The 288,358-nt window shown below is 38.6% G+C and overlaps 8 protein-coding genes and 2 non-coding genes across 15 annotated transcripts in view; 6 read left to right on the top strand and 4 right to left on the bottom strand.

Annotated features, from left to right (window-relative positions):
• Positions 1-16,064, top strand: part of ASB15 (ankyrin repeat and SOCS box containing 15) — a 21,232-nt gene extending 5,168 nt beyond the window's left edge. The window contains exons 5-9 of the mRNA XM_022589622.2: positions 4,609-4,854; positions 6,561-6,732; positions 8,320-8,890; positions 9,397-9,550; positions 15,307-16,064. Of these exons, the coding sequence (XP_022445330.2) occupies positions 4,609-4,854; positions 6,561-6,732; positions 8,320-8,890; positions 9,397-9,550; positions 15,307-15,479 (1,316 nt within the window). The 3' untranslated portion in view covers positions 15,480-16,064. The remainder of the gene's footprint in view (positions 1-4,608; positions 4,855-6,560; positions 6,733-8,319; positions 8,891-9,396; positions 9,551-15,306) is intronic.
• Positions 16,065-31,158: 15,094 nt separating this feature from the next.
• Positions 31,159-38,105, top strand: LMOD2 (leiomodin 2). The gene is made up of 2 exons (XM_022589608.2): positions 31,159-31,439; positions 36,513-38,105. The coding sequence occupies exons 1-2, from the start codon at positions 31,167-31,169 to the stop codon at positions 37,878-37,880; spliced, it is 1,641 nt and encodes a 546-aa protein (XP_022445316.2). The 5' UTR covers positions 31,159-31,166; the 3' UTR covers positions 37,881-38,105.
• A 16,940-nt stretch (positions 38,106-55,045) lies between these two features.
• WASL (WASP like actin nucleation promoting factor) lies at positions 55,046-121,277 on the bottom strand. 3 transcript variants are annotated; one of them, XM_089917452.1, is made up of 12 exons: positions 121,164-121,277; positions 90,388-90,522; positions 87,671-87,757; positions 86,448-86,544; positions 82,987-83,010; positions 75,502-75,670; positions 74,425-74,467; positions 73,240-73,393; positions 67,678-68,198; positions 60,207-60,315; positions 57,580-57,668; positions 55,046-55,510 (listed from the first exon to the last, which is right to left on the bottom strand). In XM_089917452.1, exons 1-11 carry the CDS (start codon positions 121,275-121,277, stop codon positions 57,607-57,609), a joined length of 1,515 nt encoding a protein of 504 aa, XP_089773578.1. In that variant the 3' UTR covers positions 55,046-55,510; positions 57,580-57,606. The 3 variants fall into 3 exon arrangements, with proteins under 3 accessions (XP_089773578.1, XP_089773577.1, XP_089773579.1); XM_089917451.1 differs by lacking the exons at positions 55,046-55,510; positions 57,580-57,668 and having other exon boundaries at positions 57,682-60,315; XM_089917453.1 differs by lacking the exons at positions 55,046-55,510; positions 57,580-57,668; positions 60,207-60,315 and adding an exon at positions 60,826-61,489.
• Positions 76,614-76,744, bottom strand: LOC115801775 (small nucleolar RNA SNORA18). Its single transcript, XR_004022107.1, has one exon. It is a non-coding gene; the product is annotated as a small nucleolar RNA SNORA18 (small nucleolar RNA).
• A 98-nt stretch (positions 121,278-121,375) lies between the features above and the next one.
• LOC149748369 (uncharacterized) lies at positions 121,376-188,103 on the top strand. 4 transcript variants are annotated; one of them, XM_089917455.1, is made up of 3 exons: positions 121,376-143,345; positions 180,568-184,263; positions 184,477-188,103. In XM_089917455.1, exon 1 carries the CDS (start codon positions 121,457-121,459, stop codon positions 122,123-122,125), a length of 669 nt encoding a protein of 222 aa, XP_089773581.1. In that variant the 5' UTR covers positions 121,376-121,456; the 3' UTR covers positions 122,126-143,345; positions 180,568-184,263; positions 184,477-188,103. The 4 variants fall into 4 exon arrangements, 2 of the variants coding, with proteins under 2 accessions (XP_089773581.1, XP_089773580.1); XR_016394290.1 differs by lacking the exon at positions 121,376-143,345 and adding an exon at positions 172,958-177,259; XR_016394289.1 differs by lacking the exon at positions 121,376-143,345 and adding an exon at positions 172,958-177,259 and having other exon boundaries at positions 180,537-184,263.
• Positions 180,531-180,741, bottom strand: LOC115801773 (small nucleolar RNA U3). The gene has a single exon (XR_004022105.1). It is a non-coding gene; the product is annotated as a small nucleolar RNA U3 (small nucleolar RNA).
• Positions 188,104-188,496: 393 nt separating the features above from the next.
• On the top strand, positions 188,497-201,518 carry LOC149748368 (hyaluronidase Ccc Hy-3-like). The gene is given in 6 exon segments (XM_089917076.1): positions 188,497-188,589; positions 188,657-189,063; positions 189,065-189,350; positions 192,927-193,016; positions 197,158-197,519; positions 197,521-201,518. Coding segments are annotated over 6 exon segments (1,320 nt in total). The 3' UTR covers positions 197,603-201,518.
• An 11,276-nt stretch (positions 201,519-212,794) lies between these two features.
• LOC111182819 (hyaluronidase 4) lies at positions 212,795-220,865 on the top strand. Its single transcript, XM_022589595.2, has 3 exons — positions 212,795-213,784; positions 218,198-218,287; positions 220,235-220,865. Exons 1-3 carry the CDS (start codon positions 212,831-212,833, stop codon positions 220,634-220,636), a joined length of 1,446 nt encoding a protein of 481 aa, XP_022445303.1. The 5' UTR covers positions 212,795-212,830; the 3' UTR covers positions 220,637-220,865.
• A 15,419-nt stretch (positions 220,866-236,284) lies between these two features.
• On the top strand, positions 236,285-244,203 carry SPAM1 (sperm adhesion molecule 1). Its single transcript, XM_022589582.2, is given in 3 exon segments — positions 236,285-237,275; positions 237,970-238,059; positions 242,514-244,203. Coding segments are annotated over 3 exon segments (1,740 nt in total). The 5' UTR covers positions 236,285-236,318; the 3' UTR covers positions 243,207-244,203.
• Positions 244,204-287,494: 43,291 nt separating this feature from the next.
• TMEM229A (transmembrane protein 229A) overlaps positions 287,495-288,358 on the bottom strand; it is an 11,922-nt gene continuing 11,058 nt past the window's right edge. The window contains exon 1 of the mRNA XM_089917450.1: positions 287,495-288,358. This exon is cut by the window's right edge and continues 11,058 nt beyond it. The gene's annotated coding sequence lies outside the window, so the exon portion shown is untranslated.

Below are 288,358 nucleotides of genomic sequence, written 5' to 3'. Positions count from 1 at the left end.
AGCGAAGCCCTAAAAATCACTAAAATTTTTAAAACAACCTGAATATCAGTAACAACCCGAATATCAGTAACAGAAAACTTAGACAAGTTGAACATCAGTAAAGTATTTACATTTGACAACATTAATTCAACAACATCAGTGCAACCAACGTTTACTGAAAAGTCCCAGTAAGCCAGCATGTGCCGGACAGCATGGATAGAAAGATGAATGTTATGATCGTCTTCCTCTCAAACAGTCTAGCAGGAGAGCCTAGATATGATTGAAATAGAGTATTAGTGTTAATACATGCTATAACAAAGGTGTATATTCAACATAAATTGGGGAAATAAGAAAGCAGTGAATCTGTGAAGCTTCTAAAGAGAAAGTTGCTCTTGAGTTGTGACTTGGGGGGATGTAAAGGGGATCGTCGGCAGACAGGGGAGGGAAAATCTCCTAGGCAAGCCTTCGCCCCTGGACAAGATTGTTACATGAACAGTGTCACCACAGCGTAGGCGCATTCTGATCTGACTCCTTACTTACTCTTGCCCTGTGTCAGAGCTTTCAGCCTTCCCAAATTCAGATTAAGTTGGACAAACTTATTATTACAGTTAGGGTAGAGGTAAAGCTTCCATAACAAAACAAACAAACACAGACACACAACACAAACAAACAGCAATGACTTCAAAAGGAAGAAGTTCATTCCTCTCTCACACAACATTTCAGAAGTGAGTGGCCTAGGGCTGGCAGGGTGGATATGCCTCCTTTACACAAGACTTTCAGATGTTACCTTTTCCAGCCAGCAGGGGGAAGGAAAGAGGCAGCCTTGGGAAATCATGTTGGCCTCTAAGAAAATGACCTAGACATTGTACACAGCACTTCTGTTCATACCATGTTGTTCAGATTTTGTCACATAGCCACATTTAGGTGCCAGGGAAGCCGGGATATTTAGTCTCTACCTGGATAGACTGTGAACAGCTAAAACTTGGGAGCTTCTCTTGCTCGAGGAAAAGGGGAAACACAAGTACTGAGGAAGAGATGATTTTTCTCTGCATACATGTTACCAGCCTTTATGTCACAGTAACATGGTGCTTTTCATAAATGAACGGAACTGTTTTCCTGAGCAGGGACAGATACTAAATGGAATATCACCTCTGGTTGTTTCACCACTATTAGTGTGATCTACTATTTTTGTAAAGGCATATACCATGGAGTATTTGCATGTATTTGTTGGTGTTTCTATAGTCTTTGATTTCTGCAAAAAAGATACCCTTTTCCAGAGTTTGTATACTATCTCACTTTGCAAATATACAATTATTCTCTACTTCCTATTCTCAATCCACTCATGTTCTTAAGGGACAACTAAGTCATGATTATCATTCATTTGTTTTCTTTTGGCTTCATTTAAATTTTTCTTTACTGCTTAATGCCCACAACAGAGCATTAAGTATTTATATGCATTTCAAAGTCTCCATTGTTGATCTCTCTACTCTAGCAATAACTAAAGTATGGGAAAGGAGCTTGATCGTTGAGTTATCAGAGTCAAAATAGAATTAACATTTGGAAATAATATTTTTAAAAACCAACTGGTAACATCAAAGATATAATCAAAGTCTCATGAAGGAAATATTATGGAGGTGTTCACTTATGTCCCTATCATCCACATTTCTGGAGAATAGGGACTCTCCTTGGGTTACCTTCTTCAGGACATTCATTGTGGAATCTATGTCAAGTCTTTTTAAGTTCATAGGAAAATGGATCATCCATGGCACTTTCTCAGTTTTTTCTTGAATTTTGGGGCTACTTTTGGCTACTCACAGCCCATTAACATATAAAGGAGAGATAAGAGAAAAAAGTGCTCTTTTAAAAAATAAATTTTGATGCGCAATGCCATTTTTATTTGTCTTAACCTGTCATCATTATCTTTGTCTTTATTTATGGAATACTCCTTAGATGGAAAAAAAAAATCACTTTTGGTCCCTTCAGGGCCCTTTTTCCCCATCAGCCACCTGGCCCTTACTTATGGTACTTAGATGTATTACAGTCATGTTATACAGTTACTTGCTGAGTGTAGATATCTCATTTGTGATGATCTGACAGTTATTAAATGTTTTTTGCCCCCGGACTCCCTCTCTACCCATCCCTCTGAACCTGGTGTAGCCTTTCTCCAGTAGTTTAGCCGCAAGATTATCCTGGCCGGTGGGTCCCAGGGTACAGAGGAAGCCGAGGGAACTGTCTGGCACAACATCTCAGTTCCACTGCCCTCCGTTTTCCGAGAACATTATGCCATTTACAATTCAGTTAATTTTACTTCAGACATTTTCTTTCTCACAGATCAATACATATCCTCTCTACTCCATCTCCTCTTTCAATCTTTAAATCCTTGTCAAAATACTGCAAAAAAAAAAAATCTCTTCTCTATTGGTATGTTATATGAGTCAGAAGATAACTCACTGCCGAGATTAAGTAAATTATATGAGCAAAACACATATATCCAGAAAGAAAATGACAGAATTTTTTTTTTTTTTTGCGGTACGCGGGCCTCTCACTGTTGTGGCCTCTCCCGCTGCGGAGCACAGGCTCCGGACGCGCAGGCTCAGCGGCCATGGCTCACGGGCCCAGCCGCTCCGCGGCATGTGGGATCTTCCCGGACTAGGCCTCGAACCCGTGTCCCCTGCATTGGCAGGCAGACTCTCAACCACTGCGCCACCAGGGAAGCCCCGAAATTTTTTTTAAAAAAGAAAAGTGCCAGCAAACTATAAAGTGTTCAATACTGCCTATAACCAATGCAAAATTCTCTAATTCCCTAACTCTTCAACTGAGGCTTGTTTCCTCTAAGCATATAAAGATACATATATGTGAAATATATTTTTTACTTCATATATTATTTAATTTGTATTTTACTTAGCTACATTACACGAGTTCTGTACCTTGTTAGTTTTCATTATTTTAGCCAATTATTTGTTAAGAATGTCTTCATGGGTTAGCTTGGGAGGGGTTCCCCATGATTTTGATTATTATTTCTATGAGAAATAAAATGTATTCTTAGTCCCAAAACTTAAACTGCAAGCAAAGTTTTAATTATTTTAAGTTGAATATGGCTTATATATGCTGTTATTTTCTTGACAAAAGACTAATATCTCTAATCAACATGTTCCCTGAGTCAGACAAAAGGAAAACAGATCATGAGGGAAGAGGTTCATTATTTTAATACATTTTTTCTAAGTAGAAAAAATGGAATAAGAGCAAGAAGATAAATGAGGACACATTATCTCTTAGTTTGTTTAACTTATTGATGTTTGCAAGAGCACCAGCCAGGATGAGGTAATTCACTGTAATTAGAGCTGCCAGTGGCAGGTGGGTGATTCAGAGAAAGGCATTTGTCAGCAGACTCTGCTTCAGACAGTAAGCAGAAGAAAAACTGAAATCTCACTGCCTGATGGCTTGCCTGCCTCCAAATGAAATAGGCCAAGTTTGTCTTCATCCTCCTTTTATGCCTTTTGGAGCCCTTTCCCTTGCCTTGGCCTCAGAGCCTTTCTGGATTCTGCCTCCTAGCTGCCCGGGATGTTCTATGTGGCCCTACATGTCCTCCTGCCTTTCCCAGCAAAGGCCCAGACTCTGAGTCTCTCTTCAAACAGAAGACAGTGTAGGTTTCTTCCCCAGGCTGTAAATTCCACGAGGGAGAACTACGTCTGTCTTTTTCCTGTTGTCCACAGTGCCTAACTCAGTGCCTTTCATATAGCCAGTGCGTATTAACTGCATGAAAGGATGAATGAACGAATGAATGAGTGTTAGAGAGTGGCACTCGTCCTGCTCTGTTTCTTACTAAGATTTTACTTGACTGCTAAGAGGAAAATGCATTACCTCTTTGAGAAGTATTTATATCTAAACTGGGACAATCCATTAACAATCCAAAGGGGGGGAAAACTTTTAACAGTGTAATTTCAGCTATTAGAAAAAAACAGAGAGGGAGAGAGACATCCGATTTAGTGAACCTTGGAAAACGTAGTACATTAGCTGTCACTTACTTCACCTATAAAAAAGAACAACTGACCTATCTGGATTCTAAACATTCCTATTGCTAACCTCTCATAAGAGTATGGGAAAGAGAAGTTTATTTAATATTTACTGCTGGATTTGGTGGGGAAAAAACTCATTCTAGAGGGAGAAAAATTTGATAAACATTATTTACACATGTGGCTCCATGATCCTAGAAGTGATGAAATTATAGTAATAATAATGCTTGTCATTTATTGAGCTCCTAGTATATACTAAGCATTTTACATACATACATTATTTAACTTATACAAAAGTTGATGTTATTTTCATTTTGTTGATGAAGCAACAGAAGTTTAGGAAGAGTACACACAGCTTCCTTAGTGATAGGCATCCTGTTTTCCATGAAACTCTTACCCATCCTCAGGTCTGTCTTAAAGAAAAGGCAGTATCATCTTGCACGCTAACACTTCACAATAGGAATTTGGTATGAGAAATAGAAGGGGTGTGAAAAATACAAGAAAAGAAATCACTAATATCTCTTGTGATATTAAACCTGGTCATTAGTTTAATGCCATGTAAGGTATTCATGTTATATGCCTACCATTGACTATTCTTTCTAAAATCATCTTCAAGCTGTGAAAATGGGCTCCTATGACATGGTGTCTGCCCTGCTTAAACACCACGCCAGCCTTGACCAGCCCTGTGTCAAGCAATGGTCAGCAATGCATGAAGCAGCCAAACAAGGCCACAAAGATATAATAGCTCTACTACTAAACCACAGAGGCAATGTCCACCTAAGAGACGGATTTGGAGTCACCCCGTTAGGTGTTGCGGCCGAGTATGGTCACTGTGATGTGTTGGAACACCTGATCCACAAAGGTACGTAGAAAAGGAATTGCATGTTGCTGACTTTTCTCCTGCCTCTTGGATCTCCTTTTCTCCACTTCTCACTGGCTCCTCTTCCTCTCCTGAATGTATCTGGGCATCAAGCTTTTGTCCCATCCGTCGATCGCCCCTTCAATAGACCCTTATTGTGCAACTCACTTGAACCCTATGCATGGGGACCTACAAATCTGAGTGCCTGGCCCTGACTGCTCCCAGTTTTCACATAGATGGCTCACCAAGGTCTCACACTCATCTTCTCCTAAATTGAATTCCTCTTCTTTCACACTTTTAATAATTTCTCTCAGCCAAGACTGAGAGCTTAGATTTATCTCTGATTCCCCCATCACCTTCTGTTTCAAATATGGTCAGTTGCCGTGTACTACAGCAACCCTCTCTCTCACCAGTTCTCACCTTGGCAGACCCTCTCATCTGCATCCTCCCATCTTCCCTGGACCAGTGTAATTGGTTCCTAACCACTTTCCTGGTTTCCAGTCTCTCCATCTGCGAATCCATACTGTATATTACAACTCAGCTCCTCTCCCTAAAGGTCAGCTACAGTAGAATAAACGATTCAGAAAATCCTCAGTGGCTCCCCACTGCCCACTGAATCATGCTCAGGTCCCCACTGCACCATCCTGAATTGTTTTTCCAGGTTTATCTCTCACTACTCCTAATATGTATCCTGTACTCCAGTTAAATAGCCTAGCAATATTCCCAAACATACCTTGCATTCATTCTTTCCGGGTTTGGGTCAGGTCCTCGCCCTCATCTGGAATACTCTCCAACACAATTCAAAGTTAATGTCTTGAGACACCTCCTCCCTGAAGACTTTCCTAATTCTTCCCAACAGAGCGTGATGCTGTCCTCCTTTGAAACCTCCAAGTGCTTTATACAACAACGGAACCAGGAATTAAGATACCGACTTCTTAAACTGGTTTCTGCCACCTACCCGTTGTCTGACTCTCGCCTAGTTACTTAAGCACCTGGGTCTCAGTTTCCTCATCTGTAAATAAAGGCTAGGACAACATTATCCTCTGTGGGGAAAGGACTAACATTTTTGAGGCGCCCCCCAAATGCAACTTCATTTAATTATCAAATCAGCCCTATGAAATAAGCTGTATTACTCTAGCTCACAGATGAGGAGTTGGAAGTTCATAGAAGTAAATAGCTTGCCGCAAACTCTCACAGTCAGCAACAAAACCACAATGCAAACAGATCACTTTCCCCTACATCATGCCTTCTGGTCCTGACGTCACTTGAATATTATACAGTTTGTGCTCTTTGATGATATTTTGTCTCATTTCCCCTCAGAGCCACTTAAGAGAGTCAGATTTATTTATCTTAGCACCTTCTGCTGGGTCACACATGGTGTTTGCACACAGAAGACAGTTGATAAATATTTCTTGAAATCGAGTGTTAACTGCTGTCTCTAAAAGTCTAACTGTACCTTTTTGGGGGAGTCTTTGTTTATCGTGGAAATTGACTTGATTTCTCAGATGTTCTTATGACAGAAAGATTTTCTAATAGAATGAAACACGCTGCATGACTGTTGAAAAGACTGAGAACACAGGTGTTCTTAATTCTATACTTTTAAGTCCTAACCAGAAAGGAAAACCACAGAAACCAGAAAGGCTATTTTTAAGGAGATTATCTTGACAGTCTGTCCAGCTATCACTATGCCGCATGTTTTATACTGCCAGGAGGGGATGTGTTTGCTTTGGCGGATGATGGGGCATCAGTGTTGCTTGAGGCAGCAGGAGGGGGCAATCCTGACTGCGTCTCCCTCCTGCTGGAATATGGAGGAAGTGGAAACATACCTAACAGAGCAGGGCATCTTCCTATACACCGAGCTGCCTACGAGGGACATTATCTGTGAGTAATAAATCATAGCATGATCATTTCAAGTGGAAAAACACAAGCTTGTATATATGGTATAATCCCAAATCTATCTATACACCTCCGAAAATCCAAAAAGAAAAAGGAAGAATGTTCACAAGTTTTGTATATCTATATATTTGTTTGATTTTTCCCATTCTTTTTGTATTCTTTTACTTTAAAAAATTTCCACATCGAATTTATACTACTTTTAAAATGAAAAGATATTTTCTTTTAGAAGAAGGTAAGTTATAAGTGAGAATTCTGCACAAGCCGCCCAAATGTGCCTTTTTGTTTTTTGTTTTTCTTAATACGTTTAACAGATGGCTACAGGTTTCTAAAAATTTTGCCCTTGGCCAAGGGTTAAAATTTGTGTTACTCTAATCTTTATCAACACCAACAGATATTATAATATAATGTCAAATTTATTCTTGAATAGAAAAGTTTCATTATAAATTTAGGTATCTTTATTCCCCCAAATAAAAAGGCCAGATATACTTTTTAATCACAAAAGTGTACCACAACCAACATATCAATAGAAATCTATAATCATGATATTAAACTACCCACCATGAAAGGATGGTTTTAGGTAATTAAGTATATTTCATAAGTTCAAAAACTTTGAAATCATTAGGCTTTATCACAATTTCAGTGGTGACATTGGCTAAGTTAAGTTGCCAATGACACGTAATTGACACTAAGTGACACATTGTTAAAGTTCATAAATTCACACATGGTAGCTCCGAATTAGGCACAAGAGATCAACTTATCCTTGCCTGTGGCTCTCATACTTCTCTAGTTCATCAGTCAAGTGTGAAATTCACAGCTATTTGTCACAGGTTCTTTGAAACATAAGCTGTGGTTAGTTGTCTCGGTTGAACTGATGTAAGGTTGGTGGAACAACAAAGACTCTTCTTGTTGCCAATAATTCAATTTCAAGTAAGCAGACAGGATATACATGGCCGATATTAAAGCATACATTGCTCAGGAAGCAGTGAAAGGGGAGTAACAAATGAGAATTCAAGAGGCCTAAATTGTAGTCATTGCCCTACATCTATGTGACCTTGGACAAGTCATTTCACTTCTCAAGACTTCATATGGCTCTGCTGGTAATAAAGGGGTTGAACTCAGTGATGTTCAAGGTCACTTCCATCTCTAACTTCCTGTGACTCCATGTTATAATGGTCAAGAGTGTGAAGCATTCTTCTATGGCATCAAATGAACTTACTTTCCTATTATATTTTTTTCGTTACATAGCATTGGTTGATTATAGATATTATGCTGTTCAGAGAAGAACTGAAAGATGGGGAGGGTTCCTGAATAATTACAATTCTAGGACCAAATATATAAGATCCAGTATTTTCCCCAGGAATATTTAGCCTGGGAAGCTAAATCAAAACTAAACTAAATTACACTAAACTGAAAAGTAGTAAGTCAATGGACAAATACTAAAAGTTTTTGTGTAAGGTTATCTACAGAAAATAAAGGAAACTAAGTAAATTGCATTCACTTGTCTAGTGAGGAAGTTGGTTTATTTAATTTCTTGATTTTCTTCATGCCATGTGGATATTTGATTTCTTTTAGTGCACTGAAATATCTTATTCCAGTAACATCCAAACATGCAATCCAGAAAAGTGGGCTAACGCCAATTCACTCAGCAGCAGATGGACAAAATGCACAGTGCCTAGAACTGCTTATTGAAAATGGCTTTGATGTCAATACCCTGCTTGCTGACCACATTTCCAAGAGCTATGATGATGAACGGAAGACTGCTCTCTATTTTGCCGTTTGCAATAATGATATCCACTGCACAGAAGTCCTCCTGGCTGCAGGTGCAGACCCAAACTTAGATCCCCTCAACTGTCTTCTTGTGGCAGTGAGGGCCCATAATCATGAAATTGTCAGGCTGCTTCTCGCCCATGGAGCTAATGTCAATTGTTATTTCATGCATGTGAATGACACTCATTTCCCCAGTGCCATTCAGTATGCCCTAAATGACGAGGTAATGCTCAGGCTGTTGCTGAATAACGGCTATCAAGTGGAGATGTGCTTTGACTGCATGCACGGGGACATCTTTGGAAATTCGTTTGTATGGTCAGAGATAGAGGAAGAGATACTGCCGGGATGGACGTCTTGTGTCGTAAAAGATAACCCGGTGAGTTACATCCTTCTCTTCTTCATATTGGGTCATCATCCTAACGTTTGCTCATCAGGGATGTTAGAAGAAAAGAAAAATCAACTCCAACTTTTATATTTTTCTTGTTCTTGAGTTTTTGTTTGCAATGATATGGGGAAATAAGCATAAAACTAGGCCAAAAAAAAGTGTATTTTTCTTGAATTCGAAACCGAATGTTGAAGAATGTGGGAAAATATATCAATAATTTATGCTTATTTGGTGGAATGTTGGGGCTAGAAGCATGGAAAGAAGCATGATTCTTCCACATCGTGCTGAATACAATCGCATCAGAGCCACGCGTGCTTCAGGGCTCATAGTTTCACAGAAACAAGCAAACCGTTTATTTTTCTTTTTTTGTTCATTACAAGGAGGGAACTTTCACTTCCTGTAAAATGACAGATAATAATTTTTCAGAACAAAATTAAGTGTTTTTGTATATAGTGTATTAAAAGTACTACTAAATTAAATTTCATCACTTCTCTCAGTTCTGTGAGTTTATTACAGTTCCTTGGATGAAACACTTGGTAGGCAGTGTTATTCGTGTATTAATGGATTACATGGATTATATCCCTCTGTGTGCTAAACTGAAATCTGCACTAGAAGTACAGAGAGAATGGCCAGAAATCCGTCAAATACTAGGTAAAAGCAAAAGTTTTTCCTACAAAATTTTTTATGGAGAATGAATATAGGGGATATTTCTTTTTTTTTTTAACATCTTTATTGGGGTATAATTGCTTTACAATGGTGTGTTAGTTTCTGCTTTATAACAAAGTGAATCAGTTATACATATGGGGGATATTTCTTAATGTCATTTTTGATACTTTTTCATAGCTACTTTGTTTTCAGAATTATCTGTTTTTTCAAATCATCTTTAATACTTCCTCTGATATAAGATACTAATTTTTTGCTTTCCTTGATAATTTCCAACTCTTTAATTGTATAATGAGTAATCCTATTACTATATTATATTCTGACTAGAACTCACTTTTTAAAAGTTAACTGCTATATATCATAAACTATATAGACTGTAATCTCCATGTGGGCAGGGATCTGTTTTGTTTATTTTTGTATTCTCAAGGCTTAGCATAATGCCTAATAAGCAGTAAATACTCAATAAATATTGAGTAAATGAATGAATGGAATGAATTGGAATTATCCTTTTTGATATGCTGTCTTCTGGGTCTTTATTGACAAATTCCTACCATCAAAAGTATGTATTACAAGCAGGCCATTTTGTATTCTCTAGGTTAAAGTTTACTTATAATCATAAAAGTGCATCATATTGCAAAAGTTTCAATTAAAGTGCATCTAAAATTACTCCAAATTCAAATAGAAACTAGAAAAAAAATCATAAGCTGGAAAGGCTTTCTCTTTCAAAATATGAGTTTGGAAAAATGAACTTTCAAAAACTACATGGACATCACTTTATAGAGCCCGAAGAAGCATCATAGAACTTGGCATTACATTTAAATATTCTGGCACTCTTAATACACCTAAATCAAGTTTAAATGTGAAAAACCGTGACAGCCTAGCCTTTAGGATCAGCCAAATTTTATGCAAATTAGTAGATTATATTTTATAGGCAAGAAGATGAAACTGAAACGTTGAGCTGATTCACATACCATATTTGTTAGGTATAAAGTTCTAGAAAAAGAAACGGGCAATATAGTGGTTTTCATCTAAGCACTTTGTTTCCATCAGAGTCTCATACATTAAAGTATATAATCTGAATTTGGGCCATTTTGACTATGGTAGCAAGAGACGTAAATTGGAGGAAGGATGGAGACTTTGATGGGCTAGAAAGAGTGATAGTTCAACTGAATGCAGATTTGGAGGTAATCTTGGATTTTCCTCACATGGCGCTTCCACTGGAATGAGTTGGACGGTACGAGAGACTTTGTGGCAACTGAAACAGGAACCTTAGAGAATCTGATGAATCGTATAGTATCGTGAGCCTAGAAATCGACCTCTGGGGTCAGATAGACCTAGAATGGGATGAAACTCTGGCCTTGCCTAGGTGTAGGATGGCTGGGTCATATAGTGCATATGTCATTCAGGGCTGATATTTTCATGGAAATAAGCAATAATTTGTTGCATCATTTTTGTTTCATTGAGGGGAGGGGAATTTTTTATTTCCTGTAAAAAGACCAAGATAGTCATACTAGTTGTGTAACTTTGAGCAAGTTACTTATCCTTTTTATGAGGTTTTCCCACTGCAAAATGGGGCTAGCATAGTACTCATAAGGTTGTTGTGGGGATTTAAAGAGATGATGCACGTGAGGTGTTTGGCATAAAGCCTACAGCATTAAAAACACTTATAAATTTAGCTATTTTAAAAACTAAATTATTAGCATTTTATGTTATTTTTATTATGGTAAGGTTACATGAAGTATCTGAAATGTATATGTAAAGTATGTCATGAATCCCCACAACTTGTAGAGTTAAGTGTTATCATTGCTAATTTTTATAAATAAAAAACTAAGGCTAGGGCTTCCCTGGTGGCGCAGTGGTTGAGAGTCCGCCTGCCGATGCAGGGGACATGGGTTCGTGCCCCGGTCCGGGAGGATCCCACATGCCGCGGAGCGGCTGGGCCCGTGAGCCATGGCCGCTAAGCCTGCACGTCCGGAGCCTGTGCTCCTCAATGGGAGAGGCCACAACAGTGAGAGGCCCGCGTACAGCAAAAAAAAAAAAAAAAAAAAAAAATATTATAAGAAAAAATAGAAAGAGGAACAGAATAACATCCCCACAGACAACAAAAGCACACCAGAAAAACATGCCCTCAGAACAGATTAAAATTGAAACCCTCTGTTTCAAAACAAGCTAAAAAGCATAAGGAAAATGACACAAGACATGAAAGAACAACACAAGTCAGTATTAGAAAAATTCAGAAATGAGGTAACAGTACTGAGGAAGGAATTAGAAAGAAAAACAAAAAATTAATTTCGAATATAAAGACTGAACTGGAATGAAAGCAAGAACTAATAACAAAAAATTAATTTCGAATATAAAGACTGAACTGGAATGAAAGCAAGAACTAATAATGCAATAGATAATGACTTAGGAGAAATAGAAGATGAAATTAAAGAAGATTTTAAAAATAAAGTGGAAATAAAGGGATATATAAAAGGCTTTGAAAGACAGGGACAGTTTTGAAGAGAGCTAAAGAAAAAGAAAACCAAACAAAGGAACAGAACAAATACAAAAATGTGTACTGTGAAAAACTTTCTGTAATAAAAAAAGATTTGAAGCTGAAAATTACAAATTACTATACCCTTTGGTCATGTAGGTAAAAAGAACCAGTGAGTTATAAGGGAAAAATTCAGATTATCTTAAACAATATTACTCTTCTGATCACGTTCTCAAGAATCTCCTAAAAAATAAGCTTCAGACAAACCAAAATAACTAAAGAGATAATGACATAGGACCAGTAACGAGCATTAAACAGAAAAGCAAGACTAAGTGCCAGTTAAAAGGGAGAAGATATGTAATGGTTATACTGTCAGATAATGTAGATATGACACAACTGTTTTTAATGGGAGAGAAATGGAAAGAGCACACACAAAGACATTTTTAACAGAGCTCAGAAATTATACTGGTTGGTAGCATGATATTGTTATGCTGAGAATGAGAGATGTAGTCAGTACCTAGGATATTCTAATTCTATTATTCTTTGTGTCCTTGAGAACCGGGATTGCCAGTGTGGAAGAAAGGGAATACAGACATAATATGGAAGAGCTTAAAGAAAAATTCTGTAGCTCTGAATTTGAATTGGTACTACTAGTATGAACTCATAAACTATTTTACCTTGAAAGCGTGTGTGTGTGTCTATCTGTCTACAGAAGAGTCTTAGAAATAATGACAAGCCCAGTAGCAGTGCATATCCCTAGCACCCAGACTGTGGCTTTGAAATAGCATTTCCTAGAAAAATAAACCAAAGTTTCTTGGAGAAATGGATGATTTCAGGTTTGGGGAAGGAAATATGCAAGATGACTCAGGTATATCTGGTCATGCCAGATAAACTCTCACAGACTCATGTCCAAAGAATTCAGGAGCCAGCTTGAGGCTCCCACTGGCCAAATATGGGACAATTTAAGCTTCAAAAGGATAATTATTTCAATGAATTGAAACCAATTAAAATATTTAAATATAATATTTAAAAATTGGTCAGCTCCAAAGGATAAGGAAATCAATTCATCATCTTGAAAATTAATGAAGGAAAAGATGCAAGCATTTATTCCACCATACCTGTATGATTTGTGCCACCAGTAACCAAAGAATACATGAGCAAACGTATCCTTTTATAAAAGTATTCCAAATAATAAATTAAAAAGAAATGATATAATTAGATATCACCATCTTGCAGCCCTCAGTAAGCTGCTAATACCCTGTAATGTGGTTCTTGGTGCAAGAACACAGCACCAGCTATAGTTTTGCCAAAGAGATCAAACCTGAGTCTGATCAAGCCTCTGGATCCAGCTAATAATCTGCAAGAAATAGAGAAGGCAGTAGGACACAGAAGTGCACCATGAAAATGCAGTCTCAAAGTTCAGGCTGTGGGAAATACGGCATTTTGGATGTTCAAAGATTAACTGAAAGGAAGAAGGGGATAGAGAGAAGACCTTGCAGATTAAAAAAGCCTTAAAGAACACATCAAATTCAAAAATATATTGTCAATACTATAGGGTAGGGATAGCACACTGAGATGATGAAGCTCTAAAGGAAATGATTACTATAAAAATCAGAACAGTAGTTCCTTATAGGGGAGGAAGGAATGAAGTTTGGGATGGATTGTGGAGAGAATTCTGTTATGGCTGGGGAAGTTCTTCTGTTCGTGACCTGGAAAATGATTAAAGATGTTCACCCGATAATGACTTATAATAACTTAAGAAACTGTATGTTTGTGCGGTGGCTTTATCTATATTTTATTTTACAGTAGACGAGTTAAAATATTTTGGAGATTGTAAAGGAAAAAACCCTAAAGCTTAGATAAATTCATTTCCCAAAGTTATAGACAGAAAATAATAAAGCAAGGATTTGAACTCTTAGGTCTGTCTCACGTCAAAACAAAGGCTCTTTCTCCAATACTACTGTGCTTCCTGTTATAGAACAGATTCTACTTCTAATTGGTAATTCATTGTCCATGTGTTTGTGCTGCAAAAGAATGACCAATTCTTATTTTAGAAAAGCAATCCAAGTAAGAATAAGACCAGGAAGTTTTTTTATTGTTTCAGTCACACATCATTGCAACTAGGGCTTAAGTCAGTTGATTGCTATGAGTATGGTTAACCACTGGATGTCAGGATTCCTCCAGGTATACGTAGGGCAGAGGCTTTGTTAGGGAAAAAAATAAAATGGTAATTTTTAAAAAAAAGATGGGTTTATTCTGCCTATTTTGGTAACAATAACTTTGCCTCAGTGGTTTTTCAAAAACACTGTTTTAATTTTTTCAAGATAATTTGAATGTTTATAATCTCAAATAGAGCAGAAATGTGATCTCTTTGATTATTGAATTGAGTGATCGTTCACATTATTGAATGATTACAATGTACCAAGCACTTTTCTAATACTTTACATGAATTAATTTGTTCGATCTTTAAACAGCCCTGTAAGGTAGGGTTATCCACATTTCCCAGGTGAGAATACTGAGACCACAGAGGTTAAATAACTTGTCCAAGATCACACAAATACGAAGTGGCAGAGCCAGGATTTTAATCCAAGCCGACTGAGTCCAGAGCCCACAACTAAGTCCATGTGCAATGCTGCCTTTTCACTAGCTCATGTTGCTGGGATAATATATCGGTACTGTAATTATACTATAGATAAAGGTACTAAGAGATAAAGTAAGAGTTGAAAATAAAGGTTAACATCAGCTATTTGAATAACATTAGTAGATTTTTTGGAAAATATAAAATGTTTAGGTATCAGACACTGAAACAAACCTAAGATTGAATAATGGATATATGGAATCATTTGTATCAGATGTTTCACAGATAAATATTCATCAGAAAGATTGGTAGGAGAGAGCGGAAGTAAAGAAATATATCTTTCAAATACTCAATTCTAAAAAATAAATAGAAGGAGATGTGAGCCTTTGCTTTCTTTAATCGAGTCCATTCATTCATTTAACATATTGTAGTTGAACACCCTGTAGGAGCCAGACTCTTTCTGACACAGAGGCAGACTAAACGTCTGCCTTCATAGAGCTTACATTCTAGAGGAATGGTCTGGAAGGCTTAATTGCAATTTGAATTTTACTTAAAGTCAGCAACTGCTAATGTGTGCATGCCTGTTTTTTAGAATGACACTATTAATATTATTCTAAAACAGCCTGTATCTTACAGGTTAATCCATTAATATTGTTTTTATTTTTCGCTTGTTTTTCCCATTCACTTTAGAGAATCCCTGCTCCTTAAAGCATTTATGTAGGTTAAGAATTCGAAGACTTATGGGACTCCAGCGACTCTGCCAGCCAGCCTTAATGGAGAAGCTCTCTCTGCCACCAACTATTCAAAGATATATATTATTTAAAGAGTATGATCTCTATGGACAAGAGCTAAAATTGCCATAATTTAAAATAATATTTTAAAATGTGATTTTAAAAATGTGTTTAAATGAGATTCCTTCAGAGAATTTCTTGGAACCATTTTATATCCTTATGTGTATTTAAATCCATTGACAATTTTATAACTGGATCCTGGGTTCTTTTGGGAGCACCATATTTTACATCTCTAAGGACCTTTTACATTGTGATTTTTTAAAGCTAGTCAATATTTTGCATTTGAATTTCTATTGATTGTCTTCACTTGCAATAAGTCTTCAAACTCTCCTTATCAAGTGACTCCTACAATATCCATGAGCAAGTCTCTCCTATGTTTATAAAACAAAGAACCACTTTCTCAAACCCACATCTCCAGCCAGTTGCTGCCCCATTCTCTCCTTTCTTTTATCGCCACACGGCGTAAAAGGGCTCTTTCCTGTCCGCAGATTCACTCACTGTAATCTGGCTTCTGCTCCTTCCACGGCCCTTCCCAAGGTCCTTAACAACTTGCTTGTTGCTGCTTTCAATGAGCATCCTTCAGTCCTTTCAACTGATTCCTGCAGCAACTGACTGATTGCCTGCTCCCTCCAGGAAACAGTTCTCCGGATACCTTGCTCTCTTGGCTCTCTTCCCACCTCTCTGGCCTCCTTGTCTCTGGCTTCTTTCTGCATTGCTTATCTCCTGCCAACTCTTTAGTAATACGTCTTAAGTCCCCTTTTTTTTTATGCTAAGTTCTCTGGGAAATTTCATCCATGTCCATGGTTTCGTTTACTATCTACATGCTGTAAAATGTAAAATTAATATCCGAAGTTCAGCTTTCTCTCACGTGCTTGAGACCTGTGTAGACAATTGGCCTAAAGGACCTTGGAATACAAAGATACCTCAAATGCAGCATGTCCCCAAATGAACTCACTGTCTTCCTCCACAAAAAGGCTCCTTTTCTTACCATCTCTAGCTCAATAGTTAACCCAATTATCAATTCAGTTTCCCAAGTCAAAAGCCTGGACATCAACCTTGACCATCTCATTTTCTTTACCCAATAGAACAAATCACCAAGTCCTGGTAAGTTTATTTCATGAAGTCATCTTCTACTCAGTCTCACTAATTCAGCCCAAATACCAGCTATTATCTCCTTTCTTCCTGGGACACTGTAGTGCTACCCAGCTGGTCCTTTTCCCTGCTATCTTGCCGCCTCATCTAACACACATTCTACACATAACATCCCAGAGTAATCTTTTACAAATGTAAGCAAGTTTCACTCCCCTGCTTAAAATCATTCCCATTGCTCTTAGGTAAAGTCCAAAATTCTTCCATGGCCCTTCATGATCTAACTGCCTGCCTTAGCCTTATCTCCTGATATCTCCCTTACCCGCCCTCTTTAACCATGTTAAACACCTGTTAGAAGTTTATTCTTTGAACAGTGATTCCCAGATTTTTCGATTTCATATGTTAGTAGTTTTTAGTAATTTTAAAAATAGGGCCATCTATTTATCACTGTCATTTCATAAAAGAGGGGCCATTTTAATGCCAGAAAATGGGGCTGCCTTAAACTCAGTTATTAAAATCGAATGACTTTAGGGGAATTCCCTGGCAATCCAGTGGTTAGGACTCCGAGCTTCCACTGCAGGGGTCACGGGTTCATTCCCTGGCTGGGGAACTAAGAACAGCACAGCCAATAAATAAATACATAAATAAATAAAATGTTTAAAAAATCTAAAAAAAAATAATTGAAGGACTTTAGCTTTGAAAAGACTTAAAGTTTGGTCTTCATTTCCTCATTGATGAGTGAAAATTTCATTCTGTCCTGACAAGTCTCTGAGGTCTTTTATTTGGGAACCACTGTTATAGAAGAAACCATACTCTCTTGCACCTCAGGGCTTTTGCATGTTCTACTTCTTCTGCCTGGAATCCTCTTTCCATCTCCTTCTTCCCCCTCCATCCTTTATCCAACAGGTCTCAGTTTAAATGTTCTTTCCTCTAGGATGGGAGGCCCCAGAACTGCCCTTCTCATGCTGTATTACAGGCGCCTATGTTCCCCATCTGTCTGCCCCACTAGACTGTAAGCTCTATGAGGGCAGATTTGTTTTGCAGTGTTTTCTTAGGGCCAGACACATTCCCTAAGAGCATAGAGAAAGTGCAAAAATTACTTGTTGAATATACTGAAGGAGCGAATGTCATATGAGAGCCAGACAAAAGTAATCAGTGATCTCATGGTAAAATGATAGTTTTGAGTCTCTGAATTGGTTATATAGCTTTATAATGTAATTACCTAGACTCATTCTTCTTAGATTTTTCTTATTTTATCTTAAGGGCTATTGTATTCTTTCAATAGTAATACCTCACTGGTTTATGAACTTTTCAAATTGTATTTAGCTCTAGTTATAGGTATGAAAAAACTATATAATTAGAGCTATAGTTTGAACAGCTTTTATTCCCTAAAGAATATATTTTCCTATAGATTAAGCTCTAATGTATTTAAATAGAACTATAATGTTTTGTGTATGGGATTTCGTGATTCCTCTGTTGCTCTCCTACTTGTGGCTAAAATACATTGTTACCTATAAATATTGCTCTAAATAAATTTTAAAAATAAGGATGTAAGTGTGCCATAAGATACTTCAGATATTAAATAAACTAAAACTTTGATATTTAACGTATTATTGTATAAATACGTTCAGGATACTTCAGATATTAAATAAACTCTAGTACGCAAAAGTTTGACATTGGCTTTAATGTGTTTTATGTAAATATATTCAAGAAACACTTGAAGGTAAGGATATGAATTCACTGCACAGGCTATGGGTTGAAAGTGGCTCTTTTGGTATTTGTGAAGCAGGAGAAAAATATATCCTATGAAACTGAGGCAATCACTATATCCAAAATGGATTGGGTTTTTTTCTTATCACATTTTGAAATTTTCTAGCAGTGTTTTTGTTTTGGGGTGGGCTGGATGGTAAGAGAAGTAATTTACAGCTAATTAGGACTCTGTTTCTCCTAGAATATGTCACTTTATCTGGGAGAGGGCAACAGCTGCTCCCTCCCAGTGAGCCTCAGGAGAAGCCAAACATTCTACAGTGGTGCCTGTTTAACCACTATCATGTTTAATCAACATGATAGAGTTTTGATGACATCTTCCCAGGCTGCCAAGATGATCATGGCTGTTTTGGTGACTGTGGATTTTGTTTGTATCATACAGAGTCTCTGGTTGGAAAGAAGCAGATACGGCTTCTCATTTGTGTGTGTTTTGTTTAGTTTTTCAGTAGGCGATCTTTAAATAGTATTTCAATTACTGACTCACAGTAATTTCATAAGCACATTGAAAACAAGTGCCCCCTGAAGAATACGGTTTAATCATTTTAGATAATCACAGGACGTGTTTCCATGCACAAGATGGCAACGCAGAAGATGTGAAAACAGTTGTGTAAATGTGGTACAGCAAATATTCATAGGTAACCCTCCCTTTGATGCAGGTTTTAGAAAAGTCAGTACGTAGGGGTGAGACAGCATGGAAACTACCCAAGAAAGGTGGAGTCTTTTATGACGTAGAGAACACACTTAAACCTTGACCTTTTATTAGACGTTCCTACCGAAATTTTAGGTTCAAGTCATATTACTCTTATGTATATAGGCACCTTCCAATCAGAAATTATTTAGAATGCAAAAAAACCCTAATCTGCTTCAAGTTATTTACGAGACAAAATCAAACACCACATGCATATATCCATAGTTTCAGACACACATGTATGCACATATGTATATGACATATCCGCATCTAGTATACATACATACATGCATGCATTATAGTGTGGTGTATTCCTACAGTCGTATATAATGTAGTAGGTAAGAACATACACTTTGTAGTCAAACAGACCTTTCTGGCCTTAGTTTGAACCAGGCTCCACTAATTATTGGCTGCTTGATTTTGAACGAGACACGATAAGTGTAAAAACACCAAATCTAACACAGAGTAAGTGCATGTGAAACTCAAGCTCTCATTATTATTGTTACATAGTGGCCATGCCAGTGTCAGAGTTGCAGGCCTCAAGAACCTTGGTCTTATGGCACAGGTCTGAAGATTGTCATGCTTAGATGGGAAAATATGAAAAAAAAATAATGTTAGAGATATAGATGGCATCTCACTATCACATGTAAATACCTTGAGAAAATGCACAGAATGAAAGCAGCACAGAGAATCGCCCCTAGCGCATAAAACCCCACATCTGCTGTTGCTTAGTAAAGCTCCAATCATCAATCGTTAAAAGGGAAGAGAGGGCTTCTCGGGGGAGAAGGTGTGTAGAAGGAACAGGCTTATTTGACCTCAATGGCCTGTGTTGTGTAATCTCAGGGAATGCTAAAAATGTCTGGGGATTTGCTGTTTTTGGAAGGAGACAGTCTAGTAATCTGAATCTGGGCACTGGGAACGCCTGAGTTCTAATGTCGTATTGACCAAGGAATTCCACCAGAGGCACTGGATGGGTGCTCATGTTCTGTGCTTTCAAATTCTAGTAAATGACGGACAGCCATTTCTCTTGCCTTGGAAGTCTTTCATCCCAGGATGCCCCAATGAGATTTAAGATAAAACTTCTTGGAAGCAGCCCATAGTGTTGGATAAGGTAGAAAGTGTGGAGGGTGATAGATGTGATACTTACTTGGGGATTGAGTGGGTGTGAGATACCAGTATCTGGTTCTTTCTGTTTGAAGCAAAGTCTGAATTGGCTTCTCAGAGAAACTCTTTTTCATGCTTTGTGGAAGTCAAATAACTAGACGTGACATTTAGTAGTCAACAGTCTATGTTCCTGAATGTTTGAATAGCCCTCACGATCTAGTTACCAATATTTAATATAGTTTCAATGAAGTGACAATTTTAATCACCTTTGACTGGAGGATGGAAACATTTGCTTAGACTTTAACTCATTGGAAGCCCCTCAACTGGACTCAACTCTGTCCTCAACTCCCTTATTGGGGGTCTGACCTTCACAATCACCTGAGGTACCCAAGAGGCAAAACTGAATCTACGGGTTGGAGGTTGACCTGATTAAATTTGAACTGCAACTGTATAGAGTCCAACTTCCTATAGTGATTCTAGGAAATCTGAAGATCCTCTCTTCAACAGGAAAAAAAGACTTTTATTTGACAATCAAAAATAGAGTTTAAAATACAAGTAAATTTAAGAGAGGTAGAATAATTTAAAAACCTTTCTAAATGACAGGGTTTGGTAAGGGAAAGATGGTGAGAACCCCAAGTCTATAGAAGGAAAAGGGTAGTTATTTCCTACATATCATTTGTTCTATGAATGTGGAAAGAATCTTGAGAGAAATCTAGTTCATTTTAATACGTTCTAGCAAGAGTACTTCAATAAACAATGCCTTTCATATGTCCTGTGTTTTACAGCTCACAAAGCATTTCACATACATCATCCCACTTGATTCTTACAATTGCTGTAGGAGAGGACAGGAAAGGAGTTCATGAACTCCACTCTATAGATAAGGAAATCATTTTTTTACAGTTAACCAAGGTAGTAAATGCCAGAGCTAGGATGCAGTCTGGGACTTCTGACTCCAAATCCCAAGTCTTTTCCACCCCATCATTTTTAGTACAGATTAGGAGAGCATTGTTCAGAATAGTCAAAAAGTGGAAACAACGCAAACGCCCATCAACTGTGAAAGGCTAAACACAGTATGGCCAATCTACACAATGGATTACTATTCAGCAACACGCTACAACATGGACAAATCTCAAAAGCATTAGGTTGAGTGAAAGAAGCCAGACACAAAAGAACACTATTTCGAGATTCCATTTATATAAAATATCCAGCCAAGGCAAGTACATAGAGACAGAAAACAGATGAGCGGTTGCCTGGTGCTCGGGGGGTAGGAACAAAGGGTGACTGCAAGTGGGCACAGGGATCTTTGGGGGTACTGGAAATGTTCTAAAATTCTATTGTGGCGATGGTTGCATAACTTGGTAAATGTACTGAAAATAATCATTGAACTTTACACTTAAAGTTGAGTGAATTTTATAATATGTGAACTACATCTGAATACATCACTTAAAAAAAACAAAAACAAAATAAGAAGAGCATGCCTCTCACTGACAGGTGGTACCATGTTTACAACCTCGCCGAGGTCGCCCAGCTAAACAATGGAATCATCTGGCTCATGGGAAAGCACTTGGTTCTTGTGCTGGCAGCACATCGGCTGATAAGACCATTAAAAGCAGATGAGGGCACAGCCTTCAAGGGCAGCACCGTGCTTGCCGCGTGCATCAATCTCACTGGCTCTCAAACACAAACAGACGCAGGCTGCTCTGCCGACCTCTGACATTTTCATGCTGGTTCTAATATGACTTCCCCACCTTTTATTATTACCATTACTATTATTATTGTTTACAAAACACACAAAAACGTACAGGTTGGAGAGCTAAAAATGAAGCTTTCCTGTCCCATTGACGGCATACCTTGACAAGGAATCATGTTATCGTGGGATGGGTCCCTTTGTAACACTCATGAAAACTAGCTCTGATTCCCTGGGCGTTCAGTGGAAAGGAAAACAAGCAGAAATGGGGGGAGGGACGGCATTCCAGGGGAAATCAGAGAAGGTAAACTTTCAAAAGGCTGTGGATCTCAAGAACACAGGGGAACTGTGGAAGGAAAGGTCAGTGAGGAGCTGTGAGTCTGTGCAAAAAGACAGTGCCTTTGATTTTCTGGATAAATTTGCCAATGAAAAAGCTCAGTAACCAGACACCAGCTCTCAGGCACTGACTGTCCCAACACTGGGCGCACCGAGTCCCCATATTCCTGGACTTTGACACTGAATTTACCTTCCTAGCCCCTTTTCACAGTGGGATCTCAGCTGTTCTGCCCTTTCAGTTACCACTTCCCTTCAGGACTGGAGTGGTCGTTATTTACGAGACAAAATCAAACACCACATGCATATATCCATACTTTCAGACACACATGTATGCACATATATGTATATGACATATCCGCATCTAGTATACATACATACATGCATGCATTATAGTGTGGCGTATTCCTACAGTCATATATAATGTAGTAGGTAAGAACATATACTTTGTAGTCAAACAGACCTTTCTGGCCTTAGTTTGAACCAGGCTCCACTAATTATTGGCTGCTTGATTTTGAACGAGACAAGATAAGTGTAAAAACACCAAATCTAACACAGAGTAAGTGCATGTGAAACTCAAGCTCTCATTATTATTGTTACATAGTGGCCATGCCAGTGCCAGAGTTGCAGGCCTCAAGAACCTTGGTCTTATGGCACAAGTCTGAAGATTGTCATGCTTAGATGGGAAAATGTCATGCATAGAGGAGGGAGCCCTCCCGGGGCACAGATCCAAGTCTTGGGTGGTCTTGGGTGCCGACCCTCCACATCATTCTTCCTAATACACAGTGAGCAAACCTTCTAAAACTGTCATATCAACACCTAGGGTTACAACTAAACTAGTTGATGAAATGAATGAAAGCCTCAGAACTTCCAGCATGCCCCAAGTAAAATTCCCTTTATTAGGACATCATATAATATATATCAAATCTGCTCCCGGTTCCATAAGTGGAATTCCATTTTTATGACCTGTGTTATAAGCTGGAAAACCTGATTGAGGAAATTCAGCTTTTCTTTCCTCACCATTGTATTTTTCTGCAAACCATTTTTTTGTCTTTACAATTTTAACATTATCAGTTTACCTTTCCATTTACTGGCATGGGGCTCATTTTCACATGTTTGAATTAGTTCAGCAAAAGAAACTTGAACCTACTCCACACGAGGGAAAGCATTATCTGTGCTGTTAAAAAATTTCTGTCTTTCATCCCATCTGTCTTCCATTATGGTACATTTGGAAATGACAAGCTAGCAAATCTCAGTATGAGAAGCAGCTTGGACTTACAGAACATAACACTAATTATCACTTCCTAGCTGGGTATGCTTAAAGGGACTTTTTAACCTCTCAGAACTTCAGAACCCATTTTCACCCTTTGTAAAATGAAAGGCATAGTATCTCTTTCATCAAGTGTTGCCTCGCACGCAGTAAGTGTCAGCTACACACAATTTTTTAAAAGGAGATCAGATTGCTATGTTAGACTACCTGGCACATTGAATTTTGTAAACTATAAATTATACAGTTGCAAGATATTATTGTTATAAATAGCTCTAATAATTTTAAATTTGACTCACGCTCATGACCACAGGTTGGCATCGCTGGGAGACTGGCTTGGCGGCCAAGCCCGAGAGAGAAGACTTGATAAGGGTATTGCCAGCTCTCATCTGATCCCCGTGGCCTGCCTTGTTGTTGTCTGTGCTGAGGCTGACCTTTGCCTGACATTCCCCCGGGAGCCTGTCTCCAGCTAATCTGAGAAGCTCCCAGCAGACAGACTGAGTGAAGTCGGAAGCTTAACTTCCTTAGGGGTCATTGCATTGGTTCAGCAGCTTTAGGACCAACCATCTGCAGGAAATGTTGAAAACCCAAATGCTTCTGCGTAAGTGAGAAACAGGTTAGATCTGGTTCAGGAAACAACATGGCACCTGTACAATGAGAGAGACGAGCTAAGCCTTAAAGAAAGAAAGAAAGAAAAAGCTAGGAATGACTGTTAACAGTAGATAGACAGTTGACATTTGTGAAAATAAGAGAGTTTCCAGTTTCCCAATCTTGCAAGTGACCCTGTGGCATAGATTTTTGTGCTTCCTCGTCAGCCAGTTGAGGCCAATTTAAATAAGAAAGGCATCCGTGAAATGAACAAAAATGGCTTCATGAGGTATGAACACATAGTGACCAGTTGGGCTAATTTGTCAGTTTGGGGGCCACACTCAGAGGCAGACTGATCATGAAGCAGGAGCTTCTGGGCCCTTGTGGCTGTTGGTGGTCCCAGGAGTAGTGGAGTGTTGGGAGCAGGGTGGGACAGCCGAGAAGCCAGGTTATAATTAGGTAGCATTTCTCCATAAGCACTTCATGAGCTGCTTCAGAAGAAGAAAGCTCGAATCACCTAAGATCTAGTAGTTTATCGTGATTCTATCAGTGTGTTATATACAGCCTCATAACTAACCTTGTATTTAAATTTTTTTATTATTATTCTTAAAGAGGCCTCCAACACTGTAAAATCTCCAGGCTCTATAAGACCCGGATCTACCCCTGCCTACACTGCAAACCCTCTGGGCTTTGTATTTTTTTAAACGTACTTCCTGAACACCTGAGAACTATGCTAGGCCTTCGGGATGGTGAATGCGCAGACATGGTTCCTTTCTTGGGAGAAAACGCCTTTCCTGTGAAGACGAATTCATATGAAGCAATCCCAAGTGGGATGCTGCATGGAATGGAGTTTTTTTTGTTTTGTTTTGTTTTTATAAGAATGGCTAACTTTTTTTTTTTAGATGTTGGGGGTAGGAGTTTATTAATTAGTTTATTTATTTTTGCTGTGTTGGGTCTTCGTTTCTGTGCGAGGGCTTTCTCTAGTTGCGGTGAGCGGGGGCCACTCTTCATCGCGGTGCGCGGGCCTCTCACTGTCGTGGCCTCTCTTGTTGCGGAGCACAGGCTCCAGATGCGCAGGCTCAGTAGTTGTGGCTCACGGGCCTAGATACTCCGCAGCATGTGGGATCTTCCCAGAACAGGGCTCGAACCCATGTCCCCTGCATTAGCAGGCAGATTCTCAACCACTGCGCCACCAGGGGAGCCCCTGGAATAGAGTTTTGTGGCAGTTGGGAGAACTAAGCTGGCCTCGGGCATCAGGAGAGGCCTCCTCTCGGGAGTGTTACTTAAGAGCAAGGAGGAAGACGCGTCGGCCTTGCAGGAGAGGGGAGGGCATGCGCAGTGGCTTGGAGAAGGAGCCAGCCTGGAGTTCAGAAGCCCAGCTTGGCTGAGGGTGAGGGGTGGAGAAAGCAACCCAAGTTGAGGCTGGAGAGGTGAGCAGGGCCTGATCCTGGAGCGGCCAGAGGGCACCGTGAAAGATTCTCTCTGAAGGACAATGGAAGCCATTCGAGGGTCTTAGGCCGAGAATGACCTGTTGAGATTTGTGTTTTCAAAAAATTACTCTGGCTATATTGTGGCAAAGGGAAAACTTTCAGTCATCAGAGAAAATGAGGACAGGAGCTTAGACTCAAGTTGGGACCAGGGGAGTGGTCACACATGAAGTAGGATTCAACAGCTTGGACCGAAAATGACAATGTTGGTGAGAGAAGGTGACACACAGGCTCCACAACTGGGTGGATGAGGATACCATTTTCAGAAATGTGAAAGCCTTTGGGGTGGGGGGGGAAGGTGGAAAGAGAGAAATCAAATTTGGAGCAAGTCGAGTTTTTGGTGCTGGTGACACCCCCAGATGAAGTTTATCTTGGTAGTTTCATAAATCATTCTTGAACTTGAGGACACAGATTTTAGCTCAGTAAAATTACATGTCATTATAAATCTTGGCCCTTTGGGATACTTTCAAATCATTGAAACTACATATATTAAATCTGTGAGTGACAAGTGCCTACGGCAGAACAAAGCCGAGGACCAGGGGAAATGAAACTTTTATAAATGTGCTCCTGCAGTACATTCATTTAACTCTGCTTTGTGGTTATAGATAAGAAACGCCTACACATTTTTTTTTCTTTTCCATTATGCTTTATTATAGGACATTGAATATAGTTCCCTGTGCTATACAGTAAGACTTTGTTGTTTATCCATCCTATATATACTAGTTTGCGCAAAACATTTTGAAATATGAACAATTCCTGAAATTACGAAATTCTTCCTGAAATGTGGGGATTATTAAAGAAAACGTATTGATAGGACCTTTCAGCATTTCTGAACATTAAGAGCCAAAAGTACAAGCCAAGAAACTCACCTTTAGGGAGAGGGTCTCCCGCCTTGCCGAGCATTAGGCTGAAGTAGTTATTACTTACAAGTGGAGTTAGGAGGTCTCTGATCGCTGCCTAAAAATAGTATTTATTGAAATACCAGATGTGCTGGCAGGGCTGGCAGTGCTGATTTCTGGAGATGCTGTTGTTGAGTCTTCGTTAACACGAAGACACTTGCTGATTAACAGCTGCCTGTATTTAAGAAGGGAAATTCTGGCTATGGGATAATGTTAGAGATTTTTTCCACTTAACTTTAGACGATAATAAAGTCCCGAACTCCTTGACCTGGCCCTTCAAACAAAATACATTCAACATCGATATGCATCTACCAGGTGCCAGGCATGACGGTGGTGGCTACAAAAAAAAAAAAAAAAAAAAGAGTTGCAGGGGAGGCGAGTTTCTGCCTAGCTCTACCTCCTCCCCACCTCTATACCAAAGAATGCCCTGCTTTTGTTACGTTTTTGTTTTCATACCCCTGTGCGTTTGCTCCGGAGGCTGCTCTCTCTGCCAGGAAATCTCTTTAGGGCTCCAGTGCCTTCTCTGACTGCACCCACGTGGGCTGCCCTGCTTCTCCATCTGTATTTATTCCACGGCTCTTGTCTTTCTGGCACCTTGGCGAAGCTGTCACTGCACTGTGTTACTGTCAGCTGTCTGCCTCTCTCCCGGGAGTATGAGCTCCTGAGGGCAGGGACTAGATCAATTTCTATTTTTCTGTTTATAATCCTAGCTTCCAGCACAGTACCTAGCCACACAGCAGGTATTTGGTAAATGGGTGTTGACTAAAGAAACAAATAATAGCATTTTCGAGAGGAAACTAAAGGGAAAAAAGGGTTGAAAGAAAAAAAAAAACTGTTTTCACCAAAAAGGGAATTGCTGATGTCCTGGGAAATAGTGTGTATCAGATTGACAATCAAGAAGCGTGAAAATAATTCTCTCCAAGATAGAGAATTTTTTAAAGAGAAAATGCAAATCTTCAGATGGCTTATAGTATTGTGGACTCTAAAAAGCAATTCTACTCAAAAACACAGTGTGATCAGGTAAAAATCCCAAAACAGAAAATGCTGATGCTAGGAACACATATGACTGGGAATTTTTTCCCTCAGTGTAGACAAGGTTGCAAAGAAATCTAAATTATTCATCATACTTAGGTCTGGCCAGGGTTAGGCAGTGATGTTTAATTACTCAGCAGAATTTTATCCAATGGATTTAAAGTTTCTGGAGAAAACGTAAAGAGGGATCCAGTGAACTAAGCTCATCCAGGAGTTGTGATTATTATCGTGATCAGAGTGATTTGTAACATATATATTAGAATATCTGAATGACCATTGTTCTTAAGGTAGTGTCTTGAGAGGCCATAATTTTTTTCAGTGATGCTGGCACAGAGAAGAACACTTTAATGTCTCCTCTTCCAGAGCTATTTTCAGAGTCATTCATGGGCCACCCAAGATTTGGAAGAAGAAACTCACATGAGACCATATTTATTCGGGGTTGTTCCAATGAGAAAACTAAAATATATGTGTAGTGATTTTTCAAGAGATCAGTTTCGACACAATAGAAAAAAGAATTTTCTAATGATTTGAGCCATCCTACAATGGAGTGAATTTTTGGTAATGTACAATTTTCACTGAAAGTGTTCAAGCAAACACTAGATGACCATTTATAGAAGTGATAGGGGATTAATGTGTTTCAAAGTCCCTTAAAAAGCTGAGAATCTGTGATTCCAAGAATATCTGAGTCATTAGTTTATAGTCACGTTAGTTGTGTATAATCTGCATCAAGCCCTCACTTCTCCACGTCTGTGCTCAAACGTCACCGTATTAAAACAGAGATCTTTCCTACATGAAATATTACTCTCACAATCTTCTTCCTTCCCATTTACCCCGATTTATTTCTCTCCATTGAGCTTCTGTCTGATATGTTCTGTATTTACTTGTTTATTTACATATTGCCTGTCTCCCCCAACAAGACTATGAACTCCACAAAGGAAGGGACTTTGCTGGTTTTCTTCAGTGCTCTAACTCCAGCTCTTAAACTGGAATCTGACACACAGTGTATGTTCAATAAGTTGTCGAATAAAAATAATACTGAAATATTACAGAAAAGTTACAAACAAGAGAGAAAGAATAAAACACAATTTCATTTTTTGGTACATAATTGCATCTCTCTAAATTTGTATACTGGTCAACATAGCATATGTGCCTAATACAAAATTGTTGAAGAAATGAACCTGTACTATTATTTTAATGTATTTTTTCATCTTTTTTTCCAAAAAACACATAGGTTTTTACATAGTTGTAATCATCATTTTTTAACCTAAAATGTCATTATTCAGCCGAATAACTCATCTTATTCACCAGATTTGGATATAATAATTTGATGTCATTTCCAAAAATCAAACCCATTTTCACATTAAAAAGATGTGTCACCACTAAGGCTACACAAAGGTATATGCTAGAAGCCACAAAAAAAACAATGAACTCATCATTTCTAATATCATAAGCATCTCTCTCACTAGTATCATTGAAAAGAGTCATAGTTATTTTGGGAGGCAGACTACCACAATGAGTTAAGGTCATAAATAGTTAGCCAAAACATTCTTGCAAAAAAAAAAAAAAAGTTGGAGGACTTCTACTTTCTGGTTTCAATACATACTACAAAGCTATAGTAATTATGCCTAGGTGGTATTGTCATAAGAAAATAGACTTACAGATCTATAGAACATAATTGACCAGAAATAAACCCTTACGTTTGTGGCCAATTAATTTTCCACAAAGGCACCAGTGCAATTCAATAGGAGAAGGCCTAGTCCTCAAAAAACAAAAAAAAAAAAACGAAGACAATTGGACATCTGTATACACAAAGATGAATTTAGACCATCACCTTACACATATGCAAATATTAAGTCAAAATGAGTAATAGACTTAAATATAAAAATCAAAAACTATAAAACTTAGAAGAAAACATAAGAGTAAGTCTCTCAGACCTTGTGTTAGGAAAAGATTCCTTAGTTATAATACCAAAAGCTCAAGCAATAGAAGAAGAAATTGAGAAACTAGACTTCCTCAAAATTAAAAACATTTGCTTTTCAAAAGACACCAACAGACAATTCACAGAATGGGAGACAAAATCTGCAAATCATATATGTGATAAAGTACAGAATATACAAAGAACTCTTATAACTCAGTAATAAGAAGATAACCCAATTTAAAACTGAGCATAAGATTTGAATGAATATTTTACCAAAGTAGATATAAGATGACCAATAAACACATGAAATGGTGCTCAGTGCCATTAGTTATTTGAGGAAAGAAATTTAAAACTATAATGAGCTACCATTTCACAGGCACTAAAATAGCTATAATCAGAAAGAAGAGCAATGACAAATTAGAATGTGGAGAAACTGGAACTTTCGTCATTGCTGGTGGGAAAGTAAATTGGTGCAGCGGTTTTGGAAAATAATTAGTTTCATGAAAAGTTAAACGTAAATTTACCGTATAACTCAGCAGCTCCACTACTGCATACCTACCCAAGAGAAATGAAAACACATGGCTACACAAAGACTTTCACATTAGGTGTTCATAGCAACATTATTTATAACTACCCAAACCTGGAAACAACCCAAATATTCACCGACTGCTGAATGCATAAACAAAATAACATAATTATACTTGTGTTGATAAATGTATATTTCTGTGCATATACATTTTAACCGATGTTTATATATCTCTATGCTAAAATGATATATTTATGAAGCCCTGTAAACTATGTATATATTTCATCACATTCATAAGAATATGGGCACATATATAATTTCAAATTAGCATCTCTTCATTTTTCAACCCAGATGCAAATCTAGTTGCAAATTTCTAGCTCCACCACTTCTTAGCTCTGTGGTCATGGGCTAGTTACTTAACCTCTCTGAATCTGTACTAGTAAAATATGGGTAATAGTGTACACCTTCCAGGACTGTGGGATTAAATGAGATAAAATGTATAAAATGCTTAGCACTAGGCTGGCACGGTGTCAGTCCTTAATAAATCACACCCAGTATTATTATTTGTCTTTTTGGAGTTTTAGTTGCAAATCTAGTTGTTTACTAATATTCAGGGGTGAGAAGAAGGAAGCCATTTTGTGCAGAGGAGAGAGCTACATCTCCCCTTCTAGCTGTCCGACTTCTTCACTTAATTTCTCAGAGGCTCAGTTGCCAAAATCTGTAAAGGAGGATAATGTAAGTCATCTCACAGGACTTATGATCAGGAAAATTACATTCAAGTGCTTTGCAAACTGCAAAATGCAAGGTAAATAGGAAAGTGCTATATTATTATAGCCTTCTGTTCCCATCAACGCCACCCACAATATGTTTTTAGGAGAACCAGAATAACCAGAGGGATGTGCAGTCCTTTCTTATCCTGGGAGATTATAAGGAAAGAATCTTTTTATGACAGTGGTGGTGGTAGCGAGGCATTTTCAAAATAAATGTTACCCCCTTGTTGTCTGAATACAAAGCAAGAACTGGGCTACTCCCTATCTGAAGCACTGTCTGCCTGTCCTCATGAGCTATCAGGCTCAGCTAAATATGTCCCTGGCCAGTACGTGAATAATCCCCACTGGTTCCGAGACCTCCATCCACCACCGATGTGACATTCTTTGTGTTCAAATGTCTAGCTGACGTCTGATGCTTAAAACAGCCTATGTCTTCACCCCTCTCTGCATTGTCACAGCCTGTACCACCACTCTTAAAAGGCTATCGCAGGCACTCCCGGAACCAGTTGCTAACCAGCCTACCCACTTGTTTCCCCTGCCTGCTGCTGGCTGCCTTAAATGCCTCGTGCTCTGAGCTCCTTGTGGGTCTGACAGAGCAGGGACCATGTCTACCTTCGGCTACAGGAGAGGACTTAGCAAATACGAATCCATCGATGAGGATGAACTCCTGGCTTCCCTGTCAGCCGAGGAGTTGAAGGAGCTAGAGAGGGAGCTGGAAGATATTGAACCTGATCGCAGCCTTCCCGTGGGGATGAGGCAAAAGAGCCTGACCGAGAAAACACCCACAGGGACATTCAGCAGAGAGGCACTGATGGCCTACTGGGAAAAGGAGTCCCAGAAACTCTTGGAGCAGGAGAGGCTGGGGGAGTGTGGAAAGGTAGGCTCTTGGATTTTTTTTCTTTAGCTGCTCCCACAGCCCTACCCCGAACCCAGGAAGCTGTTTTTTCTAACTTTTCAGCCCTCCTCACTTTTCTTTTCTTATAACCCACTTGTAGCTGCTATTGAAAATCTTCTCAGGCTGAAATAGTCATCTAACTTTTATGGCCACCCAATGGATTATATGTAAAATTCTTAGTTGGGGTCCCATGATTGACAAGGATGGGATCTTCAAGAAGAAAATAATTCACAAGCAAAGCATGGGTTTAAATATTTTGTCAAACGTAAGTCTAATTTGAGTTATAAGTTGGGGATGCAGCATAATAGAAATGTAGATGTATTTATATATGTGTATAGATATGTGTGTGTGTATATAGATAGTGGTTAACTAAATTTATTTTCTTCTATAAAGACGAAAGGGTGTACTCTGGTTCCTTGGACTGTGATGGTGACTATAGTAAAAATAATTCTTTTTTTTCCAACAGCAGGAAGTGTGGGGTGGTGAGAAGCATAATGGGGCAGAGAGTCAGGCGACCTTATTTCTACTCCCTGCTCTGTGCCTAACTTGTAAGATCTTAAACAGATAGTCGCTTCTGCAGGGTTCTCTTTCCCATCTGTCGATGGAGGATATTGGATCCAGTGTTTCTTTTGTGAATCAAACACCCTTTTGAGATTTTGATAACTTATGGACCTTCTAAAGAAAATGAACGTGTGCTTGCGTAAACATACACAAATTTTACATAGAATTTCAAAATGATGACACACATTCTGAAACCCACCTAAGGACCCAAGTTAAGCATGCCTGCGTAGATGATCTCTAAGATTCTGTTCTATTTTATAATGGTGATTCTAAGGCCAGGAAATGTGCTTATATTAGAGGTCGGACTTATTAAGCTCTTGTTCTCTGACCTGTAAACAGTTACTTTGAATTTGCCAAATGAATCATTCACAGAAGGAAGTTCAACAAACTAGGCTCTGGGAAAATATTATAGTAATGACAATAAGAATGTCAAAATATCAAATTCCTGAATTTGTGGAAGAACACTGGTCAGGAGCGACAGTTTAATACCTCTGTGCTCCACTGGAATCATCTCAAATCAAAATGGCCCAAAGCCAATGGCGAGACTTCCATGGTACTAATCTAGGCGCTGTTAGATGATCTTGGTGATAGGGTGTGTTGGCCACATTTTTAGCAAGATATGTGTGAGTCTTGTCCATGTCAATCATCGCAGGAAGGGCCACTGGGATCAGGCCAGGAGCTGCCAAGGCCACGGTGGCCGCCTGCAATGAGGGGCTGAAGGAGTGGGGTGGTGGTGAGAAGGAAGGATACACATGATGGGCCAGGATTTGGGTTGGTCAGTTCCTCCACAACCATGATTTTCGGAGGTCTTTTTTTTTCTTTTTCTGATGTGGAAATGTGTGTCCAAAATCTGATCAAATATAAGTATGACATTTTCCTAACAGTTCTTAAAGATGTTCCTTAATAAAAAGATTAAAATTGCCTCATAATGTCCAGGACAGATAGCCATTGGAGCAATAACCAAGCAAAGGCATTTTAATGGCATAATGTCTTGAGATCAGTGGAAAACAAAGGGCAAAGCCTGTTGTCAGCTGTTGATGAAACCCACTAGCTCCTGCCAAAGGTTTTGCTGATCCCTGATCCCTGCCAATAGCTTATCAGCTCAATTAGAGAGGCTTTATGTTGATGAACTTTGATTCCTTTCTCAGCTAGTTAACTTTTCTCCCGCTACCCTTTCCCTGCTGGCTAGTTGTCTCTGGAGTCACAAGGAGTGCTGGGCAGAAGCTTGCCAGTGGAGGGTGTCAATCCATTTCCACTCCAGGAAAAGGCTCAAAGCAGCTGACTGGTGGGTAGGAGGGGGAGGGGGACGGCAGCGTAAGTGAAGAGCAGCCCAGTACGGACCATGAGAAGGAGACAATTATTAGGCTCCTCCTGGTTCTGTAAACGCTTATGAAAATCCTGTTCAACCCCTAGGGAATGACAGCCTCTGCCCAGCTGGACTCACACAAACTTATCCTGCATTAAACAGCTCCAAGGGGCCATGCCGGCCCAAAGATGCAGCTCCCCTAGCTTGAGTGTCTGCCGGGCTTCAGGCATAGGTGCCAATGAGTACATTCATTTTATTTCACTGAATTCTTACCTTCTGGACATGAGAACTGAGACTAGGAGAGGTGAAGAAACTCATTTGAGATAAACAGCTTCTAGCTGAAATTCAAACCAAGTTCTGTTGGCACAAAGACAGTGATTCTCAGAATGTGGGTATATCAGCATCACCTGGGATCTTCTCAGAACTACTAATTCTAGGGCTCCCCCAGACCTGCTGAATGAGCAACTCTGGGAATGGGGCCCAGCACTGTGTGGCCTCACAAGCCCTCTGGGTGGTTATGACACACACTGGTTTGAGAACCACTCAACTCTACTGCAGTTTCTTTGAGACTCCTCTCCACAGAGGTTTAGTGATTTGTCTAAGATCAACCCGCTCTTTATGCATAGAACCAGAACCAGAACGGAGCCAAGCCTCCTTTTTCGTGTAATGGTTCCAGGGAGGTAATGAGGAGAAATGGTTAGACACCCTCTTCTTTTTGCCTAATTTATGCCCTAAGGGTACCAACATCGCCCCCCCCAGCACCTCATGCCCCCCCTCCACCTTCCCACCCCTATATTCCTGCAAGGATCTGGGTTAACTACAGAGCAGTGGCAGATAGGTGATCTGGAACAGTGCAGTCATTACAAATGCCAGAATAATTTTGAAAGTAGAAAATGATTGTTTTTATATCCTCCTTCCTCCCCCTCTAGACACCTTTCTCCCCTCTGCTGTTCTTCTCTTAGATGTCCCCCACCTAGGGTGACTAACCATCTCAGATTGTCTGGGACTATCTAGATTTTAGAACTAAAAATGCTGCTTCCTGGGATACCTTTCAGTCCTGGGCAAACCAGGACGGTCGGTCACCTTCCCCCGACCCCAGCCCCATCAGTACTTTTCTCCTAGGACTTGTCCCGACTCTCAGCGGCTGTTAAAACCAATGTCAATTTAGAGCCATTCCGTTAACAAATGTTATTGAGTCCCTACTACGTGCTGAGCGCTGTGCAAGGTGAACAAAACAGACATGATCCTTCTCCTTACCCCACAAGCAGTCTTTTGAGAAAAATGACAAATCATTAAATAGGTACTTTATTGGAGGAAGTACAACACTGTGGGAACACGTCACAAGGATAATTTAAGGAGGTGTCAAAGACATTTCTGGAAGAAATGTCATTTAGATGTTACAGGACAACTCATTGCTGGATAACAGTTTCGCATATGACCTCTCCAGATACATTTAAGGGGAAAACATCTCTTGCAGATAAAGCCTAAAGTTCTTTTAAAAACTAGAGGTTACAATTTAATGGTGGTATGACAGGCAGTATACCTTGAATTTTGTGACAGGTCCCTTTCTTCCAAATACTGAAACAGCTAAAAACATATACTTACAACACACACACACACACACACACACACACACACACACACATACACTGTATCACTCTCTCCTCCTCCTGAATAAGTGAGTAAAAAATTAAGACTGGAGGAGGCAACCGAGGAGCGGCTGACCCCTTCCCCAGGCCATCACGTGGTGCCTGCCACTCCAAGCAAGTGGATAACTGGAGGCTATTTTGTGATAGCAACTGGGCAAGCAAACCTGGAGACCAGCACAGTGTTTTCCAAAGCTCATTCCATATGCCTCGGCCTGGGGTCAAAAACATTTCCAGTGTGGAGGGAAGAATCAAGGCTTTGGGGACAGGAAAGCATCTCAGGACTTTAGAGAAAATAACGGACTAAAAAGATCGCATTAGAGAAAATCGGACTCTGTCAGCAAGTTCGAGATTTTTATTTTTTCAGAAAAGGTAGCAAGAAAAAGAGAGATGGGGTCACCTGAGCTTCTCAGTACAAAGAGTCTTGTAAACAGGAAAGACAAAGATGGAATGAAATTGTGCTTGCTGAAAGTCTCTCAGAATTGACACCTGGTAACTAATTTAAGACCATCAGGCTGAGGCAGTGGCTTGCTTCAAGATTTTCTACTGTCCTCTGCTGTTCCACATTACGGTTGGAATCTAGCTGGTGCCAAGGGCGATTATCTTTCCCATCTCGTGTCTCCTGCAGTCCTGTCTCATTTAACCCTGTGATAACGCGAGATTTCAAGCTGATTTGCTGAAAACGGTGACCTGATTGAGTTTCTGCAGAGAGCTGGGTTTTGACCTGCTGCTCCCCTGAACAAGCAGCCCTGCCCCCTCGGCTTCTTTCCCCAGAGAAAGGACAGAGACAGCCTCAGCTTTCAGGTGCTGTGGGATCTCCGAGACCCTGTGCCAGGCTCTACCCCAGAGGGACATGCCCCGCCTCTGTCTTCACTGAGACATGACAGGGCAGAGGGCTCTGGGCTCCTGTCACATAGGCTATAGGAGGCAAATAGGGGGAAGAATTTTTGAACATTAAGAAAGGGAACCCATGCACCTGTTGTATATTTTCGTTGTCACTCGTATGTTTGGGATGGAGAAATAAGGAAGGACGGAGGGGTGATTCCCTAAGGGATAGTTGAATTTGCTAAACTGTAATGGACTAGGAGTCAAGTAGTTCAGAAGAGGTAGTCAAGAGAATAAAAATTTTATCAAGGGCTTTCCAGAGCAGAAGTTCCGACATATCTGTTCAAACTGGTAAGATGATAGCAAACTTTTATTCAATAAACTGAATTCTGCATATTTATTTTACAGAAAACAAAAGAAACGTTTGTAGAAAAAGCTGTTGGGCTATGCAAGGAAATACTAACCTTGGTCACCCAAACTAGAGAGCTCAGAAGGTGGAGATGAACTTTTTTGTCTTATATACTTCCGTATTACTTGCTGTGTGTTACTTTTTAAAAAGTTTATTGAGATGTAACTGACATATCACATTGTATGAGTTTTAGACAGACAACATGATGATTTGATCCATGTATGTATTGCAAAACCATGTGTTACTTTCGTAAATTTTAAAAATGTGCTTAGAAATGACAAACTTAATGAGGATACCATGCTCTTTAGGTTGCAGAAGACAAAGAGGAGAGTGAGGAAGAGCTTATCTTTACTGAAAGTAACAGTGAGGTTTCTGAAGAGGTGTATACGGAAGAGGAGGACGAGGACGAGGACGAGGACGAGGAGGAAGAGGACCGCGAAGGAGAGGAAAGAACAATTGAAAATGAGAAAGGGATGAATGGACCTGTACATTACGGTAGTGTCAATTCTGACAACTCGAGGCCAGAGACATTTAAAAGCCAAATTGAAAACATACACCTGACCAACGGCCACAGCGGAAGGAACACAGAGTCCCCGGCTGCCATCCACCCCTGTGGAAACCCTACGGTGATCGAGGATGCTCTGGAAAAGATGAAAAACAACGACCCTGACACCACGGAAGTCAATCTGAACAATATCGAGAACATCACGTCGCAGACCCTCATCCGCTTCGCGGAGGCCCTCAAGGCCAACACGGTGGTGAAGACCTTCAGTCTGGCCAACACGCGCGCCGACGACAGCGTGGCCACCGCCATTGCGGAAATGTTGCGAGTCAACCGCCACATCACCAGCGTCAACATCGAGTCCAACTTCATCACGGGCAAGGGCATCCTGGCCATCATGAGGGCTCTGCAGCACAACACCGTGCTCACCGAGCTGCGCTTCCACAACCAAAGGCACATCATGGGCAGCCAGGTGGAGATGGAGATCGTCAAGCTGCTGAGGGAGAACACCACGCTGCTGAGGCTGGGTTACCATTTCGAGCTCCCAGGACCAAGAATGAGCATGACCAGCCTCTTGACCAGAAACATGGATAAACAGCGGCAGAAGCGGATGCAGGAGCAAAAGCAGCAGGAGGGGTACGATGGGGGAGCCAACCTTAGGACCAAAGTCTGGCGAAGAGGGACGCCCGGCTCTTCACCTCACGCATCCCCCAGGCACTCTCCGCGCTCATCCCCCAAACTCCCCAGGCAAGTCCAAAGCGTGAGGAGCCGTCCTCCATCGCCGGTGGCCCCGCCCCCTCCGCCGCCCCCTCTTCCTCCCCAAAGGCTGCCGCCCCCCCCTCCTCCACCGCCACCCCCTCCGCCCCCAGAGAAGCTCATCACGCGGAACATCGCAGAAGTCATCAAACAGCAGGAGAGTGCCCAGCGGGCCTTACAAAATGGACAGAAAAAGAAAAAAGGCAAAAAGGCAAAGAAACAGCCAAACAGTAGCCTAAAGGAAATTAGAAATTCCCTGAGGTCCGTGCAGGAGAAGAAAATGGAAGACACTTCCCGACCTTCTACCCCACAGAGATCAGCTCATGAGAATCTCATGGAAGCTATTCGGGGCAGCAGCATGAGACAGCTAAGGCGCGTAAGTAACCCGAGGGCAGACCCTGGGGCGCAGACCTCGTAAAGGAGCCGGCCTCCACCGCGCAAGGGTACCAAAGTCGCCTCTCAAATATTTAATCAATATTTTAAATGTTTTAGTATGCCAGAGCAGGCTACCAAATTTGGAGCTTCAGAAGCAGGTCACCAGATAGCACATTTCCATCTGAGAGATGTGCCTGGTCCACCTTCTTGGCATCTCAGTCTTTTAAGGGCCAGGCTCATCTTAAGACACTTCAATCTAAAAAAAATCCCGATTTCCTTAATAAGAAAATCAGGGCATTATCATCTACATTCCAGAACAGATTCATCACTTGTCAAAAATTTTACCACAGAGTTGCAAGTGATTTAAAACCTACTTTATGATATAAAATTTGAGTACCAACGGGCAATAATCTATATCTGAGTTCTTCCTGGAGAATACTGCTAAAGACATACTCTACAGATATTTTTTTCACTTTATCATTTGTACTGCTTTTATTGAAAGAAAATCCCCTATTTTTGTAGGTGGAAGTTCCAGAAGCTCTGCGATAAAAACCCGATCTTTAGAAGAGGATGCAGAATTATTCAGTGGTATTAGATAAAATGCATTGTGAGATGTTTCTAAAATACCTTCTTTAATTTGAAATGTTCTCTGACTTTAAAAGTAGCCTCACCCATTAATTCCAAAGAGAATTTGAAGAAACTATCACCATGTTTCTTCTGTAAATATGAAAATAAACTTCTTTTTTATGTCATGAGATTTGTATTGGCAAGAAGCAGTTTATTTAAACATGCTCTGGCTGTGTTGGTAATTCTGAGCTGTAATGAGTTAATGAAATGTGCTGTTATTTTTGTAATCCCAATAAATTTGGATTGAAGTTTTTCGTTTTTTTTTAAACAAACTAATTTTTTTTTGTAAATTGATATTCACATCTGTCAGGTGTGTTTGTAACCTTGCTAAATATTAAAAATATTACATTCTCAGCCCCCCCAAAAGGTTTGGGTCCTTAGCATTTGCCTTTGTTTTCTCATGTCTAAGAAAATCTGATCAGAGCTCTCTCTAAAGGTCTGGAATCAAGAACCTTCTTAAAAGTCTTTTTGGTAGTGAGATAACAGCTTGGGAAATGACCCCAAAGTGACCATTATCATCTTAGATGCATGGATGTTGGACCCAGGATGGCAGCTGACACTCCCATATTTCCATAAGGCTGATAGGTACCCAGAAGTCATTCAATCATTTATAATTAAAACCAACTATTTCTGGAAGAAAAAAAAAAAAACAGTTGAAAGTTAGAAATCTCTTGGTAGGGCTTCCCTGCTGGCACAGTGGTTGAGAGTCCGCCTGCTGATGCAGGGGACATGGGTTCGTGCCCCGGTCCGGGAAGATCCCACATGCCGCAGAGCGACTGGGCCCGTGAGCCATGGCCGCTGAGCCTGCGCGTCCGGAGCCTGTGCTCCGCAACGGGAGAGGCCACAACAGTGAGAGGCCCGCGTACCTAAAAAAAAAAAAAAAAAAAAGAAAAAAAAAAAAGAAATCTCTTGGTAGAGAGGAACTAAGTGCTAAGGGAACGTCTGGAAGATAGGGGCTCCCCTGAATTCAGAGCTATCTTGAGGCTGATGCTAAAGGTTCACCGTTCAAGTCTCCTTTAAGCTCTCCCTGGATGAGCTTTAGTTTAATGAGTCTCAGCTTTTTTGTGCTCTGAATACATAGTGATGATGTCAGAGTCCACCACACACATCCAGGGACAAGGGTACATGTATCTGCAATCATTCTACCCCACCGCCTTCTCACTCAAGAAAGATCTGAATTCAGATAAGAGAAAGACCTATCAGAGATTCCCTTCATTCCACCCTAGTGTTCCTCTCCAATTTATGAAAGCTATAAATCTCCTCTGAAGTCCTTTGTATTATCTATGATTAGCAATGTTTCCCTTGTGTCCTACAGAGTATGTCAGTGGTCCTGGCGAGCTCCCTGGGCCACCCGTTGAATAACTGTTTCCTGACTTTGTGTAGGGAGTGACTGACATTTTCAGAACTAAGTTGTGTAGTTTTCACAGCAACATTAAAAGGTGCTCTCCCCAGTTAGTCCATGAGGAAACCCAGGCTCAGGGGGGCTGGGGTTGCCTGGGAGCCTGGGTGTTTCAGAAACCCGTGCTCCTTCTGCATCGATGCCCGTCTCTGCTTGCATCGGGGCTCAAACGCCCCACCCCACGAAGGCTCCCTGTTCTTAGAATAACAGTGGGGATTTCAGTTTCCCTTAGTAGTGACTTCACTACTTTACCCCTTTCCACTAGTGTTTGCAATCATGTTCCTTATTGTTGCACAAAGAAATAAAAGCTAAAAGGTAGGTTTTTAAAAGGTGTGCATGGGTGTGTATGGTGTGTGTGTGTGTGTGTGTGTGTGTGTAGTGAATTTAGGACAGAAAGCCAAGACTGACCTTCCTTTCCCCTGACCTTTGTGTGTGCATGAGGACGGGGCTCTTCTGAATGCCAACAGCTTTCAGCTCCATCATGATGAGGCAGAGGGGCAAAGGGTTGCTGATAAAAGGGTCCTTTGATAAAACCATGTATGAATCCCAGAAAAAGAGGGCGTGCAGAACCGGGAGGGGGAGGCGAGCTCCTGGGCTGCCGGGAGCCGCTAGGGCTGTGGAAACCTGCCAGGCCCTCACCAGAAGTGAGTGATTGGGGGACAAACATTCTCTCCTTCACATTTTTTTTTTTTTTTTTTGCCGTACGCGGGCCTCTCACCATTGCGGCCTCTCCCGTTGCGGAGCACAGGCTCCAGACGCGCAGGCTCAGCGGCCATGGCTCACGGGCCCAGCCGCTCCGCGGCATGTGGGATCTTCCCAGACCGGGGCGCGAACCGGTGTCCCCTGCATCGGCAGGCGGGCTCTCAACCACTGCGCCACCAGGGAAGCCCATCTCCTTCACATTTTAAAAGACTGCTTTGCTGGAAATTTTTGGGCTTCGGGAGAGAGCAGCGTGCACTTACGAGGCACTTCACAAAATGTAAATAAAGATATCCTTACAGTCAACCCACAAAACAAAATATGATAAAGCCTCTAATAAGACAAGTATGATATGGTCAGGCACTAAGTGGGCACGTTTTTCATTCAGGAAAAGCATTTCTCGAATGTGATTTCAGAATACAGCACTGTAAACAGGCAAGGTGTCATGACTCCTCAGCACAGAACAGGGATCCTTAGTTCATCCTTCTTGCAAACTCACAGAGCTGGTATGAAGGCCAGTTAGTTCATCGTCTCTAAAGAGCGTTCAGCTCACTGGGAGAGAGGCTGTCCAAGACCAGATGAAGCGTTTAGACCATGATTTATATCTGCACATTAATCTCTTAAAGTACGCCTCATCCTGATTGAAACAGGGCCAGGATGCCGAGTCTCACCCTGCTTCTTGAGCCCTGCTGCCAGAGGTATTCAATAACTCAGTGATTTAATCCCTGCCCTGATGTAGTTGCTCCAAGTGAGTGAGAGGGAAGAGGTCATAACAGACTGCAGTGGCCAGTATTGAGAGGCATGGAAGACTGGGGTAAATCGATACATTCTTGAAAAGACCTCTTAACTACTTCATTTCCAGACAAGTTCACACTGTCTTTTCTTTGTTTCTCTGAGGTTTGGAAGGTGGGGGTTTGTCTCCATCAGTCATCAAATAGCGGATGTAAAAGACAAAGAACTGAGGTAAGAATTACAAAACTCAGAAATATGGTACCAATACGGACGCACCCAACTTCCACAACTATTTTCTGAGTGCCTGCCGTGTTCCAGATACTTCTGGATACTGAGGATACACAGTGAATGAAGGAGATAAGACGCCTGTCCTCGTGTCACTTACAGTCTAGGAGAGGGAGCTGACACCATTCTTTCACGCATCGTGCGTCTGTGTATCAGGTGCCTCCCGTGGATGCGGCACTCTCCTCGATGCTGGCGAGACCAAGTTGAATTAGAAAGTGTCCTCCAATGCCAAGCAGTGAGGATCCTCATTCCTTCCAGAATACGCAGTAAGAACTGAGCTAGAGGCTGGTGTAGGGTCCTATATGAGCACTGCGGCAGCTTAATTACCTCAAGCTGGGCTTAGCATACTTTTTCTGTAAAGAGCCAGAGATATTTAAAATAGCATATAAAATATTTAAATATTTTAGACTTTGTGGGCCATTTGGTGTTTGTCACAGCTATTCAGGTCTGCCGTTGTAGGGTGAAAACAGCCATAGACAATACGTAAGTGAATGAGTGTGTTGGTGTTCTAATACAACTTTATTTATGGACACTAAAATTTAAATTCTATATAATTTTCATGTGTTGTTAATTTTCTTCTTTGATTTTTTTTCAGCCATTAAAACATGTTAAAACTCTCCTTAGTCTGCAGACTGGACAAAAACAAATGTTGAATGCATCTGACTTGTGAGCCACAGTTTACCACAGACCCTTGACCGAAAGCAGATAAGGGGTCAAGAGAAGCTTCTCAGGGAAGGTGACACTTGTTTTGGATTTTTAAAGAATAGAGAAGATGCCAGGCTAAAAAAGGAATCAAATGGTAGGGGTGATGAATGAAGAGAGACATTTAAGTTTGAGAAAACAGGGTATTATAGAAAATGGTAGAAAATCATAGGGTTAATGTAATTCTATAAAAACAAGAATTTGGCAGGTTTGATATTTTAGTTTTTTTTTTTCTGGTATTGATAATTTTGGTGGATTAAGAATAGTACTAGTATGTAGTTTCAGTATGGTCTTTTCTTTTTACAAAAATAGTATGTGATCATTAAGAAAAACTAGAATATATAGATAAGGCAAAAAACATAAAGAATCCCCAAAATCTCACCCACACAGAACTACTGATAACCTTTTAGTGTATATCCTTTTAGATCCTTCTTAATGCATACTTAAACACACATATAACTTTTTTTCTACAAAAAGGGGAAAATAACACACATGCCATTACGTAGCCTAGCATATTTTATTTAAGCAATTTCAATAGCTTGAATATTCAGCTTATTCTGATTAGACCGCTGGTGTTGGAATTTAGTTTGTTCCAACTTATCTTTTTGAGTTATTCTAACTTTTAACTTTTCCAAAAAGCCCTTAGAAGAAAGGATTGACTGACAAATCACAGCTAAGAAGCCATCTCCCAGTTAGACAAGAGTTGCGAGTACCTCATCATTGTGGTATACCAAAACTGGAAATTAGGTTTCAACCAAATTGTCATGTTTACCAGTTTCCTCTCAGTCAAATTATACGCCTATCTGAACCACATAGGCATGCGTTGGTAAGACGCACTTCAAAAAGTCCATTCAACTTTCTATGTCTGAATAAAAAGCCTGGGAGGGGCTGAGAGTCACAAAAGTCCGTCCTGAACAACTCAGTGTGGGCTAAGGAATGTGGATTCATTATGAGAGTCATGGAGAGCACAGAGGATTTCAAGAGGAGGAGTGACATGATGTTTATACAGCTTTACAAAAATATGGCTTGCGTAACCGAGAGAAGGATGGGCTCAGTGAGGCCCAGGCTGGCGACAGGAACACCAGTTAGGAGACCATTGCAATGATCTAGAAACAAAGCGATGCAGACGAACTGACTGCTGTGTAGGTATGAAGAGGTCAGAACAGACAGAGCAGAGACTGAGAAAGCGCACGCTCCACAGAATTTAGTTCCTGGTTAGACGTAGGGGGCAGGAGGCAACAAAAGAGAGAAGTCTAGGTGGATCCGATCCTGGCTGGGCCACCTGGGTGGGTAGTGGTGCCACAAAACGGGACAATGGCACACAGCAGGAGCAGGCTTGGAGGAAGAAGGTGAGCTCAGTTTTGAATAGTATCGTGTCTGAGGTGCCTGTCCATTTGAAAGTAGGGGTCTAGAATCATGGGGTGGGATTCGGGCTGGAAGTGAGGATTTGGGGGTTGTATATGAGTAGCATTTAAAGATGGGGATTTGGACGAGGTCACTCAGGGAGACCGTGGAGAAGGGCAGAGGCTGAGTATGTCCAGAGAGAAACCAGACAACTCTCGGGCAAAGCAGAGAGTTGCGCTAAGGAAGGGCCAGTCGGCAGCATGAGATGCCTCAGTGAGCTCTGCAGCTTGACAGGCTTTACTTGAGCCGGTGATCTTGGTGGGAGCAAGTCCTTGGGGGCTGTGGAGATGGAAACTAGACTGTAGGGGTAGAGTGGGGCGACTCTACCACTGCAGTGAAGAATGTAGCGCGATACCTCAAATAATGGGTGTGCTGCTCTCTTGCAGAGTCAGCCGGTCCACAAATCTCAAAATCAAAAAGGCACATCTTCCTGGCATGTCATTACATTATATTATATTATATTTTCACATACACAAATATATACATACATTATCATTTTTACTTTATGTGAGAAAAAAATGTTATATATATTTCTCTGTAAATACATTTATATATTATATACATACTTTTCCTCATGTCAAATAGAAAGGACATATATGTGCACATACATGTATATATACAGTCTAGATAAAGTTAACTGGAAACCTCAGTCCACCTCTGTGACAGTCCAAAGTCTTCCGCAAGATTTCTGAGAATTTCTGGGATGAAGGGGCTGGGGGCCGGAGGTTTATCTGCCCATCGTTGTCTCTGGCTCCACGCACCAAGCATGCATCTAGCAAACCTATGGTTTAATGGCCCTATTTCAAACCACATGGAAATGGACCTGTGGCAATCAGCCCTCTTTCTTGGTTTCCACAGGTTCAACATTACATGAAAATTTGGGAAATAAAGGTAAGGTTGACATTACAGCAACACAAATGACTTGATATCAAACATGAGATGTTATAACAATAACAGAGGGGCTAATTCCCCATCAGAGGTTTTTTCCCCCCACTGGCTATTTTATCCCACATAATAGCCTGTATTTTCTTGTTAGTTTATTACACTTTCCTCTTCTCTCATGATTCACCCTCATTACTATCCTCCTAAACGACTCCTGGGAATTCCAGATTCTCTTCATTTTGTTTTGCACAGCAAATTCAACTCTCTCCAACCCCTGGTGAAGGGCAGCTCCAGTTTACCTTTGCATAACCAAACTGGTCAGAGTGGTGCAGATCAAAAGATGCTTTTATTTAACAGGAGCCTCCCTAAGGTTATGGCTGTGAATAGAATTTCTCCCCTTGAAAATGGCATATCCTCTCATTGATCACCACAAAAACCTTTGGTGGGTCACTCACAATCTGTTATGCCGACTGTTGCTTCTGAACTGGCTTCTTCCTAACTGGTTCCTAACCAGTTGCTTCCTAACTGGTTTCCCTGTCTCCATTCTCCCTCACCCCACATTGATCCTCCACATGCTAGAGCGAGATTTTTCCAAGATGCAATTCTGTTGACATCAGTCACCTGCTTGAAATTCTTCCATGGTAACCCATATTCTGCAGAATAAACTTCAAATCCCTTGGCCTGGCAAACATGGCCCTGCTGATCTTTCGGCCTCATCTGTCCTCATGTGCCCTCTGCTTAAGCCATACTAGCATCGTGCAGTTCACTGAAGCAGTGATGCTGCCTCTTGACACACACCTTTCACATACCATCCTGCCTGCCTGGAATTCCCCTCCCACCCTTTACCTCAGGGGGAGCACCTACTCATTCTTCAAGAGACCTTGAAAGATGAGTAGCCGATTGAACCAAGGAGATGGGGAACAGGGCGCCTTTCAAAGGAGACTCTATTCTCTTCCACACTCTCCCTGGTGACCTCAACCAAACTCCTATCTTTAAATTCCTCTCATACCACGTGATGCCCAAATCCTTACTTCCAGCACAAATACCACCCTCGTGATTCTAAACCCATACGTTCAAAAGAACAGGCACCTCAGACACAACGTATTTAAGGCTGAACTCATCTTTTTCCTCCAACACCTGCTCCTGTTATATTCTGTATTCCACTATCTCGCAATACATTTTAGCTTGCATTATATAATACCTGTGTAGATGTCTTAATCTTCCTACTATCCTACTGGATTCTATATCCTGGAGATCCGGGACTTTATCAGCAAGCACTCAGTGCATATATCTGAATAGATGGAGATGATTAGCTGCTCAGCAACAATGAAGAGACAAATGACAGTATCTTCTCGCCATCCCTCCCAGGGTGGCCAAAGGGTGATGCGGGACCAAAAACGATCATGGTTAAGAAACCAAGTTTAGAGGCGAGATTGACCCCAGGGTCTGTGACAGGGCAGGACCTACATGTGGAGGCTAAGGGGCTCCAAGGAGTGCATCACTAGGGAGCAGCCAGTGGTAGGCACTCCCTCTGTGTGCATTGCAGGGCCAGAGTTCTAAGAATATCTGCATCCACTCTTGCTGGCCCTCCTCTCTCAAAGCCTCACTCCACTCCTTCTCCCGTGTGATCTGGGGCCATGGTCAGTACGTAGTCACGAGCGGCTGCGCAAGCTACAGTCGGGAGAGTGTTCAGGTAAGCTGAGGACTGACAACTGGTGGGTGGAAGTCCTGTTCTCTACATCCTGAGGTCAAATGAGTATAATCCTTAAACCCCTAACCCTTGAATTCATTAGACACATTTGCACGCCGAAGCAGAAGTCTTTACTCTGATATACTATCTATTTGTACATTGGCTTATTTTGCACTAATTTTCAGATGACTAATCACTTGTTCCATATTGGAACTTTGTGTAATTAGCCATCTAGTCTTTATGACAAGTTCAGCAGGTTCTTAGCAACACAACTTTTGTGGGGTTACAGATTTAGAAGTTTTAAAAAGTAAGCATGTATTTGAAGTCTAGCCATCTCCTCTGATCAAAATACTGTTGTCACTCGTACCCACAGCTAAATTCTCTGTCTTCCTGAATGAAATCTCAGCTGATCCATCTGAGTAATAATCATTACATAAACACTAAAACAAATGATCTAAAGTCAGTCTCAAGTCACAATTTGAAATTTGCCCTCAGCTGTTGCCTCATAGTTGCAGACTATGCAGGAGGCCAGCAGAAAGCTGAAAATATCACAGTCAGAAAGAGCAAGATCATACTCACCAATGTGCTCAGTTATTTTTCTCTAAATGCTGCCAGGGGGCTTCCCTGGTGGCGCAGTGGTTGAGAGTCCACCTGCCGATGCAGGGGACACGGGTTCGTGCCCTGGTCCGGGAAGATCCCACATGCCGCGGAGCGGCTGGGCCCGTGAGACATGGTCGCTGAGCCTGCGCGTTCGGAGCCTGTGCTCCGCAACGGGAGAGGCCACAACAGTGAGAGGCCCGTGTACCGCAAAAAAAAAAAAAAAAAATGCTGCCAGGAAGTTTTGGTGATTCTTCTCCGTGACACTCATAAGAAGGTTAACAAGAGTCTTGATCTGTCAGAACTTGTTGGGATGGTAACTATGCTTTTACCCCAGAAGCTGTCATTAATAAATTTGTTTTTAAAGAAATGCAAATTATTTTTAACAGAAGCAAAAAAAAAAAAAAAAAAGGCAAAACAAATCCAGCTTCTTCTCCACACATGATATTCACAAGTTAAAAGTCACCATTGGGGTGATGAAAAATATGAAATCAATGAAAAATGCTTAAGGAAAGAGACACACTGACAGAGATTACTTGAAATTCAGAGAGAAGATTCTGAGGTAATTCCAAATAAATTCTTGTGTAATCATTTATTAAGCATTTGGGATTACTCAAACATGCCAGTTACCTAATCTAATAATATTTAAATGGAAAAAAAATTTTAATGGTGATGGAAGGAGGAATGGGGATTGGGGATGAGCAAACAAAACAATTACGAAAGATTCTATTTACTGAGTACTCCAACCATCTGAGGCTGTACCAATCTCAAAACTGGCCTTGGCTTTTGCTTTAGTGGCTGTTGGTTCGGCTGCATGATTTTAACATATTTTCCTTCCTGCTTTTTTTCTTTTGGAAAACAGAATGACAGCATTTCCCTTTGGGTCTTTACATGTGCAAAAGCAGAACAATCCCAAGCCTTCTACATTTGAAGTAAAGATATTGGAGTAATATTTTTTATCCAGATCATTGCTGGTGTCTTGATGCACCTGAGAGGCCGGGAACTATAGTGGTCGACGGTACATCCTTTGTATTAAGACAGACCTAAGTCTGATGCTCAGCTCTGCCATTTACTATTTAACTTGGTGCAAATTGTTTGTTTCATTTGCCTTGGCTGAAAAATTGGGATAATAACCTCCTCATGTAAAACATTTCATGTAATGCCCAACACTTAATAAGTGGTCCAATAAATAGTGGTTAGTATTATGATGGGTCCTTTTAAACATGACTTTTCTCAAAGGAAAAACATCTCAGTTATGAAAGGTCCGGGAGTGGAACAAGCACAGCCAGGGGGCTTCTGGAAGCCCCTTTAAATGGCATCATCATTATCATCAAAAAGTGGCTTGGTCTGAACTAGCTGATTGCTCACATTACAGTATCCCCTGCAGAAAGGAGACAGGGCCAGGGGATGCCTCCCTGTGGAAGTTAGAGAGCAGTCTACACTGGGAATTGCACACTAAGTGCGCAGGTGTTTATCAGAAAAACACTTGTATGGGCAGGGAATGTACTCCCTGTACAAAGCAGAACCAATACCTGGAGGTGTTCTTTCTTTTTTTTTTTTTCCTTTTTGGCTGCGCCGTGCAACCTGCAGGATCCTAGTTCTGCGTCCCCTGCAGCGAAAGCATGGAGTCTTAACCACTGGACAGCCAGGGAAGTCCCTATTTGAAGGTGTTCTTGACATTTCTTATACAAGAAATCCATTGAATTTTCACTGTGCTCCCCAAATCCCAGCATCAACTCACAAGTCTCAAGAACCCACACATGCGAAACCAAATCCTCTTCTGTGCATTTTATACCCCTTTGCTCTCTTGGTTACCAGACAATTACTGTTAACTTCTGTCATGGGGGAGAGATGTAGGAGGGATGACAGGAACCATAAAACAACAACGAAAAACATTGTATTGGATAATTTCTAGGAGAGGTAAGCAGAATGGAGGTTATTGCTTTAATAGAGAAAGAGTAGAGCTGGAGGACGATTTAAGGGGACAATGCTTTCAAGAGAAGCAGTAACTGAAGACTGGGAAGCAGCCCCCCATAATTTTCTGAAACCTGTTGTTGCTTCCAGTTCCCTATTCAACATTGTGTAGTAATTTCTATCTCTGGGGGAGATGCTGTGAAAAAAAATGCCATTGGGAATTCACGTATGGAAACCAAACAACTTGGGGAAAAGTTTTCTGTATTTTGAACTTAACATGGCATTATTTTTGTTCCTTCAGACTTGCTAGAACAGATCTCGAGTCAATTAATACCGTCGTCAAGGCGCACATTTATTCAGGCCAGTTATTCCAGAAGAAATAGATGACAGTCTAAATGTTGCCTGGGCCTGCATTTCACTGAATAGTGTGTAGGGTATCGAGATTTGTCCATGTCTAACGGTTGGTCATTTTTCCCAATTATAAGAGAACAAACAGCCATGGAGAGCTGCTGACATAGCGTTGACAAAGCTTGAGATGTATTTCCTATATTACATCAGTGATTCAAACTCTTGCCATATTTAGAGATAAATCTTATGGCAATTTGATGTTAACACTCCTACATAAAACGGTCTGGAGTCACCAAATCTTTAAACTAGCCTAAGTTTTCATCACTAAGCTCATTGCCAATCTTGTGCATAATGCTTACCAATAGAAGTCTTTTCCCTATCTTTTTCTGTCTTCCCCACATTTTCTCATTAGATGCTGAATGCAGTCCTGTGAACTCCCTAAGAATCATGACCTATGGCTAAAATGCTATTTCTCTATCTAAATGGAGTCAGCTGAGAAACAGTGCACTAATTCCTCCTACTTATACCTGGGCAAGTTAGTAATTTCCACAGGCCAGGATGGTTCCATAAATACATTTTCTATACATCAAAATACATAAATGTTCCTGTTCATACACACTAACACAAAGAAAATTTCAAGTGGCTCCCCAGTGACCTGCTAGAGGAACCCACACAAGTGTATCTCCAACATCTAGTGTCAAGTTTTTTCCAGCCCTTCTTTCTTCTTCACCGTGTGCCTTTTTGCCATTCTTTCATGATCAGTCATGAGCATACCTTCTATTCCTGATTGTGTGAAGGTAACTGAGTAAACTACAAAGACCTGCTAGGGAGCTGGCAGGCGGGGTTGAGAGGGGAGCCTGATTTCTCAATGGGTCTTAGAATTACGTGGTCACATGAATTTCCTCTATTACCCTGATGTAGATATATTAATACATGGAATGAGAGATGTGTTTTATTTTGAAGCCTACTTCCAACTTACAGTAACAATAATCATTTAAAATAGGTTGGTTTAGGATAGGGCATTAGGATAACACTTGCGTTCAAGCGCATTCACCTAGTAGCTCTGAAAATACGATGTCTGGGAATTTGTGACAACTTGGGAACATCATCTAGGAGAACATTTCCTTATGTTTCTGTTTCTTCTTGCTTGATTCACCGGTTCCTATTAATATTTAAGAAACTTGTGTATTTGAAGGTTTTGGGGGCAAGATTCTCCAAAAATGTTAACAGTTTGTACAACACGCATCCCCATCCTCAGTTTTGTGGAAAATCTTATCAACATATAGACACAGCAATGATTTTCATGTGTTGAAAGATGCTCCAAAGTTTTATTATAATGTCGGACAGTTCATATGCGGGGTCACTACTGCAATTATAATTTACCATGTATCATGAACTGAGACCAAGATATGAAAACAGTGCTACATCTACGTGTTAACCAGCCATGCAGTGGAAAGAATACCACCACATTTTTTTCCTACAAGTATCCTACCTTTTCCAACAACCACCAAATCCCACTTGAGGAGTAAGCTTTACAGAATTACAACTGAACTCAAATGCATAATGTTTCCCCCTATCCATCTTCTCCCACGCAGGCTATTGGAATAGCCAACGTAATGATGATTGGTTTCAGATTTAGCTAGCTGGGAAATGAAGAAACATATATGAAAAATATACAGCGGTCCCTCAGTATACACGGAAGATGAACCCCATGGATACCAAAATCCGAGGCTGCTCGAGTCCCTTATATAAAGTGGCAGTCCAGTGGTTAGGACTCTGTGGTTTCTCTGCCGAGGGCCTGGATTCGATTGCTGGTTGGGGAACTAAAACCCCACAAGCTGCACGGTGAGGCAAAAAATTTTAAATAAAAGTAAATAAATAAAATAAAATAATAAAAGTAAAGTCAAATAAAATAAAATTTAAAAATAAAATAAAATAAAATGTAGTAGTACAGGGAATAGAGTTGGCCCTTTGTCTTTAGAGGATGACATCTGCGGGAACAGAGAGCTGACTGTAGTGTTCCCCGTCAAACCAGTTTTTCTGTTGTTCTGCGTTCTGGAAAACAAAGTGATGAAAATGGAAAGTAAAAAGAAGGATGCTGAAAGGGCTCAGGTTGTGTGTAGAATTTCTCTTTGCTGGTGGTCTAACTGGCATAAACCTCATCAGGCTGTCCCAGACATGTTGGCTGTAAAACCGTGGGGCACTGGTACAGATCTAAAGCATTCATCGGGCTCAGAATCTACTTGAACTTTCTAAACATCTTGAGGCAACAGGTCCTTATAAACATGTTCCATAGGGGCCAGAGGCATTCATGCATGAACAAAGCAAGACCACTTACAGAAGAGAATCCATTTACAGGTGGCTTGTAAAGTGGTTGCAATTCTAGGACTATGCTTATTAAGTTAGACTCTAATAATAATTTTTTAAGTTGGTTTTATTTTTTTAAAGATTTTTCTGATATGGACCATTTTTAAAGTCCTTATTGAATTTGTTACAATACTGCTTCTGGTTTTATGTTTTGGTTTTTTTGGCCATGAGGCATGTGGGATCTTAGCTCCCCGACCAGGGATAGAACCTGCACCCCCCCCCACCCCCGCCTTGGAAGGCGAAGCCTTAACCACTGGACCGCCAGGGAAGTCTCGACTCTCATAATTACTTAACTATTAATGTTAACTACATCACAACCTTCAGCAAATATCCATAGCAAAGTTCACAGGAGTCTTAAAAAGAAAAAAAATATTTTAAATTTCCATTTGAATGGGCTAGTATGGATTGAGCTTTAGCTGAGTATACAACTAAGATGTTGGCCTTTCTACATTTACATCCTTGCGCAATAAACAAAACCCAAATATGCTAAATATTTCATCAGCTTCTCCCTAACTACTTATCATCCTTCAAAATGGAGATTTGAATATACTTCTTAATTTTACTTGCTGCGTGTTTTCCCAATCCCATTCTTAAAACAAAAATCTGGCAGCAGACAAAAATCCTCCTTTCTGTTCTCTGCCTCCTTGGAGTCCCACTCTAGTTAAAAAAAAAAAAAAAAGAAAGAGAAGAAAAAGGAAAGGTTGCTTCTTTTTAGGCCCAGAAACTGATTTAAGAACCAGAATTGTCTTACAGACAACTACAGAATTGAGATATTATGAACAGCTTTGATGATTTGTTTCCCTACAGTTAATTGGACATAATGCCTTTTCCTTTCACTTGTTTCTTTCAACACCACAAATACTAAATATGTTTTATTTTCCTGTCCTTTTACAATAAGGGTGAAGTACATGCAACCAAATTAGAATCTCCCCTGTCTCACTAACAAGAAAACCAGGAAATTAGATTTAAAGTGTTCAGTTTGTCCTTGTACTCCTTGGAAGAACTCCTGGTCTTTACATTGACAGTACAGCTGTTGATTGGAAATTATACAGAAAGATTAATACATCCTCAAAGTAATTTTCTGTGAGGCCGTTGACTAAGGTTTTACAAAATACGTACGTTTATATAAAGGTAATGCCCATTTTACATATATAAGAAACGAATGAAAATAATTTGGATGTAGAATAAAAAGCTCAATTTCATTTCGACCCAATACTAAATGACAGGAGTGTCCTGTGACGACTGAATGCCTGGACAATGTAGGGTGGCCACCGTCACTGAGCCAGAATACTACCACATGCCTTAGAGTCAGAGGCTGGCTCCTCAAAGTAAGCCAGCTTTCCCGGGCAGATGACAACAGGATGTGCTGGAGGCTTCTATCAACACCCAGCTGACACGTGAGAAAGGGTGACATTTGTAGCCATAAATCTTTCAGAAACAAAGTAAATCTGCAATTTATCCACAATTTAAGGAAAATAGAGAAAACAAGGATAAAACAGTATTATGGTAATAAATGGGAAAGAGCAACTGACCTAGTAGCCGGATCTGGCTTCTAGTACCTAGCTTTCTAATGGGCTTCAGGCAAGGCCCTCAACTACCCTGGATACCCTCTCACCCAGGAAAGGAGAATAGGCTTGATATAACTCGATTGTCTCCAACTGTCTTTCAATTGTGAAGTTAAATATTTTACATTTCAGGAGGGAGGGAAGCTGACTGAACTGTTGTATTTTACAATACCTATCACATAGTTAATTTTAATAAACAGTTGTTTAAATAAGGTGATACTGATGCTTAAAAATTCTTAGACTTTTGGGCTTCCCTGGTGGCGCAGTGGTTGAGAGTCCGCCTGCCGATGCAGGGGACACGGGTTCGTGCCCCGGTCCAGGAGGATCCCACATGCCGCGGAGCTGCTAGGCCTGTGAGCCATGGCCGCTGAGCCTGCGCGTCTGGAGCCCGTGCTCCGCAACGGGAGAGGCCACAACAGTAAGAGGCCCGCGTACTGCAAAAACAAAAATCTTAGAATTTAGGCCTTGATGAAAGTCCTCACACATCTAGCAATAACTAAGATAAAACTGAATTTAGGTCAGGACACGCCAACCAATTCAAGGCAGAAAATGCCAACATGACACTTGGAACTTCAAGTTCCATAATGCAATTTGATACTGCTAAAGCTGTACTTCTTCTTAAATAAAAAAAATTTTTAAATCCTTAAATTTTTTTGGTTGTTAAAAAATTAAGGGGCTACTTCGATTTACTAGAAATTCCCCAATACACAAACATCTAAGCCAGAAACCACCCATAAGCTACTGTTACATTTTACTCAAAATAATTGTTATTCATATCTTGACTTGTCAATCGTGATGGTGGTACACATGACCAGTTTAGATATACACTGGACTTGTGTAAAAAGTAATACTATATGTGTATCAATAGTTAGTATGGCCATTGATATATATTAAAAAATGTTTTTTTAAGCTATGGTTGATTTATCTAGATTTTGTTCTAAAGCCAAAATTTGCAATGGGTTCCCTCATGGCAAGGGAGGATACCATGTATCACATATAGAAGTAAAGGCAGTCTTCGTATTAACTGCAAAGTAAGTTCCCCATCATATTCATAGCAGCCAAGTTATTACGCCTTTTTCCAGCGGCTTCACTAAAAGCAAAGTTAAAAAAACAATCTATGAATAAAAGAACAAGTGATTACAAAGAGTATGCTGTGTTGTGGAGGTATGATGTGACAATGTCAGTAAGATAGGTGTGCAAAATAAAATTTCTCAACTTTTCCATAAATAATTTTCTATTGTACTATAAATAGGCCTTATCTCTATAGCTGTCCTTTAAGAACTCCCTTTCTAAAGCAGAGTAAGTTGTTTCAGGAATTTCTTCACTGATTAGATTAATATAATGCGACAAGGGCAATTCTGAGGCACTTCCCTCTTTAAAAAAATTTTTAAGAAACAAAATTTGTAATAGGAAATATCATTATGGAAACGTTTAAATTTGACTAACACTCTTAGAAGGCATTTTTGTAGCATCCTACACGCTGGATTCCGTAACTCAGTTTAATCTTTAGACACCCACTTGTGCCAGGGCCAGGAGAACAGAAAATTCTATTTATCAAAAACTGAATTTCCTATTTAAAAGGAAGCACCATGTTTGAAACCATTTACTAAAAGCTATTTAAGTCCCACATGAACTTTATATTTGGTTTCTACTGCAACTACCAGTAAACTCCACTATTACTCTGATTTAGGAAACTGCAACATTTTCGGTGTGCGAGAGTTCTGGTTTGACCTTGCAATGTGAATGCTCTGTGTACCACAGCAGTGGCTCCCAGGGGAACAGCTGAGCAGCCGTCACGTTTCCCAGAACAGGGTGTAACATTCTTTTGCTCACCATGTTTATTTAACGGCACGCTCCAACTCTCAGGGCATGCAGTGGGCTAAAACTTTCAACCCTTATTGTTCACTGCTATGAACCCGTTACTATACAGTTTAAGATTTTTTACCCATTTTAATCTCTTGACAATAAACAAATAAGAAACACACTATTTTATACTATTTGGGTCAAATTAATTTTATTATGCTCCATGATGAATTGCCACCAGTGCAACATCCTATTCACTATACATTTCAAAAAAATATTTCACATACTAAACAAAATTTCGGTTGATAAATGGAAGTGAATGATTGAGAGTCTTTATGAATCTCATACATACAGCATGTGGCTAGCTGAAACTATCACGCAGCATTCAGATATAAAAAGCCTCATGCTAGTTTGTTAAAGGCGAAGGCTGTCAGACAATCATTTAGCTGGAGCACACGTGGGAGGCCCTCAGGCTGTGCACAGGTGTAGTGCTGTCCACAACGCAAGGCAGTGGGGGACTGAAACATGCAACCTTTACGTCTAAAGCGGATTTAGTCTTCGTGGCTGGACGGAGCTCCACAGCTGCTGTGTTTCAACCAATAGCGACTCAGACTTTGTGCAACAACAACAAACAACAACAACAAAGTCTTTTACTTTTCCTTTAAGAAGAAAGAATAAACTCGATTATCACTGGCAAATTTTATACCCACCTGACGTATTTCAAATTGCGTTTCCAATTCAAAGAATTGATATCCTCTGCTCAGAGCAGCTCCTGATAAATCTTTATCATAACAAAGTCAGCGGGGAAACCCTGAATTCCTTGCCCCAAAGTTAACAGAGATCTTAAATTGGCATTACTTTAAAGATATTTCTAAGATATTTTAAAAATTCTGTATAATGTCTAAAACAAAAGAAAGGAACACGTTTATTATTACTTAAAATAATTACAATGTTCTATTTACCATTTGCACAAATTTCTAATTTTACTGGTTAGTAGTTGTCCAGCCTCATCCACACCAGACCCACAGAGCTCAAGCCACAATAAAAATGAGAGTAAGCAGAAAAAGGTTTCCAGCAGCAGAGGGCACTGTTTTTGCAAGAAACAAAAAGTCTAGAATCTTTCCCACGTTCTTAAATTATTCCTGCAAGGTAGGTAACATTCTTTGAATAACTTAACTGTTTTACTGCACCACTTACTGCTTTCAGCAAAACCTTTTAAATTATTTCTCATGATAACTAGACGCATGATCACTAGAGATTATGTGATAACTGGTTAAAATTCAAGCCACATCTTGCAGGTCCAGCCTGTCAAGATCATGCCAACACCAGATTTTGGTCGGTACAATTATAGACAGCTTAATTTTTAGTTGGATATTGTGACTATAGTAATGAAATACATTTGGAACTACATTCTGAGTATGACTCAATGTGAGAAAAATAGGTGTCTGTATGTAAATCAGATAATTTTTCTACCTAAACTTTAAAGTAGGTAGGTATGATAATTAATGCTATAAATATGAAACAACCACCTTTAGGCAGACTAGTGTATTGTAGAGAGGCATCGTATCATTTAGCATACATAACAAATGTGCAGGTTGTAAAGTTTTATTTGTTTTTTTTTTAAAATCTGTCATTCAGTTTTGTATTTCAAGAAATTTGACATTGGGACCACCAATCTTTTAAGAAAAATGTAACCCTTCACCTGACATTTGACAAAAATCTTGAGAAATTATCAAACTTAAAAAAAACAGCATAATAGTTTCATCATTACAGTGTATACCTTTGCCAAATAGGTAAGATTTTTATGTCTGGTATTTCTGAATACCTCAATCTATACAGACTGCAAAATAAAAATACTTAATTCCACACACTTTTATGATGTTCTGATTTTTACCATATATTTAACCAAATATTGAAGTAACCACAATGTATAGCCTCCTTCAGTTCATGTAGAACGAAATTATCTCCAAGATCCCCAAACCTTAACAACTTTTGTTTCAGAATAGTACCAAAAATATTTTTAAAATTTTTGCCTAAAAGAGCCTGCCACATTTGCTATAGCACAAAAATAACCTCAGTCAAGCATAGGTATGCAAGGGCTCCTTATGATTCCAGCCTCCAAATACCACACCTGTACAGTAACAGTCAATACTGCTGTAAGAGGTGTGTTACCATTTTCCCAACTAGCATCTCTGTAGTGATTTTACATAGCGCATATTGCTAAAATTTGAGAAACTGCATCAGTGTAGTGATGTCTAGAGAACTGTGCAATGTATCAGCTTCAACATTCATGTGGCATGTGTTCGAAATGAAGGGGCTAAATAAACTAAAGTTTGCATCACTTAAAAAAGAATGTAGTGCTATACTAGATTTTAATAAGAAAATTTAGGTACAGAAAAAGTAGGGTATGAAAATAGTGTTTTCCTTCTGGCATTATAACTAAATTACATTAAGGTTTTTGTCAGTCTCACATATAATATTTAAACTCCCTTGTTGATGGAATGAGAAATATTCACAAATTAAGTGAGCATCCTGGTGTAAACGTGCACACAGTAACAGGGAGTAGCTTTGCAGAGGATTATGACAAACCCTTACAGATTAAATGAGGTATTGCACAGATTAATAAAAAAAAGCAAAAAAGGCAACAAAAATATACAGCAAATTGGTAGAACATTTACATGATAATTTTACAGAATCCATAGACAGAAAGCAGTGTTTAGTATTTCACCTTAAAAATATATATATAATATATAGATCAGTCTTCCCATTCATCATCATCCTCAAAATCTTCTTCGTCATCTTCATCCTCATCTTCATCTAGAAGAGAATCATTAGTACAAACAATTAAAACATATGCATAAGTCAAATGACACTTCAGAATTCTTAGGGGACTTCTCTAATTATTCAGCTTCTAAAACACAAACCTCGAGGAATCTAGCTACTAAAATGGTTTAAAATGAATCAGTAAAATACATCTAAAGAGTATTTGATAGTAAGTTGAAGATTAGAACATGACTAAGAAGACTTGGGTCCTAGTTCCTAAGTATCTATGTAACCAGTTTCAACCTGTGTTTCTTTATATGTAAAATCACATTTGAGTTGATCTCTCTGAATTTTAGGCTCACATATTGCAAACCCAACAAAGGCCCCTTCAATGACTGTCTTTAAAGAAAAGTTGTAAAAAATATAACCAGCACATTGTTTGGCTACCAATTTTAATTATAATTCCAGTGACAGGTGGGAACGGCATCAGCACTAAGCCATAAAGGAAACGGAGTAGGCAGTCCCAGTACCTAATCTCCTCTTCTTCCCCCTATTCTCCCTTGAACCCACTGACACTGCTCTTTCCGGGTCACCGAGGACCTACCGTCGCTAAAGCTAAAGCTCAATTCTCTGTTCTCATTTTCCTGACCCATCACACCCACCTGACCCAGATGATCACTCCATCCTCCTTCAAACACTTCTTCATCTGACTTCTACGATACCACACTCTCCAGTGCTCCGAACCCATTAAACTTTCTCTTCTCCATTTATACCCACTTTGATGATCTCATCCAGTTCCATAACTTTAAATACCATGTATATCTTAATAACATGCAAATTTATATTAACCGTTCACATCTCTCCCCTGAATTCCAGACTCATAACCAAATGTCTACTCAAAATCTACTTTTAATTTTTTAATAAGTATCTCAAATTTAATATGTACAGAATCAAATTCCTAATCCTTCCTTTCCAACTTGCTACTCCTAAATCTTTCCCACTCTGTTAAAGAAAATTTCACTCTTTCAGCTGCTCAGTTCAAAAACCTCAGAGTTATCCATCACTCCTTTTTTTCCAAACCTCACTTCCAATCCATCAGCAAACCCAATGACCTCCATATTCAAAGTATAACTGGTATCCAACCACTTCTCAGGCGCTACCAACCTGATTCAAACCTGCATCATCTCTAGCTTGGATCACTGCCACTCCTCTGCTAAGAACCTTCCAGTGGCTTCCCATCACATTCATGGCTTCCAAAGCCTTACTCCTGACGCCCTGCCACCTCTCAAACTACATTCCTTCTTCTTTCTCCTGCTCTCTTATTCCAGCCCTACTGACCTTGATTGGCACTGTTCCTCAACCTCAGGAACTTTGTACCGGCTGTATGCACTTTCCTGTTTTCTACATGGTTTACTCCCTGAACTCCATCTGGTCTTTTCTCACATGACATCTTAGGTAGGTCTCATTATCCTATTTCAAAATGAGCTTCCCTCTCACGGCCTGTTAGTCCTTATATCTCCCTTTTCTGCTTAATTTCTGTCCTTAGTACATATCACCATTTAATATACATATTTTCTAATTTGTTTTATTTATTGTCTCTCTCTTTCTCACTAGAATGCATGGTCCATGAAGGCAGGAATTTTTGTTGTTTTGTTATTTTATTATTATTCCACAATAAATATTTGTGGACTGAATTAACCTATCCTATCTTTGTAACACGGTATGGAAATAAAAATGCCTATTTAAGAAAAACAAATGTTGCTAAAAGATCTTAGATACCCACATCCTTAAGGAGAAAGAAAGAGAAGGAAAATAACATTTACTGAACACCTACTATGTGCTAGGCAATCTGCTGGTTAGTTGCATATTAATTTACTTACTGTTCATATCAATCATCTGATTTATGAATTCTCTACATGTAACAAACTGGAGAATTGAGGTCCACCGCAGGGAGTAAGTAATAGATTTAATAAGAACAAAGATCTGCTTCTAGTACATCATGTTCTCCAGTAAACCTCAACCATCACATCAGCAAAACCCATATTCTTTCTCTCTTTTAAAAGTGATATTCATTTACGTGGTGGTGTACATATGTTTAATAACCTCAAATAAGTACTAGTTTATTCAAATACGCCTTTTAGGAAAAAAAAAAGAGGAAACAAAAAACTTTAGGATTCTTTACTAAACCCTAGAAACAGTATAAATTATCTCATTTCTCAGCCCCAACTCTTGCAAATCAGGGAAACCTAAATTTCTTATGTCACAAGAATGTCACAGGAATGAGATTCAGGACTCTCCAGCCTTGTTTACAAGTTGTTTGCCAGGCATTCTATTAGTATTTCTGGTTCAGGAAACAAAATTGTCATTTTGCTAAAGTTGTTCTTCCAATTTATGATTATGACAGTGGTGTCTTGACATCCATTAAGCTTCAAATAGACTAGTCACAGTTGCAACAACTTAAAATATATCCTAGAACCTACATCAATAAGTTATTCAATAGCAGGGGAAAATCTAGCAAAGATTGTGTCACAGAATAAAAAGAGAAGCAGAACTTCAAATTTATTAAATATATATATACACATGCAAATATACCTGAAGAATGAATGGCTTTGCTCCTTTTCTGCATCACTTCCATTAATGCACCTACAATTCCTGAAGTGGGTGCAGGTGTCGGTGGTGTAGACTCTGGGCCGTCAGATACCTTGGAAAGGAAAATCAGCAAAATTTAGTAACACATCCTTAGCAACAAATCTCTGTCTCCAGAAAATCTTTCTCTCTTAGAATCACTTTATTATTTTAAAACAAAACAAAACAAAAAAAGCAAACAATCAAGCCTAGAATAGGATTAACAAAATTAAGAAGAAAAAAAATTGCTGCCTTAAAATAATTCTCCAAGATACATTTCCCCTCCTTAATGTATAAGCCATTAATACATTTCCAAATTTAATATCTCCAAGATACATTTCCCCTCCTTAATGTATAAGCCATTAATACATTTCCAAATTTAATACAACAGTCAAACTTTTTCCTAAATAATACTTGCCCTTACAGCTGGGTTACTTCTGTTCATTCTAGTACACAAAGCCTTGGCTGATGAGAAACTTTAAAACGATTATAAAAGGACATCATTTTACAAAACTAAGGTAGTATTTAGATTCCTAAAGTTATGAGAGAAGAACATTTTAGGATATCTAAGAGCAATTAAAGAGACTTATGGTTTCCTAGAAAAACTCAGCTTTACTAATAGGCTTTATAACTTTAAATATTATACTTAATATAAAGTTATAATGTAAATATGTACAATATATAATATATATACTAGAATTCAAAATGAACCTTCCTTCTCATATCATGTAGGAGGAGGAGATCAGATGCGTAGCTTTCAAAATGTACCTCACAAGGCAACTAACTATCCCTAACTAAACTACTTTACCTAATATAAACTACATTTGGGGGAAAAAAATCAATATCAAAGGGTCTCATTAAAATCTAATTTCTATATAAAATAATCCCTGATTCCAACACTCATTAAAAAAGAGACTACAGGAAGTTTGTAGAGATTTAGAAAAAAAAAATACAATTTAGAAACTATCGCTGTATGCACTCTGACGAAAATGAGCAGTCGTTTATACAGAACAGTCATTTTGTTAACTTTGTCCCTGGGATGATACTGGTATAATTAAAAATGAAATAGCACAGCTATACTAAATAATTACACACACACACACACACACACACACACATAGTTGACCCTTGAACAACACGAGTTTGAACTGCATGGGTCCACTTATATGCAGATTATTTTCAACAAATATATTGGAAAACTTTTTAAAGATTTGCTACATTTGAAAAAACTTACAGATGAATCACACTGCCTAGAAGTATGGAAAAAATTAAGAAAAAGTTAGATATGTCATGATTGCATAAAACATATATACACATCTATTTTATCATTTACTACCATAAAATATATATAAATCTATTATAAAAAGATAGAATTTATTAAAGCTTATACACCGACTGTACACGGCACCATTCCCTGTTGAGAGAACTGTAAACAAACATAAAGATGCAGTTTTAAATCATAACTGCATAAGATTAACTGCAGTGCACATTGTACTACTGTAATAATTTTGTACCCACCTCCTATTGCTATTTCAGTATGCTCAAGTGTTGTGAGTATACGCTTAAAACTCCCTGTGATGTTATTAGTGTGAGCAGTTTGTCCCTCCAATAAATTGCGTATCACAGTAAAAAGTGATCTCTCGCAGTTCTCGTGTATTTTTCATTGTATTTAGTGCAATACTGCAAACCTTGACCAAAACCACAGGACCCATACTAAGCACCACTAGTAATGCGGAAGTGCTCCCAAGAAGCGGAGAAAAGTCATGACATTACAAGAAAAAGCTGAATTGTGTGATATGTATTGTAGACTGAGGGCTGCAGCTGCAGCTGCCCACTGTTTCAAGATAAATGAATCCGGCATTAAGGACCATAATAAAAAAAAGAACCAGAAACTCATGAAACCATCGCTGCAGCTACATCATCAGGTGCAAAAACCTTGCACTTTTTGTGAAATAACTTTATATCTCATATTGAAATGCAGCTTCCATGTGGATGCAGGATTGCTATAAGAAAGGCATACCTATAGACTCTAATGATTTGAGAAAAAGTGAAGTCATTACATGACAACTTAAATGAAAAGGAAGGTGAAGGATCTAAAGCTGGAAAATGTAATGCCAGCAAAGGACGGTTTGATAATTTTAGAAAGAGGTTTGGCTTTAAAAGAAAAGCAGCTTCTGCCGACCAAGAGGCAGCAGAGGAGTTCCCAGATGCCATTAAGAAAATAATAGAGGAGAAAGGATATCTGCCTGAATAGGTTTTAAATGTAGACGAAAGTGCCCTAGAAGTGCCCTGGAAGAAAAATGCCACAAAGGACACTTATAAGTAAGGAAGAGAAGCAAGCACCAGGATTGAGGAGGGATAGGTTAACTCTGCTGTTCTGTGCAAATGCAGTCAGGTTTACAATCAGGACTGCCCTTATCTATAAATTTGCTAACTCTTGTTGAAGGGAAAAGATAAACACCAGCTGCCAGTCTTTTTGGTTAGATGACAAAAAGGCCTGGACAAGGAGAACACTTTTTCTGAATTGGTTTCATCAATGCTTTGTCCCTGAAGTTAGGAGGTGCCTTGCCAGTAAGGGACCACCTTATAAAGTCCTTTTGATATTGGAGAGCGCTCAGGCCACCCAGAACCCCATGACTTCAACACCACAGTGGTCTACTTGCCCCCAACACAACATCTCTAATTCAGCCTCTAGATCAGGGGGTCATAAAGACCTTTAAGGCTCATTACACATGGTACTCTATGTGAAGAACTGTCAACTATAGAAGAGAACTCCGAGAGAGAGAACATCATGAAAGTCTGGAAGGATTACATCACTGAAGATGCCATTGTTCTTACAGAAAATGTGGTGAAAGCCATCAAGCCCGAAACAATAAATTCCTGCTGGAGAAACTGTGTCCAGATGTTCTATATGACTTCATAGGATTTACAACAGAGCCAAGCAAGGAAATCACGAAAGAGATCATTGATATGGCAAAAAAGGTGGCGGGGGGTGGTGGCAGTGGTGGTGAAGAGTTTCAAGATATGGATCTTGGAGAAATAAAAGAGCTAACAGATACCACACCAGAAAAATTAACAGAAGATGACTTGATGAAGATGAGTGTTTCCAAACCAGTGCCAGATGATGATGAAGAAAATGTAGAAGAAGCAGTGCCAGGAAGACAAATGGACATTACACAATCTGGAAGAAGGGTTCTCGGATTATTCAAGACTGCATTTGACTTCCTTTACAACATGGACCCTTCTATGATATGGGTACTAAAACTAAAACAAGGAATTATTGGGTTGGCCAAAAAGTTCCTTTGGTTTTCAAGTAAAAATAAAAGACACATTTTCATTTTCACCAAGCACTTTAGTGAACAATGTAGTCACCCTTCTGTTCCACTATCTTCTGCCACTTTTCAGGCAACATCGTAATTCCATCTTCTAAAAACTTTTTTTTTTTTTTGGCGGTACGCGGGCCTCTCACCGCTGTGGCCTCTCCCGTTGTGGAGCACAGGCTCCAGACGCGCAGGCCCAGCGGCCATGGCTCACGGGCCCAGCCGCTCCGCGGCATGTGGGAGCTTCCCCGACCAGGACACGAACCTGTGTCCCCTGCATCAGCAGGCGGACTCTCAACCACTGAGCCACCAGGGAAGCCCTTCTAAAAACTTTTTATCTTTTCGAGCAAAGAACTGTCCCAGGTGCCTTTTATAGTCTTCCAGGGAATTCAAATTTTTTTTCATTAAAAAAATTCTGTGAACACCGAAATAAATGGAAATCCGAAGGTGCAATGTCTGGTGAATATGCAGGATGAATCAGAACTTCCCAGCCAAGCTGTAACAGTTTTTGCCTGGTCATCAAAGAAACATGCAGTCTTGCATTATCCTGATGGAAGATGATGTGTTTTCTGTTGACTTAATTCCAGATGCTTTCGTCAAGGGCTGATTTCAGTTGGTCTAATTGGGAGCAGTACTTGCTGGAATTAATTGTTTGGCTTTCTGGAAGGAGCTCATAATAGAGGACTCCCTTCCAATCCCACCATATACACAACATCACCTTCTCTGGATGAAGACCGGCCTTTGGTGTGGTTGGTGGTCGTCCATTTCGCTTGCCCCACAATCTCCTCCATTCCACATTATTGTACAGTATCCACTTTTCGTTGCCCATCACAATTTGTTTGAAAAACGGAATGTTTTCGTTATGTTTCAGTAGAGAATTGCATGTGGAAATATGGTCAAGAAGGTTTTTTTCGCTTAACTTACGTTGAACCCAAACATCAAAGCGATGAACATAAACCAAGCTGGTGCAAATGATTTTCAACGCTTGATTTGGATATTTTGAGTATGTCGGCTATCTCAAGCGTGGTATAACACTGATTGTTCTCAATTAATGTCTTGACTTGATCGCTATCAACTTCAATTGGTCTCCCTGACCGTGGAGCATCATCCAGCGTGAAATCTCCGGCACGAAACTTCGCAAACCACTTTTGACACATTCTATCAGTCACAGCCCCTTCTCCATACGCTGTGCAAGTCCTTTTTTACGTTTCGGCTGTGTCTTTACCTTTCTTGAAATAATAAAGCATAATATGCTGAAAATGTTGTTTTTCTTTCATTTTCAATGTTAAAACGGCTACACAAAAATTCACCAATTTTTGGTAAGTTTTTTTTTTTTAATGCACGCTGATAAGACAGCTGTCACAATACAATCTAATAAAATTGTTTTGAATGAAGTTAAAGACAACCTAAGCACTACTAGAGCCATCTTACGGGAAAAACCGAACAAACTCTTTGGCCAACCCAGTATGATATAGTTCTATAAAATTAGTATGCCTGCCTCTCCTGCCTCCCCTTACCCCTCCCTCCACCTCTTCCATTGAGGCCACTCCTGAGACAGCAAGAAAGACCAACACCTCCTTTTCCTCCTCCTGCTCTTCAGCCTGCTCAACGTGACGACAACAAGGATGAAGCCCTTTACGATGACCTACTTCCACTTAATGAATAGTAATCATCATGCTGTACAGTTAATAAATTTCTCTGTTGTGTATGTGTGTCTGTGTGAAAATCTAATAAGTATATGGCAAGAACTGTATGAAATATTTTTGTGTCATCATCACCACCTAAGTATTCATCATGTAGAACACTGTGTGTAAGAGTTGAAGTGGATAGCCGCTCCTTACATAGGCGTAAGGTGAGGGATATTTAATATAAAATTAATGCTGTGTTAGTTTTCTTACTGTTTTACAACTTTGCCTTTGAAGAACTACATTACCATACAGTATGCCTCTCTCTCTCGTAACTGGAGAAACTGCGTATCTGCCTACCTTCACAGCCAAGTGGTTTTTGAAAAAAAATATAACAATGTTCCCAATACAGTATTATGAATATGACTGTACTAACATATGCCATAAAAATTTTATAGCGATTCATTCACTAGTATATAGGCTAGCTACTGTGAAGCAACCATATCGAATATGCTAGGCTACCATAAAGCAATCATATGGCTGCCTCTCCGTTAACGCTGCATGAATTATTATACGTGTAAATAAATATAAATTTCTCACATTCTTTTCATTTTTGATGTCTACTGTTAGTATTACATATAACATCTACAGTGTTTGTATTATATTAATAAGACAATATTGACCAAATTGATGTAGGTACTAACAGATAGATTATTCATCTTGTAAACAGATGATGTAAACTTACAGCATCGTTAAATACAGTTCAGTACTATAAATGTATTTTCTCTTCCTTATGATTTTCTTAATAACATTTCCCTTCTCTAGCTTACTTTGTTGTAAGAATACAGTATATAATACATATACAAAATATGTATTAAATTAACTGTTTATGTTATTGGTAAGGCTTCCAGTCAACAGTAGGCCACTAGTAATTAAGTTCTGGGGAGTCAAAAGTTATACACAGATTTGACTGCTCAGGGGGCTGGCACCCCTAACTCCCATTGCTGTCCAAGGGTCAACTTATGTATTTGAAATTCTAAAGTATATGACCCCATTAAAATCTGCTATTCACCTGGGCTGTGGTCATTTTGACAATAATTCCCCCCACCAACAACTATTCAAAGTTCTTCAACTGCTCCTGAGAAACCTGTAGTCTGAACTAAATGGGGAGAGGGAGCAGAGGTGATTGTTCACAGGCTGATCTAAGTATCATCCTGAATACATATTAAGAAAAGATGTAGACACATTTTAAAGAAGTTTCTTAAATCTGTGCTAGGTTGATGTTTAAATGATTTCATTCGATTAGCTGTGTTCCCTAGCCAACATTCTCTTCCTAGCTAAAGCTTCTGAGATTTAGTAAGTTATCATAATTCTCTACACATTGCAAAATAATTTTCAATTAAAATCTCCTTTCAGCTCCATTTACTTCATAGAAAAATCTACCATCCATAACCTGCCTGAAGCCCTGCAGAGCAAATGTTCCTCCTGGAACTGAGAGACCACACATAAAGGCCCAGAGGAAGCATGTGAATGTTAGCCAGGTTAGGCTCTAGGTCAGGGGTCAGGAAACTACTGCCATGGACCAAATCTAGCCTGTCCCCTGTTTTTGTATAACTTTTTTAAAGCTAAGAATGATTTTTTACACATTTTTAAATGGTTGAAAGAAAACAAAAGAAGAATATCTGTGATATGTGCAAATTACATGAAATTCAAATTTCAGTGTCCATAAATAAAGCTTTATAGAACACAATCATGCCCACTCACTTATGTGCTGTCTACAGCTGCTGCTTTTGTGGTATAATAGCAGAGTTGAGCAGCTGTTAACAGATACCATATGGCCTGCAAGCCTAAAATGTTTACTATCTGGTCCTTTAAAAAAAAAGTTTGCCAACCTCTGCTCTGGAAGATGGAACGATGACCTCAACCAATTCCGAGAATCCAAAATTATCTGTCACTATAGAAATTCTAATTAGAATTCTGAATTTTCTGTGGAGTCTGATTCTCTACTCATCTAAATTTCAGACACAGAAACTTTAAAATATGGTTTAGTTTTCATAAAGTTAATGGTTTGACTTTGCTAAAATGATTACAATTGGTTTCAACCGGGCTATTTTTACTTCTGTATAGTTTAATAAAGATTTTTCTTTAAATTAAAATTTATTTAAAAGTGTAGAACGACAGATTGCAAACATAGTGCAATATTCTTTATATGAAGTTCTAGAATAGGCAAACTAATCCTATGGTGATAGAAATCAGGTCAGTGATCCTTTCTGAGAAGGGAGAGGCATGAGGGAACTTTCTGGGGTGATATTTTGATACAGAAGTATGGACCACACAGGTAAAGGTATAAACTTATGCATTTTAGGGTATGTAAGGGTTGGAAAAACACACACCAAGAGAAAAAGTAAAAAAATTTTTTTCAAAGATGTCTTATAATTGCTTAAAAATTCCATTAAAACAGGCAGTCTAAACCGAAAGGAACAGATTACTTACAGATTTCAGCTGAATACCCTGCCGTATCTGGTCTAAAAGCGCATCCCTTCCAGAGCAGGACACCGGTCGACTGTTCTGTTCCACTTTTTTTAGCTGAGCACCCTCTCTGATTTGATCTAAAAGAGCTGCTTTGCTTCCTGCAGAAGTTGGAACCTGATGGTCACCATCGGAAGGGAGGCCGGGGGGAGGTGGCGGCCCCGGCGGCGGGGGAGGTGGAGGCGGCGGGGGCGGTGCCGCCGGCCCCGCCACCGACATTGGCGGAGGAGGTGGCGGCGGCCCGGAAGGCGCTGAGGAGGGAAGGGCCGGAGGAGGGGGGGGGTACATCCTGTTTGGCGGTGGCGGAGGCACCCCGACACCTGGCCTGGACGGAGGCGGCGGTGGCGGCGCAGCCGAGGGAGCTCTTGAAGGGGGAGGGGGAGGAGCCCCTCTTCCCCGGGCAGGAGGGGGAGGAGGGCCCGAGCTGTGCGGAGGCGGCGGGGGAGGAGGCGGCCCTCCCCGGGACGGTGGTGGAGGTGGTGGTGCTGCAATGAAAACAGAAAAAAAGAAAAGCATGCTTCCCGCCCCCCCCCCCCCCGGCAAACATGATACTGAAAAAGCGGCTCATTTCAACATGTATTAAAAAAAAACAATATGAGGGGGAAAAAAGAGGCCTCATCTTTGTATGTTACTTTACAAAGGTATCTGGGCACAGATGATATCTTACAACTCTGTTTGGGACTACTCGGCCTGAAGATCGCCTTCCTTGTCTATCCTGAAAAAATACTAGCTAAAATAGAATTTAGTTTTTAGGAATCAGCACCACTTATCAGGGTAAGGGGATAAACACATTTTTATGTAATAATAATAAAACTATAACAATGATATCAAACACTTTGGGCAATAAGCGACATTTTACATTTTCATAAAAATTAATGGATACCTTCCCTCTTTAAAGAATCAAGTATATTTAGTTGTTTTATAAAATTAATTTACATTCAGAATTAAATAGTTAATGTAGTATAATCTATTAGAATTTATTCAAGTTAATCTGAGCTAAACTCAAACTTTTTGACAATGTAAATCTTTGTCACCTAACTTACATTTGTAATTTATATTGTCCTACATTTTTACATGTATAGAACATATAATAATATATAATACAAGTTATGTAATAAATATATATTATAATGATATATAATACAATATATCATGTATATATTGTATCTGTTGTACTACATTAATAAAAGATGGTCAGCAATTCCAGTGATGGCATTAAGGGAGGCTGGTTGCTCAGCTGAAATGTTCAACTACTTATCCATTCACAAATTAACTGAGGATTTCTAAACACTGTAAAATTAAAGTTATTAATAAAATATTAACATTATCCTGGTAGTAATGACATACACATTCTTATTTTACTTAAGGGAATATGTAAGCTAAAATAGAGAAACAAATTCAAAGTACAAAATTTATTACATGACATGATTTTACCAACAGCATACACAAACTTACATAATAATGAACTTCATTATTTCTCCATTCATTTAAAGAGTGACTAGAAAAAATAACTATTTTTAGGAATAAAGAAATCCTAAAACCCATAACAGCTATTTGTATTTACTGGTACAAACTAATATATTATTGATGGATATTTCTACAATCTATATAATAAAAATACCTACCTTAATTTCAAATAATAATAGGCTCAGATGCTCAATAATGCAATGATACCAGAGAAGAAAAAGCCCCCCTCAGTTCAAAGGAAATCAAACATTATCTTCTGATTTTATCTGGGACTATCATGGGAAATACACTCTAAAATATGCTATCAAATATAGTCATAAACATTAGATGAAATATACGGAAAGGCCAAAGCTCACAAGGGTACTGTCTCCTGGCATAGAAACTTTTAAAACTGGAAATAATATATAGCTGCAAACAGGACAGTCATCCTACTTGGATACAGGCCATCACTGAGGGAAGTTCCTATGATTTACACTCAAGGCATACTGGAGATCTGGGTGTTGCAGCTAAGGTTCACCTAATTTTCTCACCAGATCCAAGGCAAGGAGATTTAAACTTGCTAAAACCAAATTCTTTTCCTAACATAATTTGTAATAACAGGGTAAAACCAAGAGGATATGGCATATGTATATTATGTACACTCCCTGAATAAGAGTACATCAAATCCTTCAAGCAGATACAAAGATTTCATTTTAATCAGCTGAGGTTTACATTTCAAAAAACAACGTTGTCTGAACTAGCATTTTTATGATTTAGTTGTTTGTTAATCAAGAGGAAAAGGACCCACTCTATTCTACTAGAAAAGGTATTAGTCCATCATTTCCTGTGGTTTCACAAGGACTCTGGAACCATAATCTTTTATATGTACAATGATGTATCTCTTCAATAGATAGATTTAAAGTTCTTTTGAACTGGGAATAAGCACATTTATTGGAATAATTTGGGATTCAGCTAATACCCATTCAAAGAGACAGTAAATTATTGTTCAGGCAAAGGGAGAGCCTTAATTGATAGTGAATAAATTATCAACTGCACCAAGTTTGGGTACAGCACAAGTTCAGCATTTCTATTATCTGAAAAGTGAGTGGAAACATCTCTATATTTTCATGAGGAAACATCTATTACCAACTTTCTATTTTTACAATCTGTATTATGCCTACATAAAAAAAGGAAAGTATGCAAAAGATATGCCACATCATACCAAGGTAAAAATGTGAAAGAATTAAAACAGGAGGAGAGGAGAGACGGCACGTTAGTTAGGTTCACATGCACAAAAATGTCTGCTGAGCAGATCACACACCACTGTGAGAAAGTCTGGTGGCCTACAGATTTTCAAAACTGAGTCACACAAACACCAGAATCAGAATGACAATGATAGTTCTTAGATATTTAATAAATACATAAAGTAAAAAGCATGACACAAAAGTTACACCAAATAAAACTGTTCTTACTATCAAAGCTTAGTTAGAAAAGAGGAAAGACTGAGGCTTATGGAAAAAACCCCGTCTTGATGCTGCACTATAAAGAAAAGTTGATATACTTAACTTTCAGATATTATTTCAGATCAAATTAATATTAAGAGTAATTGGTAGATAACTCTAGATATTTATTTAAGGGAATTATAAGCAGAAATTGTAAAATAATATAAATATAACTAATATTTAAAAGAAATGTAGTTTTATAGAATTCAGGAAACTACTCTCATGAAGATGAAGTAAACCAGGCAAGTATTATTCAAGACAAATTTAAACTTATGGGAATACTAACAACTCTCTGAGTAGTCATTTATAACTGCATGTTTGCTTATGTTTAGTCCTCCCCACTGCCCCAAATTAATGTAAAAATATAAGTATATTTTATGTAGGTTATTGAAATAATGCCAAGTGTGAAAAGCAATCACTAAAAATAAGTATATTAAGTAATAATAAAAACAGTGGTGCTGTTAAGAGGTAATCCACAGAATTTCAAAAAAATTATCTAAATTACAGATGAAATATGAGCTCTGACTCATATAGAAATAAACTTCCTTTTTTACTTCAGCATCTATGTAACATTAGTTACACAGCCCCAAACATTAGTTTGAATAGAAGGCAGAAAACCTTACTGGATGTTAGATTTGGAGGCAGGATAAATGAGTTGTAGCTTCTTTGAAAATAAACACATGCATAATTTAGTACACTGGGCCAAATAACATCCCCCATACATACCACTCCACTGTGGTGGACCTAAGAACAGATTATTAGAAATTAATGGACTTCAAACAATTGCAAAGACACCCACACAAAAACATACACAAGGTCTCCTACTTTTTACAAATTTGATTACATGATTTTACAAAATAAATTTCAAGAGATTTAAGTTTTACAAAATATATTTTTATGATAACTTCATAAACTTCTCTGTCTCTAATTTTTTTTCATACTTCTGAACACACTATATGTTTTGCCTAGAAAACATTTCCTTAATAAAAATCATTAATCTGTCTTTTTATTCTTCCTCTAAAAAAATGTACCTTCTATAAAATCAATCTTGGTTGTCTAAAAGGTTTCAAACTGGGAGTTAGATTCTTGAGTATATGCATCTTGAGTATAAGTTCCCAAAGCATGTTTTATGTAATGCCTGTGAATATTTTTTGTTTTAGGTAAGTTAATTGAGGAAAGACCTTGCCTAATTTGATGTTTTCAAAGCAATTAGAATAAAAAGCAGTAATAATAAGTTTAAAAAACAAACTCAATTAAGTTAATACAGACAACTCTCAGTTACAGATATTCAGGTGAGAGGGCAGCAGTATGGACTAACAAATGTCAAGAGTATTTATAAACTTATAAATTCAGAGAACTCAGAGAGACCCTGAAAATATTTTGGTATAAGGTGAAGGTGAGTGGTAACGTGGAGAAAAAGAGAGTCAAGGAACAAACTAGGGGTCCTCAAGACCTTCCATCATCTGTATACTAACTGTAACTACAACTCATTCTGGCCGCATTAAAAAACAATAATGTTGCTGTGCCCCAGATGTTTTTATTAAAAATCCACAGAATTTGGAAATGTAATCTTTTCATGAAATAAGATAAATTAGCATCATATTAGTTTCAGTGGAAGTAGCATTGTGTTTCCACAACAGTAATTATGACTGTATACTTGTTTATGTACCTGTTGTCACACCAGACTAAGATTTCTGGGGGCAGAAACCGTACCTTTATATCTAAATATCCTGAGTAGAGACCAGTGCTGACATAACAATGTTTACTGAATATATGAATGAATGAACATCAGCAGTGAAAAAGATACAGGTAAGTCAAATACCTAATTGAAAATGAGTTAAATTCTTCAGAAGAATGCTATGATTAACTGGAGCTTTTGTTTTGCTACACTATCTATCATGAGTATGCAAAGACTAGGAAGAAGAAAAGTAACCCCAAATGAATAAGGTGGCAAAGAGATAACAGTCATATTAGAAAACTCAGAATTAACTGTATTTGCATTTTATTGTAACAATTATTAAGATATGACCAAAAAACAAGGTGATTTAAATAAAATATCAGATCTTAAAAGGTTGCAAGTTGTTTGTGCTCTCAGGTACCAAATGACAAATTTTATACTTTAGCCAAGAAAAAAAATGTATTTCAAAATAAATAGATTTTTCATTATTTATATTCTGAAAATGCTTATTATACATTACAGAATTCATGATTATATTTAAATTACTACTTCTGAACTGTAATAAAAACAACATTGATAGTGGTCTCTAAGATTCAGTAAGTGAAATATTATGCAACTATTATTTTTTATTCTAAAACAAATAGCCAGAAGATTTTGTATGAATTTTCATTGATTTAATATAAGACTTTTTAATAATAAGGAAAGCCTTGACAAGTTTTTCAATTATACTGAAATAATGTAAAACACAGTACACACTGGGCCAAACTAGTTCTCCATAAATTTGAACATTCTGCTTAAGGAGGGTTCACGTGAATGTATGTAGCTGTCGTCCATGAAACTGACCTCAAAAGATTCAAAAGAAAAAATAGATCAGAATGCCTGAATAGAAATAAAAGTTACCTTGCCTTCGTAGTTCATTTTTAACAGCTTCAACACCTCCTGTTTTTTCAATGAAGTCATATATAACTTTTGATGTTTCTCTGTCTTTAAGTTGTGCCTCTGAGATTCCACACAGATCAAAAAGATTCTTCAATTCTGGATCCAAATTATTCAGCTACAACAGACAAAATAACTGCTAACTATAAAACCTATGTCAAATTTTTTACAATAGCAAGTTGAAATATTATTCTCATATCTATGCCCTTTATGAAATTATTTTCTTTTATGTTTATAAATTTTTAATATAGTTAGATTATTTATATGCTAACTAAACTGTCTTACAAAAAATAGAAAAGATAAGAACAAAGAATAGGTTTTATATTTTATCTCATCTCTTCGTTCCCTACCTTTAAAAAGAAGGCATCTCATTTAAAGTTTTACTAATCCTTTCATGACTCAGACATCTCTAATGCTCACCTACTATTCCACCTTGTCCTAAATAAGATTTAGGTATAATCACAAATACCACAAAAAAAGTAAATCATTTGAAAATTTGAGGTCAAGGACCTCTTTATGACCCAAGCACCCTGTACAGTGCCCAACACAAAGAGGCACTCAAAAACATTGTGGTGTTAACATTGTAGTTCTAACAAAAATAACCAAAATAATTTATGACCCCAATCACAAATAATATTTCTTTTCAAATAATTTTTCCAAACCCTGATTATCTGCCAAATGTTAAATACGTAACTTAGGTAACCAAGTTCCAACTATTTTGCTCACAATGCTATAAATTAATGAATGATGAAATTGCCAAAAAGAATAGTAGAATAAAAAGATCTAGATAATTTTAACAATTGGATATTCAGAATTTTATTATAGTACTTTCCAGTAATTTGGCATATATTCCCCTCGAATGATCACTTTGCAGAAATAATTTTCTTCTCTTGGCTTTCAAAACATAGAGTTTTTACATTATAGTAGATAAAGCCAAGGAGTTAAAAAAAACTTTCTCTTTAGAGACTTAGCCATCAATGATAGAACGGTCTATGATTTAAAACCTCAGTGGAATATGAACATAAATACAAGCACATTCCAATAAACACTAGAGTTAACAAAAATGAATAAGAATAAAAGTCTAAAGATAGGCCATGACATTCCCACATATTTAGAATAATAATGCTTATGGCTTGAAAAGACACTTACATCAAAGCCAGTATTCGGATCCCAACCAACATGTCCAATGTGCCTAAAGCAGTAGATAGAAAAATATAGAAAAATAAAATGCATAAATGGTATTAAAAACCTAATATATATGAAATCCAATCCACTCAGTGAATTTTTGGCCTGAACTAACAGTTCTCATAGACATAACCATATTCAGGGAAAAACCGTACAAGCAGTCAAGAAACCAGGATTCTAGCCCAGGCTCTGCTACTAATTGAGCCGTAACATTTTTACACAATCTTTCTGAGTATCCATTTCCTTAACTGACAAACTAGCATAAGAACACAAGCATTATATGTATGAGAGGACAGGAGTTTTGTAATGAAGTAATGAAATAATGGATAAGAGAATGCTTGAAAAATGTCAAATAAATACCAAAGGTTTGATGCCTACTATAGACTGAGTGTGTCTTCCGAAAATTCCTATCTTGAGACCTAATCCCCAATGTGATAGTTCTTGGAGATGAGGATTTTGGGAGGTCATGAGAGTGGATTCCCCAAGAATGGGATTGGTGCCCTTAAGAAAGAGGTCCTGGAGAGCTCTCTCGCCCTCTTCCAACATGTGAGGACACAGTGAGAAGATGGCTGTCTATGAACCAAGAAGTGGGACCTCACAAGACACCGAATCTTTCCTGCGTCTTCCTTTCTCACAGCCTCCAGAACTGTGAGGAATAAATTTCTGTTGTTTATAAGCTACCCAGTCTACTGTATTCTGTTAGCAGCCCAAACAGATTAGGACAATGCCTTTAGGCAATTTCCAAATAACATTTATAGGGAAAAGTGAGATTTCCTTTTCATGTCCAACAATTAGTTGAAAAAACAACTCTAATTTTTCTTTTCTCATGGGTGGAAAAGTAAATAAACTAAGATTAATAAAACGTCTATTGAGCAATAGCCTTTAAAAACTCCAACAAAATTTATAGCTAAAGAGGTATGCAAGTGATAAATATAAGGGTTCTCCCAAAAAGCAAACCAAACTTTCTAACAATTTAAAAAACCAAGAGCAGAAATGAGTAAATCAAAAGTAAAGATAAGAATAATAAAAGAACTGTCTTACTGGAAATTGCTTGGTGTTCCAATATCTGCCTTAGTTAATCTCTTCTTTTTAGCTTTTCCTTTTTTCTTTTCTTTGGTATGGGAGATGTTGTTGACTTGTGGACCATAAAATCTATTTGTTGTAATTTCTGGATTTTTTATGTCAACTGTTGCCATGGGTAGATTAGGACCTGCAAATAAAGTCAAAATAATATAAAAGGGATGTAATTTAAGATAACAATTATTACAATCATAATTTATAATTTAAATATATTTTTCCTGCAGTAGGACCACTTCATTACTATAAATTATTTAAATTTTAAACCTGCATGTTAATTTTTTATAATTTCAAAAATTCCTATATTTCCAAAGTCTATAATAAATTCTTTTTTTTTTTAAGTGTCTGTCTTTAATTCCATATAACTTTCTTACAGATTATACCATCAGTTACCTGAAGTGAAAAAGCAGAAGAGAAAGCAAAGCAAGATGCATATGCCCAAAACAGAGCAAGGGCAAAAGAATTTCATAAGGTGAGCAGCAACCGCCCCCCCCCCCAATTTTTTATGTCTAAGGCACATCAGAACTATAACTGATAAATGTTATTATTCCCTCCACAGAAAACATTAGAGACACTTCGAGCCAAAAATATATGCTGACTTTCCGCACAAAGTGTAAAGGTTTTTTTTTTTTATTATGTGTAACACAAAGTTATTTAAGTCAATAAATTTTTAAGGAATTTCACACGTTCTGATTCTTTCCACTGCCAATCACCTTAGTTCCTCCAAACTCATAATCTTCAAGATAAAACAGCCCTTTCAAAAAGAAGTTATCATGTGAGTCAGCCCACAATTCTTTTAGTTAGGCTTCTTTGATCTCCAATGAAATATGGACACACTTCAAAATTCCCCACCTGTAATCTTTGGGATCCAATTTCCTCAAGCAATTTACTTTAGGACCATGTTTAGGGTCAGGAGATGGATCTGCCTGGTTCTGAATTTGACACCCTCTAAAAACGTATTAGGTTCAAATCATATTCACTCCTAAGCCATCACACCCTAGAACAGTACAGATCACTGGGATATGCCAATACCTAAGATAAAAAGTTTGTTAGGTTTTTCACAGTTTACTTGGCAGCTCTGTCTTGTAGTTCTTTCCCACAGATCTAACAGGTAGTTCTATGAGTAAAGGAAACCACGCAGTTGATCTATGAGGCGTTTCCAACGATGTAGGTTTACAGAAAAAGCCCCATCGGGATAGACCTCAACTATAATAAATTCTTAAACAAATTAGCATAGATACATTATTTCAAAGCAAACTCTTTTTATAACATTAAATCTCATGAATATAAATTTTCAACAAGAATTTAAATTTAATTGATCTGATCCATCAAATTTTGACTATAACAGCCTCACATCCAACACATTACTCATTGATAAAGAGATATATATTACATAGGACGAGTAAAAGAAGCATCTACTTTGTTTTAAATCTAGTAAAGAAGTCTAGTCTTACTTCTTTATTTCAACTTTATTAGTCTATGATGAAAAAAAATTTATACAAATATTACTACCATTTTTTTCCAAAACTGTCATACTTAAGTCTAGTAGTATTCTCCCCATTATTATACATACACTTTGGCTAGCAGAAGTACAGAGCTCAAAAATTTTAAATAGAAAAATTCTCAAAACATTCCATCTTCCACAAGGATCAACAGTAAAAAGATCTCAGGCATCTTCAGGTATTATTAATAGCATCTTCAGAAATGACACTAAACGCAGCACACAAAAATTTGTTTTATAATTCACAAAAGTATTTTGGTCTTAAAAGTATAAGAGTCTGAACGAAATATATTCATCTTAAAAATTCCTTAAAAAATTTAACCAAAGGGCAACACATGTTCCTTAGAGATCCCATTTTAACATATGATTCTCTGACATAACTTCCTATTAGACCAAATCCCTCTGAGATGATATTAATGACGACTTTTAAAATACTGTATAAAATATAATCACTACTGTGCAGAGAAACAGTCAACATAGCAGGCCTGAGGCTGCTATCTTTATCTTTAGAAAGGCCTGCTTTGCAAGGTTGGCCCTTAGCTGGCATCTAGGATCTAGGATTTCAAGAGGGTTCCCATTATCCCCTGATAAGATGGGCTTATTGTGTCTCAACTATTTGTGCTAACAATGTGGTTTATGCTGAATACTTGCTTTCCTTCTGGGAGTCTAGAATCTTGGTATGTCCTAGACAGAAGATGCCCACGTGACTAGCCCCCAATAAACCCTAGGCACTGAGCTTCTTTAGACAACAGTTCATGTGTGTTGCAACAATTCATTGCTGGAGACATTAAGCATATCCCCTGTGACCAATGAGAGAATACTCTTGGAAGCTTGTGTGTAGTTTCCCCCAGACTTAACCCCATGTGTCTTTCCCTTTTGTTAATTTTTATTTTATATCCTTTCACTGTAATAAATCTTTGCCATGAGTACCTCTATGTGCTCAGTCCTGTGAGCCCTAATGAATCACCAACTGGAGGAGTGGTCTGTGGAATCCCCAACGCAAGCATAGAATGGCAGACAGAAATCCCAAGACATTACAGGCTAATGTATATCGAGTGATCACTAAATGCTAACTTGACTATAATTCTTCAATTATGCTGAAAACCTCAAATGCATCCTATTCATAAAAGTTGTCTGAAATAAAATATTTACCTATATGGGAAATTATATATAACTAATTTTCTCTCCCTCAACTCTACTATTAAAGACGAAATAGAGTTAAAATAAAATTATAAATGCCATCTGCCACTTTATCAGACAAACAATTTTGAAAGAGGTGCAAAATTCAGCTATTTTCCCTTAATATTCAAAGTCCAATTACATAACTATAATATATAAATGTCTAAAGTTCTATTTATAATTTCACACAAAATTCCATGGGAAGTTGCTCATATTGGCAAGAAATAAAAATTCTTCTTGGAAAAAATGGAAGCTAGTGAACAATACGGATAAAACCTTTAAAAGCTGATTCAGTGTCAAGGAATAATCTGAAAATAATTGGATCAAAAGTTAAAGGTTAGTTAAACAATATAGAAGGCTTATTAAATAGTAGATAAAGAACTGGATTTTCAAATTGGTTCAGATTCAAGATTTCAGAATTCACTGTAGTTTCACAAAATAAGGGACTTATTAAAAATCTCCAGAATTTGAGTGTTAGAGGGTTGAATTGGGGTGATACTAACATTTTCATAGACTTAATCTAGTGATATGTTTTCACTTCTCATTCTTCCCTTTCTGCTTTCTCTCCTCTTATAGTTTATCATTACCAATAATCATCAGCAACACCGTCCAAATTAAGATGTTGCAAATTATTACTGTCCTATCTTTACACTTAATAACATTAAAGAACTTCCTTGAGACAGATTTAGGTAAGTCAGAGTTAGGCACTCTCTTTATACATGTCATCCTTCCTGAAATAGGTGTCCAAATAGTAATAATGAAGGAACAACCAGATTCACCATTAAAAAATAACAAAAAATTTGGGAATTCCCTGGCGGTGCAGTGGTTAGGACTCTACGCTTCCACTGCAGGGGGCCGGGGTTCGATCCCTGGTCAGGGAACTAAGATCCTCGAGCCATGTGGCATGTCAAAAAAATGAAAACAAAAATTTTAAAATTATAATTAGTTTTTAGGAAAAAAACAAAAATAAAAACATTTTGATGCTACTTTAGTTTACATAAAAGTAACCAATTATACTATGGATGTCCTAAATGGTATAGAGTTGGTAAGGTTAATAGTTTAAATTATCCAAACCAGTAAATTCTTTTCTGGGAAACAGTAAGGTTAAGGTTCTTATAAGCCTGATTTATAACTCACTAGAGAAAATAACTCAGCCAACTCTGAAGAAAGCTCAAGGATGAAGAAGACAGGAATAAAATGTAAGTGATACGCAGAATGAATACCAAAGTTTCCCCTCCTCTCTCTACCCCAAAATCAGGTGTGGATATATTGTTATGCATCCACCAAGCCGTTCATAAAGATGTGGCATTAGCTCCTTAGTGTCCTTACACATGAACTTCATTAGTACTGGTTAAAACATTATTTAATTAAGTCTACATAGAAAAATCCAGATTACAGAGATGTACAGAAAATTGATATTAGCTGGGCAATTAAAGAGCTTTTCTAAATCTTTCATTTTATAGATAAAAACTAAGGACAAGAAGAGTCAGGTGACCTGTCTAAAGTCACACAATTAGTGACAAAGGGAAAGGTGGACTCTGCTATCTTGGTTCCTACTCCACTACTCTTTCTATTAACTATTATAACTTTTTTCACAGAAGTTAAATGACAAGGTGATTGATAATGCTAACTTTACAAATGTTATATTTTATTTCTTTACCAATTTATCAGTTCTCTTAGTTTGCAGTCCAACAGTTCATCATTCAAGAAATACTTACGAATAACTTTCAAAATTTAGAAAAAAGGCTTTTTACACATTTAAGAGATTAGGTATTTGGATATTTCTGTTGACAAGAGTCATTTACAGTTTGAAGATGTTAGGAATAAATAAATGTTCTAAATATTAAACATTCTAACATTAAAATAATGTTCTAAAGCCCAATTAAATATTTGTTTCAAAAGTGACAGACCAAAAAAGTGATAAGTTGTATAAGGCACAGAGTCATTTTTTAATAAAGTTTATGAAAGATATGGTAACGGAAATACTCAAATCATATCTAGTAAAGTTTATTCCATTTCTGAAATTACACTCATCCTAAGAACATGTACTAAGTAAATAGATAATAAAGGGGACTGTTTCCCTTCTTTTTCAAAAAGCAGTCAAAAGACAAATTACCTTCTTCTGATTAAGGACAACTGTCAGAGAAAAGAGTTTTTAATATTCTCACTGAACAGCATTTCTAGTTAATTTTAAAACTAAAAGAACTAAAGTCTTCCCCTTAATTACATAAAAAGCGGAGAGCTCTCACCAAGGTAAAATAGTTGAGAAATAGGGGGCCTAGAGGCCTCTAATGTCAAGCAGTCATGAAGCTGAGAACAAATCATTGGAAAGCATCTAAGCTAAAAGGTGAGACTGACCAATAAAGAAAAAAAAGAAAAATATATGGATTAGGAGTTAATGAGGAAGACACTGAATTGTATTTCAGGAATATATGTTACTTCTACATAAAGTGTCTTTTTAATAGTTAACAATGTGAAAAAGGTTTGCTAAACTGATCTTCTAAATGAGGATCTGGGACAAAGCTCCTGTATGGACACTGCTAGGCAGTTAAGGTGTCCACTGCCACCTAGTGGCAGTGCAGCAAATGCAAAAAAGTAATATGCCATCTGCAAAATAGTGGTCTCCACACCATGAGGAGAGCAAGGCAACCCACTGCACAGCAGCAGAAAATATTAAAACTTCTATTAATAATTATGTTATGTATATTTTAAAAATATATAAGTATGCAAATATTGTCAAGACATGCTGTATAATTTTGCATTTTAACAATGCCATTTTTTTAAACTCTCCTTTCATTTAATGAAAAAAAGTTTGGCACCACTGTATCAAAGGGTTAAAACTTTAGATCTAAAGATTTAAAACCAAGAACAAACTCAGAGAAAGAAACTGCATTTAATTATGAGTATCTCTCTTACTATGGGTAATAAAATTGTAAGACACCATTGTCACATAAAGAATATCCAAATTCTATTATGGATTAGGTGCCTTTTCAAAAATATATTTTATATGTATTGAAAAGATTAAATTTTAAAAAAACCATGAAGTATTTACATCCTTAACTTTAATCATATTATTTGTACAACATCTACACTTTAAAATCTCACTCAGGTTACTTTCCCCAAAGATGGTACCACTAGGAAGCCTTCTGCACTGGTATTTAATATATGCTCACAGAATGCCAAATAGTTTAATAAATTAAAAAAGACATTAAAATATTGAGCACAGAACAAGGAGGAAAAATTCTAATGCCACATTAAAGGTTCACGGATGAAGGACTTCTGGCTCAGCTGCTTCTGCTTCCTCTGTTTCTGTGACATACTAGCTGCATACCTCAAGGCATGTTACTTACTCTCTCCAGGTCTCAGTTTCTCCTTCAAAATCATCTTGACACAGCACAGTGGTTAAGGGGGCAGGCTCTTGAGTTAGAACACTTGAGACTGAATCTTGCTCCACTTTCCTAGTTTTGTGACCCTGAGCAAGTTACCTATTTGCGCCTGTTTACTCGTCTGAAGTAGGGATGATAGCAGCTACTTCATATGGTTTCTGGACGGTGCCTGGCAGGTGGTAAGTGATCACTAAATAGTAGCTGCTATTGTTATCACTGTCATCGTCTTCATCATGAGAACTGTACTGATTGAGCACCATGCTAAACACTTTGATTACTATCTCCATGCAGCCCTATAACGTATTAAAAATTTCCATTTAAAAGAGAAAGTCAAAGTATACAACACTTGGCACATGGTAAGCACTACTGAAGGTACAGAGTTTTTTAAAATTATACTAAAGTAAGTAAGCCAAAATTTAATACAGCAATATTTGGTTCATGTTTTTGTATCAGGAAAACAAATTTAAGGACAAAATCAGAAGGCAAAATATTGGCTTAAAAGAAAAAATACCCAACAACCACTAACAGTTGTCATATATTAAGGACTCTGTACTATATTAAGTGTTTCCCTGAATAATTACTCTAAATTCTGATGAGAGAATTTGAGATGCCTTTAAAAAGCAGCAGCTATATTCCCCATTATAACGAAGGCTCCTGGAGCAATGTTCTTTACTATCATAGGGTCAGGGGTCCCATTTCAATCTAATGAAATCCACGGATCCTCTCTCCCCAGAGAAAAGAACATATATACTTACAATATTTGGCACAAAGTTTCAGCGAGGGTTTATGGGGCCCAGGATGAGACTCTATGCCCTAGAGATCTGGGACCTTCGTATTCTGCTTTTATTCTTTGGTATAAATATATATATTTTAAATAAATGAATCCATATTACTTCAAGTATTCGTTAGCAAATTAAGGAGAATTATGTACAGCTACTATTTGTTTAAACACACCACAATAGTTAAGTGCTCATTCTTGAAAGGGGCTAGTTTTATATTCCCAGTGTGAAATAATCTTTTGAAATAAGAAGAAAAAAGACTAACATGAAAATAGGAAATGAACAAATATGCTAGATAAAATTTACCACTTTTAAGGAAGACATTAAGACCAGGTTGTACAATTTCTAAACTTAAACAACTGTGAATAAGGAATTAAGATATAATAGTGATATTCACCCTATAGTCTTCCCTCATACTAGAAAAAAGCCAAAGAATAGTACATTTCTAAGTCCCATCTGTTATTTATTTTAAAATAAGAACACAATAAACTACAGTATTTAATCGTAGATATTAAATACTAGGTATTAATGTATGATACCTGTTTCCACAAGGATTAAATTATAATCTAAAATCTTTTTGATCAATAATTATCAAAGAGCTTACCGTTTGGAGGGTCTCGTCTTTTCTCTGTTAGGAAATAAATTACAGGAATATTATTAGGCATACACAATACAAAAATCAACATAAAAAATTAACTCATCTAAACTGTCTTATTCCTACGTCCATATATAAGTGGTTAACAAGTTTCTCTGAGGAACTGACATTTGAGCAGACATCTGAATAAAGCAAGAAAGGGAACAACATATTGAAAGGCCCTCAGGAGGGAAGAGCATGAAGGAACACCATAATACTGGACTGCAGTGAGCCAAAGGAAGAGCGGAAGGAGAGGAGTCAGAAGGAGAACCAGGGAACTGGAGCGTGTAGGGTCCCACAGGGCATGGGTTAAGGAATATAGATTGTGTTCTATATATGATAGGAAGCTCTTACAGGTTTTTGAATAGGGGAAGTGACATGATCCAATCTATGTTTTTAAAAGTTTTGCCTGGTTACTATGTGGGAGAGAGCTACTAGGGGGCATACAGTGACAGCAGGGAGACGAGTGAGAGTTAGGGTAGTCCCGATGACAGACAACGGTAGCTTGGATTAGGGTGGTAGCAACAGAGGTGGTGAGACAGATCCAGGACTTGTTTTTGAAGATAGAGAAAATGGGACTCACTGATAGGGTTTATGAAGAACCACTGTGAGCCAGACTGACAAGGTGGAGCCAACGCCTTTTACTGGGATGGGGACAGCTAGGAGAGGAGGAGGAGCAGGTTGAACTGGGGCTTGGGGAACACGGGTCAGGTGTTCTGCTCACACATACTAGGTCTGAAGGCTATTCTGACACCCAGCTGGAGCACACAAGTCTGAAAGTCAGGGGCGAGGTCAACAGGAGAGAGAAAACTTTGGGAGTCAGCAGTATATAGACAGTGTTCAAAGCTATGGGACTGAATGAAAGCATAAAGATAATGAAAATACCTAGAGATGCCTGAGCTATGGGCGAGACCAAAATAATACTTAGAAGCTATAGCCAATTAAGTAGGAGTAATACCAGGAGAACTTCTATTAACCCTTTGCATTCATACTCTTACATACCAGGTTTGACACAATTTTGGTTTCAAGAAAGCTCAAAACTGGTTGAAGAATTTTCAACAAATATAATTTCCACAGATTTTTCTAATACAAAATTTTCCAAAATTATAAGACAAATAGCCATAAATAATAATATAATAAAATATTTAGTTTATAAACAGCCACAATCCTAAAATTAATAGGATTTAGTTGAGGGACAAGTTGAAAATCCTGGCAATGGGAAATATAAATGTATTACTCCATCTGGTGGTCTGATGAAGTAATTTTCTGAAATATTTGATGTAAGCACATCCTATCTAATGTCAATGAATGTCAAATCCCCAATTTCCAAGGTGATGTTACCTCTGCATCCACAAAGGAAATACTTCTTAAATTGGCGGTGCCACAAATATGGAAATATGCTGAGATAATGTAAAGTTCAGAGTATAAGTTCTAAAAAGCAATTACTTAGAAACATGACACTATCCTGGCTTGAGAGCCATTCTTATGAAAAAAAGAGAAGGTTTGGTTGAACTAAGAATGGGAGTTGATGGTGTGACGTATTTGCTAGAAACATTAGCAGAACAGTGTTTAATCATATTAGGGGACGTTTTTAGTATCACAGTACTAGTCATACTACTGTTGGATTACTGTGTTCAAATCTGGACATCATATTTGAGCTGGACCATTTTCTCAAATCTGGATCATTTGAAGAAGACATGAAAATGTACAGGGCATTCAGAGCACAGTAGATAGTGCTCTGAATACAGTATGATGAGTCTGTAAGTTATACAGTATGATGAGTCTATAAATCATATCATGTGAGGAATAAGAAACTGGAACTGGTTAAGCTAAAGAAGTGTAGGCCTAAGGAGGGCATAGTAGATGGCTTCCAACATTAAATGGCTAATGGAAGGAAAAGAAAACACTAATTCTTTGTTGCTCCAAAAGTTGGACCCCATGCATCTAAGTTAAAGAGAGGCAAGGCTGAAGGTTGACTTAGCATGAAGGGGCTACCCAACAATCAATCAGCTGTCTCCCATGTGCTGTGATCTTCTGCTTCTGAAAACACCATGCCTAAAAGCTTAGGAATTGTATAAAACAGAATTCCCATACCAGTTAAAAGACACCTGCAAGTGACCTATCTATTTCAAAAGTCAATTATTCTATATTTTAAGAAGTATTTTTTACTTTTTTTTTAATTGAAAATTTAGTCACACAGTTTGACTAAAAGAAGTCCCAGGGAGTCCCTGGCCTGGCACCACAACATGTCATTGAAATAAGAACTGAACCGTGAATTATTCCACAGAATTAAATTCTTCCACAGCATGGAATCAAGTGGTAAACACCCTTGGCCCCAAAAAGAAGTAACAAAAAACAATAGGCTCCTAATAATTCTCCTATTCACTCATTACAAGGGGGATATATAAGATGGCAGTAAGGCAACAACTTAGTTCATTTCATTTTCATTTTTACATTACCTTCCTCTTGGAAACCCATTAAAATAACAATAAACATATATAAAATGTAACACACATGTTTACATTTCTGTTTTCAGGATCCAGTGCCTTCCTTTTTCATGACTTATTCCCTCCTATTGGTAAAGCACATCCTTGAATACAGTGATTTTCAGACTGGGGTAACATGTATACTTGGATGTACAGACTTTTCAAAGAATATATGGGCATGGTTAGTTTTAAGGGGATTTATTTGCTGATCTCAACTCCCATATGTTATTTCTCCTAAAAGTGACCTGCTTAAGAAGATGATTTTGGAGAGGTTCACCTTTCGTAATCACCCTTCTCCCACGTTACAACAGAAAGGCCTGGTATGTGACAGCTGTCAAATAGTTCCACATCAATGAATTTAAAGCTTTACACTATCCTGCGTCGTTCTCTAATTGTCTTATATGTATTAAAGTCTCATGCATTAAACTAAGTTCCTTATAATTTTACAATATACAACATTAGGGACAAAATAGAGACAAGGCAATGTTTACAGATCTTGTTTGCAACTTTGCTTATTTGCTTCTAGGCTTGCCTAAAGTATTTGTTCACAAACTATAAAATATTTTTGTAAATGTAAGTTACAAATAATGTCATAAAAATGCAAAGTTAAGAGTCAGTATATGTAAAATGTTATCAACAGAAAAGGTTATTGGAATGAGTTCTTTAATAAATCTGAAAAAAGTCAGCGTTCAATAAAAATAGTATTTCTTGTAAGGTAAGGATTAGCAACCTGTTTTTTGTAAAGGGCCAGATATGCGTCACATAGTCTTTGTCATAACTAGACAACTGTGTTGTGGAAAAAAAGCAGCCAAAGACAATATGTAAACCAACAAGCATAGCTGTTTCTCAATAAAACTTTATTTACAAAAACAGATGGCAGGCCAGATCTGCCCCATGAGCCATAGCCAGCTCCTGTTTAAAGGAATTTTTTTTAAAAAAGTTTACCAGATTTCCTTTGTCGACGGCCCAACAAGTCTGTAACTGCTTTTCGAAATTTTTTTGCTTCTTCTTCATTGGCAAAATTAAGGGCAACTTGACAGGTCTGAAATATTTTCATCAAAAAAGGTAAACAACAAAAACCACAAATCTAGCTTTACTTAACAAAAAAATTAATAACCAATAGAAGTACACTCTGAAGAAGAAAAGTTTCACTTTATTAGCAGACAAGAACTTACTTTATGACTTAAAGTTATAACTTATAACTTAAGAAGGCAAAAAGCATAGAGAAGGTAGAGTAAAAGAGTACTATTAGAGAGGTTACCTATCACAGTAGACACTCAAATATTAAACTGAATACTTCATCTTCAATTAAAAAAACAAAATAGTAAATAGAATTTGATCCTTCAAAAGAGCTCTATAAACATTTGGATTTGAAAAGGCAAACGCTGGAAACATTGATCAAATGCAGATCAACCCTATGTTTTTCAGATATTATTTAAATTATAACCTTAATTCATGTAAATTATTAGAAGTGTGGAAACACCCTGCATTATTATGGCATTTAGTCCACACTTTTATATATGTACATATATTTATATACAATCCAGAAAAATGTGAAAAATAACAAATAAGGAAGAAAACACTTTTTGAAAAGATGGACATATCATCTAATCCAACCTTTTATTGTAGAAAATTTAGGAAATACAAATACGAAAACAAAAAAAATTAAAGTCACCCATAATCCAGTCACTCAGACAAGTCCTGTGAGTATATGGTATAAAAATCCTTCTACTTATTATATTTTAGTACTCTTCTAGATCATATTCTTTCACAAAATAATTTGAACAGCAATATAATCTTCAATTTTTAAAAGTTACCATGGATTAGTGGTTTCACTTTTATAGATAAGAAAACTAAAACTCAAGAGAGGTTAAACTATTTGTCCAAAGTCACACAGAGGTAAAACTACCTGACTAAAGAAAGAGAAGACGAAAAAACAAACCTCTTTTCTACATACCAAATTACATTTACAGTACTCTTTGAAACCTTTTTTTTTCCTTTAAAATCTTAGCCATTGCTTCCTACTAAGCCATAATATGGAGGCTTTTAAAAGTAAAATAATTCTTTATATTTTATACAATGTTTACACAAAAAGCTCAAAATTACTTTCCACAGACAAATGTAACAGTAATTACATTAAACAGGGCAATAAAGAAAATATGACTTACATCTCCAGCAAAGGTATGAAAATATCCTCTAGGACTATTATATACAAAGTTATTGTATAGCTCTTGTTCCCACAATAGTTTCCCATCCTAGAAAAAAGTAAAAGTTAAAGTAAGAACTACCAATAAGTAAGCCTCTTGTAAAAACACACACACACACACACACACACACACACACAAAAACAAAGCAGATGGGCCTTCCCTAGTGGCACAGTGGTTAAGAATCCACCTGCCAATGCAGGGAACGTGGGTTCAGTCCCTGGTCTGGGAAGATCCCACATGCCGTGGAACAACTAAGCCCGTGCACCACAACTACTGAGCCTGCGCTCTAGAGCCCGCGAGCCACAACTACTGAGCCCACGCACCACAACTACTGAAGGCCGTGAGCTCTAACGCCCGCGTGCTGCAACTACTGAACCTGCATGCTGCAACTACTGAAGCCCCCGTGCCTAGAGCCGGTGCTCCGCAACAAGAAAAGCCAGGGCAATGAGAAGCCCACACGCCACAACGAAGAGTAGCCCCCACTCGCTGCAACTAGAGAAAGCCCGCACGCAGTGACGAAGACCCAATGCAGCCAATTAAAAAAAAAAAAGCAGATGACTCATATTAAAGAAACTTTATATTAATACTAGCTTTTACATACACACAGACCACATATATGTATAATACGTAAGTAACATATCACATAATTTAGTAAGTAGTAACAGTAAATACTGGATAATGTTTCTTTCATAAAAACTACATACCAAGTGAGTTGAATTCAGTATGCTAAGATATAATCTCATTAGCCAAGCATTTCCAAATATAGTTACTTGGTCAAATACATAACCAAACACTTACTAGATCATCAACGTTAGACAGAAGGGGTAGGATACTTTTATATATGCACTGATTATCAATGCATAGTTCCATCAGCAGTACTTAGACTGTATGCTATCAAATATTACAGAAGGATTTCATTCTTTTCCTCAATTCTGTAGATGCTGGGAGGGTCAAATTAGTCTTCTCTGTACTGCTCATTAACAATCTTTGAACTCCTAAGTTTTGCAGAGTGGTCTAATTAAACATTGGTATAAACAGTATCAATCACGTGCAGAAGGAGACTGAGGATTAAAGTGCACCGAGGTTAAACTATGGTTAAGAGATCCATGGTGACTGTCATATTGATAGCTGTAGTACAAGAAATATAATTAACCTTAAACCAAAGGTAGCCAATTCTACTTGGCTAATTCCAAGTATTTAGCAATGGCTATCTATAATTGGAGATGAACAGTTAGAGAAATATAATCATTGCCCTATTCTGGTTTTGTTGTTGTTGTTATTTTTTTTGCGGTACGCGGGCCTCTCACTGTGCGGCCTCTCCCGCTGTGGAGCACAGGCTCCGGACGCGCAGGCTCAGCAGCCATGGCTCACGGGCCCAGCCGCTCCGCGGCATGTGGGATCTTCGCGGACTGGGGCACGAACCCGCGTCCCCTGCATCGGCAGGCGGACTCTCAACCACTGCGCTACCAGGGAAGCCCCCATTGCCCTACTCTGAAATGCAAGGTTCTACATAGACCACAATTTTAAAGTATTTTAAAATGTTGTACACACATTATGACCATTGTAATAGAATCCCTTTCTTCTCAGTGGAGTTATATGTACATTTGATTTCTAAACAGTGCTTCTCCTTGGTGGTGAGAAATAAATATATCCAAGGACTTAGGAGTGTCTTTCAAACTATGCATGTGTTCCCCATCCCCCAGAATCACTGCCATAGTAAGTAAGCTACTGTTAGTAACAGGAGTATGCCACATCTCTCAGCTGTCTTGGGGTATGGAGAAGGGGATGTTACAAATTTCTAATGTACAAAGTGCAGTAACTTAAATATCATTTAATCTCAGGGGAATACTCTGCAACAGATCCAAATGGTTATCCCATTTTACAAATAAGTAAGCCAGAGCCCAGGGAAGTAAACCAGTTTGAATATAATCTATCTAACCATAAGTATCGTCCAGGAGTTCAAACTCAGTTTTATTTTTCTGTAACTACAATCCCATTATACTTATAGCCACATATGAATATTAAGCAAGAAGGCTTACCCATGGAAAAGATTTTAAAAGATAAATGGAGACTTCATCTCAGCCAAAAAATTATTTTTAGTGACTATCAGAGATGAATCCCTGACAAAGGGCATCCAATCTAAGACAAGGTGGATTTATGTTTAAGAGTGAGGGATACAAAGCTGTGAAAATCGGAACATACCTATGTTGACAAACAACATAAAATGGGTAGCAAATACTTTATTATAGATATTGTATAATGCTTTAAACCCAGGCCGAAGTAAGTAAGTACACACCAGGCTAAATATACTTTTGTAGCTCTCTGAAAGAACTATATACACTAGTCTGTAATGGACAGGATGGGATAAAAAGAGTATCATTAGAAAAGGAGAGAATGTGGGAAAAGCTCAAGACCCAAAGGAATAAAAACAGACAAACCAACAAAACCTTTAATGTGCAGACAGATAAAATGGGGAACTATTCATGTCCTGGTTTAGAATGTATTCCCAATTTGGTCACAGTGCCCATGGTTCAATATCTAAAACCAAGCTTCACTCTTCTAGTGTTAATTGAAGTAGAATATAAATATTACATACAGGATAAACAAATCTATACTATTATAAATTACAATTGAGGTAGAAAACCCTACAGTTTAAGTGGAAGCAAAATAAAACTCACCTTGATATCAAATATTCTTAAAAAATAAGATCTCTGTGGATTGTCCTTAACAAGACAAGCAACACCACTGCACTTCTTTGACCACATACAGTTCCGATCTGCTGCATATAACTGTACCACTGCTGAAGACATAGTCTGCAAAATATAAAATTTATAGCCATTAGGTTCAAAATAACACTAGGATAACCATAGCTTCTGCTAACACCTTGACTGCAATCTCGTGAGAGACCCTGAACCAGGACCCCCTGCCAACCTGCTCCTAAATTCTGGACCTGAAGAAATAAACATTTATTGTTATTTTAAACTACTTTTTGAAGTAATTGCTTATGTAGTAATAACTAATATAATAACTATACTAAAAATAATTATTGAAAGCTAACATTCATTTAGGCTTAAAATGTGTAAGGAATGTGCTAATAAGCACTTTAAAATATTGGGTTGGCCAAAAAGTGCCTTTGGTTTTTAAGTAAAAATAAAAGACACATTTTTCATTTTCACCAAGATCTTTATTGAACAACATATTCATCTTTTTATTCCATCTTCCCAAAACTTATCACCTTTTTGAGCAGAGAACTGTTCCAGGTGCCTTTTACAGTCTTCCGGGGAAGTGAAATTTTTTCCATTAAAAGAATTTTGGAAAGACCAAAATAAATGGAAATCTGAATATGCAATGTCTGGTGAATACGGTGGATGAATCAGAACTTCCCAGCCAAGCTGTAACAGTTTTTGCCTGGTCATCAAAGAAACATGAGGTCTTGTGTTATGCTGATGAAAGATTATGTATTTTCTGTTGACTAATTCTGGACGCTTTTCGTCTAGCGCTGCTTTCAGTTGGTCTAATTGGGAGCAGTACTTATTGGAATTAATCATTTGGTTTTCCGGAAGGAGCTCATAATAGAAAACTCCCTTCCAATCCCACCATATACACAACATCACCTTCTTCAGATGAAGACTGGCCTTTGGTGTGGTTGGTGGTGGTTTACTTCGCTTGCCCCACGATCTCTTCTGCTCCACATTATTGTACAGTATCCACTTTTCATTGCTCGTCACAATTTGTTTTAAAAATGGAATGTTTTCATTATGTTTAAATAGAGAAGTGCATGTGGAAATATGGCCAAGGTTTTTTTCCGCTTAACTTACGTGGAACCCAGACATCAAAGCAATGAACATAAACCAAGCTGGTGCAAATGATTTTCAGCGCTTGATTTGGATATTTTGAGTATGTCGTCTATCTCCCGCGTGGTATAACACTGATTGTTCTCAGTTAATGTCTCGATTTGATCACTATCAACTTCAACTGGTCTACCTGACCGTGGAGCATCATCCTGTGTGAAATCTCCAGCACAAAACTTCGTAAACCACTTCTGATCAGTGGTTTTGATCAGTCACACTTTTGATCACTTTTGATCAGTCACAGCACCTTCTCCATATGCTGCACAAATTTTTTTTTTTGCGTTTCGGTTGTGTTTTTACCTTTCTTAAAATAATAAAGCATGATATGCTGAAAATGTTGCTTTTTTTCTTGCATCTTCAATATTAAAATGGCTACACAAAAATTCACCAATTTTGATAAGTCTTTTTTTAAATGCAAACTGATATGACAGCTGTCACATACAATCTAACAAAATTGTTTGCAATGAAGTTAAAGACAACTAAGTGCTACTAGAGCCATCTTATGGAAAAAACCAAACGAACCTTTTGGCCAACCCAACATAACTCAATTGTTATTACTATTATAACCTCACTTTATGCTTGAGAAACCCAAGGTTAAAGAGGATAAATAATTTGCCCAATATCACACAGCTGAGCTGAAATTCTAATCCAGGCAATTTGTGACTTTCGATCCTGTATTCTTGCTCCCTGTACTATATACTGTTTTCCAATAAAATGAACATTTGATCAACAAAGCAGTAGTATCAGTAAAGTCTGACATCCATAAAGCAGTTAACCCCTTAAGTAAAGATACTAAGTCAAATCTGAAAGCAAGATTTATGTTTACTAATTACAGTGCTGGAAACTTTGAACATATTATCATATTGGAAGATAAATTCTAACATCTCCTTTTTAAAAAATAATTAATTAATTAATTTTTGGCTGTGTTGCGTCTTCGTTGCTGCGCGCAGGCTTTCTCTAGTTGCAGTGAGCGGGGGCTACTCTTTGCTGTGGTGCACTGGCTTCTCATTGCGGTGGCTTCTCTTGTTGCAGAGCACGGGCTCTGGGCGCGTGGGCTTCAGTAGTTGTGGCTCATGGGCTCTAGAGCGCGGGCTCAGTAGTTGTGTCTCACGGGCTCTAGAGCGCCGGCTCTAGAGCGCAGGCTCAGTAGTTGTGGCGCATGGGCTTAGCTGCTCCGCGGCATGTGGGATCTTTCCAGACCAGGGCTCGAACCTGTGTCCCCTGCATTGGCAGGTAGATTCTTAACCACTACGCTACCAGGGAAGCCCAAACATCTTTTTTAAAGATGATAAAACTGAGGGGAAAAAAAGATTTAAAGTGAACTGCACCTGGCCATACAGCTTGAAAGCTATACTGAAGATATGGAAAGTGAGTTGAGTGACGACTGTCCCAATTATCCCAAGGATATACCTAACTAGTACTCTTTTAGATGCACAGTAAAGAAGCTAATTCATTACATACAATGGACACCTTAGAACGTGCATTAGGGTTTTCCAGTACACCACGCTGCCACCTCCCTCATGACTATATCATGAACCAGTGGAAACTTTCATTTAACTCTAATTTAAGTTTCCTGTATATTATAATCTAGAATGTTAACTATTCAATCCCAGTTTCTGTAAGAGTTAATACACCCATTACTGGTACAGCACTTACAAATCTTCTAAAAATGGTAATTTTTTCTGATCCAGCAATCTCACTCCTAAATTAGAAATTAAGGAAACAATTTAAAATAAAACCAAAAATTGTATTTTTAATATAAATATAAAAACCAAAATAGTTATATGAATATATATTAATTATGGTTTTTTAAATAACCAGAAATAGGAGACAATTAAGTAACTTGGTACATCAGTTCAATGAATACTGGGCACTGTAATAAAAAACAGACTACATTAAGATTTGGAGATGACACTGTTTTGGGTTACTTAACTATGCCTAGGGAATGCCCTCCTTTGAAAAGAGAATTCCAAAGACCTATTCTACACGCGAGTCTTTTCTAATAATAACAAAGTCAGAAATGTAAGATCAGTGTACTGCTGGAGATCAGAATTTCAGAAGAACTTGCTTTCCCAGGTAACAGTGATCGATGCTGTTTTTAACTTTTGCAGACCAAACTCATCTTTGAATTTCATAGACGGTCATGAACAGGACACAAAGCAGCAGGAAAAGTTCCACAAGAGCCATTTTAAAAATTATGTAGATAGCTTAGAAACTAGGACACTGGGTTTTAAAAAAGTAGATTGAAGAATGTGGGTGTGCCTTTGGCCTGCTCAGAACATACCAGTGTGCTGCAAGTGCACAGTCTCAGCATGATACCTCCACAGGCTCCCTGACCCTAAACCCCTAGCACTGAAACCATCAGAAAAATGGATTTTGCATACATTATATAAAGATGTTAAAGACCAAGCTGAAAAATTAAAAAATCAGATGAGAAAATTTGTTTTCCAAGGAAAATTCATATAAATTACAGCCCTTTTTAGTATGGTGCTGTCAAACTGCAGTCATTTCTAAACAGAAAAGCAATTACTAACTAGATACCAAGAAAAAGTTCTAAGAACCTTGCTTTACGTTTTAACTGGAAAATAAGAAATTACAGCTTGCAAAAGAAAAAAATGTGCTATCAAAGAGTATGAAATTCCATTATGGAAATCCCCTTGTCAAAAGAACCAAATATTAACAACGTAAAACACTGTCTGGATGTATATGTGAACTTAATAACAACAACAACAAAACCCCCCAAATCCCATTTAAACATTTACATAAATTTAAAACAAAATCTAAAACATCTGCTTTTAAGAAATAAAGACCCTGGAAACAATGTTATAATTTTCCACACAAACATGTTTGGCATTATAAACGATTCATAAACTTTTAATACTAAAGAACCCAACTAACCAGCAATTTTCAGTAATGGGATTTTCAAAATTTTGCTACAATGTTATTGTCAGTTTAAGTGTGCCTATTTCATTCCTTCTTATCTTAACCTGTCAAAAGTCTGAAAATTATATACTATAACACCTTATAAAAGCCTTTTCTGACTAATTCAGAATAATTACAGTAAATGCAAGAATAGCATAACATTTAATATACAAATGCCAGAAATAATAACAACAGTGACTATCCCTAGAACTCTAGATTGACAGCGGCTTAATTAAGTTTTTAAAAACATTCCTTCCATTCCTTTAAAGTAATTATAGCTAATCAACTCTATTACTTTTTGTCTTTCATAATCAAGAAGGTATTCTTGAAAAACAACCGAAGGACAAGTACTTAGGAAAGGAAACCTATTTCTTATTAGCTCAATAATGTTAGGGTTAAAATCTGTTAATTAAAAGGGGAAAAAAGTACTCTATCAATTTTTGTAGAAACAGAACCTGCCCTATCTCACACATTCCTGATATTTCAGTAGTGAGTTACTGCAATAAATAGCACATCCGTCCTCAGAACTTTCATTGTCAAGGGCAGAAATAAAATGGAGGATGAATTCTGGGATGTGAATCCCTCCCACTCTCCTTCAGCATGGCATGTCCACCTCTCTGGGGCTGACTGCACCAGTCAAGAAGTATTTGGCTGATTCTCTAGGTTGAAACGACTGCTTTTTCTTCGTGTTTCTAGAGTACCTTTTTGTGTATTTTGTATAAAATCTTGTCATGTGACAGATCTTACTCTAACATAGAATTTTCTATATTGATTTACTATCCATTAAGTAGACTGTAATTCCCTTAAGCACCTGAAATAGTTTTGTAAGCCTATATTTCTACGTCACCTATACTTTGCCCCAAGTAAGCAGACACGTGTTAAATTAAATTAAAAATTGCACACTATGATTTTGATAATGATACTATGATAATGAAAAAGAGATTGACCTTTATTTTAGGATACACACTCTGAAGTATATGGGGCATCATATCAGCAACTTATTCTCAAGTGATTCAGAAAATAATATTATGCACGTATATACACACAGTAAAATGTTATAAATGGTAAAATGGTAACCCATGGTAAAATGTTATAAATGTTTGACAAATATATTCGAAGGATATACAGGAATTCTTTGTACTGCATTTGCAACTTTTCTGTAAGTTATGAAATTATTTTGAAATAGAAAATTTTTAAAAGCACAAATGATTCAAAACAATGCAAGACTCTTAACCCCCTTCCACAGTCATGACAGGCTTGTGAAGGTGGCTCTCTTCTCAGAGTCAATGCTACCTCTACACGTTAGCCACTGCCACTCTGACCCAAAACTAAGAAACCTGCCACTTCTTCCAAGTCCCTCTATACTAACTTTGTTAAAAGGAGTTTCATCTTGAATAAGACTCAAATCATATTATCAGAACAACCACACTATATAACAGGTCAGAATAAGAATTTTAGGTCAAGAAAATAGATTTTTATTTTAGAATCAGCTAATGACAGGGAAAAGACTGAAAAACACCAGGAGTTACAGATCCTTGCTTGACAACTGTCTACAACAAGTACTATGACTTAATACTGAATAATTGTCTACAATGATTACTGCTTTAATAATCAAAAAACATACAATGGTGTTAAAGAAAAAATTTTTAATATATTTTCAATGAATATGAAAAATAAACTGAGTATGGAAAAGGAAATCATATGATTGAATAAATAAAAGTCTTTTCTGCAATCACAATGGCCTAGATTAATAGTCAAAAGATTTCAGCTTTTGGGCTTTCCTGGTGGCGCAGTGGTTGAGAGTCCGCCTGCCGATGCAGGGGACACAGGTTCGTGCCCTGGTCCGGGAAGATCGCACATGCCGCGGAGCGGCTGGGTCCGTGAGCCATGGCAACTGAGCCTGTGCTCCGCAACGGGAGAGGCCACAACAGTGAGAGGCCCGCATACCACAAAAAAAAAAAAGATTTCAGCTTTTTTTACGTGCATGTGTGGTCCCAAGTTCCTAAAAACGAATCTGGGAAAATCCATCCTAAGTTTTCTTAATACATAAAAACTAAGCTTTAAATATGTTCCTAGATACTCTGATGACACATTCACATGAAATGTCCCATTATTATCCTGAACATGAAATTTTAATATGAAACATAAAAGAAATTTTAAAAGTAAAGAAAGATAAGGAGTTTGGTTATTCCTCAATTAAAAAAAATTTAACTGTAAAAAATTTGAATTCTTATAATTACTTAATTATACAGTGATCTCAAAGAGCAATTTCCTAAATAATTAAATTATAACACCACCTAAGTTACATGGCAACCTAAAAACCCAATACAGAAACCACCCATTTAAAAAACAGAAACAAGATTCATAAGTGGTGAGTACCAGTAAAAATTATCCAGAAAAGAAAACAAATAATTCACTTTGGAAAGAAGAGATTTTTATTACCTGGTAATTTCCACAATGAGAAATAACCAAAAAAAGAAAGGAAAAAAAACAATAGAAAAGGTAGAGATTGAAAAAGAATACATCAAAGACAAAAGGCTCCACAAGGAGTAGTAATTTTAAAAAAGCAAAGCTGGAGGACTGGAAGAGGAAGAGCACAAAAGCAGTAAGTAAAAAGCAGGATCCCAACAGTGAGGAAAAATGGAGCCATATAAAAGCAGCTACTGCCTTAGGACCAAGCACAAGTAGTCTTTTAGGTCTTATTAGCTATTTAAGAAAACTGGTGCTGGATGTATTCATTCATCAAATGTTTACGGAGCACCTACTATGAACACAGGACTGATCAATGGGGGTGGAGGAATAAAAGTGGGGTCAAACACAAAAGTGAATTAGATAGACACGGTCCTCGTGAAACATGAGTTCTAAAGGGCAGACAGACATTAATAACTATTACAAATGCTATAAAGGAAAAATCCAGTATTCAAGGAGTGTGTACAGTCTACCGAGCATGGAAAGGCTTCCCTAAAGTGACACTACACCTGAAGGATGAAAAGGGATGAGTCAGGTGACCAAAGAGTTGGGGGGAAGTGGAGAGGAAACAGCATTCTAGGTAGACACATCAACAAAGACCCTACCACGGGAAAGTGCTAGGGGAGTTTTAGAAGCTGTTTGGGGTGGGAGATAAGAAAGAAAAGAGTGGTATGGAATAAAGTTACAGCCAATATTAAAGCAACATCAAACAGTTCAACTCCGGTTGAGAGAGATAAACAGAGATACACAGTTTGGAGATGTGGTACAGCGGGTTAATCGTTCCTGTATTGGCCCTTGATTCCTCTCAGAATCCAAGTTCTTTTATAAACTCTCCTCCCCCACTGACCCTGGGCTGGGTATGTCTATAAGACTTGCTTTAACCAGTAAGATTTCAGCAAAGTAGAGCTTGAAAAGTACTTGCACATTGTGCCTTGCCTTCTTAGAACTGCTGCCCTGGGGTAAAAGACCACATGGAGAACATGGGCCCAATCATGTCACCTGCCCTTGCTGAGCCCAGTTCCCATCAGGCCTGCCAGGTGAACGCCACTGCATGAGTGAGCCCAGATGACAGGAGTAGACTAAACACCCAGCCAGTCCACAGAATCGTGAAAAATAAATTGATATTGCTTTAAATCACAAAAATTTTAGACGCTTTGTTTGTGGCAGTACATAACAGATGTTGGGGATTGTTTTAAGATACTAAAAAGCACAGTAACCTATAATAGGTAACTGTAGCTCCTGCCTCCATTCCATTTATATTGGACCTGTGTTTAAAATTACAAGTAAAATCATAAAAATTCTAGAGCTCACTCTCATTACCAGTACACTCTCTTTTTTGAAACCATTTAAAAAATCACTTTATAAATGAAAGGCTTACTAAAAGATATACGCTGTGCAACAGACGAAACTCACTCAGTAAACTCACAGCCACACATCATCTCATATGGTGCCTGTGATTTAAATTCATACATCTAGAACACTGCAAATTACATGGCACAGATCTTCAGCATTACCTGCAAATGCTGGTATTTACAGATGCTAAAACTACAAATGGCAAGGCTTACTGTATTCTTAATTTTCTACTTCAAGGATAATTATATACAGATTAAGGCTCTGAGAGGGACACTGATCTCATTACAGACTGGTTCATGTTTGCAAGCAGGTGAGGACACTGTTAAAAGTGTGAGCACACAGGGATGGCTTGCTCTCTTCTGCTTCTCCCTTCCCTGCAGCTTAAGTGGACCTACTTAAAAGGAGTTTTTCTCTTGTTGCCTCTTCCCTTTGTCTACTTCTCTCTTGCAAGGTCAGTTGGCTTATGGTAAAACCTGAAATTTAGGATTGGGTTTTCAGGGAATGAAGGTGGGAAGGGTTCCCTAGGATGCTCACCTCAGCTAACCAAAGTTTAACGTTACCAGCTGAGACCCAAGCCCTCTGATGACAAACAATCTCCTCATTTTATAGATGAGGTCACTTTATTTGCCAAAGGTCATATATTGGTCAGCTCTGGATGCATTTTCCAATTAGCTCCTCATTTTCTATTCACTGTACACCATACTCATTGATTCATCTAGTTCCTATATTGTCATATTTTTGCCCTATCCCATCTAAATGATTCTCTAAGAAAAATATACCCTTAATATAATTTTATTTCTCTACCGATCCCATTTGGTTTAAGATTCTTACCTTATTTTGGGGGAGGGAAGGGAGAGGCTGGCGGTGGTGAAGGTGGTGGGAAATAGAAGATTGCTAGTGCCTGAGAGAAAAGGATCTTTGTGAAAAGAAAAACTTCAAACAGATATACATTCTATGTCCTGAGGACACAGGTAGATTTATCATGAAGTCAGTTAAGTTTAAGTTATAGGCAGATTTACCATGAAGTCAATTAAGTTTAAGTCAGGTTAAGTTAAGTTTCCTTTACTTGGAAAAGTCCCTTATAAGGCTTAGCTTATTCTCCTTTGAGGACACATGAAGTAGCAGCAACCCCTCTCATTCCCAGGGGATCCTCTCCAGCTATCCCTGGCGGTGATCTTGGTATTTCCACCAATGATGCCTTATCCCAACATTTGCCCAGCCCCAGAAATAACCTGTCCCTCTTGGACCACATGATACACGCAGACCCAACCTTTAACTCTAAGCAGAAGGATCTGAATAAGTGCTGTCCAGCTCCCTGCTGGGGGTGGAATACTATGACCAAACTTCACGGACATTTCTGGGGGTGGTGGCAGCGGTCCAGCCAACTGAGATCAAAGAGGTGGAGTTTTCCCAAGGCAAGAAGCACCCTCTAAGCAAAGTGAAGGAAATTAGAGATGTGCCATTACCTGTAACTGCTTTCAAAAAATTTCTTTCAGCTTTACAACTATCAATAAATAATAAGAAACAATAAATTTTGATCAAATGTACTAAGCAGGAATCTTTTTCTGCAAAGTGCCAGACAGTTAGTATTTTAGGCTTTGTGGGCCATTTGGTGGTCTCTTTCCACTCTACACTGTAGTGTGCAAACCCAGCCACAGATAATTTGGAGATACTTGTGTTCCAATAAAATTTTATTTACAAACTCAAGCAGGCTGGATTTGGTATAGAGGCCATAGTTTGCCAAGCCTTGGACAAGAGGAAAGATTTTCTCCATAGAAAATATACAATTGTTGTCATGTAAAGAGGCGACTGATAAATATGTGGCCAAAAACAGTAGATAAAAAGTATTAAGGAGGTGTATCAGTCAGTAGTAGCAGAAATAAGTTATAATAGTAAGGAGCTACTTTTCTGAATTTTGTAATGTTTATGGTATTTTTTACTTGTTGTGATCCCTTCTCATACTAAATAACCATTCATTTTTGTATTTAGTTTTTGATTCTTTTTCTTAAAGACAGCCTCTCCAAATTGAATAAGTTTCAGACCACAAAACCTGGATCAGCCTTACCTGGAGTGAGAAAATGATGCATCAATTAGAGCAACAAAATTCTGAATCTAAAGAAAATGAGCTATCTAAGCCAATATATTCCTTTTGCCAAACCAAATTTAACATAGCTATTTTTTAACATACAATGACCTTTCCCACTAAGAAAACAGGCTAAGCAACTTTAAAAAAACCCACTAAATAAAACAGGCTGGAAAGGCCAGTTATGTGTTTTGGGGGGGGGAGGAGGGAGGGGATGCTTTTATAGTCAGATCCTTCATATAACATTCTTAATAGATGACTAAATAGCATTTGCTTGAACGCCTGCTGTAATGAGGAGCTTACAACTTGAGGGAAAAAACTATCTCATCATGGAGCAGCTCAGTTAGAAAATTATTAATATGTAACCTAAACCTGTTTTCCTAGCAATTACCACTCATAGGTATTTTAATCTTTAATTATCCATTTAAACACCTGTTGAGCATTTGCTATGTGATAGGCACAGCACTAGGTACTGTAGCTACAGCAATATAAAAGTGGAGGTGTGTACTGTCCTCACTAATCACAGCGTACTGACTCCCGTGTAGCGGCAAGAACATTCACTTCCCTAGAGATGTGTCCCCACAACCCTATTTCTCAGGTCATCTCCTTTCCAGCTAAAATTTATTTTGATCATTCATCATCTGACCTGATTTATGGATTCCTTATCAGGCTGGTAAAATGAAGTAGATGATATTTAGATGTGGTCTCATCAATGCAGGATATTAGCTAAATGATGGGGGAAATAATTTATTCCCAATCACAAAAAGGAATGCATGTACACCCTCATTCTCATCTATCACACTGCATATTGGAGACACACGGGATTGTCTTTGTCTAACTCATTATCCTTTCTCATATCCTGATCTTCCATTTCAATTCCATGCTCCCAAAGGCAAAACACCCTGCATCTCACCCTCCTTTTACCTGGCTAACTCTATTCATCTTTCAAATCTCAGTTCAGGGGTCATCTATGGGATGCCTTAAGTGTTAACACTTAACCTACTATTGTAGCCTACTACTTATGAGGATACGCAACATGAGCTTGCCTAACAAAATACTTTGGTCAGCTTCAGCCATCAAAAATTAGAGGGAGAAAGCAGTGCCTCTTTTCACTAGGCCTTAACAAAGAAGACTCTTCAAAAATGCCAATGGACTGGTTAGGTAATTAGGTCCTTTCAAACTACACAAATGAGTGGGTTAAATATTTTTTAGTGGACTGTAAATACTAAAGAATAAAATGAAATACAGAATTAAAAGCCAACAAGAAGCAAACATGCTGAGAAACTTAAAGTTCATTTGGAAACAAAAAAAAGCCTGGAACAGGAAAAATTACAATCTCTGATGTAGCTAGTACAAGGGTTTCCCCATTAGCACTCACAGATACTAAGAACAACTCTCCTAGAAGGAAGCCTAATGGAATGTTTCCTTGACAGCAGAGTTGCCATAAATCCTCTGCAGTCTAGCCCATGCACTCAAAAAATATAGGCAAGCATTACTCAAACAATCCTGCCTATGTGGAACAGTAATAAATTTATAAAACACTGAGAGAAAAGTTTTTAGTAATTAAGAGGGATGAGAAATATTACATAATCAAAGATAATATAACATACAGTATAAAAGAAGAGCTATAACTGATTGGCAATAACGCTAAAAAGTATTACCATGGTCAAGATGAATAAATTCATAAGATGATTAGATAATTTGCATCCTACAGTAACAACAGACTTTGGGGCAAGGAAATACAACGCAGTAAAATATATGGTACCCAAAATGTTCACACAGATGACCTACCTTATCATATAGGCGTTAAAATAAGTTCAGTTCGGTCTATTTAAACCAGGGTAAAGGAATAACTCATTTTAGAAACACTTCCATCAAAACTATTAAAATAATTCAGATCTTACATTTATTAATTCAAACCTTCAGAACCTTAAAATTATCCAAAATTACTCAGGCAACTGGAATTTTCTAGATCATCAAGAAAAATACCCACTCAATTTATTAAATAAGCCATAATTCAGCTATACAATGGGATATTATACAGCTGCTTAAAAAAAAAAATAAAGAGGCTCTTTAACTCATGATAAAGAAAGACCTTCAAGATACATTGTTATGTGAGAAAAAAGCAAGATATAAAATGAAGGGTATAGTATGCTAACACTTATGTGCAACAGCAGAAGCAAGAATAAATAATTTGCATTGCCTAAATATGCATAAAACCATCTGGAAAAAGACACAGAAAGCTAGTAACAGTTGCCAGCTGTTTAGGGGTTTTCTGTGTGTGCATGGGTTTTGTCAGGCAAGGAGGGACTGGGCAAATAAATGTAGGATAGGATGAAAGAGAAACTTTTCACTTACCTTTCATACACTTAATTTTAAACCATGTAAATATTTTAGCTTTTCAAAAAATTAAATATTGATTTGAAAAATACACACACAAATGAAAAACAAAAGACCTATTCGTGTCATATCGTGGTATAAGTCTGAGAAAAATAAAAACATCATCTTTCTGATTTAGAAAACTATAACTGAGGAAGCATTTCTAGTAGCTTTTAAAAGCCCTCCCCTTAAAAAGAATTAGAAGTGAACACTGATGAAAATAACATACTACAGTGTCTAAAGCTATAAAGTAAGAGAAAAGCAAACTTTGGCTAGTACCGGGAGATAGCCTATGTCTGTAATGAAGGTCAAAGTCTATGATTTCTTTCACAAACTTTCCCCTTTTGAACTCTTAAACATGACTAATCAAGTAAGCAAGTTTAAAATACAGTTGGCTCTATCGCCCATATTTGTTACTATATATGCAGCAATTCATAATTATCCAAGCTTTTAAAGATAATCACAGGAATGTGCTTATATATTATATATATAAGCACATTTAATTTGCTTGACTTTCATATGTACAATCAAGCTGGGGAAGGACATGCAAAGAGAAGGTTAATCTAAGAGTAAGTAACAGTTTAAATTCAATGTACAACCTAACTTAAGGACTTTAAGTACAACATCTGAGACTCTCCCATACATTATGCATAAGAATTAGATAGGCAAAAAGGGGGGTGGGGATTGCACATAGGCAAGAACAGTTCTGAAGTTGTTTTTACGATTTACACTTTATAGGGCTTCCCTGGTGGTGCAGTGGTTAAGAACCTGCCTGCCAATGCAGGGGACACGGGTTCGAGCCCTGGTCTGGGAAGATTCCACATGTCATAGCAACTAAGCCCATGAGCCACAACTACTGAGCCTGCGCTCTAGAGCCCGTGAGCCACAACTACTGAAGCCTGCATGCCTAGAGCCTGTACTCCACAACAAGAGAAGCCACCACAATGAGAAGCCCACACACCGCAACGAAGAGTAGCCCCCACTCGCCACAACTAGAGAAAGCCTGTGCAGAAATGAAGACCCAACACAGCCAAAAATAAATAATATTAAAAAAAAGATATGTACAAGCTTCCATGCACCTATTAAAAAAAAAAGATTTATACTTTATTACAATTTCAGAGACTTAAAATTGTAGTGTAAAACATTAATAATGATCTAGTCAGTAATTTGAAAAATAAATTTACTCAACAAAACAAGGTTTATATACTTCCTCAGAAAGCTCAATGTTGCTAGTTTCAAAAGGCAATTTTTATTCTAAATGCATGAGCCAACATTTCTAACTCTGGTTATTATTACTGAAATCGAATGACCATGCATAACTAGATGTTAGACTGCAACCCCTACAAAGGAGTAGGAAACTGACTGTATTTAAAAGGTATATCATATTAGTTTTTTTTTTTTTTAAAGAACTTTGCCATTTAATAGATCAAGAACTTGTGGGTAGCAGGGGCAGGGGAGTGGGTAAGATGTGAGGATTTTATATAATAAGAACAGCTCTACCACCAGCTTATAAAAACTAGTAACTGGAGTTGCAGCATTCCTCAGTTTTCAACAAGTTGGTCAATGAAAATAAAGAGAACCAGGAAAAACCCCAAGCTTCCAAAAACACGAAAGACACTCTTACACCTTTACTATCTGCGAATCTAGGATCAAAGTTGTGACTAAAAAAGTACGCCAGTATAGTAGAGAGTAAACATTTTTAACAATGGCACCTAAAGAAGGTTTAGGTCAGTGACAGACCAAATAAATAATCATGTACTGTATCTTGGTAGGATTTTCACTAGCTTTTATATATATGATAAACTTACCTTGCAGGTCCTGCCTGTCCCCCACCCCCAATACTTCTAATTGTTAGAGAACTGCTGCCTCTTCCCAGGGACAAGCACAGGTGCTACAGCTCAGTCAGTTTAGATTCTCTCCCAGGAATTTAGAATTCCAAACTGAGTCATAAGACTGAGGAGTTCAGGGAAGAGATGAATGGAGTTGAGAGAAGTTCCACTGACTCTTGTTCTCAGAGCTTCCCAGCCTCCTGCTGTTCCTGAAACTTTATTGTTCAATTCTGTTTTGGATTCCATGGGATCCTCTGGTAGCCAATATATTCCTTTTTCCTTAAGCCATAACATTTCATTTACACATCCAATGAAGCACTTATCACTGAATGACTTGTTATAGATTCCTATGTGAGGTATGTTTTACCAATAAACTGTTCATCCTCTAAAGACAAGGGCCATGTATGTTCCCTCAGCCCTAGCACAGTACTTAAAATGCAGTGTGCACTCATTCACTGGATGAAATAAACTGAGAAAGGTGAAAAGTGAAAGGATTCTTTCTTAGAATCATATTAATTATTGCTACATTATCAAAATTATTTTAAATACTTTTTCAAAAAGGTAGAAATTGCTGATCTGTGCTATTTAAATTATTTTTAGATGACAACAGTTCTCTTCTTGGCACTTCACTGACCGAAAAAAACATCTACATGACATAGTGAAAAACTTCAGTCAATGCAACCACATTCCTAATATTTTAAATGCCACAAAACACAGGAATTTGCTGCCACCACAACCTCCACCCACAGAAAAGGGGAGTGAGCAAGGGTTTGGGGACAAAAAAAGCATACCAAAGTCAAAACATATTTTTAAAAATAAGAATGTACTTTCCCCACTAATTTTCAAAGCATGTCAAGGCCAGTAAGATGAGCACAGAAGCAGGAAATAATTTCCAGTACATTCACTTAAATAAACAAACAATGTTGTGGTTTTCAAGTGAACCTAAAAAATAGACAGTGCTCATCTTTTAGAGAATACTCAATCCCATCCATCTGGATCTGGTTCACATTTATAGAATACTTCAACAGTAGCACACACATTCTTCTCAAACTTACGTGGAATAATCACCAAGACAGACCACATTCTGGGCCATAAAACACAACAACAACAAGGAATTCATACACTGTTGTCTGTTCTCAGGCAACAATGTAGGAATCAATATAAGAAAGACAGCTGGAAATTTTCAAAACATTTGGGGATTAAATATACTTCTAAATAACACATGGATCAATGAAGTCTCGAGAGAAACTTTAAAACATTTTGAACTAAATAAAAATTAAAACATGGCTTACCAAATTCTGTGGGATGCAGCAAAAGCAGTGCTTAGAGGGAAATTTATAGCACTGAATGCATGTATGAGAAAAGAAAAAAAGATCTAAAATCAATAACCTAAGCATCTACTTTGGGAAACTAGAAAATGAAGAGCAAATTAAATCCAAAGTAAAAAAAAGAAAAGAAGAAAAATAAAATTTATAGCAGAAATCAATGCAATTGAAAACAGGAGGAAAGAAATCAAAAGACAAAAAAGAGATAAGACACAAATTAATAACATCAGGGCCCAGAAGTAGACCCACACAAACATATCCAACTGATCTTTGACGAAGGAGCAAAAACAATTCCGTGGAGAAAGGATAATCTTTCTGAAATACGGACATCCACTTACAAAAAAAAAAAAAATCTAGATACTGATCTTACACATTTCACAAAAATTAGTTCTAAGTTGACCACAGATTTAATTGTCAAGTGTGAATCTAAATAACTTCTAAAAGATAACACAGAAAATGTACATGACCTTGGGTTTCATGATGACTTTTTAGGAACAAGAGCAAAAGCACAACCTGTCAAAGAGAAAACTGATAAATTGGGCTTCATTAAAATTAAAACTTCTGGGGCTTCCCTGGTGGCGCAGTGGTTGAGAGTCCGCCTGCCGATGCAGGGGACACGGGTTCGTGCCCCGGTCCCGGAAGATCCCACATGCCGCGGAGCGGCTGAGCCCGTGAGCCATGGCCGCTGAGCCTGTGCGTCCGGAGCCTGTTGCTCCGCAACGAGAGAGGCCACAACAGTGAGAGGCCCACATACTGCAAAAAAAAAAAAATTAAAACTTCTGCTCTGCAAAAGAAACTGATAAATGAATGAAAAGCCACAGACCAAATAAAAATATATACAAAATGCATATATGATAAAGGATGTATATCCAAAATAGGCAAAGAACTCTTAAAGCTCAATAAGAATAAATTAACAATCCAACTAAAACGGGCAAAAAGACTGAACAGACACCTCACCAAAGAAGATACACAGATGGCAAATAAGCATACAAAAAGATACTCAACATCATATGGCATTAGGACTTGCTAATTAAAACGATGACCTATGACGATAAAACTATTAGAATAACTAAAATCCAAAATACTAACACCAAATGCTGATGAGAATGTGTAACAACAGGAACCCTCATTTATCCCTGGTAGGAATACAAAATGCAACAGCCAGTTTGGAAGACAGTTTGTCAGTTTCTCACAAAGTTAAACACAGGTTTCCCATATGACACAGCAATCATCCTCCTAGATATTTACCAAAATCAACTGTAAACTTACGTCCATGCACAAACCAGCAAATGAATGTTTATAGCAGCTTTATTCATAACTGCCAAACATTGAAGAAATTGCAATTTCTTTTAATAGGTGAATGGATAAATAAACTGTGGTATATCCACACTAAAATGCAATATTTTTCATCAATAAAAAGTAACAAGATATCAAGCCACATAAAGGCATGGAGGAATCTTAGATGCATATTGCTGAGTGAAAGAAACCAGTTTGTAAATACCACCTACTGCATGGTTCCAACTATGACATTCTGGAAAAGGCAAAACTATAAAGAAGGTAAAATATCAATGGACCCTAGGGTTTCAGCAGGAGAGAGGAGGGATAAATAGGTGGAGGAGAGGGTATTTTTAGGGCAGTGAAACTATTCTGTGTGATACTGCAATGGTGGGTATATGACATGCATTTGTGAAAACCAAAACTTATATATCTGTACAGACTAAAACCTAGTGTAAACTATGGACTTTAGCTAGTAACAATGTATCAATACTGGTTCATCAATTTTAACAAATGTATCATATTAATGCAAGGTATTCATAATAGGGGAAAGTGGGGGTGGGGAGAGGGAGACAGGGTAACGTAAACCCTCTATACTTTCCACACGATTTTTCTGTAAATCTAAACCAGCTGAAAAAATAAAGTCTATTAATAAAAAAAAAGATACAAGCTAACTATCTATATTAGAAATCAGACCTTCAAACATAAATTTGGACCACAGCCAAGAATAATCAGATAATTGAGGAAACGGGAGCAAAGAAGAGAGCAACTACATGAATATTAATTGAAAATTTTTTTCAATGATGAGAACTTAAAAAAAAATTAGTATCTTCAGATATATTTAATTAGTTATTATTGCAAAAGGAGGGGGGAGGCTGCTCTTAAAATACAGCAACTAGCAAATGCAGAATACTTTGATGGAAAATAAAAAATAACACCTTACCATTAAAAATTCAAAGATAAGTGTCACAATATCTGGTATCCAATAAAAAAGTTACCAAGTATGTGAAAAAGCTCTTACCATGCTAGAGCAAAGATAGAACATGTTAAGTAGAAACACAGAATATACTTTTTTAAATCCAAATTAAACCCCAGAGATGAAAACTATAACATCTGAGATGAAAAAACTAACATCTAAGTGGTATTAATGGCAGATTAGACATTGTAGACAAAAAAGATTAGTGACTTTAAAGACATAGCACTAGCTACTATCTAAAAGAAACAGCGAGAGAATAAGATGGAAAGAAAAAAAAAGAGCTGTACAGTAGTGAAGTCTAGGACAACTTCAAGCAGTCTATATGTGTCTAGCTTTTTTGAAGTCAAGCTTTTTTTGGGGGGGCGTGGATATTTGGGGGGAAAAAAGACTGAAAAATTTCCAAACTTGAATAAACTTACTATAAACTCACATATCCAAGAAGTTTAAGAAATCCCAACATAAGAAACAATAAGAAAACTAGAGCAAAGCACATCATAATCAGAGTCCTTAAAACCAGTAATAAAGAGAAAAATCTTAGAAGTAATCAGAGAAAAAAGACATGTTGTATACAGAAGATTAAAGAAAAGGACAACAGCAAATTTCCTGTCAGCAGTAACTGCAAACCAGAAGATACTGGAGCAACATCTTTACAGAAAGAAGAAAAACAAAAAAACTATCAATCTAGAATTATATATCCAGAAAAAATATCTTTCAAGATTCAGGGCAAGATATAGACTTTTTCAGAGATACAAAGCTGAAAGAATTTACCAGCAACAGACCTATACTACAAGAGATGTTTAAGCGGGGGGAAAAAAAAGGAAGAAAAGAAAGAAAAGGAAGGAAGGAATGAAGGGAGGGAGGGAGAGGAAAAAATACTCTGAAGAAAACTGATAGCAGAGAGAAGTCTGGATCTAGACAAAGGAATTAAAGGCAACAGAAATGATAACAAGTGGATAAATATAAGAATTTTTTTTCCTTACCATCAAATCTCCTTAAAAGATACTTGAATCATTATGGCAAAATAACAATGTATCAAGGAATTTAAAGGTAAAATGTATGGCAACAATATAGCATAATGGCTTGAAGGGAAGAAATGTAACTGTGCTATTGTAAAGTTCTTATACTAAATGTGAAGTGATATAATAGCCTTTGAAAGTAGACTGTAATAAGTTATATACTGTAAGCCCTAAAGCAACTACAGAAACAAAATAAAGAGTTACAACCAATAAACCAGAAAAAGAGGTTAAAAGAAAATTTAAAAATACTAATCCAATCTAAAGAAAGCCAGAAAGAGGAGGAGGAAAGGAACAAAGAAAATGTGAGACAAACAGAAAACAAGTAGCAAGATGGTATATTTAAACACAATCATATCAATAATCATCTAATTAAATGTAAATGGTCTAAACACCCAAAGTAAATACTACCAGACTGGGCTTAAAAAGCAAGACCTAACTATGTGCCGCCTATATGAAACCCATTTTAAGTATAAAGACTCAAAGAGATTAAAAATAAAAGACTGCAAAAAACATTACAACACCAATCAAAAGAAAGCTTCAGTAGCTTTATTAATAACAAAGTTGATTTCAGAGCAAAGTATATCAGGGACAAAGGGGGTTATTTCATGATGGTCAACTCTTCAAACAGGACATAACTGTTGTAAATGTTTATGCACATGATAAACAGGTTCAAAACAAGTGAAGAGAAACTGATAGAACTGCAAAGTGAAACAAATTCATAATAACAGTGGAAGAATTCAATGCCTTTCTCTCAAAAAATTGATAGAGCAAGTAGACAGAAAATCAGTAAGGAAAGAGACGACTTAAACTACACTACGGACCATCTTGATATAATTAACATTTTCTGAACACTCCACCCAACAGTGGAGTACACATTATTTTCAAAGGCATGTGCAATGCCAATTTAGACCATATTCTTATCAATAAAAAGGATCCATGTATTTTCTAACATAATAGAATTAAGTTAGAAATCAGTAACAGAAAGACATCTGGAAAATCCCTAAATCTTTGGACACTAACTTGCATACTTCTAGAAAACCTGTGGGTCAAAGAAATGAAAAGGAAAATTAGAAAGTAATTTAAATTAAATGAAAAATAAAATACAACATGTCCAATGTGTGGGATGCCAGTAAAGCAGTATTTACAAGAAAATGTATAGCACTAAATCTCTACATTAGAAAAAGAAAAAGGTCTCAAATGAATTACCTGAGTAGTTACCACCTTAAAAAAGAAAAGCAATTTAAACCCAATGTAAGCAAAAGGAAATAATAAATATCAGAACAGAAATCAATAAAATAGAAAACAAGAAAAACAACAGAAATCAGTTAAACTTAAACCTGTTAAGAAAATCAATAAAAATAACAAACCTCTAGCCAGACTGATTAGGACAAAAAAAACCCTATATAATGCCCGCTATTTATTTCCAAATAATACAGGAAAGGCAAAAGTGGGTAGCGATATAAAGCAAACAAGACTGGCCATGATTGATGCCCACTAAAGCTCAGTGACAGGTCCACATAGATTCATTATCCTATTTTACTTTGTATATGTTTAAAAGTTTCCATAATAAAAATGTTAAAAAAAAAAGCATGAGGTCAATCTATATGTACATAATATAATCTGCCCAGAATATGACCCCTTTCAGGTAAAATGCAGAGATACGTAATCATATACATACATACAAACAAAAAGGAAGGGAAAGAGACACATCAAAACCTTAAGAGCTTTCTATGGAGCCTAATTGTATTAGGGGATGAGAAGTGTAAAGGGCTGTTTTACCTTTTTAACTCCATATAGTGCAGACTGCGTGCGTGCGTGTGTGTGTGTGTGTGTGTGTGTGTGTGTGTGGTGTGTGTCTAAACAATGAATATAAATGGGTATCGCTTTTGTACCTAAAAAAAAAAAAAAAATTTAATGGCTAGTACGGATGATATGAAAACTATATAACTACAGAAGGAAATAAGACAAGTGGCAAATAAAACAGACTTGCTTGCCAATGGAAATCCCCACTATGTCAATTTTTCTTAAATTCATCTACAAATCCAATGCTATTTTAAAGCAAATATTCTTTTGGTGGGAGATGGGGTGGGAGGTAGTCTTGAAAAAATACTAAGCATAGGCACATAAAAATAGCTAGAAAATACTGAAAAGGAGAGTAATGAGGGACTTTAATCAAACTATGTCATAATTATAAAGCTATACTAATTAAAAATTCAGTATACTGGCAAAGAAATAAACAAAAAATAAGAGAATGTAGAAATGGATCTAAGTACATCTGGTAAGACAGCGTTTCAAATAGATCGGAGAAAATCAATTGCTCAATAAATGACATCGTTTGTAAAAAGGTAGCACTGGCTTTCTACTACCCTTGTTTTCCAAAGTCACTTCCAGAAAGATCAAAGATAACACGTACAAAATAAGACCATAGAAGTACTAGGAAAATGTGAGTAAATATTTTTGCAGTTCTCAACTAGGACAGTATTAAATAAGAACTTGATATTCTAGAAAGATTATCATATTTAACTACACAAAATTTAAAACTTATGCAATGACCAAAAATACTCGTCGAAAAATAAAATGATGAACTGCCAAAAAATACTGTAAAATTACTATCCCTAAAGAGTTCTTTAAGTCACTAAGAAAAAACAACCCAATAGAAAAATGGTCTAAAGACAAGAATAGGCATTTCACAGAAGAAATATAAATGACCGACATGAAAAAATATTTTTCACTAAAAACTACAAATCAAACAATGAGATTTTTTTGACCAGTGAAACTGTCAGAAGCAAAAAAAGATTTTTAAATTCTAGTGTTGATGTGACTATACAGTTTGGTAACACCTGTTTTGTAAGATAATTCAGCAGTATCTATTACTATTTTTTAACACTCATGCTCTCTGACTTCACTGCTTTGAATTTACTCTATAGAAATACTTGGAAAGGATACAAAGAAATAGGTATTTGAATGTTCATTACAGCACTGTTTCTAAAAATACACTGTTTATAAAAATACCCATTGTTATGGGTTGAATTGTGTCTCCCTAAAAAATACACTTAAGTCCTAACCCCTGTATCTGTGAATGTGACCATATATCGAAAAAGATTCTTTGCAGATGTAACCAAGTTAAGATGAGGTCATTAGGGTTGACACTAGTCCAATGACTGGTGTCCTTATACAAAAAGAAGACAGAGAAACAGACAAGTAGAAAACATCCTGTGATGATTACATAGGTAGAGACTGGAGTGATCAATCTATAAGCTGAAGAATATCAAGGATGGTCAGCAGATGCCAAAAGCTAGGAGATGCATGGGACATTCTCTTTCAGTGCCGCCAAAAGGAACCAACCCTACCAACACCTTGATTTTAGACTTCCAGCCTCTAGAAATGAGAGAGATTAAATTTGTTTTTTTAAGCCACACAGTTTGCGGTACCTTGTTAAACTAGCCCTAGGAAACTATGAGAGGTTAATAAGCTATAAGAAATACATAAAATATAGGATGTAGTAATGAAAAGGATGCACCAGATACAAATGAACATGGAAATGTTTGAAAGATATACAATATAAGTGAAAAAGTTAAGTTGCAGAATACCACTTCTCTGGTAAGTTAAGTTGCAGAATACCACTTCTCCCCCTTCAACTCCTCACTGAAACCCATCCTTTTCAAATGTTGGTCAAGTCAAATATGGACTAGACTGCCTCCCTCTGTAATCTTCATGTGCACACCTTCATGGATCTAACTCCACTCCTAAGGCCTCAATAACCAACACTGTAAAAAGGATTCCAACAGCTCTAATCCTACAATTTCTACTATTTAGCCATTTCCACAAGGAGGTTCTGTTGTCATCTTGAATTCACAGAGCCAACCAAGTACTGACATTTTTTTCTTCACAATGTTTCTAGAATAGAGCCTTGGAATGGCAACTAGATTTCATCAACTGTGAACCTGGACTGATTGGTAGTGGCTGTGTGTAGGACAAAGTAGGAAAAAATGCTGTGAGTGATAAGTGGTGTCTGCCATGAGAGCAAAGGCCAAGGATTTACTTCCCTTCATAATCCTTTTTCCGTACCAGATGCTGCTACAATTCAGGTTCCTTAGCCAGGCCAGGTCTGGTCTGCTAAGATAATGAATAAGAAACTGTTTAGTAAACTTTAAAGTGTTAATTATTCTTATTATGAATAATAATTTCCAGTTTTCCCCATTCCTGGATCCTTCCTATATTGACATTTTTTGAATCAAAATCTTTGTGACTTCTCCCTACTTAGGGACTAAAGCTCAATCCCTAGGTTTGACGTTCAAGGTCTTCTAAAATCTGGCCTCAATTTATCTTTCGAACTTATCATTCACTATCTCCTCAAGCAAATACCATTCTCAGTTCTAGCCAAGTCAGTCTATTCAGTATTGCAGAACACTCCATGAAAATTTTCTTCTCCTAAATTGCTCACACATTTTCCTACACTTGAACTGGGCTACTTCCTTGTTCTGACATAAATTCTGTAGGCCATTTAAGGTTCTCATGCTCAAACCCCACAATGATGTATTAAAACCCACAGTGATACACCTATCTCTCCTATTATTCAAAACTTCATTATATGCTGGCTTGTAAAACTATCTTTACATGCATAATTTTTGTCTTCCCTGGCTTAGTAAACAACTAAGGGGTAAGGACTAAACCTTCCCTACCCTTTCCATGTAGTCCAAGATACCGGGAAGGTGTTATGTACTCAGCAAATCCTCAATTCTTGATCATGACTATATTTTATTAATAAGAATAGAGGAAATCATTTGATTAGCTTCATGCACTGCATACAAATCAATAAGCTCCTTTACTACTATGAATATTTCTTAGGTATTTAGGTATCCTCTGATATTTTTATGGCAACAAAAGTATTCACCTTACTGGAGGGAGAATTTCACTTAAAATTTTTTATTTTGGAGCCAAAAAAATGATAAACAACTTCACCTCTATTTTAATACTTAAAAACACTAGATAATTTTAGCTTCTCCAAGTTTAATATGAAAGTTTAACTTTAAAATCAAACTTTAAAATATTTCATTGTCCTAAAGTTACTGGGTATTTGTCTGATGATAATTTCGATCTCCTCATATTTTTAACAGCATTTTATATTCCCAGATGTCTTTCGCATTTCCTTTTGTTTCAATTTATCTGGTCTTTAATGAGTACTCCTTTTATAGAGACAGATTTCTATAGTAATCTTCAGGTCAAGTAAAAAATAAGTTAAAAAGCCAAATCATCATGGCAGAGGAACCGAGGACATAGAGAACAATTAAACTAACAGATAGTCATAGTAATTGAAATATGAAGTTACTACAAATCTTTCATTTGATTTTATTTTCTAAAGGGAGTTCTTCTAGATTCATCTCTTCAACATTACGCCAGTTATTTGGTTTCTTTAAAAAAAAAAAGGGTAATAGGGACTTCCCTGGTGGTCCAGTGGTTAAGACGCCATGCTCCGTACAGGGGGCCCGGGTTCCATCCTGGTCAGGGAACTAGATTCCGCATGCCACAAGTGAAAATCCCGCATGCCGCAACTAAGCCCCGGCGCAGCCAAATAAATAAATAAATAAATAATTTTTTAAAAAAAGATGCTTTTCTAAATAAATAAAGAGTCATAAAGTCCTTTACAACACATTCCAAAGGGAAACTGATGTTTTCTAATAATTCCACTCTCTTATATTAACACTATAGTGATGTAATCCTCTATTTCCAAGAATACTGATAGATACAATAAAGAAAAACAATACATTTTTGTTACACTACATTTATGAATATAGTTAAATATGCCAAATGTCTTCTAATTAGTAAACAATACTTAAAAAAATACTAGATTGTTCAGTTATACCACAATAAGAATTTTATTTACAGTTAACAATATATATTATATTACTCTGGAGAAGAGCGTATAAACTTGTTTTGCTTCCAGAACCTCTACAATGAAAGTGAACTCTATTAATAATGCTGAGTTCTTATCTGTTGGATCAAAGCTATGACTCTCAGACAGAATAATTTATAATGAAGCTGAACTCCATCTGCTCTTCTAAACCTCAACTTTTAATCATTCTAAAATAACCAAGTCAGTTCACTATAACTACTGAGTCTAACACTTAAAACTAAAAACTTAAAAAAAAAAAACCTTATTTTTAACCTTAGGTAATAAGCAATAAAAGGTAACACCAAACTATCATATCACTAATAAAGTTTCATGTAAGAAATGAGGTTCTAGACGGAACTGGTTAACAAAAGAGGAACTCTTTAAAATAACTCTATCTTAATTAAAAGGCATACTTATAATAAGCCAAAAATTCCTTGTAATTAGAATAAATAATTAATAATTCAAAGTTAGTTAAGAGCTGATTATTCTATTACTAATGCTTTTTAATTCTGTTTACCCTGGTCTTTCTACAGTAAAATATCTATCAAATTATGATGCTAAGAAAAAGGTGAGTTAGAAATGGGAATCTGCAGTGAAATGACTGTAGATTATCTGCCTTGCACTTAGACATATACTATCTTTGTCTCCACTGAGCAAAACACACATATGCCAAGGTTAACAGAAGCTCTGTTCTTTCCCTGCTAGAGTCCCTGGCAACTAGAACATTTAGAGTGGTAGAACATTAAAGGTGGAAAGACTGTGGTGTTATCTGTCCAACCACTCCTTTTCAGACCAGGAAAGTGAGGTTCAGGAAGGTAGATACCTGTTCACATTCACAATTAATTGGTGGCAGAGCATGGACTAAAACCCAGGAACTCCTAACTCTTATGCCAGTATCCCTTTTTTCCTTTCCGGTCAGCAGCCAGAGGGACTTAGGCTGCCCAGAAATTCCCCAAAGAGATTTGTTCCAGCTGCTGCTTAACTCTTAATTTACATACTCTATAATGTACTGACTTTAAGCCAAAATGTTAGAATTAATTTACCTAAATCAAAACAAATACAATATACAGTTCAAGATTTTACTTTAAAACCTCTCTGCCAGTAACAAGAAATCTAAACCAAGTAGTGAATAGTATTAATGACAACATTCTTTCACATGCTTCTCCAACTCCCAGAACACTTTGTAAGTGGCCGGCGTTCTAACTGCTTTACACACATTATTGCATTATTCTCTGAAATCCTTGACTAAGTCCATTTTACAAATCTAGACCTAAGGCTCATACTTGTTAAGAAATATGACTATACTATAGAGCTAAGAATAACAAAAAAAAGGATATATAAACCCAGATCTGCTGGATTCTTCTAAATCTCCTGTGCTTATAGTTCACCCCGTATGACACTCACTTTTGTACTCACCTTTTCCCTCTTCACTAGCCTAGGTTGCCTTCATGTCTTTGTCTATTCCAAATCCTGTGAATTTTTACCTTTTTTTTTCTCCTTAAATATCACTCAAGGTGAAATACATTCCCAGCACTAACTTCCCTCCAGGACCGCCTCAATTTAGGGCTTCATCAAGACAATCATCCCTCATAGGCACCTCTCTCTCTAAACCTATTTAAGAATTTAGCACAGAAACAAATGTTGGACAGCTACTGCTACCAACTACATTAGTTCAGCAGAAGAATTAAACCACTTTGTTCTCCTAATAAATGAAGACTGAAGTCCAGATACCATCTGTATTAGAAACTGAAGGTTTTAACAACCTGATCAAGCAATGAAAAATGCTGAATGAACTCCTAAGGAGTAAACAAGTTAGCTATTATATTTATGCAATCAGTAAGAATTCAGTGATCTGTATGCTGGTTATTATAAAAATTATAGAAGACTATGTAGGCATAAGGTCTAATCTCCCAGAATTATATATAGGGTGAGAAAACAAACAAAAAACTAAAGACTTTAAGCAAGCTTAAAACAAGTGCTGAGGAACTAAAGAAAATAAAAATTAAACTTAGTTAATAAAAATGCCTTCTTAAATATCACTAAATCCTGAAACAAAACAAGTGAGTATGCAGGGAATGGTAATAGTTAACATTTCTAACCCCAATCCATCTGGACCAGAGGGATAGTATAAGGTTTTGTTTTCTCCCAATCCTTAATTTCTTACTTATTCAGGAATGGATATATTTAACTTTTCTTGGCAAGATGGATATACTCTTTACAGAAAATAAGTTAAATCACACACATGAAAGGCAACAGAACTAACTACAAAACTAGACCTAGTAATCTTGTTTCTAACCCTTCTTAATTGTTCTAAGAAAATACCACCAGCTAATAAATTGCAACAGAACTATTAACTTTATGTAAAATTACATAACATATATTTACATATTTACATGTAACTTTAAATGAACCCTCAACTTTTTCAAAATCTATTTTTAAAAACTGTGGTAAAACTATAGCTTTACTGAAAATTCACCTCCTCCATGAAAACAATCAGCAACCTAGAGTTTCATTAACATCTAGGCATATTTACATCTAGTGACACATGCATGTTTCTGCATACTTTTTCTGCTGGTGGTTTTATACCTGCCTTTTCCCCAGTTCCCTTCCTTCATGCCCTCTACCTAAGGGGGATGAAATCCTACTGGAGTCTTTTGCTCCTTTATCCCACTAGCACTGCTTTAATTCACACCCTCATCATATTTCATGCAGGTGATTGTAAACACGTATCTGATCTCCTTTGCCTCCAATCTAACAACCCTCAATCCACCTTCTATAATAGAGTGCCTCTACCTTTCTCCCCAAACTTTCTAAAAGTCAAATCTGATCTTGTGGTACCCCACTAACTAGCGCAATACTTCCTCAACTGCATCTCTTACACCTATGAAATACACATTGTTATCTGATGGGGTTAGAGAAATGCTGTCCTGAAAGAATTTATGGACCAAAGATTGAGGGAAAACCTATTAACATTTCCAATGTGCTTCAGGATTACCCTATTAGAAAACAGTGGATTTTAGCAGTGGTTCTCAAACTGTGATATAAGTTGGAGACTTCTATTAAGCATGCTAAAAATAGAAATGTCCAATTACACCTCAGACTCAATGAATTTGAATATTATCTAGGAATTTGGCCTAGCCATATGCATTTGTAATAATCTCCCCAATGATTCCAATGCATACCTAAACTTGAGACCCCTTCTTGCTCCATAACATACTATTAGGAGGTCCCCTGACTTCCCAAGCTGTTTCATACCTCTCATCAACCTGGGGGGTAGTCGGCCCTCCAAATCTCTGGACATGGAGGGCTGACTGCAAGGGACTTGAGCACCCGACGACGACTATACCTACTAATCTTAAATGTTCAGGTACTGACCATTCTAAAAAGCGTTTACTCATCCTCTCTTCTGATCTCCTAAACTTTTATAAAAATAATAGCATCTACACATATAGTCCTTCTAATCCACACAACCACCCCAAGAGATAGTATCCTTATTTTAGAAAAGAGAAAACCAATGCTAGGACAGGGGGCTTAAGAAACTTGTCCAAAGTGACCATATGAGTTTAAACCCTGATCTGCTGATTACAAAGCCAGGATACAGGATTTTCCATTGTGACATGCAGCCTCTTGCACATCACTCTGAAGTACTGACATACTCACCAGTTTACACATTTGTTTCTCTTTTTAGATATAGTAAGCTCCCTTAGTGCAGGCATCAACCCTGATTTTGACCTCAACATTTAGCTACTCAATACATATTTGCTGAGTGAAAGGAGGAATGAAACTCCTTGAGAGCTGGGACTACAACTACTCCTGTTTCATTTCCTGAATTCTTAGATAGAGTTCTGAATACATCTTGCTAAACAAATTTGGTCTGACCTATAAATCTCATTGCTTCATTTTTTTTTTTTAATGAGACCATGTATTTCAGTATTGTACAAAAAACTGCATAGTCAGCAAAGGAAAAAAAAAAGGATTGTTCCAGAAAATTAACATATCATTCTTTACTCTGTAATAATTGGAGACTTCAAATATTAAAGTTAATCTCCGCAACCATTTCACACCACAAGAGCAGGTAACTACAACAGTGTGGTTTTAAATGACAGAAATTCATTCTCTATCTATCGCTGTATTCTTCCACATCAGTCATTTTTTTGAAACCAGTAAACATTACAGGTACAATTAGTCAGTATACTTGGGTATAAATATAATGTCCTTCCTGCTTAAAGTTAATGCGTCTGGTAGGTAACACACGGTACAACTACTTGCTTTCTGATACAGATTACACAACAAAAGTGGTAAACCCACAAACTTTAAATAATGTCATTTTTGAAGTACTGAAGATTTTCCTAAGTTGAAAATATTCAAAAATTAGTGCTGCTTTAAGAGTCTTACACTTTAATTATATCAGTTTCTGATGAAAAATAGAAGTTACTATTCCTTTCATACCACTTTTAAATAAGTCAATAACAAGTAAGAAAAAAAACTCTTCTAAAACAACATGATGTAGTGGAAAGTACAACAGAGTAGGCATCAGGAGTCCTGGTTTTCTAGTTCTGGTTACATTACTAAATTGCTGGGTGACTTCGGGCTCACTGGCTCAGTTTTCTCATTGGTTTAAAAAGTGTGTGTGGGGAGTAAAGGGCTTGACTGCCCTTACAGTTGTGTCCCCCAGTTCTCATTTTAAGCCACCCCCCTCATTTTATTCTTCTAATCAGGTCTAACTTCTGAAATCTGAAACACATCTGAACTGAATGTAATGATTCAATCTCCTACTGGATGGCACAGGATACAAAGGGTAAACTCCTAGAAAGTTAACAATTAATCTGGTAACTTCCCAGAACCTGTCTAATCCCAACTTCTCAAACAGGCAGGTGGAGTCTGGTTTGACACACTTAGCACTACTAAGAAAAGCTGTAAAAGGTACAGCCCTGTTGGCATTTCACTCGGTGCTTCCCGGGTTCCAGTGGCACATACTCCGCAGGTGTTAAGCAGCAAAGGGGGAAGAAAGGGACCCAAACAGCGTTCCAACAAACTCAACCACAGTTCAACCCAGCCAGCGCAGTAAGATGCAGCCTAACGAGGCCTATCCCGCAGAGCAGAACCTCCCCACCCGCAGAAGTGCCAGCGGCCCGTGTAATGAACGCTTCCGTCAACAACACACATTCCCCTTCCCACAGCAGAGCTGCTCGCTCCCAACCGGCCATCGGGGCTTGGACCAGGCCGCACTGCACGAACCTAAGACCCATGCTCAGACCCCCAAAGGCCAAGAACTGTTGGAGACTGCGGTTCCTCTGCGCTTGGTGTGGGAGAGCAACATCTCCCACCAGGGGAAAGAAAGAAAGAAAAGAAAACAACAAAAAAAAACCCAAAATCAAAAAACAGTGGAGAGGAGAGAAAAACCAGGCCTGGGCGAGACCGCTGGAGAAATAAACCTCGTTTCTCTGCAATGGGGAGCAGTAGCATTTCCTGCCCTCATTCTGAACAGACGCACTCGACTTCATTCCTCAAAGGAATGAAGATCCTCAAAGGAGATTAAAAAACCACCTTATGGTCCGATTCATTCATATTTGGGCCTCGGTCCCCGACCGACCCACTCCTGAAACCTCTGGCATTGTGAAGAAAGGCGCCCCCAGATCGGCTGTAGGTGGAGAAGCGAGGGCCAGTCCAGGGGCCCAGTTACTAAGATCAAGCAGCTCGGGCAAGAAGAAAATCCCCGTGAGGCCTGACAGTAAAGTCTGAGTCAGCAGCAAGGGCACGGACCCGGGTCCGACCGAGCAGGGCTCCAGGGCAGGCCTGCGGAGGTGACACTTCCCTGCGTGCTCCCCGGGCAGGTCCGGGAGGCGGCGTCCGGCCGCGCCGGCCCGCACCCAGGAAGCCGGGCCGGAGGGCCGACGCGGGGCCGGAGGACCGACGCGGGGCCGGAGGGCCGACGCGGGGCCGGGGCCGACGGGAGGCCTGGCCGGCAGCACCACCGCCCACCCGCGCCGCTCCCGCCTCCTTCCCCACTCCCACTTCCCGGCCCTCCAGCCCGGGCCCGTGAGGTAAGGCCGGGGGCGGCGACGCGGGTCTCGGCCACTGACCACACATTTCTTGCCCAGGAAGGTGAAGAGAGACTCGTTCTCCTGCGGGGTGAGCAGCAGGGACCCCACGTTAGTGACCCTCCGCGGCGGCGGCGGCTGCTGGCCGGAGCTCATGGTTTCGCCGGCGGGGTAGGGAGGCCAGGGCCGTCTCCTCCAGCGAGTGGGCGAGCGCTCGTCCCCTTTCTCGGTGACAGGGGCGGGAGGAGGGTAATCAGAGGCGCAGCATCTCGCAGCTCCGCCGGCGCGTGGAGGAGGCCACGGGAAGGAGGAGTCGACGGCGGGCCGCGCTGAGAATGGGAAGTCCCAGCTCCGGCCGGCCCAGGCTCTGGCCGGAGGCTCGTTGTCTTCGCACTCCGGCGACTGCGCTAAACTCCCAACTCCTCCTCCAACCCTCCTTCGGCGGCGGCAGCGGCAGCAGCGGCGGCGGCCGCACAATTCAACATGGCAGCGGGGACGGGCGAGACCACAGGACGCAAGACGCGGGGGAGCGCGCCGGAAACGCGCGTCTGCGGCCCCGGGAGGACCCCCCCCCACGTCGCGGCTGGCTTCGCCGCGCCGGACCGAGGCCACGCCCCCTTCCGGCCGAGGGGCGGCCGGATGCGGGGCTGCGGGTCAGGCGCGGGCTACCGGGTTTGGGCTCCTTTCTCGGGTGTTTTCCGCTGGCAGAGGCCTGGAGGGAGGAGGCGTCAGGTCTCCGTGGCCGAGCTGCCCGTCTCTCTTCTGCGGACGCACATCTTTGCGGAGCTTCAGTGCAGACCCAGGTCATGCTCCGCGGACGAGGTCGCATTTCTGGGGCGCGACAGCCGGACGTTCACACCACTTGTCAGAAAGGTCTGGAATCTGCAGACGGAAAATGGGAGAAGGGACGCGCTCCCCCGTGCTCCTCGCTGGTTCCGTCAGAGCCGCAGGTGCCTACGGTTTCTCAGAGTTTGTCCAGACTTCAGCAGTGGGAGTGGGAGTGAAGGACCAGGTCTCTCCCAGAATTCTGAAACAGAGATCTTGCTGATGGATGTTCCGAGAAAGCAGACGCACTTAGAAAAGATCTCTACCGCCCGCTGGTGTGTCTCGTAGGACAAATGTGTTTGTAACATTTCAGTTCAGCCTCTTCTCCAAGGGTCCTCCACACATTTCCCCCCCCGTTTGTGAATTGAAAAATATTTCTTTTTTCCCCCCTCTCGTCGTTTTCTTTCTCTCAAACCCGAAAGATTTTGTGTTCTTTTTATCCAAAATGAATGTGCCCATTTTGGGGTGTCACCCAGGGAAATACATATTGTGATTTAATCCTTAGAACTTATAGATCTCAGGAGTTTGGTTTTTTTTTGTATGTCTCAGAATACTGAAAGCCACCTAGGATAACCCCCTTTGTTCAGTAAATTAAATACGAGACAGCTGTATTAAAACCAAGTTTTGAAATATGTAAATAATACCCACTGCTGTGAATTATAAGCATCTCCACTTTAAACAAATTAGCATTTATTGCATAAACTTTACCATCATGTTTGCTTGCTATTCGGTTAAAACAAAAGAGTTACCTATATTAAACTTAGGACATCTATCCTTTGCCAAATGAAATTTGGTAAAACTATTTGATTTTAATATTTCTGAAAGCTCCCAGTACAAATCTTGGATGTACTAAACAGACTGCTAAACCATTATCAATACACTTTAAAAATATAAAATATTTGGGCTTCCCTGGTGGCGCAGTGGTTGAGAGTCCGCCTGCCGATGCAGGGCACACGGGTTCATGCCCCAGTCCGGGAAGATCCCATATGCCGCGGAACGGCTGGGCCCGTCAGCCATGGTCGCTGAGCCTGCAGGTAGGGAGCCTGTGCTCCGCAACGGGAGAGGCCACAACAGTGAGAGGCCCGTGTACCGCAAAAAAAAAAAAAAGTGAGGTTCCTATATGTAAAAGCCACAGTGATAGTGGAAAGCATTACCAATTCTTGAGAAGTAGAGATTAGTTTCATAATATTTTCAAACCTGTGAACCAGGATAGTAACAGAAGTATAAGCTTCAGATAGGCCTAAGCTGGAGTTCTTATTCTGTCATTCTAACCTTATGGACTTTGGCCAAGTTGCTATTCTGAGTTTGTTTCCTCATCCATAAAGTGAAAATAATTTCTGTTTAATAAAGGTGTAGCATAAACAGATAATTCAACATACTTCAAAGTTACAAAATTTACCAAGATAACGTGTAAAATACCTGATACAGAGTGGTTACTCAAATACTATTTGTCCTGTCATTGACCATCCTTGCCTGTGGTCTGCTCTGCCTTCCCTTAGCTAAGGGAGCAAGCTTTGAGCTGAAATGTGTACTTTCACCTTGGTCGTATCTAAGCATGCTACTTTGAAAATTGTCCTTCGTATTTGGGACTCTATATAGTTCTTCAGATAGATAGTGAATTTGGGGCATAATTTCTTTGTTAGCAGAATTTCTAGTTAGGCTATATGTTATGTCACATAGGTTTATGTGTCCCAGTATGCTGAAATTACAAAACTTTTTGAAACTATCAATCTAGAGACAGAATCATATTAATTTCTAATAAAAACTGAAAGATAGCAATTTTTATGCCAGAATGCCAGCTTTTAAACGTTGCAGACTACCAAACTATTTTGAAGATAGGAGAGAGAGATGTGGAAAAGGACTGAAAAAAGAAGCTATAGGAGGATAGTTGAATGGACAGTAGCTATGAGTTGAAGAATCTGTCCCGTGCTGACAACTATTGGGTTCCAATCCTTTCACAACCTGTTGTTAGTCTAGACTATTTATGTTTTAATTGATTTTTTTTCTTTCAGGAAATTTTCAACAACTTATCTATTTCTAAATGCAATTTTCTGACTCTTTTGCCCTTGTTCTTTTTTCTTTAGAAATGAGGATGGGAAATTATAACGACCATAGGCTTTTGTCTCAAGCCCAAAACATGTCTTTAACTTTTCCTCAAAATTTTAAATATGGTTTTGTCCACAGAATTGCAATTTAAGTTCTTATTTTCTACCCCTTCCTTGTCGCTTTTGCTTTTCTCTAGGCTTTTTCCAACTTTTTGTTCTTAATTCTTAAATTGTGGGAAATGTAAGCGTGGACATTGCATTGGCAATAGGACTTCCTTACTCTCATGAACATGTGAACAAGCAATATTTGGATTTTCCTGCCTTACCATGCATACAAGGATTCTATTTTTCCACGATCATCCTGAGACCAAGCAGCACTAGCTGTATTTGTTTGAAAGGTTTTAGCAAGTCCCCTTCTTCCTTTGATTCTTGAGAGCATATCCTTTATTTGGCAGAACACAAGACAACCTTCTCTCTGTTTTCCTTGGCAAGTTATTTTCTTATCTCAAATTCTTTTTACCCAGTTTGAGAGACTGGATTTGATCCAGGAAATAAGAAGGATTCTATTTCCCTTCAACTAAGTATCTTGAAGTTTGTAAGCTAGGTGAAGAAGACTGTAGGGATTCTAATCTTCCTGTAGGTATAAAATGCATAAGCTGTCTTAAAATGTCTATGGATATCACTCAGAATAAGGCAATTCCTGTTTAATTTTTCCTATTTGACTTTCCTTGACTCACTTAGAATCTATTTTAGGTCTTTTATTTTCTTCTCTCTTTGCTATAATCCTTTAAGGTAAAGTCCTCATTTTAACAGAAAACATTAGGGTAGCGTATTTACGGAAACGAAGGCATTTTTTTCAGATGCATTCCCTGCCGTTATTGTTATACTTTGCCAATTTCTCCCGTCCTGGTGCTCTGTTAATCCACTTTTCTCCTTTACAAATATCATTGTTTATGTACAGTTACAAGTCCTCTGAAGCACCCTGTTCCCCTTGCTAATGTTAATCATTTAAAAATGGAATGACACCCTTCCTTGTAGGGGAATGTAGAGGTAGCTGCACCCAGGGATCTGTGACATTCAACAGCCATTGTAGTCATAATTACCAATCCTGACTTGCTGCTTTCCCATGGCAGAGCTGAGTTGTAGAGACAGAACAACAGCAAACCTGGCTGCTGCAGGAGTGGTGAATGTCGCTTCCCAAATGCAACCTCCAAGTGCCATGGGTTTAGAATATTCGCCTTGTAAAATATCTCTGCACGTTTATGCGAATGTTGCATATAGAAATGTTTAAGAGAATTTGTCCTTGTCCTCCCAAGTTAAATGTTTTATTTTTCATCAACTAAAATCTTGAAAAGTAAGCTAGCAAACGATATTCCACTCCCTCTCCCTTTTAAATTCATTTTGAGTACAAGCCTCTCTGGGGCTTACTTTTTTAGAAATAGACAACTTATTTACAGCCCATTCTGATTTCTTATTGGTCTTAGTGGAAAACTGAATTCTTAATTGTGCTAGTGAATTACCAGTGATAGTTACTACCACTATATGGCCAGTACCACTAGTCTCCACATACCTAATACATACCTTTATTCAAGAAATTATTTGAAATATATATGTTATAGTTCCCAGGATGCTGCTTACTGTTTTTTTTTTTCTTTTCCACTGCTCTTTAACTTTAATGAATACTCAGTGGTTCTCAGTTGGATTATTCCAGATGAGAGAGGGCAGACATTGGCTTCTTTATTTTAGTGTGCTCAAGGTTAGTCTACCTTATGGATGAGTAGGCAGTTTGGATACTTAGGATGTTTTGATGATGTCTTGAGCCTCCATGGATTACTTCACTGAAAGTATTGAGATGAAGGATATGGACTCTTCTACCATATAACTTTTTTGTTGTAATTTTGATCAAGTTTGTTATTTCTATTTCAGTAAATTTTGTGTTCATTTTTATTACTCTTTTCTTCAGATTTATTAGTAGTTCATTTTCCATTTCAGAGTTGAAATCTAGGCTTACGTATTTTCTTTTTTTTTTTAATTGAGATATAATTAACATTAGTTTCAGTTGTACAACATAATTCAATATTTGTACATATTGCAAAATACATATAACTTTTTAAAAATCAATTTTTAGCTTTATTAAAAATGATACATTCACATGATTTAAAAAATAAAATGATACTACAAAGCTTATAACAACAGCATAACCCAGAAGCTCTATGCTTCCTTCTCTACCCGCATTTACTCCCCCCCAGAGTCATCCTCCACTCTGAACTGTTTCTTTTGGTATTTACATTACAATATTTACATTCCTGTAGGGCTTTTACTTTGTTGGGTTTATTATCCCCTCGATGATTTCTTCAAATTTTCTTTCGTTTAATTGTTTCATTTCTTCCGTATTCTTTAACAACTGTAAAATCCCTCCCCATACTCTTTTCCACATAATCAAATGTATCAGGAATCTATTAGATGTACTTATGTTGTTTTTGTTTGTTTGTTTTAATCAGAGACCTGTCTCCCAGGGCCCTCCGCTTAATCTAGACTGTTGCTCTCTTGACTGCATGGCTGTTGTCTGGGATTTCCTTTCACCTCTTTTGTGTTGGGCTCTCTGATTCTTGGATCCTGTGTTAACTATCTTGGTTTTTTCCCTTGTTTGGATAGCATGTATTCATTAGTGACTTCCCTAGACAAATATATGTAAAAAGTAAAATTTTTGAGACCTTGCACATCAGATGTCTTATTCTAATCTCACAAGTGGCTGATAGTTTAACAGGGTCTAGAATTTCAAATTGAAAGTCACTATCCTTCAGAATTTGGATGTGTTATTCCATTGATTTCTAATTTTAACATTGCTGTTCAAATATGATGTTATTCTGATGCTGGTCCTTTGTGTGTGGCTATTGTCTCTAGAAGTTTTTAGGATCTTCTGTTTGCTCATGGAATTCTGAAATTTGATGATATACCAACATTTTAACATTTATTGTATTAAATGGGTATTTCAAATGCCCTTTCTATCTAAAAACTCATGTCCTTTAGTACTGGAAAGTTTTCTTGTGTCACTTTCTCATCATTTTCTCCACTCTTTTTCTGCTCTTTCTGAAGTTTTTTTCTTCTCTTTCTGAAATACCTGTTGGTCATATGTTAGGCCTCCTGATTCATTCTCTATGCAACTAGGAACGACACACAGGTTTCACTCTGGAACTGCTGCAGTGAACAGTGATCTGTTATCATCTCTGGAGGGACACTGTAAATCCAATGCTAAAGTTGAGAACTAGAAACTAGAACTCTTCTGGGTTTCTAAAAGCTGTATATTTCTGCTGCCACCTTTGCCAGAATGGATTCCTTGTGCCACTTGCTTCTTTATGTGCTTTGAAGTCACAGTTGCCCATGAGTTGTCTATTTAGAGAAAAGTCACAAAGCTGTGCCCTAGCTGGAAGAGAGCCTGAGATTTCAGGTTCAACTTTAGGGATCTGCAGATTCATAAGGTCAGAAACTCCCTGAACATAGGAGGAGTATTTATAGGTACTCAGCAACTAGTTAATTTAGTTGGGGAGAAGTTAGCAAGAGACAGTAGGAACTTTAGGACACTGGATGACTGGAGAGGAGGTCTTTTTAGACAAAGCAAAAATATAAAATATTAAACATAAATAGTACTTGCTTTCCAATTTTATGAAAGTGATAACGATAGCATTTTGTGTACTGCATTACATGCATATAACATACATACCTGAAAGAATTATAAAACTTTGTCTCTTCGAAGTAAGCAGTCCTTTTTATTCCATTTTTTGTCTTTAATATGAACTAGCAATTTTTTTTCCCTCCACATTAATTAGGTTATTTGCCCTTGGAAAGTTAGTAATGGTTGAATGCATTGGTACCATAAGATAATGCATTTTGATGTCATTTATTTATGAATAGCTACCTAGCTAATCCATTAAAGAAAATCATAGTATATCATTTTAATATATTGTCAGAGCCAGTGATATACAGATTTTCCATTTGGAAATTATCATTACTTTTTAAATGTCTGTCTCCATTGTTAGTCTTAAGGCTGTCTGAGAGCTGGGAGCATGTCTTATTCATCTTGATATCTTCTTAATGTTGAGCCTATACAATATTAAATGTATACTTATAAATCAAGTGATCACATCTGATCCAAGGCACAATATGTGAATATTTTTCATGAGGTACAAAGATAGCTATACATGGTCTGAAATCAGGTCAAGAAACTTAGAGTCTTGTCCAAACTCTGCCACAGAGTATTAAGCATGTGATATTCTGCGAGCCCTGGGAGAGAAAATGCAATCTGCAGAAATCAGCACACAACCTAAGGGGAGCAGGGAGAGGGGTCGTGGCTAACAGCAGTAGACAGGAATGGCCTCCACCTTGGATGACCAGCAAACTAATGCAAATCCAGAGCATGAAGTGATTTTTTTTTTTTTTTTTCCTGAGCAGGCGTAGATATCCAGGGTCCCAGTCTGAGAGGAGAAATACAGGGTATGTTTTATGGGTTTCTGGGAGTAATAGTTTTTAGCTTGGTGCAATTGACAGAACAGTAAATCAACGTTGACTTGGTTTGGGAAAGCAACTCTGGAAGCAAATACTGGAGTAAGAACAAGAACCAGAACAAGATATAGTAGACTGGCCATCCCTAGGGTCTTTGGGGGATAGACCAGTAGTTCTGAAAATGTGGTTCCCCCGACCAGTAGCATCACTTGGGAACTCGTCAGCAATGCAAAATCTCAGGCACCACGTTGAATCAGAAACTGAATTAGGAATGTTGGAGGTAGGCCTCATCAGTTCATGTTTAAAAGAACCTTCTGGGTGATTACGATGGCCGGGCCTCCATGAGGGCGTCCAGGGGATTCAAGATTCAAGTTACCTCCACCAACAAGCACCTTCCCTCTCCTCCCCCAACATATGACACTCAGTAGTATATGTCAGGCTGTATCTGAATCCCATTGCTTTTTTGGGAGGGAACTATAAAACCCCCTGGGATATATTCTTGTCAGTTTGAGGCCTAGATAGTGTAGGCTCTGTAGGGACAATGTCTTCATTGTTCACATCTGGCAAAACAGCTGCTAGGGCAAACGGATTAGCTGTTCTAATCTGAGTTCTGATATTAACTAGCCATGTAATCTTAGTAAAGTGACTCAGCTTCTGTATGCTTCCACTTACTGCTTTGTGAAATGAAAGGAATGAATTACTGATTGCTAAGGTCCTTTTCAGCTTAAAATTATATAATCAATCCCATGGGAAAAGACATCCAGCTTTTTAAAAAGTAATGGGTAAAAAGGCAGTGCAAAAGAGAATATAAACAATTTTTTTTTATTATTACAAACAACCTTTTGGTGGTATAGAAATGAATATGTAAACCTTATTATAAGCCTACCTCTAAGAGGGGGTGATAAGAATTACAATCCCTTGAGCATAAACATCCTACTTTTAATTACCTCAGTACAAAGGAATGGGTGATTTGAGACTGTGGTTTCATGGAATTATCGCTCTAATATGTATCATTTATATTCAAAACTAGATTGCATAATACTTGATCATTGTTAAATCAGTCATGCCTCTCAATTCCCCACAGCTGGAACTTAATATTTTTGGGTTTTTTTTTTTTTTTAAGTAGTTGAGGAAAAACATTGAACACTCAAAAAATTTAGCCAAAGTCAGTGGTCATGTTAGAATAAGTTCCTTATTCCTTGTTTGGGAATCAAGGGGCCTTAGCAATTATTTGTTCAAACTCCTCGTTCACCCGTGTCTAAAAATGGAAAAGGCAGGAAAGTATAAGAGAATATGTGCATGTATATGGATTGTTATTTAGCAACAGCTGTCGATTAAATGTGTCTAAAAATTTCACTGAGAGGCAGCATAATATAATGAAAATAATGCAGTCCTTATAGTCAGACAGACCTAGGGTGAAGACCAGCTCTACAGTGGTCAGATTACTTCACTGTAGCTCAGTTTTCTCATCTGTAAAATAGAGATGATACCTATCTCATGGTTGTAGGGAATAAAATTGAAATAACGTATATAACAACACCTGCTACAAAACCTGGCACTTAATGGTTGCTCACTGAATGGTAGCTATTGCTACTAAATAGAACTAAAGTTAATGGATCTCCCACAAAAAAAAAAGATTTTCAAGAATCCTTTTTTTTACTCAGCCATAAACTTGTAACCTGAACACCCTATAGAGTGTAGAACAAGTTTTAAAACTTATTTCCCTTCGGTTTTCTCAGTTCTTGAGTTTCCAGTACCAAACAAAATATTTTGTCATCTCATCAATAATTACAACTTTGCATATTATTTAAGTATCGAATCCCTAAATCTTAGTATTAGAGTACCCATTTTATCTTATTGCTTAAATTATTCCTGTGTTTCTCCAGAATCTATTTGTCCTCTAGAGATATTTTTTAAAAAAATCATGATTAGTGCTTGTATTAGAGCAGGTTCCCTAGAAACAAAGCCTGAGACAGGGGTTCAGGCACACATGCTTTATTGAAAGAACGTTCTTCAGGAAACACTTACAAGGGAATGAAGGAAGCTGCATAGGGAAGGGGAAATCACTGCACAGTTGACATGTCAGATGAAGTCTAGCCTTAGCCTGATCCAAGACAATGAAACACTGGGTCATAAATGAAATTTCACTTCACAGAAATGTCACCTTGAGGCAAGAGGATCAGCCTTTTGTGTGTCACTTATTACACACTCAGCCATTGACTTTGGGAAGAGGGAGCTTTGGGATTTGGGTGCTGACTCCCATTAGCCAAAAGCAATGCCAAATCTCTGGAGAAGGGAGCAACTGTGAGCTGTTAGCAGGCAACACTCCCAGCAGCTGGGAGCTGGGTGCATGAACTGGTCAAGGGAAACTGTCAACAGTGTAGTTCCTTTAAGTGGAAGGTTTCTAAATCCATGATTTTCCATTGCACTCACAGGATGCCAAATGATAATTTCTATATCTGTATGAGCTGATATCTGGCTCACACTCTGTTAGACAAGTCGTGTGCCCTGGCACCCAGAGGAGACATCTTTTGCTAATTCCTACAAAAGCATTGAATAGACTAGTGACAGCTCTAAAGCATAAGCTGCAAGTGAAGGGCCTCAATAACTAGTCCTGAGCAGGGCAAGGAAAGCAATACTGACAAATGTTTAAAGTGAAATAGTACTTGGATATGAGTTATCTTTTCATCAAAGTCCAATAATTGTTTTTCTCTGCTTGGTCAGCACTCTCACTGAGTGAACCCAGCTGGAAATCAGCTGATTTGGAAGCTGGGAATTGTATCTTGTAAGGGTGACCCCCCTACAATACAGAACCGAGCAGAGACAGGGTGAGAAATTGGTTCGATAGCAATTTCTCAAGGACAAGTACAGTTATTTGCTAAAATAACCTTAGAAGGTTGTATTTGGCCGTCTAAGTTCCCAGTCCCTGTATCTCCTTTGGGCATAGCAGCATATATATATATATGTTTTCAAATCATTTCCTTTTGGCTGTACTTTTCCCATTCAGTTTCTGCTCATTGCTAGCTTTCAGATCACTTACTGATCACTGGAATCCATATGTCATCTTTACTCTTCTATATTTTCCTGTAATAGATACCTATTCTTTTTCAAAAGCTGATGTTCATGATCCCGAGTAGTGGTAGCCACATTTATATTTTGTGACCTTGCCCTTAGAAGGTCACATCTAAGGTTTAAGGCCCTTCTGGCCATAGAAGATTGGACCAGGGCTAAATAATCTCTGGGCCAACAAATTTGTTTCCTGAGATCTGGGGATCATGTATTCTAGATGTTAGTATATGCTAATTGCATAAACTAAGGACATATAAATTCAAGGAATGTGGGGTGGCCATTTTCTGCTGTGTTCATGAAAGAAGAACAAAGCAATTTACAGAGAGAAATTGGAATGAAGCGGACTTGAAGAAGCAAAGATGTGAGATCATGTGATCTCTAGAGAGGGAGATAAAAGGAAGAGAAGTCTCCATCCCTGCTAGCTTTCCATTTCCCAGTTGAGGCCCAGTATCAGTTCTTGTTCCTGGATTCTCCATCATCCTATGTAAGTTCCTCTTTTTTGGTTTATTCCAGAGCTCTCTGAAAGTGCACCTCAGGTGGTACTGGAACCCAGTTGCACCTCAGCTGGAACTTGAACCCACAGTCTTCCAACTGAAAACCACAACTCATCTCAGGGCTTAATGAAGCTCAGGTTCTTTATGTCTCGGCACAGAAGGAATTCAGTAAGAGGCAAAGTGATAGGTAAGAAGTAGATTTATTAAAATAGGACGCTTGTGAAGGATTCAAGCGGGCAGGCAAGAGGGCTCTGCCCCAAGAACTAAGTGGGCTACATTTTTATAATCAAAGGAAAAGTGGGGAAGGGTAGAAGACCACCTTCCTCAAAAGATGTTGCAAGAAAATGGAACACGAGAGGATGGTCATATCCCGGGTCTCAGCTGAGTCCCTGGGACAGGCCACCAAATGAGGGTCCTTGGCTTCATGCAGGAAAGAATTCAAGAACGAGCCAGAATAAAGTGAAAGCAGGTTTACTTAGATACTCATTCCATAGGCAGAATGGGGTCCATCTCAGAAAGTGAGACAGCCCTGGGAGATACACACTCCATAGATAAGAGTGTGGACCATCCCAGAGGTGAGAGAGCCCCCAGGCTGCAGGAGTGGTTAGTTTTTATGGGCTGGGTAATTTCATAGGCTAAGGAGTAGGAAGATAATTCCAACTCTTTTGGGGGTGTGGGTGGGGATTTCCAGGAACTGGGCTATGTTTTGGCCTTTGATGGTTGGCCTCAGAACTGTCATAACACCTGTGGGTGTGTCATTTAGCATGCTAGTGTATTATAATGAGTGTATAATGAGGCTCAAGGTCTACTGAAAGTCTAATCTTCCACTGTCTTGGGCTTAGTTGGTTCCAACCAGTTTATGTCTTATCCTCAATGGCTATGTCATTCTTTTAATGGTTGTGCCCTGCCCCCTTCTCTCCTGTCTCATTTCTATTACCTGCACCTAAAAGATCCTTGACCAAGATAACATTTTAAACTAATTTGAACAAGTTGTTTAAAAATTAAGTTTCATATTTTCTTTCTCACATTTCCATTTTCCTCCTTTAAGATTTGTAGGAAGATAAAGACAGTGGAATACTGGCACTTCTTTTTTACCTGGATACTCTTCATACTGAAATTCTTCATACTGAAATTCTTGTATGTTTACGTTATATTCAATTAGACTAGGACTCTGAATTGATGAAAGAGGGAAGTTCTAATAAGAATGCAAACTGACTTGGTATGATGACTCAGCTCCTACGTAATGATGGTGTCTATGTGCACGCACATTATAGTGTTCTGACACACATAAGGAGAATGTGTCATTCTTTCACAATTTGCTGTTTTCATGCAGGTTCATACACATCCCAATCTTATCTTCCTCAGGCTCTCCAAGCACCATTGGATTTAATCTAGATCTGTAGCTCCAACTGATAAGCTCCTTAAAGGCATGGTGCACAAATTCGAACTCATTGATCTTTGTTGCAAATCTTTCTTCTTAAGGTGTTTTCTTGTCTTAGTGAATAACACAGCTGTGTACTCTTTTCCAGTCAGAAACCTCAAAACTGTCCTGTCCCATCCCTCACACTGTCCCCGTCCTCTCTCCAGTTGCTATAGCCTGTCAATTTTACCTCCTTTTCACCTCTTTTTCGTCTCTTCTGCCTATGCCGCAAAGCAGACCATATTTGACTGCCTTCTTGGTCTCCCTGTTTTAAGTCTCACTGCTGTGCCCCCAGTTCATCCTGTACATTTTTGCCAGCAAGCAAGTGAGAAGCCGATCATGTTAGCCTCCCTAAAAATTTCTTCAGAGATTCCTCATTACTTAACAGGGTAAGATTTAAGCTCCTCACTCAGATATATAAGGCCCTTCAATATCTATCCCTCCCAACTTATTCAGCCTCATGCTCTGGTAACTCTTCCCCCTGCGCCCAACCCCTTACACTTCACACTCTGTCAGTGCTTAGAGTTGCTTCAACAGGCCACATTTCTCACACCTTATTCCCTCTGCTTGGAGTGTCCTCTCTCCTGTTTCCCTAAGGTTGTCTGTGTGGCAAGCCCTCCTTCAACAACCAGGTCAAGTATTTACCACTTTTGTGAAGGCTTTTCTGAATTTCCCAGGTAAGGTGCCCTTTTCTCCTTGGTTCCCACATCGAAACTTCCACTATGCAATTCCACTACAGCTTAAAATGAATTAAACTGATGTGTATTTATTTGTTTCCTCATTTGACTCTAAGGTGATGGATCCTGTATTTTTATGTGCATACGACCCCATATATGTGTATTTTTCAGTTACATGATCCCCCACTGCCTAGCACAGATTCTCAATAAATATTTGTTGACTAAGAATTAGAGAAACATGAAAGGGAAGGGAGGAAAGAAAGGAAGGGAGGGAAAAACTAAAGGAGGACTGTTCAGAGTTCTAAGAAACTGCTTCATATCCTTGTAGTTCTCAATATCCTTTTCTTCTAAATAATCCTGGCTCTCCCAATGCAAAATTTTTGAATCACGGCCGAGACTTCTGTTCTCACCCATCAGGATATAAATGCTGAAGCTACCCTCTGCAGCCAGGTGAGACTTCAAAATTCTCCGATTTTCATTGGGAGATCTTTTGCCAGGTACCAGCTTCCTCTCTAACCTTACTTGCTTTTCTTTGACACTCTTGATACATAACACTCTCATAAGCAAAGAAAAAAATTTATTTTGAAGGTGACAATGACTCTGAATAATAGAAATACATTCAATAGTAGTACTGGATTGCCCAGGAATTACATATTATATTTAAATAATCTGTCTAAATATATTTCTACTGCAAAAGTGCAACATTAAAGACATAGAAGCTAATCACTGTGGACATTTTATTCACCATTCAAAGTATATGTTAGTCAAAAAACTTGTCAGTTTCTCATGGAAAACTGAACATACATTTTTCTGGAAGCTCTTGCTTTGTATTTCTTTTGAATTAACAAAGCTACAAGTGATAAATAAAGAAAATGAATTGTCACACTGATATTGCCTGTATAGAACAATCTTCTTGTTTTCTAAGCAAGTTGGGCAGGAGTAGGAAAGAGGGACCATGTCAGTATAAGTAAATAGAGAAATTGACAGTATACAGTTGTTGGGGATACAGTATGTTAGGGGTTTTTGCAAGTCAAGGGTTTAAAATGTAATCATTGGGTGGAGAAATCACTGCTCTTAAGACACTATTGGGGCTTCCCTGGTGGCGCAGTGGTTGAGAGTCCGCCTGCCGATGCAGGGGACACGGGTTCGTGCCCTGGTCCGGGAAGATCCCATATGCCGCGGAGCAGCTGGGCCCGTGAGCCATGGCCGCTGAGCCTGCGCGTCCGGAGCCTGTGCTCTGCAACGGGAGAGGCCACAACAGTGAGAGGCCCGCGTACCGCCAAAAAAAAAAAAAAAGACACTATTGAGTATCTGTTAATTCTATGGGAAATATGATAAGAAAGGGACTTATGGTCTCTTACTCTAATATTTTGCCTTTAATTCCCTTCTTAGTTTCCATAAATTTCTGAGAAGTAGTATATGCTAATGAAGTAGTTTTTCCTGCAAATATTTATGCAAGTAAAAGAAAAAATAAACATGTTTAAATTACCAGAAACGAAGACTTAAAGGAAAAACTGCTTTTGTAGTCCATCTTTCTAGAGTCATCATTTCTTTAACTAATTCACTACAAAAACAGTTCAGGTCTTTATCCTAGTCTTCATATTTATTTAAACTAAGGCTATGATTAAAACTATTTTCGTACCTAAAAATAGAAAGCAATATACTCTTCTTGCTTCCTTAGTATAGCAAAACATTGTCCCAAGGAGCTTTAGTCTATCGATATGTTCTATCACTCTCTTCTGTTAGGTCAGGTTTCATTTTTTATTGCTTTACTCTTCCTAAAGCTATTTTAATTTCCTTCTGAAGATAAACTTTCCAAGGCCAAGTCCTGATGTTTCTCTCATTTGCCTGTTGCTGTTGTTCCATTATAATACTTATTCTTTCTCCAACAAATAGATTGTTAGGTTTCCCACTCTCCAACTTCTATTCCTATATTTCCTAACTGAAGAGGCCTACTAAATTTGGATTTCTAATAGCTTATTTTCTCTTCTGAGGGACATTATGTTGATATCTTACCTATTATGACAAGGTTCCTAATTGTAGTTGCTACAGAACTCTTTGAATTACAAAAAGCCTTTTCTTTTGGTCATCAGTAATAGTTGCCTTTGTTTTCTTGATTTTGAAAACGTCAGAGTCTGTCCTCAAGTAGAAATGTAGAACACCAGTCCTTCAAAACCACCTCAGACAGCATAAACCATAATTTTTTGCTATTCAGCTACTCTCAAAACCCAGTGAGAAATGTGGGATTTTGAAAAGTTTTCAATGGAAATGCTCTCCATCGAAACCCCTAGGTAACTTAACTTTTATTTTTGCATTAAATTCAATCCCTGGGAGGCCGCATGGTTGTACTGCATTAACTTAAGCCTCTTATAGAATGAAGTGCACTAAGTTATAGTGTAAAAACTCTTGATTTTAATAGAAGATTATTGTAAGAAAAAGTATTATGAATTCACTTTTATATTGATGATAAAACTATTGTTCAGGATATTTTTCTTAAGTAATATAAGTTAATAGTCTCTCTATAAGAGTGCTAAGTGAGAAGTTTCTTTCGGAATTTAGTTACAGAGAATAAGCTGTCCAGAAGCATTGGTACAATTTCTCTTTTCTGATGATAGTTGTAAAATAATGTATTTCTTTCCACACACCCCCTCCCAACCCCACCTGCCCCACCTCAGGCTGCTCAAATACTCAGAGCAAAATTTGATGCTATCATATCAACTATGTCAGTGCTTTCAAAATTTCAGACATTTGCATGATACCTTCATGACGTTTGCTATATCCTCATACCTCCAGAAGAATTTATATTCTAATTTTAATCAAAGCAGTTTTTTACTTTAACAAATGTATTTTAAAAGAACACTTGGGTTTGATATGCTAGCTATATATATATATATTTTTTTGCGGTACGCGGGCCTCTCACTGCTGCGGTCTCTCCCGTTGCGGAGCACAGGCTCCGGACGCGCAGGCCCAGCGGCCATGGCTCACGGGCCCAGCCGCTCCGCGGCACGTGGGATCCTCCCAGACCGGGGCACGAACCCCGGTCCCCTGCATTGGCAGGCAGACTGTCAACCACTGCGCCACCAGGGAAGCCCCTAGCTATATTTTTAATTCACATCAAAATATTATTAAACTGTCAAAATAAATGATTTGTATAATGCTTAAAATCATCTCACATACTATCAGTAGTACATATATCATGCACTGGAAAACATTGAACTGTGTTAGCTTAGGATTCGTTTATTTTGCTCTCCTATACCTGGTTCTGATTTTCTTTTAAATAATTTTATTGTGTATGCTTTTTGTTGCCTCAAAATATCTTTGATAAAAGGGACTCTTGACTGCAGGTGTCAGAATCTAAGTGCAACTAGCATATGTAAAGAAAAGAAGAAGGAGAAGAAGGAGAAAGGAGAGGGAGAGAGAACTGGGTCTGTTAACTGACAAGTTCAAGATAGACCTCTTAAGGCTTAGCTGGATCTGTCATTCATTGATGTCAGTAGGTCTCAGCCCTTCATTCTCTACCTTTCAGCTTTGTTCTATGTGGCCATGATTCTTGGTCAGACTCTCAGTGTACTGGCTTCCTGCAGCTCCAGGACTTATCACCTACCAGTTTAGCAATAATTCCAGGGGAAAACACACAAGCAAATTCCTCTTTTCGCACAACTAGAGCAAAAGTCTTAGGTCTGATTCTCATTACTCTGACAAGCATCATGTTACTTAACTAATCACTGTAGCACGGAGTTTTGCAGTGTCTGACTAATAAATTTGCATCATGCACCTGGGGAAGATGGGTCAGTTCCACCCACAGCAGATATAAGAATACTAGGGTAGATAGTTTCTAAAGTAAAAAAGGGTATGGTTACCAGCTGTAATAGACTTAATGTTTATGTCTCCTCTCCCCCAAATTCATATGTTGAAATCCTAATCCCCCAACATGATGGTATCAGGAGGTGGTGCTTTGGGGAGGTAATTTGGTCATGAGGCTGAAACCTTCAAGAGTGGGATTTCAGCAACTATATATTAGGGTCGCTGGGCCTCGGCACTATTGATATTTTGGACTGGCTAATTCTTCGCTTTGGAGGGTTTTTAAACTAAAAGTTAGGTTGAAATATCAGAATCAAGGATAACTTTACTTTTTTGTTGTTTTTGTTGTGTTTTTTTATTTTTAAAAATTTTTATTGGAGTATAGTTGATTTACAATGTTGTTTAGCTTCTGCTGCACAGCAAAGTGAGTCAGTTATACATATACATGTATCCACTCGTTTTTAGATTCTTTTCCCATATAGGTCATTACAGAGTATTGAGTAGAGTTCCCTGTGCTATACAGTAGGTCCTTATTGTTATGTATTTTAGTGGTCCCCAGCGCTTTTGGCACCAGGGACCACTTTCGTGGAAGACAGTTTTTTCACGGAAGCGGTGGGGGGTTCAGGTGGTAATGCGAGCGATGGGGGGCTGCACGTGAAGCTTCGCTCCCTCACCCACTGCTCACCTTCTGCTGTGGCCCGGTTCCTAACAGGCCGCGGACCAGGGCTTGGGGACCCCTGATCTATTTTATCTATAGTCGTGTGTATATGCCAATCCCAACCTCCCAGTCTTCCCTCCCCCTCCCCCAAGGACAACTGTTTAAATAAGTGCAGCCATGTTTATATAATAAATGCTGCTTAATGCAGCATCTGTGCAGCATTAAGATGTTTAACAACATCTCTGGCCTCTATCCACTAGATGCCAGTAGCATCCTCCATTGTAACAGCCAAAAATGTTCCCAGACATTGCCAAATCCCCCTGGGAGGAAAAGTTTCCCCAGTTGAGAACCGCTGCAATATATGTAGATATAGATGTACAGATGTAATGACATTTACAGTTAGAAATGAGCCTCATTGCTGATCCAGGTTTGTGATTAATGGTAAAATGCTATTGATGGTATTATAGCTACTCCATGACCAACATTCCCTTCATTATTACATCTACATAAAGACTATCCTTAGTTGTATGGTCACTGATAAGATTTATTGAATTTATTGCTTGTGCTTCTGTATCTCTACCTCATGGGTTCATAATTATTTTGCATGACAAAGGAGAGAAAACAACTTTACTGTACATCAGGGGAATCTGTCAGTTGCTGCTCTCACACATAATTCTATAGCCATTATTTACGTTTGAAATTGTATTTGATTTCAATCCATATCAATTGTTGTTCTTCTCTTCAGCTCATCATTTGCATATGTTTGTAATTCTATAATTTTCCTCCATATATATTCTTATAGTTAAGCTATGCTATAGCATTTCACCTTCCTGCTAGTATATTGGTTGCAGTTTAGAACATTTTGGTTGTTATAATATTTTGGCATTTTTGTTATGGGTAGTTTGTACATGATTCTAATTACTTGGATTTGGAGAGAGGTCACTAAGACTGGAAGCTGAGTGGTTAGTGGATAGAATCCATGGATAACTGCAATATCCAGTCACAATTCAAGTAAGGTGGGCACCAAAATTTACAGTGGGTGGAAAGAGCATCATCAGACATGTGATACTCTGACGTCTAGATGTAATTGTCATCTGTGAGGGTGGTGCACAAATAATAGCATTTCCAACCATTAAAATGATGTTTCTAGAACAAAATTTCAAACCCAAAGACTGAAGTTTAAAAAAATAAATGGCCCCTAATCTAAGTGGTGGGAATGAGCAACTAGGCAAAAAACTGGAATTGAAACTGAGAATTCTGGAGAGCACAGAGGTCCCATTAGTTGAACTATGTGGTATAGAAATTGTGACTTATGGAATAGTAAGGGAAACCAATGGTAAGTTAGGTATCTCTGGAACAGAATTATAGAAAACTGGCTTAAAACTAAGCTTTGCCTGATGAAAGCTTCTTGGGCACTTTCTGCCTCAAGTCAAAGTGGAAGTGCCATGGGGTGAGCAGATCAAAGAACCCAGAGGGCTATCTGCCAACTGATGAGCAATGGAAGCTGATAGCCGATGTTCCAGCTAAAAAACTGGATTTGATGGCAGGCTATACAACACCTCTGAAAAAAGATTCATAGTACCAACTATTGATGACACAACATGATGTCTCCTAAGATTCATTGGTTGTCTTGATTTGATTTTCTTTTTTCTATGTCACTGGAACCTGTATTGCCTCAGTAGAATATTTTTACGATGGTTTAAGTCTATTCTTGTCTGTGGAAGCTACTGGCAGCCTTTAATCTTTTTCCTGGCTCTTGCTCAGTCTTATTACTTGCTTCTTTAGATTTGGCAGTCAATTCAGAAGTTTTTGCTGTTAATACAATGGTCCATGTTCTTCTTTATGAGTTCCTGTTTGTGCACTTGTATGGGAAAGAATTGCACAAGCTGTAGTTTATCAGGCTTGAGCCGTAGTTTTACATTTTTTTAAACAAATTTATTTAATTTATTATTTGTTTATTTTTGGCTGCATTGGGTCTTCGTTGCTATGTGTGGGCTTTCTCTAGTTGCGGCGAGTGGGGACTACTCTTCATTGTGGTGTGTGGGCTTCTCGTTGCAGTGGCTTCTCTTGTTGCAGAGCACGGGCTCTAGGTGCGCAGGCTTCAGTAGTTGTGGCACGTGGGCTCAGTAGTTGTGGCTTACGGGCTCTAGAGCACAGGCTCAGTAATTGTGGTGCACAGGCTTAGTTGCTCCACGGCATGCGGCATCTTCCCAGACCAGGGATCGAACCCGTGTTCCCTGCATTGGCAGGCAGATTCTTAACCACTGCACCACCAGGGAAGTCCCTAGTTTTACACTTTTAAAAAATTAGACATTTACTGTTTCAGTTATTTAATAATTATAATTATGAATAATATATGAAGGAATAATGTAAAGTTTGCTCTGTTATTCTTTTTAATTTCTTTCCCTCTTTTCTATGGAAAATAAGATAAGTATAAAGTATCACTACCTGAGATTACATTATTAGTTTTTAAATTTTATATTAAATTGTACTAGCTCAATTTTATACTAGTTTGGAAAAGGATAACTACAGTGTATTTATATGCTCATCACATAAAATGTTTTTACTTAGCATGCATTTCTCACATGGTATTAGCTTTCTCAGTTTTACCTTAGTGTATGTATGTGTGTGTGTGTGTTCTCTTTACATCAACCAATGCATTGTTTGAGTCAAATCTTTACTATTTGCTTTACTTAAATCCCTTAAGCTTATGATTCAGATCTCACAAGATATCACAGAAATCTCAACCTAGATGGGAATTTCGAGTTGTTCAAATTGAGCTTTCTTCTTCTTTAGCAATGTTCATTCTTTGTTTTAATCTCTCCCCTCAGGTTCTGTGCTTTTTTAATGAATAAATTTAAGTAGTCAGTCAATCAGTGAATCCATATTCACCCATCCGTTCATAAAATATTTGCTTCACACTATGTCCTGCATGGCAGTTGGCTAGGCAGTGAATGGACATTACCTCACAAGCCAGATTCTTGCCTCTATGCTTTGCTCACCAGTGAGGTATGCTCCCCTGCCCTGCCCTTCAGTTAGTGAGCAAATCCTGTCAAGTCCTCCTCTTTTTCAACTGGTAAATCTGTCCTTTGCTGCTCCTGCCTGTCTCTGTTACCACATTCCTAGATCAAGTGTCTATCTTTTGTCATTGGGATACCTACGACTGATGAATCTCTCTTCCTCTGATTCTTATTCAACTCTGCAGTCATAGGATCTTTCTGAAATGCAAACCAGCTACTCATAACCCCTTGGAAACCTTCCAGTCTCCTACAGTGAAGTCAATATCATTAACATTCTTCAAGCCTTTTCCTGATCTGACTCAAGTATATCTCACCTGCCTCATCTCTTGATACTTCCTCCCTGAAACTCTTCTTGTCCTTCTATCCTTTATATCCTTGTCTTCTTGTTTTTATGTCTCTTCTTGTCTTTATGAGACAAGGGAATTGTCTTTTCCACTCTTTATACCTGGAAACTAGCTTAGTACTTGTTACATTATAAGTGTTAAATAAGTACTTGTTGAATGAATGAATGATTGAACACGTGAACAACTCATCAAGTATCTCAAATATTAAAAAAAACCTTCTAAATCTTAAAAAATGCCATTAGAGTCTATGTTCTATACTCCATACTAGGATTATAAATAGAAAATAACTAATGACTTTGTTGCTAGCTCTCAACCATGTCTGGAATAAGACAAAAAGAAATACATGCAGGAATAGAGTCACTTTGCTTTGTGTCATGTATAAAATGCTGAGTGCAGCCAATTTTCGGCAGGGACTTAGATTTAGGTTTCTTAATTTCAATCTCTGGATTCCCTTTTCTTTTTTTTCCCCATTAAATGACACACAAAAAGAGTGCCCCCCCCAAACACACGCAACTTTTTGTCATCATTCTCCGTATGAATCCTTAAAGTAGCAAACATTCCTAGACAACTGGTGTAATGGAAAGCCCACTGAACCAGAAGTGGAAGACCTGCAGCAATTTGGAAAAATAGGGGAGACTACATTTATCTCAAGGGCAGGCTTAAACTGGTTGGGCCACTTTATTCATCTGGGAAATTAGAGGAATTGGATCAGAAGAGGCTATTCCCGGAGAACATCAAATACTTACTATTCTATATTCCATTTTAAATAGGAATTAATTTACAAATTTTCAATTTATATAAAAGTTTCAGGAAAATACTACATAAAGTAAGGTATATTTCTATAGGTCTCTGCATTTGAATTACCTTAACTTGCATGTAAATCCTTATGTGACAGGGATCTCAACTTCAAAGTGGACTGGGTCCACTGCCAGGATTTAGTCTTGACTAAGCATCTCTTGAAAACTGCTTGCATAAGCCTCAGAAGAGCCTGCTTTTCATGGATTGCTTGTCAGGAGGACTTTGGTTTGGAGTTATGGGAAGTCTGAGGAAGTTTAGTGCATGGGAGCCTGGGCTCTAGAAACAAATGCTATGGAGGGCACCATGTCTCTTTCCCGATCTCCTATTAAATGAGAGTCTTTGGGGAAGAAGTGATTTGTGTGGAAGCTGAAGGAGCTGTTTTTATGACAGAAGATGAGATTTGGGAGAGGGACATTTTCTACATTTTGGAGCAAGACATTGCTGCACTGGCACCATAAATTGTGACTGGAATGTGGTGCCACTTCTGATCCTTCAACTGCAGATTTGGGATGCACTGGGAGACACAGCTTTTGACAATGATGATGCATCCCTTCAAGTGGCTTCTTAACTGAAGTAGGTATGGGGGTTGGCTGTGAACACAGGCAAGACATCCCTGGACACTGAAAAAATATGCTGGTGAAGGGGAATATTGCAACAGACTATTGTCCTGTGAAGTGTAAAGAACAACAAGCTCACCAAATCTGAGTAATTGCTATCAATAAAAACAACTCTTTTGTATCCCTAGGATGATGACACCAGGGGAAACTTGGATTAAATTTACAAAAGGGTCATATAGGTACAGTCTAAGCCATAACTACCATTGTGCTATTTTTTTTTTTTTTTCGGTAAGCGGGCCTCTCACTGTTGTGGCCTCTCCCGTTGCGGAGCACAGGCTCCGGACGCGCAGGCTCAGCGGCCATGACTCACGGGCCCAGCCGCTCTGCGGCATGTGGGATCTTCCCGGACCGGGGCACGAACCCGTCCCCTGCATCGGCAGGCGGACTCTCAACCACTGCACCACCAGGGAAGCCCTGTGCTATTTTTTAATTTTGTTGTTTTATTTTATATTTTTTACTGAAGTATAGTTGCTGTGCAATATTATATGTTATGGATGTACACTATAGTGATTCACAGGTTTTAAAAGTTATACTCCATTTATAGATATTATACAATATTGGCTAATTCCCTGTGTTGTACAATATATCCATGTAACTTATTTTATACATAATAGTTTGTACCTCTTACTCACCTACCCCTATATTGTCCCTCTCCTTTTCCCTCTCCCAGCTGGTAACCACTAGCTTGTTCTCTATATCTGTGAGTCTGATTCTTTTTGTTATATTCACTAGTTTGTTGTATTTCTTAGATTCCACATATAAATGATATCACACAGTATTTGTCTTTCTTTATTTCATTTAGCGTAATGTCCTTCAAGTCCAACCTTGTTGCTCCAAATGGCAAAATTTCATTCTTTTTTATGGCTGTGTGTATATATATACATATATGTGTGTGTGTGTGTGTGTGTATACATATATACACAGCACAGTTTCTTTATCCATCCATCTGTTAATAAACATTTAGGTTGCTTCCATATCTTGGCTGCTATGAACATTGGGGTACATGAATCTTTTTGAATTAGTGTGTTTGCTTTTTTTTAGATATATAACCGGGAATGAAATTGCTGGCTCATATGGTAGTTCTATTTTTACTTTTTGAGAAACCTCTGAACTGTTTTCCACAGTGGCTATACCAATTGACATTCCCATCAACTGTGTAAGAGGGTTCCCTTTTCTCCATATTCTCACCAACATTTGTTATTTGTGTTCTTTTTGATGACAGTCCTTCTGCCAGGTGTGAGGTGATATCTCATTGTGGTTTTGTTTTGCATTTCCTTGTTGATTAGCGATGTTGAGCATCTTTTCATGTAAATGTTGGCCATCGGCATTTCCTCTTTGGAAAAATGTCTATTCAGTTCTTCTACCCATTTTTAATTGGGCTGTTTATTTTCATGTTGAGATGTATGAGCTGTTTATATATGTTGGATGTTAATCCCTTATTGGTCATATCATTTGCAAATATTTTCTCCCATTTAGTAGGTTGTCTTTTTGTTTAGTCCATGGTTTCCTTTGCTGTTCAAAAGCTTTTAAGTTTAATTAGGTCTCATTTGTTTATTTTTGCTTTTATTTTCTTTACTTTAGGAGAGGGATCCCAAAAAATATTGCTTCAATTTATGTCAGTGTTCTGCCTATGTTTTCCTCTAGGAGTTTTATAGTATCTGGTCTTACATCTAGGTCTTTAATCCATTTTGAGTTTATTTTTGGATATGGTGTTAGGGAGTGTTCTAATTTCATTCTTTTTCATGTAGCTGTCCAGTTTTCCCAGCACCACTTACTGAAGAGACTGTCTTTTCTCCATTGTATATTCTTGCTCCTTTTTCATAGATTAATTGACCTTAAGTGCATGGGTTTATTTCTGGGCTCTCTATCCTGTTCCATTGATCTGTTCCACATATCCTGTTCCATATGTGTCTACTTTTTTTGTTTGTTTGTTTTTTGCTTTTTTTTTTTTTATGGAAGAAATTCTCCCATCATGATCTGTACTTGCTCTGTGCAGAATTGTAGCCACTGGCCATACTGGTCTGTTGAGTACTTGAATTGTGGCTGATCTGAATTGAAATGTGCTGTAAATATAAAATAATGATTTCTGAGACTTAGTATTAAAAAAAGAATGTAAAATATCTCAATAATTTTTATATTGATTGTATGTGGAAGTAATATTTTGGATATAGTGGGTTAAATAAAACACATTACCAAAATTAACTTCATCTGTTTCTTTTTACTTTTTTAAATGTGGCTCTAGAAAATTAAAAACTACATAAGTGGCTTACATTGTATTTCCATTGGACAAGGCTAACTGATAATTAACATTTAGCCAATCAATCATATGCCATTTATTTTACTTTTTAAGTTATGCATACAAAAATTTTTAGGTTGATAAAATTATAAACTCCTTAAGGATAAGTTCTCTGTTTTTATTTTTCATTTTTTCCAGGTACTTGTATCACTGATAGTATGTGATAGGTTTTACTACATGCATGTTCATTTAAATTGATTTAAAAAGACTATTTGTTTATTTCTATAAAACTGTGACATACTTTTAGATTGTGTCCTAGATAAGTGTATTTTGGTTATAAACAGAACTTGGTATTGTTATCAAAAGTATTCAATTCAGAAAATGTGTTAATAAATAACAATTACTTTAATTCCATCATGAGCTCATTTATCCATTTTCTTGCTTTATATTTTTTAAAATGAAAGTTAAGAAAGGCATTAGGGCTATTTTCTTCATTAATGTGTTTATTTCTATAAGCCTTTTGATAACTTAGTCTAATTGGGAGAAATTTTAGCTGAATTTCTAAAATTCCAAATTAGTATTTTTAACTACTTATTTTGAAATAATTTTCCCACAGAAGACATAAGAAGAGCACAAGAAACTCCTGTGTACCCTTCAATCAGATTCATCAATTATTTACATTTTGCCACATTTGCTTTATTACTCTGTATTTTATCCTTTATCTGTCTATCCATATTATTAATTTTTTCATGAACCATTTGAGAGAGAGACATAGACATACTATTTTACCCCAAAATACTTAAGTTAGTATTTACTGAGAACAAGGATACTCTTATAAAATCATAGTACAATGATCAAACTTATGAAATTTAACACTAATTTAATGCAATTATCTATTAATCGATACATATTTAAATTTTGGCAATTGTCTTTGTATTATACCTCCATCCCCACCCCCTACTTCCCCACCCCCGACCCCTGCCAATCCAGGGTCCAATTCAAGAGCGTGCATTGCATTTAATTGCCATGTCTTTTTCAGTTGCTTTTAATCTAGAGCAAGTTCCCCAGCCTTTTGTTTGTTTGTTCTGGTATGGTCTTTCATGACAGTGATATTTTTAAGAGTCTGGGACAGTTGTTTTGTATGGTGTTCTTTGATAGGAGTTTCCTAGCGATTAGAAGGCAGATTTTGAATCTTTTGACACAAGTATAACAAAGGTGATGCTGTGATCTTCTCAGGAACCACATCAGGAGAACATGATGTCGGTTTCCCATTTTGATGATGTCAGCTCCATAAAGGTGGTGTCCACTAGGTTTCTCCACTGTTAAGTTACAATTGCAGTTCCCAAATTTTAATTTTTATGAATTTGTACTTCATAAATAATTAGGAGGGAGATACTTTAACTATCTAAATGTCCTATTCCTCTTCAAACTTTCGCCCTTATTTTTATCCTATATTGATGATTCTTACCTGAATTAACTATACTTTATATTCTTCAACTAGCAATATATTGCAACAGATTAAATAACAGAAATAGATATGAGAATCCAGATGAATTCTATCCAGCAGGCAATAAGAGATTTGCAAAAATGTGCAACAATGCCACTCTTCTACTAGTTTATTTTTGTTTTGGAAAATAAAGCTATTTCCATAAAAATATGCTACTCATATTAATGTATTATTGGTTTATGATTCCACATTTCAACTAAACTTCACTGTTATTTTTAAATGAATGAATTTTTAAGAAATTTCTCAGCAACAATTTCTAATATAGTAAGCATCAATAGGAAGAACTCACAAAAACCAAAGCTCTCTGAGATCCTCAGTAAGTTTGAGGGTGTAAAGGGGCCTTGAGAACAAAAAGTTTGAGAACTATTGTCCAGAACCAAGTGAAATGCTGACATCACTGCTATAATCTGGAAATTTCTTAGGAAAGTGACAATGAGGGGAAATTGTAACTGAGGTTCTCAAATGAAGTCTATCTTTTGGACAGTAGTATCTTCAGTATAAGCCTGAGATTCTCCACAGAAAAGTCTTATCTTTTAGAAGTACAGCTGATTCACTTTGTTATAAAGCAGAAACTAACACACCATTGTAAAGCAATTATACTCCAATAAAGATGTTAAAAAAAAGTATGTAATGAGAGGTGGAATAATGTGATGTCTGACATTTGCTTTAAAATAATACAATGGCAATAATGGTGGTGTGGTGGTGGAAGGGGTATAGATGAAATGAGATTGTGCTTTAACTGTTGAAGCTGCGTGGTTGGTACATATGGGTTCATTATAAAATTCTATTTTGAGTATGTTTGAAGATTTTCAAATTTATTTTAAATGTTTCATCTCTAGATAAACTTTTTAATGTTATGGACTTAGGAGAGAATCAAGCTTGATTGCCTGAAATGTCATAATAATTTAAAACATGTTAATTATACTTTCTTGGATTTATGTAAATATCTTTCTTCTAAAAAGTTCAAACTGATTGACCTTGACTGGTTTTTACAACATGAATACTCATATATTTCTTTGACCTTTTGAACATCTTAGGGAAGTTTGCAAAATGAAAACAAATACATTGAGTACACATCAAAAACTCATAAAATGACAAGTGATATTATTGTATTTTTGGAATTAGCTGTCGTGAACTATATATTACCATAAAATCAGATAGACCTGAGTTTGATTCCTGGCTCTGCTACTTCATAATATTTATAATAACAATAACAGAAATAACGTACTAACAAGGCCAACATTAATTGAGCTTAATATGTGATAGGTTTTGTGCTAAATCTTTTTTTTTTTAATAAATTTATTTATTTATTTTTGGCTGTGTTGGGTCTTCGTTTCTGTGCGAGGGCTTTCTCTAGTTGCGGTGAGCGGGGGCCACTCTTCATCGCGGTGCGCGGGGCTCTCACTGTCGCGGCCTCTCTTATTGCGGAGCACAGGCTCCAGATGCACAGGCTCAGTAGCTGTGGTGCACGGGCTTAGTTGCTCCGCGGCCTGTGGAATTTTCCCAGACCAGGGCTCAAACCCGTGTCCCCTGCATTGGCAGGCAGATTCTCAACGACTGTGCCACCAGGGAAGCCCTGTGCTAAATCTTTACATTAGTGTATTCACTGAATCCTTACCACAGAACCAGAAGTTACTCTGCTTAGGAAATGACCTGCCAAATGATCACATTTGATAAGGGATTGAGCAGAAATTCGAAGCTGGGGCACTGGATCAGCTGGATCAGAATCCTTGCTTTACCCACTGCACTACATTGCCCTATTTATCACCTAACTGCCTTGGACAAATTATTTCTTCTCTCTCAGCCTTAGTTTTCTCTTTCATAAAATAGGGATACAAATAGTAGCTACCTCACAGGCACAGGGGTTACATCAGACAATGTATGTAAAACACTTGACACAAGTGGCTAGCATGTAGGAAAATAAGAAATGCCAAAAAAACAATGATATATTTTTATTTTTACCCAGAAATCATCTGGATAGTAGAAGTCGCTCTCCAGTTTGGTAACCACTAGCCACATGTGGCTACTGAGCCCTTGAAATGTGGCTGGTCAGAATTGAGTTGGGCTGTAAGTGTAAAATACACACCAGACTTCAAAGATTTAGTATGAAAAAGAAAATATCTCAATAATACATTGATTGTATGTTAAAATAATATTACTATGGATATGTTGAGTTAAAAATATTATTGAAGTGAATTCCAGCTGTTATTTTATTTTATTTTATTATTTTTTTAACATCTTAATTGGAGTATAATTGCTTTACAATGGTGTGTTAGTTTCTGCTGTATAACAAAGTGAATCAGCTATATGTATACATATATCCCCATATCCCCTCCCTCTTGTGTGTCCCTCCCACCCTCCCCATCCCACCCCTCTAGGTGGTCACAAAGCACTGAGCTGATCTCCCTGTGCTATGTGGCTGCTTCCCACTAGCTATCTATTTTACATTTGGTAGTGTATATATGTCCATGCCACTCTCTCACTTCGTCCCAGCTTACCCTTCCCCCTCCCCGTGTCCTCAAGTCCATTCTCTACGTCTGCATCTTTATTCCTGTCCCGCCCCTAGGTTCTTCAGAACTTTTTTTTTTAGATTCCATATATATGTGTTAGCATACGGTATTTGTTTTTCTCTTTCTGACTTACTTCACTCTGTATGACAGACTCTAGGTCCCACCTGTTATTTTAAAACATTCTGTAAGGTGACTATTGGAGCATTTAAAATTATATAGTGGCTCTCATTGTGTTTGTATGGACGGTGCTAGTCTAGAATTTGGGTTACTTCACAAATGCTGACTTGTTTATGGAGCTTTTTTTAACCCTTGCACCAAAGCGTGAAATACTGCTACCTTTCTGTAGTTGAAATCATTTACAATATGGTCAATGCTCATAATGTAAAAGAAAGGAGAAAGCATTAGTCTCTGCAATCCTAGTATTTTGAGTGGCATGGGGATGACCTCATGGGCAGAAGCCAATATTTTTCAATCATCTTCCCAGCTGCTAAGTGAGGAATTCCACTGTGTATTATTCTTCCCCAACAGCATAACTCTGTCATCACTTCCATCATTCAAATTATACAGTTTCAAAGGAAAAGTGGTAAAAATGGTGAGGATTCTTGTGCTGGAAAAATAAAAATATATCATTGTTTTTAATAGTTTTGTGATCTTCCTGTTGCTGTTTTCAACTCAAATACTAATATTGGATATGTATTAACATACAAATAGTTTTGAACTTTGACCTGTTAGTTTAGTTTTATTTCAAAGTGCATTCCAAAAGAAAACTAATCCTGTAGAGTTAGGATGACCATACATCCTGGTTTGCCAGGCATAATCCCAGTTTACACCTACTGTCCTGACATAATTATTAACAGCTCTCTCTTGCATTCAAGAGCAGTTGCTCAGTTTGAGCAATAAATTCATGGTCATCCTTCATGAAATCCTCATTGATGAAAAGATTCCTTCGTCAGATAAGTTTAGGAAATGAATCACACTCCATCCTTCTCTTAGAAGTTTACAACACATACCAGCATTTGAGAAGTTATACAATAAAGAAACTTGTTTAACTTCATTTAACTCAATGTTTCCTAAATTTACTTAATTGTGGAATTCCTTTTTTCCTGTAATACATATTAACATCCCACAGAACACACTTAAAACTGGTTTAACCATACATAGAATTTTTCAAGGCCAGATTTTTAACTAATAGTTGCAATTATTTTTTATCATTATGAAAATAAATATAAAATATTTATACCTTTACACCTCTATAAAATATATAATATACCTCTGCCTTTTTCTAGAGTGTAGCAATGACATGAACAGATACCTGTTTAAGGAAATGTTCCTCTTTTATTCATGATCAGGAAATCTGAGTTTCAGCTCTGAAATTCTGATTCAATTCAATAAATTTTCACTTTATGCCTTTTATACGTCAAGTCCTGGCCTAGTACTGATAATTCAAAGATGAATCAGGCATGATCATTAGCCTCAAGTTGCACATAATTATATGCATTGATTTGCCTCCTCTATCAGGGACTTTTCCCCAAGTTTTGGTTGATTGGTTGTTTTTTCTAATTGTATTTCTAGTTCTTGTCACATTTACAAAATTCTGTAAATGTTAGTGGAGTTTAGTGGTAGAGCACACATTATCCTGTTAAGTACTGTAACACAGGTATAAACAAAGTGTTAGTAAAACACAGAGAGGGTAACTGCTCAACACCACCCCACCAAGGTCATTGAAAAGTACTTCACTGAGGAGGTGCTATGTGAGTAGAGAACGTTAAAGTGCTCACAGACACAGAAGGAGTAGCAGTATTTCCAGGCAAAGACAATTGTTTGTACAAAGAAGCAATGCCAGAAAAGTTTGTTTCATGCTGCTGTGGGTAGGTTAGGTGTGACAGGGGACAAATGTAAATTTGGAAAGATAATTGTGAACCAAATATAAAGGTTCTTTAAATACCATTTAAGGATCTTGAAGAAATCTTGAGAAGTACCTATGCTTCTCACTACTATGACTTTATGACCTGGATGAGTACACATCTGTATTCAGACAACTCTTTAAGATCCTGAAGAGGAACTTCCGTAGGCGTGTTAAAACTCTACCAAGACAATGCAATGTGCTGAATCACCATCGTGCATAATAGCATTTAGTCCCTCCCTTTCAATCAAATAATAGTCATAAACTGTGTTCATAAGCTAGTCTTATTATTTTAGCAAGAACTTCCTGCAGAAGGTACCTGGCTGCTGCTGCTGCAGCAGGGTATACTTGTAAAACGGGGCTTAATTCTGTGGTTTGAATGTGATTTCCTTTAGTTTCCCATCTGTCTAATAATATTATCCTGGTATATTAAAGTATCTCTAGTTTTGATTTTTTTTTCAAATTCTTTCATTTCCGTCTATTTACTAAAATAAGACGGCAAGGAAAAACTAAACATATTGTGTATTTACACAATAAAAAAATAAGTTGTCAGATGAATGAGTTCAACATGTTGGAAATTTAGCACAGACTTTTCGTATACTCCATAACAGCAATATCATGGTAGGTTTTAGAAACTATTGGGATGTTTGTAATCAAGAATCTTCATTTTTCACCAGTTGAGAAGCTGCTTAATTCCGCTAGAAAGTGTGACATAAGCTCCACACTGACCTCACTTAATGACTAGCCAAATAAAAACAGAAGTGTAGAGGTTTCACAGCTGCTGACAGAGAGTCCTTGGAAAGAATTACGTTGGAGTATTCTCACTGTTGCTAAGGAAAGGAATTAAAAGGTTCAGAAATAAGAAACGAGGAAGAAAACAAGCCTGTAAACATTCAAAACTGATTACTAGGGAATTACTTTGTGGTTAAAAATCCACAGTATTTCAGCAACTTATTTAGGAATGTTTATTCCAAAGGACTTTCATTGCGTATATTTTGCTACAAATAAATTTGCTTACCTTAACTCTATAAAGAGCTTTACAAACCACAACTGCTTGGATTTGAATTTGCCAGTTTTCACAACAGCTCCCAACTCCACTGAAAACCAGGAACCTTCCAGGATGTGGGAGGGGCCCTGGCAGTCACGGGGTCCAATTATGTGGTTGTCCCTTTTGTTATGGTTCACATTTTAGAAGAAGGCAGATAATGAACTGGAGCGTCCACCGTTAGCAACTGGGAGCCTGATAATTGTGTAGGGACCACTTTACATTGAGTGTCAAAAAGGGAGATGTGGTGTTTTTCTAATCTAAACCAGTTGGATGATTTACTTTCATTCTCTCATTTGCTTTAATACTTGTGGCATAAACAATTATTGAAAAATTAAGTATATTGATTTCTTTGAACAAACAAAGGAATCTCTCACTTGGATTAGAGAATCACAGTGCCTGTTAAGGGGGCTAGTGGGCAGTGCATGAATTGAGATTCGGAGGACCTACACTCCATTTTCTACTTATTTATTGTTTGATTAGTCTCATACTAAGGTAGGTTAATTTCCTCAGTTTCAGTTTCATCACCTTTAAAATGGAAGTGATGATACCTATAGCAGAATGATGTAGGGATCAAGAGAGATGGTGTGTTGCCAAAGTATTTCATTAAAACAGTAATTTACTATACTGCCTCATTTGCCATCCCTGCCATAAACACAGTTTTGCTTCTTAAAGTTCCTTGAACTCAGAGGTAGATTAAGGCATGGGCCACATGGACAGCCCCAGCCAGGTGCCAACTTATAAAAGTGCTGCACAGCCCTGAATTACATTGAAAATATGTTGCCAGATAATGCAGGCTTTGACCTGCCATCCTTGGCAAAATGCAAATTTTGGTCCCACTTCTGCCAAAGGAGGCAAGCCCTTGAGCAGAAATAAAAATACAAAACAAAACTCTTCTTGCTAGAATTAGCTAGCTATACTGAGTTTTCTCGCAAACTAGCAGTAACAGTCAAGATGCCAAGGTCCAGGATACGGGTCACAATGCTGCTTAATGGGGACATGACTGATCTTTTTATTTAGATTTTTAATCTATGGATAAGCATCCCACTAAGTGGTCACATTTTTTTTCAGAACATTGACAATGCTTTGACCAGTAGACGTCAATCAGTAAAGGAATTTGTTTCTATGAAGAATTTTTTGTTGATATAATTTTCCACACTCCCTAAGTAAATCTTCAAGAAGTAGTTTTTGTATATTGGTTAAAAGAGGTGCCAGGCCTTTTGCCTGCCAATGATGTTTAGATTTTCTTGCATTCACGGTGCTTTTTCCATATATTTCCATCTACAAATATTTTGTATTTACTCTACTTTGTTCACTACTCATCTTTTGAGTCCATTAAAAAAAATCAATTGCTCTATGATACCTTCCTGTCCCCCTTAGTTTCCTACAGGGAATTATATTGATAATATCTTCTTGATTCTAAAATAGCAGCGGTTTTTGAAAATCGAGGCAAAACAAATAGAACGTTAAAGATATGCATCAGGTTTAAGACATGTTCCAATAGAGAAACACTAAAGTGATCAAGCAAGTTTTAAAATCTGGCAAATGGGGTAGTTCCTTTCTTCTAGGAGCATTTCTAGCACAGTACATTCTCTGTTTTAGTACTTCTATATCCATGTATCTGACTGTAAGGTATATGAATTTCCCCATGAGATTTGGGTGAAACAAAAATCATATTAACTTATTTTGAAAAATCAAAATAAGTCTTGCTCTGAACTCTCTTGTCAACATGTTTAATACCAATTACTAGAGAGCTCCTCCTTGAGGTTGTTCATGATTCCCAGGGGACATTATATAGTTTATCCTATGTCATCTTGGAGGAAAGGATTCTGTTTTTTTTAATACTTATTTATTTATTTATTTCGATGCACTGAGTGTTAGTTGCGGCACGAGGGATCTTCGTTGCAGCATGCAGGATCTTTGTTGCGGCATGCAAACTCTTAGTTGCGGCATGAATCTAGTTCCCTGACCAGGGATCGAACCCAGGCCTCCTGCATTGGGAGCGTAGAGTCTTAGCCACTGGACCACCAGGGAAGTCCCCAGGAAAGAAATCTTGACTTGAGTTCATTCTAGTTGCTTTAGTTGTCATGCCCGTTGCTCAAGCCCACGTGACCTATTTTAAGGTAGGCTACTCTCTTGCTTGTGTAGCACCCTTCCTCCATTGTCGTCTCAACCCCAGAAGCCTTCTCCAAGGTTCAAAAGACCACAGCAATAGAGACTGAGCCACCAGCTTCCTACATACATTCCCTATCAGGGGTCCTTCCACCTAATGAAATTCTGAGTGGGAATAAGATCCAAGTCCCTACCCACCTCAGGAAATCACCTCCAGGTCTCAGTCACACCCCTTCTTCAATTCCAAATAATAACCTCTATCCACTCCCCTTCTGTGATAATCCAGTATAATCGTGCTGAGTAGGCCTGAATCCAGAACAGTTTAACTTTCTTTCTGAAGAGTTCCGTTTGTGTTTACTGAGCGGGGATGGGGCAATTGCAATATAACGGGAGAAGAGATCTCACCTTTTCAGGTGAAAGGTAGAAGAGGAGATAATTTATTTTACCACAGTGAATTGACTGCAGGGAAAACTAAAACTAACATTAAACAACAATCAAGATTGACCAGTTGGTCTGGTGTGTATGTCCACCCCCTCCCAATAGTCAGTGGTCTTCTTGCAGGTGGGAGCTATGTTTTCCTCATGGATGGATCCTCAGCACTCAATATAGCGCTTATGTGATTATAGTGCTTATTATATGTTATCAATCAATAAATACTGGATCAATGAATTGAGTGTATTATAGATTATTATTCTCATCTTTTAGAGTAATGCTGGTTTTAGAACTTTTAGGTGCATTAAAGTGTAAAACTAGTTGAATAGAACTCAAAAAAAATCCCTGCTCTCCAACCACACATTTCAATGAATTTTCGTTTAGAGATGTAAGGAATATTGGTTGCCAAACGTGTAAATTGGAATTTTAAAATTCTGGGATCTAAAATAGATTTCAGCTCTGCTTTTTACCCCTGAGAAGTCATTTTAACTCTTTGTGACACTGTGTCTATTCACATAATGTGAAGTTAGTAAAGTGTTCCAAATTTAGATGGAAAGTACACACTGTTCATTGAGGGCAGAGCAATATCTTTGAAAGTGAAATATTTGCTGTGTACACAGATGCTTGTACTTTGCTTTTGTTACATATTTAGCAGCGGGTTTATATCACTGATAAATATCAAGAACATTTCATGGGAGAACAAGGAAGTACCTTGGTTACTATGCAGTCACCAGAGTACACTTCAAAGCCTGTGTGATTTCACTACCTCTGTTCATAAAATTCCCTCATTTAAAATGTCATTTTAAGCCAACTTTCAACCTCACAGCTAAAGCCCCATGCTGCTGCTTTTCATTCCTTCACTACCTAATAAATGTTCACCACCAGACCACTACCACATATGAACGATTACAGTCACTCTGATAGAAACTACTTATAGGATTTGTTATAGCACAAATTAGAGAAAACAGCTTAAACTCGAGAGACCAAAATGACCCACGAAGGTTTATTTATTCAGTACGTATTTATCAAGATACCTTAGGCAAGGAGCTATAGGAGGCTCTGATGAAAACTATGATTTATCAGTAACTACTGTCCTCAAGAATATTGCTATTTCCAGAGGTGGGAACAACACAAACACACAAATAACTGTAATTCAGGACATAAAGTGATGAATACTGTAAAGAGGAACAGAGTTCAAAAGAGGTAGTGACAACTTTCAGTTAGGGGAATTGGGCATTTCCCCTTAGAAGCGTTATTGAACTGTGACTTAGAAAATGGGCTACATACCATTTGGACAAAGGATTACTAGGAGGGAAAGGATTCCAAATGCAAGGAGTGCCTTGAGCAAAGACACACTCATGCCACAACATGCAGATCAGCTCCCCCAAAGAAAAGCAAACATTCTTTTTTTATCATATTTCCTACTTTGGTATATTAAGTATATGTATTTCTTTGGAATAATGAAATATTATCATGTAACATCCTATGTATTTACTATTTCATATATATTCAAAACTGGACCAACAGAAAATATGTTAAGAATAAAATAGTACTTTCAGAGTTTTCTTCGATTGCTTTTCACATTTTTCTTGTCAAAGTAAGTTCTTCATTCAGAGCAGCTATTGTATTAGTGTTCTCCAGAGAAGCAGGACCAATAGGATGTGTGCGTGTGTGTGTGTGTGTATGAATGTGCATATGTACATATACATATATGTGTATATACACATACGGTCAGCTCTCCATATCTGCAGATAAGGAGGGTCAACTCTATTCATTGTACTACATCATTTTATATACGTGACTTGAGTATCCATGGATTTTGGTGTCCATGGGGGGTCGTGGAACCAATCCTCCAGATACCAAGGGATGACTGTTTATGTATGTATACACACACACACACACACACACACACACACACATATATACATATACCTTTCATATTGGTTGGGGAGAGAGAGATTTATTTTCAAGAATTGGCTCATACGTGTGTAGGGCTGGCAAGTCTGATATTTGCAGGGCTAGCCGGTAGGCTGGATATTTTTGGCAGGAGTTGGTGTTGTAGCCTTGAGTCTGAAGTCAGCCTGGAGGCAGAATTCCTTTTTTTTCAGAGAACTTTAGTTTTTTCTCTTAAGGTCTTCAACTTATTGGATGAAGCCTATCCACATTATGAAGGGTAATCTGCTTTACTCAAAGTCTACTGATTTAAATGACAATGTAAAAAAAATATTTTCACAGCAACATCTAGGCTGATATTTTATGAAACACCTGGGTACTCTATAGCCTAGTCAAGTTGACACATGAAAATAATAATCAGTTACCACGAATCATGAAAACATGGCGCTAATGAAAAGAGGGAAACAGTATCTCTGTTTGTGTAGTTCATCATAGTTTTGTAAACATTTTTGCAAATGTTAAAAACCCTGTGAGGAAAGAAGGGAGCATATTGCTAGCAACAGTTTCTAAATGACAAATCTGAGGCAGAGGGAAATTCAGAATCTTGAAGGTTAAGGAGCTAGAAGTGGCACAGTTGGTGTCAGAATTGGAACTGATGTCTTCTGACGCGTTATCTAATGGTCTTTCCATTGCACCATCTACTAGTGATCCAGTACAGATTCCTATAGCATTGATTATCTGTAACAGTTAAATGTTAAAAACAGTTAAATGTACCTTTACTGATATACGTTCTACTCGCCAACTAAATTCTAAGACGTGGCTTATTATAGAAAACCCCGCTATGTCCTATATATAATTGAATATCAATAAGTGTTTTATAAGAGTGAATTCTGCTACAAATCCTATTTACACTAGGTAACAATTTGTTTATATAGCTTCTGGTGGCAGACTCCTTGAATTAGTTTTCAAGGCATGTGGATGATGCTGTGTTTCCGTGCCTTTTATATGGCTGGCAAGTGTGAAAGGCCTAAATTCTCTGTATTAAGAAATGCTTATGAGTTGTGTGAACATGGGCAAGTTGCTCAACTTCTCAAAGGTCTAATTTCTTTATCTGTAAAATAGAAGATGATACTAGAACCTCAAGAATGTTTTATGTGAATAGAAAGTGTATAATAAGTATGAATATCTCCATAACACTCAAGGTACAAGAGATGTCATGGTTCTTTATTTTCTAAATAAAGCCATCTCCAAATCAACAACTTATCAAGGTCAGCTTACGAAGTCCAATATAAGTGATTAACTGAGGTTATCCTCATTGGAGCTTACAAAATCCTTGGGGCTTACATATTCCTAGGAACATGGGGAAGGGCCTGGCTCTTGGTCAATAGGGATGGCTCTTTTTCCCTGTGGCTCCATCTAGTTGCTATATATTGGGACACAACCTTCACAGACACAGATGGTAGCTCAGTCTTCTAAATGCTCAACAATAGTTGGGCACTACTTCTATGCCATATACTGGAGATGGCCTCCTTGGGTGGGCTGACCAATATATACTTGAGATGTTCCTCTCTGCTGACTCCTTAGCCACAAATGACTCACTCGAGGTTCTCAAGCTGCAGCACTTAGGGCCAATTCTCACAGGCATTCAAACATCCATTTTCATACAAGGACTTGTTATCTCCAGAGTGCTGAGTCCAGGCACTTGAAGAAATTACAGTCCTCCCCATGATTCAATTGGGGAACAACCTCCAGGGTTGGACCAGTTTCCTGAAGCCTCCATTTTCATCCCCTTTGGGATAGTTCAATTTAATCCCTATATTGGCTGAGGGCTTTGAAATGAGTCCTATTACTCTCACTCTGAGGATAAAGGGAATCTAAATTTCAAAGGCATAGGGCACTAGCATTATTCTTTGGTGTAAAGACAATAGAAAAAAAAATCAAAATATTAATTAATTTCTCAGAAAATCACACTGATGCATAGGCAAATCACTTAGCATAGAACAGTTGTTCAACATGTGTTGCTTTTTACCACTGTTATTTGGAAGACTATAAGTGCATGCTGTTTATGCTCCATTGAATCTTCTGTATCTCCAGAAGCAAATTGTATAGGGGAAGGATCCTGGCTTTTGGAGTCACACAGCTCGGGTGTTGATTCTTGGCTCTACTGCTTATTATCTCTGTGCACTTAGGTGACTTATTACCTCACCCAGCCTCAGTTTTTCTTCTGTAAAATCAATTGTGTAGGTTAAATGCACATAACCCATATAGCCTTAGGCTTCACCTGACAGGACATATAAGTATTTCACATTTATAATAATATCCCGAATCTCAAGGCTTTGAGTCCACAGCTGCTCGACTAGTAGAAAAATCAGTTTTTTGGTGGCAGCCCTTCCCATTCATTTAATTTTGTCTGGGAGGCCCTGTGGGTGAGGTTTGCCTGCATTCACTTTGTTCTCACATCCTCTGCTCTTGGCCCCAGGCTGCTGCCCTCATGCCTCTCTCCATCTCTGGACAGTAGAAAAACTCGTTTCAAGTCTCATGATCAGAGATATTTCAAGTTAGGCCCCTAGAACCAGATCTGCAGGTAGGTCCCAGCCATAGCACACTCACGCTTGGTGAGGAACAATGTCAGGGAAGGTCATGTGCAGCCTCCTGCTGCCACATCCATGGCTCCCTTTGACATTCAGGCAAGCTACCAACTTAGACCTGCTCTTCCATATCTTCTCATAGTTTCTAAGGTCCCTTTCTCCAGGCCAGCCTCTTTCAAGGAATCCCAGTCCCCTAGACTGGTTTGTGGATGCCTGAACACAATATGTGGACCAGGTTTAAGTTCTCACCTACAGATATCCTGGGCCCATACAAAATAAGATGTGTGTCTGGGCATCGGTGTTAGTCCTTAGGAGCATTCTGTGATGGTCACAAAGCCCCTGGGACATTTTGTAACAAGAAGTTGTGCTATTAGGCACAAATAGAGGACTTCATGCTTCAGCCTTGAGCGGGTCCAAAATATTACTTAAAGCAGCTAGCATCTGCCACATAGTAAGCTCTCAGTAAATAAAAGTCCCCTTCTGCCTTCTTTGCTTAAGAACAGTTTGATGTATTTGCTAGATAGTTGACTTTAAGCATATTTTATCTTTATGCCAAGCGGACTGTTTTTACAGTGATAAAATCTGAGACCCAATGTCCTTTGAGTCATATTGTTAAATAGAGCATCTCAGGACTTGAGAGCTTACTATCAATGTAGTCTCCATGGTTGTAAGCATGACTGGCTTAATCAGAAATATGATTAGTGGAATGTATAATAGTTACCGGGGAGAGTCATGGTACTGCACCATGGTGGGAGCCATTTCACCTTGGACCCCAACAAACAAGGAATTCTTACCAAAAATGGAGCAGAATAAAACTGGCTCCTTGAGTCCTGTGGGACAGAGACATATAGGGTGAGACACTAGCGTTAAGAGTATTGGGCCAAGCAAATAATTAAATATCTTCCCCACAGCTTACAAGTAAAGCAGGAAGGCAACTGTTTGCAAACTATATTGCAGGGAAACGAAGCCTCTATAAAGCCTATATTTAAGTGAACTTTGATCTTTTGCCAATGTAAAGAATAAGCACTATTTATTAACCCTTATAAGGCACTAAAGAAAAGAAGCCACAATTTAAACACAGAACAATGTGGGGTTAGACATTCTGGGAAAACAGAAAATGGTTAGTAGAGTTGGGACAATACAGGAAGAATTGTCCAGATCTGACCAAACCTGAAACTATTCCTTTTGTCACGAAAGGGGCAGGGAAGAGGATATGGAAATTGATAAAAAAACAAAAACAAAAAAAACACTTATGTGATGTTTATAGATATATTATGAGCCTTTAAAAAAAACACATTTATTTATTTATTTTGGCTGCGCTGGGTCTTAGTTGCAGCATGTGGGATCTTTGTTGTGGCATGTGGGGATCTTTTTTTTTAATTTTAGTTGTGGCGTGTGAGATGTAATTCCCTGACCAGGGCCCCCTGCATTGGGAGCGTGGAGTCTCAGCCACTGGACCACCAGGGAAGTCCCTATGAGCCTTTTATATAGTAACTTCCTTTATCTTTAAAACAAGCATATGAAGTACTGTTGGCTCCATTTTACAGATAAAGTAACTGAGGCATAACTTTCCTAAAAACACAGAGCTAGAAACACCAGAGCCAGGATTAAAAATCAGGTACTTTATTAAACATGGTTATCATATAACCTAACAATTCCATTTCTAGGATCTAGTCATTTCATTCCAAGAGAAATTAAAGCATATGTTCACATAAAAATGTGTACACTAACGTTCAAAGCAGTATTAATCATGATAGCCAAAAGGTGGAAAAATCCAAATGCCATTTGGAGGACGAATGAATAAACAAAATGTGGTACAGACATACAACGGAATATTATTCAGCTACAAAAAGGAATGAAGTGCTGATATATACTACAACATGGAGGAAGCTTGAAAACATTATGCTAAGTGAAAGAAGCCAATAACGAAGAAGCCAATTCCATTCACAGGAAAGGTCCAAAATAGGCAAATCTGTAGAGAGAAAGTAGATTAGTGGTTGCTTAGGGTGAGAGGGATGGGAAATGGGGGTGGGGAGGGGAGGGTAAAGCTAATGGGTAACAAGATCTCAAAAGAGAAAAAAATCTGGTTCAAAATCTGGACTTTCAGCTCCTGGACTAAGGCATCTTTCTTGACCCCAGAAGCCTGCTGACTACAACTTCTTGCTCTATATACTTGAAGACTATAAAATACATTTGGCTTTGATATGCACAGGGGGGAAAAGTCAGGTGAAAACAGTCCCTTAAGGGAGCCTGGCTTAATGAGTTTCAATGATAAACTGATGGGTAACATGTTGAGGTTTCAACATCTGTTCGCTGACTATTCTTGTACCTTCCCTTACTGTAGATCAGGTCTACCATTGTCCTGTTGCTGCTGAACATATCAGAAAAAGCTGGGATTAAAGTGTCACAGTGGGGTATGCCAGAACAGGTTCATTACATTGTTGCTCTGTTTAAGTTCAGCTTTCAAAAATGGCTAAATAGAACCCCAAATTTAATTTCTCAAGGAAGCTATGAAAAATTAATAAACAGAAGCCTCAGTTAAATAGAGTTGGGAGACCAGAAAGAGGAGCTCTCCTACCCTGTAGAAATGACAGAGCCCATTGGACAGAAAAAGACCCCTCTTCTTTCCTGGCAAGGACTCAGGCAATGAAAAGCCATGGACTCTGTTTACTAGAGTCCTCCTAACTTCCTTTTCCCCTGTATAAAAGATTGCTCCTTCCCTTGCCATGCAGGGACTTGCACATGGCTTGACATGGTTGCAGACCCTGAACTGCAGTTCTTTACTGATCCCAAACAAACCTATCTTGGCTGGAGAACTATGGCAGAAATATTTGTTTCAGGTTAACAAAGCAATCTTCAAGCTGTGCGAAAATGTCAGCTAAATAAATGGGGCACAGATACTTGAAAGCTGAAAAGCTGAAAACTTTTGTTGTTCATGCCTTTTTCAAAAAGAATCTCACCATTAAATTCTGATACTGACCAATAAACAGATATGAGGAAGGGCACCCTGCTCACACTTTACTAATAAGTACTAAGTGAGTTGGAGGCCTATGCTCAGTGCCTTGGCCTAGCACGTGTAAACTTTCTAAAATTACCAAGACTCTCGGCTCTTTGATGATAATAGTCTTGGGTTGGTTGTAAACCACCCTCTCATCACTACCACAGGCCATTTTCACTGACCTGGGTTTCCCCAGATCCTGGTGAACAGCCATCAATCAGAAATGATAAGGTGAAAAGTCATACACCCTCTATTTGTCCCTGTTTTCTAAGGAGAGAATTTCATTCCTCAGGTATCAATTCCAAAGCTCTCAAAAGGCTTTTGTTTGGAAAACTGATTATATCTACAGCAATTGTAATAATTTTTAAAAGCCCCCACAACTACTCATTTCTTAATAAGCAAATCTCCAATTTCTCCTGTCATTCTTACCCACCAGGTGGTGCTACTTCCTTACATTTCCTAAAGACCTCAACTTCTGAAGTAACTTTTTATAGTAGGTTCAAGTTCCCTGTGTTAATATTGACTCACAAACTTCTGTTGTTCGAGACTCATAATGTAATAAGGAATTTTGTAAATGGAAAACAGTCAGTTGTAATTGAAAAGCCAGTTGCAACACAATCAGATGTTTAACGTTGAGTCACTCTTGTGTATTTAAACCAGAAGTAAGGCCAAGGTTATGGGCAAGCTGTGGTGATAGAAACCATGCATTCAGCAGACTCCACCCTTTTACTTGTGTGGTGCCTTATTCCTAACAGGTATAAGAGTAGATGAGTTCTCGTGCCATAAACACTGCTTCATTAAAAAACACACACATAAAATATTACCTACAGTGATCTTAGAACTGTAATTTAGCATTTAATAAAGCTTTGTAAAGATCTTGCAATACTTTTCCTTGATCACAATATGTAAAGCAGTCTCTAAAACAAGGATAATAATATTTATCCTGAAAACAAGGATAATAATATTTATCCTGAATTTAAAGGCAACCTTGGAAATGAAAGAACTTAAGTAAGGAGGAGGCAGGTGGCTGGATATATGAATTATGTTCATGGGGCCGTGGCAGGGGCAGATCAAACCCATTTGCTCTCCTGCCATTTCCTGGTCACCTTGCAATTAGATGGGTTCAAAGGACTAGTTCTGACTAGTGAAATACTAGTGGATGTAAGTGTATTATTTGAAACGCCTTTGCAAGTGCCTCGTTTCCCTCTTTCCCTAACAGAACACCAGAGGAAGCTGCGTGCTCAGGCTGGTGCATCTACAACATGGCGGCAGCTCCACTGGCCTGGGTCTCTGAATGACCGTGTGGAGCAGAAAGTCTGCCAACTCATATGAGAGGTGTAATGTGGACAAAAATATAAACTTATGTGTTAAGCTACTCAGATTTTGGAGTTGATCGTAACCCTTGAGCACATGCCCAGAATAATGCCAGCTTTCTCTGTGCAAGGATGTTCTGCTCTCTTATGTCATTCCTAACCAATACATGACTTGATTCTGTTTCAGATTATTTACTTTTGGGGCCCTTGTTAGGGTGTAGACTTTAAGTCAGTCTATAGTCATCTGTATTACATATTGTGTTGGAATCCTCTACTTTCATTTTCTTCTCTTTGCAAGGATTAACCACAAAAATTTCAAGAAAAGGCATTTTAGCAGAAGCTTGGTAGATAGAATTGTTTGAAATCCCAATAATGTCATCTTATAATTTGTGTTACATAACCTTTATGAGCATCGATTATTTCTTTTCTAAAATAGAATTAATAAGCGTACCAATCTTAGAAGTTTGATGTGAGGATTGGTAATTTTTAACATAAATAATATAATTTTCTTTTTTGCTTTTCTGAACTCATGACTTTTACCTTGGTGTTAAGAAAGCTTCCATCTGTGCTGGATGAATCTAAAATTTGTTTATATGATGAATGCAAATAGAATAAATTAAAATTCTTCTTCTGACGTATACATTTGGATTGTGCAGTAAGACTTCAGCCTTATAAGCTTAGAGGACTCAGCTTAGCAGTTAACCAGTGATGGAGAGATGTTTCCCCTTCTACCTATGGTGGCCAGCCAGGCCCTCTCTGGGGTAAAACACACTCCTTTCAAACTAAGGGTAATTATGGGAAGAAGAGGACTGTAGGAGAATGAAGAGAGTGGATGTCTGCATTTTTCCTTCTCTGGGTTTTGGCTCTGGCCTAGACCCGGGCATTCTTTAAGTGCAAGGAACACAGAGAATGGAGAGGTACTCTTTCACCCTTCTACTCACCATTTGAGATTCTGGGAGGAAGCAAACATGCGGGCTGCCATGTCCCAAGTTGCAGCACAGGCACATAAGAATGAACTATGTTCACGTGGAGGAAGGCCTGGGGATTTAGGCTTCCTGCGTTGCCTTTGATCCTGCGTGCGGTAGACTGACCTCAAGAGATTGAGCATCGGGCTGGAGAGCTTTCAGCAACATCCTGGTGGATAAAGAATATTGCACTAGAAACCAGAAGAAGCAAAGGATATTACATTCAAGGCCCCTGACACTTCCCTGTTGCCACGCAGTTGTATAAGTTGTACCCCTGCATGAGAGGGCACCATCCTTAGGGAGAGAGGCAGAAGAATTGGAGAAGACCCTATGAGACTTTTATTCTATAGAAAGAAACATTATACTTTTTTTTTTAACGTTGAGCCTTCTTTTAATTAATTAATTTATTTATTTTTGGCTGTGTTGGGTCTTCGTTTCTGTGCGAGGGCTTTCTCTAGTTGTGGCAAGCGGGGGCCCCTCTTCATCGCAGTGCGCGGGCCTCTCACTGTCGTGGCCTCTCTTGTTGCGGAGCACAGGCTCCAGACGCGCAGGCTCAGTAGTTGTGGCTCACGGGCCTAGTTGCTCCGCGGCATGTGGGATCTTCCTAGACCAGGGCTCGAACCCATGTCCCCTGCATTAGCAGGCAGATTCTCAACCACTGCGCCACCAGGGAAGCCCAGAAACATTATACTTTTAAAGATGTTGGATTGGATTAAATTTAAATGGAATTGGACAGTTAATTTTTTTCCTATTCAAATGTAGGGAATTCAAGTTGAAAACCAAAGTAGTTGTAGACAAAATAAAGCAATTACATTTTATGTAATTTATTTACGATAAGAAGTACATTCATAAATAAACATATATATGTATATGTAAAATGTATACATTACATAGTATGATGTAAAATTCTGACCCTGCTATATATATTAAATTCTGAATACAGTGCTCATAATAAGTGCTTAATAAATGTTAAATTAATGTTAAAATTTCCAGAATGCATGGAATCTCTTCTTGGATATTTAAGAAGCACATAAAATTTAGTATGTTAAATAAAGAATTCTTGACTGCCCACAATTCCGATTTATTTCTTCTCTGCCTTTTCCATTTCAGTAAATGGCCTCACCATCCAGCCGATTTCCTCAGTCTTTGAGTTTTCCCTTTTCTTTCATCTCCACATCTAATCCAGCATATCTTTTTTCTTTTTAATGTCAGCACTTGGTCTTTGCTTTTTTTAATTAATTAATTGATTGATTTGTTTATTTTTAAACATCTTTATTGGAGTATAATTGCTTTACAATGTTGTGTTAGTTTCTGATGTATAACAAAGTGAATCAGCTATATGTATATATATATATATCCCCATATCCCCTCCCTCTTGTGTCTCCCTCCCACCCTCTCTATCCCACCCCTCTAGGTGGTCGCAAACCAACGGAGCTGATCTCCTTGTGCGATGCAGCTACTTTCCACTAGCTATTTATTTTACATTTGCTAGTGTATATATGTCAATGCCACTCTCTCACTTTGTCCCAGCCTTCCCTTCCCCCTCCCTGTGTCCTCAAGTCCATTCTTTATTCCTTTCCTGCCCCTAGGTTCATCAGAACCACTTTTTTTCTCTTTTAGATTCCATATGTACCAGCATGAAATCTTGTTGGCTTTCTTAAATATGTGTTGAGTCTTCCTTTCTCCCCATGTTCATTATCTAAACTTAATCAAAACCAACTGGATTTCTGCATTTAACTTCCTAATAGTCCCCCATCCATTCTGTATCTCTCCCAGAAGCGAATGTAATCTTTTAGAGACATAAGAGGAATCTGGTCAATCCCTTGCTTACAAAGCCTTTGATGACTTTCCATTGCTCTTGGAATAAAATCGAACCTCATCACCTTCATCAGCTAAGCCCTGCGTGGTCACTCTCTGCCTGCTTCTCTTTCTCCCTCACCACTCTCCCCCTTCCTCCCACAGCTCAGACCACGCAGGACTCTGAAATTGTTCACTCATGTTCTTTGTGTCTGGAATTCTCTTCCTCGGGGTCTTTGCAGGACTAGCTCCTTCACAGCCCACAGCTCTCATCTCCGGTATCACTTCAGACTTTCCTGACTCTCCTGTTCATTCTTTATCAAATGTTTATCTCCATTATAACATTTATCACAATCTATAACTTTTTCATTTACAAACTCTGCTTACCTGTTTGTCGTCAATAGATTATGAGCTCTGTGGGGGCAGGAATCTTGTCTATTCACTGTTGTATCTTCATCATCCAGTACCCTTAGCTGTACATAGAGGAGTTCAGTACTTACTTGCTGAAGGGAGGAAGAGGGAAGGAAAAAAGGAAGAGAGGGAAGAAGGAAGGAAGGAAGGAAAGATGTGGGTAACAAATGAAGACTCCCAAGTCCAAATCATTAATAAAATTCATTATAATGACTGTAACATATCCTAACCTATTTTCTGCTATATAAGTCTTAATAAACCATTTATTATTTATAATAAAATTAGCATTATTTGTTTTTTACAATCATTACATATTCTGAACTAATGTCACAGGAAATTTTATTTATTTATTTTATTCTTTTATTTTTTATTTTTTTTGCGGTACGCGGGCCTGTCACTGTTGTGGCCTCTCCCGTTGCGGAGCACAGGCTCCGGACGCGCAGGTTCAGCGGCCATGGCTCACGGGCCCAGCCTCTCCGCGGCATGTGGGATCTTCCCAGACTGGGGCCGAACCTGTGTCCCCTGCATTGGCAGGAGGACTCTCAACCACTGTGCCACCAGGGAAGCCCAGGAAATTTTATTAATCTTGGTTATTAAATTGTTTTACCAAATTTGAAACATAATTCACCATGTGGTAGTGCTAGTCATCAAATATTTCCAGGTTCTTGCCTTCAGGTAGATGGTGGGAGTGTACTTTCTGGTCCCTTTTTTGGTTGGGAGGGGCCACGTGGCTAGTTCTAGCTAATGAGTAATTAGTTGTGATGGAAGTGGTGTGTTTCATTCGCAGACTGGAGCACGTAATTACTGATACAAGGTCTTTCAAAGATTTCTTTCCTTGTGCCAACAGGTTCACCAGAGAAAGTAGTAGTCTTTATGTTGCTTTTTATTATTATTTGTTCTTTAGATGCTTATAGACACTTAAACATTTTCCCCATCTATTAAATTTTGATGAATGTATGTAACATTTGCTTTGTTTTGTAAAGCTATTACTTCAACGTGTCTTGGAAATCTATTTTTATCAGCTGTTCATCATTCATTTATTCATTCAACAAACATCCACAAAGTATCAGGCCCTCTTCTATGCTCTTGGGATAGATCAGTGTACAAAACAGACCACGACGTTCACCCTTTCAAAGCTTGCGTTGTACAGTTGTAGAGATAGACAATAAGTATAATATTTAAGTAAATTATATAATATGTTGTAAGGTAATAAACGTCATGGGAAAGAGAAAATGTGAGTGAGACTCAGAAGTCTGAGATTTAGAGGAGGTGGTCAGGGTAGGGTCACTGGGAGAGTGAAGCACAAGCAAAGTCTTGAGGAAGGTGTGGAACTGAGCCAAGCAGATATGTGAGGGAAGAGCCCTCCAAGCTGCAGTAGATTAGCTAGGGCAATGATTCTCAGTGTTTTGGTCTCAGGTCTCTTTTACACTCTTCAAATTTGTTGAGCTTTTGTTTTATAGTTGACATTTTAGATCCCATGAAAGGGTCCTGGGGACTTACAGGGATCCCTGCGGAATCCTTTGAGAACTACTGAGCTGGAGCAAAGTCTCTTAGGGAGGCACACGACTGGTCTGTTGTAGGAACTCCAAGGGTGCCTGTGTGACTAGAGAGTGATCCAGGGGAGAGTCAGGAGAGGAGGTCAGAGAGGTAGGTAACTGTGTCCCAATCATGCAGGGCCTTCCAGGATCATGTAAAACCTTAAGTTTTACTCTGAGGCACATGGGGCATCATTGAAGAGCTTTGAGCATAGAAGGGGTATAATCTGACTTAAGGTTTTAAGAGGACACTGTGGTTGCCTTGTTGCAACTAGACTGGAGGACACAGGAGTGTAAGTTGGGAGACTTGTAAGAGGCTATTACAATCATTCAGGGGAGGCAACCACTTTATCAGTTAACTCTAAATACATCAGTAGGCTCATTACAAACTCCTTTTGTATTGTTACAGTGATGCCACTTCCCTCTGACTGAGTCACATTCAATGTATTCTCTTCTCTTCCCCTCATGGCCTTATGTAAAGATGTTATTTCTTAATTGTACATTTCCTGTAATTTTCTTGTTAAAAGGCAGTACCGAAGAAAAAAAATCACTTACTTTCATAGCTCCTTTTTAACTAATATTTTCAATTCTTACTCTTTTATCAGCAGACTAATTTTTCTAGATCTTTTTAAACATAGACTACTTTGAAAGGCAATTATGAATTCTTTTGTTAACATTTTTGTTGGTCATTTTTTCCCCAAACCCATGTTTTTTTTATTGAGCAAAAATCACCATAGCGAAACCTTTGACATATTACAAATATGGCACCCTGAAGTACAGAACCACATCTATTCAGAGTATTGCCTGGCCATGTAAGTTTGCCTTTAATAGTCCATTCCAACATTCAGTGAGGCCGGTGACTTCTGGAAGGTACAGCCTTCTATAGTCATTCTCTGGGCTTCCTCTGGTTTTTGCAGAGATCAGACTGGTGAATTAAACAGAGATGTGATCATGACCACCACCTCTGCATCCCACAATTTTAACGGTGACACTAATTTCCACTCTCTCACTTAGGATGTAATAATTGGTTTTCATTTACTACCTTGACTTGGGTGCAATTTCAGGGCTTCCTTACACTGATGGGTCTTACCCACAGGACTGGAAACCAAAATGAGGTTATTGCAACTGCTAAATATATCAGCCCCAAATATACATGTGGGTACTGGAGACATGATCACTGTGAGCCACATTTGAGTCAAGATGCCCCTGACCCCTTTAGACCCCACTTTAATGGGGTGACCATTTTGACCCTTTGGGTTTCTATGAGCCAATCAATGTCAATGTTTTATTACTGGTCCAGGTTTCCTCATTTTCTCCTCAAGTAAATGATAGACTATTAAAAAAAAAAAGAAAACTGTAGTATGTTTAAACTTTTTTATTCTATCTCTAAAATTTGTATCACAGAGAAAATGTCACCTTCTCTTATGTCAAGATGGCTTATAATCCATGTCTCAATCTAATAGATCAACCCTATTTTAAAATTCTTTGACTGTTTTAAAGCAGTGGTGTACTCAGATTTGGTCGTGCCAGTAGCCATGGCAACCACAGACCTCAAAGGCTACCTTTGTGGAAAGTCACTATTAGGACTTGGCAGCCCTCCACCGTGAACCCTCTGCTCACACCCGCTGAAGTGGGAAAGAGGCATCAAACGTGGCCTCCAGTGGTGAGAAGATTGGAGGCGCTGGCTGAGTTCTTGCAGGTATGGAGACCCACAGAAGCCTAACACGGAGCAGATTATTTTTTATTTTCTGGTCAATGAAAAGACCCAAATCTAAGTTATATAAAAGGAGAGGATAATGGAAATGGAAAATTTCAAAGAATAAAGAGAAGAAAATTAGTGAAACAATTTGAAACACTTTTCCTAGCTCAAGAAAATGCATTTGATAATTTCCTGAATGTCTCTAAAAGTATGGTTATACATTTTGCTATAATGAAATTTTAAGTCACTTTTAATGAAATTCGATTCACAAACAGCACAATTCACCCATCTTTAGTGTGAAGCTTGGTGAGCTGTGACAAATATAAAGGATAATCATCACCCCAACTGAGATAGAAAACCTTTCTATAACTTCAAAAATTAACTCCTTCAAAAAAAGAGTGGATATATGTATATGGATAACTGATTCACTTTGCTGTACAGCAGAAACTAACACAACATTATAAATCAACTACACTCCAATAGGGATTAATTTTAAAAAACAATTAACTCCTGCTCCTTTAGAGTCAATCCCTCACCCCCAGGCTCTGGCAGCTACTGATCTCTGTATTTACAGTTTTGCCTTTTTAGAATGTTTTATAAATGACCTGGCTTTTTTCACATACCAAAACACTTCTGAAATTAATCCTGTTATTCATCAGTAGTTCACTCCGTTTTATTGCTCAGCCCTTATTTCTTTAGATCAATATGTCCCAATTTATATATCTCTTTATAAATTGATGGATAGTTGGGTTGTTTCCAGTATGTGGCTATAATGAATGAAGCTGTTATAAACATTCATGTTCAAATCTCTGTGTGGATATTTTTTACATTTCTGTTGGGTAAATATCTAAGACTATTCAAAGAGACTGCACCATTGCAACCCATCAACAATGTAGAAGGGATCCAGCTCTGCACACTCAAGCATTTAATGTTGCCAATTTTTCTTGTTGTTGTTGCTTAATTTTAGCTCTCCCAGTAGCTGTGTATTAGTATCTCATGGTGATTTTAATGTGAGTTTTTCTGATGAATACTGATGGAAAGAAAGTGCCTTTCTATGTGTTTGCTCTCCAAATCATTTCTTTTTGGTAATGCATCTGTTCAAATATTTTAATGAGTATGTTTAAGTTCTTTATGTATTATTGATACAGTCTCCCATCAGATATGTGTTTACAAACATTTTCTTTCTGGTCTGTGGTTTGTCTTTTTATTTTCTTTTCAGTGTCTTTCAAAGAGCAGGGAGTTAAATTCAACTACCCAGTTTTTAGGGGTTCTGCTTTTTATATATGCTCTATAAAATCTTTGCCTAATCTAAGATCTCAAAAATTGTCTCCTATGTTTTCTTTAATTTTTGAATTTTATTTTTTAATACAGAAGATTCTTATTAGTCATCCATTTTATACACATCAGTGTATACATGTCATTCCTAATCGCCCAATTCATAACACCACCATCCCACCCCCCAACTGCTTTCCCCCCTTGGTGTCCATACGTTTGTTATCTACATCTGTGTCACAACTTCTGCCCTGCAAACTCGTTCATCTGTACCATTTTTCTAGGTTCCACATACATGTGTTAATATACGATGTTTGCTTTTCTCTTTCTGACTTACTTCATTCTGTATGACAGTCTCTAGATCCATCCATGTCTCAACAAATGACCCAATTTCGTTCCTTTTTATGGCTGAGTAATATTCCATTCTATATATGCACCACCTCTTCTTTATCCATTCATCTGTTGATGGGCATTTAGGTTGCTTCCATGACCTGGCTATTGTAAATAGTGCTGCTATGAACATTGGGGTGCATGTGTCTTTTTGAATTATGGTTTTCTCTGGGTATATGCCCAGTAGTGGGATTGCTGGGTCATATGGTAATTCTATTTTTACTTTTTTAAGGAACCTCCATACTGTTCTCCATAGTGGCTGTATCAATTTACATTCCCACCAACAGTGCAAGAGGGTTCCCTTTTCTCCACACCCTCTCCAGCATTTGTTGTTTGTAGATATTCTGATGATGCCCATTCTAACCAGTGTGAGGTAATACCTCATTGTAGTTTTGATTTGAATTTCTCTAATAATTAGTGATGTTGAGCAGCTTTTCATGTGCTTCTTAGCCATCTGTATATCTTCTTCGGAGAAATGTCTATTTAGGTCTTCTGCCCATTTTTGGATTGGGTTGTTTGTTTCTTTAATTTTGAGCTGCATGGGCTTCCCTGGTGGCGCAGTGGTTGAGAGTCCGCCTGCTGATGCAGGGAACATGGGTTCGTGCCCCGGTCTGGGAAGATCCCACATGCCGCGGAGTGGCTGGGCCCGTGAGCCATGGCCGCTGAGCCTGCGCGTCCGGAGCCTGTGCTCCGCAACAGGAGAAGCCACAGCAGTGAGAGGCCCGCGTACCCCAAAAAAAAAAAAAAAAATTGAGCTGCATGAGCTGTTTATATATTTTGGAAATTAATCCTTTGTCCATTGATTCATTTGCAAATATTTTCTCCCATTCTGAGGGTTGTCTTTTTGTCTTGTTTATGGTTTCCTTTGCTGTGCAAAAGCTTTTAAGTTTCATTAGTTCCCATTTGTTTATTTTTGTTTTTATTTCCATTACCCTAGGAGGTGGATCAAAAAAGATATTGCTGTGATTTATGTCAAAGAGTGTTCTTCCTATGTTTTCCTCTAAGAGTTTTATAGTGTCTGGTCTTACATTTAGGTCTCTAATCCATTTTGAGTTTATTTTTGTGTATGGTGTTAGGGAATGTTCTAATTTCATTCTTTTACATGTAGCTGTCCAGTTTTCCCAGCACCACTTATTGAAGAGACTGTCTTTTCTCCATTGTATATCCTTGCCTCCTTTGTCATAGATTAGTTGACCATAGGTGGGTGGGTTTATCTCTGGGCTTTCTATCTTGTTCCATTGATCTATGTTTCTGTTTTTGTGCCAGTACCATATTGTCTTGATTACTATAGCTTTGTAGTATAGTCTGAAGTCAGGGAGTCTGATTCCTCCAGCTCCATTTTTTTCCTTCAAGACTGCTTTGGCTATTTGGGGTCTTTTGTGTCTCGACACAAATTTTAAGATTTTTTGTTCTAGTTCTGTAAAAAATGCCATTGGTAATTTGATAGGGATTGCACTGAATCTGTAGATTGCTTTGGGTAGTATAGTCATTTTCATCATATTGATTCTTCCAATCCAAGAACATGGTATATCTCTCCATCTGTTGGTATCATCTTTAATTTCCTTCATCAGTGTCTTATAGTTTTCTGCATACAGGTCTTTTATCTCCCTAGGTAGTTTTATTCCTAGGTATTTATTCTTTTTGTTGCAGTGGTAAGTGGGAGTGTTTCCTTAATTTCTCTTTCAGATTTTTCATCATTAGTGTATAGGAATGCAAGAGATTTCTGTGCATTAATTTTGTATCCTGCAACTTTGCCAGATTCATTGATTAGCTCTAGTAGTTTTCTGGTGGCATTTGTAGGATTCTCTATGTATAGTATCATGTCATCTGCAAACAGTGACAGTTTTACGTTTCTTTTCCAATTTGTATTCCTTTTATTTCTTTTTCTTCTCTGATTGCCGTGGCTAGGACTTCCAAAACTATGTTGAATAATAGTGGTGAGAGTGGACATCCTTGTCTTGTTCCTGATCTTAGAGGAAATGCTTTCAGTTTTTCACCATTGAGAATGATGTTTGCTGTGGGTTTGTCATATATGGCTTTATTATGTTGAGGTAGGTTCCCTCTAGGCCCACTTTCTGGAGAGTTTTTAGAATAAATGGGTGTTGAATTTTTTCAAAAGCTTTTTCTGCATCTATTGAGATGATCATATGGTTTTTATTCTTCAATTTGTTAATATGGTTATTGATGTTAATCACATTGATTGATTTGCATATATTGAAGAATCCTTGCATCCCTGGGATAAATCCCACTTGATCATGGTGTATGATCCTTTTAATGTGTTGTTGGATTCTGTTTGCTAGTATTTTGTTGAGGATTTTTACAACTATATTCATCAGTGATATTGGTCTGTAATTTTCTATTTTTGTAGTGTCTTTGTCTGGTTTTGGTATCAGGGTGATGGAGGCCTCATAGAATGAGTTTGAGAGTGTTCCTTCCTCCGCAATTTTTTGGAAGAGTTTGAGAAGGATGGGTGTTAGCTCTTCTCTAAATGTTTGATAGAATTCACCTGTGAAGCCATCTGGTCCTGGACTTTTGTTTGTTGGAAGATTTTTAATCACAGTTTCAATTTCATTTCTTGTGATTGGTCTGTTCGTATTTTCTATTTCTTCCTGGTTCAGTCTTGGAAGGTTATACCTTTCTAAGAATTTGTCCATTTCTTCCAGGTTGTCCATTTTATTGGCATAGAGTTGCTTGTAGTAGTCTCTTAGGATGCTTTGTATTTCTGCCATGTCTATTGTAACTTCTCCTTTTTATTTCTAATTTTATTGATTTGAGTCCTCTCCCTCTTTTTCTTGATGAGTCTGGCTAATGGTTTATCAATTTTGTTTGTCTTCTCAAAGAACCAGCTTTTGGTTTTATTGATCTTTGCTATCCTTTTCTTTGTTTCTATTTCATTTATTTCTGCTCTGATCTTTATGATTTCTTTCCTTCTGCTAACTTTGGGTTTTGTTTGTTCTTCTTTCTCTAGTTCCTTTAGGTGTAAGGTTAGATTGTTTATTTGAGATTTTTCTTGTTTCTTGAGGTAGGCTTGTATAGCTATAAACTTCCCTCTTAGAACTGCTTTTGCTGCATCCCATAGGTTTTGGATGGTCGTGTTTTCATTGTCATTTGTCTCTAGGCATTTTTTTATTTCCTCTTTGATTTCTTCAGTGATCTCTTGGTTATTTAGTAATGTATTGTTTAGCCTTCATGTGTTTGTTTTTTACATTTTTTTCCCTGTAATTCATTTCTAATCTCATAGCGTTGTGGTCAGAAAAGATGCTTGATATGATTTCAATTTTCTTAAATTTACTGAGGCTTGATTTGTGACCTAAGATGTGATCTATCCTGGAGAATGTTCTGTGCGCACTTGAGAAGAAAGTGTAATCTGCTGTTTTTGGATGGAATGTCCTATAAATATCAATTAAATCTATCTGGTCTCTTGTGTCATTTAAAGCTTCTGTTTCCTTATTTATTTTCATTTTGGATGATCTGTCCATTGGTGTAAGTGAGGTGTTAAAGTCCCCCACTATTATTGTGTTACTGTCGATTTCCTCTTTTATAGCTGTTAACAGTTGCCTTATGTATTGAGGTGCTCCTATGTTGGGTGCATATATAATTGTTATATCTTCTTCTTGGATTGATCCCTTGATCATTATGTAGTGTCCTTCCTTGTCTCTTGTAACATTCTTTATTTTAAAGTCTATTTTATCTGATATGAGTATTGTTACTCCAGCTTTCTTTTGATTTCCATTTGCATGTGTATGTGTCCCTAGGTCTGAAGTGGGTCTCTTGTAGACAGGATATATATGGGTCTTGTTTTTGTCACCATTCAGCAAGCCTGTGTCTTTTGGTTGGAGCATTTAATCCACTCACGTTTAAGGTAATTATAGATATGTATGTTCCTATGACCATTTTCTTAATTGTTTTGGGTTTGTTTTTGTAGGTCCTTTTCTTCTCTTGTGTTTCCCACTTGGAGAAGTTCATTTAGCTTTTGTTGTAGAGCTGGTTTGGTGGTGCTGAATTCTCTTAGCTTTTGCTTGTCTGTAAAGCTTTTGATTTCTCCATCGAATCTGAATGAGATCCTTGCTGGGTAGAGTAATCTTGGTTGTAGGTTCTTCCCTTTATCACTTTAAGTATATCATGCCACTCCCTTCTGGCTTGTAGAGTTTCTGCTGAGAAATCAGCTGTTAACCTTATGGGGGTTCCCTTGTATGTTATTTGTCGTTTTTCCCTTGCTGCTTTCAATAATTTTTCTTTGTCTTTAATTTTTGCCAGTTTGATTACTATGTGTCTCAGTGTGTTTCTCCTTGGGTTTATCCTGTATGGGACTCTCTGCACTTCCTGGACTTGGGTGGCTATTTCCTTTCCTATGTTAGGGAAGTTTTCGACTATAATCCCTTCAAATATTTTCTCTGGTCCTTTCTCTTTCTCTTCTCCTTTGGGACCCCTATAATGTGAATGTTGTTGTGTTTAATGTCGTCCCAGAGGTCTCTTAGGCCATCTTCATTTCTTTTCCTTCTTTTTTCTTTATTCTGTTCCGCAGCAGTGAATTCCACCATTCTGTCTTCCAGGTCATTTATCTGTTCTTCTGCCTCAGTTATTCTGCTATTGATTCCTTCTAGTGTAGTTTTCATTTTAGTTATTGTATTGTTCATCCCTGTTTGTTTGTTCTTTAATTCTTCTAGGTCTTTGTTAAACATTTCTTGCATCTTCTCGATCTTTGCCTCTATTCTTTTTCTGAGGTCCTGGATCATCTTCACTATCATTATTCTGAATTCTTTTTCTGGAAGGTTGCCTATCATTTAGTTGTTTTTCTGGGGTTTTATCTTGTTCCTTCATCTGGTACATAGCCCTCTGTGTTTTCATCTTTTCTATGTTTCTGTGAATGTGGTTTTTGTTTCACAGGCTGCAGGATTGTATTTCTTCTTGCTTCTGCTGTCTGCCCTCTGGTGGATGAGGCTATCTAAGTGACTTAAGCAAGCTTCCTGATGGGAGGGACTGGTGGTGGGTAGAGCTGGGTGTTGCTCTGGTTGGCAGAGCTCAGTGAAACTTTAATCCACTTGACTGCTGATGGGTGGGGCTGGGTTCCCTCCCTGTTGGTTGTTTGGCCTGAGGCAACCCAACACTCTAGCCTACCTGGGCTCTTTGGTGGGGCTAATGACAGACTCTGGGAGGGCTCACGCCAAGGAGTACTTCCCAGAACTTCTGCTGCCAGTGTCCTTGTCCCCACACTGAGCCACAGCCACCCCCCGCCTCTGCAGGAGACCCTCCAACGTTAGCAGGTAGGTCTGGTTCAGTCTCCCTGGGGTCACTGCTCCTTCCCCTGGGTCCCGATGCACACACTACTTTGTGTGTGCCCTCCAAGAGTGAAGTCTCTGTTTCCCCCAGTCCTGTTGAAGTCCTGCAATCAAATCCCACTAGCCTTCAAAGTCTGATTCTCTAGGAATTCCTCCTCCTGTTGCCGGACCCCCAGGTTGGGAAGCCTGACGTGGGGCTCAGAACCTTCACTCCAGTGGGTGGACTTCTGTGGTATAAGTGTTCTCCAGTCTGTGAGTCACCCACCCAGCCGTTATTGGATTTGATTTTACTGTGATTGGGCCCCTCCTACTGTCTCATTGTGGCTTCTCCTTTGTCTTTGGATGTGGGGTATCTTTTCTGGTGAGGTCCAGTGTCTTCCTGTCGATGACTGTCCAGCAGCTAGTTGTGATTCTGGTGCTCTCACAAGAGGGAGTGAGAGCACGTCCTTCTACTGCGCCATCTTGGTTCCTCTCCTCTGTTAGTCATTTTTTATTTATTCATTTTGACTCCATGTTTTTTGTTCTTTTTGCTCTTTTTATCAGGCATATTTTTCTACAATGAATGTCTTACATTTTAAACTAGCTCTTTCTTTGACTTCAATTCCAACAAGAATTTTTTTCTGAATACATTTTTTTTGGTACATGAGTTCATTATAAAGTAAAAATAGAAGTTTCTTTCCTTTGGTACATAAAAAAATCAAATAAGTCTATATCATCTGTTATGATTCAATTAGAATGCAGTCACTCTGTTTCTCTGCATTTTAAAAATTCTTTCTACTCATCTATTTCAAATCTCAATGTTATTTTGAAAGATAATTTATTATGCAACATTGGTTTCTATGTCTATTTCATCCTCTTGAAGAAGAAGCTTCACTAATCTTCCTTTACCCACCCCTCATTTCCTGTCCCTTGTTGGCTCATGAAGATGTGATCAATTTAGGCATATATTTATGTTATTTCTCATTCACTTCTGGTTTCCATACTGAGGCACTTGAAAAAATCTTACTGAACCAACTAAAACATTTTAAAACTTTAAAAAATTGAGGCATAACTGACATACAACATTATATTCATCTCAGGTGTATAACATAATGATTTGATATTGAATATATTGCCAGATTATGTCCACCATAAGTCTAGTTAACTATCTGTCATCATACATAGTTACAAAGATTTTTTTCCTATGATGAGATCTTTTAAGATTTACTCTCTTAGAAACTTTGAAATATGCAATACAGTATTATCAACTATGGTCACTATGCTGTACATTACATCCCCATGGATTATTTATTTTATAACTGGAAGTTTATACCTTCTGACTACCTTTACCCATTTATCCCACTTCCTCCCTCCCACCCCCAATCTGACAACCAGCTATCTGCTCCCTCCTCCCTGTATCTATGGGCTTCGTTCTTTTTGGATTCCCCATACAAGTGAGCTCCTATTATATTTGTCTTACTCTGTTTTTTTTTGTTTTTTTGTTTTTTTTTTGCTGTACGCGGGCCTGTACATGGGCCTCTCCCATTGCTGTACGTGGGCCTCTCCCATTGCGGAGCACAGGCTCCGGACGCACAGGCTCAGTGGCCATGGCCCACGGGCCCAGCTGCTCCGCGGCATGTGGGATCCTCCTGGACTGGGGCACGAACCCGTGTCCCCTGTGTCAGCAGGCGGACTCTCAACCACTGCGCCACCAGGGAAGCCCCTTTCTCTGTTTTTACATAGCATAATCCCCACAAGACCCATCCATGTTTTTGCAAATGGCAAGATTTCACTTTTTATGGCTAAATAATATTTCATTATGTATGCATATGTGTGTGTGTGTGTATCACATTTTCTTTATCCATTAATGGACGTATAGGTTGTTTCCATATCTTGGCTATTGTAAATAATGCTTCTGTGAACATAGGAATGCATATATCTTTTCAAGTTAGGTGTTTTTGTTTTCTTTAGATAAATACCCAGAATTGGAATTGCTGTATCATGTGATAGTACTACTTTTAATTGTCGAGGAACCTCCATACGGTTTTCCATAGTGGCTACACCAATTTACATTCCCACCATTAGTGTACAAGGGTTACCTTTTCTCCACATCCCTCCTCACAAACACTTGTTATTTCTTGTCTTTTTCATAATAGTCATTCTAACAGGTGATATTTCATTGTGATTTTGATTTGCATTTCCTAATGATTTGTGATATTGAGCATCTTTTCACATATCTGTTGGCCTTCTCTGTGTCTTCTTTGGAAAAATGTCTATTCAGATCTTCTGTCCATTTAAAATCAGATTGTTCGTTTTTTTATCATTGAGTTGTGTGAGTTCTTTACATATTTTGGATATTAACACTTGATCCAATATATGATTTGCAAATATTTTCTCCCATTCAGTAGGTTGCCTTTAATTTTGTTGATGGTTTCCTCTGCTGTGCAGAAGCTTTAGTCTGAGGTAGTCCCACTTGTTTATTTTCACTTTTGTTGCCTTTACTTTTAGTGTCAAATCCAAAAATATCATTGCCAAGATGGATGTCAAGAAACTTACTACTTATTTTCTCTTCTAGGAGTTCTATGGTTTCAGGTCTTACATTCAAGTCTTTAATCCATTTTGAGTTAATTTTTGTGTATGGTGTAAAAGATAATGGTCCAATTTCATTCTTTTGCATGTGGCTGTTCGGTTTTCCCAACACCATTTATTGAAGAGACTGTCCTTTCCCTGTTGTATATTCTTGGCTCCTTTCTCATAAATTACTTGACGATATATGTGTGGGTTTATTACTGGGCTCTACTCTGTTTCATCAATCTATGAGTCCAAAACTATTGTTTCTTAAATTTAAGTGGAATTGAGTTGGTTCGGGGGTAGCACTGGTAGTTATTAATCCAGAAAAGGAATTTTGGTGTATTCTGTATAAATGGATCTTAACATGCTCTTAAATATAGGTGAGATGTTTCAGTGTGCTCATTAACTTGAGCCAAGAATTACATGAAGCCTTTCCTCTCATGAGGAGAAAGAGTAAAAAAGTACAAATTGGTTTATTGAAGATGACTAATAATTCTATAGTTAAATTTTCAAATTAAAAAAACGCTACCCTGTTAAACTCTTATAAATAAAGAATAAAGTTAATAAATAAAATTATCATATTGACTGATGTCACCAATTTTATTGTTTGTTTTGATTTTATAATTTTTTTTTGCAATTTCATATTCCTCCAGTTTGTAGGTTAATTAGAAAGTACTTTGAAACTTCTTTTTTTGTTGTTTGTTTTACTCAGACAGTGTCCTCTTCTTCTTGCTCTCCCAAAGGAAGAGAAGAATGATCATCAGTGGTCAATGGCAGTTGCAGAACCAACACCGAGAACCAGCTTCACACTCAGGAGAGAACACTAAGCTTCTTCCTCAGAGTTTCAAGTGCTCTACACATTCAGAGAAACTTCTCTCATAATGAACTATAGAAATGATCCCTGAAAACATAATCTTTGAAATTTCTATTTTCGGTGCAGTTCCTGACTTACGGTGGTTCCACGATTTTTCAACTTTACAATGATACAAAAGCAATATTCATCCAGTGGAAACTGTACTTCAAGTTTTGAATTTTGATCTTTTCCTGGGCTAGTGATTTGCCCTAAGATACTCCCTTGTGATGCTGGGCAGCGGCTCCCAGTCAGCCACGCAATCACGAGGATAAACAACTCGTACACTTACAACTATTCTGTGCCCATACAGCCATTCTGTTTTTTTCTTTTCCTTACAGTATTCAATAAATTACATGTGACATTTCAACATTTTAGTACAAAACAGTCTTTGTGTTAGATGATTTTGCCCAACAGTAGGCTAATGTACGTGTTCTGAGTACATTTAAGGGAGGCTGCACTAAGCTGTGATGTACAGTAGGTTAAGTAGATTAATGCGGTTTCAACTTAATATTTTCAACTTATAATGGGCTTATTGAGACTTAATCCACCGTAAACTGAGAAAGATCTGTGTTATACTTCTCTTGAGTCTATATAGGGCAATTGCTACATATGTAGGGTGTACATATAATTTATTTTCTAAATTGGAGCGAAGCTGAGAAATAAAAGGTGCACTAGAACCTAGGACAATGGGTGTAATTGTGACTGTCCCCAGCACACCAAAATATCTCGTCACCCTATAGACATGTATTGGAGAAGCACATTTCTTTCCACGGTTTTTGTGTCCTGAAGGGAAAGAAATTTCCAAAATTGTATGGTAGAAACACTTTTATCTTTTCTCTGCCCCCTTATTCCTCCCCAGAAGAGGAGGAGATTGATGAATCTGGGAGAAAACTGAGCATGTAATCTCCAAGTACAACCACTGCCAAAGCAACCAATGTAATACTTGATACTTCCAAAAATAAAGATTTTCCCAGATGCTTGCTGCAGAAGGTTCTGATATTATATAAAATGATAAATGTTTGCTTGATAATTCTAATTTTCAATATCCATGTGGAGTTTTGAAAAATTAAATTAAAAAATATCTCTCTCTTCACTACAACTCCCTCTACTGTAAATCTTTTCAAAGTCTTCAGGTAGAAACTTCTTTTTAAAGGAAAGCTTTCTTCTCATTTTTACGTATCATCAAAAGATGCCTTCTCTGTTTCTGAGAATCCTCTGTTTAATAAAATTTAAATTTAGCTTTTGCCTTTTTGCACTCATTAAGTGTGCAAATCAAGTTCAACCTACTTTATTTTGTGTATTCTTGAGCTACATTTATTATTAATCTAAAATTTAAAATCTAACCCAAATTGTGGGGCCCAAGTTGGGAAGTTTTTGTTTTTGTTTTTCATCTTTTAAAGACTTCCCTACAAAAGAGTGCTGGTGAGTATATGTCACTTTTGAGCAGCCTATAGATCTTTCCATGGTATTGAATCTTTAATTTTAAAGACAGAAACAAAAGATACTAAAAGCAAAGCTAAACATTAACAAATGCCTATTTTCAACTGCTTGAAAAAATAAGATGGCTTAATAAATAAAAAAGAAAGATGCAGTACTGTTCCAAATATAATGTATCTTTTAGATTATGAAATATCTAGAGACGTATACTACTGTATCAGCTAGCATTACCCATATCTCTTAAATCCACTAGTATTTCAGGACGAAAAGACATCAAGCTCCACACACCTGATTATTTACTATGACTCTAAATATAGTGTCAGTTTGTTCTTTTACCTCTTCAGGAGTAAATTCAGTTGAGTATATGGGAGTCAAGAGGCCTGAACCATCCAGGCATCTTTTTTTGAGACGGAATCCTCTCTTTACTCTAGCTGAAGGATCCCTAGGGAGAGACATCAAGAGGACACAGAGACTGCACTTGAGTCTGAGGAAGAATGCTGCCTTCACTAAGTGGATTCACTCATAAAACCCTTAACTGTCTTGAAACTGCTATACTGAAGGTCATTAGTCAGCATCCGATTGCCTCAGCAAGTTGTCTTTTCTTGGTTCTCATCTTGCACAGCTCATTACCTTCTTTAAATGCTTGTGGACTCCTATTCGTGGGTACACTGTCCTGACTTCCCTATTCTCTCGTGGCTTTTGTTTTTTCCTTCTGTTAGTGGATATTTTCTCTCCTTCTTCAATTTTGAGGTGATTTCCAAAATCTTCGTGTCTCACCTTTTGCCTGTAGATATTTTCTTCCTTTGTGTCAACCGCCTCCTCAACAAAGAAGATTCCCACTTCTACACTTCTAGAAAAATTCCTAACTTCCTGCTAGACTTCTCCACCTCGAGCTATCTACACCTCGCAAAGCAGTGTGTGTTAGCATTTGCGCAGGCCCTTTGTCTCTCTTCCTCTGTAGTTTTCTTCCTGCTCTTCCCTCCATCTGGAGCCCCTTTGCAAATTCAACCTGTTCAAATCCTGCTTAAGTTCAAGCCTCAAATACGCTTCCAGCTCAAAGCTTATCAAGACTTCTTTTAACCACATTTGATATCTTCATGTTTTGAACTCAGGTGGCACTCTGGGTTGTCTAACTTACAGAAATGATTCAACTTCGTATAATTTGTTGGTTATTTATATACCCTTATGCTATAATTCATAATTTACTCGTACTATACTATATACATGTTAAGAAAATGTAGCTTTCCCCCCCTATAGCCAGGCTGATTACCTTCACAAGCCACCACCCACCTGATGTGAATAAAGCACAGTAGTAAATGGCATATATGACATGACACTTTTTTCCTAAAGAAACATGTGATGAGTGTGGTTATTCACATATTTTTCCTGACTTTACCCACCATTGAGGATAAATGGTTCACATGTGTAATAATACACAAACTCCAGTGTCTGAGACCCCTCATGTGGCTATACAATACTTTACTGTCCCCTCCAATTTGTAACTTGAGGAGTCCTAGAGGAAGGGAGAAGAAAGATCCTGACTTAATCAGCACGTTGCATTCCTTCTGCTCCAATGTCCTTTGCTCAGACTTTATGACCCCTTGTCACAGTTTACTCAAGGGGCTTGTCCCACCCCTTTTCTGTGTGGCTACCAATCTACTCCACTCCTTGAAAGAACGATCTTCTTATCTCTCCCCAGATATCTGAGAAGCTTGCTATTTTAATTCCACGGGGAAATTATAGGTCCCTGTGGCAGTAGGAATCACAGTGCTTTCTTCTATATCATTGTTCTCTTTTATCCAGAGCAGGCAAGCTCTTGAAGGGAGGAGACAAAGAGGGGTCAGAAGATGGTCAAGCCCAGTATCACACTGTACTTGTACCTGTTCCCTCCAATCTTTGGATGCTGGACCTCAATCTACCTACCCTTCAAGAATACTATACTCTTCTTGTACCCGCTCCAGCCGAATCTCTTTCAGGGAGCCTGAGTTCATCTGACAGATCTTTCAAATTGGAAACCTATCTGCAGGGAAGATTCATGTTTTCTCCCACAGTCCTAGACTCAGTGAAGATCAGAAAATATGTCTGGACTCCTGTTCCAGAGTCCTTGAGGTCATCAGACTGAGGTGGCTCTAATGCCATGGCAATCTATGTAAGTAAGCAAACCAAAGTCTAAGTCTGTATTTTAAAAGCTTTATAGAAAATTTTTTACTCCTTTGTTATTAATTTTTTGTAGGGGAATTTAAATAATTTGAATTTGACCTGACATCATTTTATTACAAATTAGAAATATGGGTGAATTTGAACAAATGCTCTATGGAGTCAAATCTGCTTTAATCATTATTTCTTTTCTTTGTCTTTTTAGAAAACTACTATGGCTCTCTCTAAGAAAATCAAAACCATAAGTAACCTACAGGTAAAAAAAAAATCTATTGATGCCGTGTGGCTTCTACAGGGCTCCAACTTTCATGCAAACAAGACATACCTTGAGAGAAAATTTCACCTATGTCTGGAATGCCCCACAGCACATTGTAAGAGGCTCTATGATGTTATTATAAACCTTTGTTGGTTTAAAGTTGTTGTAAACCGCAGTGTGATTTTTTACTGGATCCTAAGTTAATTAAGTGTTATCATAATGAACTTAGTGGTTGTTGATTTCATCATATGTAAAAAACATATCTATCTGGGAGACGTCACAAAGTTTACTGTCATTGAGTGGAAAGAATGAAATCCCCAATTACATATGAATTTGGAGATATATATAGACATATATATCTGTATATATGTCTCTATACACACACACACACACACACGTGTGTGTTTAGAACCATGTTAATTGGTTCACATTTTAGTTGAAGAACATGCATAACAAAAAGCTAAACCACATCTTTTTCACCTTTGACACTGTCCTGGACAGAATTGAAAGTGAGGCCCACAGAACTCTGAATGCTATTGGCAAAATGATGTCCCTTTCCCAGTACTTCTCACTACAGAATATCTAAGATACCAATGACAAGTAGGAGGCTGTAATTGGAACTGATGACTTACCTCCCTTTAGGACTCCATCAGAATGCATTCCATCATGCCTTTAACACATAAAGCCCAAACTCCCAGGTTATTTTTATCACTTGTATTTTCTTCTATACCCTGTCATGGAGCCAAATTCCCATCCCTCCCTGACCTGACAAACCTGTCCATTATATCCTCTGTAATTTAAAATGTGTAGTCAAGAAAATCCCCTAGATCATACATCTCTTTTTCTGAATGGTCACTTAACTTTCTTGATATAACAGAAAACTGGCTGTCTTCTGCTTCCCCTGCAGCATTCTTTTTAAGTTTATTCTTTAATTATGGTAAAGTAAACATACAATCAACTTACCATTTTAATGATTTTTCAGATGTACAGTTCAGTGATATTAAGTACATTCACATTGTTGTACAATCATCTCCGCTGTCTACCTCCTGGACTTTTTTCCCTGAAGCCCGCTTGATTGATGGTTATTTTCTCTCTCACCTGTCACCCCCCATTGGACAGGGAAGGAGCTGGTGTCTCCTTATTACTGTTTGGGACCATTGCCCTTCCATTCGCTACTTATTGGACAACCCCAATTTACTGAAGCATACGGCATCAGTTTAGACTGAACATCAGGCCAAACCTCTCAGAGCTGCATCATCCACAGATCCCTAGTTGCAATGACCAGATTTTAGTACTTTGGTCACTCGTTATAGAGTTAAATTCAAAGTTCAATAAAAAAAAGTTAATATTTTTCTTTTTTCTTTGGCTTAAATCCTTTGGGAACATATCTGTCATGAGAGAAGGGAGGTATGTTTTGCTTCTTCTCCATTGTCTTTCTTCCAAATACTAGGCTGCTGCTGGCTCCTTCAGGGTGGAAGAGGGGATGGAGTGGCTTCAGGGAGAAGCAGGAAATGTTTACTTGAGAAGTATCAATCTATAATTGAATCTTTAAACCTGACTTTTGTCTTATGAGGGCTTTCATGGCAAAACAAGAGAAAAAGTTAAAAGACAATGAGAAACTGGGAAATACTTCATGCTATTTAATGGAACTACATAATATATTTCATAATATATTTAACAAACTCCTTATTGATCACATATGTATGTTTTTCTCTATTGCAAATATAGCTCCCATGAACACAATTTTGTCAATGTTTTCCCATTTATATCGATTTTATTTTTTAAAGAATTTTTAAGTTCACAGCAAAACTGAGCAGAAAGAGTTTTCCTATCCCCCCCACCCCGTCTCCACACATGCACAGCCGCCCCCGCTGTCAGTATCCCGCATCAGAACGGTACATTACAGTCGGTGAACGTAGAGCAATGCATCATCATCACCCAAAGTCTACAGTCTACATTAGGGTTAACTCTTGATGTTGTACATTCTACAACATCAGGGTTTTGAAAAGTGACATGAATCCACGATTGTCGTATCATATAGAATAGTTTCACTGCCCTAGAAGTCCACGGATTTTTTTTTTTTTTTGCGGTACGCGGGCCTCTCACTGTTGTGGCCTCTCCCATTGTGGAGCAAGGCTCCGGACGCACAGGCTCAGCGGCCATGGCTCACGGGCCTAGCCGCTCCGCGGCATGTGGGATCTTCCCGGACCGGGGCACGAACCCGTGTCCCCTGCATCAGCAGGCGAACTCTCAACCACTGTGCCACCAGGGAAGCCCCACTAATTTTTTTTTTTTTACTGTCTCCGTTGCCTTTTCCAGCAGGTTGTATACTGAGAATACTTTTCAGATTGGTTTCTTTCACTTAGTAATATGCACTTCATGGCTTGATAGCACATTTCTTTTCAAGGCTGAATAATATGCCATTGTCTGAATGTACCACAGTTTATTCATCCATTCATCTATTGAAGGGCCTCTTAGCGTCTTCCAACTTTTGGCAGTTATGATTAAAGCTGCATCCTTGTGCAGGTTTTTGTGTGGACATAAGTTTTTAAGTAATTTGGGTAAATACCAAGGAGCAAAATTTCTCTATCAAATTGTAAGAGTATATTTAGCGTTGTAAAAAACTGGCAAACTGTCTTCCAAATTAGCTGTTGCATTTTGCATATCTTCTTTAGGGAGGTGTCTATTCAGATCTTTTCCCTTTTAAAATCAGCTTGTTGGGTTTTAAGGGTTTTTGGTAGATTTTGGATAATAATCTTTTATCAGATATGCTTTTTGCAAATATTCTCTCCCAGTCTTCAGCTTGTCTTTTCATTCTCTTGATATCATCTTTCACAGAGCAGAAGTCTTTAATTTTCCCAAAGTCCAGCTGATCAAATCTTTCATGAATTGTGCCTTTGTTGTTGTATCTAAAAAGTCATTGCCATGCTCAAGATCATATAGATTTTCTCCTATGTTATCTTCTAGGGGTTTTACAGTTTTGCATCTTACATTTAGGTATCTGTAACTCTTTGCAATGTGTAGAATTATGTTGGTTTCACCACTGTATCCCTAGACCTGGCTCATTGCCTGAATCACATCAGATACTCAGTAAAGATTTGTTGTATATATGTTATGACTCAGAAAATTTAAATCTAGTTTTATATTCTGAGTAATAAAAATGACTAGAAAATGGAATAAATCTAAGCATCATGAGGAAAGAATTAATTATATTTAAAAATTCATACAATTCGCAAAGCATAATTTTTTACTGTGGTAGAAGTTTATAATAAAATTCATACCGGGGACCAAGATAAGTCAGTAATAAGTTTTCCATAGGCTAGTGTAAAAAATAGAGGGTGTAACTTCTATACAAATAGAAAACATGATTAAAATCCTTTAGAATAGGAAACGTTTAACTGGATTTTACTAAAGCACAATGTTTTGGATTTTTAGCATCTTTGTCTCTGAAAAGTTTAATGTAATACCGTAATAGAGCGCGCAGTGCGCAGCCCTTAGCGCTCGGCCATTGCAGTGCGCTGTTACCCGCTCCCCGCCCCACACCCAGCCCGGACTCCGTTACCAGGCAACAGTTACCGGGAAACCATTAACGCGGGAAGAGTAGAGCGGGTTAGAAGTCTGCTCAGCCATTAGTCGGTACCGCAGTGGGCCCCCCGACCCGCACCAAGCGATCAACTCTCAAGGAGCGACCGTTAGAGGGGCACTGAGCCAACAGTCTGCAGACTGGTGGTCGTCAGGTGGAGAGTGAGGGAAAAGGCAGATCCCGGCCTTCTCCCCGGGGGCCCTCCAGCTCACCCGGCCTCGGGCTGGCGGGTGAGCCGGGGGCGCCCAGGGAACAGGCTGGGGGTGTGTCCCGCAGGGCTCCAGAGCCCTCGCCAGGACTGCCCACTGGCCGGGCCCAGGCCCTGAGGCGGCAGCGAACCTCCCCCCCATCCCTGCCTCTGCGACCTAGTGGCAGCGGCAATCTGCATGGGACACAGTCTGGGGACCTGGCCCCCACCGTTTAGGCGGCCTGAAGAGCCTGAAGGCCAGTTAGGACCTGGGTGCCTGGCTCCCTCAGCGGTGACACCTGGGCAGGGTCTGGGGACCTGGCCCTGAGGGAGCCACCAACTGAGATCTGCCTCTTCAGCCAGGCCTGGGTGTTTGGACCCACACTGGGCGTTGGACGAACACGCTGGGTGCCTTGGGAACTTCCCCTTTCTTGTCAGAACAGAGAGTAACATTTGTTTGGTGGAGATTTACAGTAATAGCCTTACCTGACTGTGACCTGACCTCAAGAACAAAGGATCTGACACCAAGAAGTTTTCAGCAACTAACCACGCCCCTCCCTCACCTTTCCGATAAAAGGGCTTTGCTGAAAGCTTTCAGGGAGTTAGGGGGTTTTAAGGTTTTAAACCTCTACTCCTTAGCCTTTACCAGAAACCACCATCCTGATTGGTCAGAAATGACAGTGAAAACAGTTGCCCAAGAGGAATTTGAAACTGCTGGAAGGAGTATTATGAATGATACTCTCATACTGGCTTTAGAAATGAGACTAAAATCTGGATTATAGGGTAAATCCACAGACCTACACAGGTAAATGCCCAAGCGATGAAATTTTCTGCAGTGACCAACTCCAGTGGCGATGGGAAAAAAGCAGAGCACTTTATACTTCCATGTATTTGGATAAAATATTGAAGTCAAGTTTAAAAGCTTTGAAATTTGTTCATTATCGAGTTAGAGAAGCTATGAGAATTGCTGAAATGGCTAGACATGACTATGTTTTACCAGTTTTTATTTTTTCCAGACCATTTTATTTGCATAATATTGAAGCTTTGTCACAGGTAAGAAGAAATAAGTCACACATAAAAATGGAACTTTAGTAGAATAACTCTGTAAAGTTTAGGGAAAAAATGTTTTAGGATGCTTATTTCCCCTTAATGATAGAATGCTATTCTATTATGAAAGCTATATATTCCTTCAACTGTCAAGCCAATTCTGAAACAGTGTCACTGACAGATGTTTACTTAGAGTTTTTAGATGATGATTCCTACCAGCTTAGCATTTACAAGGGTTTCCTGCAGAACAGTTGTTAAGCTTAAGTTAAATCATGTAACATAGGTTAATTTTGATCAGGGAGAAATTTCATATTAAAGAAGCTCTTAATATGAAAGAGTAGCAGCAATTTTCCAAATCAAAAATATACAAAGTAGAGCTTGGATAAATTATTAACCAAGTATATTTTCAATATATTGCATTTTTAAGTTTTAATTGATTAGGTTACTTGAAAAATATAGATCCTGTTGATTTTATCTTTATGAGTCTACATTGTGATCTAGTGGAGTGTCAAGGCACTAAAAGTGGTTTATATAAATAGATAGATATTGTTCTTAGACTTAACACAAGGTAGGAAGGACAAAGATGTGGGAATGAGCTGTTTTGGAAGATAATGAGTTTGTAGACACTTGGAAGTGAGCAAGCGTTAGTTAGATTGTCACTTAGATAGGGCATTATTATAGGGATTCAATCATTGGATGTGTGGCTAGTTGAGAAAACCCTTAAATCTCCATCCATACCTGTAAACTCACAATTCTGTTATTCTCATACCCAAAAGAGAAGCAGGGCTGTTGGATAGATAACACACAGCTCACCTTCTTAAACGACTTAGGTTTGAGATAAGGACATTTAAATGTAGTATCAATTCTTCCTCAAATATTTTACAATAAAATCTATTGACCCAAACACTGTTGATTAGACTTGACGTTTCCATCCTTTCAGGATTACTCAGTATTATTCAAAATGAAATGTTCATTCAATAAGTTTAGGAGGAAAAGAAACATAGCACCATGACAAAAAGTTGGAGGATCTCAGAGGTCTCTAACCCGCCTCTCACTCAGACATGGATCTTTTCATACCTGCTTTAGCACTTTTTGATGGGGCTCTCCCTATTCCAGAAGGAAAACTGCCCTATGGGGACAGTATTAATCCCTGGAAAGTTCTTGAGTATGTTGAGTCTACTCTGCCTCTGGATAACTTCATACCACTACTAGTTCTAATTCTAACTTCTCGTGCAACACAGAATAAATCAAATCCTTATTTCAAAAGTCAGTTCTCCAGGTATTTGAAGACACCAGTCATGCCTACCAAAGTCTTCTCAATAAGTTATTCCTCAAGTAACAGATCTCTCAAATCATGTCACTTTCTCAAATCCTTTTGGGAAAAAGACTAGGTTATATTTATTCATTCAAAAACTATTTATTGAGTTGCTACAGTGTGTCAGATAAAATATGTTATTAATAATATTGAGTAGAAAATAATAATAATCCATGCAGACAGTTTGTCTTGATAGAAAATGAGAGAATGAGATGAGCCATATTTTAATGAAAGTCTTTTTCATAACTTTCCCATTTTTTGGTACTTTTTGATTTTGGAAGTAAATTATGGGCTAAATAAACGAGCTCTACTTCAGAAGACTAAAACTCTAGTATTACCTGAGTAATAGTATATTGAAGTGTTTTAATACTATCTTGTTGCTTTCCATTTTTCACATATCAACAAACAGTATGGATCTTTCTCATTTATTGTCTAAATAACATTTATTATGTTATCATAATATCATTGTGTTCTTCATATTATAATTACAAAATCACTTAAAACCAACTCTGCTGAATATTTTCTTTCCAGTGTCTCAATTTAACTGAGAGACTTGATTTTCATTTAATGAACAGAATACTAGTTAGTATAATGGAAGAATGATTTTCTTTCTTGTTTCATTACTTAGACAAATTGTGAAACACAAGTACTAGTGTCAGTAGAGACTTCATACAATGCACAGGAGCTTTGCTGTAGCATGGCCACTTTCTCATTCTGGCTTTTGAACACTTTACCTTTCTATTGGATCTCTGATTCTCCACTCCTTGTAGGGAAGGAAAGAATGCAGATGGTCCGTCAATCATTCCCTCTGTCTTTCATCTCTCCCTATTTCCTGCTTCTTTACTCTTGGTCTATAATCATGAATGTAACCTCCTCTCTTTCTCATCTTGGTGAATTATAATCTACTTAGTCACCCAACTTGAGAGTCACTTGGATACCTCCCTTCTCTTTCCATTACCCAGTAGGTAACTAAAACTTATCCATCTTAATTTCCAAATAACTGTTCAGTCTGTCCCCTCTGCTTTACAAGGACTGACCTTGCCCTTGTTGAGGCCCTCATCATTTCTCACTGAACAGTTTCTATCATCTCCTATTTGGGGTCCCTGCCTGCCACCTTGACTTCCCCCTCCAATATGACTTTTTGTGACAGCCAAAAATACCTATCAGAGTTGCAAATGGGGACTTCCCGGGTGGCACAGTGGTTAAGAATCCGCCTGCCAATGCAGGGGCCATGGGTTCCATCCCTGATCTGGGAAGATCCCACATGCTGAGGAGCAACTAAGCCCGTGCGCCACAACTACTGAGCCTGCGCTCTAGAGCCCACGAGCCACAACTACTGAACCCATGCGCCACAACTACTGAAGCCCCCACACCTAGAGCCTGTGCTCCACAACAAGAGAAGCTACCACAATGAGAAGCTCACGCACCACAATGAAGAGTAGCCTCTGCTTGCCGCAACTAGAGAAAGCCTGGGTGCAGCAACGAAGACCCAACACAGCCAAAAATAAATAAATAAAATAAAATAAATTTATTTTTTTAAAGTTTCAAATATGTGGCCTTCCAGTACTAAAACTTTCTTGTAGCTAAACCCTAGGACTTTAAAATAGCGTAATAAAATAAAATAGCATAAAAGACACTTGTATTTGGATCCTACTTATACACAATGATTCAGATGCTTTTACTTCTCCCCAAGTCCCCTGTGCTTTTTACCGTAAGAGTTACTGGCACTTCTCTGGATGGATCATGCTTTTTCGTACATATGAGCCTCTGCCGTTTTTCTTCCTTCTGGATATAAAACTCTGCTCTCTCTAGTCTATTTTATCAATTTATACTCATTTCCAAAGACCCTTCTAAAATTTCACCTCTTGAAGGAAGTCTTCCCAGACTTTTCCATGCAGCATTAAGCACTTCCTCTAATCTATATGTATCTTGTTGGTGCTAATATGTAATTTAATTTGTTACGCTGTAGTTATATATGTCTGTCTCAATCATCACAGTAAAGCACTCCCTCAAGAACAGGAACTGGAATCTATTTTATTTTTATATTCCTAGTGTCTAGAATATTGCCTGGAGCATCATAAATATTTATCAGGTCAGTATCCCAGGCAGAATTACCCTTTCCAATTCTGCTCTATAGTCCTTTGTTTTAGACACAAAGATAACATTATCAATGTGCTCTTTACCACAGTTGATGGATTGAGACTTACTGAATTGTCAATGACTAAATATGGTTGGCACAAACCACTTGTGATCCTTCTCTTTTCTAGGAGGACTTAGTACATACAGTTGGTGAGAGTGCAGCATTGGGAATGGCAAGAATAATATTGTGGGAAGGATATGAATATTCTGATTCAAAGGTAAGCAGTGATTACTCCGTCAGCATCTTGGGGGTCTTCTAGATATTGATTATTTTTTTAATTTTTCAGGTTGGAGACAAACAGTTGCAGATTATCTACTCACTTGACTTTAATAAAGTGCAAAGAAGACAGGCACTCACATTGAGCACTTACTCTGTACCAGCCACTATTGCTGGTAGTAGCGTAGAAAGGGCACAAGTTTTCCAATCAGACAACCCTAAGTGAGAATTCAAATTTTACATTCTAGGGGTGTAATCTTGGACAAGTTAATTAACCTCTCTGAGACTCCATTTATCCATCTAAAAAAAAGGATTGAAATAAAACCTACTTTGCCAGAATTTTGGTAGATTAAATGATGTAATATATATATGGCAAAGAAAGAATACTAAACTTTAAAAATAAATATTTTTTCATCCACGTGGAGGATGGATTCTCCAAAAGTGATTCTTTATTTTCTGATTATCTATGATAGAAATACTCATGGGAGGAAAAATATATTTATATAAACTTTATTAACAATCTACTCTTGATAGAAATGCTCACGTGGAATAACTCTATTATTTTTCCACAGCTGACTTTGGACATGTTCAGTTGGTGGCCTGTCACACTACCTAAGTGAAAATTCTGAAACCACAGTTTTTCCTCACTTCTAGGTATTAACAAATAGTTCAATTTTCAGGTATTAAAACATCCAGTCTCATAAAATATAAAAACAGCCACGTCTTTCTCGTTCAGCATTGCACAAGTCAGCGTGGTGGGGTTAGTAAGAGCAGGAGGGTTGAATTGCTTGGGTTCCAGTGTTCACTTTTTGCTACCTACTAGTCATTTGACCTTGAGCAAATCTCTACAATTTCTTTATCTGTAAAATGGGGCAAATAATAGTATCTATCTCATAGGGCTGTTATGAGAATTACATTATTCATACATGTAAAGCACTTAAAACAGTACCTGGCACATGGTAAGTGCCATATAGGTGGTGGTTGTTATTCTCCAGGTTAAAACTTCTTGCTTCTCCTCCCCACACCCCAAGCCTGGGTCTCAGTTACGGGGAAGAGGAGTACCATCAATTTCGTTGCTTATTTGCTTCAAGGATGGGTAAGGAGACTAGGGTGGAGAGGAGACAGCTGGTCAAGGTAATTTTTATTTATTTGGTGACGTTTATAATTATTGTTGTCTCTTGAAGACCTTTGCACATGGCTGCCACGTAGGGTCTGGCTCCTTCTTGCATGAGGGGACCTTGAGATTTGGTTAGGGACACTCCCAACACCCACAAAACTTGCACTTCCAAGCTTTTGCTCCTGAGGCATTGGAACGAGGGAGCTGGCATATGCTGAGATGGGGAAGACTATCAGAGCGGCAGGCTGGGAAGAGGATCAGGAGATCAGATTGGAGTAGGTTAAGGTTGAACTGTTTGTGAGACATCCAGGTGGAGATGTCAAACAGGCAGGTGGGTGTACAGTCAGTCAGGGATAAAGTCTGGGAAATACACATTTGGGAGTTCTCTTTAAGGCAGTGAGATGGGATGAGTTTATCCAGAGAGAGTATAGCTGGAGAAGAGAAAGGGTCCAAGAACTAAGCCTAGGGCACTCCAGGGTTAAGAGGTATGGAAGTTGAGCAGGAGCTGGTAAAGGAGATTAAGAAAGAGCATTCAGTGAGACAGGAAAAAACCAGGAGAGTGTGACATCCTAGAAGATGAGTGAAGAAGGAATTTCAAGGAAGAGGGCTGGGACAGAACAGGGGATGCCCCAGTTGAACTTGATTTGGTTTACCTGTGTTCTATGCTCTCTTTGATTACAGTCTCTCCCCAATCGTTTCTTTTCTCCCTCCTCCCTCCCCCTTCTTTCTTTCTTTCTTTCTTTCTTTCTTTCTTTCTTTTTTCCTTCCTTCCTTCTTTTCTTTTTTCTTTCTTTTTCTTTCTTTCTTCCTTCCTTCCTTTTTCTTTCTTTCTTTCTTCCTTCCTTCTTTTCTTTTTTCTTTCTTTCTTTCTTTCTTCCTTCTTTTCTTTTTCTTTCTTTCTTTCTTTCTTTCTTCCTTCCTTCCTTCCTTCCTTTTTCTTTCTTTCTTTCTTCCTTCCTTCTTTTCTTTTTTCTTTCTTTCTTCCTTCCTTCCTTTCTTTTTCTTTCTTTCTTTCTTTCTTTCTTCCTTCCTTCCTTCTTTTCTTTGTTCTTTCTTCTTTCCTTCTTTCTTCTCTTTCTTTCTTTCTTTCTTCCTTCCTTCCTTCCTTCCTTCCTTCCTTTCTTTCTTTCTTTCTTTCTCTCTCTCTCTTTCCCTTCCTTCCTTCCTCCCCCTTTCCTTCCCCCACTTTCTTTCTTTTTCTTCCTTTCTTTTTTATTCTATGGTTTCCTGGTTTTATTTTTTTCCATCTGTCCTAGAAACCTCCTCAGATGCCTCAGATAAGGAGTCTTGCCCTGACTAAAAATGACATTTTTTCCTAAATATAGTATGAAGCTGGCCTAGAATGAATGTGCCTTGAACAAAAATATTACACACAGGATTTTCAGAACTTGTAATTGCCCAAGTGATCCTTGTTCAACTGCCTGCCATTAGGTGCTTTATTCTGCCTTATGACTTTGCATTTGAACCCCTAAATCCTTATTAGATGGATTCACATTTCCAGGGCCTCTTCTCCCAGAGAAACTATCCCACTGTTTTAAATTAATTGGAGTTTTTTATACAAAATAACTGACGCGCTAGTTGAAAATACACTTTATGTTTATTGAATCTACTAGGATTTTCTCATGGTCCTTCCTTTATGGATCAAGGCAGACATTGATGAAGATTCTAGCCAGATTATTCTGGGTTAGCTGATGATGTCGTTTCAATTAGGCTAGCCCATTCTAGCCGCACAGTGTGATCATCCATGGGTGGAAATGTGTCCTAGTGTTAAAGCCCAAAATTGTGGACACATCAATGGCACCCAACCATAGACTTGTGGGAAGACAACCTTACTTTCTATATGCTATACAAGTGACTTAGGTGTTTGGTTGTAAATAATGATCTTTTATAGACTCTCCTACAACCCAACTGATGAATAAATAATGGATGATATATTTATACTATGAAACTGAATCACAGCTAAATTTTTTTTTAAAAAAGGGCTACATGTATGAACATGGGGGAAAAAAATCTCAAGAACGTTGTTTGAAAAGCAAGTTGTATAAAATAAAATATCCCAAATAATATACATTTATATAGAAATTTAAAAACACACTGGGACTTCCCTGGTGGTGCAGTGGTTGGGAATCCGCCTGCCAATCCAAGGGACACAGGTTCGATTCCTGGTCTGGGAGGATTGCACATGCCACGGAGCAACTGAGCAACTAAGCCCGTGTGCCACAACTACTGAGGCTGCACTCTAGAGCCCGCGAGCCACAACTACTGGGCCCAAGTGCCACAACTACTGAAGCCTGTGCCCCTAGAGCCCGTGCTCTGCAGCAATAGAGGCCACCACAATGAGAGGCCCGCACACCGCAGTGAGCAGTGGCCTCCACTCGTCACAGAACGAGGGAGTCCGCGCGCAGTGGCAAAGACCCAAGGCAGACAAAAATAAATAAATTAATTAATTAATTAAAGAAAATATAAAAAAATTTTAAATGCAAAATAATATTACATATTGTTCATAAATACATTTATATGTAGTAAAGTTATAAAAAGATGGATGCAAGGACTACGCCCCGCCCCCAACTTCAGGAGGACGGTTATCTCTGCAGAGGTAAGAAGAGGAATGGGATAACTTGGCAGTCTTAGAAAAATCTGACCTGATATTAACATAGGTGAAGTATCAGTATCAAAATTGTTTCACAATTAAATTTAAATTAAAAAAATAACCCACGTTAATGATTTTCTTTGTAAAGTGTTACTACAAACATCTCTTTAAGGATAGTCTCTAGTGGAAAAATGTGGAATCATCTTCCCCCGAAAATGGTATGAAATTGGTTCGTTAGTGTATTCCTAATCAAAGGCATGGATCATCACTTATGGGACTTTATAAGGGCTTAGTCTATCATTTAAATGATTAATCACTGAAACGCTCTTTCTTCCCAGCCTTACCAGATATAAAATTCAGGTATTAATAAATACCACCTGGATAATGGAATCACATTTTGAAAGTGATCTAAATAGATCTCTGTTTTTCCTACAGGAGACCTGCTTGTCTGTGCAAAAATTCATTCAAGGGCCATTGGACCGTTATGCTGTTAATGTGACAACAGCAGCCAAACTCTGCAGTCAAAGTCTATGTCACAATAATGGAAGATGTGCTCAAAAAGCACCTGAATCCTCCTCCTATCTGCATATGCCTGAAAGTAGCAGTAAGAAATATGCCCTAAGTAAGAGCTTGAGAGTCATCATTTCTCCAGCCAATAAACTGAAGACGATAAAGGACATGAAGGATGGGTTTGTGTGTCACTGCTCTCATGGCTGGCATGGAGAGTCTTGCCAGCAACGTTCTTCGGATGTCTTGAGAGGGAAGGATAAGCCTCCTATGGCTAACTTGAAATTATCGGCTTCTCTGCCTGAACTTCTCTGTGATTCTGTTGATTTTTTTTACCCCCTATGACAACATCAAATTTTTCTTGAAATACTGAAGTGTAGGAGATGCTGATTTTTTTTCTTTAACTTCAATCTACTTCTAAAATATCTGTTGGCTTTAAAGTAAACTAAATAAATAAATAAAGGGTATTCGTTGGCTCCCTAGAGCCATTAGATAGAGCAGTTATTTATTGGGTGCTTACTTCATGCGAGGCACTAAGGATAAGGATGTGAATGTACCGAAGTCTCTGTCCTTGGGGAGCTTAAATTATTGTGGGAAAATGAACGATAATAAATAAACAAATACATTTATATCAAATGGTGCTAAGTGCAGTGGAGGATAGCAAAGCAGGGTAAAGGGATTAGGGAGTGTGGGAGAGCTCTGGAAATTACAACTAAGGTCGTGAAATGTGGCTCCCTAATGAGAGGACCTGAAAGCAGGAGGTGCAGATCACAGATGTGTCTGAGAAGAGCATTCTTGGATTAGGGAAGAGCAAATGCAAAAGTCGTTAAGTGGGAGCAGGTTTGGAGGGTTTCAGGGCCTCAAGAAGGCCACTGTGGCTGATGCAGGATGAAGAGTGAGCCAGGTTATTAACTGACTCTATTTGAACTAAGAGTTTGAGTGAAGGTAACTTTAAAAAAATAATTTAAGAGAAATTTCTAGAAGAAAATGGGTCAAGTAAGATGTATCTACATTTTATTATTTTTTAAAAAAATAAATATACACTTAAATTGGACAGCAACAAGAGCATCTATTATGATTAGATGTTGCTACAATAGTTTTGAGACTCTGCTAATAGCAAATTGAGAAATTGGTAATAAGGTCATGTGAGATATGCAACGTACAATAACATGGAAGCTACAGAAGGCGACCATTGTGTTATAGCTATTTCTGCTCCAACGATTGGGAATTCCTACATGATACAAGTGACCCCAGGATACCAAGTCATGGGGCAAGAGGGAATCTATACTGAATGCTATAGGGCTCAATTTTATCCAAAGTATCACTAGGGCTCTTAGAAATTAATTTGGCAATCATCAGTATCAGAAGGTAAGCCCTATTAGACTCCCAGAAGATGGAATTTATATAGGAAATTCTTTGATGTGGTACCTGCTTGTTTATTAAAGTGTACTGTATCTAAGCAATTTCCTTTGAGTTTTGATTGCATGGCAAGTCATTTGAAAAACTCATATGACAACTTGATCTGACGTAGTTGTAATCCAGATCATTTTCTTTCATAAAGATTCAAAAGAGATTATACTATCTCAAATACCATTTCCCTCCTTAGTTTAGGGAAGATGTTTTCCTGCCTGAAACTTTCCAAATATTAGACTTTTCTTGGTACTTTATCCAGGCATATAGAACGTTGATAGGTAGATCACACTCAGATTCAAACTTCATTTGTTTGTCTATTTTCTGATTTTCAGGAGAAGTAACTTTAAAGAGGCAGTGAAATATAGTAAGCTAAATTGGGGGCTATTTGTAAGTTCCCCTATTTTGTTGGTATTCTGCTGCACCAAGGCTGCAATTACAGTAATTTGATTCTCGTGCCCAAGCAAGAAATGTTTCTACAACTGTTAAAAAGTTGGTGCTAAGCCATGATAAGTGAAAAAGAATAGCTCCTTCTATCCTTAAAGTGATAAGTTTTTCAACGATTATTATACGAGTTTTGATATGCAGTGAATTCCAGTAAGGCAGGCAAAGGCAAATATTAATACATATTGTCACCATTTTGAAGATAAAGAAAATAAGATACAGAGATATTGAGAGGTATAGCCAATTTTACCCACTAATCAGTGAATATATAAAGGATGGCATACACATCACTGCTTTGCACTGTTTAAACTAACATGCCTCCAAAATAGTCAAGGCATAAGAAGAAGGATTAAGGTAGATGAAAGAAAAAGGGAAAACGTATGAAAAGACATAGAAGAAAATAGGACCCCCCCAATTCTATTCCCCACAAATAATCATTTAACTTTTTCTAAATAAAAAACGTTATATGTTATTTCACTTAAATTTAATAGCAAGCAAAAGAAACTAAAACCAAAGGATGCCACATTTCTAACAAGAGATACTTCAAAATTTTTGGCTTGTTAAAAAAAATCTGCTCAGGTTAAAAACAGATTATGAAAAACATTGCATTTTTGTTGTTTATTTTGACTTGCATAACTTTGGGTTTCCAGACCATAGTGCTTAGTAAACTGTCTCATAAAAACTCATCAATTATGTCTAATCCAAAGACAAACACATACATCTCTATTTTTCTTAGATAAAAGATCGAAATTTAAACTCCATTACTATGTTTATGATAATTCTCCAAGAGACATTAATAAAGGATACACTGTAATCAAAATATCTTATAAATACTACAAACCACTTTAGTAAATGAAACATACCTTGTAAGATGATTGGTAATACCTGTTAGAAACCCTGAGAGTGCCCATCTCGCTCCCGAATTACCTGAACAATGATACTTTGTCTGTTGTCTAGGGCAGTGTTGTTTCTTACCTCCCATTAATTGTTAAAAAAAATCACAGTACCCTTTATCGGACACAAACTTTTTGATGAGATACTTGCTTTTTTCCAGTCTTGTAATTGTTCCACACCAGTAACTTTTAAATCAGAAAGAATGTATGTTTTCATCTTAGTAGCAGTATGTCATACTTTCTGGTCCTTAGTAAATTCATGTCATTGTGTTTATTTGTATATTGGAGATATTCTTTACAAAGCCGCCTAGCTTTCTCTCCTAATTTAAACTCCCATCTTCAGCTCAGGATAATTTTCTTTCATTATTTTTCATTCTCTCTGTTCATTTAAGAAATTACTATTAGATGGATCTTAGCACTTCTAGATCTATACTCAGTGTTGCTTTTCTTTCATGTATTCTAAGCCTTTGTCTTTTTTGTTTTGTATTATGGATTTGCCCACTTTTTCTTCTGGAATGCTAGTTTAGTCTTCACAATATTCTGACACTTATATTTTTAATTCCAAAGAATTCTTTTCTTGTGTGTGTATGTGATCCTTGGCTATCCATTTATATTTATGAGGGAACAGAGTGATTGCAAACCGTCATAGGGATCCCCCAACCCCTGCCTTTGTTTGGGTATATTTACTCAACAGGACTCTATGTTGAATGGGAGAATGGGCTGTAGACTGTGAAAGGGGCTGAGGCACGCTGACAAGTAAGATTCCATCTGGGGCATGTGAGCAGAAAACAGGCAGGTTGATAGGAACCCTCACAATCATCAAAGTAAGGAGAAAATTACCTTGGAAGAGGAGTGTAATTCCCTCGAGGGCTGAGAAGCCTTTTTATGCCCTCTGTGCCCACTGGGGAGACCCAACTATACCCAGCTCAGCACTGCTCTTGTATTGGGTCCCACAGACACTCTGAACCCTACCTGGGAAGGTCTTTCTCTATATTTCAGCGTCCTGGGGTCACATGGCTCTCTTACTTGTCATGCTCCATACTCTGGGAAGTTGAATGGTCTGACTGGTTCTGCTATACTGGAGTCAATATTTTAACTGATTGCTCAGATAATTGGTTCCCCATGCACTTGCATTTTTTGGAGCTGTTGTCTCTGCACCTAAGGTTTTTTTCTCCAGTGGAAGGGACAGTTCATACCTCTAAGGTAAATTTCTACTGTTAAAAATTTCTGATTCAATTCAATCTATTTACGATCTTTGAGTCATGTCACCTCTTCTTGTTTTCAGCTTTATACTGTACTTTTTCTAAGGACATGTACTGCAGATGACACAGTAAATACATGATCTCAATTTATCATCTTGAACCAGTGGTTCTAGTAGATTAATGTATTTACTCAGTATGATAACTAAAACCCCACTAAGAGTTAATTATTCCATTATCATCAAGGATAGCACATCCTAGGAAATCTTTCCAATGTATGGTTATTTTTACCTCTATTTTCCAACTAAAGTCTCAATCAAAGTTTTCTTTCTTCCTTCTTAGGTCAGTGAATTTAAACTGGGTATTTTCAGAAACAATGGTCGCTTATACCAATGTGCTTTTAAGAGAGTCTGACTTTGGTTATAAAGAGATGTAATGCCAGCCTCTAGTTTAACTTGGAGGACTGAGTCACCTCTGTAATGACATGTTTCTCTGAACAGCCATAGGGCATCCTTTTGCCACTGAACCTCTGCTGTGCATCAGGTGACTAAAGGACGGGCAGCAAACAAAAGCAAAGGTAAAATACACTTTTTGTTTTGTTTGAAAATTTTTTAAGGACTGTTTTTAGAAACATGCTTTCTCAGATTAGTTAGTTAGAAGAAAACTAGTTTTGTTTCATTTCTTGGAATACCCTGATTTCTTTTCTGGCCTAACTTATTTTATTTAGTTTCCAAATTCAGTATCTTTCAAAACGTGAACTTGCTTTTATGAACCTAACATTGTAAAAAGTACATTTGTCGCTGATAGATATAACTTAAATTCCAGTTCATTTTTTATTATAAATTTGTATTTGAGGATGATTCTTACATTAATATGTATTTGAGACTTGTTTCATTTCTCTTCTATATGAACAATTTCTCTGAAAAGCAGCTTTTTGCAGTATGTTGTGTTATCATAACCTAATGCTTAATCCTTAATACAATAGCATCAGAATGTATTCCTTGAAGCAGGTTAGTAAACTAACTATAGATAAGCCATAGAACATATGGCTTTATGAGAGACCCACAATTTTAATATTTTTTATAACTGATAGCTGTGCAGAGTCCCTCAAGCTAACTTTATATACCTAAATGGTTTTCTTTACATATAAGTATATTTCTTTATTTGATAAAGATTTTATTTTTGCATGATCGTTAACAAAATGTATTTTAAAAGATACGTTACATAGTTATCATACCTACTGTATTGGATAGTATTAGAGGGCTGTTATTTGGAACAAGTATTGCAGTTTTTAGGAAACATATGACATTTAAAATGGTTCAGAAGATGGTTATTTTTTTGGTCATAAAATATGTTTTAAATTTTCTTTCCAAATGCTAATAAAGGGACTGAATATTTAGAGATGAAAATCAACAGGCACTTCAAATAACAAAATCAGTAATTGGGAAGAGGATGTAAACATATATATACATAAAGATAGATAGATTTAGATTTTCCAGAAAAGAAAGAACAACTACCAAAACAATATGAGAAAGACAAATCTTAAATCATTTAATCTGTTGGAGAGAGTACATCTTAAAGTCAAGAAATAGCTTAAAGACGGAGAAAAAAGCTGTCTACTTCAGTGGCTACATACACCAAAGGTAAAGTGAAAATTTTGAAAAATTATGAGTTGAATAACATAGCTTAGGCAATGAAACTTGATTATCTCTAATTCCTTCATGGCCAGCTCCTGAACAGCGATCTTTAATCTAGAGCCATTACTAATTAAGATATTCATATTACTAATAAATACTTATATTGTAGATTTACTTAAGCGAGTTTAGTCACATGATTTATTTCAGCCTTGTCTGTAAATTTGAATTCAGTTTGATGACAGAAACAAGGTTCCTTGTTGAAGTATTTATTCATAGATTCTTAATGTTTAGGTAGAGTCAGGAGCAAAGAGTTGAAAAGGTGTTAAATGGTGAAGTTAAGAAAATTTTAAAAAATAAGTTATAAAAAACCCATGTGCAGAGATTCAGGATTCATGTCCTTTATAATGTTTTTGAGAATCATAATATGTACCATATTTTCTTAGCAATAAACTTCTATGGGAACCTGACTCTTTCTTGGGAAAAACTTTAGCAAATTCAGTAATTAAAGTTATAGTTATATTTACATCATCATCTATAATTACTTGTTTGTTGAAATCTAGTTCTCCTTAGGTTAGCACATCCTTGAATTTTTCTACATATAATAGACTTGCAGTTGCTATGAATTTCTAATAGGAACAATCTCCAGTTGTCTTTTTCACAGAAGGAAGCTTTTCACCTAAGCATTGGTCCAATGTTCATAATAGATCCAAATGAATAAATCCCATGTTCCCTCTTATCAAGTATACTTGAAAAAAAAAGCAAATTCCACTCTTCAAGGAACACTATTTCTTAGATGCATTATATTGGGTGGTTCAAGAATTGGCTATTATCCTAGTCTGGAATTGCTCTGCCTTTATCATAGATATCCCAGAACAACCTTGGTGCATCCTTAGTCCAACCCAGAACCCATGACTGGAACATTTCCAGATTTCCTTATTGTATTAAGAGATTCTGTCAAGGTTGCATTTGGAAACCAAAATCTATTTCAAAATATTTTCAAGTTACATGGTTTGTATAATTAAACTGCATGAAATTAATGGTCATGAACGAGTAAACTTTTTAAGGAACTAAAAATTCATTGTATGAAAAAGCATTTACTTCACATTTATGGTTAGTATATGCTACTATATTAATGCAGAAACTCAACTTTCTTTACTAATATCCAAGTGCAACACACCTCTCATATCATGTGAACGGGCAACCAAAGTAGAGATCAAGTAATGATCTTTTCCAAATTCATACAAATTAATGACTAGTTAGCTACTATATTTCGTGTTTCAACAGTTTATTAAAATTTTTTTTTTTTTTGCGGTACGCGGGCCTCTCACGGTTGTGGCCTCTCCCGTTGCGGAGCACAGGCTCCGGACGCGCAGGCTCAGCGGCCATGGCTCACCGGCCCAGCCGCTCTGCGGCATGTGGGATCTTCCCGGACCAGGGCACGAACCCGTGTCCCCTGCATCGGCAGGCGGACTCTCAACCACTGCGCCACCAGGGAAGCCCAGTTTATTAAAATTTTTAAAAAATAAAGCATAATTCCTTGGTTACACGATAATACATACTATTTGTTATTAAAACCTGGTGGAGCTCAGGCTGACCAGCACATTCACTTGCAACATCAAAAACTTTATCATACATCCAGCAGGTATACCTGAAGTGGAAGCCTAGAGCCTTAGAAGGAGACATAAGATATCTAGGTAGCTAAGCATACCTAGATCCAAACCTGAAAAGTGAAGAAAAATACATGCAAACATAATTTTGCCAGCTCTTAATTTTTTATGTGCCACAGTCTTTTCAGATTGCTTAATTGTAATGGGTTTGACAGTTTGTAACCAAGTTTACTGAAGGTTGAAAGGGATATTTTAGGTAGGGAACATGAGTTGCAAACTCAGGCATGAATCAACTGAGTATCAGGAAGCGAGGCCATAGTGGTGAGATGTCCAGAGAGCAATCCAATTCAGAGGGATTGCCATCTTGGTTAGAAAATCTGTCTTTTATGAAAATGTCAGCCAGAGGGCTATAAAGTTGCAGAGGGGTGTGGAGGAAGGGGTGGTGGGCAAGATTCCATCCTATATTCATAAATTTAAAAAGTGGAATTTAAGTTCACAAGTATAATTTTGAAAAACTGAGATTTCAGCTCAGACAGGGGATAGATGTCAGTACTATATCTGCATATACAAACTGCTATCATTTATCATCATACCCTTGCTGCCCCCCCCAAAGACAGTATTGTGATATGCTATAAAGGCAAATTAAAACAATATAAATAAAAATTGAATAGGTGAGACAATGAAACTTTTTCCTGTGTGCTTTTTCCAGTAACCTCTGCTTCATACTGGCTTCTGTTATATTGCACTGAGATCTCCTTATTTTGTGTTGTAAACACACCAGGGTAGTTGGATAGAACTCAAAGAAAGAAATATGATTTGAGAAAGGGTTTATAATAGGGAAGTGTGAGGAAGAATAAAAAATAAAAATAATGCTATAAACATTGAAGAATTAAAAAAAAAGTCAGAAGTTAATTTCTGTCAAAAAGGTACTATTGGATAAAATACACTGGAATTGAAGTGCTTAAGAAAACACAAGAAAAATGATCTGAAGTTGAATGGGTAAAATGCAACCTCCTGAGTTATTTAAAACTAGTTGGATAAATCACCAAAATTAACGTATAGGCAAGGAAATAAAAAGAATGATCAAAGCATTTTTTTCATATCAAATCCCTCCAAATGCTTTTACTGTTATAGCTAGAGCTTTGCATTGTTTATAATCAGAGAAGGCCTATTACCCTACAGCATATTTTCCCACTTGTAATAAGTAATGTAGTGGTATTGTGCACTGCCTTTTGTGGTGCATAATAACACTAATCAATTTCTTTTTTTCTTTTTTTTTTTTTTTTTGCGGTACGTGGGCCTCCCACTGTTGTGGCCTCTCCCGTTGCTGAGCACAGGCTCCGGACGCGCAGGCTCAGCAGCCATGGCTCACGGGCCCAGCCGCTCCGCGGCATGTGGGATCTTCCCGGACCGGGGCACGAACCCGTGTCCCCTGCATCGGCAGGCGGACTCTCAACCACTGCGCCACCAGGGAAGCCCTAATCAATTTCTTTAGGCCTATCTTCTGTGTTCCTACTGAACATCTCCTAAACCATTAACCACTGTTAGTTTTCCTTTACCATAGATAATTAAACAACCTATAATTAGTTCTTAATATCCGAGTGTCAGCATAGAGTGTAACTTAAAGCTCTGGCTGATGGTGTTTACTTCAACTACAAAAAATAAAACCTCTCTTATTTCCTGAAAGGTCTTTTTCTTGCCGTGTTGCAGAAAAGCCTACCATTTTCTCAAATAACTTTATAAAAAAATGGTCTTTGTAGTAAAATCAACTCAGATGTTACCTTGTTTAGGAAGCCATGCCAGATCCCTTATAGTCAGAATCAAGGTACATCTTCTTTCTTTTCCAAAGAATTTTATTCATTTTTTAAAATTTGAGTAACGGTTTTGAATAGCTGCTACATCAACATAGTACAAAATCCCAACAGAAGTTTCCTCCCCCAAAAATCTCATCCTACCCCTGCAGTTTCTCTCCCTCAGCCACAAGTTCCTCTTCCTGGAGGCAAGTAATGCAATCATAATTCTTCCAGAGATATTCCTTAGTGCACAGATCACATATTTACATATATATGTAATATATATGTTTGTATATATATATTACATATATACACATACTTTTATATATATATATATCCCTTTCTCAGAAAAATAATGGCTGCATTCTATACATATCTAGCTTTTTAAGAATTTTAAGTATATGTATAGACATATACATAAAACAAATATATACCTTAAAGAATAATTATGATATCTGGTGAATATCCATATCAACATGGAGAGGCAACGTCATTCTTTGTTACAGCTGCATAGTATTCCATTGTGTGGAAAGCCATGCTTTATTTCACCAGTCCCTTAATGATAGACATTTGTTTCCAACTTGGAAATGATAGGCAATGCTGCAATGAATAACACAGAAGCAGAATTTCCAGGTGAAAGGTTTTGTGCATTTGTCACTCAGATAAAAATTTTCTGCCTTCTGTTTCCACCAGGAATGCACCATCATTCTTTATTCTTTCTTCATTACAGAGAGTTTCGAGCCAGTGCTTGCACATTTCACCTTGCTCAAATTTCCTACCTTGCTAAAATATGTATGCTCCCACAGAGGAATGGGTGCTGTTAACAAAACCAGGCCAATCCTAGATTCCAAGCTATTCCTGTCAGGACAAGGGCAGAAATTGAAATTAAGCCATGCTTACTTAAGAGAAAACAATGTGACCTGGCCACAACCTTTTTCCTCTCAAGTGCCTGCCCTTTCACTCCAGTCTGTACCTTGACATTCAGATCTGGTACCTAGAGAACCCAGATCAAACTCTCCTATTTAAATATCCTTGTAGTCCTTAGGCCTGAGGTTCGGCCTCACCACCACCCACCCCCAGCTTCCTAGTTTCTGTCTGCTTACCCTGCCTGGTATCCCAGCTCTTCTGGTCAATGGCTTGGGTCATATTATGGGAGTAGAGGGTGTTTTAAGTTATAATCTTGACTATGGACATTGAAAAAAACCTTAGTAACATTTCACAGACCACTAGATGGCTTTACAGTTCAAAAACTTCAAGTAGAAAACTGAGGATTCAAATCAACCTAATGTTATTTTAAGGAGCTTAGTTAAAAATGGTTTGACAGAGGGAACATTTTATTCAAAATGTGGTTCTAAGACTTTGTGTGCTTTTCCTAGAAGCTGTTGATCTTGGCTGCAAGAAATTTCAAGTCCTAAAAGAGAAGTAATACTTTTTGACAAAGACTAAGTATATACGCTTATGTAAAGACAATTACATTCTCTTTCAAGTTTTAAAATGCTCTTGCTTCATAAGAAATGTGGCCTTTCACACCGAAGAGTGAATTTCCCATTAGCACAAGCAACACTGAAATAGTCATTTTTATATACTTACAAAACTTAAGCTCATTTTTAGGAAGGGAAGCCGTTTTGTACAATCAAGGTAGTCCAGTGGTTCTAAAATTTGTTCAGATGGAGGGACATCAGTGTTCTTTGATTATGACATGAAATAGAGTTATAATAAAATTTAGTACCTAATGATGAATTGTGGAACTTAAAGAAATCTTATCATACAGTGTATTATATTGTAAACCAATAGGCATCAAGTTTTTAAGAAAAATGTATGGGAAAAACTCTATCCATTAAACTATATTTTTTCTTCTGCTGGAACACTTAGCGCCCGCTTTTACAATATTGATATTTCATGAGAGAAGATCTTAAGAACCATCAGGATAAGACATTAACAGTCAGACTAAGGTAATAACATTCTTCAGATAAAAAAATGGAAGCCTATTATTGGCCTTTTCTCTAATAAGCTTTTATGAGAAAGCAGGTTAACAATCATTTCTACAGAGTTGAGTTGAATTTGGCAGCTCTGCTCTATTTTCCATTCTGATAAATATTTATGCATATAGGGCTTCCCTGGTGGCACAGTGGTTGAGAGTCCGCCTGCCGATGCGGGGGACACGGGTTCGTGCCCCGGTCCGGGAAGATCCCACATGCGGCGGAGTGGCTGGGCCCGTGAGCCATGGCCGCTGAGGCTGCGTTTCTGGAGCCTGTGCTCCACAGCAGGAGAGGCCACAGCAGTGAGAGGCCCACGTACCGCAAAAAAAAATAATAATTATGCATATATATTTATTATTGGCAACAAAATATCACTTCAGTCAGTACTTTCCTTAAAGGTTTGGAAATAAAACATTGTGTTTTTAAATTTCCAATAAAAATGGGGATAATGACCTTCAGGATACCTTTTTAAACCCTTGTGGATTTAGGGGAAGACACTTGGAGTCCTAAAGGTTTTGAAAACAAATCCCAATATCGTGAAAAAAAGAAACAGAAGAGTTGTAGACTTGGAAAGTTGATTCCTTCCACTAATACATTAATATTAAGAGATGAACGTGTATGTTTTTGAGGAATACTCCCAAAAGTATTCCCGCTAATCTTAAAGATTAGTAAGAATCACCATGCTGTATGGAAAAAAAAAACTACATTGTGTATAACAGAAGTTTAGAGTTGTAATCAAAATTAAAACAAAACTAGTAGGATTAATTTATAGGTTTATAATCTTATTATTTTTCTGTGTTGGTGATTATTAAAAATATTGTGAAGTTCTTCTAAATAACTGGATCATGCCACTGTCATCTCTGTCCTGGATTATGACAAGAGCCTCCTTACAAGCTTCCTGGTGCTTCTTTCTTGTGCCCTTTCACTTTCATGCTTGCCTCAACACAGCAGCCTATGGAATCCAGTTAAGCCCAAATCAGACAGTGTCATTCTTCTCTCCAAGCTCCCTCAACTCCTTCCCATCTCACTTAGAGTGAAAGCCATAGCCCCAACAAGGCCCTACAAGACCCTCTCTCTTACCTCTCTGTCCGTTTTACTTAGTAACTGGCTTCTTTGAAGTTCCTTAAACATGGCAGACATTTGCCTGCCACAGGGCCTTTGCACCTGCTTTCCCCCCATGCTTCCCCAGACATCCTCCAGCCTTACTCTTTATCTTCTTTTCAGATCACTTCTTTTCAGACTAATGAGGCCTTCCCATCTAAAATGAATCCTTGCTTAATTCTTTTCTTTGTTGTTACCGCCATCCAATGTATTATACATTTTACTCACCTTGTTTATTGTCTGTCTCCCCTTAAAGGATTTAAGCTCTATGAGGGCAGGTGTTTACATCTGTTTTGCTCCTAGTACTTGGAATGGGAGCCTGATGTGTAGAAGGTGTTCAATACCTTTGCTCTCACCCAGGTGCCAATTCCCCAAAGACCACCAGGAACATACCTGCAGTTCCATGAGTTGGGTAATGACATGTTGCAAAAAAGGAAGACACACACCACAGGGAGCTGTGAGGTGTTCCCGTAAGATGGTGTCAGAAAGAACCTGTTACAGAATTTAGGTTTAGTTGGTTGATTTGGCAGAGGGTCTGAGAAAACAGAGGTTTTCTCCAGGTTGGATGTGGTCAGAAAGCAGGGGCATTTCTACGTGGGTAAAGAACAGAAGTTATTCATTTAGCAAGAGAGGGATGCTTGGTGTTCTGTGGGTAGCACAGTGATCTTCCTTTTATTTCTGCTCAGACACAATGAAAAAGTGGTCTTGTTTTATCTCATGTTATTATAGTCTGAGAATAAACCTGAGGTTGGCATTTTGTGAGACTGTTTATGTCTAATGGGAGAATAACATGGCCTGGCTGTGAGTGCTGTCAGCTTCTGAAATCGGGGTGGGGGATGGGATTTGTTTTAATGTATCACAAGCAAGTAAACTTTGGGGAGGAAGGAGTGAGAGGGGAAATAGGAATAAGCAGGGGATAGAGACTTCTCTGCAGACTCTTGTATCTGTACATGAAGGGCCTCCTCCCCCAAGGGGACCCCTTGTCTTCCTCACCATCCTTCACCACCAGGAGGGGTAGCTGTACTGCGGTGAGGTCTGAGGCCTGCTTAATGGAAGGCAGTACCCAACTTCCTGTTGTTGGTGTCACGTTCTCTTCTCAGTGGGTGAAGAAGTCCAGAGCTGTGAAGCCAAGGTCAAAGCAGTGGTGGCCAAGCCTTGGTTCTGAGGAGAAATCTACCTCCCTTTACCCTCTGGCTTTCACGGATGTGTCACTTTGCTGGGAATCATTTATCCAGGGCCCTTCAAAACGTCTTCATGGAAGTTTCCCAGTTGGAGGAAGGGAACTAGTCTTTCATATATGTTCTCAGAACAAACCTAAGAAGAGAAAACTGGGTGATAAAATTTTAGGGGAAAAATCCAGATTGAACTCCTCGCCATACCCACCCCCAATATCCTGCCAATTCTTCCTAAAATCCCACTAATTCGAGATTTGTTTAAAAAAGCAAAACTTCCTGGAAAGATTATGAGAGTGGGGAAGGGAAAAAGACAAGAAAAGTGCTACTGGTGACTCATGGTTAAGTGTGGATAATTCAGAGATTGTTATGCTGTGACAACTAGTCAAGATACAGGTAGAGCTTGGCAGTGGGGATTTTGATGGCCTGGGTAGGATGAAGGAAAGGGTTTTAGAGGGATTCTGAAGCCATTGGCAGGCCTGCGGAGGTTCCCTGGTGAAGGAAAGAGGGTGGGAGAAGCACACAGCTAATGATAGCGCAGTGGGGGCAGGGGACTGAAAAGATTGTCTGAGAGGTGCAGAGCGAGGGACTCTCCTCCCAGCAAGCCATGCTTAACTAGGAGAGTGAGAGAGGGGGCACCAGTGCCGTGACAAACCTGCGTGGGAAGCAGAAACCCAAGGCATACAGCAAATAGAAGACACAGGCACTGGATTTCCCTTGTTTATTTTGCCTGTATTGGTTGTGCACCTGCACATTTTATCAGGCGCTCTGCCTGCCACCTGCCGTGGAAAGTGCACCTACCATTTACTGGAGAAAGGAGAATAACAATGTTCCAGGATAGGAGAACAGAACCACTTGGTAACTTTGTAGTAAATGAATGAGGACTTTCTGTGGCAGTGATGAGGAGAATGACCAAAAGGGAAACAATAATCAGTGGAAAACTATGGTTTGCATGAAACCCAAAGCAGGAAGTGTTCTGGGAGAATAGATTTTTTTTTTGTATACATACATAGCCTTCTCTAACATAAACTGAATTTTAAATTCAAAGAAAAAATGTTTTTCTATGAATGAACACCTTATGCACATCCATTTTTCTTACCCTGAGGAGAATATGATAAAAACATTCAAAGATAAGAGGCAGTTTCGAGGACCGCAATTCTTATTGTACTCATAAAATTATACTCCCTTGAAAATACTGTTCTCTTCAAACCATAATTTATACGTTCAGCAGACTTCATGTTACTAAGTAATCTTGCTCATCTTTGCATTGTGGAAGGATACAGATATTTATTCTGTGAATGGATGAGGAAAATATCTACCTCCATAGCCTTAAAAACTGGCATTTTTGTGTATATCCCAAACTAATATTTTATGTATAACTTAGAACTTCTTAATGTCATTGAATAAAGTTTTACAGATTACTTATAATTTTTGTTTACCTCTGTGTCCTAGGTCTGAGAAATGCTATAAGGTTTGCCTGGTGACACCTGGTGGTTAAAAATGATAATTACATACAATATGCTGCCCACAGTGATCACCTTTGCTGGAGGAAGTACTCACAAGCCACAGATTGCATGGAAAGCATCTCTGTCAGTTAGAGTTCCTGGTTGTAAGCAACCAAAACAAAACCTCTCTGATCTGCGCAGAAGAGTGCTGTTCCGTGAGGGCAATGCTGCCACTTAACATCAACACCATGGGTATCAGATTGTGGGTGCCCTGACAGGCACTGCCACTCCCAGCATTTCTGGAATTTCTGTTATCACTGGCACCACCACCTTTTAGCCACTTTGATTTCCAAGATCTCAACTCAAAGTCTAGAGTGGGCTGCATCTAATTGTCCTGTCCATGGTCACATACCAGTACCCTAGCGGCAAGGAAGCCTGGGAAAGCAACCAGACATTTGGCTTATTGAATGAAATAATAAAAAGGTATTACAAAATTAAATGAGATAAATATTTATTCAGGAAGTAAGCACTGAGCCTGGGATTTGATGAGTTTTCCAAAATGGTAGTGAATACTCTTTTACATCTTTATTTGATCATGAGCTTTTTTGAGGGCAAGGACCCACATCTTATTCATTTCGTATTCTGGACACAGCATCTGATGCTCCATGATGTTTGTTGAGTTGCATTGCTTCCCCCTGAATAGAAGTTAGGCCACTGCACTCACTTCTATCTCAATTTATTTATAGGGATCTTTAAGACCTTTAACTAAAATGTACTTAAAGATGTAAATAGATAAGAACTATAATAACATCCAGCCAACATTTGAGTCTTTTTCCTCAAAATTATCGTTAACAGAAAATCAAATCTCTCCTCAGGTCTTCCAGAGTGCATTAAAGCAGAAGAGAAGATTTTTATCTTATCATGAAACCATTATCTGAAGGACAACTAAGGTTTTGTGTTGTTCAACCAATACATCTCACATCATGGCTGCCCATACTTTTCATTCTGAAGTCTATCTCTTCCCTAAAACCTGCCCAACTTCCAATTTATCAAAGGAAACCTTTTATAGCTGCCTGGAATGCTCCAACAGATCAGTGCTTGATAAAATATAATTTAAGACTAAATTTGAAAATGTTTCAGGTGATTGGAAGTCCACTGGCCAGGGCCAGGGGGCAAAATGTCACTATATTTTATGTCAACAGACTGGGATACTATCCATGGTATACATCCCAGGGAGTTCCTATTAATGGGGGTCTCCCCCAGAACATAAGTTTGCAGGTACATCTGGAAAAAGCTGACCAAGATATTAATTATTACATCCCTTCTGAAGATTTCAGTGGACTTGCCGTTATAGACTGGGAATATTGGCGACCCCAGTGGGCCAGGAACTGGAACACAAAAGATGTCTACAGACAGAAATCAAGAAAGCTTATTTCTGAGACGCAAGAGAATGTATCAGCTGCTGATATTGAATATTTAGCCAAAGCAACCTTTGAAGAAAGTGCAAAAGCTTTTATGAAGGAAACCATCGAACTGGGAATTAAGAGCAGACCCAAGGGCCTTTGGGGTTACTATTTATATCCTGATTGCCACAATTATAATGTTTATGCCCCAAACTATACTGGGTCATGCCCAGAGGAAGAAGTTTTGAGGAACAATGAGCTCTCTTGGCTCTGGAACAGCAGTGCTGCTTTATATCCTTCTATCGGTGTCAGGAAATCTCTTGGAGACAGCAAAAACATTTTGCGTTTCTCACAATTTCGGGTGCATGAATCCTTGAGGATCTCCACCATGACATCCCATGATTATGCTCTGCCTGTGTTCGTCTATACAAGGTTAGGCTACAGAGACCAACCTTTATTTTTTCTTTCTAAGGTAAGAAAGATACCCCTTGACAAAGATAAGGAGATTTCCTCTTATCTCTAAAAGAGACATTTCTTTGCTAATTATGTTCTTTAAAGGATTCCAGAATAGTGGTCCATTAGATAGGAGGATAATTCTTCCTTTGAGTAGTCAATCACTCAGATTCTTCATTTGTACAGACTGAATTTTGATTATCTCATTTATTATTTGTCTTTCAAGGAGCAAAGTAAGGAGGGAAGGGGTTAAAGTGCAATGTCAGCAACTACTTCCCGCTCCCCAACCTTGATTGTGTTCCCTTATAACTGGCCTCTTGCGAAGGTTACTGAAACAATTGGGGGTGAACAGGTTGGGAAAACAGAGAGGCGGTTTTAAAATGGAGTAGTTTGCTCATACGTGTGGAAGTAGAATTGTAGACATTTCTGCTGCTGGCCTCATTGTTAAAAATCTTAAGAGGAGGGCTTCCCTGGTGGCGCAGTGGTTGGTTGACAGTCCACCTGCCGTTGCAGGGGACGCGGGTTCGTGCCCCAGTCCGGGAAGATCCCACATGCTGCGGAGAGGCTGGGCCCGTGAGCCATGGCCGCTGAGCCTGCGCGTCCGGAGCCTGTGCTCCGCGACGGGAGAGGCCACAACAGTGAGACGCCCGCGTACCGAAAAAAAAAAAAAAAAATCTTAAGAGGAAAATAGTGTTTTCTTTTTAAGGCACAATAGCAGGTTTTATAATAGATATAAGGGAGGCACAACAACATGAATATACTCAGAAATACCTAAGATAGTAAATTTTATGTTTTTTTCACACAATTAAAAATAATTTTTTAAGGAATAAGGGAGTTACAAATCTGCTAAAAGTAGGTGACCCCTATAGATTTAACCATCTGGTTTATTCTTGACTCTATGACCACAATTAGTGGAAAGTTGGTAAGAGTGGTGTGAGTTTCTAAATTCAATAGTAAATTCATCACTAGTAGATGGTTTCATAACCCTAGGTTAAAACTTACATATAGAAGTTTTATTCTGTTTATTTTACTTGAGTCATATATGCAGCCAAAGACCTCACACAAACTGTGAGTGTAGCTTTTAAGATAGATGAACTTTCAGCCCAATTTTCTCTCCCTTACTTTCCCTTTACTACTCTAGTCACTGAAATGGAAACTTGTAGAGATAAAAATTTCAAAGAAGATGCTACTCTAACCTTTGGACTTGGATAATTATGTGTGATTATGAGAAGACTTGAGCCTTGTTCAGACCTTCAGATTTGTGATGCAGAGGTATTTTAAGATATTGCTGCACACTAGGGGTTGTGTGAAGCAATATCTTAAAGGTGTGCAGCACTCACCTTTCTCTTTTCTCCACTATAACAAGTTTCAATTTGCCAGCATGTATCAAAATATAAAGATGTTCTGAGTATGAAGTATCCAAAGGACACTCAGGAAACACCCAGTGAGGACTCTACCATGAGCAGTAGGTATCTGTGGAGCAGACAGAGAGTACAGCTTACTCCTCAGAGGGAGAAATGACACAAATACATCAGGATTTGGTAAATGCTGTGCCTCTGACGCCACTGATGAGATGAGTAAAGATAAAAATTCTCTCTTGTGAACTGATATTAATACTACCCAGAAAAATCAGCAACAACTGATTGAGAATGGTAGGAAACTAACACTATTTGGAAGGTGTAAAAAGGTTATCTACATCTTTATAAAATAGTCTTGACTGTAGAATTAAAAGTTGAATACCACCTTCCTCTATGAAACTTCTTTTGCTTTTCTGTGTTTGGCTCAAACAAGTTCCTTTCTTTAGTGATAACAAATTTACTTTTGGAAGAGACAATAAACTTTAAAGGACAAAGTGTTCATTTCAATAGATTAGTTTAAACTACTGGTACATTCTGCAAGCCAACGGTAAGCTCCTTCTTGAACAGATACAGCCTCAGAAACATTTCTGTTCCCTCTAAGGGAAGAAGGAACAACAGTTAGGGTCTCACCTAGAAACAATTTTCTTTTTTAGTCTCGTGGTATCATTCTGTAAACTTTCTGAATGGCAAGGCATTTCCACGTTTTACACCATCAAACCACCATTTTATTCCATCCTCAATAAAAACCTGCCCACAAACTTTTTAAAACGTGATATTCACTTATAGCAAATTGTAAATACTAGTAATGGTTTCCATTTCTGCCTTCCCAAAGATATCTGCATTTTAAAATGTTTGTGTGTGTACACACACATATAATTAGGATTAGAAAAACAACTTACCAATTAGTACCAAATCTCTTAACCTCTCCAGACCTCAGTGCCTCACTGTCTTAATCTACAAAATGGCACAATATTACCTGCCTTATCTACTTAGGAGAAATATTATGAAAATCAAATAAGAAGATAAAAATGAACATTTAAAGAACTACAGAAATATATGTGGTATAGATAACACTTTTTAACAAGTATCAGAGTCTTAAACTTGAAAGGGGAATACATAAGAATGAAATTTCAGTCAGTGACCATAGCTTGGGGGAATCATATGTGGGCTATAAAGCCTCATTTCACACAGTAGATTGCCTATACCACATATATAAATGCAATTTAGATATTGTTGATACTATGTTTTTAAAAAATAATGAAAGGGTTTTTCTTGACTATAGGTTTAAAGATGTTTTCCCCTGTAATTAATTCATATTCCCTCTGATAACACACAAAGGGAGCACATTAGTGATGCTCCAGCCCCCCACAGTGGGCTCCTTACTTACACGCACTGTGGTAAAGTTTCAGGGACTGAAGCCCAAGGGTAAAGAATGAGTCCTCTGGGTGTCCCTACTCTTAACTTCCAAAACCTTGATTTGAGCCAAGAATCATGGGTAGGGCAAGGCTCCCTTACACCAGGCTGGGACCTGGAAGATGTGTTGCTATTACATCAGGTGCTCTTCCTTTATTTCTCCTTTCATGTGGCTTATGCGCTCAGGTGGTCCCAATTTACTCCTAGAGACATCTTACCTGTGACTTCCCTCACTGAGTAGTACCCTGATTTTTTGGCCCCCCAAGCATAGCTGCTCTGTGTTTTATCCAGCACCCTGCTCTCAGCTAGGTGACGGTGGGCTAATTTGTTAGAGGAATTTGCCTAAATACCTGCTAGTGACTCCTTACCTCTAGTCAACACATGCTAGAAGACTTGCCATTTTGAATCAGTCCCAATAAACTCTCTTTGATAATGACGCTAAAGGACACGTTGGAAAGAAACTAACGTTCCCTCCTGATATCAACCTCAGAAGCTGTGGCTTTCACCACAAACATCTGTAGTTTCCGTACTTACTGAATATGGATCAATAACCTGTAAGATCCCACCTGCCGCGGAGCAATTAAGCCCGTGTGCCGCAACTACTGAGCCTTGTGCTCTAGAGGTCATGAGCCACAACTACTGAGCCCATGTGCCACAACTACTGAAGCCCGTGCGCCTAGATCCTGTGCTCTGCAACAAGAGAAGCCACCACAATAAGAAGCCTGCGCACCTCAACGAAGAGTAGCCCTGGCTCACCGCAACTAGAGAAAGCCCACGCACAGCAACGAAGACCCAACACAGCCATAAGTAAATAAATAAATTTATTTTAAAAAAAATAAGAAACTTATTTAGAAAATCAACTGCAGAAACTTTATTTAGGAAACCAACTGCACACATTCAACTTTTAATTTCCCTCTGAAATGACCTAGATTCATGTTAATCTTTAAACACTAAAACAATAATCCTTTAGGATTACAAAACCAAAATTCTCCCTGCTGAAATTTAGTTTTCATCTATCTTAACCATATTGAGAAAAATCCCGGCAGCCTTACCGTGACTGGAGGAATCATAAGTAAAGCCAATTAAATCAGGTACTTTAAACTTAAATACAAATAATTTCAGGGACCAAATATAAGGGCTGGATCAAATCGGATCCTGCGGGGCCCTTAACACTGTGCTCCTTTGCCTATCCTGGGAATCCAAATGACACAAAAGCCTTCCAAGTCGCTGCAGAGGCAAAGTTCTCAGGAGAGTGTTGCATACTGGGAAGGGAACTTGGTTAAGATGAATGCAAGGCAGTCGTCACATTTAGAGAAGGAAAACTTTTGGATTCTGTTTCCAGGTCGTATACTCATAGCTGGTTTGTATGTATATACTCCTAGCTAACTTCAATTAAACAACTTTTAGTGGCTATTTACAGGCTAATTGTTTAAAAGTAATGTCCTGTTTGGCAAAATATAAGTTTAAAAAATATGTATTTAATATGTTTTTATGTGATTATAGAGTGAAATTTCTGAGCCTCGGTTCATTTAACATTTGCTTTACTCTAAGAAACTGGAGAATAGTTTCATGTATTATATTGAATTTAGCCTCCAATCCTAATCCCTGGCAGGTTGTTTACATTCAAATGAATACAGTGTAATGAACTCTCTTCATTCTAGCAAGATCTAATCAGTACTATTGGAGAAAGTGCTGCCTTGGGAGCTGCAGGCATCGTTATCTGGGGAGACATGAATTTGACTTCATCTGAGGTAAGACAGTACCTTGGCGGTATAGTTAATATTACAATATTTACATTATTTGCTCTGTTTTCCTATAGAACTTACTCTAATCAGAACTCTCAGGTCTCCCATAGTAAACCTGCTTTAGAATTAAAGCCCAAATCAGCACCTGATACATAGAAGGAGCTCCATAAAGGTTAGCTTTTGTTCAGATAGTAATCATAATACTGATGATTGTTGAATATTTACTCTATGCTAGGATCGTGCTAAGTGCCTTTTGGTTTCGGATTTGCTCACTTCCTGATCATAATAACCCTTATGAGGTAGGGACTAGCATCCTCATTTACAGGTGAGGAAACAAGAAAGGAAATCTAACTAGGGTAACAGTTAGTTAGGCTAGCTGGTGGTGGAGCTGGCACTAACCACAGATGGTATGACTTTGGAGCCCTTGCATTTAGCCATTACATAAAATGTATGATATCATATTTTGAGAAGTGGAATCAAATGGTAATTTTTAATATCTACATCAAACTTATTTTTCTTCTATGGAGAGATTAGAGGAAAATTAATAGCATTTAAAATAAGAGTTATGTCTCTTTGAATTTCTTCCCGCTCAAATACTATCTACTCCAAGAAGTCTTCCTAGTTTTCTCCAGTCCATATCAACCACAATCTCTTCTGTATTTCCAGATGTTGTTTGTTTATATCCCTATAGTGTAATGCATTTTGCCTTGAATTATAATACTTGTATCCTCAGTGCTTTTATTTATTTATGTATTTATTGCTGTGTTGGGTCTTTGTTGCTGCATATGGGTTTTCTCTAGTTGCAGCGAGCAGGGGCTACTCTTCGTTGTGGGTGCACGGGCTTCTCATTGCGGTGGCTTCTCATTGCAGAGCATGGGCTCTAGGCATGCAGGCTTCAGCAGTTGTGGCGCGTGGGCTCAGTAGTTTTGACTCGCAGGCTCTAGAGCTCAGGCTCAGTAGTTGTGGCACATGAACTTAGTTGCTCCGCGGCCTGTGGGATCTTCCCAGACCAGGGCTTGAACCCGTGCCCCCTGCACTGGCAGGCGGATTCTTAACCACTCTGCAACCAGGGAAGCCCTCAATGCTTTTTGTTAAATTGAACTTTTTGCAAGTTCATGGTGATCTGATATTATTCTTAGAATTTCACAGGCTCAATTTGTTGCTACCAAGACATTGTTCATGAAACTGTTTGTGACAATATAAAGTTAAAAGTCTCCTCTGTCCACATGTGAGAATTAGGTAGAAACTGAGGATCAGTACCTGACTCTCCTGGTGCGACATTTCCCCTCCAGCCCATGTGGCTCCTGAGAAGAGCATCCTCAGGGAGCTGCATGCACAACCAGGTGGCCTCTGTTTAGAACACACAATAGGAACCACACACAAATGACCTGGTCAGCCTTCCAGGCTTTCCTGTCTTTGAATTGTTTAGAGGGGGCTAGATCCCAGGGCAGTCGGTATTTGAGCATAATTAACAGGAAAATCCAGAAGGCTCAGGTTGACAGTCAACAACAATTTGGTAGAACATGATGATTCAGGTTCTAACACAAGCCTGAAAGACACACACACCTGAAACGTGGCCAGAGGACAGCAACTCTGGCACGATTTCTCAATTTGGGTTTGTTCCTCTTTTTCTCACACCCATTAACTTGGGATCTAGAAGGAGGAAATAAAGGATGTAAACTGAAAGAAAGCAAGGTCACATATGCTGAGGCTGGGGCCCATTTGCAAGTTCAGATAGCCTATGGTAACATATTCTCCATCTCCTGTCGCAACCACCTCTCATTTTTCTGGTCTGGGTCCCCTGTATTACAGCACTTGAACCTAAGAGTTCATGGGCTGGAACCAAGCCATTAAGTTTCAATCAAGTCCAAAGAGCTGCCTTGTGGATCTAGATGCTCTAACCCTACCAGTACCAGAAAAAGCACTAAATCCCATTTGTTTCTACCTTTCTAGGGCAACTGTACAAAGGTGAAGCAGTTTGTGAGTTCTGATTTAGGGAGCTACATAGTCAACGTGACCAGAGCCGCTGAGGTGTGCAGCTTTCACCTCTGCAGGAATAATGGGAGATGCGTAAGGAAGGTGTGGAAAACGCCCGATTACCTTCACTTGAACCCTGCAAGTTACCACATAGAGGCTTCCGAGGATGGAGAATTTACTGTGAAAGGCAAAGCATCTGATACAGACCTGGCGGTGCTGGCGAAGAGATTCTCCTGTCATTGTTATCAGGGATACGAAGGGGCTGATTGCAGAGAAATGAGGATGGCTGACGGCTGCTCTGTGGTTTCCTCTTTTTCTGGCTCCCTAATCACATTGTGTCTGCTGGTTTCCGCAGGTTATCAGAGTATTCAGTTGTGAGATAACTGAGTTTAAAGGGAATGAAGTTTGGCCTCTAGAGTCGTCACTTAGGGAAGAGATGAAACTTACAACAATCTTTTTCTCATATGAAATCCATTGAGAGGTATTGTAAGTAGACACGTGTGTCACTTAACATAAACAGGAAACGTATTACTTCATTTGGCTCCGATTTGACTAAGAAACAAGATCCAGGAGTGAAATCGATGCATTCTTCTTCCTTACTGGAATGTTTAAGTTGTATTTAACCTAAAATGAATATATTTTAGTCTTCATATGAACATAGATACATAAAAGTATACATATAAATGTTAAATTATTGATTTCAAAGACTGGTTTTCCAGCTAGCAACTTATTTAAGGACAGATTCCTATGCAGTTATCTGATTTAACAAATGGGGTCACCTCAGGGCGTGACCTGGTCACCTGGTCCACCAAAGGGGACCAAATGCAGAATTCCTGTTCCAGCCTTAGGTTCAAACTTCTTCTTCAGGCTTCTTTTCCCTGCCTGGGATCAATGAGTGCAGAACCAGTCACTGATGTGACTTAACAGAAGGGCACAGGAACTGAGGCAAGGGGAGCTGTAGTCACTGCAAAGACATCTATTCCAATATGGCGCCTCTCTCACCCACCGTGAGTCCCTCCCTCACAGAGGCTGGTGATCTAAATACAGCAAAAGTCTTCAGGATAGTACTCATGCTTGCCGAGGCTGACATTGCTCTAGATCTAGAAACTGGAGCCATGTTAATAAAAATGCAGTTGGTGTCTTTAGCAAGCAAAAATCATTACTAAAAATTTTTAAAATAAATGATATTTAAGGGACCTGGAAGTGCTATTGGCAAATGCTATCGCTATTTTGGTCCCCACATATGAGTTTTGAGTAGTGGTCTTAGAGTCAGTTTGAATCTGATTTGAATCATTGTTTCACTCTCCATCTGGTTGTGTGCCTCTGGGCAAGTTATTCATATTCCCCATTTTCTCAAGTGAAATTTGTTAATATAATTCCTACCTCAGTGAATTATTCTGAGGAATAAATGGGATAACACATCCCATGCATACTTCAGCTATTAATACATGTTGCTAATCTTCAATTATCTTCTCTTGATCACCAAAGTAATGGAGACACTTAAGATAAAACAGTCTTGGGCAATTTCCTCTTTCTGATATTATGTTCTATGTACAATCACTTATGCATGTGTTCTCTTGAGAGCCACTGTTTCAACTGACAGGATTTCCTTCTCCTGGAAATGATCTACTTAGAAGGTAAACTCAAGACAGGTATGATGCTATTACAGAAGGCATGAGAGTTGATTCAACCTCCTCCTCTGCCTCTTTTGTCTTTCTGTGAAACATTTGCAATACAGGTGTGTCCTTTTCAACTCTGGGTCCCTGCTTGTCAGACGTTACTGACATTGTGAAGGTCTAATTTCTAAATGTAAAATACACAAAAAACAAAAAAATTTATAATACCATAAAATACAGGTAGCATTACATAGGTTAACTTTTTCAATTTTTTCATTATTTTATTTTTATATCAAAGATGATATAAATACACTATAGAAAATTTGTAAATAGAAAAAACTAATGGAAATCACCAATAATCTCTATAATATATACTGGTAACTCTTGGTGTATTTCTTTCTGGCCTTTCTTCTAAAGACTTTTTAAAAACATGGTTGTAAATAATAATATACATATATTTTTGCATCTTGTGTTTTTCACTTAACCATACATCCTAGTTTTCCTGTTATTTCATAGTCTTCATAAATATAATTTAAATAATTTTAATACCACATAATAGTCTATCAACTGGATGTAGCAAAACTTAATTAGCAATTTTCCTTAAGTTTTGATTTTTGAGTATCCAGCTTCTATTATTTATAGTTTTGTTTTTTTCTTTTTTTTTTTTTGCAGTACGCGGGCGTCTCACTGTTGTGGCCTCTCCCGTTGCGGAGCACAGGCCCCGGACGCGCAGGCTCAGCGGCCATGGCTCACGGGCCCAGCTGCTCCGCGGCATGTGGGATCTTCCCGGACCAGGCAACGAACCCGTGTCCCCTGCATCGGCAGGCGGACTCTCAACCACTGCGCCACCAGGGAAGCCCTTCTACTATTTAGTCACCTCATCAGAGAAGACTTTCTGTATCATCTTCCTAATTCATTCATTCACCTATTAATCAATTTGTACATTAATCAATTTATTAAGCATTACTTCTTATCAGGCACTAAATATATCCTAGAACAAAACAAAGAGGCTTACCTTCTTAGAACTCATATTCTTGCTGGGGGAGACAGACATTCAACATACAAATAAGCAATTTATATCAGATGTTAGATGTATACGAAAAAATTAAGAGAGCAGAGTGGGGGAGGGTGGGATTTTCCATGTGTTGGGTCACTTTGAGAAGATGCTGTTTGAATGATAGAGAGTTAGCTATGGGGATATTTGGGGGAAGGGTATTTCAGGCAAATGAATCAGCAAGTGCACATTTGGTAGTGGGCCTGGTATATTCAAGGAAGAGCATAGAGGGCACAAGGTCTGGACACGTCCCTTCACCATCAACTTCCTTGTTTATTCTCCGGTCTGTAGCATTTATCACCAACTGACATAGTATAGGTTAAATATTTGCTTATTTTCTGTCTTCTCTTACTAGAATGTAAACTAGGAAAATGAGGACTTCATTTTGTTCACTGACAGAACACTACTTGGTACAGTGCCTGGCACATAGTAGGTGCCCAACAAATATTTTGAATGAATGAATGAGTGATTCAGAAACCTGAATCAATAGAAGCTATAAGTTTGTTACAGGTTTTTTTTTTTTAACTTTGCACATTAATGAGAGAGTGATTGCAAAGTCATTGTCCAGTGTTATTGTTTTATTCTTATCCTAGTTCATTAGCCTCTGAAATCACATAGTTTAACTCCTCTGTGAAGAGCTGAGGCCTGAGGAGAACAAATCACTTGGCAAAGTCAAAGAGCCAGTTTGTAAAAGAGGCCAGTCTGGAATCTGAGTTGCCGAGTTTTCTCTTCACCATAACTCTTGTCACAATGGAATCCAAATATATTCATTCAGCTTTTGACCATGAATTTAATGCGTTTTTTATTAATTTGGGCTATGACTACTGATTACGTTCAACCAGTCCCCAGATCTTCCAGATACAGATTCTCTGTTTCACTTGGCTCACTGCTCCAAGGTGGATGGGAAATTCACCTCTAAAGCTGCTTAATGACTACAGCTTCTTGGGATTGTCCTAACTTCCCTTTACGGAAATAGCAAGGTATTCAGGGTCTCTAATCTTCCGTGTTCTCTTTTTCAAAAGGGAGATCCTAATGGTGTCTTTTTTCCTTTTATACAGATTTAATCATATCAAGTCGATAAAATACTTAGCACAAAACCTGGCACATAAAAGTCCCCAACCAAATGTTAGCGATTATCATCAAGCACTTTCAATAGTACAATGGGATAGCATTCAGCTTAAAAAGGAATGAGGATGTTCTCTATATGCTGATGTCAAAAGAAGTTTAAAATACAAGTGTCTTGTTTAGGCTTTATTTTGACTTCTCTCTAATCATATTGAGGGAGACTCATAATCTTATACATTAGAAATGTATTTCCAATTACATTTTAGAAAGACTTCCTGGAGATAGCTAAACTAATCTAAAATTTATTAAGCATCTACTGGTATGGAACTCTAAAGTATACAAATGTAAAAGTCATACGTGACTAGCCAGCTAAGTTCAAGGAAATGATAATCTCATCAAAGAAAGGGAACCTGAAGAAACCATTACTAAGCCATGTACATCAAGTATAAAGTGATATATAGTGCTATCAAATTTTAAGTTATTTGCTTATTATAAACCTTGAGCAGCAGCTCTGTTATAATTTAAAATTATAGAATAAAATTTAATAATGGAAAAATATTGTGTCAAAGTGAATGTTAGTATTATGATTATTGTTTCTATCAAAGGACTAAATATATAAACTTACTGTTTCCTTTGTTTTTATGACTAATCTTAAGAACTTGGAAAATGTTTAATGTTACTGAACATTCATTTATGAGCTCGACATTTTGTTCCTCTCGGCGAGCCCAGGAACCATCAATTTTTCACTTCAAGTACCGCTTTTATTGTGCAAACTTAGAACAGGGTACTCTATTCTCTCTGTCTGGAAAGTAGAAGTCTTAGGTCATTATTTAGGCCACTTACTGCATTTTGTTCTATTCAGTTACTGAAAGAAGTAATTTTCTGCAATCAAATTTATTGCTACCCCCAAATCACTTACAATTCTTTTGTCAAGGCAAAATATATAGTAGATGTTGTACTTCGAATCTACTAAAGATTGTACTGTGTTGGTAAACCTAAGCGTAATAAGGTGGTACAGTTTTCCACCTAGGAGCATTTACTGATTTCAATTTGTGTGTATTCTAGCAATCCATATTTCCCTCTGGATTTAAGAAACCTGCCCTTATTCTCTTTTTAAAAAATATTAGTTTATTTTTCCCTCTGGAGGCAGATAGTTCAAGACTCTGCTCTACAGAAAGACAGGGGAAAGAATTGTCAGACCCACTACTTGATCATCTCAAGATGGTGAATGACTTTGTAGCTATCACATCTAAATTCCACGCAGTAAAATGGAGAATAGTACAAAGAGGAAATAAAACCAATGAATAAAATAAATCTCTTTTTAGAAAATTTCCCAGAATCTATCACATGATGCATCAGCTTACATCTTTTGGCAGAATTTGGTCACTTGACCCAGCTGGCTGCAAGGAGGATGGTAAATGTGTTCTTTTTCTGGCAACCATTTGGCTAGATGAAAATCTATTACTACTAAAAAAAGGGAACAGGAGAGTGGGGAATAATAAGCGGTCTCTGCCATTGCTGTGTCCTGCACAATGGACACTTTTTTATTTCATCTTTTTCCCCCTCCAGTCACTACTCACTACAACTCCCTAAACAGTAGGGACTATCTTGTTCACCATTGCATTCCTAGGCCAAGCTCAGGCCAGGCACACCGGAGGCACTTGAAAAACGTTTCTAAAACAAAGAATAGTAATTCGGTTATTCCTAGCCAGAGATGCATATTAAAATCATTTGGGGAGCCATCCCAAAACAAATACTCCTGGGTGCACCACCTACCGCGGAGTCAGAAGTCTTAACTAACTTGTATATTTTGAAAAAGCTCCCTAATCAACTATGATGGGTATTCCTAGTGAAAAAAGTTAAAATATATATATAACAAGAAAAGAAAAATTTATGTGATCTTTTAAAGAACATTAATTGGAGTTTTCTGCTTCATATCCTAAGCAGGAGCAACAGAAACAACTTGATTGTTCTTAGGAGCTGTGAGAACCATAACATGGGGATGGTTGTCTCTCCTTCCTTCCTCCCTCCATCCTTCTCCCTTCAAAATAGGTTTCCCTTGGGACTCCCCTGGCAGTCCAGTGGTTAGGACTCAGTGCTTTCACTGCCATGGGCCCAGGTCCAATTCCCAGTTGGCGAACTTACATCCTGCAAGCTGTGCAGCATGGCCAAAAATAAGTTTCCCTTTAGTGAAAGTCTGCTGGGGGACGACTCTCTATTTTTTAGTCTGATAATGTCTTAATTTTACTCTTAATGTAAAAAGTTTTGATGGTTATAAAAGTTGACAGTTATTTTTCCTTAGCATTTTGTAGATCCTTTTTCATACTTTTATGTTATTTTTTGTGATAATACTACTTTTTATCTGAACGCCTTCCTTTGTAAGTAAACTGTCTTTTCTCTCTGGGCCCACTTTAAAATGTTAGACCTGGTTTTGAAGTTCTATACTTTTGGTCTAGTTTCTAAACAGGCAATTTTTTCTGCTTATCCTGCTTATTATCTAAGAGTCTTTTGCTTAATCATTATTATGATTTCATCTTTTAAAATTTTAAGATTTATACAGAGGTATTTATTATTTTCTATTTCATATTTATAATTACTTAAACATTAGGAGATCCTATACCTGTTTTCCTGTTGTTTTGGGTTTTTTTTATTCTTGCTGACCTCAGTCATGGTAGTTTATTTATTTGTGTGTTTGGCAACCTTTGATTATGAGCGTGTATTTTGTTGATCTTAGTCTGTGGGAATTCTAAGTGTCAAAATTTGGATTATTTTCCTCCAGAAAGAATTTTTTTAATTATAACATCTTAATGGAGATATAATTAACATATTATATAATTTATCAATTTAAAGTCTACAATTTAATGGTTTTTAGTACATTCACAGAGTTATGCCTCCATCACCCCATCACATTTTAGAACATTTTCATCACCCCATCAAAAAACTCCTAATCCATTAGCAGTCACTATCTATTTTTCCCCAATCCCCAGCCTCCCTAGGGAACCACTAATCTACATAACACACAGGGGCATACCTGGGAGTGATATTTGGGAGAGGACAGCCCTAAATTGGGTAATGCTTTGTGCTATACAATTGTTTGTCATTAAAAGAGTTGTAAGTCTTTCAAATGCTCTCTACTTAATACCTACCTTACAAGATCAAATTTTTCTCCACTAGAGGATTAAGACATTTCCTTAGTGGAGCCTGCATGTCCTCCAAAAAGAAAATAATTTGTGATATTAATGAAAGTCAATATCAGGGGCTATTTTCAAGTTACTCCAGAAATATAGCAAGGACGTCCTTTATGAGTAATGGTGCAAGACTAAATTCTGTGCTCCTTAAACAAGACCAAGCATCCCCTTTTCAGTCCATTACCTCTTTTCATAAACTCCCAAGATCTACATCTAAAGTTACCTACTTGGCCTTCAGCTTAATGAAAAGTGCCTTTCCCAATATCTTTGGCACCATCAGGCCTGACTGTGGAAATCCGGGAAGAGGTGAAGGAGAGGAGACTAAACTGTCCTGACTGGGTGGATTCCTTCTGTTACCTCATTTAATAATTAATCACAAGGAAGTAATAAGAAATTTCCACATTGAAATCAAATGCTGGGCTGGAACTTCTCTAATTCTTTCCTTTCATTGACTCTTGCCCCACACAATGTTAACAGACACTGGCAGCGTCCATACAGATCCCCCAAGGTCCCTTTTATTGTCTGTTGTGTATCCCCTCCCCGAGATTCAGTGGCTTCCGCTCCTCCCTCCCTCCCATTCAGTGTGGTTTTGCCTCCTGCAGCACTTAATTGGATCCTTTGTGTGATCAGGCTAATGCTGCCTTCCACAGGACTTTACTTGAAACTGCACCCTTTCTTGGCTTCATCCCCTTTTTTTCTTCTGCTGCTTTCATCCTCTAAGAATTTTTTCCTGAAAAATTTTCCTTAATAAATCACTTGCACATTAAACCTCATCTTAGAGTCTGCTAGTGGGGAACTCAAACTAAGTCTCATTTATTCTCCAAATATTTAGAAACAAACATGAAAAAAGGAGCTTGCTTTTGCATGGAAACTATACCATGGACAAGTCAAAACACAAACTGGAAAAACACATTTGGGACACATGACAAGACACTAATTCCCCTGATATATAAAGAGCTCTTACGCAAACCAATTCAAAACCACCCAAACCTAACATGGGAAAAGGACATGGACCAAAAATTACAGCAAAGAAAAGATGCATGGCCTAACTTCTCAAAATGAAACAAATTATTATTAAAATGGCAATGAGATATCATATTTATATTACTCAGATTGGCAAAGGCTCTACAAAGTATAATAATATAATGTGAGTTTGGGTATGGGGAAATAAGCACTAATTTTTGGAGGACGTGTTAACTGGTACAATCTCTTTAGGAGTCAGCATTATATATTATACCTTTAAAATGGACAAGAATTGCCTTTTCAACTCTGACTGCTCTTTCCCATTCTTCTCTTTAAATTCTGTAATAGCATTTGCTGAAGTCTGAATGTTTGTGCCCCTCAAAATTCATATGTTGAAATCTTAATGCCTGTTGTGATGATATTAGGATGTGGAGCCTCTGGGAGGCGTTTAGATCATGAGGGATGGGTGCTTTTATAAAAGAGGCCCGGAGAGCTTGCAAGCCCCCTTCCACCATGTGAAGACACAGTGAGAAGTCTGCGACCCGGAAAAGGGCCCTCACCAGACCATGCTGGCAACTTGATCTTAGGCCTCCCAGCCTGCAGAACTGTGAGAAATAAATTTCTGTTTTATATAAGCTACCCAGCCTGTGGTATTCTGTTAGCAACCTAAATGTACTAAGTCAGCATTTATCAATCGGAAGTTACTTGTTCGTTGATTTTCTTATTGTCTGTTTTCTCCTACTAGAATACAATCTCCATAAGAACACAGCCTGGTGCATGTAGTATCCTCCATGCCTGCGCTTGGCATGTAATAAATGCTACATATAGTTGAATCAATAAATCAAGTAGTCGGTACTTACGGTGTGGTTTGAGGTGCCCCAGTGACTCCAGAACATCTCCTTGATAGCTCTCTGCAATGTCTGAAATTCTTACTTAGGCAATCAATGAAGACCGTGAGGGAGCCTATTAAACTATCGTTTCATGAAAATCTAAATAGAAATAAATTAGCTAAGGAACCAGAGCAAGAAAGAAGTAAATTTTCACTGAGGTTGTGGACCAGGTAAGATCAGAATCATGAAGTAGATTTTAATTAATTGCAAACAAGTAGGTGACAGACTTTGCAGGTAGTATGGGGAGCCTCACTTGGGATGTAGAGATTATCCAACCCAAGTAAGACAAGAGACGTCTTAAGATAGTACAGAGGAGAAACCAGAATCCAAACCAAAGCAGGCAGAGTACTACGGTGTCCGTCACAAAGTTCCAAGCGGGGAAGTGAAAGCAAGGGCACAGAGGAAAACTGAAAGCATCAGAACAGTTCAAGCAGTGAGAAACAGTGGGTCATAGCAAGAGTCTAGAGAGACCAGCAAGCCCTAGAGTAGAATCCACAGCATTATTTCTGGATGTAAAGGGAGGCATTTGAGGTGCCAGTGATTTTAGGCTGAAATATGACAAAAATGGAGACTCCCCAATTTTTCCACTTGTAAGAATATGGAAGGGACAGGGTTGAGTTGTGGAGCAGTCTCTGGCCCTTCTTGTAGGACCCTATGTCATGGTCCAGCTGCTGCCAGGGCTACACTTGACTGCAGACACCCCCGCTACAGGAGACAGAGGGCTCCCAGACATGGTCTAGTTTCAGCCAAACCTTTGGTTTGGGACTTTGGTTCCAGCCACACGTCTTTGGGCTGGAGACAACTTTCTAGAGTTGTCTTCCTTAGATTTAAAAATTTTATTCTAGGAGAGTTTCCTGGTGGTCTAGTGGTTAGGATTCACTGCTTTCACTGCCATGGCCCGGGTTCAGTCCCTGGTCAGGGAACTGAGGTCCTGCAAGCCGTGTGGTGCTGCCAAAATAAAATAATAATTTTATTCTACATCTTTGAAGATAGCCAGAAACATCTCAGACATCACCCAAGCCAGTCTTCTGATGAAACGGATCTCTTGAGCTGAAGAACTCAACAGGTCTCAGTGCAACTGGTTTATTTTCTTCTTCTGACCTGCTGCAGTAAGGCACTCCAGGATTTGCCAATGGACTAGAAATGGTTCTGAAATCTGAATCCAAGGGATTCAACTGAAATTTGCTTGGCCTGAGCTAAAAAGAAGTTGAGTGATATCTGGGACAAATAGGGACAATACTTGTACCAACTTCATAGGGTTGTTATCAGTATTAAATGTGTTAATATGTGTAGAGTGTCTGAGAGAGAAGGAAGGAAGGGAAAGGGAGGGAAGAAAAAGAAGAAAAATGAAAATATTAGTGACTATTCCACTTGTCTCAGATTTGGGGCTAAGGCTAGACTCAAGCTAGTGCACTTTGTCCCGTTCCCTCATTGTGCTTTATACCACAAAGGTGTGTAGGTTCAGCACTGATGAGCTCACACTTCACCCATTCTCCACTGCATTTTTCTGAGAAAGTTATATAATAAGGCTTCAATAAATAACTTCAATTAATCACTGTTGGCAAAGTTACAAGGTCACAAACATTAACCAGGAGATGAAAGACCTCCACAAATTATTCAAATTTAACTCTAGGTAAAGTGTTAGTCTCTTAGTTTAAAGGACTTCTCATTCCAACTTCTTAGGTGCCACGATGTGGAAAGTTGGTAAATTTGAATACAGCATTTCCATTTTCCTGATCAAAACTGAGTAAACTAAGTTAAAACATGAGGCATAACTGTCACACTAACACCTCTAATCATTTGGAGTAAATGCACGCACACACAAATACTTGAGTGAAAAAAATTAACAGAAGAAGTAACCATTCTGTAACAGTTATCTAAACCAAAACAGGGAGATGGTTTAGGGGCAAAAGAACTGCATTGAGGTCTAACTAAATGCATACTTTTGAAAATATTTAGACTGAGTTTTACTTCCTTTCAAGTGAGGTTGACTCTAATAGGTAAGTAGGGTGGTTAATTATAGAAGCAGAAAGATGTCCATCATCTACATACTGTACTAGATAATTAAAATATTCAGCCTCCCTCTCAAGAAAATGTCCTGTGTTTGTTTCATCTCTATGACAGTGACTTTTCCAAGGAGGGCATTGGGCAGAGCTAGAGCATCTGAATTAGCTAGAACTGAGTTTTCCAGGTTGGGGATGGTGGGCAAGTCATTTAATTTTTTTCTAATGCTTATTTCTTCATTTGGAAAATGAGGATAATTCTTACCCCAGGGTATTACTGAAACATTTAAATGCCAAAATTAATTGTTTACTGAAAGTCCTTAGATGATTTCATAATCAGTTGTTGATTGCCTGATTTTAGAGATTTGGTTGAAATTGCTTTCCTGTAAACACTGTCTCTTAATGACGTTTTAATGAAACTCTTGCTGTACTCATGTTAACATTTGAAATATAATAAATACTGAACATTTGGTTAAGGCAGTTTAGACCATCCATAAATACTACTTATACCTTGGAATTTTTTAACTATAGCTATTACATGTTAAGCATTGAAAGCAAATAAGCCATAGGCAATTGAATAAAAACAATATTCTTTGTCCAAACTATGAACATTCATTAAGTAGCTAAAGTACTAATTAGATGCAACTTTGGGAGACTCACTGCTTTATAATTTTGTTGACAAGGGAACGTGTGCCTTTGAAATTTCTTTTTAACTCTTTGAAGTTATCATGTTATCTGTCTGTTCTGGCTTTTTTTGCTTTTATTTATTTATTGTAGCAAAAAAAGTAGGGCTTATAAAGATCTTGCCCCTATCCCTCAAACTCATCCTTGGTCCATCCCCTAAGCTCATACTCGGTTCAAACTCTTCAAAACTTCTGAAGCGGAAAAGCCTACAATCTTAATGAATATTCCTGGATATTTCCATAGCTGATTTCCCCATCCTCTCAGAGTTCTTTCTTTCCTGTGCCTTCTCCCAGTTGGTGAATCTCAAGGACACTCACGTCCCTGTCACAAACTGGCCAGATTCTTAGTCGCCTGTCACAATAGCTCTGCATTCCTAATTCTCTGGTTTTAGGTGAGAATCATAGGGCACTCCTGTTCACCTCTGTTCTTGGTGAGGAGACAGACACAACTGCCTGCTCTGCTCATCCACAAGGGTAAATGTGCTCAGGGTTTTTTTTTGTTTGTTTGTTTTTTGTGGTACACGGGCCTCTCACTGTTGTGGTCTCTCCCGTTGCGGAGCACAGGCTCCGGACGTGCAGGCTCAGCAGCCATGGCTCACGGGCCCAGGTGCTCCGCGGCATGTGGGATCCTCCCAGACAGGGGCACAAACCCGTGTCCCCTGCATCGGCAGGCGGACCCTCAACCACTGCGCCACCAGGGAAGCCCTATAGCATTCTTATGTTAATTTACCATCCTTGCTAACCCTTTCTGTTAGTAGGCACTTGAATTCGCTGGGATTCAAACACAGATATATAACACACACACACACATACACACACACACACGCATGCACACACACACACACACACACACACACACCAAAAAAAAACCCTTTTCCCCCATCACACAATAATATCTCAAAAGATTAAGTCTTTAATTGACTGGGCAAAGAGCTGCCTTTTCTCACCCAACAGGTTAAATATTGAAGAGCTGGACCAGTTTCTGAACTACAGACTTCTTGGAGGAAAACTTCTAAATGTGCTTCAAAAGTAACTTGTCTTTTAAATTTTGTACTGCATAACCTGATAGGAAAAATGAGATATGGCTTTCGGTGAAAAAAGTTAGAAGTTCTGTAATGTGCCATGTTTTTAAGGCCAACACTTTGGCTTTGGGAGATTGTTTAGCATTTATTTGTGCTTGGTAAGTGATACACAGGTTAAGAATTAGCAATTTCTTTAGCCTTGAGGGTCTCCAGCCTATGCAAAATTTATCGGGGGAAGATACAAAGGTGAGACAAAGTAGGAGAAGGAAACAATAATAAGGAATACTAATGATAATGATAATAATAATAAAGGGAAAGGGGAAGGAAGAAGAGTTCATGGAATACCACCAAAAATGCTATTAACTTAAAATTAAAATTAAAAAAATTAGTTACTCATAAAATATCATAGCTTATTCTTATTAATAAGAATTGCTCAGAACAATTAAGATCACAGCCAGTCCAAATATGCTCTTTGCTACTCACAACGCGCTGGGCTTATACTAGTGTCTCTAACTGGGTCTCAGAAGTGAATGTTGAGAACCCTTAAGTGCCTGCTGTCTAAATAGAATTCATTTAATTTTTTGACTATAGTCAGAAACCTCTGATCTGTGATTTCTGGATCTTGCCTTTGTACTTTAGACCTAAGAATGTTTCTTTCTGCCTCCTTTCTTTTCTCTCAATTATATATTAACACATCAGTCTCTCAACTGTCTGTCTACTTGCCTGGAGAAATTAAATTCCTCTAGAGCTCTTACCACTGGGACTCAGACCTGCGATCAATTTCAAGTTCAAGTGAGCCTTCCCGGCCTCCTGTGCTTTTGACTCTGTTCATTGTCTTGGCTCACACAGATAGCAACTCTCTTGCTTTGTATGAAACAGTGATATTTGAGGAGATTATGTTGATAAGCATCAGGTGGCCCAAAGGCTGTAAGAGTTTTTCTTTTCTTCTTAAACTCCGAAGACTTCAAGAAGGTTTTATTCCACAGAATGAGTCTGAAAGACGCAAGTTCTGGCTCTGTCTGTGTCACTGGTTTGTTGTTTTTACGTCAGTTTGGGTAAAAGAGTTACATTATGATACATATAAATATACCGATCTTTCTCTTAAAGATGAAACCGGTTTGAGAAAAGAAAAGAGACCTGTAGAAACTACAATCCTTTTTTTTACCTTTGGTGATTACCACAAGTTTCCTAGGGCTGCTGTAAAAAATTGCCATTAACTTGGTGGCTTAAAACAACAGAAACGTATTATCTCACAGTTCTGAAGCCTAGAAGTTCTAAATCAAGGTGTCAGCAGGGCCGTGTTCCCTCTCGAGACTCTAGAAAAGTACCTTTCCTTGTCTTTTCCTAGCTTCTGTTGGCTCCTGGCAATCCTTGACATTCCTTGGCCTGTAGCTGCATTATTTCAGTTTCTGTCTCCATTGTCACAAGGACTTCTTCACTGTATCTCTGTGTCCTCTCCTCTTCTTATTTGGATACCAGTCACTGGAGTTAGGGCCCAAGCTAAACCCAAGATGATATCATCTTAATATCTTTAACTATTTATATCTTCAAAGACTCTGTTTCCAAATAAGGGCATATTCTGAGGTTTGGGGTAGAAGTGCACTTGGAGGGGGGACACTGAAACCCATTAGAGTACCTATCCTCCTTTAAATTTCATCAACTTTATTACTTTTTAAATTTTAAATTCACAATTTTCAAGGATAGAAGTGTCCATTCTGTTTTGAAGGTTCCTGTGGGTAGAGATCTTCCCAATAGGCTCATTCTGCCCTGAGGTTTCCTCATATAAAATGATCATGTGGATATTAGGTTTGAATGTTAATTATTTCAATAAGCTTAACCTACTCCTTCCTTGAGATATGGGGACATCTAATCATTTCTTTATTCCATATGCTTGTCCCACTCCCTGCCATGCAGGCATTTGTACTGTTAGTTGGTGGTTGAAAGGAATTAGTTTTTCCTCCAATGTTACCTTAGGTGAAGATTTTCTAGGTCCTAAGTAAGGAAGTTTATAAGGGTTTAAACTGTGAACATTTTTAGCTCCTTTACATGTTCTAAACATTAGGGGGAAAAAATCCATTGTCTTCAAAGTATGAGGCTGTAATGGTTCTTAAGATTTTATTTTATTCTGTCTATGGTGTTCTCTTTAGAGTAATTGCTCTTTCAGCAATGGGAATAAATGGATAATTTGCTATGGTAAGGCCACATGTTCATGGGAAAAGTGGTACAATTCTCATGGTACCCTCATATAGCAGTATGCTACTAATCTAATTAAAATAAATGTTCTAGTTTCCTCCTAGAATCACAGAACATTTAAATATGTTTTCTTGTAGGTAATTTTTGCAACTACCAAATGTTAAATAATACATAGCTTGGGACCTCCCTGGCAATCCAGTGGTTAAGACTTTGCCTTCCACTGCAGGGGGTGTGGGTTCGATCCCTGGTTAGGGAGCTAAGATCCCACATGCCTCCTGGCCAGAAAACCGAAACACAAAACAGAAGCATTATTGTAACGAATTCAATAAAGATCTTAAAAATGGTCCACATCAAAAAAAAAAAATACGTAGCTTAATTTCTTATCCTTGTCTCAGACTATTTTTATTGTACCACAAAATGCACCATAACACTTCACATTGTGACCATCAGAATGACAACACAATCTCAATTATCAAAGATTATAAAAGAATAAAGTACATCTATTGCTCTTATTAAGCTAGGCCAGAACCAATCCTTTTAGTGAAAGATATAAAGTCATAAAATATTTTATTAACTTTAAACATGAGTGTACACTACTTTGAGATATTATGGAGCACTGTTATAAATAGCACTTCAGCTTACCCCTCAATAGGAGATTTTGTTTGATTCAATAGTTTCAAGCAAACTTTTGACTTATTACCTCTGGCAGAAGTGACTTTTGCTTCCTCCTGTACATGCCTCCCTTAAAAAAGAAAAAAAAGTTGAAACGTCGCAGTTCTATGAGAGGTGTTTTCACTTTTTGGCAGACCACTAAAAAGTGGTCTTTCATGAAATAACGAACTTGAGAGGTTCAAGTTGGAATTTATTTTTATTTACCAGTCTTTTGCTAAGGCATTGCTTGGTACGGCCTTCTGCACAAGTAGAAAGGCACAAGGAAAACTAGCTGCATTCATTTCTCTGCAGGTTCAATAGTGATTTGGAAAGACGAGACAAAGGTCACCTATTATAGGATTTGTATCATACATAAGAGAAAATAATTTGATTGATTCAAGCACTGGAGTCCTCCGTCTTCGAACACTGAATAAGACTCCCTGCACTTAAAGTTGAGAACTTGGTAAAGCTTATAATCTCTGTTACAGAAATGTAGTGTAACAATATATTCTACATTTCTTTTTTTTTTCCCAGTTATAGATGAAGCAACTTTCAAAACATTCCTAAGACATGAAGAAGAATATTTAAATGTAAATCATCATTATACCTCTTTATCCATCAAAGTGGCTTCATTCCACTCTCTCTCTTCTGTGTTTATATCTTGCATCAAATATTAGATAAAGCAAAGTGTGTAGAAGAAATAAGTGCTTTTCATAGTCATTCCTCTTTGTGATGGGAGTACTAAGGCTTCAACATACCTCCTTTGGGAGCTTTGTTGTGTCCAGTGGAGTACCCCAGGCAGTGTTCACCTTCCTTCTGGTTCCATGTTGTTTGACTATGGATTTCAGAGCATCCCCTCTTATTGCAAATATGTCTTTCCTTTGGGCCTGGAATGCCCCAACTGACCGTTGTGCTAGAAGATTTGACATGCCTCCAGATCTGAGCCTCTTCCCTTTAGTAGGAGACCCCCAAAAAGGTGCGACAGGAAATTTTATTACATTATTTTATGCTGATAGACTTGGCTACTATCCTCACATAGATGAAAGAACAGGCAGAAGTGTGCATGGAGGAATCCCCCAGATGGGATCCTTAAAAAAGCATTTGGACAAAGCTAAAGAAGACATTTCCTATTACATGCCAATCGACAACGTGGGCTTGGCTGTCATTGACTGGGAAAACTGGAGGCCTACCTGGGCTAGAAACTGGAAACCTAAAGACACTTACAGGGATCAGTCTATCGAGTTGGTTCTGCAACAAAATATACAACTTACTTTCCCAGAGGCTGCCAAGATAGCGAAAGTGGAATTTGAAAAGGCAGCCAAGAGTTTCATGCAGGAGACTTTAAAATTGGGAAAATTACTTCGGCCAAATCACTTATGGGGTTATTATCTTTTTCCTGACTGTTACAATCATAATTATAACCAACCTAGTTACAATGGAAGTTGCCGGGATATAGAGAAAAGAAGAAACGATGCACTTGACTGGTTGTGGAAGGAAAGCACTGCTCTTTTCCCATCCATTTATTTGAATAGCAGGTTAAAATCTTCTCCACAAGCTGCCCTCTTTGTTCGTAATCGTGTCCAGGAAGCCATTCGGATGTCTAAAGTGGCCAGTGATAAAAGCCCACTTCCAGTTTTTGTGTATGCCCGTCCAGTTTTTACTGATGTGTCTTTGCAATTCCTTTCTCAGGTAAGAAAATCAAGGTAAGAAGGCTATGGAATATTGTTCATAAATGGTGTTTAGTGGGACTGAACATAATTTTTGAAGGGAGTGAAATTTAACTTTTAATAACCTTTAGGAATATGCACCCAGGTAGTTCTCCATTATTATATGAATGTAAAATAAGAACATGTTTCTTTTTTTCTTTTTTTTTTTTTGGCGGTACGCGGGCCTCTCACTCTTGTGGCCAGTGCACAGGCTCTGGACGCGCAGGCTCAGCGGCCATGGCTCACGGGCCCAGCCGCTCCGCGGCATGTGGGATCTTCCCTGACCGGGGCACGAACCTGTGTCCCCTGAATCGGCAGGCAGACTCTCAACCACTGGGCCACCAGGGAAGCCCCAAACATGTTTCATTTTTAACGTAATCATATAATATCTTAGCAGTCATGGAGAACTGGGTAGTATAGACAATGTATTATCTCAGTTCCTTTCATTTTTTCTTTTATGGGCCTGGTCTCTTGTCAATAGAAGTAATTAAAATAATAGCAGAAAATCTGTGTTTTTCTTATAGTAGGGCAGTGGTGACATAAAAGATAGAAATAAATAGTGGTGAAATATTTAAATAATTATTGTTGGGTCAGCATTCTTGGCTTTGGTGTTATTGTCCTATGTATAACACTTTCATTTTATTCCTCCCTGTTAACTCTTTCTACACATTTGCCAGGGTGACCTTGTGAATACAATTGGTGAGAGCGTTGCTCTAGGTGCCTCTGGAATTATAATGTGGGGAAGTCTCAATTTAAGTCTAACTAGGGTAAGTTGAATTGATAGGAAATAGATGAAATAATTTCTACTTTTAATGTTTTTGAGGATTGTTGTGGGATTGAATAATAAAATAAGCACTATGTTTGGCACAAAGTAGTAGGGGCTCAATTGATAGTGGCTAAGTCAAATTATCTTTCATTCATGTGGTTGTGTTGTAAGGCTGTTTTCCAGTGAGGAAACAGAAATTTGGTGAGATTAATTGAAATTCCCTAGGCTGCGTGGCTAAGAAGTAGCAAAAACAGGACTACCACCTTGGTTTCCTTATGTGGTGTTTGGTGTTTTTTTCTACTATACCGTGCTGTATCACTTCTCAAAAGAGCTCAACTAGTCAATATGTATTCACTCATTCTTCCATTCACCCAATTACTGTTTATTAAGCACTTTTATTTAGTTAGTCATTTAATGACAGTTTACCATGGGGGCCAACAACTGGGGGCAGGGTGTGGGCAGTTGGGATTTAGTTACTTTTTGAAAATATTACTTAATTGTTCAAAGTTTCCTTAAGGGAGAGGAAAAGGAATCCTTCTTTATTTTCCACAGGTTATATTTAATAGTGTCTATTTTAAGTAAAATTTTAAGTAAAACTTGTTTTGTTAGGAAAAATGTTGGTTTTGTTCTGTATTCACTTTCTGCTAATGCATTTTCTTCAGTTCAAAAAGCCTTTAACTATCATGACCTAAACCTTTTCTCTCTTCCTTTATTTTCATCCTTTTTTAATTCTCCATATGAGGTCTTTATCCTTCACCTCTTCAATCTTCTTGACTCAAAGCATAAGTAAAACTGTCACATGGACACTGCTGAGTTGGAGCTGAACTTTTCCTTCTCTGATGGATGTGGAAATATTAGTGACGTAGGTGCCATGGAGAATGTCTAATGAAGCTCTTGGCCCAGATGTCTTATCCTAGGACCTACAGAGAACTTTATACTCTAAGACGTTATACTAGACTTTATACTCTAAGAACAGATCTTTTGACATCTTGTCCTTCAGATAGACTAGCCATATTTTTCCTTCATTTATAAAGGTACTTAACTTTGTGAAATTCTTTTAAGGTAATCTGAGCCCTCCTACCTATTTGGTAGACTCTGTTGTCTCTGGTTTGATCAACAGTAAAGAGAACTAATAAAAAATATAAGTTCAGGGAAAGGTATATGTCCCTTTTGCAAAATCTTCTATACGGCAGAAAGTTATTTAAGAATTATAATACTTAAATATAAGAGTATTCCTAGTTTTTATTAGTTGTTTTCTCAAACCTACAAACTCCTTTCTCAAGGATCCTGTTAATTCTACGATAGAACAATTTATAAATTCCCCATACTATTTCCTTTTTTTAAAATTTTCAGAATTGAGAACTCTACCCTTACTCTGATGAGGAATGAATCAGGCATTCTCCAATTAGTAGGATGGCATGGCATACTACTTGTCACAGTTTTTTTAATTGCACTTTAATCTTAGATTCATGTACTTCTACCACGACTCTCAAATCACCTTCAGTATTATTCATACAGGGACAGTCCTTCAACTTTAATGTGATGATTTTCTACTTAATGACACTGCCTTGAAATTGTTCCCTGTGGACTCTGTTCTATATATTTCTGCTACCTTTCCCAATTTATGATGATTTTGAATGTTAATTCTGTCAATATGTCCCCTTTTTTCTATGTCATTTGAAATCAATAGAGTCATGGATTACTTGTGTTTCCTGATTCACTGACAACTCGAGACAATGGTAATTGCAGTTTACTTGCGATGACTGAATTGATTTAAAACAATTGTTATCAGATGTAGGCAAACCATTTCCTTCCTTCCATCTTATTAGATCCAATGGCGCGACAGAGCCAGCTTCTACTGGTCCCAGCTCATGAGACCTGATTGTTAAATATTCAGAAATTTTGTGAACTGTTGAACACAGCCATTATTAAAAATTAAATTATAAAACTCAGAATAAAATTAAGTATGTTAAAAACAGAAAGTATTGATAACAAATACTTAAAATGTATCAATTATTTACTTTATTTTACTATTATCCATACTTTTGAGGTTATTTACACCTACTGTATCTGTCTAAGTGGAAATGGTATTGTGTAATGGTGTGCTACTTCACACCATACTACCATAATGGTGGGGTAATTGGTCTCCAATTCTGCACTCAGGGATGCCAGGTTGGTAGCTTAAAATTGGCCATGGTAGGAGTATTTACACCATGGGTATTGACAAATGCTATAAGCTAGGCTTTATCTCTTAGAGAAACAGTTTTAGATCCTTCCAAATATTGCATCTTGTATAGGCTCACGATGGTCAAAACATTCTCATCCCTTTACTCCTCTTCCTGTCTAGTTCTTGTCTCTGTAGACAATTCCAATGTCATCTGATCTTGGTATAAATTCTCATATATCCCTGGCACCGGTGTTAAAGTTGGAGGGATAGAAACAATATAAAACAATAAAAATATTCGATGTGATAAATTCTATGCAGAAAATTAAAATAGAGAGCTGTAAGAAAGTAGACTGGAAAGGTGTCTGAGAAGGGTCTTGTCTAATTAAAGCTGTGATCTGAATAACAACATGGAGTCAACCATGTTAAAAATGAGAGGAAAGAGCATTCTGGGCAGAGGGAACAGTAAGTGCAGTTTGAAATGAACCTGCCACCCCTGTGAAACAATTAGTATATCTAAGGCCGAGTGGGTAAGGGAGGGTTGTACAAGAGCAAGGAAAGGTTTCATCCCATCAGGCTGTATACAAGTTGAGAGAAGTTGAATTGTATAATAAACACCATGTAAAGCTACTGGAGGGTTAAGAAGAGGTTTTCTATTGGTACCATAAAAATGACAACAAACAGTGGTTTAAACAGCGGAAAATTATTATCTTACAGCTCGGCAGTCCAGAAGTCCAATATAGATCTTAATGCTGTAAAATCAAGATGTCGGCAGGGTTGCATTCCTTTCTACAGAAAGACCCTCATTTGCTCATTTGGGTTGTTGGCAGAATTCATTTCCTTGTGTTTGTAGCATCAAGATCTCTATTTTCTGACTGGCTGTGGCTAAGGCGATTTCCAGCTTCAGGAGGTCACCGCATTCTTTCCCTTTTGGCCTTCTCCTCTATCTTCAAAGCCAGCAATGCCGTACTGAGTCTCCCTTAGCTTTGAATTTGTCTTCCTTCTTCCAGCTCATTTTAAAAATCCAAGCTACATTTTTAAGGACTTGTGATTGAGCCCATCCAGATAATTCAGGATAACCTCCCCATCTCAAGATCCATACCCTTAAACATATCTGGAAAGTCCCTTTTGCCATGTAAAGTAACACAGTCACAGGTTCCGTGGGACTGAGGTATGGACATCCTTGGAAGGCCCTTGTTCTGCCTACCACCGATGGCGCCACCTCAAGGAAGGCAACAGGAAGTAGATCCAAGTGGAAGCTGTGAGGTTCCTCAACTTGCCTGCCCACCCGCCCACCACTTCCTTTGACCTTTTACTGAAGGACTAGCACGGCCAACTCACTCCATGGGACTGCTGATCATGAAAGCAAGCAACTACCTTCTACGTTCTGAAAAGGACGGAGTCCCAGTTTTAGAAAGTATCAGTTTCAAGATGAATCATTTTAGTTACTCATCACTCATACTCTGCCAAATAAGTATATCTGTAAAAGAGCTGTCATAATTCGCCCATACTTGAATGATACATTAACATTTAATATATACTCGGTTGAACCCGTTTAGTTGTTTTGAGCTAGCAATTTAGAAACCACTCTTTCCAATGCCTAAACTTGTCTGACAAATGTGATACTTATTACATTTATTTGTACTTTAAATAATTTATACATTGAGGGCTAACCAATGATATGGGGCCCTGTGTTAGCCCTTTCATGTACTTTCTATCTCGTCATCTTCACAGCAACCCTATGAAGTAGGTGCTATAATTACCCTTATTGTATGATGATGAAGCTGAAACACTGCCAGATGAATTAACTTGTCCAAGGTCTCCCAGATAGGAAACTAAGACTTAGAACGGTCAAGAGATTCCCAAGCTCACACAGCTAGCCATTAATGGAACTGTGACTCCAATCCGGACAGATGGACTCCAGAGCCCATGCTCTAATTCCTCCACCCACGCTGTACCATTCTGCCCCTCCCACCCCCATTAGTTTATGAATTATTGAGGAAGACCGAGGCTAGGGTATACTAAACCTCAACTGGTCAATTATTTAGTGACATGAAATGGCATGTGAAACTTACAAATGTTACAAAAAACTGTTGGAATAGTCTTGCTTGTTCAAGTAAAAAAAGATAAAACATTTCCTGCTCGTACTGGTTCTCGGTTGTGTGTGTGTGTGTGTGTGTGTGTGTGTGTGTGTGTGTGTGTGCTTCCTTAGAAATTGCTTAATGTAGTGAGTTAATTCACATATGAACCAACTTGGATGTTAATAATCTGATCTTCGTATAATTTTACAGCAATCTTGCATGAACCTAGACAATTACATGAAGACTACACTGAATCCTTACGTAATCAATGTCACCTTAGCAACCAAAATGTGTAGCCAAGCACTTTGCCAAGAGCAAGGAGTGTGTACAAGGAAATACTGGAATTCAAGCAACTATCTTCACCTGAACCCAAAGAATTTTGCTATTCAAACTGGGAAAGGTGGAAAATACACAGTACATGGGAAACCCACACTCAAAGACCTGCAACAATTTTCCAAAAAATTTTACTGCAGTTGTTATGCCAACATCCGCTGTAAGAAGAGAGTTGATATAAAAAACATTCATACTATTAATGTATGTATTGCTGAAGGTGTTTGCGTAGATGGCTTTCTAAACTTTGAACCCAGGAATCATTCTTCTCGCTGGAAAGAGATATCGTCTACCACTCTCAGCAATATCTCATTCTCTACACCAACGGTCACAGTATCTCCATGTGTTCCTGGGAAAGATCTCCGTGGGTGCCTCAAAGTCACCTGTTCAGTGGAAGCCCTCTTCAACAACACCCAAGGGGGCTGTCATAGTGTTAACCGGAAAAACACTTCCAGTCAGTTACATATTCAAAACAAGAAAAATGAAACAACCTATTAAAGTACAAATTCAGTGCTTATTAAGCTTCCTGTCTACATTCTTTGTGTTTTTATATTTTTTACATTTTATTTTTAAATTAATTAATATTTTTTGGCTGTGTTGGGTCTTCGTTGCTGCGCACGGGCTTTCTCTAGTTGCGGAGAGCGGGGGCTACCCTTCGTCGAGGTGCGCAGGCTTCTCATTGCGGTGGCTTCTCTTGTTGCAGAGCACGGGCTCTAGGCGCACGGGCTTCAGTAGTTGTGGCACGTGGGCTCAGTAGTTGTGGCTCGCAGGCTCTAGAGCGCAGGCTCAGTAGTTGTGGCGCACAGGCCCAGTTGCTCTGCGCCACGTGGGATCCTCCTGGACCAGGGCTTGAACCCGTGTTCCCTAAGTTGGCAGGCAGACTCCCAACCCCTGCACCACCAGGGAAGTCCCTTACATTTTTATATTTAATAGTTTCACTAGCTTATTCTTTTTAGGCAAGTGATGATACCTATATATTTAAAGTTTTATATTTGAAATGTGAATCAAAACTCATGGCCAAGATAGTATTTTAATTTTTTGAGCAAAGATTGCTCTTCCATGATCAAATTGAACTTGGAATTATTATTGACTGATAAACAAGGAATTGTGACCAATGCCTTTAATTTTCAAAATCATAGTGAGGGCAGTGTTATTACTAAATCCATTGATACTACATTTCACTTTTGAAATTCAAAGTAAACTCTTGATAAATAAGATAGCATAGAATTTGTTTTGTAAGATGGTATCCAATTTTGTATTTTCTAATTGCCATGTGTATAGCAGATATTTCACAAACTGTGGATGTGTATATACTAAGAGGTACCTATTATATTCTTTGTTCTACCAAAGACTGATTGTAAGGCCTATAATACTTAGAGGCCTAGTGTTCTTCTGATAAAAGTGAAGATTTGAATAATGCCAATTTATTGTGAATGAATGTCTTTATAAGTAGTTTTTAGTATGTAATAAAAGTGTCAAGAAAATATTAAATGCAATATCTTTTAAAATGTAATATTCTAAGCATACTAGTCTGTCTCAAGCATGTAACTATGGTTTTTAGCTATTTCATCTTGATAATTTGTTCAAGTTGTGTTTTATAAAAAGGTAACCTTTAAAAAGTGATTAACCAAAAAAAAAAAAGTGATTAACCCATCAACTTTTGTACATGATTTAATATGTCTTCAGAATTCATATAGGAAAATTCTAATTTTCTTTTCATTCTTGATTGTCAAATTTGACAGTCTTGTGTACCTAAGAATCCTTATTTTATCTAAGCATTCACATCCTTCATATAGCATTTATTGAGTGTTTATTCTTTGCCAGACTCAATATTGTGTCACAGATTCAAGGTGAAGTAGCATGCTTCTTGCCATCCGTGAGTTTGTTGCATATTTGAAGAAGACAGACATCGAAAGTGGAAACTTACAACATAATGTGTGAGAAGTGCTATAATATAGTTCAGTATGCTCTGGCATACAAACAAGAATCTGAGGGTGTCAGAGAAGGATTCCAAAGATGTCATGAAAGAGATGATGTGTCTATTGCCTTGAAGGCTGAATAGCAGTTAGCTCACATGGAGACACGAGACAAAAGGAACTTCGGTAGGACAGAACACTGAGTGTGGTTTTAGAATGGTATTCAGTAGATGATGGCCAAATGACGTACTGAAGCCTTTTGTAAACCATACTAAGAAGTTTGGACTTTACAAGGAAGATGCTCCCAAACTTGCTGACCTGATCCATTTTTTTTCCCATGCACATATATCACAGCATGATATATTTCTCTATTTTTACTTCCCATCACCTTCTTATAATGTAAACATCATAAGGACAGGTGTTTGGTCTGTTTCTCTTGCTGCTGTATCCACAGTGTAATGAATAGCATTTGAGACTTAGTAGGTGCCCACTAAATATTTGCTGAACAAATAAAAGCCAGTGGGGAGCCACTAAAGAATTTCAAGTGTGGAAGTTGTCATGACCACTTGGATCCTCTCAAACTAATGCTACACTTTTCCTTAGCTCTGCCCTTTTCCTTAGCTCTGCCCTTCATTCTCTGCTCCAATTATGATTCTACTGTCAAAGCCGTGTTTTCATAAGTAAGCCACAAAATGAGACAATTTGGTAATGATCTGGGAAGGATGCTACATATGGACTAGTTTCCTTAGTATACATAAATGGCTGTCAGGTGATTGGGAGTTAGAAAGAATGGAGACAGCAGGTGAATTGGGAAAGGCATGGATTTTGGAGTTGGACAGTTATAAGGGGAACTTCCAACATTTACTAGCTATATGAGCCTGAGAAAGGTAACTTGGTTCAGCTTCTATTCTAATAAAATGGCGATAATTATATCTTTTAGGGTTCTTGAGAGGATTGACTCATATAATACCTGGAAAGAGTTAGCCTTAGAAATAACACAGTAAATGTCTGTGGGAAAGGGATGGATATGTTTTTACTGGGTATGGAAGATGCCTGTATTACTGTTGTTGGATGGAAAGTCAAAACAGTAGACATCTGTCATGGAAGACTTGGCCATGAACCCCGTAAGAAAAGAGGCCACTAAATAGAAAAAGAGACTTGGCAGGAATATTTTGTGTAATACACAACTTTGTATACGGTTAGGTTTGCAGGGGCAAAGTTGTGTTTCCATTGAGATCAAGTATTTTTGCCAGGGATCATGCTTGTATCTGAAATACAAAGAGAATAGTACAGTATCCCTGCTCTTCATGAACTTGCACACTGATGGGCTGCTAGGTATGTAAACAGAAGCTGTCCATAGACGCAGCATATACATAAAGTATAAAAACTGAAGCACTATAAGAACGCAGGTTCATCTAACTAACAGAGTACTAAAGGAATTGAGTAATTTAGTTTCAAACGATATGAAACTAGTTTGTTAGATGCAGATGGCATCTCTAAACTCTCAAGTATACAAAACCTGTCTCCCTCCCAGCAGAGGGCTCAGTTCCAAAGTTATTAGAGAGAATATATGCTTTTATTTTTGAAAGTGAATTTGAATGGAGAATAGATATAAAATAGGCCATTGGATTTATTGTATAGATATGTTCAATATTGTGGGAAGTAAACAGACATTCACTAAGAGATGCTGAAAAATGATTTAAGGACATTTGCTAAGTAGTAATGAAGACATGAGAAGTGGTGTTAAAAAAAGCTCTTGGCAGTGAACTTTGGATAAATATATCCATTTAGGAAAATTAACTGTTGGATTCTTAATCTATGCAAACATTATGCAAACACAAAAATGACTAACAGGAAAATGACAGCCCACAGGAATATATAGGACAAAATGAAAAGCAGAAGGCACGAAAAGAGAAATCTTTCCAAAATGCTGACCTTTATTTGGTAATGTAGTAGTAATTTAAAAAATTCACTTCTCAAGTTTTTTAATAAATTGGTTGCTGTCAAGTTAATTGATCTTTAGAAAGTGTCTAACCTACTATTGAGGAAGAGGACAGTTAGGCACATACTACTGTTGTGTGACTAGATATTGGAGGACTGTGAGGGTATTTACTTGCCATGTAACTTCACGCTGCAATGTTAGAGCGATTTCTGGCCTGTATTCTTCCCATCCCGCTTCCAGATAACCTTAGGAAACACACAACCACGTGCTTGGGATCCTAGACATGGCACAATTCCTGGCACAGAATAGGTGCTCAAGAAAGAGTTGAAAAAATGTTGCAATGATTACTGAATATAATTACTATGGACTGAAAGTGAATTTGATACATTTCTAATCCAGTTGGTTAGCTACCATTTTTTTTCTTTGTTGGAAGGGTATTTTTTTTTTTTTTTTTTTGCGGTACTCGGGCCTCTCGCTGTTGTGGCCTCTCCCGTTGCAGAGCACAGGCTCCGGACGCGCAGGCCCAGTGGCCGTGGCTCATGGGCCCAGCCGCTCCACGGCATGTGGGATCTTCCCGGACCGGGGCACGAACCCGTGTCCCCTAGCATCGGCAGGCGGACTCTCAACCACTGCGCCACCAGGGAAGCCCAAAGGGTATCTATTTTGAAAGCACTTCATTTAAAATTATTTTTGACTTTGGAAATGCTCCCCACCACTCTTCTCTGTTTCTTTGGGTACATGTTAAAAATGGTCTTACTCCTAAATTCCTGTTTAATAATAATAGTAATAATCATTTATTTTCTGCATATTTGGATGTCTTGACATCTTAAAACACCTTTCTGGCGGGGAGGGACTGCCCCTTCCAGGGTTAGCTGATTCTCAGAGATAACAAAAGACATGCTATTTGATATGAAAGCTAACCAATCCAGAGTCCTATCTCCTCTATCTGGCCTCTACACACCAGGAGGCAATACTCCTCTACCTTAAGCATCCCAGGGCCAGGTCCCAGGCCACTAGAGAGCACCTCTATAGCCCTGATGGGGTTCTGGACACACTACCCCAAATATGGCACCTTAGTTATTGAATATTTTAAGTTGAAGGAGTTTTGAGAAAACGGCAGGAGCCGGAAGGTCACTTTAACCCCCCTCCCCACCTCGCTCTTCTTCCCCGCAACAGACCATAAGACCCTCATGTGAAAGGTGTCGTCTGTGGATCTGGAGGAAAGAAGCAGACTTTTCTCTGAAGACAAAGGTATGCCAAGAAGAATCAAACCAACAGGCCTTGCTAAGTTTCCCCAGTTCCCTACAATTACGTCATACTCCTTAACTCATCATCTTTCTCCCCTACTGCCCCTCTTCATCCAATCTAGAATAAAAATACACAGGTCGAACTGTTTTCTTTGGGTCTTCATATTTTTAATGAAGGCTCTGGTGTCCCATAAAACTTATATTAAATAAATTTGTATGCTTTTCTTCTGTTAATCTGCCTTCGTCAGTTTAATTTTCAGACCCAACTAAGGACCCTAAGAGGGTCAAAGAGAATGTTTTCCTCCCTGCAGCACAAAGCCTGCTGAAATTATTCAAATGAGCCAGTCTTAAACTGTTCACCCTCCCCTGCCTTGCGTTCCCCAAGGAAACGCCAATAAAGGGTGCTGGCTGGCGTGCTGCTGCTTCTGCATCCTGTCCAAAACCTGGTGTTCCTCATGTGATCCTCTGTGTAGCCATTCAGTCACCTTTATAATTAAGACTCACAGAACAAACGAAAAAGCAAAACTGCTTTTCCCTATGTTAATACTTCGTTCTTCTGTAATAAGTTCATACGTCTCCTTGTTAGCTGAAATGAACAATATGCCCATTTTAAAGTGTGTTTTCTAGACTAGTTAACTTTGAAAGGAGCACCTCTCATGGAGAGGTCGTTTTGGAGGGAACTTTTTGAATTACTGTACCTAGTGAATGGCAGTTTCCTTTGAACTTGAAAAAAACAGTGCAATCTCAGCCATGGGTCTAGGATTGATATTTCAAGACTCAGCAGCTTGCTTGTCAGTGACCCCAGCTTAGAGTAGTAAGACTCACATGATCTGTTTCACATGCAAAACTGCCAGGATTGTTTCCACACAATCCTCCTGCAAAAGATACTGACATTTTGATGACACTGAAATTTGATATGGAGTGGTTAATCACCGGAATGTGAAAACCCATCAACAAAACCCATCAGTAAAATTGAGAACTTGGATATTTCTCTTTTCTCCTCTGCTTGCCATCAGAGAGGGGGAAGGAAGGAGGTGGGGGATAGTGGGTGGGAGAGAAGAAACTAAAAGGAGAGAACGATAAGGAAAAAGAACTAGAATTCTTTGCTTTCTGTGATTCCACTGAGGATTCTCATTTGCACAGGATTGAAAAGAATATCTGATGCAGACACAATTAGCCTTCAACTCCCTGTAAAAGCCAAGAGTGGTTGTCCTTGAATGCCCAACTCAGACTCACCTGAACAAATGTCACTGCCACCTCGTTCCCTTGCCTCAGACTTCCTTTAAGAAGCAACAGTGATGAAGCTACAAAGCAGTGGCACTCTTTGGAATGTGCCAAATCCACAGGGAGCTATATACTTACAGGTTGTGGTACAAAGTCACTAAGATTTTAAAAGTACTCCAAAGAAGACATACAGATGGCCAACAAACACATGAAAGGATGCTCAACATCACTAATCATCAGAGAAATGCAAATCAAAACTACAGTGAGGTATCACCTCACACTAGTCAGAATGGCCATCATCAGAAAATCTACAAACAATAAATGCTGGAGAGGGTGTGGAGAAAAGGGAACCCTCTTGCACTGTTGGTGGGAATGTAAATTGATACAGCCACTATGGAGAACAGTATGGAGGTTCCTTATAATAATAGAACTACCATATGACCCAGCAATCCTACTACTGGGCATATACCCTGAGAAAACCATAATTCAAAAAGAGTCATGCACCCCAGTGTTCATTGCAGCTCTATTTACAATAGCCAGGACATGGAAGCAACCTAAGTGTCCATTAACAGATGAATGGATAAAGAAGGTGTGGCCCATATATACAATGGAATATTACTCAGCCATAAAAAGGAACAAAATAGTGTCATTTACAGAGATGTGGATAGACCTAGAGACTGTCATACAGTCAGAAAGAGAAAAACAGATATCATATAATATCGTTTATATGTGGAATCTAGAAAAATGGTATAGATGAACTTATCTGCAAAGCAGAAATAGAGACAGACGTAGAGAGCAAACCTACAGATACCAAGGGGGGAAGGGGGGGCTAGGATGAATTTGGAGATTGAAATTGCCATATACACACTATTGATACTATGATAGATAGATAACTAATGAGAACCTACCATATGGCACAGGGAGCTCTACTCAGTGCTTTGTGACCTAAATCGGAAGGAAATCTAAAAAAGAGTGGATATATGTATACGTACAATGGATTCACTTTGCTGTACAGCAGAAACTAACACAACATTGTAAAGCAACTATACTCCAGTAAAAATTTTTTAAAAAAAGCAAACTCTTTGAGGCATTGTATTTCCTGTGAGGAAAAAGGAACATGTTTTGTTTGTTACAGAACTTGTCTCTTTATGTCTAAACTTTGTTTAATATTTGAGTAGAGATAGAGCTGCAAAACTAACCAAGATGATTCAAAGTCTTATTTTACATTTTTAAGCTCTAATAATTTTTTTAATGGAAACATGTATAGTCTTATATTGGTTTAAAAATCTTTTTTATTCTTTTAAAGTTATTGCTGCTCATGGTAAAATAATACAAAGTTACACAGTGGAAAATTAAAAGTCCTCTTCCCTTACCAGAGATAACTCCTGGTTATGGTTTCTTTATATAATTCGAGAAATTTCCAGGGAGTAAGGAAGTGAATGTGTGTGTATGTTGCTAAATGGTAAACGGAGGCGTATGAACAATTTAAAGAGTTTATTTGAGCCAAAATCAATGAGAATCCAAGAGCACCAGCCTTGAAGTGTTTAGGGGCACCCGGCCGACAGGAATCAGGGGACTTATATAGAGAAAGTGCGGAAGCAAAGAAAGGAAATATTTGATTGATTAGAGCTTAATACCTAGTTGGCTGTTTGTGACTGGTTGTCCTTAGTGCCTTGATGTTGTAACACTGAGGCACTTACAGGCTTAGATTTTTGGTTTGCTTATGTACATTAAGAACCACCTTAGTCTAACAGCCTCCTTATTTAATTAATTTAACAGTATATTTAACAGAAATTGGGCTATGGTCCATAATCATCTATAGCGTGCTCTCCCACGTGACAATATATTTTGGGTGTCTGTCCACATCAGGACATTTTGTAATGACCACATTGTACTCCACTATACCACAACATGACAATTTTTTTAGAAAGTTCTTATTGATGGACATTTCATTTTCTGGAGATTTTTTCCCCAGCTCTATCAAAAATGTTGTAGTTAGCACCTGTGTACATGTATGTCTTGGCATGCTTTTGCCAGGATGAAATGGAATGGCTAACAAAAAGGATATATACATTTCAGCTTAGAGAGATATTGCAAAATTTTCTTCTAAAAGTTTGTTCCTATTAATGATTGTACCAACAGTGAATGGGAGGGCCAATTTTCCTTACCAACACTGGGCATTATCAAATTCTGTATTGTTCATCCATAAGTGAAAATGCGATCCTGGTTTAAGAACTTGGTTCTTACGTAGTAAAGAATATATTTTTTCATAGTTTGTTAAAGGGGATTCTTTTTTTCTTGCCAAGACATTTTTTTTTTAAAGAGTAAACCTTGTTTTGTTTCTCATGTATGATCAAAGTCTATTTTTAGGAGATTGTTGCCATTTCTGAAAATTAAGATATACCATTTCAGATATCAACAGGTTATAATATGAAACAGGAAAAAAAAGACCAGGTTTAAAAAGAACATTTTATTTCTTCTGCTTCTTATTTCTTAACGTGGCATTCAGCTTTGATTATCACTGTTATATTTCTAAAGTACATCAGTCACTAGGAGCTACCAATTCATCTATCTACTGAGTCTCATTGTTTTCATGCAGCCATAAAGCCTCATAAAATTTTGGCAAATAATTATTTTATAAGAGATATCCTTTAAAGAAAATTCTAATAGTTTTTCATGGGAAGCCCAATCCTTGGTCATAAGATATAGGGAAAGAACAAACCAATCCCAGTTTAGCCATCTGCAAGTTGTTGACCTTGGGCTAGATATTTACATTCTCTGAGTTTGTTCCTTTACCTTGGAAGGCCAGCTGTTGAGAAGATTAGAGAAAATAAACAGAAATCAGCATAGTGCTTGTCATAAAAATGGTAGGCACTTGAGAGATAGTGATCATTATTTATCTGAAGCCTTTATATACTTTCCTGAGTATTCCCTCTGATAGATGATTTAGAGTTGAAATTTGAAATCCAAAATCGGTTTTAAAATTTTCAGTGTGAGGAATAGGGTAAGTAAAATGTATTTATAATTGTTCTTTACTTAAAAGGCGTAAATATGTTTAATTTGACTGAAAACCAGAAAATGTCTATTTCTAGTACAATGTGCTATCACACAGATGCACAAATATTACCAGAAAAAAATTTATACCTTCAGATGCCTGGGGTGATACATATGTAATGAATTTCAACACGTGTTAATACAACTTTGTTTACTTATTTGATTTCCAATCATTTAATTACAGCACATATTTAATAACAAACTTCAGAGTAGAAGGTAGCACATATAGTTTTATTGAAGTATAGTACTTCCCCCAGAGCAACTTACTAATCTTAGATTCCACCTGTAGGGACAGGATGGGTTTGCGTTAACATACAGTTATATACTTTTTAGGGAATAAATGATTCTAAATTATTTTATTTTTCTGTAATAAGTTTTAATAAAAGACCATGGGTAGAAGAAATTTCTAGATTAATCATTTTATAAAGTAGGGGAAAAAACTTTATGACTGTCATATGCAGTATACAAATGTTTTCAAAAATTGCGCAGCCAAAAAGAAAAAAGATACACTTTTTGTATCCCGTAGAAAAGTTTAATCCTTGAAAGGTGAGAGTTGACTTTAGGGACTAATCATTTTAGTGATGTCTGGTCCCCGTGGAACTGGCTGGGAACTGGCCTGGCTGAAATTGTCAGTCCACTACTTTACAACCCTTCAAAAATAAGAAGAGCTTCCAATTATTATTATTCAGCACCTAATTATGTGCTTTATATACAATGTTTGTTTATTTTTTCTTCCAGATGAGGAAACTGAGCCTTAGAATAGGTCCCATAGGTACAGCTGGGATGAAGACCTGGGTGGTTTGACTGCAGGCCTGTGCACCGCACCATTACACAACACTGACCTCCCATAAAGTTCTGAGGTGAAGTAGCATCATGGCACGTAGAACTTAGAACCACTTCCAATTCCTTGTTTTTACTCTACAACAGTATCTGACCATGTGTGTCTGCCAACTGCTGAGACTTTTCTGACCGTAGGGCACAGGTGATCACGGGGCACTTAATTTTTTATATATACTTTCAAAGTGTAGCTTGGACGGAGTAAAGGAGAAACTGACATTCAAAGAAAGAAAGCTTAGATAGGCTACTAGAAGTTTGCATCACATTGACCTGTCCCGGCCTCATTCACAACAAAATGGAAAGCTTCACATTTTCAGCAGCAGGTGGCAGTAGGATAACAGTGTCAATCCCCTGGGCTTCTTCAACAATAAGTCTCTATGTCCTTGAAGACTTTTGGTTCCAGCAAACAGAAATAACTAGTCACATGCTAGCCTTTTATGTCACTAGAAGAAAGTCAGTCAGGTTTTCTTTCAGATAGAAAATGTGGATTAAGATGATAAAAACAGAATATACAAATAATATTGCTGGTTTGTGATTGTTCTGTAGGTTCTATGTCTTTGAAAGATGACTTTAAACAATTTTGCTTACTGATAAAACTGACTTAAAAGTGATTTTTTTCCCCCCTGCTAGTAAGAAAGTTAATTTTGTGGGTATTTTTGCAGGAAGGAAAATGGTGGGTGGGAAAGTGAGCGATCATACCTTCCCTGTGAGTGATTGTTTTATGTATTCTTAGTAGATAAGCTGAATAATTTTTTTTAAGGTAGACTCTAATATACTAGTTGTAAAACAGCGTGGTGTGAGTGTGTGTGGGAGAGAGAAAGAGAGAGAGGGAGACAGAGAGAGAGAGTGAGTCTGGGGATTGCAGATGTGCCGGGGGAAGTAGAACTTGGTGGGAGGTGGGAGTTGAGCTTGGAAAGGTAGACAGGAGTCAGATATGAGGGGTCTTCTGGGCTACACTAATGAACACATAATTAATCCTTTAAGCAGGATTGAAATGGTCAGATTTGTGTTTTAGGTCTGAAGACTCTTGGAGCCTGCAGGCAGGAAAACCAGTTAGAAGGCCCTATTATCTAGAGCAGAGATGATGACATTTTGAACTAGGGAAGTGTTAGGGATGGAGAGAAGAGGATAGAATTAGAAATCAATAATTGATTGCTTGTAGAGACACAGATGTAGAGAACAAACATATGGACACCAAGGGGGGAAAGTGGGGGGGGGTTGGGATGAACTGGGAGATTGGGATTGACATATATACACTAATATATATAAAATGGATAACTAATAAGAACATGCTGTATAAATAATAATAAAATTTAAAAAAATAATTGATTGCTTGGAGGTGGGAGGGTAAAGGGAAGGCAAGGAACCTAATGTGACTCCAGGTTTCTCACAGTGTCATCCACTCCTGAGAAAGGGGCACAGGAGGAGAGGAGATTTGGGGATCTCTTTTGAGTATGTTGTATCTGAGGTGCCTTGCAGTACCCAGACAGCTGTTTTTTTTCTTTTTATTGAAGTTTACTTGATTTACAATGTCTCATTAGTTTGAGGAGTACAGCACAGTAAGTCAGTTATATATATATATACATATTCTTTTAAAGATTCTTTTCCCTTTTAGTTTATTACAAAATATTGAGTATAGTTCCCTGTGCTATACAGTAGGTCCTTGTTGGTTATCTACTTTATACATAAAGTGCTTTTTTTTTAAGCCATATGATTTAGAAGTTCATGGGAGAGAGTAGAGCAGTGTTTTTAACAATGAATAACAATAATAGTCAAATACAGCTCGCCTAACAGTTTGAGAAGATGGTCTCTGGAGCCAGACCACCTGAGCTTAGGCAAGTTACGTAACCTCTCTGTGCCTTAGTTTCCTCGTCTATGGTGAGAATTAAATGAGTTGATGTATATAAAGCTTTTGGATCAGTACCTGGTTCATAGTAAACGTCAGATGCTTGTTTGTTGTATTGTTGCGACTTCTATTTTAGCCCTCATTTATGGGACACGTGCTCTGGGCCAAGCCTGTGCTAAGAGCTTATGGGCAATTTCTCATAGAATCTCCATAAGACCCTGTGACGGTAATTCTGTTATTATCTGAAGAAACACTGACCTTAGGGAAGCTGAGCAATCTTCCCAAAGGAACCTGCTGGGAAATAAAGGGAGAGCCAGGATGCAAACTCTAGTCTGAAGGACAACAGGAGTCTAAGCCCATTTAGATATTTGAAACCACGAGAGTGGGTGAAACTACCCCACGGGAGAGTGTGTAAAGGGGGAGGAACCCGGGAGCTCCGATGTTCCTCCGTGGTGGGATGAGGGTAGAGCAAAGCAACTGAAAATGCGCAGTGCGGGAGGCTGGGAAGAAGCAGTTCGGCAAGTCCAATGAGGTAAAGCCTTCCTCATTTTCAGTCTGCTCTTACTCCTCTTTCTCTATGTCTAACATTGAGCTTTTACATTTTACACTTCTCTGTGTGAAAAAAGGAACTAAATAGACACATGCTTCCTACACCAGAGGCATCAAATTCTCTAATAGATTTAATGTATGATGAAGGTACTCTGAACTTTGAACTTCAGAGCTGCTCCTCTATGTTAGGTCCGAAGAGCTTCCCCTTCCTCTAGGCAGTGGCCATAGGGATTAATAATCCTATCTGCTTCTGTGCCCCAGCCTAGCTTTCCTCCAGGATCCCCTACCCTGGATTCTCTGTCTTTGCCTGGGCCCCCCTGAGATTTATTCTGTAGATCTGTATTAGTTTGCTAGGGCTGCTTTAACAAAGTACAACAGACTGGGTGGCTTAAACCATAGAAACTTGGGCTTCCCTAGTAGTGCAGTGGTTAAGAATCCACCTGCCAATGCAGGGGACACGGGTTTGAGCCCTGGTCCGGGAAGATCCCACATGCCGCGGAGCAAATAAGCCCGTGTGCCACAACTACTGAGCCTGTGATCTGGAGCCTGCAAGCCATAGCTGCTGAGCCCACGTGCCACAACTACTGAAGCCTGCGTGCCTGGAGCCCGTGCTCCGCAACAAGGGAAGGCACCACAATGAGAAGCCCACACACCGCAGCAAAGAGTAGCCCCTGCTTGCTGCAACTAGAGAAAGCCCACACGCGGCAACGAAGACCCAACGCAGCCAAAAATGAACAAACAAATAAATAAATAAATTTATATATTAAAAAAACATAGAAACTTCTTTTCTTACAGTTCTGAAGGCTGGAAGTCCAAGAAACCAAGATTGGTTTCTTCTGAGTGCCATAAGGGAAGGCTCTGTTCCAGGCCTCCCTCTTTGGTTTGTAGACAGCTGTCTTCTCTCTGTGCCTCCCATCTGTCCCTGTCTCTGTCCACATTTCCTCTTCTTAGAATGACACCAATCATATTGGATTAGGGTGTACCCTAATAACCTCATTTTAAAATAATTACTGCTGTAAAAATCTTGTCTCCAAATAAGTCACATTCTGAGGTCTGGGGGTGGGACTTCAACATATGAATTTTGAGAGGACATAATTCAGTCAATAACTATATCAATACCTTAATGAAGTTTACTTTAATGGTTAAAGGCTTTGACTGTGTTGAATCCAGTATAGAAATACAGTACAAGTAAAGAAACATACTCTATCCCACCACTTGTGGTATCAACCAAAGGAAGTAAATTTTCTTTTTATATCCTTCCAGTTAGATCTTCCTTCTACAATTAATAAGTTACTTAATAAAGAAGGTTTCCTCCTTCTCTTGATAAGGAATACAAATTTTCAGTCTGTTTTAAAGTTATAATCCATAGGTAAACATGTTCATTCAGCCAACTCTGTTTCCTGTGGTCAATATCCTTTACGGAAAACCATGACTACCAATCACCAACATCACTGGGTATTAAATACAGTCACTTTCTTAGGTTCTGCAGGAAAGGCAGGTTAGAAAAATGGCCCTGACCTCAAGATATTTATAATTTCATGCTATTGTTCTTAATCTTTTTGGCATCATGGAGGCTTTGGGAATCTGGTGAAAACTAGAGCTTCTCTTCTTGGAGATACTTACATTAAGAGTATAAGCAAAAAAAAAAAAAGAGTATAAGCACAATTATGCATGCAACTTATTTCATTGCATTGGATCAAAATGTTTTTTATAAAGAATTGTGCCTCTTCCATCATTTTTATTTGCATGGAAAATGAATTTCTGGCAATAGTATTAAAAAACAAAAATAGGAAGAAGGAAAGAAAGAAATCCAAAGTGTGCAAAGAAAATTAAAAAATAAACTTTGGGGGAGTTCCCTGGTGGTCTAGTGGTTAGGATTCAGTGTTTTCATTGCTGTGGCCTGGGTTCAATCCCTGATGGGGGAAATGAGATCCTGCAAGCCCCAGTGTGGCAAGGCCAAAAAAAAAAAGGCACAAAGAAAAAACAATAAAACAAAAATCATTAAAAAACAATAAAACAGGACTTCCCTGGTGGCACAGTGGTTAAGAATCCACCTGCCAATGTAGGGGACACGGCTTTGATCCCTGGTCCAGGAAAATTCCCACATGCTGCGGAGCAACTAAGCCTGTGCACCACAACTACTGAGCCTACATGCCACAACTACTAAAGCCCACGTGCCTAGAGCCCGTGCTCTGCAACAAGAGAAGCCACTGCAATGAGAAGCCTGCACACCACAGTGAAGAGTAGCTCCCGCTCTCTGCAACTAGAGAAAAGTCCACACACAGCAAAGAAGATCCAATACAGCCATAAATAAATAAATAAATAAATTTATTAAAAAAACAACAAAACAAAAAAATACACGAATAAACTTCGGTTTTGCTAAAAAAATAAATTTCAATGAGAAAGCATCTGTACCTTGGGTTAAACGAGAAGTTAAAATTACTGAGTGGTCTTTGGCCTGGCAACACAGGCACTTTCCTGTAAACTTCCTGTTTTGATGGTAACACACACTGAAAAGCTGGATTCACAACAGCATGTGCTGCAAACACAATCAGTTCATGTTCCCAGATGACACAATGGGCTTGTGACAAGGGAGCACCAAGGTATTCCAAGACTATCTGAATTGGATTTATGTCCTTTCATTTCTATTGGCTTCACATCATTGAGTTTCACCTTCAGCAAGGGGATACTGTTGATGTCAGCAAAGGGACGATTAGGAACCCACGTTTCAATTTTCAGGTTGTCTGAGCAGAAGTACTTTAAAATGTCATGAGGAGGGCTTCCCTGGTGGCGCAGTGGTTGAGAGTCCGCCTGCCGATGCAGAGAACACGGGTTTGTCCCCGGTCCGGGAAGATCCCACATGCCGCGGAGCGGCTGGGCCCGTGAGCCATGGCCGCTGAGCCTGCGCATCCGGAGCCTGTGCTCCGCAACGGGAGAGGCCACAACAGTGAGAGGCCCACATACCGCAAAAAAAAAAGAAAAAAAAAAAAAAAAGTCATGAGGAGTTTCAAGTTGTTTACATACTTCTGTATCACAGATTTGTAAAAGAAAAGAAGTTCATATTCTACAGTTATCTCGTGAGAAAATATTTTGAAAAGGCAACAATTCAAGGCCCTGGCATTAACAAAGTTGACACCTTGCTGTAGGTAAGCAGGATACTACAAAGCAACGGGTAGTAGAGTTTACTGCATAAAGATCCTTCCTCTAAGATGTGTTACCAAGCATCACAGGTGTTCTATCTATTCACAAAATCCCCTGTGAGTTTTATTTGCAGGAGAGACGTTGCAGCATTTCAAAGATACTGCCGGATTTGAAATTTCAAAAAGAACTTGCTAAATAGGAATTCATTTCTAAAGGCATCAGGTGGCTGCATGAAGAAAATTCTAACCCTTCCATCACATGCCTCAAAATATTATTTTTAAAAAGTCAATCATCATGGCGTAATTTCTTTTTTCTAGAGGCAATACTTTAACCCACCTCCTCTACTCCCAACCACATAGGAACCTGACCTTTTCTGGAGTATACAGCCTTTACCAGTTACCTTGTTGCTATTTTAAGAGTAGCCTGTTTCATCAGGGCAACCCAAAGTTTGGTGAAGTCTTGCCTTTTCAACCAGCCTCCTTTTCTTGAAAAAGATCTAAGCTAATATATTTTTGGAACCCAAAGTATGAGGTGCTACTTTAGCATTTTTGGCTTCATGCTCCTTTCATCAGCAAGGATGTCGTTATGCAAAAAGCACTGGTGTTTTGGTGTCCTATCACACTCTTTGGAAGGCAAAGCCACGGGGTATTTGCTATTTCTCCTTTATTATTTGCTTTGACATTTTCTAACTTAAGCCAGTCCTCAAGTAAACAAAGACAGATGCTCATCTTCATAATGGCAGGGCACATATTTTAAAATTCCTTCCAGTGGAAAGCTGTTCTGACACGTGACAACACGGATGAGTATACAGTGCATGTCTATAGGAGCAGCTACACTAGGCAGAATAATTCCAAGATAATTTGGAAAAATCACATAAAAAATTATTCCTGTGTACGTGTGTTTGCATATCTGTCCGTGTATGTATGCATGCACACATGTATCTGCATGCCTGAATCACAGCCCTCCCTCTGATGCCCTCCCATGGACATCAAGTTAAGAGCCCTGATGGAGAGGAGTGGGCAGCTCTAGCTACTTCTTTTCAACATTACACTGAAGTTCTAGACAGTGTAATCAGGAAAAGAAAAGAAATAAAATACATACAGATTGGGGAAACAAAAAAAAAGGAGTGGGCAGTAGCTTCAGCCCAAGCCCAAATCCAATGTGATGACAAAGATGGAGTTAAGCCCAGTGGTGGTGGGAGAGACCCACTTTCCTGGTGGCTTTAGAAAAGGCCTCACAAGGACTCAGTGAGATAACATTGGTGCTGCAACTCGAAGGTTGGATAGTAGCTTATTAGGTTGAGAAGAGGAGAAAGGACATTCCGGACAGAAACTAAAAAGGGACATGCCATAATTGGGGAAATGTGGGTAGTGTGGATGCCTCTAAGCCTTCTGTTGGAAGTGTTCAGCTACGAAGACAGTACAAACTACCTAGGTATGAATTTTTAACTCTGCTTTTTTGTGTGACCCCAGACAAGTTACTTCATCTCTTTTTGCCTCAGTTTTCTCATTTTTAAAATAAGGAAGGCAGCTGAGGGTCACCTTGTGCCAGGATCTTGTGTTTGTCCAAATGGGATTTCTTTAATGCCTATTTGCCACACCAAGTACATGAATGCCCTATAAAAGTGGATACAGTCACCGTCCCCTTTGTTTAGGGTAAATAATAATAACAATAATAGTAGTAATAGTTCTGGGACTTCCCTGGTGGTCCAGTGGGTAAGACTCTGCGCTCCCAGTGCAGGGGGCCTGTGTTCGATCCCTGGTCAGGGAACTAGATCCTGCATGCTGCAACTAAGAGCTCGCATGCTACAACTAAAAGACCCTGCGTGCCACAACTAAGACCCGGTGCATCCAAAATAAATAAGTAAATAAATATTAAAAAAAATAATAGTAATAATAATTCTAGTAGAGGAAGTATAACGTGCCTCTACTCTGCGCTAAGTATTGGGTCGGCCAAAAAGTTCGTTCATGGTTTTCCATAAGATGTTATGGAAAATCGCAAATGAGCTTTTTGGCCAACCCAATATTACATTGTCTATTGCACGTATCATCATATGTTGCTTTATTAAAACCTGAGGTAGAAGCTGTCATTATGCCCATGAGGAGGAAACTGAGGCTGAAGTAGGTTAAGAGACACAGCCAAAATTTCTCAGGGAGCAGCTGCAGAACCAGCACTTACATCAGGCTCTTTCCTCTACTCTGTTTTAAATTTCCTCTGGTGGCTGGTCTTCTTCACTCGTATGCAGTGAGCTCCACACCTGGATTCGCCCTCTTCAGCCAGCCCCTCAGATTGAAGCCTCCTTTGGTGGCCTGCTCACATTAGATTGACTTCTTTCCAGGAGTCTGGAAAGTCAGCTATTGTCAGGCCCAAGTAAAATACTTTTTCCTGGAATGTCCTAGAAATGAGTGCCCCTATGAGTGACATGAAATTGTGTCAACCCAAAGCTGTGACTGCTCTGGGTCTCACTGTCAGGTTCAGGAAACTGAGCACGGAGAGGACAGAGAGTGTAGGAAGAAGGAACCTCAAAATCTGAAACATGGGGGAGGGATGGGCTGGGAGTTTGGGGTTAGTAGCTGCAAATTATTACATATAGAATGGATGGACAGCAAGGTCCTACTGTATAGCACAGAGAACTATATTCAATATCCTGGGATAAACCATAATGGAAAAGAATATAAAAAAAGATGTATATATATGTGTAACTGAGTCACTTTGCTGTACAGTAGAAATTAACACAACATTGTAAATCAACTACACTACAATTAAAAAAAAACTAAAACATTTTTTTTTTTCAAGGTGATCACAGAGTGGACGCAAGGTGCTTCTCTGGGTGTATACAAATGCATGCTGGGTTTCTTTCCATTCCTTCCTAGGAATTTTGTCTACCACCAGTGGAGGAGCCTGTCCTGCCTGAAGGGAGTGACTCCAGCTGGGTCTCGCTTGAATGAACTGTTTACATTTCTGAATTTCCTCCCTCTTCTCTTTCCCTGCCAAATTATCTTACCCATCTAGCTCAAGGTTATAGGATGAAAGTATATTAGTTGGTGTCATAGTCTATTGGGGCTGTTGTAACAAAATACCACAGGTAGCTTATAAACAACAGAAATTGCTCACAGTTCCGGAGGCTGGAAAGTCCAAGATCAAGGCACCAGCATGGTTGTTTTTTGTTTGTTTGTTTGTTTTGCGGTACGTGGGCCTCTCACTGTTGTGGCCTCTCCCGTTGCGGAGCACAGGCTCCGGACGCACAGGCTCAGTGGCCATGGCTCACGGGCCCAGCTGCTCCGTGGCATGTGGGATCTTCCCGGACCAGGGCATGAACCCGTGTCCCCTGCATCGGCAGAGGGACTCTCAACCACTGCGCCACCAGGGAAGCCTCATGGTTATGTTTTGGTGAGAGTCCTCTTCCATATTCATAGTCGGGCCCCTTCTTGCTGTGTCCTCACCTGGTGGAAGGAGCTAGGGTGCTCTCTGCAGCCCCCCCCTTTTTTTTTTTTGCGGTATGCAGTCCCTTTTATAAGAACACTAATTCCAGTCACAAGGGCTCCACCCTCATGACCTAAGTATCTCCCAAAGGTCCCACGTCCTAATACCATTCTCTGTGGGAATTAGGATTTCAACACATGAATTTGAGGGGCACATAAACATTCAAACCATGGCAGTTCATTTCTGCCATTTTTATTTATTGAGGTTGATTCTGTGAAGTAACATGGTAAAGATGAAAAAGGAATAGAAGCAGAAGAATAAACTTCCTTCTCACCCCACTGCTCGAAAAGATTTGGGCTAAAGTTACCATCATCCACAGCCCCGTAAACCCCCTGGACTCCTTCCTGATCCTAATTCAAAAGTAATGTCTCGGGCTTCCCTGGTGGCGCAGGGGTTGAGAGTCTGCCTGCTAATGCAGGGGACACGGGCTCGAGCCCTGGTGCGGGAAGACCCCACACGCCGCGGAGCAACTAGGCCCGTGAGCCACAACTACTGAGCCTGCGCGTCTGGAGCCTCTGCTCTGCAACAAGAGAGGCCGCCATAGTGAGAGGCCCGTGCACCGCGATGAAGAGTAGCCCCCGCTTGCCACAACTAGAGAAAGCCCTCACACAGAAGCGAAGACCCAACACAGCCAAAAATAAATAAATTAATTAATTAATTAAAAAATAAAAATAAAAATAACGTCTCATGCTCCCTGCCACAGTGGATATACTCTTTCCTCCTGCTTGAGACAGTTATGTGGAAAGTCATACGGAGGGACTCACGGGTGGCAACAGCAGCTTTTCTCAGTGTCCCTTACCCACATTTTGACTCTACAGTATATTTTGAGCTAGATTTGTTGTCACTTCAAAGGCATATTTACAGATATAAATTAGTGAGTGATTTCTCTCAGCTAGATATCTCTCATAGATAAGAGAAACTATGATAATATTAGAGAAACCTCTTATAACCTGCTTTCTTTACCATAAAAAATATTCACACACACTGTGGCATGTATTAACCATTGGGTCTCCTGCACGAAAACCTCTAAATGAGGAGGTCAGGATAAAGAAATGCTATTTTTATATTGGAACCACTCTGGACATAAGAAGGAGCGCAGTGCTAAGGGGCCTTGCATGGTGGTGGCATTTGAAGGGACAGCTGACCACACCGTAATTTCATCTCTGTCCCTTCCTACCTTGAGAAAGTTGTTTCTGAAGCCCAGGCATGAGCGATTGTAGTGAGCTGCCATGTTTACCACGCATCCACGCAGCCCTGCTGTCAAAGCTGCCTCCTTTGCCTGAGACCGGGCAGGTTCTCAAAACCCTTCAGGAACTTTTAATAAATCCTCACAAATCCCCTGTGAAGTGGGACATTTTTCATCTGCCTCCGAGCAGGAGGTAAAACACTTGTCTGACTTGTTTAAGGTCACAGAGAGCCAGGGCAGGCAGGAAACAGGAACAGGGCTGGTGTGGAACTGTTAGCTCAACAAAGTCAGGCAATGAGCACGACGGGTGGATGCAGCCGGGCTATAGGTGTTTTCCACAGCGATGATATCGCATTTCAGGGAACAGAGATGGCAAATGTAGGCCCTGTGCCTTTCCTCAGACTGAAAAGGCATCCGAGCATGGGCTGGGATGAGGAAGGGGCTGGTGAGGAGACAGGAAGGAAGCAGGGATCAAAGGTCAAGTGTCAGGGTAAAGGGGTAGGTAGAGAGATGCAGGGACTGAATGTAAAGTGTTGGAGATGCAGGAGTGGAGTCGGAAAAAGGGCAGAAACAGGTCTAGAAGGAGTGGTGGGAGAGGTTTGTTTTGTGTCTGGGTCTTAATTTATGAAGGTGACTGAGTGTGACATGGAGAAGTCAATGCCATTGAAAAAAGAAAGTTTAACATTACTCAGTTTCTCTAGAAACAGGAGGTTTGGCTCGCCACACATGGACACATAAGGAGCACCAGGTGTTGGTCAGGAAGCAGAAACAGGAGCAGGGATGGGTGTGGGTCAGGGAGTGTTAGTTCCTTGTAGTTGTCCCATAGTCCTTTTTTTTTTTTTTTTTTTTACGGTACGTGGGCCTCACTGTTATGGCCTCTCCCGTTGTGGAGCACAGGCTCCACGGCCATGGCTCACGGGCCCAGCCGCTCCGCGGCATGTAGGATCTTCCCGGACCAGGGCACGAACCCGTGTCCCCTGCATCGGCAGGCGGACTCTCAACCACTGCGCCACCAGGGAAGCCCCCATAGTCCATTTTTATGCCACTGAGGGGCCTCTGAAGAGTGACGTTTGACCGTGGACTACCTTTGTTGGTGGCCAATGTACTTCTATCGTGAAGCTTTGTGTTTTCTCTTTTACTTTTCCATCAAACTCAAATGAGGGTGTAGTAATATGTATTCCTTACAGAGATGAGATTTAGAAACTAAGTTCTACAGTCTGTTAAACATCTGACCTACTACATTTTTCATTTTATGGTCAGAGCCCACCACAGAATATAATTCCTACTGAAAATTTTAATATTAGAAAATTTAGCAGGAAAAACCAACTCTGAAGAAAAGTTGCAATTCATCAAATTGCTCAGGATCAGTTTCTATTATAGAAGCAAGGTAAGTAAAAGATTAAGAATAATGTATATTAAACATTCAAAAGACCACCTGATAAACTAATGGAAATTACTTAAAAAATAAAACAAATTTTATCTAGAATAAGACTAATATACTGATAACTGTCCTCCTTAATCAGACATGTGTAGAGTCATGTTAGGTAATTGTTTTAGCTGAAAATCAGTGATTCTTTTGGATCACAGCCAGCCTACAATTCATAATAAATTCCACAACTGATGGTTATTATTATACTGTTTTTTATTCTTTATAATTATTGCCTTATTGAAGTATAGCTTATATACAGAAAAGTGTACAGATCATACAGCTGCAGTTCAGAGCATTTTCATATTGAAAGGCCTTTGTGTTTTTTCCCAGTCACGCTCCTCCTTACCAAAGGTAATTCCTTTCTGACTTTTATGATTGTAGATTTTTTTTTGTTTTATGCATTGATATAAATAAAATAATACAGTATTTACTCTTTTGTGCCTGCCTTTCTCTCCCTCCAACATTATTTTTTTGATATGCATTTCTATTGTTGTAATAGCAGTTTATTTTTTATTGCTGTAAATATTTTATCGTATGTATATATATATATTAATTTATGTAATAAACCACTCCTATGTTATATGTGGGAGAAATGTGTGGAATGTGCACCAAAGGACAGATTCAAGAATGTCCATAGCAGCACTGGTCTAACTTAAATGTCCATCAGCACATTCTCTTCCAGTCTGGTGGCTTTCCCTTTTCCTCTCTTAATGCTTTCTTTCGAAGAACAGAAGCTCCTAATTTTCATGTAGGCCTATTTATCAATCTTTTTTCCTAAGGGTAGTGGCTTTGTGCCTTACTCAAGAAATCTCTGCCTAGACCAAGGCTATTAGTTCTATGTTATTCTCTAGAAGCTTTATTGTTTTATCTCTCATATTTAGACCTGCAATCTACCTAGAATTTTTTTCCTATTGTGAAAGGTAGGGTCAAGATTAATTGTTTTCCTCTATAGATATCCAAATTAACCATTTAGTGACAAGACCATTACTCTTCAGTGTCATCTTTTTCTACTGGTTTTAAATAACACTAAGTAAATGGAGTCGGGAATTCCCTGGTGGTCCAGTCATTAGGATTCTGCACTTCCACTGCAGGGTGCCCAGGTTCCATCCCTGGTTGGGGAACTAAGATCCCACATGCTGTGCAGTGTGGTGCATCCAAAAACAGAACAAAACAAAAAACTAAATGGAATAAAACCTAAGAACAATGTTGTTTTTTCTAATACCCATACATCTTTTTGTTTATGTACCTGGAATCTATGGTAAAATATTTCTCTAAATTTCTTTTTCCTAAGCTGGACTTGTTTTTTTAGATACATTTTAATGATCCTTAAACCAAGACGACCGCAAGATTTGACTGTGGTCTTGGATTTTTGCCATGGACTTGAGAAAGCAACTTAAATTGGTTTTTGCATTGCTTTTATTTCTTTTTGAATCATTGGCAGAAAGTAAAAGGGAGAATGCTTAAGGTCAAACTTTCTTCCCAAGATAAAATGTATTTGTTGCTGAAAAAAATCTGTGCTTCCATAAAAAGAAACAAAGAGCAGACTTGTCACAGAAATGTAGTTAGCATCATGTAACTGGAAGACACTTAAGTTTCTTAGATTATTGAAAAGGTGTAAACAGTTTTAAAAAGCCTGGATTTCCGAGGTTCAATAAAATCATACACTTTGCTTAGGTGTCAAGAGAGATACCCTGACAGGGTGATAGAGCTAAAAGAGTCATGTTCCTGTGTTTGGGCTCTACCACCAGATACTTATCAACTCTTCTTCGTTTCCTTCTTTTACCATTAAGTGATGCAGGCCAGTACTTATTTTTTTCCTGTTGTGACTGTGTCACAAATGTTTCATTGTACAACCTACACGCAGGTGCATGCCTGGGCCATAGTCTGGCCTCTGTTTATTAGTTTTATTCTTTTTTTTTTACCTCCTATTTGGGAAACTTTCCTGAGGGCAAGAAAATAAAAGGCTGCTATATAGCAATGAACTTTCTTCCTCTGTAATTCATTAAATATAACTTTCAAACTATCATCACTAAAAACTCGCTGTGGCCAAGTTAAGCTGAGAGCTTGGAATAGCCTTTCATTCCTCTCAGACCCCTCTCACTTCTTTTTCTCAGTTTTTGTTACCAAAAACTTTTGTGTAGCTTTTCTCGCTATACAAAGAGTGTTGATTTTTCCAGTAGGCCCAAGGAAATGTGTAGTTCCTCTTACATGTTCTCAGCTAATTCCACCTTGTGACAATGTATTTATTTGCCAAGTGCTTAAAGGCTAAAGATAAGTTTGTGACTAGGAAATGCAGTAAAATTAATCTATAACTTGTAACAACCGTATTTCATTGAATCTAATGCACCATCAATTGTAAGAAGCACCATCCTGTTAAACACCAGTAAGAAAGAAAAAAAATGCTCTCTATGAAACCATGAAACATTAATTGTAAGATACATTCTAATTTTTAATATATTAAAATGCATAAAAATGTCTTGGAACCTATGAAATATGATAATCTTATTAGTTCTCTAAATAATTTACAGCATCATATACAAGAAAAAAAATATAGGTATGAGCATGATAGTTCCCAAACTCAGCTGTTCATTGGAACTGCCTGGGGATTTCTGGATCCCTTCCTGGGCCAGCTGAATCAGAATACTGGAGGACGGGTCCAAGGAATGCATATTAAAATAAACAGCCAACAGGTTAAGAAACACTCCCCACTTGGCTCTGCTGGACTTTCGTATTTGGGAGCTATCAGAACAGAGAAAGCCTATCTGATAATTGGCTTGTCATCTTTATCTCTCTGTTGTTGTTGCCTAATCTATAGAACCAGCAAAAGAGGATGTCTGTGGAAGAGCTACCCAATATGTTGCTTGTTTTTTTCCTCTTCTGTAAGAAGAAAATGGATTAATGGACTAACGCTTTTCAGATTTTCAAAAAATGAGGGTGTCGGGCTTCCCTGGTGGCGCAGTGGTTGAGAGTCCGCCTGCCGATGCAGGGGACAGGGGTTCGTGCCCCAGTCCAGGAAGATCCCACGTGCCGCAGAGCGGCTGGGCCCGTCAGCCATGGCCGCTGAGCCTGCGCGTCTGGAGCCTGTGCTCCGCAGCGGGAGAGGCCACAACAGTGAGAGGCCCGCAAAAAAGAGGGTGTCAATGTTATTCATTCTGAAATTGATTGTTGTTTTTTTTTTTTACATCTTTATTGGAGTATAATTGCTTTACAATGGTGTGTTAGTTTCTGCTTTATAACAAAGTGAATCAGTTATACATATACATATGTTCCCATATCTTCCCTCTTGCGTCTCCCTCCTTCCCACCCTCCCTATCCCACCCCTCTAGGTGGTCACAAAGCACCGAGCTGATCTCCCTGTGCTATGCGGCTGCTTCCCACTAGCTATCTATTTTGCGTTTGGTAGTGTATATATGTCCATGCCACTCTCTCACTGTGTCACAACTTACCCTTCCCCCTCCCCATGAAACTGATTCTTGACAAAAGGTTTAAAACAAGTATTGAGCTGAGAGTTTGGTATTTTAGAAAGGAATAAATTAATCACAAGAACCATAGGATAGGTTTGATACTCTAACCTATTTTTTTTTTCAAGTAAGATTATGAGATTAGTGTATCTTAAGTGCAGCAAGGCATTTCACAAGCCTCCTATGGTATCCTTGAGGACATGATGATGAAATATGTAGCGTAATATTAGTGAATTCATTTCAAGGCTGGCCAAATAAATGAAGCAAGGTTCTGTTCTTGACCCTAGCTTATTTATCTTTTTAATAAATGATTTGATTGAAGACATCTAATAACACTTGTTTGTGCAATTTGAATTGTGACCAAAGCTGGGAGAGCTCACTAGCACTGTAATCAATCAAACTAACATTGGCTATAAGATCTTGACATGCTGGAACATTCAGGGAAAAAATTAATTGAAAAACTGTGAGCTCTTTTTTTTTTGGTTAAAAAAATATAATTCGAAAAGATATGGTATATGTACAGTGGAGCAATCCGGATAAGTCCTGAGCATTTTAGTTGATCTGAAGAGTATCATAATTACAAGGTGTAACCTAACTGTTGAAAAGCTAAACACATTAGCATGCTACAGGGAAGCTCACCAGCTGCTTTTACAGAATCACTTTCTAACTCTGCAGGCTTGGCAATGGACAGAGAGGCTCCAGATAAGGAGGGGCTGCTGGACTTCACAGCTCTTCTCTTATCCTTTAAGAGATTCCACTGTCACCAGCAAGCTGTATCCCATCTATCCTTATTCTGGCACAAGCCATACTTTAACTGAGGGCTCCAGGAAACTGGAGGGAATTTCCACCCAAAGACTACCATAAACAACTGGCTTCTAAGATTGGCTCTTGTCAGAAAACAGAACCCTGTCTCTCCTCAGGGTCCCCTGGTTTGACCTCCTGTCCAGCCATAAGGTTGTTTCTCCTTGCTAACCATCCATTTGCCTCATCAACCAAGAGCCCTCTGAACACTTGGAAAGACCCAGAGTGGAGCAAGGAAGATGGCCCAATTCTTTTTCATTGTGGATTTTCTTCCAAGTTATAAATCTATTCCCAGGATGCTTCTTTTCCATGGATAACTGGCACTGAAATGACTATTTCATGACCTGAGGCACCAATTTCTACTCATGTGATTGGAATGACAGTACACTTTGACCTCAATAGGACAACTATGTCATATCCCATTAGTCCCATATTAGTACAAGATACACACATATGGGCGGGGGTGTCCTTTTCATCAAACCATATTATTACCTGAATTAAGAAATAATGTCTCTGATTTTGCAGTATACTAAATCTTGAATGTTAAATTCAATTCTGCCCATCAAAACTCAAGAGAAACTTTAACAAACTTGTGTTTCCCAAAGAAGGAAACCAGGTTGAAAAAAACTGGGAAAGTGAAGCTTACAGAGTAAAACGGGAAGATTTGATAGCTCTCTCTGTATTCCATTTAGATGAGGAAGCACTTGAAAGTTGTCCCAACAGTGTAATTTTTTAAAAAAAAATTATTTATTTTTCCTGCATTGGGTCTTCGTTGCTGCGCGCGGGCTTTCTCTAGTTGCGGCGAGCGGGGGCTACTCTTCGTTGCGGTGCGGGGGCTTCTCATTGCTGTGGCCTCTCTTGTTGTGGAGCACAGGCTCTAGGTGCACAGGCTTCAGTAGTTGTGGCACACGGGCTTAGTTGCTTCGTGGTATGTGGGATCTTCCCAGACCAGGGCTCGAACCCGTGTCCCCTGCATTGGCAGGCGGATTCTTAACCATTGTGCCACCAGGGAAGTCCAGAACAGTGTAATTTTTTTTTGATGTATTTATTTTTGGCTACATTGGGTCTTTGTTGCTGCGTGTGGGCTTTCTCTAGTTGCGGTAAGCGGGGTCTGCTCTTCGTTGAGGTGCGCGGGCTTCTCATTGCAGTGGTTTCTCTCATTGCAGAGCACGGGCTCTAGGCGTGCGGGCTTCAGTAGTTGTGGTGTGTGGGCTCGGTAGCTGTGGCTCACAGATTCTAGAGCGCAGGCTCAGTAGTTCTGGCACACGGGCTTAGTTGCTCTGCGACATGTGGGATCTTCCCAGACCAGGGTTTGAACCTGTGTCCCCTTCATTGGTAGGCAGATTCTTAACCATTGTGCCACCAGGGAAGCCCCTCAATGTTTTTTTTTTTTGATAAAATAATATTTCTGGAATAATTGTTAATAACACTTCTTCAGGAATTTTTAAATGAGTTTAAATAACTATTATTTGGAAGATTTATGTAGTGAGAAAGGTCTTGAGGTATAATCTAGTACAATTCCTTTGTTTTATAGAAGAAGAAACTGAGATTCAAAGAGGCCAAATGACATGTCCAAGATTGCACATCAAACTTGTAGTTGAGCTGGAAGGAGATCCCAGTTGTTATTTTTTATCTCCCAGCTCAGTTCCCTTTCTATTCTAAAAAATGGTAACTGGAATTTTTGATGACAAATTAAACACAGGAAATTAATATTATTTCAACAAATGGCTAATAAGCAATTATCATAAGCAATTTTTCAACCTGATGAATGTGGAAACTTGAAACATTTGTTAAGCAAGTGAATGGTTCCCTGAGTCCGTTTTTACTATACACATACCCACTATCATTTTAATAGAATTCCTAAAAGGAATATGTTTGACAGAGTTAAACAATTTTATGGCATTTCTGGAATCACTAGTTATCTCACAGTTGTCATGGAAGGTGGGACTCTATTGACGTAAAAGGAAGGTCTCAGAAGACCAGCTCTTCAAACCCTGAACATTGTTCCCAGTTGAGATGTTGGCTGGTATTAAGCAACAAAGACATCTTGCCTTTTAGCATAAGCATGAAGAGGTACTGATTTGGAATATTAAGTATAAAGATCACATAATGAAGAGAAAACATACCTCTGTATGGAGCAAGGGAAAATTTCTTATGTGTAAACAAAATGAAAGTTGTCATGAATTGAGGGCATTTTCCATTTTTCATTCATATTGATAATATATAGCTGCCTTTCCTACAGTCTGCTTAAATCCAATTAAAAAAGGATTTTTTTCAATTGCTCTGAGAACAGGAAAGAAGCAAAATTAGTATACCATATTCCCAATCGTGTTGAAATGAAAGAAAAATGGGTGTTTTTCTGAGAAAAGATATTTGAGTAATGGCTGAAACTGGTGAAGGAGATTTTATTTAACAACAATGACACACTATTCATTAAAACAACACGTTTTTTAAAAAATTAAGAAAGCATTACACATTTCCCTGCACCCAACTTTTTCGGATATCAACCCTGGATGCATGAATTGGCAAGTTTTACATTTCTATTCTTCTTATCTGCATTTATGTTGCTTAAATATGAAATTGAGTTTGTTACTATATAATTATTTCCTGAAATTTTTTTAGATTTTTGTGCTAAATGAAGGCAAAAGGAAATGCTGAAGAAATGATGTGGTTTTTTTAAGTTAGGAAACATACATTAGATAATCCTTTTCTTCTCTATTGAAAAAAATGTTCCTGATGTGTTTTCAACTTCATTAAGAAAAAGTAGCATGTAAATTATATAAAAAACACTAAACACAAATAATAATATTTATTTATTGCTTATCATATTCTAGTAGGATCTTGAGTTTAGTTTTTACTCTATTATCCTAACAAAATTCTTGGAATAGTCCTGTGAGGTAGCTCTTGTTATCCCTGTGTCACAGGTAAGGAAACCCAGATTACAGAAGTTAGTAAATGGCAGAACTAGGATTCTAACCCGCACTGGCTTCAATCTAAAACTTTGCTTTTTAACTTGCCACTCTTCCCAAGTATGTACAACAGAACTGTAAAATGCAAGATCATTTTGATGGTGTAGGCATGAGTATTTTTTATTTTAAAGAATTGTGTATTTACTTTAAAGCATTACATTTACATTCTTACTAGGTCTCATGAGATGTGAGGGAACTGATCAAGAAAGGAAGGATCTTAATAGTTGGAATGATCCTATCTGGGAAGATTTGGAGAAAACTAAACCTCAAAATTGCCCAGAACCACCTACCTCATCTCTTCCATATCTTGAGGGAGCAATTCCAACCTCTGACTTTGCCAGAAACAGGTAAATATTTCCCTTAAGAAAGTGTTAACTTTTAAGTAGATATAAGAATACAAATTTACAGAGCCTCAGGGATAAAATGTAGATTTGGATTATGAAAAAGAAAGGTTCCAACCAGAACTGAGTAATTTATACTTTTTAAAGTCTCAGTTACTTCATTTATTCTTTCCATACAATAATTACTTATGAAAAGCTATTGTGGTGAGGAACCATGTTAGATTTTAATCCCTTGACTTCAAGAAGATGGTATAGCAGGGGAGTCAGAAAGTAATCTAGAGTAATAATTTCCCAGCCAATATATAACTGCGTTTGTAACGTGTACTTCCACGGAATGACCTGCTGGCTTACGAACTTATTCAAGGGTAACGCTTCCCTGATGCGTTGGAATCGCAGGGGAGCAAAATTTGCCACTCAAAATGTCCTCTTGGCGTGCAAATTATTTCAAGCCGAAAACAATCAAGGCCCAAAGACTCAAGAATCTTTGACCTTTCCCCCTAATGGCCTAAAATAATTTAGATAGAGGACCTGTTTCCAGAATAGAGCAATCAGCAGCGATATCTGCAAAGACTATGGATTAGGTGTGGCGGGGAAAACATGGCAGAGCTTAGAGTCTACTCTGTGTCCCTTTATCTCTGCACAGCCACCAAACATCTATTCCCCAAACATTTGCTTTTCTGTCACAACGTGAATTGTCTTCCTCTCCTTTGAAATTCCAAAACACGACACCCAACATCCTCTTTTGTCTTCAGCTGAAGATGCTATTTAAGGTGAGGGCTTTGGCCATTTTGGTGAGTTACTCAATTCTCCTGGGTCTCTCCCTTGTATACATGTTATTAAACTTTTGTTTGATTTTCTCCTGTTAATCTGTCTCACGTCAATTTAATTCTTAGACCAGCCGGAAGAACGTGGAAGGGTAGAAGAAAATTTCTTTCTCCTTGACAGAGTTAACCAGGTAGAAAAGCAGGGACAAGCAATCTAAGTGGGCAAATAGCACATGCACATGCGTTATGGTGGTGGGGATAAACCAAGGAGGGACCCTAAGGCCATGGTGATGGGACTTCCCTGGTGGTCCATCGTTTAAGACTCCATGCTCCCAATGCAGGGGGCCCCGATTCGATCCCTGGTCAGGGAATTCTTAGAGCCTGCATGCTGCAATGAAGATGCCGCAACTGAGACCCGGAGCAGACAAATGAATAAATATAAAAAAAAAAAAAAGAAAGAAAGAAAAAAGACATGGTGGCTAAGGTGGGGAGAACAGTGAGGACGAGCGGGATACAATGTGAGACCAGCTCTGTTAGGGAGCTTTGTCCTAATAGGTAAACCTCATTTCTTCTGCAAATGTCAGTTAGCATTTTATCACATTTTTGCCCCTCCTACCTCTCGCTGTGGCTTCTTCTTTGTCTTTGGGTGTAGGGTATCTTTTTTGGTAGGTTCCAGCATTTTTCAGCTGATGCTTGTTCAGCAGTTAGTTTGTAAGAAGAGGTTGAGATCATGTCCTTCTACTCCACCCTGTTGTCATTTCCTCAATTAGCATTTTAATTGTGATGTTTAGTTTTAATTGTATTTATTTTTTAAGGTTACCTTTTTAGTACATGCAATACTAGTTTTCCTTTTACGGTAGTAATATTTTTATTTTACAATCTACTTATTTTAAAATAGGATGAGCTTTAATAATTTTATAATCAACAAGATTATAGATGTGCAGAGATTTAGAAAAAAACTATGAAGGTGGTACGGACATGACTCAAGTTTGAGAAACACTCTACTAGGCCAGTGTTTGGCAAGTTATGGCCCTTGGGCCAAATCCGGCTCTCCAGTGCTTTTGTAAATAACATATTATTGGAACAGAGTCACACCCATTCGTTTAGCATTGCCTGTGGCTGCTCTCCCCTACACTGGCAGAGTTGAGCAGTTGAGACAAAGAATATATAGTCCAACAAACCTAAAATACTTACTATCTAGTCTTCTGTAGAAAAAATGTGCTGACCCCTCTACCAACCCATACAAAATGTAATCATTACAATCATGACTTTATAAGGCACAGATACATTTAACAGCCAAACTTGTCCTTTCACTATATTGTCCCTTTTCTATATTCAAGATATTTTAGTGCCTTTCTACAGATCAAGAGCGTTCCAGGACACCTAAGGCTTGAGGCCGTGTGAGAACACTGGGCTATTATGAGAGTTTCTTTGTTTACTCTTTGACTGGATGGATTCTGCCTTCTCAAATTCTGTTTGATCAGAAACACTGTGGCACAATAAAAGGAGCTGATGAATTACTGAGGCCTTGAGGCTCCACTAAAGATTAGAGTTAAATGTGTACTTCAAAGGATCCTGGTGAAGCAGGAAACGTCGATAGCTTTGATTTCTAACTGCAGAGGAGGCAAGGGAACTTAGGGTGAGGGAACTGGAAACCAGCATTCTTAAATGAGCGCTGGTAGAGCAATGTAGGGATTGCTTCACCTGGTGGTCAAGGTTCTGCTGCGCTCTGGTTTCATGTTCCTTTTCGGCTTAACAAATATATTCTGGGTAGGTTTTCCATAATCCATGTCCTTGTAAGAAGACATTGCTCCTGATACCTGTGTATGTCCTGAGCACTGTTTCCAGTATTTGACATCTATCATCTCACTTCATCCTTACATTTATCCCATGAGGTAAGTACTGTTATTATCCCTGTTTTACAAAGGAGGGCACGGAAGCACAGAGAGGTTTAGTAACCTGCTCAAAATCACATGGCTGATAATAGGCAGAGTGGGGATTTGAACTCAGGATTTGATTCCAGTGCCTGTTTGGTTTTTTTGTTTTTGTTTTTTTTGCGGTACATGGGCCTCTCACCGCTGTGGCCTCTCCCATTGCGGAGCACAGGCTCTGGACGCACAGGCTCAGCAGCCATGGCTCACGGGCCCAGCCGCTCCGCGGCATGTGGGATCTTCCCAGACCAGGGCACGAACCCACGTCCCCTGCATCGGCAGGCGGACTCTCAACCACTGCGCCACCAGGGAAGCCCCCAGTGCCTGTTTTTTAATCACTGCCCTACTCTGCTGTATTCTGACCTGGACACCCAGCTGAAGGTACAGTGTAAAAGTCATGTTACCAAACCAAACTTGGGTCTGCTCACCTGTGTTCAGTAAAGTCAATCTGACACCAAGTTGTGGTGAAGGAAAGTGCAATACTTATTGCAGGGGGCCAAGTAAGGAGTCCAGGGCAGCGCGTGCTCAAAACACTCCCTGATAGGTTTTTGGAAAGCATTTTTTTAAAAAAAAGACAAGGTAGGGGAGGGGGAGTCCCAGGGTATGAGATCAGCTCATGCACAGCTCTCTGGTTGATGGTGAGGCAACAGGGGTTAACATTATCAATCCTTAGGTGCCAGTAGATCTGGGGCTACGTGCCCATGGTCATCAAGTAGTTAATTTCTACCATTTGGTGGTGATTTTGGTATCTGTAAAATAGCTCAGGAAATATGCATCAGATACTATTATCTAGGCACTTCAGAGAGGAGATAAAGCAGAGGATGTGGGGGAGGGGTCTGTCCCGGGAAGGCCCCATAACGTCCTGCTCTGTTATAGTCACACACCTATACTTAGGAGGCAGAGTCTTCCTTGAAGATGTTGATCTAAGACAAATTGACTGGGACCTCCCTGGTGGTGCAGTGGTTAAGAATCTGCCTGCCAGTGCAGGGGACACGGGTTCGAGCCCTGGTGTGGGAAGATCCCACATGCCGCGGAGCAACTAAGCCCACGAGCCACAACTACTGAGCCCACACGCAGCAACTACTGAGCCCACACGCAGCAACTACTGAAGCCTGCACGCCTAGAGCCCGTGCACCACAACAAGAGAAGCCACCGCAATGAGAAGCCTGCGCACAGCAAAGAAGAGTAGACCCCGCTCGCCACCAGCTAGAGAAAGCCCACGCGCAGCAATGAAGACCCAACGCAGCCAAAAAATTAATTAAAAAATAAAGTAAAATAAAAAATAAAACAAATTGACTGCCATTTATTTCTCCAGTTAAAATGGGTTTATTTGGGATCAGCTAAGAACTGCAATGCAAGGTCTGCAACCATGGTGAGCCATGTGCAAGACCCCAGCAAAAATGGAAAGGTGAACTCTTTTATAGAGGAGAAAAGGAAGTTAAGAGGGCTCTGGTAAACAAAGAGTCCATGGCTTTTCATTGGCTGAATTGTGGAAGGTGGCTATGCTCACCACTGTACCACCAAGGCTCATTGGTTGAGTGGTGACTGTCTCTCATTGGCTGAGCTCTTGCCAGGAGGAAAGTGGAGACTTTCTTCTTCCTACTGGGCTTTGCCATGTCACAGGGAGAGAGAGCTCCCCATTCTGGTCTCCCGACTCTATTGAATTGAGGATTCTGTTTATTAATTTTTTACAAAGAGATGAATATTCTTCGTGTCAATCCCTGAAGAAGAGACGGGTTTAGGCAGGAAGCTGGGACGAGGAAGGCTGGCCTTAGAAAGGCTGAAGAAGGAATTCCTGTGCCCACACCTGGTATTTTTCTCTTCAGACTAGACTTTTAGGGAGGCAGAGGTTCAGACATTAGCTCTTGGATGTGGGTTGTAATGGTCAGCCTCTCTGTGTGGAAACAAGGCCTTGAACAAGGACTTTTTAGGTGAACCACAAGAAATGGGGAAATGTTGGAAATTTCTAAGTGAAAAAGTAATATGTGTGCTTTAAAAGAAAAAAAACCCTGGAGCTTTGTTGAGGCTCTATTGGAGGGACTCTTGTAGAGTCAAGTACATGCTGTTGCAAACCTGCACAGAGGAGGAGTCGGGAGAGCACGGTGGGTGTTGGGTACCACCACCCCTGCTGCAGGGAGGGCAGGGGAGATGAGCCTGGAGGGCCACCAGTTTGGCAACTTGGAGCTCATTGGTGACCTTGACAAGAGTAATTTCCATGAGTGGTGGAGGCAAAGCCTAGTTAGAGTGGGTTCAGGAGGGAATGATCAGTAAGAAAGTAGAGACTGAAAGTTGTTGGGGCCCAGAACAGGCCACCCCAAAATATGCCTCAGTGGCATGTTGATTATTTTAAAGTTACTTAAGAAATTACCCATGTAAGAGGGACACTTTGACCCTCCCCTCTGTCTCCATGAAAGCAGGAAATAAATCTCCCATGTGAAATGTGCTCTTCCCGTAGCCAGAGGTAGGAAAAGTCCTTATCATCAAAGATAGGGAGTTCAGGGCCAATAAGCCTGTATAAACAAAGCTCGTTACTTCATTATTAATTTACCACCCAAACCCAAACTTTGCTTAAATGTCTTAATTAATAAGAAATTAAGCACTCACACCTAAGTCGTTGTCCTGTCAATTCCTCTCAAATGTATCGTTTGTCTTAAAAGTATAAAAACTACCTGCATTAGCCACTTCTTAGGTCCTATTTCTATGAGACCTCTGTGTGTATGAATTAATTTTTTTCTCTTTCTCCTGTTAATATGTCCATTTTATTAATAGTCCAGCCACAAGAACTCAAGAGGAGTATGAGAGGAAAGTTTCCCCCTTCCCCAGCATAGGATGGAAATCTCTTTCGTGGAGTTTTGTTGCGAAGGAGAGAAGTGGGCAGTAGGTAGAGAGAGTTGTACGGTCAGGGCAGGTTTTATTTTGTTTTGTTTTATTTATTTACCTTATGTTTGTCAGCTGATGAGACTGATCTAACGGAAAGAGAGAATTTGATGATATAGGAGGTAATGTGATTACCTGTAAGAGCAAAATCCTTGATTAGGTAAGAAGTGATTAGAGGCAGTGTGCAAGCAGAGGAGTTGGTCTTATACTGGAACACAGTTGTTTATTCTTAAGAACAAAAGACCAGGTGGGAACCCTCCCACAATAAAGTCTGTCAATGTTTGGGGGGGAAAAAAAAGAACAAAAGAAAAAACAGAATATATGGATTTGTACATGCAGGGAGGTTGATAGCTGGATGTAGAAAGATGAGGATACACTCTTCTGATTGCCTTATTTTCTCAATGCATAAGAACTAAAGTCATCATCTGACGTGAGAAGGGAAGAAGAGAATCAGAGATTTGAGGGAAAAGGAGAAGCTACGTGTGATATTGTGATTTAAAACAAGGGATATAAATTTGGTCTTTGTCCTGTTTCTGGGACAGAGCTCCTAAAACCCTTGGAATTTCCTAAGTGACGAGAGCAACAAAGGTGTATCTTGTTATGTTAATGTGGTGACTTTTGGTCCAAGTCTAAGGATGGGGGCTGGTTGCCAGGAGAGCCAACCAGGTGATTAGAGGGTTGACACTTCCAGTCTCACCCCATCCCAACCCCCTCACCTCCAGGAAGGGGAGAGGGCCTGGAGGTTGAATGGATCACCAAGGGCCAATGATTTTATCAATCTTGACTATGTAATGAAGCCTCCATAAAACCCCAAAAGGACAGGGTTTGGAGAGCTTCTGGGTTGGTGAACACCTGGAGGTGCTGGGACAGTGGCGTGCCCTATGTGTCTCTTCGGTCCTGCTGTTGCTGAGTTCCATCCTTTTGTAATAAACTGGGGATCTAGTAAGTAAAGTGTTTCTTGGAGTTCTTCGAGGTGCTGTAGCAAATTAATCAAATGGGGGGAGGGTTATAGGAACATCTAATTTGTAGCTAGTTGGTCAGAAGTACAGATGACTACCTTGGCTTTCGACTGGCATCTGAAATGGGGGGAGGATGCTGAAGAGGCAATCTTGTAGGACTGAGTCCTCAACCTGTAGAATCTAATGCTGTTTCCAGGTAGATAGTGTCAGAATTAAATTAAATTGAATTCTTGGACACTGTGCTAGATCTGAGAATTGCTTATTGAGTGGGGAAGCCTCCCCCCAGCCCCCCCCCCACATACACACACACACTGTCGACTGAAAAAAAAATGCACAACGTGAGAGTTGTGAGTTGAGTTTTATTTGGGGCAAAATGAGGACTATAGGCTAGACACAGCGTTTCAGAGAGCTCTGAGAAACTGCTCCAGAGAGGTAGGGGGGGAGGTCAACGTTATATGTGATTTTAGTGAAGGGGGTGTCCGAGAAGTCAGGCACACATTTGACAGAGGCTTGCTGCCAGTCGCGAGGAGCAGATGTATCTGTTAATGAGTTTAGTGCTTTTCCAGATACCAGGAGATGCAAAAATTGGGCTCATAGAATCTTCTGAAAACATTTATCTAAAGACCTGTTCTGCCAGTTTTTTCCAGAGCACAGAGTGCCTCATTCCTGATCTCCACCCTGAGCTCCTTTCAGGGGGTGTTGTAAGTTCAACAGCTGTAGCAGCTCCTGATTCAATTCTTGTAGAGGTAGATGGCAAGTGCCAATTTGTAGTTGGCAACACACACACACACGCATGCGTGCACACACACACATGCATGCACACACACACACACACACACACACACACACTTCGGAATTGGGTCCAGAAACACAAAAGACTATGAAACAGTAAAAGAACTATTTGACTAGGGAAGAGTATTTATACTGCCTGCCAGCATTGTGGTCCACATGAGTTTTGAGTTCTAAAAATATAAGTCCTCGTAGCTCCTTTCCAGCCATCGTTAGCTACTTGAGTGAAGGCATGGATGGAATAGGCTGAGAGTGTGTATTTCCAGGTTTGGATTTTAGAAAAGATGGACAAGAGGGAGAAACACGCAAGGAAGGGGACGTTGTATGTAAGTGAAGGAGCTAGAATATCACCCCAAAATATGCCTCTTTAACACAAAAATTATTTTAGGCTGAAGGCAATTAAGAAGTAGTAAATGAAGAAAAAGCTCCCCCTTTTCTGCCTTAAGGCAGGAAATAAATTCTCCTTTTACTAGAGACAAATTCTTATCAGCACAGTGACCAAAGGAATCTGCAAACAAACCGTGTTAAACAAACACTTATCTCTTTAGTTACTTCTTTACCATTTATTACCCCAAGCCCAAACCTTTGTCTTGTCAGTTCTTCACAAATTTATTGTTTCTTTGTCTTTAAGATGTAAAAGCTTCCTGCTCTGGTTGCTTCAGTGAAAAAATACATTTCTGCTGTTTTAAGCCACCAAGTTTATGGTAATTTATTACAGTAGCCCTAGGAAACAAATGCCATCGTATTATTATTAATGTGAGGATTGTTAGTCTAAATTGTATTGCAAAGCTTAGTTGAACATGGGCATCTCTTGTGCTCCAGGCTTCAGGAGAATGCATTATTCAGAAGAAATGGACTTCCCAAATGAGGAATAGATGGTGCAAAATCAGAAATTGCAACCCAGTTTTACATCCTAAAAACCTCAACAGTTATAGACATTACAATACCACTCTCTCATTAGGGCAGATCGGTGATCTTCAGCTGGGGAGGGTGCTACAGGCTTCTAATAGGTAGAGACTAGGGATGCCCCTAAACATCTTACAACGCACAGGATAGCTTCCCACAGCAAAGACTTACGTGGCCCCAAATGTCAAAAGTGATGAAGTTGAGAAGCCTCAGGGTAAATGTAAATATAGTGCCACGAAGTTCCTGTCACTCTTACTTTTCAATTTGGATGTAGCACAATTGTTGTTTTAGGGAAGAAAAATATTCCTTCTATCTTTCTTGGCTGGTCTAATAATCAAATTGACAAAAGCAGGTTAAAAGGAGAAAAGAAAGCTTAATAACATGTATAACTCCTGTATACATTGGGGAGACTCAGGAAAACTGAGTAGCTCACCAAAATCACCAAAGCCACCACCTTAAATACCATCTTCAGCTAAAGACAAAAGAAGATGGGAGAGGGGGGAGTCAGTTATGGGAGGTTACCGAGAAAAGTACAGTAAATAAGGGTAAGATTGTTATGCAAATTTAAGTCATTCCCTTCCGCATTGATAAGAGTTTCTAGAGATGAAGTTATCACAGTCTTCCTGATACAGTGAAGGAGACACCCCTACAAGTGGAGATTTCTCTCTTTTTTTTAATTGAAGTATGGTTGATTTACAAATTGTGTTAGTTTCAAGTGTACAGCAAAGTGATTCACTTATACATATGTATTTTTTTAGATTCTTTTCCATCATAGATTATTATAAGATATTGAATATAGTTCCCCATTCTATACAGTAAATACTTGTTTATTTTTTACATAGTGGTGTGTAACTTTTAATTACACACTCCTAATTTAACCCTTTCTCCCTTGCCCTTTGGTAACCATAAGTTTGTCTTCTATGTCTGTGTGTCCATTTCTGTTTTGTTAGTAAATTCATTTGTATTATGTTTTAGATTCCACATATAAGTGACATCATATAGATATCTCTTATACAGGTAAATGTCTCTTACAAAAGGGTAACTTCTACTCGGTTTTCAGAGCTTCTCCTGTGCCTGCAGTTTCTTAAAAATAACCAGCGTAGGGCTTCCCTGGTAGCGCAGTGGTTAAGAATCCGCCTGCCGATGCTGGGGACACGGGTTCGAGCCCTGGTCCGGGAAGATCCCGCATGCTGCACAGCAGCTAGGCCCATGCGCCACAGCTACCGAGCCTGCGCTCTAGAGCCCGCGAGCCACAACTTCTGAGGCCCGCGCGCCTAGAGCCTGTACTCCGCAGCAAGAGAAGCCACCACCATGAGAAGCCGGCGCACCGCAATGAAGAGTAGCCCCCACTCACCGCAACTAAAAAGAAAGCCCACACGCAGCAACGAAGACCCAATGCAGCCAAAAATAAATTAATTAATTAAAAAAAATAGCCAGCTTAAAATAATCCTTCTGCCAAAGAAGCATCCGCCTGCCAATGCAGGAAACACGGGTTCGATTCCTGGTCCGGGAAGATCCCACATGCCACGAAGCAACTAAGCCCATGTGCCACAACTACTGAGCCCACGGACCGCAACTACTGAAGCCCTCGTGCCTAGACTCCGTGCTCCGCAACAAGAGAAGCCACCGCAATGAGAAGCCCATGCACCTCAATGAAGAGTAGCCCCAGCTTGCCACAACTAGAGAAAGCCAGCACGCAGCAACAAAGACCCAATGCAGCCAAATAAATAAAATTTAAGTAAATAAATAAAATTTAACTAACTTATTTGAACCTTAAAGCAGAACATTAAAGTATCTTGCTCTTAGACTAAATATTTGAATGATAAAAATACACAATTTGGGGCTTCCCTGGTGGCGCAGTGGTTGAGAGTCCGCCTGCTGATACAGGGGACACGGGTTCGTGCCCCGGTCTGGGAAGATCCCATATGCCGCGGAGCGGCTGGGCCCGTGAGCCGTGGCCGCTGAGCCTGCGCATCCGGAGCCTGTGCTCCGCAACGGGAGAGGCCACAACAGTGAGAGGCCCGCGTACCGCAAAAAAAAAAAAAAAATACACAATTCAATTTTATTCCTAATTAATACTCCTAGAGTTTACCATATCCATAATTTAAAACTTATAAAAGGCACATTTTTAAAATATGCTACTATAACATGCTAATGTAACCATTCCTTAGGGACCACTAAATAATAAATAAATTCTAGAAGAAAACAAGGTCACTTGCAAATTTCTGTTTGAAAATGTTAAGCAAATTATCTTAAGATAGGCTTGTCTGTTAAAAACTGTAAAAGGGTTCAGCTGTATAAATCATTTAATATACCATGCAAAGTAATCAAAAGAACCCTCAGACTAGTAGAAGAAAATTATTAATATATATGTGTCATGTTTATGTTTATCAGTTAAGAGGTAATAGTACAAAAATGTTATTTTTCTATGATGGTGTTTTTGTTTTAATATGGATATCTTTTAACTCTAAGATAAGAGATAATAAGATAGACAAGTAGAAAAATAAAGTGTTTATATACAACTGTAAATCTAGTCTATTCTACTACTAAATCCTTCCCTCTTTCTTATTTGCACTTCTGTAGCCTACAGCGGCTAAGTGGATTTTTTACTCTTTTGTAGACAATGTGAAAATAGGTCAGGTACCATGACTCACCCCAGTTAGGCTGGTAGGTCAGAAAATTGTAGCACAGGTTGGTCTGCAACAGGCTCAGAGTCAGATCATATACCAACTCTCTGGAGTAGAAAAATAGGGATTTACTGGAGGATTCACACAGCCGTTAGAGCTGGGATTTCAACCAGCACATCTGTGCCCTCCTAGAGAAGTGTCCTTGACATAGCTCTGATCATAGCGCTTCCCTGCAAGCTGCAATTAGAAGGGATGTCTTACCTCTGCTGCTAAAAACACATTCTGAAACCCAGCTTGTAGCAGCCTGAGGGAGGGTAGTAGAGGGTGGGAAACCAACAGTCTGTGTGCCTTGCTTGGAAGTGTTGCATCTGCTTATTTGCTGAGCCCAGGTCCTGGAACTGGTCAGCACCAATCTTCAAATTCTGTTATTTCTTCCTGGGAACAGATTGAACTTGCTCAGACCTGCCTTGTGTTGAGATTACTCCTAACACCACTTAATTTGCAATTGGCAGTATTTGCCTTGTGCCTCTCAATGGGTGTGAAAATATTCGGATTGTCACGCTAATTAGAATATCTTTTGACAGCTGCACTTTCTGGGGAGTGGGCCAAGGAAAGGCCCCTGGGCACCCTAGTGTCCCCTCCAGGGAGCAGGTTTGTGATCTCAGGTGGCCCAAGGTTAGTCAGTTTCCATTCACAGGTACCTTGAGGTGCTTTTTCAACCTCACCTCACCCTGAACCATTACCTTACAAGATTGTTAGGCACTTTTGATCTTTAAATATCACACGATATATACAAAGCATTTTAAAAGAGGAAGCAAACCAGAAAATGGCAAAGTGAATGTTTATTAAAATAAAAAAAAAACAAGACAAATAAATTATGCAAGCTATCTGTTTTACATAGAATACAGCAAAGTCATGGGAAGTTTTTACATGTGGCCAATTCTGTCAGTCTTGACAGGACTATGTTTTAAGACAAAAATATTAGAGACTTCCCTGGTAGTTCAGTGGTTAAGAATCCGCCTGCCAATGCAGGGGACATGGACTCGAGCCCTGGTCCAGGAAGATCTCACATGCAGCAGAGCAACTAAGCCCGTGTGCCACCACTACTGAGCCTGAGCTCTAGAGCCCACGAGCCACAACTACTGAGCCCGAGTGCTGCAACTACTGAAGCCCGCATGCCTAGAGCCCATGCTCTGCAACAAGAGAAGTCATCACAATGAGTAGCCCGTGCACTGCAATGAAGAGTAGCCCCGCTCGCCACAACTAGAGAAAGCCCGCGTGCAGCAACGATGGCCCAATATAGCCAAAAATAAATTTAAAAAAAAAATCCACAAATGTTTGATAAAAATATAAAGTCCTGGGGATGTAATGTACAGCATGCTGATCATAGTTAATAACACTGGATTGCATATTTTAAAATTGCTAAGAGAGTAAATCTTAAGTCCTTATCACAAGGAAAAAAATTGTAACTATCTATGGGGACAGATGTTAACTGGACTTATTGTGGTGATCTCTTTGCAATATATATAAATATTGAATATTATGTTTACACCTGAAACTAATATAATATTGTATGTTAATTTTACCTCAATAAAAAAATACATACATAAAGGAAGAGATAAAGAAAAAAAGAAAGAAAAGGATGAGGATGATGCAGTGTTTCATCTCTCACATATTTAAGACTAAAATCTTGCCATCACAGTTCCTCCTATCCCTCTTTTGCTGTATCTATTAATTCTCCTGGAACCTACTTTCCAAATAACTTTCTCCTATCCACTCTGCTACAGCCTTAATTCAGACCTTCAGCATTTCTTATCTGAATTATCACATCGACTTCCTGGTTTCTCTGTCATTCACTATTCTCTCCCTGCTAATCAGAGTAATCCTTCTAAAGCCCATATCTGCTTACAGATAGTTCGCTCTCCTGTTTCAATTAACACCCAATATCCACAGGATAAACCCAAACTTGGCATGGAATACACATCTCTCCATCGCCTGACCCCTATTCCAGTTTTACCTGGCAGCCACTCCTCCCTTGACTTCCTTCCTCCCTGACTCTAACAGAAATACACCCTCTGCTCTCCATCACCATCGCAGTGAAGTTTTTGTCCTTATGCTTGATTAATGACAGAATTTGTGAAAAATGCAGTTACCTATTCCCTTGCGGTTACAGAAAAAGGGCACGTAATACACACTCTCATCACTAAACAGCATAATTCCAATCAGACTTTTAAAGAAATCTTGAGAGTCTGGAATTTTGAGTTAAATAAATGTATTATTCATGAAGGTTTTTTAAAAACCTAACCCCCATAGGTAAAAATGTACTTAAAAGTTTCTATTGAGAAATGCCTCCTGGTACTTATATGAAGTTAGACCTGGCCTATGAGAAGAAGTTCAATTTCATACACGATAGAGAAAACACACAGCAAAGGCTAATGCTAGCTATGGAATAATTTTTCATCCCTGAAAACTCATAGCTAAGTCTTCCTCTCTAATTTGAAGCCAATTTTTAATCGGAAGTGAAGAATCAGTTTACATATTTACATACTCAACTTTATCTTTACCTACTCAATCTTCATGTGAAAATTTTATGTCATTTATTTGGTCAGTAAAGGGAGAATCCAAGGAGGACTGAACACAGAAGGATAAGATTAATTTAAATCTTAAATGCCAACTGGGACCGATCCCACAGGAGCCGGTCGTCCATTAATCAAAGAGTAACTGATCACGGTGGGGCCCAAGGGTTTGGGGCCGTATCCAGGTGAGTGAATTCTGCAAAGAGCCCCAAGGGGGAGCAGGGAGAGCAGAAGGCCAACCCAGAGGAAAGTCTGAAGTCTCTAAAAAGAAAGGGGTGAAAGAGATTAAAGGGCTCTAAGAAGTGCCATCAGATGCTGGGGAGGCACATCCTATTGTTTCTGAACAATGACAGGTTTTCTTTACAACCTTCCCTTTCACTTCATTCCCATATATTTATTCACACGGATACGTGAAACTTGCACTAACACTCATTTCCTTCAAATAACACAAAATCTTATGTTTGAATTTCAAAGTTTTGTCCTCCTAAGAGCTTTGCTATACACTGATACAGAGGACTCTGCTTTAATTTCAAAGATGTACAGTTAGTTTATGTTTCTTTATTCTTTTATTCTCCATTTTTCCAATTTCCTCCTAATTTCATAAGGAGAACCAGAAGTGCAGTCGTGTTAAGAAGAGCCTTCCAGGGCTTCCCTGGTGGCGCAGTGGTTAAGAATCCACCTGCCAATGCAGGCAAAGAAAGCTCAATACCTTGTTATCTGTGTTTTCTATTTTATGTCACCAAAAGCAAAACATCACGTAGATAAGCATATCTGGAGTTATTTATAGATCATCTAGAAATAATATTAGGAATTTATGTTTCTGAAATGAATATCCTATACATTAATGGCAATGTGGTTATGGATTAATAGTTACAATACCTTGAAAATTGATTTTGTACACTTGAATACCCTGGTCAAGTATTTTAAATGCTAATCTAAAAATACATTCTATGAAATTAAGTGAATTGGCTCTCAGTAGAGTTGCCCTTTAAGGCCTCTGTCTCAGCTGTCAGAAAGTCTTGGAGACACAGTGTCTGTGTTCAGATGTTTCCAGAGAGCTAATTTTCAAAGTAACAAATAGACTTTGAAGAAAAAAATAAAAATGGGGAGGGGCTCACTTAAAAAATCTGTGTACAAATACCAATAAAGGTTAAAATTAGGGATGGATGAAATAGAACTTGTCCCTAGAGAGAATTAAAAAAAAACAATGATGGATTTATTATGTAACATTGGAAGGATAAAACTAAGAGGAAACTCCTTCTTTCTTTTTTCAGATATTCTTCTCGCCTGTCTAATGATACAGCCCTGAACTTTCTGAGAGACACATAATGTTGCTTAAAAAGAATACTGAGGGACTTCCCTGGTGGTCCAGTGGTTAAGACTCTATGCTTCCACTGCAGGGGGTGCGGGTTCTATTCTTGGTTGGGGCACTAAGATCCTGCATGCCACGCGTGGCCAAAAAATTAAAAAAAAAAAAGAAAAAAGAATACTGAAATGGAGTCTCATTCCTGTCTGTTATTAGCTGTGTGGCAGATAAATTTCAGTGACTTCATCTATAAGCTATAAATAATAATAATAACAATAGTAACTATAATACCATACAGGGTCATTGTGGGAATTAAAAAAGAAGAAGTGGTACGAACTGAATTGTGTTTCCCCACCAGATTCATATGTTGAAGCCCTAACCCTCAACATATTTGGAGATACAGCCTTTACAGAGTAACTTAAGGTTAAATGAGGTCATAAGGGTAGGGCCCTAATCTGATAGAATTAGTGTCCTTTTAAGAAGAGACAATGGAGAGCTTGTTCTCTGTCTACCATTCGAGGACACAGTGAGAAGGCAGCCATCCGCAAACCGGGAAGACAGCTCTCACCAAAAGAGAATCCTGCCAAACTTTGATCTCGGACTTCTAGCCTCCAGAACTGAGAGAGTAAATTTCTGTTGTTTCAGTCACCCAGTCTACGGTATTTTGTATGGCAGCCTGAGCTGACTGATACAATAAGGTAGGATATCAAGGGTAGGGTCCATGTCAGGCTGGCTGATATTTAATCCCACAGCATTCTCAGTGCCTATTATCTAGTAGGTACTCAATAAATCTTTACTGAATGAATAAATGATTGAATCAAAAAATAAAAGTTAGTCATTACATACAAATTTAAATTCTCTTTGAGCAGAGCTGACTTCAGACTTTCTCTGAGTTCTTTATTGGACTGCATATGTTAGACAGCATGAAAATCCAGTACAGTGCCAGCCCCAGGAATTTCTCCCTCTCTATACTTTCCCTTTTCCTCCACCTGTCTGTGTAGGTGTTTAGAGAATGCAGCTTGGGATCCAGACTGCCTGAGTCCAAATCTTGGCTCTATCACTTGTAGCCTTGGGCAAGATGGTGGCAGTAATAGCATATGTAAAAACAGAGATAATAATAACCTACCTCATCAGGTTGCTGTGAGAATTAAATGAACAGACACTTGTCATGCTTAGAAAACAAATAGCTTAATCTATTGACAGCATCCTCCCTTCCGTGCCTATACTCCCCCTTCCTGAATATCTTGAAATACAGTGGTCATTAACTCTGTTCTTAAATTTGCCTTAATTTTAGGACGAACTTGATGTGTTGACCTAAAACAAATAGACTGCCAGATATTTCTCCAGCAAAGATGGATTTTTTTCAGGATCAGCACAGAATCACAATTCAGGGTCTGCAACCATGGCAAGCCACATGCAAGTTCCCACAAGGCAAGGGAAGAAGATTTCATAGAGGGGAAATGGAAGTTGGGAAGGCCAGAGTAAACAAAGAGTCCATGGCTTTTCATTGGCTGAGTCCTTGCCCGGAAAGAAGTGGAATCTTTCTTCTTCCCACTGAGCTCTG

This window comes from Delphinapterus leucas, chromosome 9 (genome assembly GCF_059928025.1).
Source record: "Delphinapterus leucas isolate spDelLeu-1000000601 "Yukka" chromosome 9, BTC_Dleu_Yukka2, whole genome shotgun sequence".
In the NCBI taxonomy this organism is placed as follows: Eukaryota; Metazoa; Chordata; class Mammalia; order Artiodactyla; family Monodontidae; genus Delphinapterus; species Delphinapterus leucas.
Note: the sequence above shows the minus strand (reverse complement) of the source record. Positions and strands in the feature narration are given on the sequence as shown.

Bases quoted from the DNA above. Each gene is read 5' to 3' on its own strand.
- LMOD2 (XM_022589608.2), top strand. From the start codon at position 31,167: ATGTCTACCTTCGGCTACAGGAGAGGACTTAGCAAATACGAATCCATC. The intron at 31,440-36,512 runs GTAGGCTCTTGG...CATGCTCTTTAG, and splicing joins GGCTGGGGGAGTGTGGAAAG to GTTGCAGAAGACAAAGAGGA.
- WASL (XM_089917451.1), bottom strand. From the start codon at position 121,277: ATGAGCTCCGGCCAGCAGCCGCCGCCGCCGCGGAGGGTCACTAACGTG. The intron at 87,758-90,387 runs GTGAGTTTTATT...ACTTTTTTCTAG, and splicing joins TAAGAATATTTGATATCAAG to GATGGGAAACTATTGTGGGA. The intron at 86,545-87,670 runs GTAAGTCATATT...AAAATATTTCAG, and splicing joins TTCATACCTTTGCTGGAGAT to ACCTGTCAAGTTGCCCTTAA.
- LOC149748369 (XM_089917455.1), top strand. From the start codon at position 121,457: ATGGGAAGTCCCAGCTCCGGCCGGCCCAGGCTCTGGCCGGAGGCTCGT.
- LOC111182819 (XM_022589595.2), top strand. From the start codon at position 212,831: ATGAAACCATTATCTGAAGGACAACTAAGGTTTTGTGTTGTTCAACCA. The intron at 213,785-218,197 runs GTAAGAAAGATA...TCTTCATTCTAG, and splicing joins CTTTATTTTTTCTTTCTAAG to CAAGATCTAATCAGTACTAT. The intron at 218,288-220,234 runs GTAAGACAGTAC...CTACCTTTCTAG, and splicing joins TGAATTTGACTTCATCTGAG to GGCAACTGTACAAAGGTGAA.